This window comes from Natator depressus, chromosome 1 (assembly GCF_965152275.1).
Source record: "Natator depressus isolate rNatDep1 chromosome 1, rNatDep2.hap1, whole genome shotgun sequence".
Taxonomy (NCBI): domain Eukaryota; kingdom Metazoa; phylum Chordata; order Testudines; family Cheloniidae; genus Natator; species Natator depressus.
This window is the reverse complement of record NC_134234.1, coordinates 60034952-60323309: the sequence shown is the minus strand read 5'-3', so window position 1 is coordinate 60323309 and position 288358 is coordinate 60034952. Positions and strand designations below refer to the sequence as shown.

At 42.4% G+C, this 288358-nt stretch overlaps 4 protein-coding genes and 1 long non-coding RNA gene across 6 annotated transcripts; 2 read left to right on the top strand and 3 right to left on the bottom strand.

Moving 5' to 3' along the window:
• Positions 1–36238: 36238 nt before the first annotated feature.
• NUFIP1 (nuclear FMR1 interacting protein 1) lies at positions 36239–67701 on the bottom strand. Its single transcript, XM_074961215.1, has 10 exons — positions 67452–67701; positions 66522–66610; positions 65852–65956; positions 64737–64799; positions 64307–64383; positions 49258–49350; positions 47697–47962; positions 45840–45968; positions 43900–44141; positions 36239–40483 (listed from the first exon to the last, which is right to left on the bottom strand). Exons 1-10 carry the CDS (start codon positions 67609–67611, stop codon positions 40148–40150), a joined length of 1560 nt encoding a protein of 519 aa, XP_074817316.1. The 5' UTR covers positions 67612–67701; the 3' UTR covers positions 36239–40147.
• An 83-nt stretch (positions 67702–67784) lies between these two features.
• On the top strand, positions 67785–108588 carry GPALPP1 (GPALPP motifs containing 1). Its single transcript, XM_074961119.1, has 8 exons — positions 67785–67996; positions 72702–72840; positions 74739–74831; positions 88189–88297; positions 105401–105532; positions 105710–105874; positions 106280–106378; positions 108358–108588. The coding sequence occupies exons 1-8, from the start codon at positions 67876–67878 to the stop codon at positions 108571–108573; spliced, it is 1074 nt and encodes a 357-aa protein (XP_074817220.1). The 5' UTR covers positions 67785–67875; the 3' UTR covers positions 108574–108588.
• LOC141992263 (uncharacterized) lies at positions 91032–106446 on the bottom strand. The gene is made up of 5 exons (XR_012640563.1): positions 106232–106446; positions 104489–104631; positions 95362–95509; positions 95159–95286; positions 91032–92872 (listed from the first exon to the last, which is right to left on the bottom strand). It is a non-coding gene; the product is annotated as an uncharacterized LOC141992263 (long non-coding RNA).
• A 42888-nt stretch (positions 108589–151476) lies between the features above and the next one.
• On the top strand, positions 151477–288068 carry GTF2F2 (general transcription factor IIF subunit 2). Of its 2 annotated transcripts, XM_074961229.1 has the most exons (9): positions 151624–151704; positions 155517–155590; positions 156090–156108; positions 157167–157311; positions 174711–174749; positions 204450–204531; positions 255222–255321; positions 272106–272249; positions 287307–288068. In XM_074961229.1, exons 1-9 carry the CDS (start codon positions 151639–151641, stop codon positions 287424–287426), a joined length of 789 nt encoding a protein of 262 aa, XP_074817330.1. In that variant the 5' UTR covers positions 151624–151638; the 3' UTR covers positions 287427–288068. The 2 variants fall into 2 exon arrangements, with proteins under 2 accessions (XP_074817339.1, XP_074817330.1); XM_074961238.1 differs by lacking the exon at positions 174711–174749 and having other exon boundaries at positions 151477–151704.
• KCTD4 (potassium channel tetramerization domain containing 4) lies at positions 191210–192624 on the bottom strand. Its single transcript, XM_074961252.1, has one exon. The coding sequence runs from the start codon at positions 192443–192445 to the stop codon at positions 191672–191674; it is 774 nt and encodes a 257-aa protein (XP_074817353.1). The 5' UTR covers positions 192446–192624; the 3' UTR covers positions 191210–191671.
• Positions 288069–288358: the final 290 nt, after the last annotated feature.

Below are 288358 nucleotides of genomic sequence, written 5' to 3'. Positions count from 1 at the left end.
GGGGCGGGGGTCGTGGCCTGGGGGGCGCTGCAAGTGCTCGGGGGGGGGAGGGTCGCGTCCCAGGGGGAGCACAGGTGCTGTGGGGGGTTGCGACCTAGAGGGGGTGCAGGTGCTCGGGGGGGTCCGTGGCCCAGGGAGGCACCACAGATGCTCGGGGGGAGTCACAAACCGAGGGCCATTGTGGGTGCTCGGGGGGGGGCACGGGTGCTGGGGGTGGGCGTTGGTGGAGCTGGGGCCGTCACCTTATCTGGTTCCTGGGAAGTGGGGACCCCAGCGCCTAGTTCCACATGATGCCTCTGCTCCGCCCCAAGCCCTGGTTCTGCAGCTCCCATTGACTGGGCGGAGGCAGCACGTGGAGCTCGGAGCTGAGGGAGGGGAGTTCGTGTTGGCATTCAGGGAGCCCCAGAGCAGGTAAGTGCCGCCCTGCACCCCAACCACAGCCCTGAGCCCCCCCCCCCGCCCAAACTCCTGCTGCTGGGGGGTGAGAGAGGACCATGACTGCCCTAGCCACGGCTGATGTGCCTGGCCCAGGGGCTGCCTGACCTGATCGTGCCACCCCAGGGCCAGGTGCACTGGCTGCTGCAGAAGTCATGGAGGTCATGCAAAGTCACAGAATCCGTGACCTCTGTAACAACCATGGAGCCTTGCTAACAACTAATAAGTATTTCAAATGAAGTCACATTATTTCAAAACTTATAGTATTAGGCAATTACAAGTTCCTATATTCTGAAGGTCTATATACCATATATTTCTCAGTGTAAACCCCTGGGGTATATTATTACAGCCCCAATCCGCAGAGGGCACTGCCATCTCTACTAGAGAATAGGAGTGAGTACAAGGGCCCTATGTGTGGATTACTGCCTGCCTTCCTCTGGTGACTTCTGTCCTAGAAGTGGAGTTTGGTGTAGGAGAGCTGCTACCCTGAAGCTGCTGTCCTCCAGACTTGTCCCAGTGAGCAGGCCACTCATCCCAGAGACATCACCTCTCCTCCGTGGACTGGGAAGTTGACACCTTCTATCAGAATAAAATGATAACATTAAAACTCTCTAGCAAAACAAGATGGGTAAGTGTGGTGATGTCTTTTGAAAGTTTATTTAAAAACAAAGAAGCTCTTCATGAACCAGGGATAACGGAACGGCTTAAAGTACTTAAAAGTGTATGACACACTGTACTTGGTGAGGATCTTCTAGGTTCACCTGCAGAACTCTCTGAAGATTCAACAGCCAATTAATTGCATCTGCAATCACTCCAGCTGAATCAGACCAACCACTTTTCTCAGACATTCCTCAACATATGGCCAAGACAAAGTCAATTGTTTTTGACAATCTACATGCATCTGCACTCACAAATCAGGATGTAGTAAAAGTGAAGGACTTTATTTGTAGGTGAGAAGAATTTTGCTGCAAGCCAATACAACCTGCTGCAAACCTTTTAGATTAATGGTAGTAATGTTAGTGATGATAGCATTGTTACAGTATCTGACTAAACTATTAAACAAGCAACACACTTAGGACTAGATGTTGGCAAAGTACCTTCAAATGTTGCAGAATACAGAACCTCTTCAGGTGTTTGGTCCAACAATGCAATCTGTGAATCTGCCAAGCACGTTGCTCCTACAGCATGGCGGCAAGGCCTTTGAACAACACAATCACCGACTCCTCTTGCTTCCCATTTGCTTCAGATTCCTCCATCTTCTGCAGCATGTGAAAGAAACCGGTCAATGTTTGGAAATATACACACAAAAATCAAGAAACAGACTAACATATGAAAGACTTGAGAAACTTGTTTCATTGCATGCAAATCATCAGTTTAATGAAGTACATGAAGACCATAGTGAAAGCTCAGAATCAGAAGTTGTGGATCTTTCACACGCAGATTCTGATTAGAGAAGTCACAAGTTAAAACTTAAGCTAGCATTTCCATGATTATATTAGTAACTAAACTGTTTACGTTATATTACACTTGTTTATAGGATAGCTAATTTTGCCTACAGTTGTGACATTTACAATATAGATGATGATAATGCTCTACAAAAGAGCCTGGTGTTTACTATAAAGTTTGGATGTTTACCCAAATTCATTATTGGTCCTTAATATTGTGCTGTGTTAACTACATTGCCCTTTTCAGAGTCATTGCTTCCCAGCATAGTTTTCCCCTCCTATAAGTATGGCCTGCGTTCTTTGTTCCTCGATGTTTACATTTACATTTAGTTGTATGAAAATGCCTCAGGTTTGCTTTCATTCACTTTACTAAGTGATCCAGATTGCTCTGTCCTTCTTTATTTACCACTCCCCCAATTTCTGGGTCATCTGCAAACTTTGTCAGTGATGATTTTATGGGTTAAGGTCTTTTCTGCCAGGAAACATCTCTCTCAATCTCTTTTTCTATATCTATTGCTCCGTTATATTGCCTATGCTCCATTACATTTTGAATTGTGTTGTAATGGAGTATAAAAAACAAGTAACCTTTCCAAGCTGGAAAGGTTGTTGGCAATGTGTTGGATGCTCCCCTCTACTTGTGCTGACTGAGGGGGAAATAAAGGGGACATAGAAGGGAAGGAATAGACTGCACACTGCATGCTCCAAACATTCCCCTAGCCGGCCAAAGCCCCATGCAGACATACCATGGAGTTGAGTCTGTGCAAGCTGGTATGGGGGAATATTGGGCCTAAAAGGCAGAGAAGCCAGGAGAGTAACCACTCTCCATGGTCTGCTGTCCTAGGATCCAGTGGATTTCTGAGTGAAAATTCCTACAAGGGGCCCAGAAACATCCACATTGACAGTACTGAAGGGCTTCAGCTCCCTGAACATTATAAATGAAGCATGAGATATTTCCATTTTAATCGCTTGAGAGCAACTGGGAAACTTGGCAAATGCTAAATGAAAAGAGGGGAAAAAAATTGTGTAGCAAAATTGTCAACACATTTTCCTTCTTGCTTTCCAGAGACCACGGCTCCACTCCTACGAGTCAGGTTCTGCATCACATAAATTAATCTAGCCTAAATAAGATCCTGTTAATTCCACTGCCAAGTGTTTACTTTTGAAGGCCATATTCTTTCATCATAAATGACTTTGGGTGACACTTGTCACCATGATACCTATCCTTGAAAATATGCATTGTGAAGTGCATTGGCATTCCACAGCATTTGCTGTGCTCATGTACAAAGAAAGCAGTTTAAATGTTTTGATCATGAGAATACTGATAATTCTGCCAAACCAAAACTTGGTTAAAAGCTAATTTAGGCTGCTATTGCCCAATGTCACCCAATTCAAAATCAGTACTGAAATTTGCATGAATTTGTATTGTAGGGATTGCCCATTGGTCCACTTCTCCCACAAAAAAACCTCTATGCTGTACTGCCCTCTGAATGAGAACCACACTCTCCATCAAGATTTCAAAAATCACCACCTAATCCTGTATTACAGCCTTTCTTCAAATCTGCTTTTGCTGTGATGCCTGCAAATCACTTTCCTTTGGCAGCAGTTAGGCAAGCGGTGAGCTTTTCTGCTCAACTGTTTTACCTATCTTCCCAACCGCCAACTTCCGAACCCCATATTCCTGTTCATCTCTTTCCTCTACCTGCTGCATCTGCTGAGAGTGACATTTTCTAAATGGTTGTGTACGTCCAATGAGGCCAAAGTTGGAGACACATTGGTCCACTCTTCTGACCTGTGTGGCAAAGTCAGGAGTAAAATAGGCTGATGTTGAAGCTTGAGACATGATAGCCCCAATGTGGTCTGATAGTTGCAGGTAGCTGACAGTGCATGATGCTCAGATATGATCAATGTTAGGTAGTACATCTATTCAGTGCAGCTCTCCAGTGTGTCTGAAAATGGAAAGCAGACGAGGACAAAGGGGGAGACGTGGCTGCCAAGGTGGCCAAGTCATAGAATCATAGACTTGTAGGACTGGAAGGGACCTTGAGAGGTCATCTAGTCCAGTCCCCTGCACTCATGGCAGGACTAAGTATTATCTAGACCAGTGGTTCTTAACTTGGGGCCCTGGGGGTGCGAGATGCCCTTTCTGAGGGGGTGAGACATACCAGATTTTTTTTGAAGGTAAATCATCAAAAACACAAATTAAGCATAGGCACGTAAGTACGACTATTTTGTTTCATCAAACCTATGTATTTATTAACATAATACATTTTTAACAATTACTGTAATATACAAACAAAAAAATATATCTAGGTTTAAAGAACTGACCTACTTCAACAATTTTTGATAAGGGTGCAAGAACATATTTTGATTTTTGGTAAGGGGTGCAAGAACATATTTTAAGAACCAAAGGGGTGCAGTAAAGGTTAAGAACCACTGATCTAGATCATCCCTGACAGGTGTTTGTCTAACCTGCTCTTAAAAATCTCCAATGACAGAGATTCCACAACCTCCCTAGGCAATTTATTCCAGTGCTTAACCACCCTGACAGTTAGGAAGTTTTTCCTAATGTACAACCTAAACTTCCCTTGCTGCCATTTAAGCCCATTGCTTCTTGTCCTATCCTCAGAGGTAAAGAACAATTTTTCTCCCTTCTCCTTGTAACAACTTTTTATGTACCTGAAAATTATTATCATGTCCCCCCTCAGTCTTCTCTTCTCCAGACTAAACAAACCCAATTTTTTCAATCTTCCTTCATAGTTCATGTTTTCTAGAACTTTAATTATTTTTGTTGCTCTTCTCTGGATTTTCTCCAATTTGTCCACATCTTTCTTGAAATGTGGTGCCCAGAAGTGGACACAATACTCCAGCTGAGGCCTAATTAGTACAGAGTAGAGCAGAAGAATTACTTCTCACATCTTGCTTACAACACTCCTGCTAATACATCCCGGAACGATGTTCGCTTTTTTTGCAATGGTGTTACATTGTTTATTCATATTTAGTTTGTGATCCACTATGACCCCCAGATCCCTTTCTGCAGTACTCCTTCTTAGGCAGTCATTTCCCATTTTGTATGTGTGCAACTGATTGTTCCTTCCTAAGTGGAGTACTTTGCATTTGTCCTTATTGAATTTCATCTTATTTACGTCATACCATTTTTCCAGTTTGTTCAGATCATTTTGAATTATAATCCTATCCTCCAAAGCACTTGCAACCCCTCCCAGCTTGGTATCATGCACAAGCTTTATAAGTGTACTCTCTATACCATTATCTAAATCATTGATGAAGATATTGAACAGAACAGGACCCAGAACAGATGCCTGCTAGACCCCACTCATTATGCCCTTCCAGCAAGACTGTGAACCACTGATAACTACGCTTGGGGATGTTTTCCCAATGACTTATGCACCCTCTTATAGTGGCTCCACCTAGGTTGCATTTCCCTAGTTTGTTTATGAGTAGATCATGCGAGATAGTATCAAAAGCCTTACTAAAGTCAAGATATAACACATCTGTCGTTTCCCCCCATCCACAAGCCTTGTTACATAACATGACACCCAACATTATTGTTAGAAGAAAAACCACGTGTCCCAAAGTGTTGTCAATATTGCTGCCTCCTCCCCAGAGTTTCAATCCATGTACCACGCCTATCTTCTCCAACATCAGACACCAAACTGCTGAGCACATGTGTGCTAGGGAATCAGTTACGGCTATCTTTTGCTAATTTTTATATAGCAACTGTGAAAGCTTCCCAAATAAGATGCAATGCCACAATTAAATTGAATGCATTTAATAGTCAAATGCTTTGCAAATTGCAAAGTGATACCACTTCTTATTTCCCTGGGGCTTGCTAGAAAAATAGCTACTATTAATGAGCCATATTCTGCACTCATTTACATTCAGTCAATTCTAGTGAAAGCAACAAATTGTCTGGGTGTAAATGAGAACTAAATTAGGCCTATAATTTTCCATTTAGCCCTATTTTACAGCCTGCCTTGTTTCACTGAACCAAGAAATGAATCATTATATATCATTTATATTTCACCCTGGCACTTCAAAGCACTTTGCAAGTATTGCCCAAATAAAAGATGTGCAGCCACATCTGGGCTAGAACAAGCTTGCAGCTTCAAGGACAACAGCCAGCTGCTTTCTGACTCTACTGACTTATTTTCTTCCTCACATATTAACTGGAAAATAGATGAAGCTATGGGCCATAGAAGCATAGACCAGTACAACTCATTTTACACAAGTGTTCCAGCCCAAAACCAAATCAGGGTCCCAGAGATTAAACGTAAACGTGTGAATCATTCCACCCTCTTCCCCTAAACTTTAATGGGGAAGCATTACTCAAATATTCAGAAACAGTTTAAATAGGGAACAAATATAGTGATGTAGCTCCAGAGCTCTCTCACTGTTTGCCACCTTACAGCCACCAGCAACAGTTTCATCCACTCCACAAGCCAGGAACCAAAGGAATTGTAACAGGTTCTTTCTGCAGTTGTAGAACGAACTTTCACAAATGTTAGTATTTTGGAAAGATATACAAATAAAAATCATTGGCCACTGTGCAGAACGTCCTGTGAAACATGGCTGCCTGTTGCAGCATGGCCAGCACCCCCACGTTTCACTGACCCATTTGCTACTTGAATTTAGCCATTACAAATGACAGATCACTTCAGACAAATTCCCTCGATTTCTGTTACTTGAAAAACCAAGGAGCCTAACATTCACATTGAGTCTGGTCCAGTGCCCACGGCTGTCCATGGGAGTCCTTCCATTCATTTCAGTGGGCATTTGAGGAGGCCCATGACTAGACTTAAACTTCAGTATAGATTTCTATTGCTAAAAGCCCTGTGAGAGAAACAGCAAGGCGGCTCTTACCTACAACACAGGAGAGACACACTGAATTATGTACTCCAGATCCAGAATTTTGAGTCAGGGAAACCAGGACAAAATCCTTATCCCTCTATCCTGTTGACAGGTGGATTAAAATAAGATGAAAATAGAGGAGAGCGTCTGGCATGGTGAATTGGCAGGGCACAGGGGGGAAAGGGAGTCCCTCTTGCTTAGAACTAGTAGAAAATGTTCCTTTCAAACTTTATAGGGTGGAAAAATCTTTTTTCATTGAACATTTGTTTGGATTTTCCTTTAGAGGTGCCTTCCACACATTCTTTCCCTTTATTCCACGCCCCTCCCCTAAAATGATCTAAGGCTTTGGGCATGGAGCATACTAGAACAGAAGTAGGAGGAAGCAGAGCCAAGAAGTAGTCACAGTCCATAGTGTGCTCTCCTCAACTGCCATGCTTTACCCATGTACAAAGAGCAAAACACAGTGTACATGAAGGATGGGAAGGGGAAGAAGAGACAGTGTAGCTGTAGGCCTGGATTAGGACAAGTGTCACTGCCAGCTATGAGGCAGAGGTACAGATGAGGGAAATATCGGTTACTGTATAAGTAATATCAACAGCTTAATGCTCAGCTGTCAGGTGTCTCTCTTCCCTTCCCTGCACTTTGGAAAGTTCCTCCCAAAAGAAAGACTCAGACCCACGCTTCTCATGGACAGGGATTTCTCTGACAGAACCTAGCCCTCAGTTGCAAGCACACTGATGTACAAGATAAGAGAGCAGGTTCCACAGCAGACCTGCATATAGATGCTGTATAAAAGGGAGCCAAATATTCTGACCAATAACACATAATATAAAAGATATTCCTCCCTCCTCCCCAGAAAAATCAAAAACAAATTTGTGGTGGCAGATCTACATTTATCACACAAATTGTATTCAACCCTAGTGATTCCGAGCATTCTGGTAAGGAAATGTGGGTGGGGGGTGGAAACAGACTCAAGAATTCCCCATTTCCTTGGGGAAGAGCATTACAGTTAGACCTTGGTAAGTCCATATGTCAGAGGATGGAGCCAAGACATGAGGTCTAGCTTGAATCTGTAATCGAAAACATGAGCTAAACCATTGCAGCTGACTATACACATCTGAGAAAGTAAAAATACCCTGTCAAAGGTCCCTGTGGCCACCTTTTAGATAATGCCAGAATAGCCTTAGTGGGTTGAATCTTTGTCAGCCAGAGACATGAGCTGAATGCAAGCTTCGCTTAAGCCTCCACTGCTTTAGCCATTTTAAGTGATGCTAGTGGCAAGACAGAAGATGTACTGTACTAGCACTCAGTCTATAATATATACTATATTGATAGTCATTTTTACTTCCAGGATATTAAATCACAGACAACTAATCATTAGTGAGTTCCCATCATACTAAACAAAGAAACAAAACAAAAGTCACACAAAAAATCTATTTCTCTTTCCCAGTACAATCTGAAAGCACTTTAAAGTGTGACACTGACACCCTATGGGGAAAATATTCCAATTAGAAGCATATCTGCTGACACAAATTCCCCCTCTTTTTTTAAACTCTGTGCCTATATAGTTATCAACTGGAAACATAATCCTCTCCAGTGGTAATCAGTTCTGATGTCACAAATAAAGGATTCTAACTTCAGGTGATCTCAGGATGCGCGGATCAATAAAAATAGTGTTTTCATGCAAAAATAATAAATAAAACCCAGGAGTGAGGGGGAGATTTGTGTAGTATAAGACAGGTTTCAGAGTAACAGCCGTGTTAGTCTGTATTCGCAAAAAGAAAAGGAGTACTTGTGGCACCTTAGAGACTAACCAATTTATTTGAGCATAAGCTTTCGTGAGCTACAGCTCACTTCATCGGATGCATACTGTGGAAAGTGTAGAAGATCTTTTTATACACACAAAGCATGAAAAAATACCTCTCCCCACCCCACTCTCTCTCACCAGAGAACACTTCAATCTCTCTGGTCACGCGATTACAGACATGAAAGTTGCGATATTACAACAAAAAAACTTCAAATCCAGACTCCAGCGAGAGACTGTTGAATTGGAATTCATTTGCAAATTGGATACAATTAACTTAGGCTTGAATAGAGACTGGGAGTGGCTAAGTCATTATGCAAGGTAACCTATTTCCCCTTGTTTTATCCTATCCTCCCCCGCCCCCCAGACGTTCTTGTTAAACCCTGGATTTGTGCGGGAAATGGCCCACCTTGACTATCATACACATTGTAAGGAGAGTGATCACTTTAGATAAGCTATTACCAGCAGGAGAGTGGGGTGGGGGGAGGTATTTTTTCATGCTTTGTGTGTATAAAAAGATCTTCTACACTTTCCACAGTATGCATCCGATGAAGTGAGCTGTAGCTCACGAAAGCTTATGCTCAAATAAATTGGTTAGTCTCTAAGTTGCCACAAATACACAGGAAGGTTTGCAAGTAAACAGAGCCATTTACAGGTCATTGAATCTGAAGCACCCTTAATGGCTTCCACTTAATATGTTTACATCAGTAATACAAGTTTAGATCTTATTCTCCTAACTCCAGACATAGAACTAATACATGCAAACAAATAGGATGAACACACTCAGTAGACTATAAGCTTTGTAATGATACCTTACAAGATACCTTTTGCATAAAGCATATTCCAGTTACATCATATTCACATTTATAAGCATATTTTCATAAAGCATATGGAATGCAAGGAAAATTCCTCTTTTCTGGACAGGTCATCTGCTACCCAGTTCTCTTTGGAGAAGGCTCGCAATTCAGGTATGTGTTTGGGGTTTTGGCAAGGAAAAGGTTCACTGCAACCATGCCTGCCCTCGGCCCCTCCCGCTGGAATCTCTTTGTGTTGGACCCCACCAGCTTGTGATGCTTTCCAAATGAAAAGTTTTTCCTCCCCCTGCTTTGAAGCAATAGTGTTATCTATTACAAGTGTAGGAAGAACATCTTTCAGTGGAGTGCTTTGGATTGGTAATATCCCCGCGGTCACCCCATTCTCTGTTCCCAAAAGGTCAGCTGGGTGCACTCTCCCCTCCAGGAGATCTGACCTCCAGTCTTCCCTTTAAACCTGATCCACAGGTGAGGGGTCTGGCATTTCAGATGCAGATGCTTCACCCTTTGCCTGGGGAAAAGCCTTCCTCCAAAAGGTGGGCAGACCCTCCTGTCCCCCCGCATCTTCCGTCTGGACTTTCCTCTCTGGGCTCCTCTCTGAGGCAGACACTCCTTTGTCTCCCAAAAGGGAATGTGACCCTGACCTGGTTGTGGGCTCACAGCTACCAGCTATGACAGACCCTTCACTAGCCAGCCAAATCCCCCCCCCCCCCCCCCGCCACTCAGGTTGGGCTTGCTTCCAGCTACAGAGTCCTTGGGGTCTGTTCGTATCGCAGCAGTCACCAGGACCCCAACTTCCACCTCCAGGATACTTGTCTCTGTGCATCTCTTCCACTCCATTACAGCCAGCTTCTGGGTCTCAATTTGTGCTTGTCTCTGGGCCTCAATTTCTTTGTCTTTTAAGTCCAGGGTTTGCTGGTGGGCAGCCTTTTCTTTTTCCAGGGCAGCTTTTTGTGCTTCAATATGAGCCTGTTTCTGGGGCTCAAGTTCTTTGTCTTTTAAGTCAGGGCTTGCTGGCTCTCTCCTTCCTTCTTAGCAATTTGCAACCTGTGCAGTTCTAGCTTCTTCTGAGCTTCACTCTCACCTATTTTGTTTACTTTTCTGTCTCTATTCTCTTACCCGAAATAAGCAAACAGAAAATAACAAACCAGTAACCACTTTGTCTGTTCTCCTGCCACCACAATTAAAACTCACTCAAAATCACTACCAGTGTCTCAAAGGAATCAGCTGTGCACATATCCTGTTCAACTTTGCCACTGTGACGGGTTTGTTTACAGAGACCCCCTTGGGACTGTCACCTGACGTGCTGAAATTACCTCTGAGCCCATTTTCCCTGCCAGCTTGGGACTCCAGAACCCTGCCTCGTTGACTAGCCTGCTGCGACACCGACCCAGGTCTGGTCCATGCCCCAAAAGCTGCAGACTTTAACCAAAAACTGCTCAGCAGGTTACCTCTCCGGCACCCAGACACCCAGCTCCCAATGGGATCCAAACCCAAATTTATGAGTTTTCCCTGTATAAGCTTTATACAGAGTAAAATGGATTTATTTGGGATTAGATGAAAATTAAAAAGATCACTCACCAAGGTAAAATGCCTGCAAGCAATATGGAGGCTATTTTAAAAACACCATAATAGAGGCTTAGAGCAGTGGTTTTCAAACTTTTTGTATTGGTGACCTTATAAATTAAAAGGGGGGTGGAATTTAATGGGGGCTCAGGGCTTTCAGCCCCACAGAGCTCAGAGCTCATGACCCCCATGTAACCATTTTGCGACCCCCTAAGGGGTCACAACCCCCAGTTTGAGAACCCTTGGCTTAGAGGAAATGTATGCCCCAAATCAAAAAAAGATGGGGCATCAAAAGCATGCCACTATGGCTAAACAGCAGAGTAATGGAGGCTGTTAGAGGCAAAAAGGCATCCTTTAACTTTGGAACTCAAATCCTAATGAGGAACTAGAAAGGAGCACAAACTTTAGCAAGTAAAATGAAAAAGTATAATAAGGCAGTTGAAGAACGAATTTGAGAAGCAGCTTGCTAAAGATGCAAAAACTAACAGTAATTTTTTTTAAGTATATCAGATGCAGGAAACCGGCCAAACGGGCAGTTGGGCCACTAAACAACAAAGGTGGAGTGCTAAAAGAGGACAAGGCCATTGCAGAGAAGCTAAATGAATTCTTTGAATCAGAGTTCTCTGAAGAGGATGTGGAGGAGATATACACATCACCGCTATTCTTTTTGGGTGACATATCTAAAGTATGGTCCCAAATTAATGTGTTAGTAGAGAGGTTTTAGAACAAATTGATAAACTAAAGAGTAATAAGTCACCAGGACCAGATGGTATTCACCCAGGAGTTCTGAAGGAACTCATACATGAAATTGCAGAACTACTAACTGTAGTATGTAACCTACCACTGCAATCAGACTCTACCAGATGACGGGAAGTAGCTAACAAAAGTCCAATTTTTAAAGAGGGCTCCACTGGCCATGGTTCGCTCTTCCAAGCCAATGGGAGCTGCGGTAAGTGGCGCGGGCTGCAGGTACGTGCTGGACGCTGCTTCCCGCCGCACCCATTGGCCAGGAACAGTGAACCGCAGCCACTGGGAGCTGCGGGCGGCCATGCCTACAGATGGTCAATGTAAACAAACTGTCTCGCAGCCCACCAGCGGATTACCCTGATGGGCTGCAGGTTGCCCACCACTGCCATGGATAGTTCTCTGAAAATTTCCACACAATGTGCAGCAGTGGTCAAAAAGGCAAACAGTATGGTAGAACTAGGGCTGTCAATTAATCGCAGTTAACTCACATGATTAACTCAAAAAAATTAATCGCGATTAATCGCAGATTTAATCTCACTGTTAAACAACAGAATACCAATTGCAGATTATTAAATATTTTGGATGTTTTTCTGCATTTTCAAGTATATATTGATTTCAATTACAATCCAGAATACAAAGTGTACTGTGTTCACTTTATATTTTTTTATTACAAATACTTGCTCTGTAAAAATGATAAACAAAAGAAATAGTATTTTTCAATTCACCTCATACTCAAGCACTGTAGTGCAATCTCTTTAACGTGGAAGTGCAATTTATTAGTGTAGATTCTTTTGTTACATAATTGCACTCAAAAACAAAACAATGTACAACTTTAGAGCCTACAAGTCCACTCAGTCCTACTTCTTGTTCAGCCAATCACTAAGACAAACAAGTTTGTTTACATTTATGAGAGATAATGCTGCCTGCTTATTTACAATGTGACCTGAAAGTGAGAACAGGCATTCACATGGCACTTTTGTAGCTGGCATTGCAAGGTATTTACATGCCAGAGATGCTAAACATTCATATGCCCCTTCATGCTTTGTCCACCATTTTGGAGGACATGCTTCCATGCTGATGACGCTCATTAAAAAAAATGCATTAATTAAATTTTTGACTGAACTCCTTGGGGGAGAAATGTATGTCTCCTGCTCTATGTTTTACTCGCATTCTGCCATATATTTCATGTTATAGCAGTCTCGAATGATGACCCAGCATGTTGTTCATTTTATGAACACTTTCACTGCAGATTTAACAAAATGCAAAGAAGGTACTAATGTGAGATTTCTAAAGATAGCTACAGCACTCGACCCAAGGTTTAAGAATCTGAAGTGCCTTCCAAAATCTGAGAGAGACAAGGTGTGGAGCATGCTTTCAGAGGTCTTAAAAGAACAACACTACAATGCAGAAACGACAGAACCCGAACCACCAGAAAAAAAAAATCAGCCTTCTGCTGGTGGCATCTGATTCAGATGATGAAAATGAACATGCGTTGGTCTGCACTACTATGGATTGTTATTGAGCAGAACCCATCATCAGTATGGACACATGTCTTCTGGAATGGTGGTTGAAGCATGAAGGGACATATGAATCTTTAGTGCATCTGGCATGCAAATATCTTGTGGCGCCGGCTACAACAGTGCCATACAAACACCTGTTTTCACTTTCAGGTGACATTGTAAACAAGAAGCAGGCAGTATTATCTCCTGCAAATGTAAACAAACTTGTTTGTCTGAGCGATTGGCTGAACAAGAAGTAGGACTGAGTGGATTTGTAGGCTCTAAAGTTTGACATTGTTTTGTTTTTGAATGCAGTTATTTTTTTGTGCATAATTCTACATTTGTAAGTTCAACTTTCATGATAAAGAGATTGCACTACAGTACTTGTATTGGGTGAATTCAAAAATACTATTACTTTTGATTTTTTACAGTGCAAATACTCATAATCAAAAATAAATATAAAGTGAACACAGTACACTTTGTATTCTGTGTTGAAATTGAAATTAATATATCTGAAAATGTGGAAAACATTCAAAACTCTTTAAATAAATTGTATTCTATTATTGATTAATTTTTTTAATTGCTTGACAGTCCTAGTAGGAACTATTAAGAAAGGATAGAAAATAAGACAGAAAATATCATAATGCCACTATATAAATCCATGGTATGCCCATACCTTGAATACTGTGTCCAGTTCCGGTTGCCCCATCTCAAAAAGGACATAGTGGAACTGGAAAAATGAGTCAGAGAAGGGCAACAAAAATGACTAGGGGTGTGGAACTGCTTCCATTTGAGGAGAGATTAAATAGTTAGGGCTGTTGAGCTTAGAAAAGAGACAGCTAAGAGGAGATATAGCGAGGTATATAAAACCATGATTCATGTGGAAAAAGTGTTATTTATCCTTTCACACAATACAAAACCACAGGTCACCAAAGGAAATTAATAGGCAGCAGGTTTAATACAAAGAAGAGGAAGTAGTTTTTCCGCACAACACACAACTAACCTGTGGAACTCATTGCCATGGGATGCTGTGATGGCCAAAAGTGTAACTGGGTTCAAAAAAAGACCACCACCACATGCCAGGAATGGAAGATGGGGTGAATCACTCCATAATTGCCCTGATGCCCAATACAGGCCACTGTTAGAGACAGTATACTGGGCAAGATCGACCATGGTCTGACCCAGTATGGCAACTCTTATGTTCTTGAGGACAAAATACTGTTATAACCTCCTTATGTGTGTCATTGCAGGTTCTCTCTCTTGGGCTTCAGCATTGGATGGGTCCCTCAATCCACAGTAGTGCTGATGAGTTAGCAGGACTTGCTGAAGGGTATACTGCTGCCCATCATCCTCTACTTCAAGGTCCATGATCATCTCCTCTTAGATCTTGTTTAGTTTCCATTTAATTAGTCCAGGCCAGTGGAAACTGAGGTAGGAGCTCTCCCTCACTATCAAAAATACTGAGAACAACTGAAACAGAGCTTTACGACTACTACTTGTCATACCAACAGGCCAGCAAGTCCCCTTTAATTTGAACGTGAGTGGCTGCATTTACCTCCCATTGATAAGTAAGAGCAGTGTTTTATACTAGTTCTGTGAACAACTATTTGATAATTCTACATTTGTGAAGGTCTAATGATTGTTCTGCAATAATCCTGACAGGGGGTTGGGACTGCAGTGTTTGCACAAGCAAGAAGCTGAAATGGATTAACCTATTGTTTAAAAAACAAAAGACAGTACCCAAAGCTAAGAGATCAACGGAGGATGATCGGTTCATATTTTGGGGTAGTTTTTTTTTTAATTTATACAGCAAAAAAAAGCCATGTAAATATAGATATTGGAACTTCTTTGGTGCCTTGTTTCAGCTATTATCCTAATTTTTGAAGTCACCAGCTTGCTGTGCAGTAAGAACACATTTAGCTGAATGCCATCATGGCATATGGTGCAATGTAAGCACAAAACTTGGAATGCAATCTACTGATGTTCCGAAACCAGACCCCAAAACTGACTTCCTAGGCCTGCCGCTAGTGTTGTGCTATGAGTCACGAAGGGAAATAAATAGCAGAAATGTGAAATTAAATAGGACAAAGCCCCTTTGCTGCATTTCAAAGCAGGACAATCATTGCACTGCAACATACAAATTAAAACAGATCTGGGTGATTCTTCTCCAAGAGATCTTCATGTTTGTAATAAGAAACATCTCTTTAATTAGTTTCACCTAATGAAATTTGTGCACTGTAAAGTGGGAGTTTTGCTCCTGGGCAGAAACTAAAAACTTCTCTCAGCTCAATTGGGCCATTTTTTTTGTAGCAGTCATTAGCAAATTTTATTGAATCCTTGTGTCAAAACAGTAACAACTATTGTTTGCCTAGAACACAGGTCTATTTATAAGCTGCAATATGACACATCTTGGAAACCCCCCACTGAAAAGCACTTCTACAAAATTCATTCCTGGCAAGAAAAAGTAATTTCAGATTCTCCAAAACACACAACAGAGAAACTTTGACCTGATTTTTCGTTTGCTGTGATCAGATATTCATTTATCTGTGCCATCTTTCCAGGCATGGCTAAAAAAAAAAAAAAAAACCTTTTAAAAAATGAAATAAAAAGGAGGAGGGAACGGAGGCACCTCGTTTTTCATCTCTCCAGCTGAAAGCTTGGGTTTGCTCATTTTCATTACATCAAGGCTCTGTCAAATGAGTAGAATTCCTAAGATGTACATTTGCTCTTATGGAAATATTGACCCATATGTTTCTGTTTAAATCCTCTCTGATGGTCTCCAGAGACAAAGCAATATCCATGGTAACAAACAACTTCACTGCAGAACAGAGAACACATCCAGAAAGGGTATAATAGCTCTGTGTATTGATGACTAAAAGTCTGAAAGCATTAAGTCTGAAGCATAATGGAAGCGGACTGATATTCAGCTGAATTGCAGAGCTTTTATATCAGGATGCTGTTTTACAAACATGTCAGCGAGAACCTAAAGCAAAATCAGAGTTTTGCCCAACAGTTTGATTTCACAACTATTTTAAAGAAGGAGAGATAAAAGGTGGTGCGCCACTCTGAGTTTATGGTTCTCCACTGAGCAGCTAAAAAAAAAAAATGGACCAGAATGAACTACAATGGAGAGGAGGCACAATGCGCAGGAATAACTCACCAATAAAGACAAAGTGTTTAGATCAATAGTTCTTACTGAAATCCTGTTTTCTGCATATATTCACTCCCTTCAGGGGGTTTGTAAACTTCGGCAATAAGGCCATGGTTCAACATTTCAGACTCCGCTGTTCCACCGTAGGCACTTAAATCCACATGTAGGTACCTTAATGAAAGTAGTCCAATTTTCAGAGCTACCGTACTATCATGTGTGTAGGTGCTGCTCTGAGAAGCCACAATACTGTGGGCTGGGAAATGTAAGTTGCAATGGTCAAGCATGGCTAGTTGTATTCTTAAAAGCTCTGAGCAGTGGCTCAGACCATTACTGCTGCTTGGCCCTGATAGCCCAATGAGTGAAATCCTGGCCCCACTGAAGTCAATGACAGTTTTGCAAGTGACTTCAAGAAAACCAGGTTTCAGAGTAGCAGCCGTGTTACTCTGTATCCGCAAAAAGAAAAGGAGGACTTGTGGCACCCTAGAGACTAACACATTTATTTAAGCATAAGCGTTCGTGAGCTACAGCTCACTTCATCGGATGCATTCAGTGGAAAATACAGTGGGGAGATTTATATACACAGAGAACATGAAACAATGGGTGTCACCATACACACTGTAATGAGAGTGATCTGGTAAGGTGAGCTATTACCAGCAGGAGAGTGGGGGGGGGGGAACCTTTTGTAGTGATAATCAAGGTGGGCCATTTCCAGCAGTTGACAAGAACGTCTGAGGAACAGCCGGGGGGGGGGGGGGGCAAGGGGAGGATAAACATGGGGAAATAGTTTTATTTTGTGTAATGACCCATCCACTCCCAGTCTTGGCAGCCCCTCTGCCATGTACATTGACCAAACTGGGCAGTCTCTACGTCAAAGAATAAATGGGCACAAATCAGATGTCAAGAATTATAACATTCATAAACCAGTCGGAGAACACTTCCATCTCTTTGGTCACTCGATTACAGACCTAAAAGTGGCAATTGTTCAACAAAAAAACTTCAAAAACAGACTCCAACGAGAGACTGCTGAATTGGAATTAATTTGCAAACTGGACACAATTAAATTAGGCTTAAATAAAGACTGGGAGTGGATGGGTCATTACACAAAGTAAAACTATTTCCCCATGTTTATCCCTCCACCCCCACTGTTCCTCAGACGTTCTTGTCAACTGCTGGAAATGGCCCACCTTGATCATCCCTACAAAAGGTTTCCCCCCCTCTTCCCCCGCTCTCCTGCTGGTAATAGCTCACCTTACCTGATCACTCTCGTTACAGTGTGTATGGTAACACCCATTGTTTCATGTTCTCTGTGTATATAAATCTCCCCACTGTATTTTCCACTGAATGCATCCGATGAAGTGAGCTGTAGCTCACAAAAGCTTATGCTCAAATAAATTTGTTAGTCTCTAAGGTGCCACAAGTCCTCCTTTTCTTTTTAAGAAAACCAGGGTCTCACCCAATGAGTCTGTCTTCTCGATGGACTGATGTCTAGCAACCAACTGGGAGACACAACAGGCTTTCCTGTAGCCCAAATGGCCCACTCTGTTTCCATGAGGTTAACTGCACAGTGTAGTGTAGCTTTGTCAATAGGCCACCACCCCACTGCCTGTCTCACTGAGCCATGCTTCAAACAGAACCCAGCAGCACTGACTTCTAGACCAGAAAGGATCAAAGCACTGGACCTTAAAAACAAGCCTTAATGTTAAGTCTAGGAAAAAAGTGATTTCAGATCATTTTAAAAACATTTTTGGCTTCTCGGTCCCCAAGAGCCCAGCACGGTTAGACTGCTGGTGACTAAGACAGCAGACACTGCAGGTAGAGGAGACAAAACATAGTCCCAGTCACTTCACTTCAAAACAAAAAAAACCCAAGCTAACCCCTTCCAAAAAAGACCTACCTATCATCTGTGACAAACCCAAAATGCACAGTGGGATAGGGTAAAAACTATCAACGTTCCTTTGGAATGATTTGCCTAGCACGTAATTTGGCTACTTGTGGGTAATGCAACCATCCCAAACTCATGCCAATACAGCACCACACTGACCTGAACTCCCCATCTAGAGTGTTATTTCCAGGAGCGTCTCAGCTGTTATTATGGCAAATCAAATGGCTCTGTCAGAATCAGAAGAGCATCACCCATATGCTAGACAGGAGGAGAGGCCTTTAGTTTTGGAAACAGTTTGAATTCCTAATGCTGATGTGCAGCAAAGGAACATTTACCACCACCCACAAGATGTTTTAGGACTATCATACTTACCACAACAAGTAATGCCCTCTGGCCTGGGCTATGTGCCACCCGGCATGGAAAGATGATGCCACACCAGACACACCCCTCCTTCTCTATACATGCCTTCTCATACTAGGGCTTCCTGTACTTCCAATAAATGTTTTTGTCACATAGATTTTCTATATCTCTGGAGGAAAGAGATGGTCTGTAAACAAGAGCTAGTTATTTGAAAATTAACACTCAACATAGCATCTCTAATGATGTCAGGACAATGGCTTTACATCTTGGCAGTAATGCAGTGTCTCCTGTCACCGTGCAGGGGCATTGGTTCATTATCCACCCAAGTATTAATCAGGTCCCCACTGGCTTAGCTTCTAAGGTCTGAAACGCATGACCTTTTGTCCCCCATTACCCTACTGACTTTATGTCTTCCTAGATTCATCCCTATTTGAAGATGAAGCCAATGCCCTAATTACTGGTGTTGCAGTTCATAGTGCAAGGGAGTCCAAAATTATGTCTCACTTCACTAAAATTGACTTTGAAAGAGACACTGTCCTCTAGCAGCACAGTAAAGTATTAATTGATCAACAGTGTTTTAAAAAACAGCACTTTTCATCCATATTTGCAAGAACAACAAGGAACCCAGCATACGCCCAGGACAATGCCACCACAGTTCCAAAAGACGTGAAAGTGATTGGAGCTCAACTGCATAATATAAAACAGACTGAAAATCTCCTCCTCAATTATTCTCAGCCAAAAGACACATGTGGGAGGTAGGCACTATCTGTCCATTGTGCCATTGAAAATGTCCCCCTTAAATTCCACAAAAACGGGTGTTACTGAATGATTAAAGAACGAGAAACAGGATAACTTCCTCCCCCCAGTAAAACTTGACAGGGACGCGCTCTGCAAAGGGCAACAGAGATTCAGATTCTGTCACAGATTAAGACACAGGCTGGTAGTCCACACCATTTCTGAAACTTACCTCTTTAAAAACAGAACATGTTGCTTTTCCAGGCTTTAAGTGGTTATCTGGAATTTATTAAGGGTGAGCCAGTGAACCAAAATTTGCTTCCCATCAGGCGCACACACAAAAAAGCCACTGGATAGCTTTTGATTAATGCCCAACGAGGTTTTCATAAAGGCCAACATTTTCAAACCTGGATGACTGCAATTAGGTTCCTAAATCCATATTTAGATACCTAACTACAAGGGGCTTGATTTTCAGGTGTGCTCAGTAACCCTCGCTCCCAGAGGAGCAAAGAAGCTAGCCGGAGAAGAGTTGTACTTCTTTTAGCTTGTCAGCGCAGCTGCTAACAAACAAGACATGGTTTGCTGGATCACAACTCCTCCAGTTTCCTTTTTTCTCACACCGCTATGACCCTGCTGCAGAAATTCCATTCCCCAAAAACATAAATGGATAGTTCATATGAATGGCCATTGGACCCTATACTTGAATAGGATCCATGAATAGAGAATATTGTGATTTTTCACTAAATGGTGCAGGATAAAGCAAATAAACACTGAGGGTCAGAGTGCTCAAGATTCTCTAATTTCCGTTCACTGGCAGATGTGGATCGGACTGTATTGGACACTGACGCAATACACTAGCACATTGAACTTTTCCTCATTAGCTAATTACAGAGAAACTTACATGACCTTTTTATATAAAAATAGACACAAAAATAATATGGTAATTCAGAGGACATAAGTTCAGATCTTCATCAAACAGTAGTGATTTTAATGCATGCAACATCCTTCAGACAAAACTGAAGTTCTACTGAAGTAGAGATCAGAGCTCTCTATTATACACACTTTATGCTGGAATTAAGTGTTTCCATATTCCAAGTTAGGGCATACTGTCAAAAAAAAACCCACAAAACCAACCAAACACCTTCAGACCAAGTGCAAGCCTGGTTATTTTTCATGCACCCAGAATGCACGAGTCCACATAGAAATCCAGTTATGCTCTACTACATCTGATCTCCTTGGGCTCATCCCTAGGTTCAAGGCTTGTTCGGCAGACCTGAAAAAAAGCATATGTATTTCTTCCACCAAGACCAAGGCATGCATCAAACATAAGGGAGGGATGGTGTGGGCTGCCTACAAGCTGTGAATGTGTGTGTTCATGCATTACAATAACTCTCACATCGTGACTGAGTGGAACAGACTCCTAGTGATTCAGCAGTTAAATGCACCCAGTACATGCAATCAGCAATAATTATAAATAGAAATGCTGGGTGACTGGATGGCTCAGGCAGCCTGATGAGGCAGATTATAAACAGAGATCCTGCAGTTATGCTCATGACTGGAACAGGACAACTTTGAAGAGACAATTTTAGTATCTGTCATCCCATTTATATCCTGAATTCTATCATTAACGCTTAGGCTATGTCTACACTACAGTCTATCTCGGCAGAACTTATGTCACTCAGGGGTGTGAATAAACCACTCCCCGAGCGACATAAGTTACACCAAGTTACATCAAGTTACACCAAGTATATACAGTGCTATGCTGGCAGGAGAGCTTCTTCCACCAACATAGCTTCTGCCAATCACGGGCGTGGATTTTTATGCGGGTGGGAGAGCTCTCTCCCATCGGCACATAGCATCTTCACCAGACGCGCTGCATGAGTGCCGCTACATCAGTACAGCTGCACCACTGCAGTACCTGTAGACATGGCCTTAGATTGTAATAAAGACACTGGGACAAATTTCTCATCCAGCTCCATGAAATCAATGGAGTTGCACCTGAGTTAGGCTTTTCATATAACTGGGCAGAAGTGATGGCTTAGTAACAATGCTAATAACTAAATATCTATAAATCCGATATACAGCAGAGAGACAGACATGGCAGGGTGGTCTGAGCACAGGACTTGCGGGGTGGGACAAGAACTACTGAGTTGACATCCCAGCTCTAGACAGAGATTCTAGCTGTGAGTGGGAATCCAAGTCACTTAATGGGTGGCTATCCTCAGATTGTACCTGGCCCTTGAGGGTCAGGATTAGCAAATCATCCAGTAAGGGTATAATTTTAAAACTATGATTTTGTGGGGGTGGAGTATTGAGAGTTCCTCCCAGAAGCCCTGAGGTCCTTATCCCTACACCAGGGATAAGCCCCGACTAAATTGTCCAAAAGGAACGACTCCTCTCAGACTCTCACAAGGCAGCAATGGGGACATTCAGGACTAGGCAGCGGAACAAGCAGATCTCCAGGACATACTGCAGTTGGCAAAGGGTGGTGTAGGGAGCCAGGGTGGCTCCCCTCTGAACCAGAGGGTAAAGAGCCACCCTCTCAGCCTGAGTGGGCGGGGCCAGACCAAGCTTACGCCAATCCCCGGAAGGGGAGGGGTGGGACAGGAAGTACAAAGGGCGGGGCCCTTTGCCCAGTGAGGAGAGCACCAGGGAGGGAGACAGACGCAGGCTGCTCCCTCGCGATCCTGCTGCTGACCCAGGGGAGGCCCTGGGCAAGGAGGAACCTGACCGGGAGGAAGGCCTGTGGCGACCAGGACTGCTAGCCGCTGAGTACCCGGAGGACCTGGAGGGGCCCGGCTGTAGCCCGGGCCAGCGTGAGCCTGACACAGAGGGGGGGCTGGAGCTGCCAGCAGCGGAATACCCGGATGAGCTGGAGGGACCGGAGAGACCCGCTTGAGAGACCGGGTAGGAAGTAGCCCAGGGGCAGAACTGCACCGTGGGGTGGGTGTGTTTGGTCAGCGGGCGCGGATGGCCCCCCGCTGACCCAGCGTCGGGACCTTCGCCTCCCGCCACTGACCGGGCCCTGGGCTGGAACGCAGTGGAGTTGGGTGGGCCTGCGTTCCCCTACCCCGGCCAGCCTGCCTTGGGTAGCAGAACTGTGCGCTACAAACCCGGGCCGGGGCCCCCCCTGCCTGAGGGGCGGGCCGCAGACCCGGACCCGGGCCGGCGCTCCCCCTGCCTGAGGGGCGCGCCGCAGACTCGGGCCGGCACACCTTCCCCGCTAATTCCCCAGTGCCTGAAAGGTGTGACTAAGGCCTGCCAGTGGGACCATAGCTCTCCATCGCCCCCTAGGGGCTCGGAGGACCAACTGAAACGTGTCACAAGTGGTGGAGAATGCGGGCAGGTGATCCCTATCCCTGCAGAAAGGGGTTAGTGCAAGGGGGCCTCTGAAGCTCCCCTACTGGAAAGAGGGAGATGGAAAGGCTTATCAAGTTCCTGGCTGAGAGCCAGCAACAGCAGCAGCACCAACTCGTGCAGCAGCTGGGCGCCCACCAACAGCAGTTGCTTCAAACCCTGGGGGCCCAGCACCAGGAACAACAAACCCAATGCTTCCAGCAGCTTGCAACCCTGTGGCTGGGCCATGGTGGTGCTCAACCGGAGCGGGCAGCCACCCCGACCCCTCCCGCCCCACCGATCCGTCTGGCCAAGATGGGGCCTGAGGATGACCCGGAGGCCTATCTAGTGACCTTCGAGCGGGTTGCCTCAGTGGCTGGTTGGGCGCCTGACCAATGGGCGACACTCCTCGCCCCATATCTGACGGGGCTGGCCCAGAAGGCTTACCGTGGGCTTCCAGATGATGAGGCCCGCATTTATGCTCGAGTGAAAACAGGTATCTTGGATGCCTTCGACATTACCCCGGAAACTTTTCGGCGACGGTTTCGGGAAAAAGTCTACCCACCGGGTGCCAGACCCCAGGCCGTGGCCCAGGAACTGAAGGACGCAGGTACCCGATGGCTCCAGCCTGAGCATTGAACCGCAGCTGAGGTGACTGAACAGGTCATCCTCGAACAGTTCGTGCACATCCTCCCACCCCAGGGGAGGGCTTGGGTGTTGCGGCACCGGCCACAAAGTCTGAGCATGGCCGTCGCGCTTATGGAGGACTTTCTCGAGGCAGAGGCCCCGATAGGACCGGCCGCCCGCCCCCCAAACCTTGGAACCAATGCACAGAAACTTGAACGGAGGGGGCCCACCTCCCAAACCAATGCACCCCACCGTACACGATGACAGGATGGCGGCAGGACCGAGTTTTCCCCGACGCCCTGAGTCCACACCACTCTCCGGCCCTGGACGCTTAACCCCACCACCAGGCCCCAGCCCACTCTGCGGTCCCACTGGTGCCCCCACGCGGCCGGCGCGCCCAGAGGTAGGACTTTGTTTCTGATGTGGCGACTATGGTCATCCGCAACGGGGCTGTCCTGCAATGGACTGCAACTTGGCCTGGTGTGCACCGGGGAGCGACGGGCCCGTCTGCCCTCCATGGCTAAACTGACAGCTCCCATGGAAGTCGCCGGGGTCCCCGTGGTGGGTCTAGCTGATTCGGGCTGTGGGCAGACCCTTGTCCGCCAAGCGCTCTTCTCGGACACCAAGCGGACCATTGGGGAAGTATGGATTCAGTGCATCCACAGAGACGTAAAATCGTACCCCACGGTTCGGGTCCCCATCACGGTGCACGGAGCAACTCAGTTAATGAATGTGGCGGTGGCGTCATCCCTCGCCTATCCAGTGATCCTGGGCCGTGATTGGCCAGACTTCATCCTGGTGCTCCAATCCCTACCCACCAAAGAGGCGTTCGAGGGAGCCCCGCCTGAGAAGAAGACAGGACCTGACTCGAGCTCTGACCCTGGAGCTGACCCAGGTCCCACCCCCGGGCAGGATGGCCTGGAAATGGCTGGTCCCCCTCCTGACCTGGTGGACGTTAGCTGGGATCAAAGGCAGGACCCTACGCTCCGGTTCGCCTATGAGCAGCTGGCCCGGGTGGAAGGTGAGGTCGTGGAGGCACGGCGCACCACGCAATGGCCCAGGTTTGAACTCAACCACGAGCGGCTCTACTGCCTTGACCGAGACCCCCAGACCCAAGAGGTCCGGACCCAACTCGTGGTCCCCCGCATTCATCGTCGGGCTGTCCTGAAGCTTGCACATGACATCCCGGCTGCCGGCCATTTAGGGCAGGAAAAAACTGTGGCCAGGGTCCTGGCCAGGTTCTTCTGGCCCGGCGTCCAACATGAAGGATTACTGTGCGTCGTGCCCGGACTGCCAACATGCAGCCCTGGCAGGGGTACGGAAGGCCCCCCTGGTCCCGTTACCAGTCGTAGGTGTACCATTTGAGCAGGTAGCAATGGACCTGGTCGGGCCTTTTCCAAAAAGTAAGGCGGGCCATCAATACATCCTCATCCTGATGGACTACGCCACCTGCTTCCCCGAGGCCGTCCCCTTAAGAAGTATCACCGCCCGCACTATCGCTGCGGAGCTCGTGAAGATCTTCACAAGGGTGGGCCTCCCACGGGAGATACTCACTGATCAAGGGACCAACTTCACATCTAAGCTGTTCCGTCAGGTATGTGCCCTATTGGGGATTAAGAAATTGCAGACCTTGGTCTACCACCCCCAGACTGACGGATTGGTCAAACGGTTTAACCGGACCCTGAAGGGAATGTTGCGGCATTTCCCCACCCAGGACCTCCGCCAGTGGGACCAGCTGCTCCCTCCTTTACTACTGGCAATTCGAGAAGTCCCACAGGCATCCACGAAGTTCTCCCCATTTGAGCTCCTCTATGGGCGGCGACCCTGCAGGGTGTTGGACCTCTTGAGGGAGACTTGGGAACACAACCCGTCCGCAACACAGGGTCTCTTGCAATACGTCTTACAACTGCAGGGGCGGCTGGCACGGGCAGGTGAGCTCACGAGGGAGAACTTAAACACAGCCCAAAGAGCCCAGGAGCAGCACTACAATCGGGGCTCCCAGGCTCGATTATTTGGGCAAGGGGACCGAGTACTCCTCCTGCTCCCCTCGGAGGAATCAAAGCTTTTTGCCCGCTGGCAGGGTCCGTATGAGGTCCTCCGCCAGGTAGGGCCGGTCACCTACGAGATTCGTCAACCTGGTCGCCGTAAGGAAAAACAGATTTATCATGTAAACCTCTTAAAACCCTGGCAGGACCGGGAAGGGCTCCTAGTTGCCCCATATCCCCCTGAACCGGAACTGGGGCCCCAACCACCCGAGGAGTCGCATAATGGTGAGCCCCAGCTAGCAGAGACACTCACAGTCAAGCAGCAAGAACAGGCACTCTGCTTAGTAAGGGCATTCCCCAAGACGTTCACCATGAAACCCGGGCGGACTACGCTCACCTACCACGTGATCCAGATGGAACCCGGGGTGGTGGTCTGAGAGACAACCTGGCCATTGCCTAGGCGAATGCAGGAGGCCGTAGAGGAGGAAGTCCAGGTGATGTTGGATCTGGGTGTTATTGAGCACTCCCAGAGCGAGTGGTGGAGCCCCGTCATCCTCGTACCAAAGCCAGATGGGAGCTGGCGGTTTTGCATGGACTTCCGGAGGGTAAACGCCATCTCAAAATTTGACGCCTATCCGATGCCCCGCGTCGATGAGCTCCTCGACCGGCTTGGGGAGGCCTGTTATATCACCACTTTGGATCTCACCAAAGGGTACTGGCAGATCCCCTTGGATCTCAGGTCCAAGGAGAAGATCGCGTTTGCCACCCCTTCAGGGTTATACCATTTCACCCGGATGCCTTTCGGCCTACATGGGGCCCCAGCAACCTTCCAGCATTTGATGGACCGGGTGTTGCAACCACACATGAAGTACGCTGCGGCCTACCTGGACGATGTGGTCATCTATGGCAATAACTGGGAGGAACATCTTAACCAAGTAGCGGCAGTCCTCCGGGACCTCCGCATAGCCGGGCTTACGGCCAATCCAAAAAAATGCCGAATCGGGCAGGAGGAAACCACTTACCTGGGGTACACCTTGGGCTGGGGATAGGCCCGCCCCCTCATTGGGAAAGTCCAAGCACTCCAGGAATGTCCGGTGCCGACCACGAAGAGGCAAGTGCGTCAATTCTTGAGCTTAGCTGGATATTACCGGCAGTTTGTACCCCACTTCGCAAGCATTACAGCCCCACTAACGGAGCTCTTGACCAAGGACAGTCCCCGCCAGGTGCATTGGTCCAATGAGTGCGAGACGGCCTTTCGAACTATCAAAGAACGGCTGTGTAGCGATCCAATACTCTTCAGCCCTGACTTTCATCGTGACTTTATTGTTCAGACTGATGCCTCAGGCATAGGGCTTGGGGCGGTCCTCTCCCAGGAGGTGGACGGGGAGGAACACCCGATTGTTTACCTCAGTCGGAAGCTGTTCCCCAGAGAACGGAACTACTCCGTCATGGAGAAAGAGGCACTAGCAGTTAAGTGGGCAGTCGATGCTCTCTGCTACTACATCCTCGGGGCCCCCTTTATACTGGTTACGGACCACGCACCCCTGAAGTGGCTTAATAAGATGAAGGACAATAATGCCAGGCTGATGTGGTGGTATCTCGTTCTGCAGCCCTATGCCTTCACGATTCACCATCGGGCAGGACGAGACAATGCCAATACGGATTTCCTATCCCGCCTCGGAGAGGGTGAGGACGCCAGCTCCGAAGATCGGGAGCTGGATTTGAGGGGTGGGGTATGTAGGGAGCCAGGGTGGCTCCCCTCCGAACCAGAGGGTAAAGAGCCACCCTCTCAGCCTGAGTGGGCGGGGCCAGACCAAGCTTACGCCAATCCCCGGAAGGGGAGAGGTGGGACAGGAAGTACAAAGGGCGGGGCCCTTTGCCCAGTGAGGAGAGCACCAGGGAGGGAGACAGACGCAGGCTGCTCCCTCGCGATCCTGCTGCTGACCCAGGGTAGGCCCTGGGCAAGGAGGAACCTGACCGGGAGGAAGGCCTGTGGCGACCAGGACTGCCAGCCGCTGAGTACCCGGAGGACCTGGAGGGGCCCGGCTGTAGCCCGGGCCAGCGTGAGTCCGACCCAGAGGGGGAGCTGGAGCTGGAGCTGCCAGCAGCGGAATATCCGGATGAGCTGGAGGGACCGGAGAGACCCGCTTGAGAGACCGGGTAGGAAGTAGCCCAGGGGCAGAACTGCACCGTGGGGTGGGTGTGTTTGGTCAGCAGGCATGGATGGCCCTGCTGACCCAGCGTCAGGACCTTCGCCTCCCGCCACTGACCGGGCCCTGGGCTGGAACGCAGTGGAGTTGGGTGGGCCTGAGTTCCCCTACCCCGGCCAGCCTGCCTTGGGTAGCAGAACTGTGCGCCGCAGACTCGTGCTGGCGCTCCCCTGCCTGAGGGGCGTGCCGCAGACTCCGGCCGGCACACCTTCCCCGCTAATTCCCCAGCGCCTGAAAGGAGTAACTAAGGCCAGCCAGTGGGACCATAGCTCTCCATCGCCCCCTAGGGGCTCGGAGGACTGACTGAAACATGTCACAGGTGGGAAGGAGCGAAAAGCACCATCAGGAACCTTTATTAAAGTGGGGGCATCAGCAGGGAGGGGATGAAACAGAAACTCCCACATAGGAGAGGTCCAGAGGTTAGGGATGCGTCCTCCTCCAGTGATGCCTGATATGGGGCAGGACGCAAAAGGCGCTAGCATTCTGAAAACCTGTTTGGATAAGCACTGCAACATTCCATTTAATCATGCATCAAAGCCTTTTAGTCATGGAATTTTCCAAGAATACTCATAATATGTATTTCCACTACTTCTGCGTTTCAACTGTGCCAGAAATTTCATTCCAAAATCTTGGTAGCATCTACAGACACCAACAGAATTCAGGACCCATTTTCCCAGGCACCGATGAAGTCACAGTGACAGTCCTTGCCCTGAGGCGTTAACAGTGTAAACAGACAATATGCAAAAAGGGTGGGAGAAAGGAAGCATTTTAGGAGGAATTTCTGTGCCTCAATTTCTTGTGTATAAAATCAGGATAACACTTCCCTACCTCACAGTAGTCTTATGAAAGGTAAATTAGTGTGTGCAAAGTGCTTTGAGCTCTGGATGCCATTTAAGGATATTGCATTATGAAATTATACATACCTTTGACTCTCACTGCATTATTCTAGTAACAAAGAGGAGAACTTGGTGATTGACTTTTGTACATCAGATTGAATGAGTGAATTCTCTTTCTTTCCTAGTTAGTGTGTTACAGTCGATTCAAAAGCATTTCCCTCTTTGTATTCTTTGCTACAAGTATGAAGCTTATTGTTCTATTTATCACCACTGAACTGCATTTGGCTGAGCTATTTACAGAGCTGAAAAAGATGAATCTAAGTGGTGAACTCAAACTGGGTTAAACAAATGTCTCTTTGGCCTCGTGGCTTAGCTTGTGTTAATGGTCTTGGCCTTTAAGTTAGTTTAACGCAGCCAGACTGAAAAACTACAGTCTCCCCTAAATACTTGCAGTAAAAAGCGCTCACTGTTTGTGTTAGAGGGACATGGGTGGGTAGCAACTCTCTACATTTACACTTCCCTAGACAACCTGCTTTTGTTTTTCTCCATTTATCTTTAATGTTTCAGCTAGCCAGATCAGAGCAGTGAGGAAGAGATAACAAGGAGTCCTTGTGGCACCTTAGAGACTAACAAATTTATTTGGGCATAAGCTTTCATGGGCTAAAACCCACTTCCTCAGATGCATGGAGTGAAAAATACAGTAAGCAGAATATATACTCTAGCACATGAAGAGATGTTAGTCAACTATGGAATTTCTTGGAGGGGTATATAAGGTTAGTTGTTATAATTGCAAAGAATACACAAGTGACAAGAGGTGTTAATATGGAAGTGACTTCTTTACTGCCTGCATTAAGCTTCTGAGCCTGTCCAGTGCAAAACTAGAAGTTTCCAGAAGCCTGAGCAGACTCAAGTTTGATGGGAAAGAGCGAGAAACTCACAACTGTGTGGATATACCTCTTGGCCTAACTGCGGAGTCTTTGCTAAACATTTCAGGGCATATCTACATCACAGTTTTAAAGCACCACTGTACATTGTAGGCCCCCTTCTACTGCATTTTGTCTGTTTTTCTTTATGGTCACAATGATAAGGTTGCTAAAAAATTAGACCAACCAAATACCATATACCCAGCTTGACAGCATCTCTAAGGGTATGGCTACAAAATCAGGTCTGTGGGATCTACACTTGTGGACTCTGTTTCTGAGCCCCTGCTTGAGTGTACATACTACATTGTAAACCTGGACCTGGGTCTCACAGCCATGCTAATACATCCATATTGGACGATGCAGACCTTCTGACTCGGAACTGTGGCTTGAGTGCCATCCACACTGGAAAGTGATGGAGTTTGGACCAGAGTTTCAATGGGACTCAGGCTTTGACTTGGGTTCTGAGTGCTTGCTAACCCGAGTCACAAACGTGTATGTATATGGTAGTAGGGGTTGAGCTCCAACATGACTCTCAACCCAGATTGACAATGCAGTACAGATGTCTGCACCTAGGTCTGTACTCAGTTTGCACAAATGAAGAGACTGAAGCAACCCCGCTGTTTGTGGAGCTCTGGCCCAGAGACTACAGATCCAAGGTTGCTCACGTCAAGATGGAGCATAGAATGCTAAGCCCTGTAGTATGCAGAGTTCTCTGTGACTCAAAAGCTTGTCTCTCTCACCAAGAGAAGTTGGTCCAATAAAAGATATTACCTCACCCACCTTGTCCGCTATGTCCTTGCAGTGAGATGTCTCTCCCTGTTAATAATTAAGGCAGCAATAGGCCACATTGCCAAAGTAGAGTCATGCAATATCTAATAAACAGTGAAGATGCACACTGAAGTAGTACAAAAGCCCGCACCACTGATGGCTGACAATTTCACATAAAAAGTAGACCCAGCGGGTCGGGGGAGGAGTGAGTCATTTAAACAGTATGCATCCGATGAAGTGAGCTGTAGCTCACAAAAGCTTATGCTCAAATAAATTGGTTAGTCTCTAAGGTGCCACAAGTACTCCTTTTCTTTTTTCATTTAAACAGATGACACACTAGCTTAAGACTCTAGTTTTTAACACAGAAAGCAACTGCTGCTTAGGATTTCCTTTTTAAAACTAATGCTTAAGTGTATTTCCTTACTGAAGTCCCAACTGAATATACTAATCCCGTGTTGGGAACAGTCTGTAGTTCATCTATATGCTAATTTTGAAAAAGACAATGATTCAAATGTTTAAAATAGAATGAGAGAGACAACTTTATATTACCAATTTTCTAATGATGTGTCACATTGCATCAGGCTTTATTAAAAGGGTTACATTTTGGGTTTCCTTGTGGGGTTTTACACATCAGAATTCCAATGATCTTTGTGTACAGCCAAATTTTAATTGCCCTTCTAAGTCACAGCCACCATCCAACTTACTGACAGAGACTGGATTTGACTTCCTTCAAAGGCTATTAGCATGGCCTTAATTCCTCAGAAAGGGGTTCCATTTATTGAAGTGCCTACATGATCTTCACTTGAAGGCCTTGCAAACAAACACCGCCAAGAGATCAGGAAGAAGTAGTATCTGCATGGTGAACTCAGGAGCAAAGATTAGATAACTTGCCCATAGTCAAATAGGAAACCTGTAGCAAAGTCAGGATTTGAACCCAGATCTTCTAAATCCCAGTCTAGTGCCTTAAGCACAAGACCATTCTTTCTCAATTGCAACAAGGAACCCACAATTGAAAGTGTATATTTAGCCTGTCAGTCCAGAGTCAAACAATGCAACCCAAGGCTTTTACCTGGCAAGGCTGAGAATTAACACTAGGCTATGGGCTCAGTTTCATCTGAAGGCATTTTTACAGGCCCTTTTATGCAAACATTACTCCTAGGGGAATTCTGCACCACTGCGTGTGTGCATAATTAATGAGCCGTGCATATTTTTTAATTTTTTGCACAGAAAAAAGCTTCTGCTGAAAAGTTGCTGCAGTTCCGCTTTTTGCCCACCAGAGGGCGCTGTGGTGATAGGGAAGAAAAAGAGACTACCTTCTTCACAGCACCTATCAGGCCAGGCCAGGGGGTATGGGGAAACAGAAAGTGTGGGGTGTTGTCAGACAGGGGCTCATAACGGCTAATAGGGGAGAACAGACTGGGGTGGGGGCTGAATGGGAGTGGAGGCACAGGGCTACAGGGGGAGGGAGGTGCAGGGCCACATAGTGATGGAGGAGTGGGTGCAGAGGGTGGCTGGGTGGGGGCACAGACACATGGAGACGGGGGAGTGGTCCAGGGCCACATGTGGATGGGGGGAGTGGGTGTCTGAGTGGGGGTGGAGAGGCTAGGGGTTAGCTAGGGTCTGCCTGGGGGAAGCTCCCTAACAGTCCCTCCCCACCCACCCCTTGCCCCCCAAAAAACATGTGCCATACTTTTCCCACCCTTACCCAACAACCCTCCAAGTTCACGCTAAGGCTCCTTCCCAGCAATTACTTCCCTCTCCCTCAGCTCCTCCGTTACCCCTGACTTCCCCCAGCCTGTGCACTGCTTCTGAGGGATGCAGGAAATATGGTTTTATATTGTAGCTTAAATGAATTATTACTCAGAGTTCTCTATTAAGATGCCTAGTAAGGAATCTATTTGTCAAAAAACATTTTCTGAATCTTTTTTGTTGTTTCTATTGTTACCGACATACTTGCTGACAGGTATTTTGAAATAAATGACCAAAAATAATTGAAACTGGTGTGATTATATTGTGTGATTCTGACAAAATATGCAGCATTTTGCAGAAACTGAAAATAGTGTGTGCAGAATTTTTAATTTTTTGTTGCCGATTTTTTAATTTTTTGTGCGGAATTTCCCCAGGAGTAAGGCATGCAAGTGGCATAGTATAGCTCTTGTACATAAATGATCAGAGATTAATATTCTCTCTAACTTCAGAGAAGCAGCCCAGCGACTGCATGAGGGGAAATCACACATCCTCCCACAAAGGAAAGAAACCTTTTCAATCTGAATAGCACATCTAAGAATCTGTTAAATATGGGCCAATTTAATCACTGGTGTAACTATTAGAAGCAATGGAACTACTCCAGGGATGAATTTGGCCCACCACCTTTGCCTCAATCTCTCATTATAACTAGAAATTTAAAATAAAGCCCCTTGCCCTTAAAGCTGATAAAGGTGCTTAGCCTGCTCCCGTCTTCCGTACACCAAATCACACCATAATGAAATGCTAAGTTTCTACTTTAATTGGTCCCATAAATATCAGGTACTTATACCTTTATGGCACCATTATATTTATTCAATTCTATGAAAAAAAACAAAGATTTTTTTGAAACTGGGTTTATACTTTCTTCTTCTTCAAAAAGCCTGAAATGTTGCTGCTCCATCCCCATCCCCCCTAAGTTAAGGTATTTTTTACTTTAGAAAGAAACAGAAGTGTCATTTCTGGTCTTCCATGACTTTGCTAGCCAATGCCAAGGCTGTCTCAGGCATGGATTAGGAGATCTCACACCTTAACTAAATGGGTAAACAGTACTACAAAAATCTTACAGACATGGCGTCTCTCAGAAATGTGAATTTAGAAACTGAAGTTAAATAGGTGCCAGCAAAAACAAGGGGTGAAAAAAAGGATTTTTTTTTAAACCCTAAGATTTACTCTGTCTTCACAATATAAGGCAGGCAAATTTCAGGAGCTGTTTTGAGTAGATCTAGAGAGAAAATACCTACCTAGTGATTAAAAAAAAAAAAGAAAAATTAAAATGTAGAATTAAGTGGCCTTAACTGAAAAGCGAGGCATGCAGTTTGGGAGACCAAAAAGGCTCCTAAATGTGGTCCTGAGCACATGTCATATTTGTAACTCAACATTAGGAAATAACCTTAACTACAGAATTGCCTTGGACAATGTGCTGGCATCCTCCCTTTCACAATCTAAACCTTCCCCATTTCATTTGGTCTTTTGACCACTCATGCTACCAAATCAGAGTTCATTCTGCAAGTCTTTTTAATGGGAGAGCTCATTTCCCCACATAAAATTGGTGTAGGAAACAGAGTTAAATATATACCTAATGCATGCATAGAGCAAAGCGTTGTCCTCCAGTCACAATAAGTAGATTAGTACAGACAAGTAAATGCTGACATTGCTAGCTAAATACATTATGATCCTGTTCAAAACCAGGATCTTAATTTACCTAATTCAGATAGACCAGTGGGGCACACTTGAAAGAGGTTTCAAGAGCCTGATACATGCAAAGTGCATATTCTTTTATGAGTACAGAAAGATAACAGTCCCATTATCAATGTAGAGAGAGCTATTTCTGTGAGTTCTTTTTATGACACAAGTAATATTCCCACTACCTGAGAGGAAACCCTACCTCCCCCCCCCCCCCCCACACACACATCCCCCTTTTAACCTAAACATTAGTCCACATTGGTTAAGGAGCACATGCAACTGCAAACTAGGTTTGCATGCATAGTAACAACTATGCCACAAGGGGCCCGTTAAATTCAGAACTGACAGTTTGCCTATATAAATACTCAACTTGCATGCAGAATCCCAAAATGCACATATAAATAACTATATATGCATTTTCAAAGAGAGTCAGACACTTAATCTTATGGAGTGGGAGCACAGTTCCAAGAGACACTATGGCTAATGGGGCTAATTGTTAGTTGCACATTCGACTTGTTTTATTTTTTTTTTCTTTCCTGTGATCTTACATTGCTTTTCTTTTGAGTCTTTGGTCTCCCTTGTCAGTGAGGAGCCCTAAGTTTAGACCCTTACAAATTAATCAGTCTCAACAGGAACAGTTTTTCCTGATGAAATCTATAGTGTAAAACTTTTTTTTTAAAAACCTAGTACTGTGCTTTGGAACATCTTAGATCTTTCAGCGTGTCACATTCTCCTGGATGTTAGTTTTGTTTTACTGTGCTGGTATGTGTTTTAAATGACAGGAACCTATACAGACAGACCCGGTAAAAGTCTATATAGCATGTACAATAGAGAAGAGATGGAAAAATTGTATTCTGCCAAGAACCACCACATCTTATCAGTTACAGACAGGAGGCTCTGCCTGAAGAATCTATTTAGGGACAGTCACAGGAACAGCAGATGGGAAGGGGCAAATCACCCAAGCAAAGAAAGCAGGGAAGTGAGGGGAATATTTACAAGTTATTAAATGTTTCTAGATTGTATCAATACAGGAATATTGAAGACTGATACCACTCTGCTTCACTAGCCCCAGTGCCCTTCCAAGGAACAATGCTGAATACCTAAGTACTTTTCATCCATCTCTCTCAAAATTACAAGGGTAGTTAAGCATTCCCCTTGGTTTACACAGATAGGGAAACTGCGGCAGCAAGGTTAAATCAATAGCCCAAGGTGATACAAAGTCAAAGAGCTGGTAATGAACCCGGCTCTTTGACTCAGAGTTTGGATCCCACTGCCTTCTCTTTCAAACACATGTAGATATGGAATTTTAAACATTTAGCTTCTTACTATAATCTTTTCTTTAGTGTTCTCCTCTCTTCGGCTCTCCAAGATCAGCTTCCGCACCTGGCCTCAGCTTTGCTTGGGTACTGATGAAGTCCTAGGACATTCTCCATCCTTCCCTCATGCCATTTAAAATGCTCCAAGAGGAACTGGAACTTGCAGAGAACTACAAAACATTCTTCTACCTTAACCAATATCCATCTTTAAAAATAAATGGCAGACATACTTCAGCCGATGGTAGCCAATGTAGCCCACTTAGATACTGGTATCAGTTGTGTGTGTAAAACCCAATGAAGGCTGGACTTCTACATGTGTAACAGGATGAATCACCAACATATTCTACACTAGTTCTAAAAAAATATTAGTGAGGTTACAAGACCTGCATTTTTGTCCATAAAAGACTTTATAACTGTAAGTTCAATGGACTGCTTGTGGATAATGGGGTTTAAATGATGAATAGAGGTGAGCATTGCTGTGGATAGGCAACGTGGGGGTGATGAGAAGGTCTTGATATATATCTTTCTAGGTAGGGTCAGCGGATCCCTGTTTTTAGCTCCAATTCTCTGAATTGTGCCATAGTATTTTGGTTTGTGAGGGGGTCTCCATGGGCCACGCCAGGCCACCCTCATTGGCCAAGTGTGGGTTTAGTACACCCCGTCACTCAGTTGTCAGGATTCCTTGCTAATTCAGGGAGTTGCAGCCAGGTGGGCTCCGGTTCCCTGGAAGGGCCGCGTAAACAAACAGTCTATGGTCCCTGAGCTTCCAGGGCTGGGACCAAGAGCAAACAGCAGCCATGCCTACTGGCCTGTGGTAGGGGAATCCAGCCCCTCCAGCTCCACCAGGTTCCAACCCAGGGTCCTAGGAAGCTGGGGACTCCCTCACTAAGGGTTTAGGCATCGGCTTCTACTACCTCCCCTGGTTCACTTCCTACCACAAATGGCATCCCAGGCATCTCCTCAGCTGGTGGTGGCCTGGCGTCCCTGTCAGTTTCTGCCGTCAGCGAGTCATCTGCACTGTAGTCTGGGTCCACAGGCTCTGCTGCTTCGAGCATCCTCAACATCTCTGGAGGAGTCTACAGTACACGTCCTTCCTCCTCCGCAGCCAGCCCCAACTGAGCTGGGCTGCTTCTTTTTATTTTGTTCTTCCACCTGAAGCGTGCGCAGCAGGGGAAAGGGGGTATGGCCTCCTGGGCTAGGGTGACCAGACAGCAAGTGTGAAAAATTGGGATGGGGGTGGGGGGGTAATTGGAGCCTATATAAGAAAAAGACCCAAAAATCGGGACTATCCCTATAAAATCGGGACATTTAGTCACCCTATCCTGGGCCCACGATTGGTCCATCCCCGTTGGCCGAGTGCAGGGTTCTGTCCTGTTTTTTTATCCTATTTTTTAATTCTGAAGTCTGCAATTTTAGAACTGCTACAACACAAGTACAGACCAGCTGCAAGAACCTTCACGTAAACACAAAATCACAAGGAGATGCTTACAGTTCAGTAATACAAGGCCACAAAGTTCATTTCTTTATTCCCTTCACAGACAGAAGCTATCCCATAAATGAGAAGCATTGTTCAAACAAAACAGAGTTGTCTGTTAAGTCACATCACCATTCACAAACTTGACTAAGGTTTAGACAGCTGTAAAAACAGACTTCAGTTTTTCTGGATTAATAAGTGAAACATGGAATTTTAAAAGGAGGGTAATGAATTTAATTCAGACACATCTTCTGTAGCTAAGTTACCAAAGCTGGAAGGGGGAGGGGGCAGTAAAATGTTGAGTACTTTTATCCAGTGCAAGTCACAAAGGCTGAAAGTACCATTTTTCAAACCATAATGCCATAATCCAACCAAAAATCAATAATGAAACAATTAAAGGCCATGCATAGCATAATAAAGAAATCAACCACTGCACATTCAAAATGCAACTGGTTATTTCTTACACAGCCACAGACAGGCATCTTCATGCAAGTGGGAGGAAAAAATCCATTATCATACTCGGATACAAAAAGAAAAGGCAAAGCTGCAGAAACAAAACTGCAGCTGCTTGACATAAGCAAGACAGGAAATTACAGCATTAACATTCCAATGTGAAGGCTAGATAAAAGGTATTAGGAAAGCTAATTCTGGAATATCAGGTGAAACTCCCTATTGACCTACAAAAGGAACCAAAGTGAAAAAGCGGGGTTTTCTGTATACGGACCACGGCTGCTATTCCTGGTTTAATGCAACCTACCCATCTCCCCTTAGATTAAGCAGAAGCAGTTCATTCCTGGAGCACAAAGGGCAGTTTTAAATATATGCAGTACAAACACCACAAAAGCAAAATGTATTATTGATTTAAGACAGGTAGTCCTTCTATGTTAAATGTTTTTCCCAGAAAGGTACCTAACCACACAACGGCAGGGTGGGAGGAAGAGAAGGACTTCTAATGGGGCTACATCTACTTTTTGTAGAATTTTAATGATCTTCAGTCAGGGAACAGAGGCACAAGCAATTCATAGCAGAGCCTTCCTCACACAGGACCTCCCTCTGCAAAGGGAGATTTGCCACAAGCTTCAACAGGAACAAGAGCAAGACCTTAAGGGGCGGTGGATTAGTTACTAGTTGCAAAAGTGCAATTCTGTAGTAATCCTAACTTGCTCATTTTTTGTTTACTACACTGATGCTGTTGGATCATATTAAAGAAGTTCTGTATTAAAATCACAAATGAGTTTAAATGCCAGGGTATTACTAATTAAGAGGTCTCTTGGTTTTTGGTCTCTTGTTTTTACTGTTTCTCTCCCTCTCTGTGTGAAACGTGCAAGCTGCTAATTGTGTTAATACATCCTAAGACAGAGTCCATTCTCAAAGCAGTACTTTGCAACAACAACTACTCACACAGAGAGAGACTCAAAGCAATACTCTGTAACAGAAACAGCACACAGAGACTTCCTGCCCTTTTGTTGTATTTATCTCGCTTTGTTAACAATTGTGATTAAAACAGAGATAGAAGATGTATGTGGATGGATGCTTGATGTGGATAATAACTGAATGATCAGGAAGGTGCCAGCCTAAGAATCCAGTGTCCATTGGCCGAAGGAGGGGTCAAGTGGAAACAACCAGAGGAACCCCCAGAGGGCAGACTGGAATCCACCCAACAGCCTCAAGGATGGGAGAACCGAAGAACACAGAGCCGTCAGGAATGTGCCATCTGCTGATTGATTCAGCAACAGCATGATGAAGCAATTCCCATAGACTTGCACAGGAAGAAATTCCTATAAAAATGGACTCTAGAAAGTGAGAACTTTGGGGTCTGATTCTGCAAACCAACTTCCAGGAGCGTCAGATGTGCATCTGACAAGGCCCTGCTCCCTCCTCGTGTCCAGGCCACCTGACCAGTGGCTTGGCAAGAGCAACTCTAAGGCTGGTAACTATGATGATAACCTTGCAGAACTTGTGTGTGTGAATAAATATGAGATTGAATGGAATGTTATAGCTATAACTAACTGCTTACTATGATTCTTTCTGTATTCACAATAAGATCCTGCTGGTTTTTATTTTATTGGTATAACAATGCAACTGCTGATTTGACACCCCTCCCCACACACATACCCAGTCTGAATACAAGTGTATCCAGAAACCAAATTCTGTAAAAGTTCCAATCTCCTTAGCTAAATTTTCGCTGTTTTTCACTGCAGTAAACTGTGTAAGAGCCACACTCAAGGTAATAAAATGAAGTGATGGTATGTGGGACCACCATGGGAAGGATGAGTCATCTGGCTTGCAAGTACAAATATAACAAGTTTATGATTGCTGTATTTAATAATCTATTACATATACACATTCCTAGGACTCACCACCCTCTTACATGGGTGCCAATATTTATATAATTCCATAAATGTACACAGTATGTTACAAACATAGTATACAGTGTAGCTATATATAGTAGAGCAGTAAAGATGGAATTTTTCAGCTATTCCCAGCCTCCTGTACTCCATGAACAAGATTTATTTCCACAAAACTGACAAGTGTTTTAAAAACTGAACAAGAGAACTTAATACATACAGCTATTGGATAATACAAAAAAAACCTACAGTCCTTAGCATTCTGCAGGTTAGATGGAGGGGTGCACTTGTACCAGAATGAGTAAAGCAAAGAAAGATCAATGCATTTCCTGAGAAGGCAATTTAATTTAGAAACTGAGCCTACAATATGTAAGAATTGTGGCTAAAATACAGAATGTGGGGAACTATTTTTAAGCAGATGAATGGACTAAGTCACTGTCATATCATATTTCCAGTAGGAGCGAGACAAACTGACAGCTGAAACTTCACAAGAAGGCACCTGACAAATGTACACACAATTTAACCAAAAAGTGGCAAACTTATTTTTAAATCCTCAACTAATGCAACTTTAAAGCTCATAAAAGCTTGTATGAGATTTATAACTTCAGGCACCACAGAGAGGAATGAACATTTTGTATGAGTGACATTAATAACACAATTCCAAGGAAATCCACGGGATGTGTCACTGGCATTTTAAAAATGAATCAGAAAACAACAGGTTATAGAATGCCAGATAATAGTCTTAATTTTATGTTAACTAGGGGAGATAAAGAGAAACTCATCCTAGGAAGCTTCCTTTACTCCAAAATTATAATTTAAATACAGAGTAAAATATAGCACTCATTCCTACAAGCAATAAGGATGACCAGCTACAGCAGTTAAGGCTTGAGGTGAAGCTATGTCTAAAGTTACAGGCAGTTATTAAAGGATGCATAAAAGGTAGCAGTAGCTATTGGTTTGTCACTTAAAGAATGATTTCAAGCAATTTTTTACTCTCTACTTAACTTCCCATCTAAAGCTGCCACCACCTTAACTGTGCTTCCATTCTCTCTGCTCAACCGATTTATTGTACTAGTGGTAGATTTCAGTGTGAAAGTTTTAGAGCCAAACCAACTGTTTTGTAAATTTTATATTTTAAACCAACAACAGCTGAGAGATGTATTAAAAATTTATTTCAAAACATTCAGGGCCTCCGGTGACAACTGGTTGTCTGAGCATGTTCGAGAGCACCATTATCAACAGCATATTTTGCTCGGATTATGGTTTTAAAACACTGGCATATTCTGTAATGAAGAGTCCTCAAGTCAAACCCAGGGGGCAAACAAAGATTGCTACTGAAGAAAGTTGTAACTATGCTCCACTACTGAGCTTTTCAAGTAGAAGGCAAAGAGCCACCTGAAATGGATGCAGTTTCCACAAGGAAAGGGTCACTTCTGGCAGAGTGTTCAGAAAAGTGGTTTTAATGGTTCTTAAAATACAAAAGATAGGATTTTTTTTTTTTCTATTCTACTGTCTTTCAAAAAATATTTCAGTGAAGTACAAAAGTTGAGCCTTTGGTCCACCCTCCATGACACAGGCATACCGTAACAAACGTCAGTTTTCTTCACATCGACTTGCTGGGGTTTCCCATGTCTCCTCATCTATATAGTGAATCATCTGTGATGCCTGACCGATAGCTGCTTTTTCACTTTGAGCTATAAATAATGCATCTTGTTCTCCTTCTGCTAATTGACAGTCAGAGCTATAAGAAACATTAGATCCATCAGGTCTGTCAGTCAAAAACTCCGCTGCAGCTCTAGAAGCCTGTCCACTGTCAAGTTCAGCGACTGGTTCTGTCTTTAAGTGAAGTCCAAACATGTCATTTCGGGTGACGTATCGAACACACTGCAGAATCACATTCCTTTCGTGTCTTATGTCCTGGGCTAATAACTGGAATGAAAAAGAGAAAGTGACGCAGGGTTCTGTCTCCCGAGTCAGTAACAGATGCAAACTAAACAGGTATGGTGGCACAGTTAGTTAATTTAGATGTGTTTGCAAATGTATATAAAAGGTTTGCAAGCAAGACCTGGAAGCAAAGAGGCAGGAGGAACTATCCTGTTACGTTGAATTCAGGACTTGGAGCCAATTTCAGAGTTACCGCTGATTTACTGTGGGGCATTGGCAAAGTCAGAGACTTATCTGTAAAATGGGATTGCTTTCCAGAGATACTGCAAGGCTTGTAACAGTGATACAGTGTTTTGGAAGTTTTAATCAGTATGCAAACCTTATGACCCTGATTCAGTAAGGCACCTTTTTTCCCCACTGACTTCAAATTGGATAACTCACATGCTTTAGCACTTTGCTGAATCACAGGGCTAGAGTTTTATCACTGCATTAGAGCTGGTTGAATTTGACAAAATCCTTTTGAATAAGCTGTCATTCCCAGTTTACCTACCTGGCAGAAAAATGAGTTAATACATCCAAATGCCATGTATTTTTTTTTCCCCCATGAAAAAATTAACAACATTTCTTCACTAGACTGCTGAAGGCATTATTTTCTTTGAAGTCCTACTGATGCTTAGAGAAAGTTAAACAAGTATTTATACAACAGTTGGAAGACTGTAGGACATTTTTGGGGTTGTGAACGCTAGGAGTAAATGGACTGCTGAGTAAGATGTGAGTATAAAGCAGGGGGTTAAATCTGTGACTATCTGATCATTTACAAGAGAACTACTGTAAAAAGTTGCACTCAGCTGAACTTGGCATATAAGATTTGATGGGAAGCAATTTTGTGCTATAAATTTATTTCCAACAAAGATGTCTATTTAGCCGGTTAAAAGGGTGTTTGCTATCCAGGATAGCTTTTTAAAAGACTTGCAGGCAGTTAGTCCATAAAATGAACTAGTTACACTTTTTGATATTTACCTATACATAAAATTTTTGGTATGATTGAAGGCAGTTCAGCTAGTGGAGCTGATTGTAATCATTACACGCACACAGGGTGAGGACAATGTAATAACATTCTTGTTGCTGTAGTTGGGGTAACTGCAGAATTCCCGAGTGGTGGCAGGAAGAAGCAGATGGGACACACAATCATCCTTTAATAAAGTTTGTTAACTAGCCATCTGTCACATTATATTTAAACCATATGAGCAACTAGATGCACAACACCTTTTTATCCTGCTGTATATATTGACAGATATTGGAAGAAATATAACGTATGGCTTTTGTTATTCTCAGTCAGTCTGTATGCTATAGATGTATCTAAACATACATTCTCATATGTGGGACTATGATAAACATCCTCGGAGTACTGAAGCCGATTTATTGAATGCCAGCAGAAAGCTCTGCAGCACCACTACAAGATCTGCTTTTAAAAAACCACATCATTTCACACACAGCACATTCTTTCAATAAGCAAATCCCTTGGGAGGGAGGGGGTGGACAGGTTTTCTAGAGACTTTCTGACTTGGTTTCTCAGAATTTTCACGCCACAGACCACTTCCTACAGTGGCAATCCTCTTCTGGATACCTCCCATCACAAACACCCACTCCAATCTACATTTTTCTTGCTACAACCACAGTGATTAATGTATGAACAAGTAATGTTAGGACAATATGAAAGTGAGAAGACAAAAATAAATATGCTTTACAATTAAACATCTGTTCCATCCAGCTAAGATCCTCAGCCCACATATTATATCTATGCAGTTTATTCCTTCTCTCTGGCTACAGAACTTGACATTAGTAGCCAGTCCTTTTTTAGGCACAGTTCTTGCTGTTCTGATCCCCAAGGCGCTTTATAGATTGGTTCCATCCTCAGCATTGCCACACCTCCAATTTCAGTATTGCTTGAAAGGAACCAGGGTTGTTTTTTTTCCAACCTTTCTCTGCAGCATGGGGCAATGATGCTATCTCACCTAATCAATTCCCTACCATTGCAGAGAGGCCTTGGGTATTAGTGGCACCTCAGTCTCTCCTATTTTTCTCTGCCTCTGGCACACAACGATTTAGTACCTGTAATACCCGTGAGGACAGACTAGATGATTGAATGGTCCCGCCTGGTCTTAAACTCTATGAAATGACACAAAAAGAAAAGGAGTACTTGTGGCACCTTAGAGACTAACCAATTTATTTGAGCATAAGCTTTCGTGAGCTACAGCTCACTTCATCGGATGCATATGACTGCATCCGATGAAGTGAGCTGTAGCTCACGAAAGCTTATGCTCAAATAAATTGGTTAGTCTTTAAGGTGCCACAAGTACTCCTTTTCTTTTTGCAAATACAGACTAACACGGCTGCTACTCTGAAACCTATGAAATGACAGTTTGATCACAGCTGAATCTGCCAGAGAAATGTAAAGAGCAACTGTGCTGGATGAAAGATTTATTTATTTTATTGCTGAAGTTTAGCTGATCAGAATAGCCTCTGCATACCCCTGACTCGTCCTCAGCTAGAAAGAAAAGTCATAACATGAAGACTGACTGCTTTGGTCAAGGAGGCTTCACCTAAATCTTCAGAACACCAGTGATATATCACTGAATCACTGTTTGCGAATCACTGAAAATTATATTTCTACATAGAAGAGGTCTGTGTATGCAGGAGGGAACCATAGAATCATAGGACTGGAAGGGACCTCGAGAGGTCATCTAGTCCAGTTCCCTGCACTCACAGCAGGACTAGGTATTATCTAGACCATCCCTGACAGGTGTTTGTCTAACCTGCTCTTAAAAATCTCCATTGATGGAGATTCCACAACCTTCCTAGGCAATTTATTCCAGTGCTTAACCACCCTAACAGTTAGGAAGGTTTTCCTAATGTCCAAATGGGGAAGAAGGAGAGAAGAGGGTTGGATAGGATGCCTGATGTTCCCTGACAACCATTCTAGCTGATTAGAGATGTGTGTTGATGGGGCACAAGGCCACCATCCAGCCTGTGTCACCCAGAAGCCTGGTGATCACCACGTCACTCAGTGTAGGGCCTCACTTCAAGAGGGGTAGAGGGAGGGGAGAAGAATGGGATCAGAATAACGACTGGACCACATAAAAGCAAACAGGATTCATAATGTGCATCTTGTTTAGAGCAAAAAGAAAATATCTTTTTTGCCCTCAATGTAGCTTCCTAACTATGTGATTAAGTTTTCAATTCTGGCTCACCAAAGCAAGCTACAATCTGAACAGTACCATGCAGTAATCTGTTTACATATTTGTGCAACATTTTTGCTGAACTGCATGTTCATCCAGCCACTACCTTAAAAGAGCTGCTGCTAATATAGACAGATTTATACTGTAATATGACTCATGTATAGTTAAAGTAAGACCCTTGTGTGGCAGGCAGCCATTATTTAAGAGACAGAGGTCCTTTACCATTTCCAGCAGTGTTGGACGACGTTTGGGCAGTACAGGGAGCGACTTCTTCCTCCGTCTGTCAGAACCTCTGCAGTGCCCTGTGTTTGTATTTGAGCTCGCCAGTGTTAAACTTGTAAATTCTGCACGTTCCTTGCGGTTTATACTATTTGGACTTTGAGGGATATTTGAAGCCTGAGGGATATTTCGGAGGATAGTCTGATTTTCCTTAAGAGCTTTTGCTACAATCTTGGCAGGAACTTCTAAAAAAAGAAAGAACAAAACTGTGAGCTCTCAAAGTCCTAAAGGTCTCAATAACGATCACAGATCTCAATACCGACAGCTCACCTATTTACTACTACTGGTACTAGCATGCCCTGTTTTAATGATCATAGAGTTCTACAGAGGAGGGAATCTTATCACCATTCCCATAAGAGAAAACAAGCACACAGAAGTTAAGTGACTTGCCCAATATCAGAGAGCCAGCAGAGAGAGTCTGGATCAAAACTCAGGTCTCTGTCTTGCAATCAGTCCCATGCTCTATACATTAGAGCACACTGCTTCCATTTTATAACCCAGTTTGCAGTGAAATACATGGACAATAAGGATGGCGCCATGGTTAGGTGCTACCCTGTGACTTGCAAGATCCAAATTCAGTTCCCTGCTCTGCCACAGACTCCCTCTATGACCTTGGGCAAGTCACTCAGTCTCTACGTCTCAGTTCCCAGTATGTAAAATGGGTGGTAACAGCACTTACTCCCTCGCCAGGGTGAGATGAGGAAAACTACGTTAAAGATTATGAAGTGCTCAGGTATTACTGTAATGGGGACCATGGAAGGAATGAGCTCTGCCTTAAATCAGAACGTGCACTCAATCTCCAAGCACTACAAGAATCTCTAGTGGTAGCACCCTTATGTGGAAAGTACTAGAAGCTTGGATATTAGCTCAGAGAGTGAGTGACAGCACCTTCCTGGCCCTCTTCACCAAACACAATTTTAGGGTAAGGATTTTAAGGCTGTTTTTTCCCCTCACATACATTTCTCCAAAGTTCTACATCCTATCCAAAAAGAGAATTTATCTCCACCTTTATCTCAGAATAAGGTGGTAGGACAGGACACGTAACATGGGGGGGAGAGGAGGGAAACAAAACAAGAAAAACAAGACTGTGAACCTGCCACCCTTTGAGGAAACTCTGGAATGTAGTATTAAAAAAAAGAATGATCATTAATAGACAGGCTATGAACTAGATAAATCAGAGGTCTGATCTTCTAGGCAATTCTAATGTTCTCACTCGGTGAATCCTTGGTATACAAATGGTACAATGTGGCTGCTACTGCATATAAATAATGAGTGGTCTCTCCCCCAGGGAGTAACAGTTGCTCTTAGAGTAGCCTGCTGGGTTTTCCCATCCTTCCATTCATCCCATGTTACCTTTTTCATCCTCCATTTGTGTCTGTGTTCGTATGAAGTACACTGAAAGCAGACAGCGCTGCAAGCAAAACAGCAGAAAACCTTGCCCCTCAAGATACAAAACATTCGACCTTTAACACACGTATTCCCTCACTGCCTAACATGCTACAGTGGCAGATCCAAGGCTGCTCTCAATTACTCCACCAGCAACCAGAGGTGCCAGGAACCAGGATGTTTTCCTGCTCATGAATACCCTGGAAGTAGAGCCAGTTATTGTTGTGTTTGTGTCTTTGGTTAGATCTAAGAATGTAAGTCTCTGAATATAAAAAACTGCAAATTTACATGTTCATAAATGAGGACAAGACTACGGGAAGAGAGATGGCAGGAGGGGGACAGAAAGGCAGGAGAGGACAAGGTGCCCGCACTGTATGCCACCTTCCTTCTCAGACTGATCTTTATACAGAGACAAAAATGTCTTTTCTGGTAAACTTTGAATGCTTTCGCTGTTCACAAGAGAGAGGGCGAAAAAAGCTTGTTAGGCCCCAACTCACCCTCTGGCTCGCTCTCGGATGTGCTGCCATAGTTGGCCACCAGTGAACTCAGGGCAGAGGTTACCTGCTTCGGAATGACAGTCACTCCCAACTTTGCATCCTCTGCAGTTGCTCCATCCTTGTCTGACTCTGCAAAGAGAGTACCAAGACCTTTCAATGCTCCTGGATGTTGACAGCCAGCTTTGTCACTAGATCTTCTCCTGGAGAATATGCGTCTGATACTGGACAAGGTTATTCAACACCATTGCTTGATAAAATGCATGCTACTTTCTTTCCATTAACATTCAGGGGCAGGAGTTGTCTAAACACCGATTTATAGCCCCGACGAAGACTGTAGCGGAAAAAACAGTTTGATTTCTCTGAACAAAGACTTGGGCTTTTGGCTCCATCTTCATATAGTGAATTTAATTACAGGCTTTGCTTTTAATTGAAAATAGAGAGGGAGAAACTTGTTTAAGATTTCCTGGATGTAGCTGGGTGATAAATATGTGCAGAGATTAATCTTTTACAGGCGGAAGAGTTATTTACATTTAAAATTAGAATTTCCAAGGGGAAGAAATTTTGAGATTGTGAAATCATTCTAAGGGACATTCAAATCAAGCTTATAAGACTATGGCAATGAAATCTCGGAGAATTTGAATACTTAAAAATATGTATTTAGCACCATCTGTATGCATGGTGCTTTAGTGAATAAAGAGTTTATAATCCAAATTGTTCACGATAACACAGAATGCCAAGGACCTAAGATACAGGATAAATGGACCAACAACTTATGAATAGCTGCTAGTGGGCAAAAGGGAAAAATCTACTAAAAGCATCCCCAAGTAAACAATTCAAATCACAGATAAATTTAATAGGATGCAAAGCTACATGTACCATGACACACCATTTCCTTTGGAGGCACCACAGATATACTCAAATGTGGGCATTTAACCAGAAGGCCAATACAAGTCAGTTCTTTTGCATGAAACCTACATGGAAATTTTTGGGGAAAAGAATGCAAAACCCTATTGGTAACATTATTAAAAAGGTCTCTGTTGAAACTTTTTGTGGAAGCCTGGTTCAATTACAGGAATTAAAGAAACACTACCTGAAATCAGGATTTTGTAAAAATTGTATTGCCTATGCATTAACCCCACATTACATTATTAAACATGAAAATTTACAAAAAAAAAAAAGTTTGTCACTATTTTTGTTTTACTTTTTACATTTCACTCACCTTAAGACAATGAAGTCAGTTTCACTTTTAGATTCTCGGAACAGCACAATTTGGTTTCAAACATAAAGGGACTTTCATTTTTTTTAAAAGCAATATTTTTGTGTGGAAACCTTTCTATTCCTTTGTTTTTAAATCAAAGTTTGTTTTTACAACAGTTAATTCTGGACCAAATTTAAGTTAACACTACCCCTTGAATCTATTTATTGTAGAACACGTAATACTGTACACAAACCTCTCCTTGCCAGGGTTTCCAAATCACTGACCAGGAGTACAAAGTTTCAGGATTCTTCTATCGACATTTTATGTTCTTAGCAGGAATTTCCATTCAAAAGGAAGTTCTAATGAAAACCTGGGTACAAGGCTCTTCAGTGAAGCTGGCAGCAACAAATCTATGACCTACTAACCTTTGAATTGCTTTGGCTGTAGTGCAAGAAAGTCCTAATAATGTTTTAAGTGGCAGACAGAAGAGTTGTCAAGTATGACAGAGCACTTATCAATGGCATCTTCCAAACCAAGTGTAAATTCTTTGAAAAGACAAGTTCTTTTCAAGTCGCCAGCTCTCCTAAAAAGCTGTTACCTACGTAACATTAATTCCCCCTAAAGTAAAATATTTCTCCAACCTCCTTCCCTCATCTTACCAGCATCACTATTTGCCAGAATGCCAAGTGGATCCACATCCTTCATACAGGTCTGTGCATCGGAAACAGATTGTTTTTCAGGTTCCTTAACAAATGTATGATTTTCTGGTCCACTAGCTGCATTTTGAGCTTTCAGCAGAGATGCATCATCTCCATCACCTTTCCTAAACTTCTTCCAGAACTGACGCTTCTGCTTCTTCTTCTGTCTTCCTTGCCACCCAGAAGTCTCTTCACCTTGTGGAGCTTTCCACATTCCCTTCATTTTGCTAGAGGAAAGAAAATGTAAAATTCTTACACAAATAACACCACACAAAGTAAATGAAACTAATCAAGGTAACCCCCTCCCCCCCCAACACAAATTTTAAAAACCCTGTGTCCTATAGCAGCCAAGAGATTAGAGGAATATTTATCCTTCAATACAACATTTTTCAGCTCTCCCATCTTACATTGCTCTGCCCTGCTTCAATACTTTAATCCGCCAGTTTCAGCATATTAGTAGCCAAATGCAGTTTACTAGAACACCTATCTACAAGTGCTTTATTTGGGGCTAGTAAGTCTCATTTGGCTATTGGCACAGTGAACTGAGACATGACAGAAGGAAGACGAAGCTATGCCGGACACAAACATGGGGGGAGGGGAGGGAAGACGACAAAGAAAGCGAGACAGAGAAATGGAGAAACACACACACACACACACCCGCCATGGGGGTGGGACAAGGTATGGAGAACTTTTTCTCCCACATTTTGCTTTTATTTAGACTGTAAACTCATTGGGGCAGGAACTGTCTCTTACTGCATGTTTGTACAGTGCCTAGCAGAATAGGGCCATGAACTGAGTTGGAGTGTCTAGGCACTCCTCTAACATAAATAGCAATACTTAACCAATGTTTCACAGGTCAAGGGAGGCTGTGATGCTGGAGGTGCTGTCTTTTGACCAAGACATAAAACCAAAACTGCTACCAAAGCAGTTTACAGTGATAATTAGACAGCTTAGAAACTCAGATAGATCATTCCTTCTTAAGTTTGTTATTATTACTCTGACCCCACCATTTGAAAAAATGAAGGCGAGGGGGGAGGGAAGAGGAGGAGAGAGAAATACAATCTATAATCATAAACCAAGTCACTTTTTTTGTTTTTTTCCCCTCTCTCTCTTGCAAGGGAAGCAGGGGGAGAGTGCATTAGACCAGTCAGATTCAGGTAGGAGGCAAAGTCACACAATGTAACTTTTCTTTCAAAGACTCGGCGTCTATTACTTTAGCCTAATGGCTATTCTGCAACTTGGTTTTCTTAAACAAGCCAGAGAGTGGAACTCTGCAAACACATCAAAAGTTGTAAACATATTGTTTCAACTGGATCAGACTCACTACAGTCCACTGTGGAATACTGTGAACAACGTATTAAATTGGTAACATGTTGGTGGGTTAAATGAAGGATACAAGTGCACTCAGTTTATATACATGTACAGTGAAAGTTACAAGTATTTGCACAAAAGGTAAAAAGAATCAAAGATAGTATTTTTGGACCAACTACTAGAGTGAACAAAATCGTCAGAGAAAGCTTACCCAAACTGTGTAGTTGTCAGCACTTCTCCTCTCTCCTCTTTTTCTTTCAGTAATGCTTTCTTCTTTTCAATGTTGGCCAACGTAGGAAAGTTTCTAGAGCAATTAAATATATGTTTGTTTTAAAAATGTTTTACACACCCCTGGTCTAACCCACATTTGTATTATGAACAGCACAGGAAAGATTTAGTTGCACAAACAAAAAATGAAATATTAAAATCAAATTGTTTCCTCCTGAAGCAGGGATTGGTTAAGAAAAATACATATACCTCTACCCCTATATATGTGGGTGCAGATGGACCTTGAAGTGCAGAGCTTTTTACACACACACACACACACACACACACACACACACACACACTCTCTATGACAGAATAGGATTCTGCCCTACAATTTTTTATTTTAAGTGCTTTGTGCAATCTAAGTTTTAACTGTCTTAAAAGGCACAATATATATTTAGCAAGATTTTCACAGGGAGGATGAGACTGAGTTTCTGCTTATCAGTCTCACTGACACTGGGTTTTGAGATAAAAAACCCACAAAACTGTATCACCAAAACAGTCTCTAGATGCATATTCAGCCATGACACTTTCAGTATCTAGCTGTCATTGCTCTGTAAAGCACTTTGAGACAGCAAAAGGCTATACATAATCATCTAATTCTATTCTGTTCTTTAGGAGAGTAATTCAGGTCATTAACATTTTATAAAGTCTATTAAGATGGAAGAGTGAGAAGCCTAGAACAGCTATACATATATATATTATCAAAAACAAACAAACAGTCTTCAGACCTAAATATTTAGTCTTGTCACACTCAGCTTTCTTTTATTATATATCAGCAAAAGTTAAGTGCTAAAAAGTCACACTGATGCAAGACAAGCTGAAGGACAAGGATGGAAAAAGCAGAAGTGGTTTCTGAAAACCCTGCCTTGAACAGGAACTCTGGTATTAGGAGGTTTTCACCAATCATGCTTAGATTCATGTTTTCATAGAGATTCCAAGGCCAAAAGGGACCACTGTGATCATCTAGTCTAATTTCCTCTATAACACAGGCCAGAGAACTCCCGCAAATAGTCCCGCCTTGAACTAGAAAATTTCTTTATAGAAGCATCGAATCTTGATTTAAAAGTTTCCAGTGATGGAGAATCCACCAAAACCTTTGGTAACTTGTTCCAACGTTAATTACCCTCACTTACGTACACCTTATTGTCAGTCTGAATTTGTCTAGCTTCAACTTCCAGCCATTGGACCTTGTTATACCATTGCTAGATTGATGAGCCATTCAAAACACATTCACTATGCCATTTATTATGAAGAGAGGATTTAAAAAAAAAATCTTTAAAAGTATTGATTGGTAATAGGATATGAAGCCTGTTACCTTCAAAACAGACTAACATGGCTTACCACTCTAAAACCTGTTACCTTCAGGTCACCAGTTCAAGTGCAGCCTAGATTGCTAGTCACCAGAAGTCACAATATGGCGCCTATTCAGTAGCCTATATGCAGAGTAGGCAACATTAATCCAGACCCCAGTGGGAAGGTGCCCACATTTCAAAAACTACAGTCACAATTAGCTTCTTTGTTGGCAGAGAGATCAAGAAATGAAAAAGCATAGATAACTACACACTTATGGAGACAGTCCTTCCAGGTCAGGGGTGGGGCACATTTCTGGGAAAGCTTAAACTTTTGCACATGCTGTACAAATTCTGAGAACTTCAGTGCCCAGGCTTGTCCACAAAGTACCCACACTACAGAAAAATGAATCTTTTTGTTTTTCTGGCAGAGATCTTAAGAACATGAGAATGGCCATACTGAGTCAAACCAATGGTCCATCTAGCCCAACATCATGTCTTCCAAAAGTGGCTGGTGCCAGATGCTTCAGAGGGAGTGAACAGAACAGGACAATTTATTGAGTAATCCATCCCCTATCATCCAGTCACAGCTTCTAGCAGAAGCATGGGGTTGTGTCCCTGACCATCTTGACTAATAGCCACTGACAGACCTATCATCTGTGAATTTACCTAATTCTTTTTTGAACCCAGTTATACTTTTGTCCTTTACAGCATCCCCAGCAACAAATTCCACAGGTTGACTGTGCATTGGGTGAAGAAAAAGTTCCTTTTGTTGGTTTTAAACCTGCTGCCTATTCATTTCACTGGGTAATGTCTGGTTCTTGTGTTATGTGATGGAATAAATAACACTTTCCTATTCACTTTCTCCACACCACTCATGATTTTATAGACCTCTATTATATTCCCCCCCCTCCCCCGGTCTGTTTTAGCAGCTGAACAGTCCCACTCTTTTCAATCTCTCCTCATATGAAAGCTGTTCCATACCCCTCATAATTTTTGTTGCCCTTCTTTGTATTTTTCCCAATTCTACTATATTGTTTTTTGAGATGAGTAGACCAGAACTGCATTCAGTATTCGAAGTGTGAGCATACCATGGATTTATATAGTGGCATTATGATATTTTCGGTCTTATTTTCTATCCCTTTCCTGATGGTTCCTAACATTGTTAGCTTTTTTGACTGCTACTGCACATTGAGGAGATGTTTTCAGAGAACTAACCACAATGTCTCCAAGATCTCTCTTGAGTGGTAACAGCTAATTTAGACCCCATCATTTTGTATGTATAGTTGGGATTATGTTTTCCAATCAACACTGAATTTCATCTGCCATTTTGTTGCTCTGACACACAGTTTTGTGAAATCCCTCTAACTCCTTCCAATCAGCTTTGGACTTAACTATCTTGCATAATTTTGTACCGTCTGCAAACTTAGCCACCTCACTGTTTACCCCTTTTTCCAGATCATTTACAATATGTTGAACAGAACTGGTCCCAGTACAGATCCTTGGGGGACCCCGCTATTTACCCCTCTTCACTGTGAAAACTGACCATTTATTCTTACCCTTTGTTTCCTATCTTTTAACCAGTTAATGATCCACGAGAGGACCTTCCCTCTTATCTCATGACTCCTTACTTTACTTACGAGCCTTTGGTGTGAAACCTTGTCAAAAACTTTCAGAAAAAGTCCAAGTATGCTATATCCATTGGATCACCCCTTGTCCACAAGTTTATTGACACTCTCAAAAAAAATTCTAATGAATTGGTGAGCATGATTTCCCACTATAAAAGCCATGTTGACTCTTCACCAACATATTGTGTTCATCTGTGTGTCTGATAAATGTGTTATTTCCTATAGTTTCACCCAATTTGCCTGATACTGAAGGTAGGCTTACCGGCCTGTAATTGCCAGGATTGCCTATGGAGCATTTTAAGCAAAACAAACAAAAAAAACCCCCAAAAACCTGGCCTTACCTTAGCTATCCATCAGTCAGCTGGTACAGAGGCTAATTTAAGTGATAGGTTACATATCACACTTAGTTGTGCTGCCATTTCATATCTTAGTTCCATCAGAACTCTTGGGTAAATAAACTCAGGTCCCGGTGACTTATTACTGTTTAATTTATCAATTTGTTCAAAAACCTCTTCTGACAACACCGCAATTTGGGTCAGTTCTTCAGATTTTTCATCTAAAAAGAATCTTGTAAAGAAGCTCAAGTTAAGGAAGACTGCTTCCTGTATGTGCGTAAATGCCTAAAAATAAGTCCTATCAGGTCAAGAAAAAGGTGGTTGGGAGGGCGGCGAGAAACACTTCTCTAAACAGAGAGAGTATCTGCACTATGGGGGCATCTCTTCTCTTTTCCCAGGCTGAACTTGTTTTTGATTTATAGACTGCAGAAGAGAAGAATGAGGGGGGATTTGATATCGGCTTTCAACTACCTGAAAGGGGGTTCCAAAGAGGATGGATCTAGACTGTCCTCAGTGGTACCAGATGACAGAACAAGGAGTAATGGTCTCAAGTTGCAGTGGGAGAGGTTTAGGTTGGATATTAGGAAAAACTTTTTCACTAGAAGGGTGGTGAAGCACTGGAATGGGTTACCTAGGGAGGTGGTGGAATCTCCTTCCTTTGAGGTTTTTAAGGTAAGGCTTGACAAAGCCCTGGCTGGGATGATTTAGTTGGGGATTGGTCCTGCTTTGAGCAGGGGGTTGGACTAGATGACCTCCTGAGGTCCCTTCCAACCCTGATATTCTATCATTCTATGACTTAACATTTCTCAGGGCATATGTCCAAAAATTTAGACAAAAAACAGAACAGTTTTTGCCTCTTTTTCAAAGGGTAGTATGACAAGGACATTTTCCTCCCCAACTAATCAACCAGTCAAAGAGAGACTCAAAAAACAAGGAAGGGCTTTTAAAAGGTCAGGTACAGGCTCTGCCCAACCAGTGGACAAAAAGCAAACTCCAGTATCTAAGCGCCTAAAATACCCTGTCTATCACTTGGGAAAGAATTGGTCTTGGTAGATTGATTTAAATCAAAGCAATTGAAATCACCGATTTTAATCATTATATAAATCTGCAGGCAGGAAGCCTTGATTTAAATAATTGATTTTACCTCTTTTCCTAAAGAAGGGCTGAATCTCATTGGTTGGTAAGAATTAAAACATACTGATTTGCAACTATATATAGCCTTTACACTAAATTTGGTGCTTTTTACTAATAAGGAGGAAACACCATACATACATACATTTTTTAAGCAATTATGTAGCTTATAGACATTTGTTCAGATTCTTAATTTTTACCTTTTACATTATGTAGAAAATGGCGAATGATCCATTTCTTACTTCCTAGATTAATTTTTTACTTGTAATTTGTGTCAAGCTGTATGTGAATGTAAATTTAAATCCAATTAGAAAAAACCCCCACAAAAATAGCATTTTAAAATTGTTTTTCCATTAGTTAAATAAAACTACCTTAAATGTGCTGGATTCATAAGAAAAAAGTTAATGAAAAGATGTTTTGCATTTAGAATTAACTGATTTATTAAACAAAATAACTGTAGTTAGTGAATTGAACTATTGTTTCTGGTCACCAGGTCCTTCAAGATTTCAGAACTAGCAGATCTCAGCCTCTCACACATCATTTTCATTCATAGACTGGAAAAAGGAAACAAGCTTCCCTGCTTTTTCAACTCCCAATTACTTTCTTAATTTTGAAAGAACTAATAATTAAATTGAACTAGTTGAATAAACTAAAGAAATATTCTCTCTGCACCTGCAAAAGAGACTTCTGCTGTCAAAATCTGGTTTAGCCCTTTAACGAACTCTGGGTACTGTTTAGCCAGTGATTTCCATATGTTCAGTGCTTTGGCTTTCTTTAAAACTTTAACAGCAAACACATAGTGCTTAATGGTATTTTTTTAATTATTTAAATAAAATTAATAGATTAGTTTAGGCCTTGACCATTTTAAATACTTTGATTTTTTTAAAAATAAATCTGTATTTAATTAAAATAAAATCAATGTCAAAAAAAATATCTTTGTTTTTTAGCCATCTTGAGCAATGATCTCAAGTTGCAGTGGAGGTGGTCTAGGTCGGATATTAGGAAACACTATTTCACTAGGAGGGTGGTGACACACTGGAATGGGTTACCTAGGGAGGTGTTGGAATCTTCTTCCTTAGAGGTTTTTAAGGCCCAGCTTGACAAAGCCCTGGCTGGGATGATTCAGTTGGTCCTGCTTTGAGCAGGGGGTTGGACTAGATGATCTCCTGAGGTCTCTTCCAACCCTAATCTTCTATGATTCTAACATCTGCTAGCAGGTTAGCAAGTTGTGGCATGCCGTACACTCCCTATAATTCAACCTGTTAGCACATTAAAAATACTAACTGCCTCGTCTTTACTAGTCATGTGTTACCAAACACGGGATAAGAAAACACTTTTTCCTGGTGTGGTTGCACCAACAGAGGAAACAAGACCACTCTAGCAGTAGAGTTTACTTCAGCTAAAAGACCACAGACAAAACAAACAATCTTTTGGTCAGCATTCATGGAGCACCCAAGTGTGCACCGCAAAGAAATGTAGAAGACAGTCCCTAACCTGAACAGCTAGAAACATGACAAAACTGGATGGGAGAAAAAGTGGAGCAAGTGAAAACAAACAAGATCAGAAGGAGATGGTCAGCTAATGCACATTCTACTATACCTAGGCCTGAAGACCAACTGAAAGGGAAATGTAAGAATTTCAGATTACTCCAGAGTTGCCTTGCTATAACCTTCATAATCTTTCCCCAGAAGAGACGGATAGGGAAAGAATAGTTTGATTCCTTATGGACCAATGGAATGCACAGGTTTCATTATGAAGGAGTACTTCCCATATTACTCTTGAGGGAAAAATCAAACAAATAAAAATTCTGCGCACAGCATTCTAAAATTCTGCAAATTTTATTTGTCAATAAATAAATGTGAAGGCTCCAGCATGGCAGTGGGGAACCCAAGCCACTAGCTGCCCAGAGGTGGGAGATCATCCTGCAGCCCTCGCCCCCGGGACAGGGATGCAGCAGGGAGGCTGCACCTGACCCCGCACAAGGGCCAGGCCTGACCCAGAAACACCCCGGGGGCCTGCTCCTCTGTGTCAGGCGCACAAGGTGTGGGCAGGCAGGTTCAGCCCAGCAGGATCCAAGTGTAGAGGGGCTTAGTACGGGGAGATCCAGGTGTGGGGTGAAAGGGTTCCGTGTTGGGAAAGCTGGGTGCAGGCGACTCAGTGTGGGGGGATCTGGATGCAGAGGGGCTCATTGGGGGGTTCTTGGTGAACGGGCAATGGGACTCTGCGGGCGGGTGGCTGAAGCTCAGCGGGGGGATCTGGGTGTGGGAGGATGGGGCTCAGTGGTGTGGGGGTCCAGATGTGGTCCAGGGACAAGGGGGTGAGGCTCAAGGGGCGGGGGAGGGGGGATTGATGGGCCTGCTTAAGAGGGGAGCCCCACTTGCTGCAAGGGGACGCCGCATGCCAGGCTCCTGCTTCCCCTCCCCATTCCCTTCCCCGCTGTCCCCTCCCCAGCCCACCCCCTTTCTTCCCCCATTTCCTCTGCCCCGCCCCCCCGCTTCCTCCCCCAAACTAGGTGCATTGGCCTCCTCCCCAAAAACTCCCTTTGTTTCCCCTGTATTTTCTGCAGGGAAGCAAAGAAATCTCCAGGGGGATATGAATTCTGCACATGTGCAGTGGCACAGAATTCCCACAGGAGTACCATATAAAGGAAGCAAGATGAGAACAATGCACTCTGAGATAGTAAGGAAGGCAAACATATTCATGGTAAATAATTCTTCTTACCCTGCCTCTCTCCCTGCATACAATTGCCAAAACAACAAGTCAAGAGACTTTTCCACATGCTGGAAGGAAATACACAAATGCGATTTACTAGCTTTATCAATAAAGTTGACATCAGAGCCCTCTACTGGTTGCCTGCATTGTCTGTGAGCACAGAGGCCCCAAAAAGTACCTCACCACATCTGCCTAACTTTAGGTTTCTGAGGCTGAGGAGGTGCTTACCAGGCCCGGAGACTATCCAAACAGCCTCAGGACTTTCAATGGAACAGCAAGTTCAAAGTCCATAGTCACCACCACAATTAAAGTGACATTTCCTAGATTAAAAACGTTCTGTTTGGGCAGGCTAAGAAGAGAGAAAAGTATCAGTTTTCCCATTACAGGTGGGTTTGCATCCTTGGTGTAGGTGCAGACTCACTAATAGGTTTTAGTAGGACACACATTCTTGGAAGATGGAGCAACGAATATAAAAAAATAAATATTCTGATCCTGCAAAGTAACAATTCATAGTTGAAAAAACCAGCAACAGAAGAGGAATTAAAAAGAGCCCTTAGAGTCTTAGCACAGAAATGAACACACTGTTATCTATTTATGAGCTCACCAAATGATTACCTTAAAAAAAATCCCTCCTGAATAACCACAGTAACTTTCAGAAAGAAGAAAATTGTTTTTCTAATATCACAATCCCAAACTGCTTAACAGCTCAGATTCCCTCTGGTGCTCCCTTTTCATTACAATGCACTGTTTACTGTGACTCAACAGCACAACTTCAGTTCTAAATTGTTACTTTACTGGAGGCCCAATTACTGCTTCACAAAAGCTACAGTTTTTCAGGGTATTATAACAGAGCAGCCTCATTTTATAAAAAGAGTATCAGAAGCCACGCACGTAGTCATTTTGTTGCACCTATTAATTAAAAATAAGATGCCCACATGGCAACGAAAGCACTGAAATAAACCACAGAACTACACCACCTAGTGGACATGGTTTAGAACAAGTTCCTAGTTACACAGCCTTATTATTCCTATTCGTTATAGCTCAGCAACGAGCCCATTTCCAAGTATTTTTCTCTGGCAATTTTATACAAGAGTTTCTGCAGTAACTTATTTGCAATATGACATTAAGAGTATCTGCACACACATACTGAGCAGAAAAATTTGAGTCCTTACACAATTCAGGTTTAAAAGATTTCACAAGTAAAAGTTTACTTAGAATTAACTGTAGACACCTTTATAGTTGACTCAGATTCAACAAGGAAATCATACAGTTTTACTTTATAAAAGTGAATAGTTTTTGCAGGGTACCTAGAAATTTGCCAATGCCCTTAATTCAATCCAGCTCATACTATTTCCCTCATCTGTTAGTGTCTAGTACAGAATGTTTATACGCAGATAAACCTAGAACTTTTCCAGTGACTAGGCAGCCAGCTAAGACATGCAAATTGAGGGCCATGCAACAGGTGTTTGGCTTTACCTGCATACCCCAACAGAGGGCTGTTTAGAAACACAGAAAGTGCCACACAAGATCAAACCTGAGGTCTATTTAGACCAGTATCCCATCTCCAGTGGCCAGCACCAGATGCTTCAAAAGAAAAGTGTAAGCACTAAGCAGGAGGCAGAGGTGTGAATCTGCCCACACCCCCCACTACCACATTAAATCTCATCCTAATCTCTAATAGTAAGAGATTGGCTTAATCTCTAAAACATGAGGCTTAATATCCCTTTCACAGAATTTATTAATTACTACTTCATTAAAAATCTATTTTAACTTGTTTTTTGAAAGGTAAAGCACAAGAGAAAAAAGAACAACATTAATGCTGCAATAGCACCTATAAGGCAACTAGTAAGGGCCCCATTATGCCTAGCATTCTACAAACATAGTGACAGTTCCTGCCTCAAATAGTTTATATTCTGAAAGACTAACTGTTACACTTCCTTCTCCAACGTCAGAAGCTGGAAAGGAGAAGCCTTCATTCTGAGGGAATACAATAAAGTAATATCACTGCTATAACTTTAAAAAAAAAAACAAAAACAAAAAAAACCACCACAGAAGATCTAAGGAGATCACCACCCATTGAGCACACCACTGTAGTCTTCTCCCGAAACAGGACAAACTCAGCAGTCACTACTTCAATGTACAAAGACCTTAAAGTTGGTTCTCAGGATGACCAGTTTCAAAACCAAATCTAAGGTGCAGACGAGTAAAATTCTACTGTATTATTCAGAAACATTAAATATTTACTTGGGCATTCTGTTAGTCATGCTTTGGTCATCAGCAAGATAGAACCTTGTAAGTTAACTTCCTGTTTTTACTGAAAATTAAACAGTCTTTAATTTCTGATGTAGAGGTACTTAGTCTGATGTACAAAATGCATCTCCTGTGCTACAAAGTATTTTGTAATGAAATCCAAAACAAAAACAAAAAAAACCCAAACTGCATTTTTAATGTAGGCCAAACAGTAGCCATGTCTTCATGTATGAGCAGCTTAAATCCCATTACATAAATGAATGTTTCAATGTACTTCTTGCCATGCGTGTTAACACCTTGTGCTTTGCTATCTGACCTTCCCAAGGACAACGTTACAGAAGATGAAGTATAACTACAAACAAAATGGGAGTCTTGCTGTACAAGCAAACACAACTGACATCAGCACAAGTTGGAAATTTGCCCACAAATATTCCCCCAAAAGGAGACTTTTTGAATCAAAGTGATGAAAGGAGTTGCATGTGAAAAACCCACTATTAATTTTCAACTATCCTAAAATACTAGATTTTTATTTGGAGCTATCCTAGTGCCACAAAAATTAGTCAAGGGCTACAAATATCATAGGTTACATTTAAAGATATTTCTATTTAATGAACTCTGCAACACTTATTAATAATGGGGTGGGGGGGAAGGTTCTAGAAGCTTTGCTGAAAAAGAAAGCCAGTTTGCCCTAACACCAAATTCCAGGTAACATGGAAGTGAGCCAAGAAATCCTTTTGAATTGCTTTAGGATAAAGAGGAAGCTTTGGTACCTACAGCACCTAACAGTCATTAAAGTTATTAGACAAAAGTTAAGCTTGTTTTTTCCCCATTAACTGTTATTCCTGGGGGAATTCCGCACATCTGTGGATGCGCAGAATTCATCTGTCTCGCATAATATCATTTTCACTCACAAAACACATTTTGCCAAGCAGTGCTGTTCCGCCTTTTGCCCACCAGAGGCCGCTGTGGCGCCAGAAAAGCCAGCTGCATTCATGCCCGCTGTTCTAGCGCTACAGTGGCCTCTGGGGAGCAAAAGAACTGCAGCAATTAGGAAAAATGTTTTTTATGTGGGGAAAATACACAATTCTATGCCCAGTGCTGCAGAATTCCCCCAGGAGAAGAGTTCATCACAGCATCCTGCCTGCTGAGCCAGGTTAGGACAGGGCGGGGCACACAGAGCTGCTGTGGGGGTCACAGACTGGGATTCAGAACGGTTAGTGGGGGGACAGACTGGAGCATGGGCTCAGGAGCTAGTGGGGTGACAGCGCTGAGCCTGGGGCTGCAGAAACCCATGGGGATGAGGGGACAGGAGGCTTCCCAACACATGAACAATCCTCCCCTGCCTCCCAACGAAAACCTCCCACCCAACACCCTCCAGGTTCACTCCTAGGCTCCTTCCCTCTCCCTCAGCTCCTCTGTTACCCCTGACTCCCCCAAGCCTTTGCACTGCTTCTGACAGGTGCAGGAAATACAGTTCTGTATTATAATTTAAATGAATTACACAAAGTTCTGTATTAATATACCTCGTAAAGAATCTGTCAAAAAAAAAAAAAAAAAATTACCAGAATTTGTTTTTTGGTCTGTATTGCTACAGACATACTTGCTGACAGATATTTTGAAATAAAGTACCAAAATAATTGCAACTGGCATGATTATATTGTGTTATTTTGACAAATAAAATATTTAAAAAAACTGAACTAGTAATAGAAAAATTGACGGTCTAGTGTTGTTGATGCAGCAGAACGTTTCCACAGTTTGTGCTAAAAATTGCTATAATCATTGTGGGAAAATTTCCTTTTTTCCCAGAACTCTATTAGCACTTCACCACAAGAGGGCTCTTAAGACAAAAACATGTATTTCCTGGGGGTGGGGGGGCAACCTGAGCCTGAGAAGGAGCTGGAATTTACCAGTGTACATTGCCAAAGAGCCACAGTAATATGCCAGCAGCCCTCCCATCAGCTCCCCCACCCCACTCCCAGCACCTCACACACACCAGCAGCCCTGCCAGTCAGCACCTCCCCCTCCCTCCCTGCACCTCCTGATCAGCTGTTTTGTGGTGCAGGAGGCTCAGGGAGGGGCGGGAGCGAGGGCACGGCAGGCTCAGGGGAGGGGACAGGAAGGGGCAGATTGGGGGCAGGGCCTGTGGCAGAGCCAGGGGTTGAGCAGTGAGCACCCCCCGACACATTAGAAAGTTGGTGCCTGTCGCTCCAACCCCAGAGTCGGTGCCTATACAAGGAGCCGCATATTAACTTCTGAAGAGCCACACATGGCTCCGAAGCCACAGGTTGGCCACCCCTGATCTATTTCCTGCTATGTACTTTGTTTTCATGTGACAAAGTATTCTGGGTGACAGCTACGAAGCAAGTCTTAAACTCATACTCCTTGCAACAAATGTATATCGGGATTATAATCAAGACTACACTGAAGATAAACCACTTGTACATTTCCATACAAAAGTCATTAATGCACAAAGTCAAGCCTTATAGAGGCACCGTAGTGGCTTCATAGATAAGGTTATGTTGCTTCTTCCACTTAACGTGGGGTTTAAATACTTCACATGAGCAGGAAACCTTGCATTGATTGTTCCCAAGATGAGTTCACTAAGAAGGACAAATGTCAATTTTCTAACTTTATGTAAAAAACAAAGGAAGATAATCTTATTTTGGACCTCCTCACACTCAAAGAGGCAACAAACTCGAAGGGTATATCTACACAGCATTTTGGAGCCCATGGGAGCAAGACTCCTAGCACTGGGCTAGTGGGGCTTGTGCTAGCACTCTACAAATAGCTGTGTAGACAGAGCTTTGAAGTTGCAACTTGGGCTGGAACTGGGTGCTGAAACCTGGGTTTGGGGGGTGGGTTGGGCTTCAGGGTCCGAGCTTCAGAAAGCTGTCTATGCAGCTATTTTTAGACAGCTAGAGCAATGCAGCTAGTCTGTCAACCCGGGATGGAAGGCTCACTCCTGCTTGCTCCAGAATGCTGTGTAGACGTATCTGAATTATCACCCACCAGTGCATTAGGCTGCAGGTCACAACATTAGGTTATTTCGGAAACTTTAATACCAAGCTTCTTCACTGTAACTGTTTTATTTCAAAAAGAACTCTACATCTTTGTAAAGAACTTCTATTCTCCAGTGCTGTCTCTACTACCCATCTTAGCTCCTCTCTGCGGCCAGACTGCTTCCCTAGCACCGAATCCCTGCTATCCTGTGTCTCTCTGGCAAGAGTCCCTACCTCCTCCTTCCCCCCCACACCCCAACATCCTTACCCCTAGCTTTTCAGAAAATTCAAAGCTTGCCAACATGACTTCACATCATCTTACCTGCCAAAGTCTGTCAGGCCATAGATTTTCCTAGAAAAATTGCTCCCTTTGTAGCACAGATATACAGTCCCCTTTGTCAGACAAACTTGTCACTGGGCCTCCCTCTCCCCCTGCCCCCTCCTTGCTACTGTTATGACAGACATGGTGAGAGAGGGAGGCTTGGAGGCAGTATCCTGACAAGTAGAGCTTGTAGATCTACCACAGAGAAGGGAAGATCTCCTCCATCTGGCAAACCTCCTTTGATTCACTAGGGGTGAGTCCTGAACTGATAATAAACCTGCCAAGGTCTATTAAGACAGTGTGCAGGCAATTCTTAGTATGTCTCCAGAAGGAGAAACTAGAGAGCCATGTGGGAGAACAGAAGGCACAGGGTCAGAGCAGTGGGTTTCCCTGCACCCCCTGGCCAGCCTACCCACCGGTTTCCAGCCCAGTAACTCAATCCCAGTGCCCACCTTATCTCCCCAGTTCCACGGTACCTCTTTCGTCCTACACCAAATCCACTGACCCATTCCACACAAAGTCTGTTCATGCTTACTTTGTTTTATTGCAGGATTTTAATGTCAGTACATCTGAATAAAAAAGTCCTCCATGTGACTATTACAGGGTAGGAAGGGGAGAAGCAGTTCTGGACACACAAGATGTTCTGCAGAACATGAAAGAGCTACAGTTATGTGCATAAGAGATGTCTTCCATGGACTCTCTGGGGTATCTCCCATCCAAGCAACGGCCAGGCCTATTCTTATGCAATCTAGTAATATCATAGCCAATTGCAATATGGCTGCAAGCTGGAGCCAGTTTTGCTTCTGAAGTGCAGTAATAAAACCCACCTCTCTAATATAATGCTATAAAGCATTACCACAAATTCTCTCTCATATATATAATGAATAAAATAAAAGTAAGGGAGAGGGAGACATTATACACCTATATAAATATAAAATGTTCATAACACACAACTGCAGTCAGAGAAACAAAATCTAGAACATCTGTGATAACCTGAACTATTAATCAGCTGCAACCTGTTGATCTTTGAAAATTCAGTAGGATCAGGTTCAGACCAGTACAGTGTCTGTTTTCAAATATCCAGCTGTTTTTCTTTCAGCTTATCTGTGAGTGTAGGCATTATCTCCATTTCACAGATGAGGAACTGGTCATTCCCATAAATGCATTAGCCACAGAATAAGCTTAATCAGCTTAATCTCTTATACCTTTTGATTTAAAGTGCTTTACGCTATTACAAACGGGAAAAGGTTTTTGTAGTAGAAAGAGGTACCGAGCAGCACTCATCCTTGAATAAATGCTCTTTATGAACAGGGACATACACGGGGGGGGGGGGGGGGGGGGCAAGAAGGGAACGCCCTCCACACACACACTCCCCAAAAAAATCTCCATGTGTCCCTGTAGCCCGGTGAAGGAAGTAGCAGGGTGGCTGGCTGCCGGCTGAACTCCTTCTCCCTCGCCCACTGCAGCTGCTGCTTCTCCTTCCCTGCTGCCTCCACCCCCGAGTCACCTCAACAGGTGGTCTGCAAAGCAGGCAGCAATGCAGGGACTCCAGCAGTAGGGAAGAAGCAGCAGCAGCTGCACGGCTGGGGAGAGGAGGAGCTCAGCCTGCAGCCAGCCACCCTGCTGCTTCCTCCACCCTACGGCTGCAGGGACACAGAGAGTGCTGCTGCCAGGGGGAGCCGCTGCCTCCTCCCTGCTGGGCATCCCCACCAGAGGCGTCCTGCCAGAGGTGTCCAGAGAAATTGCCAGGGAAGGGAGAGGGTGGACAGCATACGAACGCTTCATCTGTGTGTGTTTAACGTGGCCCTCCAAAAGTGGTCAAATTTAAATGTCTGCGCACACCCCTGTTTATGAATTAGCAGAGCTTGCTGTATGATAATCAAGAGATACAGGTTAGAAAGAATGTTAGGTAGAAATTTAAAGTCTACAGAAATTACTTGTCAATTTCTGGACGTCTGCACCCAATGAAGTATACTATAGCGGTGGTGAGTACACCATATTCAGATGTTCACATCTTCATTATTTCAGACCCAACTATTTCCAACTTCATCCAGCACACATTTCTCATTTCAGGAATCTGAGCTTTAAACATGATATGTAAAAACAGTATGAGTTATCTAAAGACAAAATAATGCATCTTAAAGATTGAGGCATACATTTTTCTTGCTGGCGTAACTTGAGAGTTTGAATCTTTTCCCCCCCAAAGCATTAAAGAAATAATTAAGTTAAGCGTTAGGAACCCCAAGGGAAAAAGTGCACGAGAGTGATGAGAAGTTTTGGAATTGAAAGCCTCTTACAACTTACAGTCTCTGAAGCTTACTCACCTTTTTCTTTCCTCTCTCCATTTAGCAATCTCCTCTGGAGTATCTAATTGTATTCTTCTAGCACCAGGAGCATGCATCTAGGGAGGACAAGTTTTCAGAAGCATTACAAAATGTGACTGAATATTCCCTTTATGCAATTACATGAAACTCTGCAACTTTAAAAAAAAAACACAGACATTGCAGAAGTTGGGTGTAACATATAGAAAATGAGAAGACTAAAAATGAAACATGGTGATTGTTATTTCTATTATGTTATCTTTTACATACTTTTCATATTTAACATGGGACTGAGGGTCAGTTTTTAAGGCTGAGACTGGACTTTGTCATTCTAAAGAAATATAAAAATGTATAAAGACAGCCAGAGGAGAAGCTAATAATCAATTCTACAATTTTCATGGACTCAATTTTTGAAGCAGCTTGGGGTACCTACATTCTTCCAGTGAATTTGAACCAACTTCTCATGTGCACTGAAACTGCAACCATCTTCTGCACACTGAAAGAGAAGAAAAATACTCTGACACTATTTGAATGGAATTACACACAAAAAGAGTCAAGATGTAGCTCACTTATTTTTAACTACACTGCATACCACTGCATAGTAGATCACTTTCTTGAATGGTGAAACAAAACAACAACTGCCAGCATCGTCTCGGTTACTCGCACAGAGCTTTGAAAATGTAAAAGGCTAAGTACCAATACTACAGCATTAAGAATTACATTTTAAAAAGGAGACATTCAGTTACTAAGTGGCGTAAGAGTTATACATTATGTTCACTACGTTTTAAAATATCTATTCTCCCCAGTACTCATTTAGGATAACACCTTAGGATTCAGAATGCACTCAACAGTTTATAGCAGTGAAGACCTTCCACCATTTCATGCAGAAATTGGGGCAGCTGGCATCCGAGAATTAGTCTTAGCCCCAACATAGAGGACTTGCCTAAATTGTACACACTGTAGTCAGCCCTGCTCTAGGGCAGAAGACCTTCAGCATTTCAAATTGGATGCAAACAGCACAAGCACACTGTCAACACCTGTTAGGTTCATGCTGTACTGGATACCTATAGTGGCCAAAACAAGGCAAATCCCTCTAGTAGCGTCATCCCCAAAGACTTCAGTAATACACGCAAAATTGTATGACTAGTTCATATACCATGGATAATTTCAACTACTAACTACCAATTTTACATTTACCATTATGAATCAAAGACCTACATGACCAGCACCCCAACGCCTATAAGTACAGGCAGAACCTCTGTACTCAGTTAGGGCCTCCATTTTACATCTTAAATCAAAAAAGCACACCTGTAGCAACACAGCGACTCCCTGCACTATTTGGAGTCAGTGAAGGAGAGGACTCCAAAGAAAGTGCCACCTACCAACACTGCCTGTAGCACGTGATTTTCTGTTGGTGATCTCCCATTCAAGCACTGACTAGGACCAACACCTGCTTAGATTATGAAACCACAGTCCAAAATGGTATGGCTGTATATTGTAAATATAAGCTGTTTTATAAGACAAACTTTCCCGCCTATTTAAACTAACCTGTGTGTGCTGTGCAACGTGTTCATCATATTTTTCTTGGTTTTTATAGCCACGATCACAAGTATCACAATAATGAGAGAAAACTGGTTCTTTTTTCCTTTTGTTCTGTTAAAAGAGTAACACTGTTATGTTCATTTCTTCAAAAAATAAGTTACACTTTCTTTTAAATAGAAACCAATATGCCGGAATATGCTTTCAGGAAGATATTTAAATTATTTTAGCTGGAATTTCAATAGTCAAAACATTTGATACATAATCTAGACAGAAAAATGACTAAAAAGATCAAATTATTATGTTCCATATCTTGCAGTTTCCAACTCAAATGTGCTCAGTTTACAAGTAACATCTTTTTACTAAGTGTCACCACTGCCAACGTAACCAAAATGCCAAAGTGGCTTCATCACCAGAAATAAAGGCTGTTGCAAGGTTAGTACGTCTCAACAATAGAATCATGTGCACAATGTACGATTTCAATAAGTTGATTAGAGCATACCTCCCTTGAACGAATCCAGGACTTGCAAACTTGTCTCATCATGGAATGCTCTCATTTATAACATAATGGTTAACATACGTTATAACATAACCCTAACCGGTGTGGTGGGATTAAGAGTACTGTATCCCAGAAGTACAACTGAGTTACTAAACTCCACGTAATAGCTATAATAAGTACCTTTTGCTTGAAGTTTCCACCTGGAGAATGTTTAAAAAATGCAGGTGTTTGTTCAGCTTGCCATTCTTGGGTAAAATGGCAATTTCCACCTTCAATAAATAAAATTACAAGAAAAATGAAATTACACATAGCTGTTTAATACTTTCTTCAATATTATATTTGGGGAAAAGAGTGCACTCTAAATAACTGAAATAACCTTACAAAAATCTTTTAAAGAAAAACCGAAATATGGAAGTTTTTGATCCATCTGATATTCCTTACCTCATCTGTGTAATCACACTATTACACTACTTGTTATCTTATATCCCTTGGTGTCCTAAACGTCATTGTTGAGACTTCTCAGGATCTCCCTTATTCTATCAATCCTTTTAAAAAGCTGCCTGAAAATCAGTGCTACCACTTAAAAAAAAAAATCTAAAATACTGATTCATTATTATTTAAAAGTGCAGATAAAACAGGAATGTTTTGGTTTGTTTTTTCAATATCATCATCAACATGGCAAACCCCAAAAGGACACAGCCTCCCTGGAGATATATTACAGCATCACCAAATCTTTGGCAAATAAAAGGCAAAAACCTGGTTTTAAGTTTCAGGATTGGGAAGCTTGGGAAAGAGCGTGGGAACTACCTCGTCCTTCTTTGAGTCATAAGCAAGAAGTAGCCAGCACTACAGGAAAGCAACAACCACCTAAGCAGATCCGCAAGCCAAAGTGCACGTGAGAAGCAGGGCTGCAGCACTCAAGACCACTCCTCCGCACCCCCCACCCCCGAGACGCAGCTGGGGAGAAACCCCCTGCAGAAGGATGGATACGGGGGAAACGAGGCAGGAGCCCCTCGGAGGGGGGTGGTCGTTGTGAGAACAGGGAGAGGGGGAATATCCGGCCCAGGTGCAGAAGCCCCTCCCTCTTGCCCCCGCGGGGGTCTCCCCTACCTGGGTGCGGGGCTGTCGGCTGGTACCATGCGCCAGGCGGCGGATAATCCCCAGGCGGCGGCGCCCAGAAGCTGGGGTCCCAGGCGGGGGGCCCCGGGGGCGGGCAGAACACAGGTGGCCTGAACACGGGAGGCGGTGGGTACCAGGCGAATGGATTCATGTCAGGCCCGAACAGACTCCTCCGGCCTCCCGTACTGCCACTGCCAGTGGCGGCTGCCTCCACATGGGGGACGCAGGCGGCCACTGCATTATACGTCACTTCCGGCACTACTGTAAACACCCCGCCCCAAAGCCAGCGTGCGGAACCCCGCCGGCCGCACGACCGGGGAACGTCATCGCACAGCGCCGGAAGGGCCATGGAGACCGTCAGCCGCCTGTGCGCTGGTGGGTTTGTCTGGGCCGCACGGGTCGCTACGCAATACGCATGCGCCTCCGCCTCCCACGGCGGCGTTGTTGTGCCATGGCCCGAGAGCTGATGGGGCCGGCGCTGCCCCCGGGCTTTGCCCGCTGTGCCGAGGCGGACCCGGATGAGGACTTCAGCCAGGGTGAGCACGCGTTAGGGGGCCGGGCCGCCCCGGCGCCAGGGTTTAAGCGGCACCTGGGCGCGGCCCGGGAGTACAGCCGTGAGGCGGGGGCTCCTCAGAGCGGTTCAGTCCGGTCCCAGCCGGGGGCTGTGGGTAGCCCCGGCGCCGCTCGGTGCTGGCCGAAGCAGCGCGCCCTCCCGCCTGCGCGGGCCGGGCCGAGCCGCCCCGCGGGACCCGTTAGCAAACCCCCGCAGGGGGCTGTTTGCCCGCTGGCCGGCCGGGTGGCGCTTCCTGCGGCGGTTTCCAGCCGGCGGGGTCCGCCCCTCCCTTCGAAACGTTCTCGGGGTCCGCAAATGGAAAAGCGGTTGAACGCCGCGGCTGTGCGGCAAAGTGACCCCTCTCTCTTGGGTGCTCCTGCCCTGCTACAGCTAAGGCCGAGGCAAGCTGCTCGTTGCACAACCGCTGATTTTCTGTGAGCTCTAATGCAAGTGATTTCTTTTTTTCTTTGTGGCATTGAGGGCCACAGTTGCAACTTGCCTGGTGCTGCACCCCATTTTTCAGATGATTTCATGTAGCCTGTCAAAGATAAACACACACAACCACTCTGTTTTCTTGTAGTTGTGTTCTAGGATATTTTACATCGGGGTTTCTCAAACTTCGTTGCACCACGACCCCCTTCTGACAATAAAAATTACTACACGACCCCAGGAGGGGAGGGACTGAGCCCGCCTGAGCCCTGGTGCCCCAGGTGGGGGTGGAGGGAGGACAAAGCCCGACCTCTGGGCCCCAGGCGGGGGTGGGGAGCCGAAACCCAAAGGCTTCAACCCCAGGCAGGCGCCTGTAACTTGAGCCCCACTGCCCAGGACTGTAGCTGTTGGGCTTCAACCTTGGGCAGTGGGGCTCGGGGTTTAGCCCCAGGCCCCAGCAAGTCTAAGCCAGCCCTGGTGACCCCATTAAAATGGGGTCATGACCCACTTTGCGGTCCCGACCCGCAGATTGAGAAGCGCTGTTATACTCACACAGAGCTGCCATATAATTTACTATTTTCTCTCCTCGGGGAGGTATTGTTAATGCTACTGACTTTTTTAGACTTACTACTTCTTTCTGGTTTTACACTTCGTCTATTTAAGGTTTCATAGCATTTACTTGTCCTTTAACTGAATTTTGTCATCTGTGGTAGACCGCAGATACCTCGGGTTTGGTTCACCTAGAGTAGGTTGCTCTGTCATGCTTCACTATTTGCTGCTGCATTTGTCTTAAGAAAGGACTATATTTTAAACTCATTTATTTTGGGGAGGATGCTTAAATTATGTCTTAGCACAAAATTTAACTATGTATCTGAAAACAATTTAACTTAATTCATTCTGTCTATGAGTATTCTTACAACCATATTTGAGCACCCACATTACCCCTCTGAAAATCACATCCAATGTGTTTTGCAATGCATAAAATCACCGGACAAATATAAAATACAGCGCTTTATATATCTTATGCTGCTTATGCTGATCTACATTGTGCTAGTTCTGAAGAAGCCTGAAGAAGTCAAGATGCTGGTATTATTGTTATGTGCTGTTGGAATGCCCTTGAGAAAGATCTAAAGTGGCTTTGCAACAAATTCTGTAAAACATTGTCTGCAGCACAAATAAATGGGTTTAAGCTAAACCTCATTCAGTATTATGAGATAATTCTCTAGAGGAATTTTAAAATGGTTACTTAACATGTGTAAAATGATCTTAAAAGGTTATTATACGGAGGCAGATTATGTTAACCATTTTTAAACAATATTACTTTATTCTTAGTTTAAAGGTCCATCTGTGGTGCATGGGAGGATATTTGATGGGGGGAACTGGTGCAACTTGCTAGGGGATAAGGATGTCAGCATTCCACACCTGCCACTGCTGCCACCACTTCCCAGCTGCTCCTTCCTGGGCCTTGCTCTTGTTTGACTGATACTTGATGTTTCTTTTCGTTTGACCTGATCTGAACAACTCTTCAAATATGTATTTTTTTCACTTGTTTGGTAGTTGAATTTATGTGTGAGCTTGTCCTTCACTTTTCCTCAGGGACATTTTCATTTCTAGACCTCTTTTTTAGCATCTACCTTCTTTAGAAAGAAAAGGAGTACTTGCGGCACCTGAGAGACTAACAAATTTATTAGAGCATAAGCTTTCGTGAGCTACAGCTCACTTCATCGTATGCATCCAGTGAAGTGAGCTGTAGCTCACGAAAGCTTAGCTCTAATAAATTTGTTAGTCTCTTGGGTGCCACAAGTACTCCTTTTCTTTTCACGGATACAAACCAACACGGCTGCTACTCTGTAACCTACCTTCTTTAGAGAAAATGACCTACAAAATTGTGCACTTTCAATCTTGTAATTCCATCAGAAAGGGTTAATTTGATACCTTAAATCAGAAGAGTGAAGACGACCATTTATTAATGTCAACATTCATGAAATGGAATTGCTACTTCACATGCACAGTTTGGTTATGTGTAATTTTCATAAGGCAGTATGTCAGCAAATATTTAATAATCCATTCTTTTGGCTGCATTATGCCTACTTATTGGTTTTGCATATAACATACTACATTAAACAACTACATTAAAAGGGCACTATTAAGGTTTCAACATCAAGCATTCAAAAGTTAGGAGATGCTAGAAGTAAGATTTCTTTTACTTGACACAAAGTTCATATTCACACCAAATTTTAAGTCCCTGCTTCAAAGGATCTGTTAAAAGAAAAGACTGTTTTGCCCATGTTAAAAAATTCTGCCAATGTATTTTTCCATAGCCCTGTTCTTAGAAAATGCGGAACCATTTTGGCTGAAATTTTCCAAATATTTCAGCCCGAGACAGACACCAGGCATGGAAAACTTAAGCCCAAATGGTTAATATTTGGTAAAGTGTTAAGTCTCTGAAAACAGCGTCTTATAATGGGGAGTTTGGGGCAACCTTAATAATAGGTAGCATTAGCAGCCCCATTTATAATTGTCTGTCACACCTGTAGGATACTTTACTCATTTAGGTTCTGATCCTGCAAACATTTATACATAAATTTAACTTTATACATGTGTAATGCCACTGAATTTAAGTTGTGTAAAGTTGAGAATGTGCATAGGTGCTTTCAGGGTCTTAAATCTATTTTTGATCAGTTATTTAAAAATATATATGCCATGCATTCAGTTACACTGATCAAACAACCAAAATGGGTAACATATTGACAGTAGTCGGTATAATATGTTGCTTATTAATCCTTGGCCTCTTTCCTGTGTCTTCCATAATCACGTTTTATAATTTTTTTGGGGGGTGGAGGGGATGCACAACTCTGACCAGAAATATCTGGTATTGAAGTGGACTCATGGATCTGTTGTCTTGGTTCATTTCATTTCCATGCAAACAAGAAGCTGAGATGAGAGGCAGATCAGTGGTTGCTTTGTAAATTGTATGTTGTTCTTGTTTTGTGTTTTAGTTATGTGAAGAAATGATGAGTTGTGTAATGTCCCCTTTAATCTTTCTCATCCTTGTCTAAGACTTATCTAATAAAAGTTGAACCTAAGAGACTAACAGATTTATTTGAGCATAAGCTTTCGTGAGCTACAGCTCACTTCATTGGATGCATGCAGTGGAAAATACAGTGGGGAGATTTTATATACACAGAGAACATGAAACAATGGGTGTTACCATACACACTGTAACCAGAGTGATCAGGTAAGGTGAGCTATTACCAGCAGGAGAGAAGAAAAAAAAACCTTTTGTAGTGACAATCAGGATGAGCCATTTCCAGCAGTTGACAAGAACGTGTGAGGAACAGTGCGGGGGGGGAATAAACATGGCATATTTTTCCCCTCTACTGTTCCTCACACATTCTTGTCAACTGCTGGAAATGGCCCACTATGATTATCACTACAAAAGGTGGTTTCTTTTTTTTCTCCTGCTGGTAATCTTTCACCTTACGTGATCACTCTCATTACAGTGTGTATGGTAACACCCATTGTTTCATGTTCTCTGTGTGTATAAAATCTCCCCGCTGTATTTTCCACTGCATGCATCCAATGAAGTGAGCTGTAGTTCACGAAAGCTTATGCTCAAATAAATTTGTTAGTCTCTAAGATGCCACAAATACACCTTTTCTTTTTGCGGATACAGACTAACACAGCTGCTACTCTGAAACCAATTAAAAGTTGAGCTTCTAGATGGATCTGGTTTATTTTGCATAATTTAAAAGGTCACAGCTCTTTAACTGTAGATGTCATTTTCTCTCAGCCTTCATTTATTTGACTTCATTGTACCTGATCTTTTTTTGTTCTAATTCTTTGGCTGTAGTAAAAGTTCACTGTACCTCTTCCCAGACAAATAAGTTTCCCTTCCTGTCTGCCTTAAAATCAGTGTTTGAAATTTCAAAAGGTCCTGTGGAGATTATGCCTCAGAATGCATTGTGAAATTATAAAAAGTCCAGTAGTGTCAGAGCCATTCAATCCTGTGATATCAATTATTCATTTAGGCCCTAATTCAACAAAGAAATCAATCTTTATTCAGCAAATTATTAAAGCTTGTTCTTAGTGCTCGGCTGTGTCAGGACCTTTGTTAAATCATTGTTAACGCTTATGTAGAGACAGGACTGTTTTGAATAAAGTTAAATCCAGCGAAGTACACATTTTGATGATGCCAAAAGTGGTAATATTCATTTAAAGTGTTTAATAAAATATCCACACTAAATCTTCATGTTTAGTTGCAGGTCCAGTATTGCCTCCTGGCTACAAAAAAAGCTCAGAAATGCATGACCGTGATGAAGGCCCCAAGTCTCCTCCTCTGCTCAGAGAAGCAAATGGAGATTCTGAAGAGGAGCAGGACACTGATCCAGTACCCAAGTCAGTCTGTGTGTCATTCATGTAATTTACACTGGTAAAATACGCAGAAATTGGACCACTTCATACAATGAGTTGACTGAATTAGCCCAGATGCAGAATCGGAAAGGGGCTATATTATGCAACTAAAAAAAGCACACACGAAAATAAAGTCTGCTAACGTTGTCCCCTCATCCTTTCCAGGGTGATAGTGGCTACCTAATCTGTGTGTCTCCTTAGACTGTGACTGGCTTGTTCAGTGCAATCTAAATTTTTCATTTCACTTTAATTTTGTGTCTAGGTTGACGTGTCACTTAACCTTTAGATTGTACTTTTAATTTGTGTGTATACACAACAGATGTGGATGGTGGGCACTTTATTAGAAATCTGAAAACTTAATATTGAGTGAATTCTGTTTCCAAAGTACAGCAAGTTTCCCTGTAGAAAGTTAATAAGCAGCTTGTTAGTATAACTAATATTAAAGTTGCTGTGATGGGCCTGTTCATGGAAGTGTATTTTGGTAAACTATATCTTTGCTAGCAATAAGCAATGGCATCTATAGTAGACTTTGAGTGGACTGTCAATTTTGAAATTAGTGTTTCCTAATATAAATGTATATTAAGAAGCATATTGGAGGTAGAAATGAAATTTTGAGGTTAAAAAAAGAAAAAGGCCAACATTTTCAAACCTTGTATAGCTAAACTTAGACTTCTATATCCATATTTAGGAACTTAAATAGAAGTGGCTCAATTTTCAGAAGTTCTAAGCACCCACAAATCTCATTGAAGTTAATAGCTAGAGGTGCTTATCATCTTTGAAAATTAAGCCTCTTCTAACTTTAGGCATAGTCTTGAAAAATGTGGCCTTTGACTCTACATGAATATAAACATACTAATGGGAGATACTGCACCTGTTTTAGGAACAGGTATATGGTAAGAATACTCAGATTGTCATAACATCAAAGTTATAGATCACATGGATGATCACAGGGAAAATTAGCTTACCAATGACATAGTGAACAATTTTCAACTCCCAGTAGGCCTGATCCAACTCTGATTCTCTGGCAAGTTAATAGGAGTCTTTCTATTGACTTCAGTGGGAACTGGTTTGGGCTCCTAGATACAGTGTTCATGTTAACTCTATTATCTGTTTATCTTAAACATTTTTATCTCCTTTTTAGGCTATTATCTATTTAACTTAGATATTTGTAACATGGCTGTCATCATAATACTGTATATAGGGACCAGTCTGACTCCCATTGACATCAGTGTAAATATTCCTGTGCCTGATCAAGCTCTAAACAAGTGTGGGTATATGATTATTTTGATTTGAAGGGTGGAAATGGTTTTTTTTTTTTTTTTAATAGCAAATCTCAGCAAACTGCACATACTCAAATTTAATGGGACTAGTCAAATGTGCAAAGTTTAAGAACATGAAAGTGTTTGCAGGATTGGAGTCTTAGAGGGCATTATACGATTTCCATGTAATGATCGTTACTGTAAATACTCCCCACTTTCCCCCCAGGGTTTTATGTACTCATTGTTCGGTCTAAAATTCGATTTGGAAAAGTACTAGTCAAAATGTATAGAATGATGGTAAAAATGTAGCAAGAAATATGCTGGTGTTTAAAACTACTTTATGCATGCAAAACAGCATTACTGTGTTTTACTATTTGATTTTCTCTTTCTGCACACCAATAACATTTTTTTTTAAAATGTCACTGCAGTGTAAGAATGAGGTTTATGCTAACAAATATTTAATTGCTCCAAATTTTCAGATTCTTATGCTGTGTTTCCATGGTAACAGCAAGATAGTACATAATGTAAGACTTTTGGAAATCATTTTATTTTTTTTTCCTTTAAAGTATAGATAATTGCCATCTATGTCAGAGTAATTATTAAACTCAATCACTGTATTTGTAGAAAACAGAAAAGAGCTCGGGAAGATGACGATGACGGCTTTTTTGGACCTGCTCTTCCTCCTGGGTTTAAAAAGCAGGATGATTCTCCAGAGAGGTAATTAAAGCGGAATAGTGTTCAGGCTCCTCTTGTTAAAACATAATTATTTTCAATAAAATATTTTGTGGCTCTACCAGTGAACACCTTAGTTATACTTAAGATTTATGTGATTAGAATTCCTTCTTCCACATAGCAGTGTTCCTTTGTAATTTGAGTACAAAATTCCCCATGTACCCTATGGAAAGTCCGAGAGAAGAGGAAAATTGTATATGAACTGTCTAATCATATTTTGAATATCAAATTTCTCCCACCTTCTAAGATAAAGCTCAAAAAGAGTATGCTATACGTGTTAGTCAGGCAAACTGTTGTATGGTGTACGCTTGTGGGTTTTTTCAATATTTTTTTTGAAGATTTTATAGGTATTAGGCCCAAACTCTATGAACTCCTCAGGTGCGGGGGCCCACGTGCATGGAACTCATTGCAGGACTGAGATGTTAATTTGTTCCTATGTCATATAATACGGTTTATATTATTGCAATGGTTGTTTTGTTAATACATTGGGATCATTAGTTTTCTTCATGTAAACAATGCTGAATGGTGTATGTTTGTTAAAATCATATTTTACTAAATCAGCATTGTTTATAGCCTCTTTGTCAGAAACTAAGCCCATTCAACCACACACAATTATAAAATACCTATTGGAGAAAGATAGTTGTTAATTTTCCTTTCAGAATTTAACTGTATCTGACAGCCTCCTAATCTTCACATCAATCTCAGCTCTTTTCAGTGTAATCCAAAATGATATTCTGTACAGAAATCACTACTTTCAAGAGAATGTTAGATAAAATGTTCAGCAGAAACTTCCTTGCAGATTTGCTTTTGACATCCGTGCTGTTTGCTTCCTCAGTGCTATAAAGAGTTAGTAGATAAAATGATCCAATATTTACCTGTCAGAAATAATGTCATTGTTAGGAAGATGAGCCAGTCTGTTGCTGAACAGTTCTGGTTGTAGCATTACTGTCTGCAAGAAATTCCATAGTTGAAAGTGTCTCTCCAATCTGAGAACTTTTATTGAAAGAGAATTTCTATATATTAAGAAATACGACTGTCTGTCCTCCAGGTTTAAATCTGTTGAGATGATTTGGGGAAACTCTGTGTACAATGTATAAATTCTGGTTAATTTTATGATATTGTATCATTGAGTGCTGCAACGTGAAATAGGTCTACCATGGGCTGCCAGGGTCCATGACATCTCTCTCACTCTCATAAACACACCCATCTGGACGAAATTACAGAACAGATAAAATAAATCATTAACTTTAACAACTGAACTCTGGCTGAACAATGAGTATGTTAAGGATGGTGCTTGGCAGAGCCCAAAACCTGAGCTGTGTGACCTAGTGGTTGGAGCTAGCAGCAGAGACAGGGCTGTGATCACACCAGAGGTCAGAAGCCACGCCAAGGGTCAAAATCAGTCTGCAACTGGGTCAGGGCAAGGAAGCAGGCAACAGGAACAAGGCATGGTAGATAGCAGGAACCAGGTGAGGAAGCAGGGACCTGGTGTCAGGGGTCTGCGCATCAACAGGCCTAATGACTAGTTGCTCAGACAAGGAATGGGACAGGAAGTCTTGTACCCGGTGGTGTCCAATCGGCTGTTAGCCGTCTGACCATGGTGAGTCAGTGGGTGTAGCTTCTGTGATGAGGTATATGCAGCAGTTCTGTTGTCCACCCTTCTAGCTCAATGGCACAGAAGATAAGGCTGCTGCTCAACAGCCCTGCAGGCCTGGCTTTGAGACCTGTGGCACCTGACCGTGTCTGAGCTGTGAGAACTAATTCTGCCTAGGTTGTCTGAAGGGAAGAAGGTTTGAAGAGTGGAAAAATCCCTTAACAGGAAACCAAAGAAACCAGGTGGTAATACCTTTAAATACTCAGAGGGAGTCAGACACAAGGAGAAGCTTGGGCAGGAGAGGGGAACAAACAGAACTTGTTTTTGTAGCAAAGGGGACCTTTGACTGTAGAACCAGCCAAGGTCAACGGAGGCTGGCTGGAGGAAAGAGAGGGAGAAGAGATCATAGAGATTCCATGTTCCAAAGGAGAAGCCACGTTCAGGAGAGCAGGGAGAGAGGAAGGATCCCAAACTCCAGAAACAAATACTGAGCCAAATCCCAAAGAATGCTCGAGAGCTGAGGAAACTGAGGCAGGGATGGTGTGCAGATGTTGTATTGTTTTGTCTAGATATGTATATGTCTTGTGCTGTCTGTAGTAAAGAGTGACTAGTTTGAGAACTTTTTCAAAGCCTGTGCATTGTGTGTTTCAACTATCGTATACCTAGAGAGGTGAATGTAAACTAGATTTCCCTCAAAGTTGGCACTCTGGGAAAGGCTATGCTTAAGATACTGGAGAACCTGGGGGAGCTAGCACAAAACTTAGGGTGTAGGCAGTTGAACTTTCAGGAGGTAGTGTAAGCTGGAAGATCTGCACATCCAGAATGTGGCCAGTGATCCAAAGGCAGTGCCTGGACTCTGCTTAGACTCAGGAAGCTTAAAAGCACATGGACTCAAAACAGCAGCTTGGTGAGTGTCCGGCAGGCGAAGTTATACCAGGGCTTCCACATCTTTAATGCAATAAAACTGTCTCCAAATCTGTAGTTAAAAGTAGTATAAATAGCTGGTATAATTATTTCAGGGTAACATATGGTATCTCGGCGCTTGCTTTCATTATAAAGACCATTACCCTCTCATCCTTCAAATCCCTCCTCAAGGAACGATTTCTGGCTGACTTCCTTTATGTGTGACAGCAAACAATGGCTAGGTGGGACAGCAGCTGGGGAAAGCTGATTTTATTATTTATTTGGTTTTTTTTAATCTTTAGATTATTTGGGACCATCTAGTTGTGCACATCAATAATAACTCTATGTGACTGTACCCTTCTTCCGGTTATTATTGTATAAATGCAAGTAAATGTGAACCAGCACCCTGCATGGTGGGGTCCTGGGTACTACCACAGCACAAATAATACTGAAAACATGTTTCATTGGACAAGAGACGTTCTTTCAGCCATATAAAAATAGGATCTCTAATAAAATAGCCAAAGAGTCTGCTCCTGAAAGCTTTACACAGTTAGTCCTCTTGATGTCGACGGGACTACTCATGTGAACATGGCTAGCAGGATTGGGCCCAGAGGGGGAAAGGCAGCCATTTAAAGGTGCACTAAAGAGCAATGAATTGTGCACTTTTCACTTCTACTTTCTGACGGAGAGTAGATTCCGCTTACTAGCAATCCCTTGGTTGCCAGCAAAAAGTTGGTACTGTATTATTGTCAGTTGCTAATAAGTGAAAGGCAGGTTTCTGAGGTAGCACCCAGGGAAAGAAGTGCTTGGACATGCCTTTCCTGGCCGCAGTCCTGTAAGCCTGGCTGCAGGCAGGGCAGCAGCAGGGATGGAAGCTGCAGTCTGGATGCTGGGGCTTTCTCTGGGGATCAGAGATGCTGGTGACCCTTGGGGCTGTACCATACCTCTCCCTGAACTCTCCAAAGGTTGGGGCTCAGTATGTCCCAGCACTTCCTTCCTTCAACAGCGCATACCCCCAGCAGGGCACAGCCTGGAGAGTTCAGGGAGCAGTACCATGCAGCTCCGACATCTGTGCTGCATTTCCCCTCTCCACTGTTCCCCTGACCACATCCTCCCGTGCCAGTCCACAGCCACTTACCTCCTGTGTGGTCCATGTGCACAGGCTGATTTGCCAGGCAGCTGTCCCAGAAGGAAGTACTGGGATGGACTGAGCACCTGCCACAGACAGTTATCCAGGCCTGCAGCCAGGGAAGGACGTGCAAGGCTGTGTGCAGGGTGTACAACACCCTATCTTACAACAAAAAAACTTCAAATCCAGACTCCAGCGAGAAACTGCTGAATTGGAATTCATTTGCAAATTGGATACTATTAATTTAGGCTTAAATAGAGACTGGGAGTGGCTAAGTCATTATGCAAGGTAGCCTATTTCCCCTTGTTTTTTCCCACCCCACCCCACCCCCCCCCCGACGTTCTGGTTAAACTTGGATTTATGCTAGAAATGGCCCACCTTGATTATCATGCACATTGTGGGGAGAGTGGTCAGTTTGGATGAGCTATTGCCAGCAGGAGAGTGAGTTTGTGAGTGAACCTGGATTTGTGCTGGAAATGGCCCACCTTGATTATCATGCACATTGTAGGGAGAGTGGTCATTTTGGATGAGCTATTACCAGCAGGAGAGTGAGTTTGTGTGTGTGTGTGTTTTTTGGGAAAAGGGGGGGGGGGGGATGAGAAAACCTGTATTTGTGCTGGAAATGGCCCACCTTGATTTTCATGCACGTTGTAAGGAGAGTGGTCACTTTGGATGGGCTATTACCAGCAGGAGAGTGAGTTTGTGTATGGGGGGGCGGAGGGTGAGAGAACCTGGATTTGTGCTGGAAATGGCCCAACTTGATGATCACTTTAGATAAGCTATTGCCAGCAGGAGAGTGGGGTGGGAGGAGGTATTGTTTCATGGTCTCTGTGTATATAATGTCTTCTGCAGTTTCCACAGTATGCATCCGATGAAGTGAGCTGTAGCTCACGAAAGCTCATGCTCAAATAAATTGGTTAGTCTCTAAGGTGCCACAAGTCCTCCTTTTCTTTTTGCGAATACAGACTAACACGGCTGTTACTCTGAAACCTGTCATTATGCAAGGCACTGCATTTAGCCATATGGAGTGGAAATCTATCAACTGCATGAAAAAACTTGTACAGATACAGAGAGACATCATCTTCCTTTCCAAATGCAAACAGATGGACATCATACCAAAAGGACTGAAGGTAAAAAATCCATTACAATCTACATACCACACAGACTATGCTGACAGCTTGTGCCACACGCTCTCAAAGAAACTGCGGAATCACCTGATCAACATCCTCTACAGCAAACAGGGAAAGATTAAGAATGAGCTCTCAAAAATGGATACTCTCATAAAAAAACCAACCTTCCACACAAACTTCCTCGTGGCTGGATTTTACTAAAACTGGACAAGCCATTTACAACGCACACTTTGCTTCTCTACAAAAGAAAAAGGACACTAAACTTTCTAAACTACTACATGCTATAAGGGGCCACAGCAATGGTTCCCTCAACCCACCCAGCAATATTGTTAACCTATCCAACTATACTCTCAGCCCAGCAGAAGCAGCTGTCCTATCTCGGGGCCTCTCCTTCTGCCCCTCCACCCCCACGAACATGATACAGTTCTGTGATGACCTAGAATCCTATTTTCGACGTCTCCGACTCAAGGAATATTTCCAAAATACCTCTGAACAACATACTAATCCACAGAGGCCTCCCTACCAACATTACAAAAAGAAGGATTCTAGGTGGACTCCTCCTGAAGGTCGAAACAGCAGACTGGACTTCTACATAGAGTGCTTCCACCGACGTGCACGGGCTGAAATTGTGGAAAAGCAGCATCACTTGCCCCATAACCTCAGCCGTGCGGAACACAATGCCATCCACAGCCTCAGAAACAACTCTGACATCATAATCAAAAAGGTTGACAAAGGAGGTGCTGTTGTCATCATGAATAGGTCGGAATATGAACAAGAGGCTGCTCGGCAGCTCTCCAACACCACTTTCTACAAGCCATTACCCTATGATCCCACTGAGAGTTACCAAAAGCAACTACAGCATTTGCTCAAGAAACTTCCTGAAAAAGCACAAGATCAAATCCGCACAGACACACCCCTGGAACCCTGACCTGGGATATTCTATCTACTACCCAAGATCCATAAACCTGGAAATCCTGGGCGCCCCATCATCTCAGGCATTGGCACCCTGACAGCAGGATTGTCTGGCTATGTAGACTCCCTCCTCAGGCCCTACGCTACCAGCACTCCCAGCTACCTTCAAGACACCACTGACTTCCTGAGGAAACTACAATCCATCGGTGATCTTCCTGATAACACCATCCTGGCCAATATGGATGTAGAAGCCCTCTACACCAACATTCCACACAAAGATGGACTACAAGCCGTCAAGAACACTATCCCCGATAATGTCACGGCTAACCTGGTGGCTGAACTTTGTGACTTTGTCCTTACTCATAACTATTTTTACATTTGGGGACAATGTGTACCTTCAAATCAGCAGCACTGCTATGAGTACCCGCATGGCCCCACAGTATGCCAACATCTTTATGGCTGATTTAAAACAACGCTTCCTCAGCTCTCGTCCCCTAACGCCCCTACTCTACTTGCGCTATATTGATGACATCTTCATCATCTGGACCCATGGAAAAGAAGCCCTTGAGGAATTCCACCATGATTTCAACAATTTCCATCCCACCATCAACCTCAGCCTGGTCCAGTCCACACAAGAGATCCACTTCCTGGACACTACAGTGCTAATAAACAATGGTCACATAAACACCACCCTATACCGGAAACCTACTGACCGCTATTCCTACCTACATGCCTCCAGCTTTCACCCTGACCACACCACACGATCCATTGTCTACAGCCAAGCTCTGCGATACAACCGCATTTGCTCCAACCCCTCAGACAGAGACAAACACCTACAAGATCTCTATCAAGCATTCTTACAACTACAATACCCACCTGCGGAAGTGAAGAAACAGATTGATAGAGCCAGAAGAGTACCCAGAAGTCACCTACTACAGGACAGGCCTAACAAAGAAAATAACAGAACGCCACTAGCCATCACCTTCAGCCCCCAACTAAAACCCCTCCAACGCATTATTAAGGATCTACAACCTATCCTGAAGGATGACCCAACACTCTCTCAAATCTTGGGAGACAGGCCAGTCCTTGCCTACAGACAGCCCCCCAACCTGAAGCGAATACTCACCAACAACCACACACCACACAACAGAACCACTAACCCAGGAACCTATCCTTGCAACAAAGCCCGTTGCCAACTGTGTCCACATATCTATTCAGGGGACGCCATCACAGGGCCTAACAACATCAGCCACACTATCAGAGGCTCGTTCACCTGCACATCCACCAATGTGATATATGCCATCATGTGCCAGCAATGCCCCTCTGCCATGTACATTGGTCAGACTGGACAGTCTCTACGTAAAAGAATAAATGGACACAAATCAGATGTCAAGAATTATAACATTCATAAACCAGTCGGAGAACACTTCAATCTTTCTGGTCACGCAATCACAGACATGAAGGTCGCTGTCTTACAACAAAAAAACTTCAAATCCAGACTCCAGTGAGAAACTGCTGAATTGGAATTCATTTGCAAATTGGATACTATTAATTTAGGCTTAAATAGAGACTGGGAGTGGCTAAGTCATTATGCAAGGTAGCCTATTTCCCCTTGTTTTTTCCTACCCCCCCCCCCGACGTTCTGGTTAAACTTGGATTTATGCTGGAAATGGCCCACCTTGATTGTCATGCACATTGTGGGGAGAGTGGTCAGTTTGGATGAGCTATTGCCAGCAGGAGAGTGAGTTTGTGTGTGTGGGTTTTGGTTTTTTTTGGGGGGGGGGGTGAGAGAACCTGGATTTGTGCTGGAAATGGCCCACCTTGATTTTCATGCACGTTGTAGGGAGAGTGGTCACTTTGGATGAGCTATTACCAGCAGGAGAGTGAGTTTGTGTGTGTGGTTTTTGGAGGGGGGTGAGGGGGTGAGAGAACCTGGATTTGTGCAGGAAATGGCCCACCTTGATTATCATACACATTGTGAAGAGAGTGGTCACTTTGGATGGGCTATTACCAGCAGGAGAGTGAGTTTGTGTATGGGGGGGCGGAGGGTGAGAAAACCTGGATATGTGCTGGAAATGGCCCAACTTGATGATCACTTTAGATAAGCTATTACCAGCAGGAGAGTGGGGTGGGAGGAGGTATTGTTTCATGGTCTCTGTGTATATAATGTCTTCTGCAGTTTCCACAGTATGCATCCGATGAAGTGAGCTGTAGCTCACGAAAGCTCATGCTCAAATAAATTGGTTAGTCTCTAAGGTGCCACAAGTACTCCTTTTCTTTTTAGGGTGTACACAGCACATCCCAGCGGTTCCTTCTCCGACTGCAGGCCCGCAAACCTGTGTGCAGTTGTTTTTTTAAAAAAAAAGAAAAAGAAAGATTCTTAATAAGCAGCATGCTGTTGCCAATATCCAAATTCCATTTACATTGATGTTAATGGAATAGGATCGATTACCAGCAAAATCTTGCCAGTAACCAAAAGTTGCTAGTATCAGGATTGCTATTAAGCAGGATATACTGTATTAAGAGTGTCTTAAAGTCTTTTAGTCCCCTGCCCTCCCGGATTTTTTTTTTGTTTAGTGACTTGCTTCTAAATGGTCAAATTAAACAGAGCACAGTTAGGGCTAATGTGCATTAACTGAACATATGGGGCCAGATTGTGCCCCATTCTGTGTGCTGGCACAAGGGAGCAAAGGGGCATTAAAGGGATCCCCTTGCACCTTGAGAGAAACAGACTTTGCAGAGCTACCATCTCCCCTTTTTGAGCAAATGTGTGAAAAGGGCATGGACCAGGCAGAGCCTTGTCTCTCTTCTACCGCTCCCCAGTGCATTGGCAGTGTAACTATGCTGGGACATTGGGGAGCACATGATGTGACTGGAATAGATCTGATGCCATTTACTCCCTCCCCAGATTAGTGGGGAGAGTGGGAAGGAGATTGTGATGCCTAGTTGCAGTCTCCCTCCTGGGCTGTTCCAGGGGCAGCAAAACAACACAGTGCCCCTTATTCTGGTCAGACTACAATCTGCTCAATCTAGTCCATAATTACTGAAACAAAATGATGCATGTTGATTTCAGTGCATGGATATCCAAATGTATGATTGACTCATAAGTGTGTGTGGATATACTGTTTATGCCTTGTATAATATATCCCCCACTCCTTTCGAACATCTTTATTTCTCAGACACATCTTTCAAATTTGTCAAAGCATATATTCTTAATTGAGCACTGTATATATGACAGTTTTCAGCTTTTAAAACACCTTTTTTGAGTTAGTCAAGTACAAAATATAAATGAACCGTTTTCTTTAGTTTTGAAAAGAATATCCCTCTCTAACAATATTATAATATGAAAATTCAACTTGTGAATATTTTCGGAAAAAAATTAAAATCAGAATTGAAAACAAACATAAGACATTTTAGCCCCAAATGTACAAATTTTGAAGAAATTAAGCCTCAGAAAAATAGGATTGGAGAAGAGTGCATTTTCAACCATAATAATAGCTATGGCTTGAAAAATCCAGTGACTAATGGGGAAACTCTCAGGCAAGTAGGGGGTCCTCGATGCATCGATTTTTTGCATAACTTAAAATTTCATTTTAAAAAATATTGTTTCCTGCCCTTATATTTCTAAAAATAATCTTCTGCATATGTGCCAAAAGTAAACAGCAGCCCTGTTTTCTGCCAGAGTCTGTAGAAAAACAGCAAAGCTGTGCCAAACAGCAGAGCGTATTAACAAGATTTCACTCAGATTCGCACTTGCTGTTCGAGATGATCTGGGCAGCCAGGAAGCTGTCAAAAATCATGTCCGCTCCATGCTGCTGAGGAAAGCCCTGAGCAGCAGCAGCAGAGTTCTTCATACAGAAGACACCACAGAAATGGAGGCTGTGGGACGTGTAGAATATTGAAAACCATTTTCCTACCCACTCCTTGGAACAGCCTACAAGGTGGGAGGGGGTAGAGTAGCGGAGGCCTGCCCCTCTCTCAGGCTTTGTCGACATGGGGAAGTTTTATGGGTTATACAGGTATAACCCCCAGCATAGATACCCTACTCTGGACTATGAGGGAACATCTGCACTGCAGCTGGGGTGTGATTCTCAGCACGGGTAGACAGACTCATGCTAACTCTGCCTCAGCTAGCGTGCTAAAAATTGCAGAGCAGACACTGCAGCATGGGCAGCAGCTAGGGCTAACCACCCAAGCTTGGACTAAGGGCTTCGGCAGGCTTGGACTCAGGCAGCTAGCCCAAGCTGCTGTCAGTGTGGCAACATCCACGTGACTTAGTGTGCTAGCTCTGCCTGGGCTAGCACAGGTCTGTCTGCCCGCACTCACAATCACACTCCAGCTACAGTGTCGTAGCCAGAGTAGCTTTCTCTTGTTTGGCGGACACCCCTCCCCAAGCAACGTAAGCTAAACCGAGAAAGGCACTCTTCCGCCAAAATAAAGGGTACCGCCAGTATAAATGTATTTGTTTTAAATTCACACTTCGGTTATACCAAAAAGCCTTCCTGTGTGGAGACTGCCTTAGTCGTGAGAAAGCAGAAGAGAAGACAAAAAGCTGCTTCTCTCTTCCAGCAGCTAGATGGGGGTGGAGCTTCACATTTAGCAGACACTTGTAAGCCAGAGGCTGCAATGAAAGATGGAGCTCTCTAGCTAAGGGCAGTGCCACAGTAGAATTATCAGCACCCTTCCCCTTCCTAGCACTCCTGCTACAGGAGGCTGGCTTCTCGGGGGAGGATTGCCCCTGAACCTTGCAGGTGCCCCCTGTTTACACATACGCCCCTTGTTCTATCTCCTTTTTGTTAGTAGGTGTAATCCTCTGACTATAGGTCTGGTACGATTTTGTTTGTTTTGCTTGAAGTCTTGGCAATGGCATCACTGCTGCAAGGCTTGATTGATTAGATTATACCAGATTTAATAAAAGCATAATTCAATGGCCCTGGGGCTCATTTCCTCTGTTCCTAAAATCTTATGTTTAGGGTTTCAGCCAGCCATCTGCAGGAATTAGGAAGGTATTATTTTTCCCCCCAGTGTCTTCTGGGTTGTGGGGGTTTTTTTGTTTTTTTTTAAATCTCCTTTGAAGCATCAGGAATGGCCACAACTGGAGATGGGACACTGGGTGTGGGGGGCCAGGACTCTGAAGTGTCACTGAGCATTTTCTCTCAGGTGCTTGGCTGGCTGGCTCTTACTAACATGTTGAGGGTTTAACGCAGAGGTGAGCAAACTATGGCCCATGGGCCACATCCAGCCTGTGGGACCGGCCTGCGGGACTGGCTTGCCCGGCCCCTGAGCTCCCCTCCCCTCCCACACTGTCCCCCCTCCCCTGCAGCCAGCTCCCAGGCTTTCCAATAAGGCTGTCCTGCCGCTGCGGCATGGTAGGGGGTGGGGGGGGGGGGTTGAATAAGGGGCAGGAGGTCCTGCGGGGCGGTCAGGGAGCAGGGGGGTTGGATAGGGGGTGGGGGTCTCAGGAGGGGGCAGTCAGGGGACAAGGAGTGGGGGCGGGTTGGATGGGTTGGGGGGGGCCTGTCAGGGGATGGAGGCGTGGATAGCAGTTGGGGCAGTCAGGGGACAGGGGGGTTGGATGGGGGTTGGGTCCTGGAGCCGGGGGACGGTTAGGGGCGGGGGGTCCCGGGACAAGGAGCAGGGGGGTTCTGAGGGGGATGGGAAGTGGGAGGGGGTGGGGGGTAGGGGCAGGCTGTTTCCAGAGGCACAGCCTTCCCTACCCAATCCTCCATACTGTTTTGCAACTCCGATGTGGCCCTTGGGCCGAAAAGTTTGCCCACCCCTGGTCTAATGCATAGACCTTGACTCCGTAGGTGCTCTGGGACTCAAGCACCCATGGGGAAAAAAAAGTAGTGGGTGCTCAGTTCCCAGGAGTCGGAGCTTGAGTGTGGAATGTGATGAGCTCTGTGCTGCTAACAACTTCTGCTCTTGGGGCAGGCAGTTTGTTTATAAACAGAGACAGGGTGATTACAATAACAAAAGGCTTGTCATTACATTAAGGATCCTCAGATGATCCTGAAAACATTCCCAGGCACTCCAGTTAAAAGATAGGAAACAAAGGGGAGGAATAAATGGTCCATTTTCAGAATGGAGAGAAGTAAATAGTGGTGTCTCCCAAGGGGCTTGTACTGGTGTGGGATCAGTGCTGTTCAGCATATTCATAAATGCTCTGCAAAAAGGGGTAAACAGTGAGGTGGCAAAGTTTGCAGATGATACAAAATTATTCAAGATAAGTCCAAAACAGTCTGCAAAGAGTTACAAGGGATCTCACAAAACTGGGTGATTTGGTAACAAAATGGCAGATGAAATTCAATGTTAAATGCAAAGTAATGCACATGGCAAAATAGAAACCCAACAATACATACAAAATGATGGTGCATAAATCAAGAGACACATCTTGGAGTCATTTGCTGAACTCTGGAAGCACTATCTTTCCAGAGTACTGCCAGTTCATAAGAATCCTTTTCACTGTGCCTGTATCATTCTGAACTGTGGAATGCTCATTTTCCTGCTTCAGAAGACTTAAAAATTATCTCCAGTCATCAATGGGACAGGTACAACTGAATAATGTAGCTGTCCTTAATGTGCATTTCAGTAATAACAGGGAACCTAGATGTAAATAAGATTGCTGACAGTTTCATCCAGAAAGCTCCAATGAGACATAATGTCTTTAAACTGGGACGTTAGTGAAGACAGCTTGAAGGTGACTGCAATGATCTTAATATATTGTAATTCATTATAATGTAATTATGTTGTTCATAATAATTTAATCATTATTCAAATAGTAAAGATACCAATGATAGACCTATTCAATAACTAGAATAAAGAAATGTGTAAATATGCTGAAAATAGCCTTCTCCCAAAACTGGCAGAGTACCCCCACACACTCACTCTCTCTGTTTTTCTTCAAAAGCACCCACAGGCAAAAACAGCACCTATGGTCTAACGGATCACCATATGCAGGGTCAGGAAGGAATTTCCCCCCGGGTCAGACTGTCAGTGATGTTGGGAGTTTGTGCCTTCCATTGCAGAGTGTAGGTGCGAGTCATTTGACAGGATTATCTGGGTATATCTCATTTAATCATTTCCCTGCCATAAAAGGGGCCTCAAGCAGTGGTGCACCTCAGTCCCTCCTGTTCTCTGCCTGTGGCACATAATAGTCTAATGATCCTTTAGTCTAATTTTGGTTGTTGAGTTTAGTGTGTGGGTGCTGGGTAATGTTGTTGGCCTGTGAATATACAGGAGGTCAGACTTGGTGATTTGCTGGTCCCTTCTGGCCTTAAACTTTAATGAGGTATTTTTCATTGCACAAAAACGTGGATAGTGGAGGTCATATTGATGAACAGATGGAAAGTATTTAATAAAGACAGTACCTACTTGTGGTTTGTTTTTTTTAAGTGATAACTTTAAAAATCTGGAACGTGGAGATGGAAGTGTGATTTTTCAAGTTGATCTCCCCCTTGTGTATGTAATACATAGAAAGATGAAAATGTATGACTATCAATGAAAATGTGACTTTACAAGAGAATACACATTCAACTTTACCACTTTACTGAACTGTTCAAATATTGATTCTTGCTGCAAACAATAAAAAGTTGTTACTTAAATGTGCTTTTCATGCTGATTCTTTTTTTTTAATTAGCGAAAGGAAATAAGAATTCTTTTTTTTTCTTTGAGGCCTGTTATAGGTCCTGCTTTGCCACCTGGTTTTAGGAAGCCTACACAGTATACTGAGGATAACAGCTGTTCCATAGGATCTTCTATTTCTTCAGAATTCCATACCCAGGTTTGTAAAAACTGAAATGGCACTGATCTATCTTGTATTTATAGTGCGTTGGCATCTGAAGGATTCGAACAAACTGATGATCTGATCCAAAGCCCACTGAAATAACTTTTTAATGCAGTAGATCTTGCTTTCCACCTACAGAGCAAGACAAATCCCTGTCCTGTAGAGTTTACGGTCTAAAATATCTGGCTCATTTTGGGTGCCATTGCAGTATAAACAATCAATGATAATCAAGTAGCTTCTGAACTGTAACTGCAGAATCCTGTCTGAAAGGGATTGTGCAGAGGAAAAGTAAGTTTCTCTGCCCACCTTTTCATTTATCTTGTGCTTGAGCATGCTAGGCACTTCAGGGAATTTAGAAAAGAAATAATCCCTGCCCTGTAGAGTTTACAGGTCTAAGTTTAGTTATCTAACAAGTAAGTTGGGAGAAAACATCAAGACAGGGAGTTGGTGAGGAGCAAGAGGATAGAAGTAAGGAGCTGGCCAAAGGAGAGGAAATGTTGTGAGGTTTGGGGAAAAGGAGGGATGAGGGTGCAAACAGCAGGTGTTATAAAATGGTGTCAAACTTCTTATTCTTTACCACAAAGTCTGCTCTTTCTTGGTTTTGCTGAAGGATGGGTGTTTGTAGACTGAATTAAATAAAAAAGCCAAGCCTGTGGACTTGTAGTCAAACAAACGTCACCTCAGTTTCTCTTCTGGTATGATAGTCTCTCCCTAGAGGGTATTGTGGCACAGTTCAAACAAGCTTCCCTTCCTAGGACCCAAAATGCAAATAAATCCCAAAGAGATGGTATTCACTTCCCTGTCTCTGGGAGAGAGACAGCCGGATGGTCAGAATGGCTAGCCTGGCTTGATGGGTTCTAAACTACATTCCCAGAAGTCTGGGACAGTGCCCACTGACAGTTGAGTAGTGAGGGATACAGCAAATTCCCAACCACCCCACACCTGGAAATTTCACTCTTGCACTGTGAACAGAGGCAGTAATCTAGGGCTGCTTCCCAAACTACCATCTGTCCATGAACTCCTGCAGTGGCTGGAGAGAAATCCTGAAAGTTGATTAGTGCTGGGCTCAGATGATTCTCATACTAGATATAAAGAGCTGTTAGACTAGTTAGTATGAGATCTCACACTTATTTTGAAGGAGAGGGGTGTTGAATATTTAACAATGACAGTTTCTCCAAAGTGTTCATTTTGTATTGAGCTTAAACGCCACAGTTTTAAACATGTCTAAAATCTTATCTCTGCATCCGATGAAGTGAGCTGTAGCTCACAAAAGCTTATGCTCAAATAAATTGGTAAGTCTCTAAGGTGCCACTTGTACTCCTTTTCTTTTTGCATATCTTCTCAGTTGCTCTTGTCTTTTGTGATATGTCAGTGGTTCTATGTAGATGGGGCCTGAATTGTATGTTTTTAAAAAAGTAAAAAAAAAAAAAATTGATATACCTTTACATGCCTCCTTTATCTATCATAAGGAAGTAAAAATTGGGCACAAGCGCTCCCCCTCCTCCTCTGCATGTCATCTTCAATTACTGGTCAGATCATGGTGTGCTTTAGGATGGGAAATGGTCATTTTTTTTCCCATTTACTCTCCTCCCTATTTGAGATTTTTTTCAAAATTCTGCTCTCCATTACTCCCTCCCGTTGCCCTTTGTGTCTTTCCTTTCTCACTACTACCTCTGAATGCCTAACTCACACTGGTATGTGACTTAGCAGGGAGCCCTGCTCCAAGATAATATATACTGGTAGGGAAGGTGTAAAATATGTGACAGAATTGTTGCCATATGTTCAGTGTCATAACACATGTAATTGTTTCAGGTAAACGTTAGCACGTGTTTGTACCAACTTTTCCTTATTCTGTTGTTCTGAAGCGTTTCAATTTTCAAGGCAAGGCCCCAGCCTACTAGAGTGTAAGTGCTGTTCTGAAACCAAGCTTTTTTTATTAGCACTTTGTGCTGTGACCATTCTGCTACCTCCTACAGCGCGTATTGTCATGATTTATAATGAAGAATGATAGTCTGCTGTTTAAAAATATTCCTAACTGCAAGTAATGATTAAGCAGTTTGTCATATTGACAAATGTCTGGTTGCAGAGATATCAAAATTTGGCTGTTTCTACATTTCAAACAAAAAAGTATAAAAATTCCTCCATTGTTAAATAGGGACCTCCAGATCATGTGTCAAGTGAAGTGTTTGTAACAAAGAAACTTAATTTATTGCAGAGATTTTTTTTCTAGTTTCAACAGGTAAACATTTTTATAATCTTTTAGTGTGTTAGCTGTGATGGATGCGATTTGTTCCTATGACACTTATTGCACAGTTGTAGAGAGCATACATTTTCTACATTAAAATAATTAACTTTTTTTTACTATTCAGTTTGGCAAGAGGAGGTTTTCGTTATCTGTAGAGACAGCTTATTCTGTCGACTCTTCATTGTAATTGTTGTGTATTGAATTCTCACAATACTTGTGTATTTTTTAGATTTGTTTAAGTGCATGTATTTGGGGACAGGAGGTAGGAGTGTGTTGAACTTAACATTAATGAGCAAGGAAACAAGATGGACTTCACTTAAAACCTAGCAGAGTTTCTTTATCTTTCATCTTCAAAGCGCTTATGATAACTTGTGAAATCTTTTAAACTTTTGTTCCGGATTTCTTTTTCCATCCTCTTTGGCCACATTCTGAGAAACAACAAAATACCACCGTGGTAGTTTATTCAATACTTACAGTTTAAAATCAGAGAAAAAGCTTTAGGGTAAAAAGAGAAGAGATAATACCATTACATGCACACACTATTAGGGTTATGAAAGGATAATCATCCTTGTCCTCTTCAGCCTTTCAACTCCATTGGATGCAGGTAGTCACAACATCCTTTTCAACTCTTCCCTCGTTTCATGACTCTATACCTCACTCTCTCTCTCGCTAACTTTTGGAGTGTTGCTTCAGTTTTTCTACCTCTTCCTGCTCCCACTAGTGGTCAGTTTCCAACAGGGTTTTATCCTTGGCCATTCTTTCTCTCTGTGTGCTATAGACCAGGGTGACCCCATCCATGATTATGGTCTCAAATGGCCACCTTCTTCGAGTAGTGGCCCTATGATTGCTCCACTGTAGATGTGCTTGCAGCCCTGTGCTGCTGATGGGAGAACTTCGGTAGCCATGTCCGTTAGGTCAGTACATGTGCTGTCTCTCCATGTGCCCTGCGATGAGACTAGTCAGTGCACACAGGCTAACCCTGCTCAGTTCCTTCTCAACCACCCCTGGCTCAAGAGGTAGCTATTTGCAGTCCACTACAACAATTGCTTTCGTTTTTGCATTTACATAGTTAGTGTAGTCATTTTTCCCCTTATTTTTCTCAAATTTTTTTTAAATGTTTTTCCCTATTCCCGCCCTCCCCCGTTGTGGACCCTTCCCCCAATGGGGTATGCCCAGTTCGCTGGTCTTCAAGAAGTGCCTCTCTTGCAAAGAGGTGATCCCTACCTCAGACAAGTACTCCCAGTTCATTTGCTGCTTTGCGGAAGGCCACATTCAACAAAAGTATGATCTCTGCCAACAATTCAGGTCCCACTCTCATAAGGATAGAGAGCCCAGACAGAAGATTTTCATGGAGGCGGCTCTCTGGCCCTCCGCCACAAGTCACCTGGCAGATGTGAGTGTTCGCTACAGCCCTCAACATCTAAAGGTTGCAGGTCAAAGAAACAAGCTGCTAATCCCTCTCATGAATCGTCGAAGCAGGAAGTCCACCACAGTGAGCCCTGAGAGAGCCACAAGCGCTCTCCGGCATGCTCAGTACTATCAGCAGCAAGACTATCCCAGTCCAGTACCCATGGCTCATGGAAGTTCGCAGTGGCTGGTAGAGTTGACAAGCGTATGGACCCGATGGGCAGAGGCACCGAGTCACAAGGACAGGAATAAGCACTCTGCTACAAAGGCGTTGCCGGTACAAAAGTCTACATCGATACCAACATCAACACCTCATCCAGTACCAGAGCAGCCAGTACAGACAAGATCCCCATCTCCCCCAGTACTGCCCGCGGCAGCCAGTCAGTCGGTCCCACCAGAATTCCAACATTCTAGGGACCTCTATGTATCTGATGTACCAGAGCCTCTTCTTGGTACCAGCACCTTTGCACTGAGTCTTTGCCCAGCACAGGAGTCCTCCCCACTCCCCCGCCCTCTAGTGAGGGCTCAGATAGCAAACCCAAGGAGGTAGCATCACAGTACTCCTCCCAGGCTCCTTACAGTGTCCAATATCAACAGGACCCTCGAGCATACCTTCAGATGGCCCCACCATCTTGGCATGGGCACAACCATGCTCTCTGCCACCACAGTGGCCATACTGGGACCCTTGGGCTGCCTATCGCCAGCATACCTCTCGAGCTTCTGGCCCCACTTGAGAACCCTCGAGATGCCTCCCTTTAGCTGCGGTGTCGAGAGCTTCAGAACCTCCAGAAGAAATTGTGGAAGAACAGGAGGGCAGTGCTGAGAAAGAAGTGACCCCAAGGACCAGATCCTCCTCCCCAGATGAGGTAGTCATGGCTCCCCCACTGTCTCTGGCTGATGACTTTAGTCTCTTCCAGGACCTAGCGAAGAGAGTGGCAGACACGCTCCAAATACTGCTGGAAGAAGTCACGGACACGCACCATCATCTCCTTGACATACTCCGTTCATCCTAGTCTTCAAAGATTGCCCTATTAACAAGGCCATTCTGTACCTGGCAAGAATCATTTGGCAAACCCCAGCATTGGTGGCACCTACCTGCAAGTGACCGGACAAAAAATATGTCCCAGCAAGGGAGACTGTGAATTCCTCTTCTCCCACCCTCCACCTAAGTCCGTTGTGGAGGACGCTATTACAGAGGCTCCCCGGGTTACGCAAGACCCAACTTACGCAAATTTGCACTTACGGAAAAAGTTCCATAAGCTAGAAAGAGGAGTGGGGTGGTTTGTTTGTTTTTTTGCGTAACGTTCGGGTATACGTTTCTGACTTACGCAAAATTGGAGTTACGCAAGGCTTTCCAGAACGGAACGATTGTGTAAATCGGGGAGCATCTGTAGTTCCTGTGTCCATCAACACAGAAGAGGTCCACTCCCTACGATAGTGACTGGAAGCATTTGAATGTCTTTGGGAGGAAGATGAACTCCTCAGCCATTCTTCAGTATCAGATTGCCAATTACGAAGCCCTGACAGAAAAACACGACTACATAAATTATTCAAAACAAATTTTCAAGGTGTAAACCATCTGGCCCACAATCTGTCTCATCCTAGCAGTCTACATCCGAGCACCAATTTTGATGTGTTGGTTGAGGTGTCAATAGACCATTTCCTCCAGCTGCTACAGCCATTGGTTGACATTTGGTCACTGGTTGACAATGTTCTGCAGCACCTGGAAACACACAGTATTGGACCAATGTATTCTAGAGATCATTCGCAGTGGGTACTCTATCCATTTTACATCCCTGCCCTCTCCAACACCCTTCCGTGTCCCTTTTCAGTGAACCTTCTCATGAGAATTTACTATGCCAAGAGTTAAATAGTCTCCTCCAGTTAGAAGCCATAGAACCAGTACCTCAACATCTATGAGGCAAAGGATTCTACGCTTGATATTTCCTAATTCTCAATAGGGAGGGAGGTTGGAGATCCATACTAGACTGCAGAGTTCGCAACAAGATTGTCAAAGCTCAAAAATTCGAGATCACTCTAGCAATGATCATCCCAGTGTTGGAATAGGACGATTGGTTTTCAGCCCTCGACTTTCAGGATGCCTGCTTCTGTATCGCAATCTTACCCTCTCAGACGATTTCTCAGATTCACTCTAGGACAAGACACTACCAGTAAAGGCTACTCCCTTTCGGGCTATCATTGGCCCCGAGAATATTTTCTAAGGTTCTCTCAGTAGTGGCCACACGCTTATGCTCCCAGGGGATCACAATTTACTGTTATCTGGATGATTGTCTTCTCATAGCCCAATCCCTCCAAGAGGCTCACTGAGTCACTAAAGCTGCAATGCACTTGTTCACAGAACTGGGCCTACAGATCACCAGCCAAAAGTGAACCCTTGTTCCAGTGCAAAACCTGGAATTCATAGGTGCCAACCTCGACCCATTACAGGCCAGACCTCTTCTACCTCAACACAGATTTCTCTCCCTGGCCACACTCGAGACCATACAAAGCAGCCCACAAATATCAGCCAGACACTCCCTCCAACTCTTGGGGCAAATGGCTGCGAGCACAGCGGTAATACCACCTGGAGGCATCGCATGGGAAGCCTCGCATATGTGGTTCAGTTCAGTTTACGAACCAAACAGGGACAGACTAGACAAACCCCTGTCACTACCCACCAGGATCAAGAACTCCTAAGAGTGGTGGAAAGACGCAGGCAACGTTGGAAAAGCCACCCCCTTCTCACAACCTTCCCCCCACCTCTCCCGGACGCATCGCTCAGAGAGTGGGGTTCACATTTAAATGACCTCACAACACAAGGCACATGGTTACCCACAAAGATAGCCCTTTACATGAAGCTCCTTGAGCTAAAGGCGGTCAGGAATGCCTGTGCCCACTTCGTCCCACTGATGAAAGGATCGCACACAAGAGTCTTAACAGGCAACATAGCCTGTATGTACTAAATAAATTGACCAGGGGGAGCCAGTTCACCGTCCCTCTGTGCAGAGGCAATGAGACTGTGGAACTGATGCGTCTTTCATGAAGTCACACTGTCAACAGCTTACCTCCTGGGCACACAACTCTCGGTAGCAGACAGTCTCAGTCGGGAATTCCCACAGAGCCACAAGTAGGAGCAAGACCCAGAAATACTTCACACTCTATTAGGGTGGTGGGGGACACTGACCATAGATCTGTTTGTCACTTACCTGAACAAGAAATGCCTACGCTACTGCTCCAGAGCTGGAATAGGATAACATTTTCTGGGCGATGCTCTCCTCCTCCCTTGGGACAGGGACCTTCTCTCTGCCTTTCCTCCTTTTCCCCCACTGTCCTGCTGAAAATAAAAAAAAGAGATGGAGCACATCATACTGATCATCCTACTTGGCCAAGACAGACCTGGTATTCTTACCTGTCATAGCTTCCAATGTGCTCATTGATCCCTCTCCCAGCCACTCTGTACCTCCTCTCAGAGAGCAGAGGATATTCCCCATGCTGAGGTGTAGGGTTTCTTCGCTTTGAGGCATGGCTCCTTCTTGGTTCCAACACCTAGAAAGCTCCTGCTCCAAGGAGGTACAAGGAGATATTATTACACAGTAAAAAGTCCTCAACATGACATACTTACCAGCAAAAATGGTCCAGGTTTCGGATTCTGTGTACTTCCCAACAGATATCCCTGACATCTTCCACATCTCTTAGCCTAGGCACTGGCCCTAAAAAGACCAGGACTATCTCTAAGCTCTCAGATAGTTGCACCTAGCAGCTAGAACAGCCTTCCACCAACCAGTAGAGGGATACTCAGTACTATCACACCCAACCACGAAAAGGTTCCTCAATAGTGTAGTAAACCTCTTCCTGCAGCCGTGACTTCCTCCTCGCACACAGAACCTAAACCCTAGCCTTCTATCTGGATAGGACAAAGGTTTCCGCCTCCTATGCCATCTTCAGCTCACAATACAGTCATCTGTAACTGACCCAACTCCAAAGACCCAACCTGCTAATAAGGATAGTGCATGGGAGTTACCTGCAGTGGAGCATCCATACGAACGCCACTCAAAGAAGTTACTCATCTTGTGCAGTAATGATGGTTCAAGATGTGTTCCCCATGGGTGCTCCACAAACCGCCCTCCTCCCGTGTACGCCAGGGTTCTTGTCTATGACTGTGCGGTAGAGAAGGAACTGAGAGGGGTTAGCCCACATCTGCTGTCTGATCGACACTACTACTGAAGCTCTCCAATCAGCAATGCAGGGAGGCAAGCACACCTGCAGTGGAGAACCCATAGTGACACACATCTCGAAGAACCCGCCTTACTGCACAAGGTGAGTAACTTATTTTACACTGAAATGTGGTGTTTTTTTTCTCTCCACTCTCTTCTGCCACTGCCTCATCCACTGTTTGGAAGCCCACCTGTCAACTTAAACTCAGCATGCCAAAACCATCTCATACCCAAATAAATCCCTCCTTTCCTTTCTCCATCATATTAGATAATTCTACAGTTGTGTCAGTTTTGTGGGCCCACAACCTCATTGTCCTCCTACACTCTTGCCTTCTGTGACGCAGCAGGGAGAGGGGAGTGTTGACCTGGTAATGTGGCAGGGGAGTTTCACTGGGGATGGGAGACCTGAGAGCCTGTAACCTGAGCCAGGAGTGGGAGGGGTAGGTAACACCTCTGCCCGGGAAACTGGACAAAGGCTGCAGGAGAGAGTCTGCTGGGGGGGGGGAGGGGTTGGTTTCAGTTTTGGGCTGGGTGGTGGAACGCAGGGAACCCCAGGGCTGGGTCTAAGCTCCCTGCCCCCCAGAAGGACTTGACTCAGGGGTCCTTGTTGTACCCACAAGCTCTGTTTTAGACTGTGTTCCTATTGTCCAATAAACCTTCTGTTTTACTGGCTGGCTGAGTGTCACAGTGAATTCCAGGAAGAGGGGTGCAGGGCCTGGACTCCCCCACACTCCGTGATAACTGGTGGCAGAGGTGGGATGTACTGCACCCCGTGAATGGCGCTTCCTGCAGTAAGTGACTGGGGAACAATAAAATTAAGGGGGATTGACGGGGACCAAGCGTGCTGAAGATTCAGAGAGAGACGGTTTCAGGGGGCGGTTAACCCCTGGGAGTGTGTGACCAGAGAGGACTTTTGCAGTAACAGGGCCCCCGGGGGATTGCAGCGAGCGGTCCCAGGGGCAAAGAGGAGGTGACCTCAAGGAGGACTGGCACCCTAGAGGTTCTTCCTAAAAACCGTGGAAAGCTGCACTGGCCTGCGAGTGGCCAGCAGGGATATGTATGCTAAATGCCTTAAGAGCGACCTGGTGGAGCTCTGCAGGCAGAGGGGGCTGCACATTGGGAGGTTCACTAAGGCACAGCTGATTGCCCAGTTGGAGGAGAAGGATCGCTTGGATGACCCGATCCCTGTCCCTGAGGGAAGCCGCCCAGTGGACGCAGCGTGGGCCCTGGGGCCTGACCGGGCTGGGAGGGGTCAGACTGCTGCCAAGGACATCCCGAGATCCTTCCTACCTATGCCTAGGGGAGGGGTTGGGGGAAGCCCAGCGAATACTGAGGGCACCCTGACCCTGGCAGCCAGCAGGAGATCCTCCCGGCGGAGCTCCCCATCCCTGGAGTGGAGTTGGCTGGAATGGGAGAGGGAGATGAAAATGAGGGAGCTGGAGGATCATGAAAAGCAGCGTCAGCATGAGGAGAAGCAACGTCAGCATGAGCAGGAGGAGAAGGAGAAACAGAGGCAGCATGAAGAGAAGCAGAGACAGCTGGAGCTGGCCAGGCTGAGGAGCAGTGGGGCCCCGGCTGCGGTGAGTGAGGGGGGACCCAAGACTGTAAGGAGCTTTGATAAGTGCTTCCTGGCCCAGCGTAAGGAGGGGGAAGACATAGATAGCTTCTTGACGGCCTTTGAGAATGCCTGTGAGATGCACAGGGTTGACCCTGCAGACAGGCTCCGGTTTCTCACACCCTTACTGGACCCCAAAGCTGTGGAGGTGTACAGCTGAATGAAAGGGGAGGAAGCAGGGGACTACGAACTGTTCAAAAAGGCCCTGCTCCGTGAGTTTGGGCTGACCCCCGAGATGTACCGGAAAAGGTTCCGGAGTCACGTAAAACGCCTGAGGTTACATACCTACAACTGGTCAACCGAATGCAGGGATATGCCCGCAAGTGGACAGCTGGGGCCCGAGCTAAAGAGGACCTGCTTGACCTAATTGTACTGGAGCAACTGTATGAACAGTGCCCTTCCGACCTGAGGCTATGGTTGGTGGACAAAAATCTAGAGAACCCACAGCATGCAGGGCAGCTGGCCGACGAGTTTGTGAACAGTTGGTCAGGGGGTAGCAGGGAGGAGTCCCAAAAGAACAGGCCCCCCATGATTCAGAGAGTGAGTCACCATGGGACCTCCCAGCGGGGAAATATGGAGAACCCCCTCCCAAAGGGAACGCATGGCGTCAGGACCATCCGACCCGCTCGAGGGGACCAACATGACATGAGCTACTATCGCTGTGGCCAGAGAGGCCACGTACGGACCCAGTGCCCCAGGCTCAGGGACAGACTGAGCAGACCCAACCTACCCAGAGTTAACTGGGTAGGGACCCACCTGGACGAGGGGCAGACGGCCCAGGCAAGGGGGGCTGCCAGCTTACCACCTGCTCAGGAGGGAAGAGTACCCGAGGCCAGCTCCTCCAGAGGGCTCGATGCTCTGGACTCAGGGTTCTCTGTTTACAGGGTGGGCACAGGGCTGTCCCTGCGGAGCGAGTGCCTTGTTCCCCTGGAGGTGGATGGGAGAAAGGTCAATGGATACTGGGATACGGGCGCGGAGGTGACGCTGGACTGGCCCGAGGTGGTAGCCCCAGATCAGGTGGTGCCCAACACCTACCTGACTCTGACGGGGGTGGGTGGAACCCTATTCAAGGTGCCCATGGCAAGGGTACACCTGAAATGGGGGGCCAAGGAGGGCCCCAAGGACATGGGGATGCACCACCATTTGCCCACTGAGGTTTTGATGGGGGAGGGGGACCTAGAGGACTGGCCAAGCAACCCCCAGACCGCCCTGGTTGTGACCCAGAGCCGGCGAGGGGCACTGTGCCCCGACCTTGGGGAGGGTACTACACCGGAGGCGCAGGACCCTACCCTGGTGGGGAGGGAGTGCCGAGGGGCATGGCTCAGAGAGGCTGTGGCCTCAGACCCAGCCAATGAGAGGGAACCGATCCTCATCCCTTCCCTAGCTGCTGAGTTCCAGAAAGATCCCTCCTTGCAGAAGCTCAGGGACCTGACAGACCTCAGTGTGGTACAGACCATGAGGAGAGGTTGCCAGGAGAGGTCCCTATGGGAGAAGGGGTTCCTGTACTGAAAATGGGCTCCCCCAGGGGAAGTGGAGTCCTGTGGGATCAGGAGGCAGCTGGTGGTCCCCCAGAAGTATCACTGCAAGCTACTGTACTTGGCCCATCACATCCACCTCTCGGGGCACCAGGGAATCTGGCGCACCCGGCAGAGGTTGCTACAGAACTTTTACTGGCCTGGGGTCTTTACCACTGTCTGGCAGTATTGCTGATCCTGTGACCCCTGTCAGAGGGTGGGGAAGGCCCGGGACAAGGGGAAAGCAGCTTTGAAACCTTTGCCCATCATAGAGGAGCCTTTCCAGAAGGTGGCCATGGACATAGTGGGACCTTTCCGCAAGATGACCCAGTCGGGGAAGAAATACATTCTGGTGGTGGTAGATTTTGCCCCCCGCTACCCAGAGGCAGTGCCCTTAGCTTCCATTGAAGCAGACACCGTGGCAGATGCGCTCCTGACCATTTTCAGTCGAGTGAGGTTCCCCAAGGAAGTCTTGACAGACCAAGGATCCAATTTCATGTCGGCCCTACTCCGGTGCTTGTGGGAGAAATGTGGGGTCTGGCACAACTGGGCCTCAGCTTATCAAACCCAGTCCAATGGGCTGGTGGAGGGGTTCAGTGGGATGCTAAAGATGATGCTGAAAACCTTTATGAACCAGCATCCACAGGATTGGGACAGGCACTCATCTCACCTGCTGTTCGCGTACAGGGAGGTACCCCAGGAGTCTGCCTTTCGAACTGTTATATGGAAGGAGGGTAAGGGGTCCCTGGACATGATGAGAGACGAATGGGAGGGGAAGGCCACTCCCAATGGAGAGTGGAGTGGAGTATGTCCTGATCTTCCAAGCGAGACTTGCTGAACTCATGGGCCTGGCCAGGGAGAATCTGGCCAGAGCCCAGAAGAAGCAGAAGGTGTGGTATGACCACACAGCGTGGGCCCGTGCCTACGCCACCGGGGATCAGGTGATGGTTCTCATCCCCATGAGAGAGAACAAACTACAGGTCGCCTGGGAGGGCCCTTTCAAGGTTGTCAAGCAGCTAAATGAGGTAAACTATGTGGTGGAGATGTCTAACGGGGTGCACCACCGCCGGGTGTACCATGTGAATATGATGAAGCCATATTATGCCAGGGGGGATGTGGTGTTGGCTATGTGTGGACATTGGGAGGAGCAGGGAGATGACCCTTTAGTAGATCTATTCCCTGGGACCACAGCTGGTTCACCCCTGGAAACAATTCCCCTCTCGGATCAGCTAACCCCTGCCCAGCAAGCTGAGATCAGGGGGGTGCTGCATCCATACCAACAGCTGTTTTCCAACCAGCCTGGACGCACTAATCTGACTGTCCACCAGGTGCAGACAGGATCGCACCCGCCGATAAGATGCTCCCCCTTCCGAGTCACAGGGAAAACTGCTCAGGACCTGGAAAGAGAGGCCAGGGACATGCTGGCTTTGGGGGTGATCCAGCCATCTGCCAGCCCTTGGGCCTCACCGGTGGTGCTGGTCCCCAAAAAGGATGGGTCGACCCGGTTCTGTGTGGACTATCGGAAGCTCAGTGCCATCACTGTATCTGATGCCTACCCCATGCCCAGGCCTGATAAACTCCTAGACAAATTGGGAGGAGCTCGGTACCTTACCACCATATGCATCTTACAAAGGGCTACTGGCAAGTGCCGCTGGATGCAGATGCCTGGCTGAAATCGGCCTTTATCACCCCTCTGGGGCTCTGAGTTCCTGGACGTGCACAAGTCCATGGGGCCGGATGCGTTGCATCCGAGAGTGCTAAAGGAGTTGGCGGATTTGATTGCAGAGCCATTGGCCATTATCTTTGAAAACTCATGGCGATCGGGGGAAGTCCCGGACGACTGAAAAAAGGCTAATGTAGTGCCCATCTTTAAAAAAGGGATGGAGGAGGATCCTGGGAACTACAGGCCAGTCAGCCTCACCTCAGTCCCTGGAAAAATCATGGAGCAGGTCCTCAAGGAATCAATTCTGAAGCACTTAGAGGAGAGGAAAGTGATCAGGAACAGTCAGCATGGATTCACCAAGGGCAAGTCATGCTTGACTAATCTAATTGCCTTCTATGATGAGATAACTGGCTCTGTGGATGAAGGGAAAGCAGTGGACGTGTTGTTCCTTGACTTTAACAAAGCTTTTGACACTGTCTCCCACAGTATTCTTGTCAGCAAGTTAAAGAAGTATGGGCTGGATGAATGGACTATAAGGTGGATAGAAAGCTGGCTAGATTGTCGGGCTCAATGGGTAGTGAGCAATGGCTCCATGTCTAGTTGGCAGCCGGTATCAAGTGGAGTGCCCCAAGGGTCGGTCCTCAAGCCAGTTTTGTTCACTATCTTCATAAATGATCTGGAGGATGGTGTAGATTGCACCCTCAGCAAGTTTGCAGATGACACTAACCTGGGAGGAGTGGTAGATACGCTGGAGGGTAGGGATAGGATACAGAGGGACCTAGACAAATTGGAGGATTGGGCCAAAAGAAATCTGATGAGGTTCAACAAGGACAAGTGCAGAGTCCTGCACTTAGGACAGAAGAATCCAATGCACCGCTACAGACTAGGGACCGAATGGCTCGGCAGCAGTTCTGCAGAGAAGGACCTAGGGGTTACAGTGGACGAGAAGCTGGATATGAGTCGACAGTGTGCCCTTGTTGCCAAGAAGGCCAATGGCATTTTGGGATGTATACGTAGGGGCATAGCCAGCAGATCGAGGGATGTGATTGTTCCCCTCTATTCGACATTGGTGAGGCCTCATCTGGAGTACTGTGTCCAGTTTTGGGCCCCACACTACAAGAAGGATGTGGAAAAATTGGAAAACATCCAGCGGAGGGCAACAAAAACGATTAGGGGACTGGAACACATGACTTATGAGGAGAGGCTGAGGGAACTGAGGATGTTTAGTCTGCGGAAGAGAAGAATGAGGGGGGATTTGATAGCTGCTTTTAACTACCTGAAAGGGGGTTCCAAAAAGGATGGCTCTAGACTGTTCTCAGTGGTGATAGATGACAGAACAAGGAGTAATGGTCTCAAGTTGCAGTGGGGGAGATTTAAGTTGGATATTAGGAAAAACTTTTTCACTAGGAGGGTGGTGAAACACTGGAATGCGTTACCTAGGGAGGTGGTGGAATCTCCTTCCTTAGAAGTTTTTAAGGTCAGGCTTGACAAAGCCCTGGCTGGGATGATTTAATTGGGGATTGGCCCTGCTTTGAGCAGGGGGTTGGACTAGATGACCTCCTGAGGTCCCTTCCAACCCTGATATTCTATGATTCAGCCTCAAGGGAGCGCCGGCCACCTTCTAGCGCCTGGTGGATCAGCTATTGAGGGGGATGGAGAGTTTTGCCATGGCGTATATTGATGACATCTGTGTCTTTAGCCAGACCTGGGAGGACCATGTGTCCCAGGTTAGACAAGTGCTGGACCGACTCCTGAGGCTGGGCTGACCATAAAAGCTGGGAAATGCAAGGTGGGGTAGCTGAAGTATCTTACATGTGCTATCGGGTGGGGAGCAGCCACCTAAAGCCGGAACCAGCTATGGCGGAGGTGATCACTTTAGGCCCCACTTTAGTGCCATAGCTACCCCCATCACCGAGCTATGCAAGAAGGGGAAGCCAGACAAGGTGGTCTGGACCAAGCAGTGCCAGGAGGCTTTCCAGGCGCTGAAGGAGGCTCTGGTCAGTGGCCCAGTTCTGGCAAACCCAGACTTTGACAAGCCCTTTATGGTGTTCACCGACGCCTCAGACACGGGACTGGGGGCGGTGTTAATGCAGGAGGATGAAAAGGGGGAGAGACACCCCATCGTGTTTCTGAGCAAGAAGTTGCTACCCCGGGAGCAACACTACGTGGCCATCAAGAAGGAATGCCTGGCCAGGGTGTGGGCCCTCAAGAAACTAGAGCCATATCTCTTTGGGCGACACTTCACCCTGTATACCGACCACTCTCCCCTGACCTGGCTGCACTAGATGAAAGGAGCCAACGCCAAACTCCTGTCGTGGAGCCTGCTTCTGCACGATTATGACATGGACGTGGTCCTTGCGAAGGGAAGTGCCAACATGATAGCGGATGCGTTGTCCTGGAGAAGGGGCCCTGAACTCCCCAGCTCACTGGTCAGAGTGACCCTGCTCAGTTCAGTCTCGAAGGGGGGGGGGGGGGGGGGAAGAGATGTGACGCAGCATGGAGTGGGGAGTGTTGACCTGGGAATGTGGCAGGGGAGTTTCACTGGGGATGGGAGACCTGAGAGCCTGTAACCTGAGCCAGGAAGGGGAGGGGTAGGTAACACCTCTGCCCGGGAAACTGGACAAAGGCTGCAGGATAGAGCCTGCTGGGGGGGGGGGGGGGAGGGGTTGGTTTCAGTTTTGGGCTGGGTGGTGGAACGCAGGGAACCCCAGGGCTGGGTCTAAGCTCCCTGCCCCCCAGAAGGACTTGACTGAGGGGTCCTGATTTTACCCACAAGCTCTGTTTTAGACTGTGTTCCTATTGTCCAATAAACCTTCTGTTTTATCGGCTGGCTGAGAGTCGCAGTGAATCCCAGGAAGAGGGGTGCAGGGCCTGGACTCCCCCACACTCCGTGACACCTTCCTCTAACATTCACGGGGTGTCTAAAGCCTGCCACATCTTCCTTTACAAAATATCCAGATTGGGTCCGTGGTTTTCCTTATCGACTGGAGGTGGGGACACTTTTGTCTATTGGGATGGTTCTCGGGGTACCTAGGACTGTTGGTCATGTTGTTGCCCCTGTCTCTAGTAGGAGGTAGCCTTGCCCACAGTGGTTGTGTTACTTCCCTACCAACACCAGCTTGTTCTCCACTCAAGCTCGCTTCTCTGGGCTATGCCAACCCTGTTGTTGCCTTGTAGGTTACCAATAGATACCGTCACTCTCCTCTGCCACTTGAATGCATCTATCCCACTTAACAGGCCCCACCTTTACATCAGCATCAAACTCCTTACTCTCATTTTCAAGGCTTTGCACAACTCTGCCACTTCCTACAGCTCATCACTCGTCACTTGCCAGTCTCTTTCACAGAACCTGTGTCCTTCCATTTCCACCTAACTTACCGTATATGTTCGTTCAGAAGCCGAATATTTTTTGGTAAAAAAGTGATGCATCAAAGAGCGGGGGTCGGCTTATAATTGGGTCTACACCATAATTTGATTATTTTAAACTCTATGAAATCATTGAATATCTAATACATTTTCATTTTGTTTACCTGGAGCATCTGCAGGCATGGTAGTTCTTTTCTCTTAAAAGGACTTTTGCGCCATCTCCCATTCAGCACTCTACACCTAGAATGTCTCCCTTTATTCTGTACTCCATCCAGCCTTCTTCAGATCTGACTTTTTTCCAACAATCCTTCAAATAATATAAATTCCATTTTAAACAATGCTGAAAGGGAATTTAAAAAAACCAAACCTTAAGTAGGAACTAGCATAGCATATGCTGTACCAGTGAAGCAATCCCATAACTATATTCTGTGTATTCCTTCCTTCTTTCCACCCCCACCTTTTCCTGTTATCCTCCTCCCAACATCCAGTCTTGCTATAATCAACTTAAATTCCAAGCTCTTTTCTTGCTGTGTAAAATGCTAGGCACACCTATGGCAATACCTTAAGAATGCTGATGGTGGCAATGGAGGATATATTGGTGCCCATGATATCAGAGTTGTACGTGTACATTTCACTTGTATCTGATAATCATTTATCACTAAGAGCTTCAGGAGAGTGAGCAGAGTATCAAAAGATGATATCTTGATGTTGAATATTCTACACATCTTTAAAAAAAGTGCATTATTAATGTCTCTCAGGCAAGAGTTCTGCTGACCACCACTGATAACACTTTCAGAAGTGTAGAGATTAGAAATAATCTGGTTTCTATTAAAGGCAATTGGAGTAAGAGCTGGGACTGCACAGCTTTTAAATGCTTGGATGTATAAGTAATGTTTATTTATAATACACTTCTTCTTTCTGAATATTGAAAGAAATTATTGGTGACAGGCATGTTTGAGAAGAGAGTTGGGTTTATATGAACCATTAGGGAGACAATAGCATACAATTTATGTAGTTAAAAATATTTCTGTAGTGACCTATTATGGTTGATAGAGATCTTGTTTTATTTTTGGAAGGCAACAGATAGTAGCGAGGAAGACGCTGTCATAGGTCCAATGCCTGCAAAAGGACCAGTAGAATCCAATGTAACTAGAGACTTTGAACGCAGAGCTCAGCGAATGAAAGAAAAACTTACTTCTTCAGATGACGTAAGTTAATACTTTTTACTGTGCGTGTTTTCTTGGCCTAAAAAGATTTGTGTGAATTTTAGCAAGCCCAGCTATATGTATTGAAGATGCTAAATGACTAGCGCTTAAGAAAATGTTATGTAGAAAAATCCATAGTGGAAAGTTAAAAATAAATAAATTGTAATTTTTTTCTTAAAGGATGGGTCCAAGCAAGTTTCAAGGGAGTCTTGGATGACTGAGCTTCCACCAGAATTGAAAGGCTTTGGATTGGGCCCAAGAACTTTCAAGAGAAGAACAGATGAGAAATCAGGAGATAAGTCAATTTGGACAGATACTCCAGCTGACAGAGAGAGGAAAGCCCAAGTGAGCATTTATTTATTCATTCATTCATATAAACTTAACAGTCTATATGTTATAGGTCTTCTCAAAGTTCCCCTCTGCCATGCAGGCAAAACCTAATAAAAGTGCTCTCATTATGTTCCCCAAACACAGAAATTTCAGACCTAAAGTAGTTATTTTCCTTACATTAAACAACATTCTATCTCTGTCTGCTACAGCCTGGGAAGTCTATTGTTCTGTATCAATTTAACGAACAGTGTGGCCAGGCTGTTTCTTATCAAGCAGAACAAAAATGCCTGAGGGGCAGAGGCACCAAGGCTCTATCTTGACCTGCTCCTCTAATATTTAAGCAAGATAAATATAGATTTCTTTGTCACTTACTTCAGGTATGCTGCCTGCTCATAATTGCAGTCTGCTTTCTTTCATCAGGAAATGCAAGAGGCAAAGAAGTCAACAAGTAAAGCTGATGAAGAAATTGTATTATCGGCGAGAGACAAGAGACTGGCTGAGCAGCTGTCTTCATACAATGTAAGTATAAGCACAAAATGCTTTTTCTTCTAGGTTTCCTTGACTTCTTTACTCTCTTTTGGTTTCTCATTCCTAGCACTGTTGGTTTCCATGGTGATATCACTACATTCTTCTCTTCTGGGGCCCAAACCTGCAGCCATTTAAGCCATTAGAGAATTTGCCCTTGACTTCAACAAGAGCAAGATTGGGCCCTTCCGCTGCTGAAAAATAGTGTCTGTGTGTAGGGTTTTTATATGCATTTTCTTAGATGAGTTTCAGTTTGTGTTTTACTTAAATGATTCCCATGGTAGAACTTCCATTGCTGGGAACAGACAGTTTCAAGTCAAACAGTAAAAGACTGCACTGAATTATAGGCATCCCTGGAAGAAAACAGCATTACAGGTTTAATTGAAAGGTTAAAATACAGAACCATCCAAAGGAGGCTCGATGTGCCTAAGAGATCAATACCATAATTGTCTGCCTTTCGGGTAATATTTTTACTTGGAAATAGTCCTTGCTTTCTGCAAAAGCAGTTGTGGTTTTCATGGACAAATATTGGTAATTAAAAATCTGCCTCATATCAGCTTCACAATCACTTCCCTCCCCCACCCACTGCTGTCTCACAGCATGGGCTATTGTCTGTCCAACAGCTGCCCCTTCCTTTTCTCCCTTGTTTACAGCCATCAGCTGGAAGACAGTCAAATCTCCTGAGAGAAAACAATTGACTGAGAGAACAGCAACCTTGGTTTATATTAGAAGAACTGAGTTTATGGGGCACTCTTAATAATTGATTTGCAGTTCATTAGGTGATGTATCTTTTCAGATTTATAGGGCTTACAGATCCAGAGCTATTAGTGTAAGGTCTTGAATTTTCTCTGCATTTCCTGCTCCTGGTTCCGTTGTGGACATTACATAAATGCAGTTCTTTTAAATTGTATTGTCATCTCCCCTACCAACGAGAAACCCGTTACTGTGCAAGGTTAGCTGATGCCTCCGAGAATGTTTTGAAAAATGTTCTGCATAGAACTGAGTCTTAGGAAAAGGAAGAAAAGCCATTTGAAAATGACCTCTCTCCATTGATTTCCTACCAAGGCCGCTTCCATGGAAAGTGCTTTATATCTTAGTTTTAGCATCTGCAGTGATAACTTGGCACTATCAGTCCTCTGGTGTAACTCTATTAAAGTCAGTGGAATTACACCAGGAATGAGTCTGGCCTGTGATTTAATGATTTTCAACAGCAACAGTTTGATATCACAGAAGATGGTGACTACAGGTGGGGAATAAACAGAAGAAAAAATAGAATTTAACAAAGAGCTTGTCTTCATGTAGATGTCATTAAAAATATAGACAAAGATACAAGCAGATTTGCTTATAGACCAGTTTGTGTCAGGCCTTTGCACAGGTTTGCAGTGGGATAGGAGTTCCAAGGAACTGGCTAGCCATAGCAGGACGTACACACTTTACTCTCAGAGGATGGTGCAGCATCCCCTACTTGGGACTGATGCTGCTCCTGTTTAAAATCAATGGGAGTTTTACCATTGACTTGTATGAGAGCAGCATCAGGTTCTGAAAAACAACATGAGCCACTGATTCAGCAAAGCACCTAAGCCTGTGCTTTAACTTCAAGCAGGAGAGTAGTCCTATTGACTTCAGTGGCCTAATCAAATGCTTAAATTTAAACACATGCTTAAGTATTTTCTTGAATTAAGACCAAGCTTTAGTACTTTTTTTCCTGTAACTGCATAGTCACTTGTCTCCAGTGACAGTTTGAGGTAAGAACCCCATTTTAAAACTGTGTATAAAAGTGTATTTTTCTAATTTGAGTTGTCCTGCACTTGTCTACATTGAATTTCATTTACTTTCATGTTGCCCAGTAACTTAACTTGTTTTTCTGGAATTCCTCATAACCATCCTGACTAACACCGCTTATGTCATTTTTGTTTTTGCTATGTTTCACCATCATTCTGCAATATTCACCCTCCTTCTTCCCCTATTTCCAGGACTCAAAAAGATCAGAATCTCTCATGGATATGCATCATAAAAAATTAAAGAGCAAAGCAGCTGAAGATAAGAAGCCTCAAGAGAGAAGGCCATTTGACAGAGACCAGGACCTCCAAGTCAATCGATTTGACGAAGTTCAAAAGAAAGCCCTGATAAAGAAATCCAGAGAGTTAAACACCAGGTTTTCACATAGCAAAGGAAATATGTTTTTATAATGCAAATATAAAATTTTCTTTCAGGATAAATCTATTGAACTTGAACAACTTCCAAAAAAAGTACCTTTTTCTGTAAATAATACTTGTGTGCAAAATAAATTTTGTTATGCTTAAAAAGGAATGTTGATATGTGAATTTTTTTCTTACACGTATATATTCTATTTAGGAAATGTATACAACAACAGTTATACAATCTGTAGTGTATAAAGATCAGAAAAGATAGTTCAAAATTGTTGCAAGATAAGTTGGTTAACCACATTTTTAAATAATTTCAAAAAGGATAAATTTAAAAGTGGTTATTGTGATCCTTTGGGATTCTCCCAGGACAATAAAGCATTCAATCACCACCTGCCCTGCAACTCTGGGTGCCTTGAATGTTATTCTGCTGTGGCTCACAGCCCAGACAGCCTACAAGCATGCAGATCTCACCCAGGCTTCCACCACCCAGTTACTCATTGCAGAGGGATCTCCACCACCCTCCCAGCCCCAAGTTCTCTCCAGAGACATCTTTCTGCAGTGCTCAGTCCCCGCTTATTGTAGCGCCCACAAAACTACCAATTTTGCTGCTCTTTTAACAAGGCAGTACACAGCAGCTGGTTAACTTACCTGGGGTTCTCTCACCCTTTCCTTCAACATAGTCCTGAGTTGGTTTATAGTAAAAACTAAAGTTCATTAACATAGACATAAGCTTAAGTGATAGAAATAGTTGCAAAAATATGCTACCAAGACTGAAATGCAATAAATATAGACTTTTTGTTCAAAAAAGTTCTCACCATAGTCATTCTTCCAGCATGGCTGGCTAGTCCTGGCTGAGGATCAATTACATAGCCTGAAGTGCTTGGTTTTCTTTGTCTCCTGTGGTTAAGGATAACTTAAGGGATCTCTTTTTCCCCTCCCCCTTTTTATAGTCCAGTAAACATTTGAAATGTATAATCCTGAAGTGTATCCCCAGATAAAGTTCCTTTCCACTGCTGGCTCCTCCCCCACTTGGGACTTTTACAATGCACATGATCTTCTTGCAGTCTACGATACAAATGGCTGGCCCACTTTCCCTTGCCACACTTGGCTTGAAGTGTCAGCCCCTTTCCTGTGTCTGGAAAAACCTATGTAGCAATTTCTCCTGATATGCCTGGTGTAGACATTTTTAGTTACCTATTTCCAGCACATTTAGTATAATTCTTTGCAGGTTAATTGTACATACATCATAATATTAATGACCAGTGAGTTATTAGTTTTCTGAGGACATTAAATGCCCCCACTGGATTTAGTGTGAAGTGGACTGAGCTGGCGAGGCCAGCTGAGATTCATTGCTCCATACTAGGGAGCTCCATACCATCTGGCACTGGGGTGCTCCTAGGGTCAGAGTTATATTAACTAAATGCTGATTTAAAACTGGCCTTACAACAGCATTGAAAGTTTTGGGTTTTTTTCCTCCTGCTGGGTTCTGAGATACTGGATCTGATCTGAAGTCCAAGGAAAGGCTTCCATTGGATGTCAGTGGGCTTTGAATCAGGCTGTTATAGGGCACACTCATCCTTGGAGTGCCCCCTTGCTTCAGTGCCTAATGTCACCAGTATCCTCAGCTCCAGCACCTCCTGCAGGCTGCCTGCCTCTTGCTGGGTCTTCCATGGTTCAGCCATCCAGCCAAGCCCACAGTTCAAACCACCTATGAGTACTCAGAGTTCCAGTTGGCAAACAAGAGTTCCTTCACCTTTCCTGGGCTCAACTCAGTTCTCTCTCACTCTTGTCGGAGTGTCAGCTCCCCTGGCTTTTCCCTTGCTGGGAGTCCAAATACAACAAACCAGTGCTCTGCCCCTGCTGGCCTTTTTTTCCTGTTCCCTGAAGGCCCTAACTCAGGGCTCCTAGCCTGCTTGCATTGGCCTCTTCTGTTACCCCCTTGGAACACCACCCCACAGCTCTACTCCTACTCTACTCCTGTAGTTCAGCTCTCCAGCCCCAAACTGCTGGGCCTCTCTAAAAGCACCCAAAAGTTGGCCTCCCAGACCTGACAACAAGCATCCCCTACTGTCCCCCTTCCCTAGTGCCTCAACCATCTTCCTTTGGGGATCTTCCTCTAAGCCATAACTCAGGGCTCCTCCCTTACAGGAGCTAGCTCTGGTTCTCCCTAGCTGGTCAGCCCAGGCCCAGGGTAGGAACAGCACTTTCCTTCTTCCTCACACCTGGGATCTCCCTTCCTACCTGAGCAGCTTCCTAATTATGCTGTGCAGGCAGTCTTATAGAACTCAGCTTCTCCCTTGCTAATTGGCTAACAAGCCAGCATCTGGAACAGGTACCAGCTCCTGGGTGTAGTTTAGAGGGGCATCATGGGCCAGTTAGGCCTTGATTCTCCCTGAAGATCTCCCCCCCCCCCCCCCGCCGTCTTCCCAGCTCTGTATCACCTGACTGGAGTTGCCGCTGACAAGTATAAAATCAATAGCAGCTTCCACCTGATGAAAAGATACTGTTTTTCTGAAAATTGTGTGTCTATATATAATTCTTAAAGTAGTGTATGTAATCCTCATTTTTCTTTAAGTACTCATCAAGGTAGGAGCTGAAGAGTGGTTTTGTTCGTCTTCAATGGGCTTGCCCAGATGTAACAAGGCATAATTTGGTCTGCAAATCTTTGTATTAATCGTGACATATGAGGAAAAAAGAACTGCTTTTAACTCCAAGCCTGTTTTGAGTTTGCAGGACCAAGCCATGGGCAGAGGGTGAAGCTTCCCTTGGGGAGGCTAGCCCCCTCCCCGCCTTTTCCGCCCGAAACCTCACCCCCACTTGCTGCTCACCGCCCACCTCCCGCAGTGGCCCTGGCCGGGGCGGGGGTGCTGAGAGCCACAGTTGGTTGGGACCATGGCAGATCTATCTGACCTGGCTGGAGCTCTGAGCCCCTCCCCATTCCGCCCCTTCTGCCTGCGGCCCCACTCATGGCCCCACTCTATTCCATCCCTTCCCCCGTGATCCTGCTCCTGTTCCGCCCCCATTCCACCTCTTCCCTCCCCTGCAGCCTCACCCCCCCACTTGTTCCTTTCCCCCTGTGGCCCGAGACCAGAAAAAGCTCTGTGCCGTGAGAACTTCTCCAGCCCTGGGCCCATGGTTGGGGGGAGGTTTTTCAGAGGGACCCAGATCTGTGCACCCCGCACCCCCCAGCAGCATTACGTGCCACCCATGGACCAATCTAATTTCCTTCTTTGACAGGGTTACTGGCCTAATGGATGTGGGGGAAGCTGAACATAAGAACGGCCATACTGGCTCAGACCAAAGGTCCATGTAGCCCAGTATCCTGTCTTCCGACAATGGCCAATACCAGGTGCCCCAGAGGGAACGAACAGAACAGGCCATCCTCAAGTGATCCATCTCCTGTTGCTCATTCCCAGCTTCTGGCAAACAGAGGCTAGGGACACTATCCCTGCCCATCCTGGCTAACAGCCATTGGTGGACCTATCCTCCATGAACTTCTCTAGTTCTTTTTTGAGTCCTGTTATTGTCTTGGCCTTCACAACATCCTCTGGCAAAGAGTTCCACAGGTTGATTGTGCATTGTGTGAAGAAATACTTCCTTTTGTTTGTTTTAAACCTGCTGCCTATTTTGAGAGGCGGGGGGGAAGGGGGGGGCAGAAATCTGGGACTGGATTTGGGTCACATGCTGGTAATCTTTAAGGCTCTAACAGCCAAGAGGTAGCTGGCTGGCTGAAGCACACACAGACATAGCTGGGAGTGACTTGCATGCTGGAGGCTGTTTGATTGTGAGTAGTCCAGGTTGGTTGCTACAGCAGTAAGGCATTGTAAAGGGCATCCCACGTCACATAGCAGGGGTGACACAGCTACTCACTGGTCTGGATTGTAGTCGGGTATGTCACACCTGGGTCTGGTCCTATTCAATATTTTCATGAGTGACTTGGATAATGGAATGGAGAGTATGCTTCTAAAATTTGTGCATGACACCAAGCTGGGAAGGGTTGCAAACATTTTGGATGACAGGAGATAAGGATTCAAAATGACCTTGATAAATTGAAGAACTGGTTTAAAATCACTAAGATGAAATTCAGTAAAGAGAAGTGCAAAGTATTTCACTTAGGAAGGAAAGATCAAATGCACAGCTACAAATTGTGGAATAACTGGCTAGCCAGTAGTTCTGCTGAAAAAGATAAACTGAATATGAGCCAACAATAGAATCATAGGACTGGAAGAGACCTCAAGGGGTCATCTAATTCAGTTCCCTGCACTCAAGGCAGGAGTACGTAACAACTAAACTATGCCTGACAGGCATTTGTCTAACTTATTCTTAAAAACCCCCAAGGACAGAGATTCCACAGCCTCCCTAGGTAATTTATTCCAGCGCTTAACTACCTTGACAGTTAGGAAATTTTTCCTAATGTCCAACTTAAGCCTTCCTTGCTGCAATTTAAGGACATTGCTTCTTGTCTTGTCCTCAGAGGTTAAAGAACAATTTTTCACCCTCTTCCTTGTAACAACTTTATATGTACTTGAAAACTGTTATATCCTCCCCCTCAGTCCTCCACTCTAAACAAACCCAATCTTTCCAATCTCTCCTCATAGGTCATGCTTTCTAGATCTTTAATCATTGTTGTTTCTCTTCTCTGGACCTTCTCCAATTTGTCCACATCCTTCCTGAAATGTGGCACCCAGAACTGGATACAGTACTCCAACTGAGGCCTTATCAGTTGGGAATAGAAATTAATAGGCAGCAGGTTTAAAACAAACAAAAGGAAGTATTTCTTCACACAACACACAGTCAATCTGGGGAACTTGTTGCCAGGGAATGTTGTAAAGGCCAAAAGTATAAATGGGTTCAAGAAAGAACCGTATAAGTTCATGGAGGATAGGTCCATCAATGGCTAATAGCCAAAATGGTCAGATATACAACCCCATGCTCTGAGTGTCCCCGAGGGACTAGACAGGTGATGGATTTCTCTCTAATTTCCCTGTTCTGTTCATTCCCTTTGAAGCATCTGGCACAGGCCACTGTCTGAAGACAGGATATTGGGATAGATTACTATTGGTCTGACCCAGTATGGGCATTCTTATGTTCTTGTATTATCTTATGTTGCCTCTCTAAATAAAGTCATTGAACTTTTGAAGATATAAGCAAGGAGAGAGGCCATCTTTGGCATCCATTAGTGGACAGACACAAGGGGCCAGAGCTCTGCAAGCTGAAAAAGATGGGCCCTTCAATCAAGAATGGGCTGAAGCCACTGGAAACTGAATATAGGTGAGAAACCTGCTTAGGCCAAGACCTTTCACCTAGGAAGACAAAAGTAGTAATCGGCTTAACCTGCAGCACAGAAGATATATGTTAATTAGGAAATCCTTTCTAACTATAAGGATAGTTGACTACTGGAATAGGTGACCAAGGGAGGCTGTGGAATCTGCATCATAGATGTTTTTTAAAAACATATTACACAACTGTCAGGGATTGTGTAGGTTTACTTGGTCCTGCCTCAGCATGGAGGCTGGACTAGACCTCTCAAGGTCCCTATGATTCTATGACTTCCATAAGAAAAAAAACAGTTTGTATTTGTAAATTGAGCAAATTTGATTTGGAAATCAAAACATCATAAACATGAAGCCTTACAATTTCGTTCAGTAACTTTAGTACACAATCACACTTTAACCTCGGCAAAGGAAGGAAATTTGCAGTTATATCTGAAAATCCAGGCCAGCACACAGACATTCATTTATGTCCTTTTATCACTCTTACCGCTCTTTCTTGCATAACAGCATAAGCAAAAGTCAGTGAAATAACCTGTATTATTGACATTAACTCTATTTTAAAATAGCCTATGAACTTGAAGCAGATGTTGTCTTTATTTTAATTCCCCTGATCCTTTTTAAGGAGGCATTGGGAGAACCAAAACTTGTCCATGTATATAATTTGGTAAAAAAAGACCTTAATGACTTATTTGAAGATGATGTGAACTTTTCAATTATTACATGTTAAATACAGCATGGTTCATGCCATAGTTCAGAAAAGTTACTGTGTCTGGGTTTCTGGGGTTTTTTTACCTCAACAGATCAACAACCCACACACTGCCATGTTTTTAGTCAGTTTATTGAGGTAATACATAGGTCCTGAAAGTGCGGTGAATCTGTGTGCTGACATTTTTTGTCACTTTTAATGCAAAAAGTTAATGTGCACAATAGTTAATTTCTAAAACAATACTTGAAAAAACAATGTAGCCTTATCTGCAGAACATTGTTGTTAAAATCAGTTGGTTTTGAGGTAAGGCCTCTTAGTTTTTCAGGGGAAAAGAAGGTTTGTGGTTAGGGATTAAACCACCAAAGAGATTTTTTTTTTCAATAGGCTTAAATCAGTGGTTCTCAAATTTTTGTCACAACAAATTACACCTCAATAGGCCATTGGCTTCTGGACAATCTCCATTCTCACTAGTGACTGCAAGAGCTACCTCCCCTCCAGTTAGAGATTGCCACAGGAATGTTGTTCAACTACAACATTGCTGACATGGAAGTGTAACATTAGGAAAATATTTAATATATTTTAACTTCTTTGGGCATTATTTTTCAGCTAGAAACAAGGAGGAGGAGCTGCATTCTCTGAACAGCCAATTCTTTATGGCCCACAGAAAATGCTCTTCAAACCACAGTTTGGGAACCACTACCTTAGGCAAATCCTTTCTGTATCAAATGTCATTTTATGGCTGAGGTACTTGACTGAGGGCTCCTTAAATGAGGATTTCTCATATGAGTAAGGTTTGCAGGATCAGGTCCTTCACCATAAAAAGTTCCTTGATGTTTAAGTTTGGTTGCCATTGAAGTCAATGGATAAACTCCTAGTGAGTTCTGTGCGAGCTGCATTTAGTTTATTCCTGAAGTGGAGGGTTATAACGAAAATACTGACAGACCTATAGCTACAGCAGCACAAACAGAGCATTACAGTCATTTTGCCCTGCTTCAGCCAGTGTGCCTTGAAGTGTAGGGTACACAATTCTAATTATCAAAGCCTTGATATAAATTTGGGAAGTCATTTTCACTGATCTGATTTTTTTTCCCGATTCCTCACTTATTCTGGCTCTGATGAAGCACATGTTATAAACATCAGTGGGTGAAATAGCTGAATTTTTATTGAGAGTTTAAGCTTTTCATTTCTTTGTGTAAATTGAGTGAACTTTCGAGTTGTATTAGTACACAAATTAATCTTCCCCTAGTAATGCCAAATCATCTCCAACCCACTCATTAAAATAAACAGTAACTCACTAAATTAAAAGCTCTGAAAGCTTTTATGTGAAGAGATGAGCTGTTCTCTGCAATTTGGGCAAACCGAGTAGCATTTGTGCTAAAACTCTACAGGGTGATATTCCGAATCTCATTTAAAAACCAGCGTTTAGGTCATGAAAAATCCCCAGTATAATTTCTGGGTAACATTTGTGGTAACCAGCTCCTAAAACATATGTAATAGCCTCTGTTGCTATTCTATGCTGCCAGGCTGTATGGTAGCATATCAATCTATGACTGGTCAGGAAATGTCAAAGGCAGGTTTAAATGGACTTATCCTGGGTTTAAAATGCTTATCTCTGTTTTGTGGAGCTGTACAGTATATTTTTTAATGCCTTCATTAAAAACAATTCACAACAGTGGTAGCCAGCCTCCTTTTGTGAACTATACTTTTAAAGACATGCTTGGAAATCCAACCATAGTGAAGCCAATAGAAAGAAGCATGCACTGTGTCTGGTAAGATGTAAATGAAGAGGGTTAAGAAGGAATATTAAGGGTGAATGGCTGGATACACAAATAAAATAAGAACATTGTTTATATCAGAAGCCTATAAGAGCATCAATTGGTGGGTCTCCTATGTTACCAGGAAGCAATAAAGGAGAAAAAGGACATCTCAGAGACTTTAAATAATTTGTTTGCATTGTCTTCACCACAAGGCAGTGAGATACCATGAGGAATAGAATAAAGTAGACTGATATGTCGATCTGCATTTCCAATATAAACATGTCATCTCTTGCATACAGTTACAATGTATGTACTACTCATGTCAGTTTCACCGGATATGTGAACTTTACAAATAGTAAAGAGCTAATGAGGAAATGCAAATTTTAGGCTCTGATGGTGTAATTTTGTCTGTAAATAAAGGTTAATTTAAATTTCTCAGGTTAGCAATGTCATGGTGTTTTGTTTTTTGATTATGCATTTCTGTTCAGGAGAATTTCTTCCTCTCAGAAAAAAAGATTGTTCCAGGAATTGCCTTTTAGGGTTATTTCTACTGTGTAGAACTTCTTTCTTTAAATGTGAATTGTAATATTAACTCCATACAAAATAACTACACAACTATATCAACTGTACACGGAGACTGAACATGATAATTAGCACTTAAAATTCAGAATTTGCCAGAGTTAAAGTTGGGCATATGCATTATGAGGCTTCAGTTATATGATTATACATTATTCTCACATAAAATAGAGTATACATGTTTTTTATAACCGGATGCAATGTATAGTATCTTGTAATATGTTTTTCATTCTTGTATGCTTACATTATTTTAATTTTCATGGTGGCCTGATATTTCATATTCAATTTTTAAGGCTCCGAGCTCAGCCAAAATCTAAACCATTGGTCACGGGAACAATGAAAAGCATGCCTCAATGTCATTGTTCTTTTCCCAGCTATGTGTCAAAAAATATTGCAAGAATTTTGTTGTTTGAATAATATGGAGAATGCTAGTGCTGCTGGCTAGGGCTTGGCATTGTTTCAACAAGCACTTGTAAAGCTTCCCTGTGTGATTCTGCCAGTGCAGATGGTGTCTTTGTGTCTGAGGTCATTCAGGCGTGAATGTACTACCCTAAACCTGCCCTAAAGTTACATTCCTATTAAAAAGAAAAGGAGTACTTGTGGCACCTTAGAGACTAACCAATTTATTTGAGCATAAGCTTTCGTGAGCTATAACTCACTTCATCGGATGCATACTGTGGAAAGGCACTAGAATCTCCTCGGATGCTCTCAGCCCCATTAACCAAACGGAATTGTAGATTTGATGAAAGCACAGAAATTCCAGATTCATATGGCAGATTTCCCCCCCCCCCCCGCCCCGCCCCGCCCCGACATGGAGCTCCAGGCATTTACCTCCATTTACTCATAGTTGAGTTAGTTTTTCCACATTCTCTTGTGAGCTGCAACCAGCTCTCCAAATTAATAGCTAAAGCCTTTTCTCCAAAAAGAGACAATCCTGTCCTTTGTTACACATTAGGGGGCCTGATTCTCCACTCTGATCCACTCTTTTTAAACCCAGAATACATTCAATTACACTCCTTGAAAATGCAGCAGTTTAAAATCAGTGTAACAGTAGTGAAACAAGACTTTTTTTTCCCCCACCACCAGTCTTTTAGAGTTGAATCTTAAGGCTTCTCAGATACATAGCAACAGAGAATGCTGTCAGGCTACCATGAGCAGCTGCAGCTGTAATTTCTTTCAAATGACAACCAAATTTATAAATATTCCAAGTGCAACTCTCATAAGTGGACTTTGAGAAAGCAGTTATGCCCCACACTCTCAGCTGGTGTCAATCAGCATAGCTCTGGAGCTCCCAGCACTCCAGAACACATGGAATTGCATCAGCTCGGAATGTGGCCCTGGATTTCAACATACTCATTTCGGGCCTGATCCTGAGAGGTGATGAGTCAATTTACAGCTACTTCTCAGGATCTGGCCCTCACTAGACTTTCAGAGACAGTTTTTATAATCATCTGCCTGTGGAGCCCTTTCTTTCACTTTGAAATGGCTGCTAAAGAATACTGGTCTACCCTATAAGGTGACAAGATAACCATTGTGTCCCCCTCCGGTATTCAGTCATGTACACAGAATTAGCATAAACTTTTGATGATTTGTTTAAAAGCATCTTAGTTATGTAACCCTTCTGCCCATCAGAGTTGGCAGCAACAAGGGCCGGGTTCAATATCTAGGGGATCCGTTCCAATAACACAATGCAAACCGGCTCGAGCCCCCACCCAGTGACCTGGGACAAATATATACCACCCCCGCTGGGCGCCTCCAAGAGGCGATACTTCCCCTCTCGCAAGCACATAGTCTGAGTGTAGCAAAAAGCCTTTTAATAACAGAGAGAAACAATGTGGCATTATGTTGGGGAAACACCACCAACAGGATTCATAACACAACCCATGAGCAAAAAAAAAAAACCCACCCCAAGCAAATTGGGGCATGCCCCTTTCCCTCGGGTTCTTGAGTCCCAGCACCCAAACGTCTCTTGAGTCCAGCAATCCACAAATCACCCAAAGTCCAAAAAGTCCAGCCCCAGAGTTCAAAAGTTCATCTGCATAGTGTTACTCCCCAGTCTGGCTAAGTCTCCCCAGTCTGTGTGTGGGGGAAAGGGGTAAGGGGCACCTTACGTGTCCTGAAGCTGACTGCCCCACAGGGCTCTGCTCTGCTACGCTGTCTCACGAACGGCTCTGCTCCACCACGACTGGCTCCGCTCTGCACCCCTCGCCGTCTCACGAACAGCTCTGCTCAGCTCACCGTCTCATGAACACACCGCTGTCTCACAGACGGCTCCGCTCCACCACGACCGGCTCTGCTCTGCACAGCTCGCTGTCTCAAGAACAGCTCTGCTCAGCTCGCTGTCTCACGAATGGCTCCGCTCTGCACAGCTCGCCGTCTCACGAACAGCTCTGCTCAGCTCGCCGTCTCACGCACACACCGCTGTCTCACAGACGGCTCCACTCCGCACAGCTCGCCGTCTCACGAACACACCGCTGCACTCTAGATCTTCTGGCTCCCCACTACTTGACACAGCTCTTAGTGATTTCAGCTCATAGTAGTGGGGGCCTTAGTGCTGGTGCACCTTAAGGCCAAAGTGAATGCAGCACAGTACCTGTAGCAAGACTCTTAATAGACCCAAAATTAGCTCTGACATTCTACAGTGGAGAGAGACAGAGGTGCAATTGGTGCTTCAGGCCCTCACAAAGGGGCCTACACCACCAGATACTAATGCCTGTCTCAAGTCTCTCTCAATTCACACAATTTTGGAACCCATGACCCTTGCCTAGCGAGTGCTACTTAGTTGATGGTGAGTCCCTCCATCATAGCAAAAGGCCAAGTACAGTTCTAAGCACAGTTCCCATAATCAGGGTAATAACAATTTATTCTTCCTTCCCCAATAACAGAGACACGGGGGATCCCACAGCAGCCGAAGTGACCATTTGGGCAGCTATGGCCTCAGTCTAGGCGGGGTGGGTGTGCCTATGCAAATGAGATCAGCCCCTGAAGTGTTTTTTTTTTCCACAACTTGCCACACCTCACCACCAGATGTCAGGGTGGAGCTCATCCTGACACTGCTTACAGTTATATAAATTAAGTGGATGTTTCATCTCACTGTTTCTCAGAGCATCAGATCAAAGTGAGATGGTTTCTGCTGTCGTAGCACAAGGGTGACCAAAGTGGAGGCTGTTGGCTACCCATTGTGTTGGTAAAGCTGTCCTGGTAGAGTATTCAGCGCTGCATTTAAATGGTCACATGAGACACATGGTGCTGAGAGCACCCGTACTGCAGAGCCCCCCTTGCTAGGGAGCTGCTTTTTCTGTGGCTTTAGAGTCAAATCGCTCCTTTTAAAAATCTCTGGATCGCAGCAGAGAGCACCTCATAAAGAACTGTGCTGCAGGGAGCAATCCTGCACAAGCAGCGAGGTAAAGTGGGTGGCCAAACCATCTCTAGAGCCTATTATCCAAATCCTTCCCTCCCTATGTCAAACCCATGTTTCGCCATGTGAAGAGAGAAACATGAACCGTGTGAGTGGAGGTCCCTAAATTCCACTGGACATTCCTCGCTAGCATAACATAAATATATATATATAAAAATAAATATAGCGTAACGTAGCGTAGGGCTGGCACACAAGCAGACGCCAAGGATTCACGAGCCTCTAATCCAGATGATTTCTAGACCGCACATGTCAGCTCGCTCTGTCTCTGTATATGCCTCCCACTTCCTCCCTCAGTGCTGGTAGCACAGCTGTCACTTGTGCTCCCTTGGCAAGGTGCGCCCATAACCCTGTCAATGGGAGCATATGTGGGGTGTGAGTTGTCGCCAGTAGTGTGGCTTTGCACTGCTGATTCCGACATCAGCCACAGCAGTTTGCTCATGGAACATCAAACAGCAGTTCCCTGTCACCTTCCCCTCCTGTCTCACTATAGCCTCCCGGTGCTGCAGAATGGATTTGCAGTGTACGTACAGCAAAGGAATTGTTGGTGGCTCCGTATAGCCACTCCAGCCAGACAGGGTTTAGAAGGACCTGATCAGATGTACTGGGAGTTGGATGGTGCTCAGCCCTTTGCCAGATTAGGCCCAGTATGCCTTTCCCCTTTGTACTGCCCTGTAGCAGCAGGCTTAGTTGTTGGCATCATTAACATCAGAGCATAGTGCCAACTATTCTATATCTCGCTGCAAAAGGGAGGGGAATGTATGGCCCTATGGTTTCCAGCTAACTCTGAATTTGACCTAACTGATTTGACTACGTTAAACATAGAGGGCCTGGTTCTTGTTTAGACTAAAGCAACTTTTCACTGTTCTGGTAGTTAAAGGGCCTGATCCTTTCCCCCTCCGTCTGGTTGCTTTGCAATGCTCCTTCTGAGAGCCAGTGGCTTGCAGTGACAGTTTTAGTAAGACACGCAACAACTTGCTTGCCTTAGGGGATCCAAAATGGTGTCTTCCATGCAGCGTGACTCACTCATATGGTGCATGCGAGGTCATGCTGTGTGAAGGATGCCATTTTGTTCTGGAGGCCAGATGGAATTGTCCGGTGGGCCACCAGATGGACAATGCACAGCCAGTCAGGCACGCAATGCATGCCTTGCTCACATAGATGGCATGCCCCCTGGAAGCAGCTGAGGATTCCCTTTGCCTAGGGGAGTGCCTAGGTGGTGTTGGACTAGCGTAGCCAATTCTATACTACCCACTCCTCGTCCCTCCCACCACCCTTCCCTGCACTGGGGGCATGTCTAGGGCAGGAGTGCGCCAGTCATCCTGGGTCAGCAGAATGGTCCCTAGGGGGATGGTAGAGCCACTGCAAGTTAGCACAGCCATTTTGTGTAGTATTTCAGGAAAAAAGGAGTACAGTAGGCAACAGCAGCTTCTTCTTACAACCTGTTTCCTGATTTCTACAAAACGATGTCAGCCTGGAGGAAACTGTTCTGCAACCAACAAGGATTCTTTCCAGTTTCTAAGGTAATTTGTATCTTTTGTGAGCCAGATGAGGCTCAGACTTTCAAAGCACATATGCAGGCTACAAATAATTTGACTGAAATGAAAGGCAAGAGTAAGGTTTAATATGGATGATCTGCTTTAGGGTGTTGTACTGACACAAGTTTAGTATTTGAGTGCCTCTCGGGTAACTAGATTGGAATAACACAGTCTTCATGGAGTTTCTGCTCTTCTGCCTTTCCTTGCTTACAGGAAGCTCTGTTTCCTTAAAATGTTTTTCAGAGGTGAGCAAGTAACCATCGAGTATGATTCCAGATATCCAAATTCCCTTTCTCCAAAAATCCTAGTTATCTGAATCCAGAGTGTGTTCCCCCATGTTGCCCTGTTAACTAGTTAGTTCATCACTTATGTTTATCCAAACGCTTGGGTGTCCAAAAGTTTTGGATGTCTCCCAGGCCATTCAGATACATGGGAGTCTACTGTATTTAAAACACTGCATTGCCTGTTACCTTCGTGTAAGCACAAATCCATTCCCCACATGTGCAAAGAGACAGACATGAAAAAACCTTCAAAGAGGTTGTAAACCTGCACACAACATTGCGCAGCTTGCTCAAAATTTTACTTAAAATGAAAAGGCCTGAACCTACAAACTGCACAGAGGACCCAGTTGTGCTCTGACTGAATTCACTGGGAATTTTGTAGAGTACAGCTATAATTTTCCAAGAAAATTTGTGTGATCAGGTGCCATTCTGGTTAAGCCACCAAAATCCATAACTATGAAACATCATATTGCCTAGACGGTACTAAAATGTAGCTAGAATAACTTGACTCACCTATACCTTTACTAAAATGATACTCGAGTCTGGACTAGCAGAATGTGTCATTCAGATATGAAAGGAGCCGACAGAGTGCTCAGATACTGACTGCCTGAAGAATTCCACTGGGTATCTCAGGCAATGAAAAAGTCAAGACCACCAAAAGTTTGTGTCACGCAATATGATGCAGATGACAGTCTCCCTAGCAACCATCGAAAAATTCTGCTGCTATACAATGACATCTAAATCGCTATTTATTCATAAGATCACATGGGTCAGATGTTGTTTCTCTCTACCATCTATTACAAAAGTCACTGGGCTTTTAATTGCTTCTTCAAAATCAGCAGGAAAGAAGAAAACAAGAGAGACAAAAGTAGGCACACCTGGGCACAAAGTGAATGTAGTATTTTAGTGAATTTTTTTTGAAGTTTGTACTATTGTAAAATGCCTCCGCACTGTGTTCCCAAGGGTAGTGAAATCAAGGCTAATGCAAAAAGCTTTGCAAGCTTCATACAATGCTTGTATTCATTATTATGCTGTGTACATGAGCAGAGCTTATTATGTGAATGTAAGCTTCTGGTAGAGCTTGTGAACGTACATTCAGTTGTTTGGCAATTATACTGTTCCCTAGTCAAGTGTTGACATTTAATTGCTTTTGTATGGCCTGGGGACTTGGCTGTACAAGGGCAGCAGGTATGCAAGCTCCAGTCTGAGTTTTTAAAACAGGAGCCAGGCAATAAGACCAAGGCAACAATACTCCATTTCAGAAATGGCATAAGTTGCAAATGATGGGCTGTGTTCTGGCATTAGTCCATATACAGGACTCCCCAGTTAATTCAATGGAGAGTTCTGCATAAAATAGAGGGGAGGATATAGTCTGATGCATGGGGCTTGTGTCTCTTCATGAATTATAAACAGAACTAGCAGTGATGCCTGTAATTAATGTTGCCTAACACTTTCCATTATCAGGGGGGTAGCCGTGTTAGTCTGGATCTGTAAAAGCGGCAGAGTCCTGTGGCACCTTATAGACTAACAGACGTATTGGAGCATCAGCTTTCGTGGGTGAATACCCACTTCGCGCATGCATCTGACGAAGTGGGTACTCACCCGCGAAAGCTTATGCTCCAATACATCTGTTAGTCTATAAGGTGCCACAGGACTCTTTGCCACTTCCCATTATAAGACTCTGTTTTCAGTTGCTTATAACTTTGCCAAATAACTGCTTGGCCTGACATTTTCCATGCCTCGGCTGATTTTTTTCTCTTTTAAAGATTTTTTCAGAGAAGAAAGTTGGCTTTTTTTTTGCCAATGTTAAAAAAGTTCTTATAACCCTTTCATTGAAAAGTTCTTCCTGCTCCAATGGATGGAGGTGTAACTACAGATTTGGTGAGGAAGGCGTCTTTCCCTGGAATCCAAAAAGTACCTTTTGCTGTCGGTGTGAAAATCTACCCGAATTTGGCCAGGTAAGGAGCCTCTGAAAAAATCTCAGGTTGCACATGCTCAGTAGAGACTGGTTAGAGTTTGGCAGCTAAGTTCTTTTTAGATTCCTTCTGCACTGGGCTACTGCAGCCCAGGGTGACAGGCTGAACAGGGCGGCTCCTCCCACCAGCCAGTGTAGAGCTCGGCAGCAGATTTGTGAATGGGGAGACTGTCTCTCCTGGGCTCTCAGTGATCTTGCTGCTGGTGCCCATGAAAAAGAAGACATCCCCCCTTATGTCTGGCAACAAAATCTTGTGGTCAGCTGTATCAAAGGATATTGATATATCTAATAGATTCAGCATGAACAGTTTGTCTTGTCCATTGCTAGGAGGATATAATCAGCAAGCACAACCAGTGCAGTTTCTATCACATACCAAGGCTTATAACCAGATTGCCCAGAGTCAAGGAACTCTGAGGAATCAAGAAACAGCCAGCGTTGCCTTGTCAGAATATTCTCAGTAACCTTCCCTAAAAATGAGAGATGGGACACAAGTTGATCATCAGGCTTTTAACATCAAGAATTGATTATTATTTTTTTAAGTGTAGGCCTCATGATAGCTTCTTTCGGAGCTGCTGGAATCCTGCCACCCATTGTGATGGGGTGTCCACCAAACCGAGGATTGGAAAGGATTAAGGTGTCCAGGTAGGCCTATTAACTCCACAGGCTGCACCTGGAGGAAGAGAGAGGGAGCCTGGAACTGATTGCAAGCAAGATCAGCTGGGCAGCAACAGGTAGGGCCTATAAAGCCAGGTACCTTGCAACAGATAGAGGCTACTGAAAAAGGCAGCAGTCGCAACCTGGGTGGAGGGTTTGGAGCGGATACTCCCAGCGAAATGGGGGAACCAGGAGTGGTAGGAAGTAATCTAGGGAAGAAGCAGTGAGGACTAGAAGAGTAAAGCCCAGAACTACTAGGTGGAGGGTCCCTGGACTGGAACCTGGAGTAGACATTGGGCCTGGGTTTTCCTACCAGCCAGTGAAGGAGTGGTACCTGAGGTAGTGAATGGGAAGACTGCCTAGAATTGCTGAAGAAAAGATTTTGATTACCCTAGAACAGGGGGATGCTGAGTGACTGGCTGGAGGGCTGAGTCATGAAAAGGATGCTCTGGTTCATGGGATCAGAGAGGAGCTACTGACCTGAGAGAGAGATGATGTGATGGCATGTGACCATGGGAAGGGGTGTTGGCTGCGAGAGCTAATCCCCAGAGTGATCTGAAGGCGATGCCGGTGAGTGGTGCACCCAATCACACCCATAGAGAAAAGCTAACACTCATAACAATTCCACTGTGCCACACTTTGCAGGTGCTATGTTAGGAGAAAAGAAACATAGCCGAGGCATAGAATCTTAAAATCCCAGGATGCTGCAATTGATATAAAGTACTTCAGAAATTCTAAGTAGTTTGAAAAAATCAGGCCCTAAGTGTCTCATGTTGGACACTCAAAATTAGTACGTACTTTTGTCTACTGGGGCCTTAGTTTCTCCATGAGTCCGTTCCCCATCTGTAAAATGGGGATAATATTACCACCTCACTGCAGTGTTGTGAAGACAAATATTTATGAAGAGTTTTTTTTTTATTTAAGCCACAATGGCCAGTTACTCTAAACCTAAGCACTTCATTAGTCCCATCTTGGTCCTGTAGTATGGCATAATCCACAACTGTAGGGCACAATGCAAAAAAATTAACTTTTTTTATTAATACAATTTTTTGCCATTCCTTTACATTTTTCTGTACTAGGCTTTTGAATTCTTATTTATTTAAGGGTATTTCTATGTCAATCCTTCCTTTTCCCCCCCGCCACAGAATTTTTAGCTGCTTTGTCTATCGTTTCATTCCCTGCTATCCCAGTATGCTCTGGGATTCAAGCTAATGCTACATGTATCCCCATATGTGTAATAACAGAGTTAGTACAGAACTTCATTAACTAAATCACATACGGAGACACCCATTTTTATTGCCATATGGCCTGAGATTGAATCTGAAAAAATGACAGCAGCTGCGGGGTGTACATCCCAGAGCCAATTTAATGTTAGCATTATTGCTTCTAGTTTGGCTGTCATGACCACTAAATAGTACAGCTAAAAGAATATCTGACTATTTTGGCATACAATGTGCTGTCCCTATTCTTCCTGGGTTTTCTTCTTCTTTTTTGGACCCATCTGTATATATTTGACAAAACCAACTCCACTTTTCATCTATACACTGATACATTTAATAAAAATACAGTATGTATTAAAAATGAAGTTTATAAAATCTAAATCCACATTTGGACATGTGACTTCCCATCCATAAATAATTTTCCCATGGCTAAAAGTTTTGACTTCATTCAGCTTTTCCTTGTCTTTCAGCCCCTGCATCCACACGTTAACTCGAACAGCGTGTGGAGTTCTAACATCGTGTGCTATAGTTCACCTATCGAATTCCCAACAATCCTCAAATGTGTTTGGTACTTCATCATTGCAGTTCCCATTAACTTTGGCCCAGAAAGTTAGGTCCAGTAGTTTCACTCATAGCGTAACTGGCATTTCCCTAGATGCTATCTGTAGCACACATAGGTGTATCACCATAAATGTATCACATGCAATTCATAGCGCCTTGGCTTGTATTAAATCTGATTTTTTAAGTTCTGATTTTGATGCTGACCCAAAACCTTGTCAGCCATAGTTAATAATTGGTCTGCTTAAGGCTCTGTATACCATCAGTAGTGTTTTCTTATCTGACTCCCAATTAGTCCCAGCAGGACTTTTAAGCAAGTCAATCCTTCCTATACATTTATCTTTAACATAGTTTATATGATCTTTCCAAAGTAATTTAACATCAAATATCCCCAGGGGTGAAAGTAACTTAAAGGACTTACCGGTACGCCAGAGTCCTGAGCAGGGGGCGTGGCCTCAACCAGAAGAGGCGGGGCCTTTAAATATCCAGACCCTTTAAATCAAGATTTAAACTCCCTGAGGCTCTGGCTGCGGTAGCAGCAGCTGGAAGCCCCTGGCCCTTTAAATCACCCGCCAGAGCCCTGCCGCCGCTACCCCAGGGCTCCAGCAGCGGGGCTGGGGTGGCAATTTAAAGGGCCCAGGGCTCCCCGCAGCGGCTGGAGCCCCAGGCCCTTTAAATTGCTCCCTGAGCCCCGCTGCCGGAGTCCCTGGGATAACAGTGGTGGCCCGGGGCTCTGGTGGTGATTTAAAGGGCCAGGGGCTCTTGCCGGTACACCGTACCAGACCATACTGGTTTACTTTCACCTCTGAGTATCCCTAAGAACTTGAACCTTTTAACCATATCTATTTGTTCTCCATACAGATAGTTTTATATTCCTTTGTAACTTTCCTTTTTGTAAAGATCAGTCCTTTGATTTTAGCAATGGAGAACTTGAAACCCCATGCATTTCCCCAGTCAGAGGTCTCTCATAACACTTCTGTTTTCTGACACCTCAGTATTCCTGCTCTTAATCCACAGAGCACAATCATCTGCAAATAGAGTAACACCTACCCTAGCATTTGTTTATTCTGGGACATCATATATCAAATATTAAATAAGGTTGGGCTGATAACACCTCCCTATGGTGTACCATTTTTAATATTATCTATATTTGACATAACTTTCCCAACTCTGATTTGCATGGCCCTGTAGTGGGGCGGTCACCCCGCTCCGGCTCAGAAGGGGTTAAAAGCCAGCCCTTGGAGAGGGCTGGTGCTGAGAAAAAAGGCTAGGCTGATGGGGAAGGCAGCCACAGCTGGGGCTATGCCCCAATCAGGCCACAGCAGGCCCTATAAAAGGGCTGTGAACCAGGAGCTCAAAGAGACTCTCCCTCTAGCTGTAGAGAGAGAAGGACCTGGCTGCCTGGGAGCTGAGCAGGGTACTGGAGTGCAGCAGGGCTGGGGAAAGGCCAGAGGAGCTGGGGATCTCCAGACTGGAGAACCCCCAGGCTGCAGGCCTTGCTGAAGGCCCAAAGCAGGTACTGGGGTTGCAGAGGGGCAGCCCAGGGTTAGACAAAGGCAGCAAGTCCAAACCCTCCTTGCTGATGATGAGTGGCTTACAGACTGCAGTCTGCTTCAGTGAGTGGGGGCTAGATGGTGACTGGCAGTAGCCACTGAGGCAAGGTGGGGATAGAGGGTTGGGAAACCCAGATTGTGGGTTACTGCTGGGGAAACCAATGGCATTACAGATAAGGTGCAGAGTGGTTTTAGGGGAGGAAGATGTTGAAAAGGCACATGATGTGCCATGGAGGAGAGGCTTGCTATACAGAGTAGGTGCAATAGGGATAAGGAGAAGAATGTATGGGTGGATTAGAGAATTTTGGAGTAAAAGGGCCTGTAGCGAGGTGGGACTCACCAGTGCGGTGCCTCCTGCTGGTCATCTCAGGAATTAGCTCTTCCAGCCCAGAGCGCCCTCTGCAGGCCAATGTCTCGCCTGCTGCTGGCCCCCATGTCCCTCCCGGACCTTTTATAACTGCCATTTTGCACTCCTCATTCCACCACGGAAGTGAGGTTTTGGGGTACTTCAGTAACCTAGTCTGGCTACAGAAGCTGCTGCTAGTAATCCTTTTGTTACATTATCACTGAAATTTTGTCATCACTCACAATGATTATTCACAAATTCAGTACATTTACTTGTAAATAGCTCCCAGTTAGCTTTCTTAAACTTACAGGTGAGTAATTTTCCATTACCTTCAACCTTACCTTGCCCTTGAAAAGTAATGAGCATAGGGAAATGATTTCTCCCCATTCCTTCTTCCTTATATATTTTCTATTTGCATATACTTCCAATACTTTCTGTTATAATTCCCAGGTCTAAGCAGGGAAAACGACCATCTGCTGCATTTAAATCTGTTTGGGGTACAGTTGTTTAAAACCAGTGAACTCTAAGCATGCACCATTTATCAGTTGTCTTGCTTCCCCACAATTTATTATGACTATTTAGGTTACGACACGTAGTATATGGTCTTTTAGTATTCTTCACTGTTCCTTGTCGCTCTGAACTTTCTAATTTCCCACATAAATTAAGGATTTATAGTGTCTATAAAGAAATATTAGTCTTCTGCATTGTGACCTCAACAGCATCATAGTCGAGGCTTAATTCTTCATTCTCTACTGCTATGTAGTGTATTCTTTCCCTTATGAAAGTACAAACTCCTCCTCCTTTTCCTAGTTTTCAGTCTTGCCTAAAGGCAATATACTGTGGAATTTTAAAAGTAAGCTTTTCAACCAACCATGTTTCCTGGACATATGCACCGACTCCGTGGGTGCTCCTGGGCTGGAGCACCCATGGGGAAAAATTAGTGGGTGCTCTGCACCCACCGGCAGCCAAGCTCTCCTCCCCGCCTCACCTTTGCTCCGCCTCCGCCCCTGAATGTGCCGCGTCCCTGCTCCTCCGCCTACCTCCCAGTGCTTGCTGCTGCCAAACAGCTGTTTGGCAGCATAGCAGGCTCTGGGAGGAGCAGCAGGAACGTGGCGTGCTCAGGAGATGAGGTGGGGCTGAGGTGGTGATTTGGGGAAGGAGTTGGAATAGGAGCAGGGAGGGGCAGAGTTGGGGCGGGGACTTCGGGGAAGGGGTTGGAATGGGGGCAGTGGAGGGGGCAGCGGCGGGATCGAGCACCCACCAGCACGAGCAGAAGTTGGCGCCTATGTTCCTGGATACATAAAACATCTGATTTAGTTTTCATTTCCAGGATATTTTCTTTTACTTCTTGACCATGTGCTATCAGACTGTGCATTCCAACAAAAGATTGTGATCCCCATAATAGTCATATTCATGCAATTTTGAATGAAGGTAATGGTGAAATATGGTCCCTTGACAAGTTGCTAACATACAAGTATTTTTCCACTGCCCTTGCTATAGTTTTCATTTTTTTATTCCCCCCGCCCCTGCTACCTCATTTGTGATGGACACTTTATCACTTCTATCATAAATGCAATAAACCTTTCTTTTTTTCATTACTGATAGATCATCGCCTATTCCTTCGGCACTGTTTAGCCTCATTCTACAAAGAACATGGTGTCTGCAGGTCCCCTTTTCCTGTGCTGATTGTCTCTTCCTTCTCCTCCTGATGCTTTGAGTATCCTTACAGCTTCTGCAATTTTTGACTTCATCTCTTTAGCTTCCTTTCCATGATATACCCGCTATATGTTGGATTGTAATTACCACTGCAATTACTAGATTTGACCTCTTTCCCTTCTATGTAATTTTCATAAGAGTATTCTCCCCCACACTTACTGCATCTTGTTTTCCCTTTACAAACAGCTACGACTTGCCCATACCGTTGGCTCTTATAACAAGAGGTAGTTTGCTCTGACAGTATAGCATTGTCATCAAATTTAAGTACACTATCACCACTGTGAGTCTGAATCCAACCCAGGGCAGAAATCTGAAATAAGAAAGAAGGAATCTACCTCTGTCAAAGGGTATATTTTATTTTGGAGACGTAATCTGAGTACAGCAGATTAGTTAGGAGGCCCTGAAACTATTATTTGAAAAGGGGTGGTGGTGGGGAACAGTACCAGCAAATGCTTACTGGGAGGGGAGAGTGATTGGTTGGAAGAGTAGGTGGGAATGGGGGGAAAGGGATTGGGTGGTCAGGTGATGGGGAGATGTGGGACAGAAGACATACAGATGAGTCTTCTCATCCATGGAGAATAGTGGCAGCCCCACATTCCCCTTCTATGTGCCACAATCTGGGGGCACCCAGCTCATCTACTGAGATGTGACCCCCCCCTTTCCCTGCTGTAACGGCAGGACTCACCACCACAGCACCTCTTGCTGGCAGTGCTGGGAATTAGCTCTTGGTTGCCAGTGCACCTTCCTCTAGTGGTGTCTCAGCACTGTCACTTCTGCTCCACCTCTAAGACCCATGTGACTCCCCGAACCACAGCATCCTCTTCTGGGCTCAGACCTCCAGCTGTGCCCCACTCTGCTTTCTCCCACATTCCAGGGGAACTGGCTGCCTAGTCCATCCACTTGCTGCTGTGGCTTCCTGCAGCTTTTGGTCTAGCCCCTCATCTCCAGGGCAAATTGCAGTCCAAATACTGGCCACGCCCCTATGTGGCAAGTGGGGAAAAGCGGGGGAGGGACCCAGACCCACCCCGCTACTCCAGGCTCCGACCCAGGGACCCTATAGCCAGCGGTCACATACTGCAGCTCCTCCAACTCCCACCACCTATTTCCCTGGGCTACTTCCCCATAGCCGTAGCACCTTCCTGGCCCTCTGTATCAGGGGCCTCAGTCTGGCAGTCCTCAGGCTGGAGCTTCCTATTGCTCCCCTGACCCTGCCCAACACTGTGCTATCTAAGGGCTCCTCTAAGGCAGCCAGTCCTTCTCCCTTACACTCTCAGGAGAGACTGCCCCTGCTCTGTTGAGCAGCCATTCTTACATGGCCCCCCCAGCCCTGATTGGCTGTTCCAACAATCCTTCTCCTGACTCTCCACAAGCCCTCCTCCCATTGCTTGGGTTTTGCGCAGCCTCCCAAAGGGCTGCTTTAACCCTCCATCTACCTGTGTGGGGCAGCTGCCCCACCACACCTGCCTATCTCAGGGGTCTGAGCCCCTCCCCTGTTTTAGTTGGCATCTGGGGGTCCTGAGCCCACTTCCTGCCCTTGTGTGTTTCCGATATGAGGGGTCCCTGCCCATCTGTGGGGGTCTGACCCTCCTTTCCTACCTCACTATGTGAGCCTGGTTCTGGATGGGACTTGCCTTTCTGGAAGTGTCTGAGCCCCTCTCCTTATCCCACCTCATGTAAGCTGGAATCTGTGGTAGCTAAGGGGGTTTAAGCCCATCTCTCTATCCCACTCCTGATGTTAGCCAGGATCTAGGGAAGCCCTGCTTGGGGGTGGCAGGAGAGAGATAGGAGCTTAGACTACAGATTTGTAGATTACAAGGCCAGAAGGGCCCATTTTGATCACCTAGCTTTACCTCCTGTTTAACACAGACCTTCCCCAAAAATAATTCCTAGTACATATCTTGTAGGAAAACAGCCAATCTTCATTTAAAAATTGACAGTGATGGAGAATCCAACACGACCCTTGGCAAATTGTTCCAATGGTTCATTATCCTCACTGTTTAAAAATCTGCTTTTTGAATATGCCTAGCTTCAACTTCCAGCCATTGGATCATGTTATACCTTTCTCCACTAGACTGAAGAGCCCATTATTAACTATTTGGTCCCCATACAGGTACTTACAGACTGTCATGAAGTCATCCTTTAATATTCTCTTTGTTAAGCTAAATAGATCGAGCTCTTTGAGTCTATCCCTATAAGACATGTTTTCTAATCTTTTAATCATTCTTGTGACTTTTTTCTGAGCCCCTGCAATTTATCAACATCCTTCTTGAATTGCAATTATGGGGCACCTGATCCAGAGGGGCTGCAGGGAACATGATGATTTCTTGGAGGCTAGATTATTGTGGGACATAGAAAGAAACCATTCAAGGTGGTGGTTGTTGTTGTTCGTGGAGCAGCTGCAGATGGTGGAGTGCCAGTTCTGTACCTGAGAAACAAGCACTGACTGGTGGGATCACATTGTAATACAGGTTTGGGATGATGAGCAATGGCTGCAGAACTTTTGGATGCATAAGGCCACATTCACGGATCTGTGTGCTGAGCTCGGCCCAGCCCTCCCGTGCAGTGACACCAAAATGAGATCTGTCTGACAGTGGAGAAGTGAGTGGCGATCGCTCTGCGGAAACTTTCAACGCCCGATTGCTACTGATCAGTTAGGAATCAATTTGGCGTTAGGAAAATGCACTGTGGGGGTGGTTGTGATGTAAGTGTGCGGGGCTATTCATCGCATCCTGCCATGGAGGACTGAGACTCTGGGCAATGTGCAGGACATAGTGGATGGTTTTGCAGCAGTGGGGTTCCCAAACTGTGGTGGGGTGATAGATGGCACGCATATCCCTATTTTGGCCCCAGAACACCTTGCCACAGCGTACATCAACAAAAAGGGCTATTTTTCTATGGTATTGCAGGTGCTGGTGGGTCACTGGGAATAGTTTACCAACATCAATGTGGGCTGATCAGGGCAGGTGCATGACGAGCACATCTTCAAGGACGCAGGCCTGTACAGAAAGCTGCAACCAGGGACTCTCTTTCCAGACTGATGGATTATGACTGGGGATGTTGAAATGCCAGTAGTGATCCTGGGAGACCCAGCCTACCCCTTACTCCCATGGCTCATGAAGCCATACACTGGCCACCTTGACAGCAGCAAGGAGAGCTTCCACTCCAGGCTCAGCAGGTGCAGAATGACAACTGAATGTGTCTTTGGCTGTTGGAAAGGTTGCTGGCACTCTCTAGTCATGAGATTAGACCTCAGTGGAAAAAAATATCCCCATGGTGTGTGCTTCATAATACCTGTGAAGCAAAGGGAGAAAAGTTTCCGTCAGGGTGGATGGCAGAGGTGCAATGGCTGTCTGCTGATTTTGAGCAACCCGATACTCGGGCTATAAGAAGAACTCAACGCAGAGCTATTCGGCTCAGGGAGGCTTTGAAAGATATTTCAATAGTGTGCTGTACCTGGCATTGCTGTTTTTGCATCCCGGTATGAACCTTGTAATGAGTGCTGTGTGTGCAGTATTCTAACATTGCAAATGCACCTACTGCTATTTTCAGTGAATGATGTCAGCTCCAACAGCATATGTTGTGAACTAATGAGGACGAATTAAGTTTCCATAAATAGACTTTTATTCCAAACCCATGCAAACAGACCCGCTCATAACTGAACAAAACTTAATAAATAAAGGGGAAAGAACAGTCCTTTCCATTTCACAAACACGTACACCAACCATGTCTCTCACAAGTCAGTGTATTTGCAGCTGTGATTGCCTGTACTCTCCCCCGAGATGGAGTGGAAGGGGTAGTGCAGTGGCCCTGGACACCATGAGGAGGGTGGAGGGGCATCCGGGAATGCTATTCTCTATGGGGTACAGAGGGAGGATAGCATGGGATTGTTAAACCAGAAGGTTAACAAGAGTCTGCAGCATCTCTGTTTGCTGCTTGAGAAGCATCTCCTGCTGCATGTTCTTCTTTTCCTGTGCCTTTCTCCTCTCCACGCTATCCTTGGCCATGCCCTCTGTAAGGGCAATCCTCCAAGCCCTGTGCTCAGTATCCGAAGCACCAGAGGCTTGCAGGCTCTCTTGGAATATGTCATCCCACTTCCTCTTCCTTCTCTTCATTATCTTCATTATCTCTTCACAGCTGCTCTACGGGCATGGATGGAGAGACCCTCAAGGCCACATTTCCAGCTGCAAAAGGTACAATGCACAGAGGTACTACTGTGAATGTATTCACAAGATAAATGGAAACTTAGTACACTGAACTCGCTCCTCTTGATCCACACTAGTTATAAACATTACATTTTCACCTCTTCTTGGGATTGATAGCGCATGGGGACAGTCCCAGCCATGGTGAGTCGGGCCTGGAGGGGGTGCGGGGGCAGGGGCGAGTTGATGCAATAAGCTGGGGAATCGGTCATCGGCCTGGGGATATGTGGATAGGACAATTGAACTGAATACTAGCACCATTTTCCACAGGCGGTGGTGATTTTAGTGGATATCTCACTCCTGAGAGTAACGGGGGCTGAAAGGGAGCAGCTCCTGCATATGTCTGGCTGCAGATCGGGTCCGCATGCTGCTAGCTTGCGTGCTGCAATGGTGTCTGATGAAGTAATTGCTGAGGGGCACGGGAAAGCGTCCTACCGTGATGGAAGAAATAAAGCAGCCCTCCCCAGAATCCTTTGACAGAGAATTGCCGATTACCTCCAGGAAAGTTTCCTCAAGGGCTCCGTGGAGGATTCACGGGACATCCCAGTGCACATTTCTGCAAGAACCCCCTCTGCCTAACTGTACAGGGGAATGAGAAGCAGATAGCAACTCTACCTTTATTTGGTCATTTCACTACCTCTTCTACCATGATTAATAAAGAGTAAATGAACAGATGTGTCCCTGCAATATCAAAGCAAATTGCTTACTTACTAGAGGTTCCTTCTCTTGCATGAGGCTCGCCCATGCTGGACTGTAGGGACTGACTCAATTGCCCTGAAGCCAAAAACAGGTCCTAGCTCGCTGCGCCATGAATCCCTGGTTGCCTGTCCCCCATACTCCTCTTCCTCTTTGTCCAACACCTCTTCCTGACTGTTCACTCGGGGGAAATGTGACTCTGGCTCCTCCGAAGTATCCACAAGGCTTTTGGAGGTGGGGTCTCTGCCCAGGATGGCATGCAGCTCTTTGAAAAAGCAGCATGTCTGCAGCTCAACACAAGCATGACTGTTAGCATCCCTCGCCTTCTGCTACACCTGCCGTGGCTGCTTGGCTTTCATGCAGCACTGCTGCACATCCCTCTTGTAGCCCTTCTCCCCCATGCTCCGAGCAATCTGCTTGTAGATGTCCATGTGTCTACGGCTGGCTCAGAGCTGTGCCTGCACAGCATCTTCTCCCCACAGACCCAGCGGACCTACCTCCTCCTGTGTACTCCAGGCACAAGTGCATCTGCAGCATGGAACTGGCATGATGAGCTGGGTGAGCTCTCCACGCTGAGCAAACATGAAATGGATTTTCAAAAATTTATAGGGATTTAGGGGGAAGGGGTGTATACCTGTATAGCTGGCTGCCGGGCAGCAGAGTTCAAAATGGTGATCAGAGTGGTCACGGTGGGGCACTGTGGGACACCACCCGGAGGCCACTAAAGTCAACGTAAGTAATTCAGTGTCTACTGACACTGCATCAATCTAACTATTTTGACCTAAGCACTACACCTCTCACGGAGGTGGAGTTATTAAATTGGCATAGTAGGTGAGTTACATCAGCCGGAGCAACATTGTAGTGCAGATGCTTACAGAGTTAGGTCTTCATAAGCTGCCTTATGTCGATCTAACTCTGTACTGTAAATCAGGCCTAAGCGCTCTAAAGTCTGCCTGCTTACACAGCTTGCCTTGAAATTTGTTATGCCTCATGGGAGTGCAAGGTAGGGTTAGTAAGCCAAATGGGAGATCATTTAAGAAAGAGTTTCCTAAGATTCAGCCCCCAGAAAAAAACAACAAGCATTTCATTAAGTTGAAGTTTGAAGACCACCCTGGGCAGAAATCTGAGAATGAACTGTAATCATTTGGGAAAAATCTGCCTCTGTGAAGTCCGTTACATTTCTTAAAAAAAATCTGAGTACAGCAGAATATTTGGAAGGCACCGAAAATATTTTTGAAAGGACAATATATTATACATGCAAACACTTGCTGGGATGGAAGGGGTGATTCAGGATGCAAGAGGAGGTGGGTTTAGGGGAGAGGAGTTTGGGTCTGCAGAAAGGACGGGAGTATTAGGGCAATGAATGGATGGTAGTTGAGGGAAGAAGGGTTAGGGGTTCAGGTAAGGGGTAGGGATTGGGGAAGTGCGAGGGAAGAGGCTGGTGAATAGGAGAAGTAGTAGAGGAAGTTGATGGGTTAAGGGAGGGGGCTGTCTGCTCTGAATTCTCCCCTTCCATGTGTGTTCTGGGATATGAGGGATCCTGCTCCTCTTGGGGTGTCAGAGCACCTCTCCCAATCCCTCCATGTGAGCTGGGATCTGAGGTGAGGGGAATTAAGGTAACACAAATATAAACTTAATTTTCAGGATTTCAGATGTTAAGATACATATTCCTCTGGGTGGTGGTGGGGGGCAGGGGAGAACTGGCCAGTGTGTGTGGGGGAAGGGTCTGCTTTGGAGCAGGCACAGACTGGGAGGCCCTGGGGTATGACTGAGGAAACCTGGCTGAAGCAGGAGTCCCAGCTGGGATTGGGTAGTGGGAACGAGGGGCCCAGCTCAGTGTGCTGTTCAGGCTACATAACCAAGGTACCATGCAGCCCTCCAGTAAGCTGCTGCCTGTGATGTTTGTATGCAGCAGCATAGGGCGGGAGACAGAAAATAGCAACTTATATGTTAATGGCTTCTACAGATGGGAAGGGGAGCAGGAGCTGGAAATGGTGGGGGAGGGGCACTACATGGTGCAGTGAATAGTGGGGTAGGGGGTGGAAAAGGAGAGAGACACACACTAGACTTCTCACATGCTTAAAGTCACTGTAACAAACATTGTTACTGTTTTGGGACCATAGACCATGGATAAGAACATAAGAATGGCCCTACTGGGTCAGACCAGAGGTCCATCTAGCCCAGTATCTTGTCTTCCAGCAGTGGCCAGTGCCAAGTGCCCCAGAGGGAATGAACAGAACAGGTAATCATCAAGTGATCCATCCCCGGTCGCTCATTCCCAGTTTCTGGAAAAACAGAGGCTAGGGACACCATTCTTGCCTATCCTAGCTAATAGCCATTGATGGACCTAGTTAGTTTTTTAACCCTGTTATGGTCTTGGCCTTCACAACATCCTCTGACTGTGCGTTGTGTGAAGAAATACTTCCTTTTATTTGTTTTAAACCTGCTGCCTATCAATTTCATTGGGTGACTCCTAGTTCTTGTGTTAAGAGAAGTAGTAAACAACACTTCCTTATCTACTTTCTCTACACCAGTCATGATTTTATAGACCTCAATCATATCTCCTCTTAGCTCTCTTTTCCAAGCTGAAAAGTCCCAGTCTTACTAATCTCTCCTCATACAGAAGCCGTTCTATACCCCTAATAATTTTTGTTGCCATTTTCTGAACCTTTTCCAACTCCAATATATCTTTTTGGAGATGGGGTAACCACATCTGCACATAATTTTCAAGATGTGGGCATATCATGGACTTATATAGCGGCAACATGATATTTTCTGTCCTATTATCTGTCCCTTTCTTAATTATTCCCAGCATTCTGTTTGCTTTTTTGACTGCCGTTGCACATTTAGTGGATGTTTTCAGAGAACTATCCACAGTGACTCCAAGATCTCTTTCTTGAGTGGTAACAGCTAATTTAGACCCCATCATTTTATATGTATAGTTGGGATTATGCTTTCCAATGTGCATTACTTTGCATTTATCAACATTAAATTTCATCTGCTGTTTTGTTGCCCGTTCACCTGGTTTTGAGAGATTCTTTTGTTGCTCTTCGCAGTCTGCCTGGGTCTTAACTATCTTTAGTAATTTTGTATTATCTACAAATTTTGCCACCTCACTGTTTACCCCTTTTTCCAGATCATTTATGAATATGTTGAATAGGACTGGTCCCAGTACAGACCCCTGGGGGACACCACTATTTACCTCTTTCCAGTCTGAAAACTGACCATTTATACCTACCCTTTGTTTCCTATCTTTTAACCGGTTACCAATCCATGAGAGCACCTTCCCTCTTACCCCGTGGCAGCTTACTTTGCGTAAGAGCCTTTGGTGAGGGACCTAAGATGAGACTTTTCTCACCAACCCTGAATAATTACACATTGTAAACATTTCAATGCATGACCGTTATCCCCATTCCACTATTGCAAAATGTATAGGAGGTGGGAGGAGCACTGAGGAATCACACAGGCCTGGTTGACACTAAAAATTTTGATCAACTATGTCATACCCCTGAGCACTGTAGCTACACACCGACCTAACCCTTTGTGTAGCTGCAGCTAGGCCAGTGGAAGAATGCTTCCATTGAACTAGCTACCAAGGCTCGGGGAGGAGGAATTCCTACAGAGATGGAAAAACCCCTTCCATTGGTGTAGGAAGCATCTGCACTATGTTTCAATAGCAGCATAGTCACAATGCCATAGCTGTGCCACTCTGTTCCTGTTGTGTAAAGATGGCCATAGCAACCATGTGACCTAGAGTAAATACCACTGGACTGCAACTATTACTAGCTCTGCCACTGGCCTTCTGGGTGACCTTGGGCAACTCAGTTCACCCCTCTGCCTCAGTTCCTCTTTGTTAAAAGGGGATAATGATGTAAAGTTCTTTGAGATCTGCAGATGAAAAGCACTACATCAAAGCTAAGTCTTTTGATCATTACCTAGCTCTACAGTAGCATATCAACTGCAAACCCAGGTGAAAACTACAACTGCCTAAATGTCCACTAACTCCTACCAACAAACATTTCCCTTTCTGTTTAAAAAACCTAGGAAATAAAATGGCAAAAAAGTTCATTAGTGCAGAGCTAAGGTTGCCCAGCGGGAGCTCATGCCCTTCCACAATGCTGAGTTCAGCAAAACTCAAACTTCTGAAAACCAGATAATACAGAATTAAGGTAAAATACCCACACAACCTTAACTCTGCCCTCTTTGAGCCATACTCCAATTGCCCATAACACACACACTCCTACTCTGCCTTTTCACGGTAATGGACAGGCACAACCTGCACTTGCCCTACTACACTCAACCATTGAACCTGTCCCCCGAGATCATACCACACTTGTAAAATTTAACAACCATATCATAACCTTTTCCAATCCCTTCATATTTGCACACAAGATACCTATACTATACCTAAACCTATACCTCCCCTACCCATCATTAAATCCACACACTGTTCTCATATCTCAACGCAGTACTCAGAATAGCCGTGGCAAGAAGACCCCAGTGCCTTGCTATTGACACAATCTATCCAATTCAATTCTGTATTGAAATGATGCAGACTGGAACCTCAGGGTACACATGCACCTCAAAGGAAAGATCCTTTGATAACACACAGGCGGGGACTCAGACCCAGATCTTCTCATATCACACCTCTTCCTACCTGCTCCAGCTTATTCCTCCATCATTCAATACACCTATACCGAACACAGTAAATGCAGCTGCACTGAATGTAGATAACTCCCAGTGGCTCTTGCCAGCTGGGACATGGAGGGGAGAGAGTTAAGGTTGTGTGGGCATTTACCTTAACTCTTCATTTCCTGACTCTTGGAAGTTTGAATTTTGTTGAACAAAATATTCTGGAAGGGCACAGGTGATTGCCAGACAACCTTAACAATGCACTAACAATATTTTGCTATTTTTTTTTCTGCTCCAGCTTCCTTCTGCCCCTCTCTCCCTTTCCATCGTTCCAATGCCAGCTTCACTCTCCCTTCTCCCTGAATTACTGATCAGAAGCTTAAACCCTATTTAACATAATCTGTCAACAAAATCAAATAAGATGTCATGTGATTTTTAAGTAGTTAAGATTTTTCATTATTTCACATATATCCAATTTGATTTTGTAGGAAAATACTTTCTTTTTTAGGGTAGGGAGAGTGGAAAGTTTTACTCCTATCATTAATACCAATATTAGCATATGGAACAAGGAGATGTAGTGCTGTAATTAACAATATTTAATAGACTACGAGTACCATTTTAGAAAATTGCCACCAACACACACTCAGCAAGAACAGCACTAAAAGCAAAAGATCATTAGGCTCCAGAAGTAGAAATTCTAAGAAAGAAGCTGCATTTAGTTAGCAAGAATGATGAACCAGACAGGCCTGATGATTCAGATTAATCATCTCATTTAAAACAAAGAAGGGGAAAAAATCTATTGAAAATAGATTTACTTTGCAGCTAAACAGAAAATGCCTCTCATTCTATCATTACTTAGAACTAAAGATTGTTGTTTCATCTGAGACATGTGACTTTACTGCTCATGGTGTATAAAAATAAATTATCACAAAACTACTGACCTATCATGTTCGCAGGCAGTATCTCTAAAGAAAAAATGAAAATCAAAGGAAATGTAAATGAGTCAAGAAGCAAACAGCAGATAGAAGAGAATTTAGCTATATAGCATCCTCCATACTCACAGTACAAAAAAGCACTTTAGAAACTGATAAGCTACATAGAGCGCACATTATCAGCCAAATAATAGCACAAAGAGAACGTTGGACTTTGAAAACCTCTTATTGAGAGAATGCTTGTTTGGCCAGTGAACTTTTCTTGAGAAGTGCTGATACTCTTTAACAGCTAACTGGACATACACCAGAGAGAAGCAGAGGAGAACTTGATTAAAAGGGACACTGTCAACTTGAAATCTAGTCACTTTTAAAAAATTGGATAAAATAAAATTCAGATACAACACCTGCCCTTTTAGTCCCCCTGATATTTTTTGTGATTTTTACAGCCACATCTTCCTACTTTTAAAAATATTTTTTCTCTTCCATGCCGTTGTGTGAAAGATTCATTCAAACAACAAGGGAAGTTATTTATAGTAAAACTGATTGTACACAATGCCCCTGATTCAGGGAAGTATCCCTAGTCAAGAAATCACTTAAGCACATGCTTAAAGCCCCAATGAGGTAGTCCATGGCATCAGAGTTCAGGGCAACTGCAGTGTTATTCCCCTTCTTTGGTCCAGCAAGGATACTCACTCTAGGCTTCTGGCTCCCGAGCTCTTGGTTGTCTTGGGTGGAGACATGTCTCTCTCCCTTCTGTTCGCAGTATTTTCAGGCTGTACAGTCCCCTGATTGTATTGTGATATGCCCAGCAAAAGACAGGTTGCCTAAGCAGGCTTCTTTTGCCTTCTCTTCAGAAATGGTACACAGTGTAATTGTCATGGGTATACATTAAGACACAGATCTTTTTTTTTGGATATTTTCTACATTTTCAAATATATTGATTTCAGTTACAACACAGAATACAAAGTGTACAGTGCTCACTTTATATTTAATTAATGCATTCTTTTTTTAACAATTATCATCAGCATGGAAGCATATCCTCTGGAATGGTGGCCGAAACATGAAGGGGCATACGAATGTTTAACATAACTGGCACGTAAATACTTTGCAATGCCGGCTACAAAAGTGCCATGCAAATGCCTGTTCTCACTTTCAGGTCACATTGTAAATAAGATGTGGACAGCATTATCTTCTATAAATGTAAATAAATTTGTTTGTCTAAGTGATAGTTTTACATTGTTTTGTTTTTGAGTGCAGTTATGTAACAAAAAAAATCTACTTTTGTAAGTTGCACTTTCATGATAAAGAGATTGCACTACAGTACTTTTATGAGGTGAACTGAAAAATACTATTTTGTTTGCCATTTTTTAAAGTGCAATTATTTGTAATAAAAATAATATAAAGTGAGCACTGTCAATTTTGTATACTGTGTTGCAATTGAAATCAATATATTCAAAAATGTAGGAAAACATCCAAAAATACTGAATACATTTCCATTGGTATTCTATTGTTTAACAGTGCGATTAATCGTGATTAATTTTTTTGAGTTACTCACATGAGTTAACTGTGATTAATCGACAGCCCTACTAATATTCTGTACTGCAGGGTCAGCTCCAGATATGAACTCAATATCATTCCCTGGACTGCTATGCAAGTGCTGTTTGGATTAAGTAGTACTACTTTGTGTTTGATGGGAGCAGTATTGTTAATGTACTGGTGACAAGCAATCCTGAAAATTCATGGCTGCAAAAAATATTTCCACTACCTCTAGAGGGGCATCCTGAAAATCCTTGGTTGTAAAAGGATAAGAAACAGACCCAAGGTTAGATGGTCTATATTTTGTGCTAGGAGTTAGTTAATTTGGGACTCCTCTCATCCCAATGTACATGATCATACTCTACATGGACAGACTGTTCTCTCTTGGTAGTTTATCCCCTTCTTATTCCACATAATATAGGGTAAACAAAACAGCTGAAAGAAAAAATGTCCTTATTTTGGCCTAAAGTCATAGAATCATAGAATATCAGGGTTGGAAGGGACCTCAGGAGGTCATCTAGTCCAACCCCCTGCTCAAAGCAGGACCAATCCCCAATTAAATCATCCCAGCCAGAGCTTTGTCAAGCCTGACCTTAAAAACTTCTAAGGAAGGAGATTCTACCACCTCCCTAGGTAACGCATTCCAGTGTTTCACCACCCTCCTAGTGAAAAAGTTTTTCCTAATATCCAACCTAAACCTCCCCCACTGCAACTTGAGACCATAACTCCTTGTCCTGTCATCTTCTACCACTGAGAATAGTCTAGAACCATCCTCTTTGGAACCACCTCTCAGGTAGTTGAAAGCAGCTATCAAATCCCCCCTCATTCTTCTCTTCTGCAGACTAAACAATCCCAGTTCCCTCAGCCTCTCCTCATAAGTCATGTGTTCCAGACCCCTAATCATTTTTGTTGCCCTTCGCTGGACTCTCTCCAATTTATCCACATCCTTCTTGTAGTGTGGGACCCAAAACTGGACAGAGTACGCCAGATGAGGCCTCACCAATGTCGAATAGAGGGGAACAATCACATCCCTCGATCTGCTGGCTATGCCCCTACTTATACATCCCAAATGCCATTGGCCTTCTTGGCAACAAGGGCACACTGTTGACTCATATCCAGCTTCTCGTCCACTGTCACCCCTAGGTCCTTTTCCGCAGAACTGCTGCCTAGCCATTCGGTCCCTAGTCTGTTGCGGTGCATTGGATTCTTCCGTCCTAAGTGCAGGACCCTGCACTTATCCTTGTTGAACCTCATCAGATTTCTTTTGGCCCAATCCTCCAATTTGTCTAGGTCCCTCTGCATCCTATCCCTACCTGCCACCGTATCTACCACTCCTCCTAGTTTAGTATCATCTGCAAATTTACTGAGAGTGCAATCCACACCATCCTCCAGATCATTTATGAAGATATTGAACAAAACCGGCCCCAGGACCGACCCTTGGGGCACTCCACTTGATACCGGCTGCCAACTAGACATGGAGCCATTGCTCACTACCCGTTGAGCCCGACAATCTAGCCAACTTTCTACCCACCTTATAGTGCATTCATCCAGCCCATATTTCTTTAACTTGCTGACAAGAATACTGTGGGAGACCGTGTCGAAAGCTTTGATAAAGTCAAGAACCAATACATCCACTGCTTTCCCTTCATCCACAGAACCAGTAATCGCATCATAGAAGGCGATTAGATTAGTCAGGCATGACCTTCCCTTGGTGAATCCATGCTGACTGTTCCTGATCACTTTCCTCTCGTGTAAGTGCTTCAGGATAGATTCCTTGAGGACCTGCTCCATGATTTTTCCGGGGACTGAGGTGAGCCTGACTGGCCTGTAGTTCCCAGGATCCTCCTTCTTCCCTTTTTTAAGGATTGGCACTACATTAGCCTTTTTCCAGTCATCCGGGACTTCCCCTGTTCGCCACGAGTTTTCAAAGATAATGGCCAATGGCTCTGCAATCACAGCCGCCAATTCCTTTAGCACTCTCGGATGCAACGCATCCGGCCCCATGGACTTGTGCACGTCCAGCTTTTCTAAATAGTCCCTAACCACCTCTTTCTCCACAGAGGGCTGGCCACCTACTCCCCATGCTGTGTTGCCCAGTGCAGCAGTCTGGGAGCTGACCTTGTTCGTGAAGACAGAGGCAAAAAAAGCATTGAGCACATTAGCTTTTTCCACATCCTCTGTCACTAGGTTGCCTCCCTCATTCAGTAAGGGGCCCACACTTTCCTTGGCTTTCTTCTTGTTGCCAACATACCTGAAGAAACCCTTCTTGTTACTCTTAACATCTCTTGCTAGCTGCAGCTCCAGGTGTGATTTGGCCCTCCTGATTTCATTCCTACATGCCCGAGCAATATTTTTATACTCTTCCCTGGTCATCTGTCCAATCTTCCACTTCTTGTAAGCTTCTTTTTTATGTTTAAGATCCACAAGGATTTCATCGTTAAGCCAAGCTGGTCTCCTGCCATATTTACTATTCTTTCTACACATCGGGATGGTTTGTCCCTGTAACCTCAATAGGGATTCCTTGAAATATAGCCAGCTCTCCTGGACTCCTTTCCCCCTCATGTTATTCCCCCAGGGGATCCTACCCATCAGTTCCCTGAGGGAGTTGAAGTCTGCTTTCCTGAAGTCCAGGGTCCGTATTCTGCTACTTACCTTTCTTCCCTGTGTCAGGATCCTGAACTCGACCAACTCATGGTCACTGCCTCCCAGATTCCCATCCACTTTTGCTTCCCCTACTAATTCTTCCCGGTTTGTGAGCAGCAGGTCAAGAAAAGCTCCCCCCCTAGTTGGCTCCTCCAGCACTTGCACCAGGAAATTGTCCCCTACATTTTCCAAAAACTTCCTGGATTGACTATGCACCGCTGTAGTGCTCTCCCAGCAGATATCAGGATGATTAAAGTCACCCATGAGAACCAGGGCGTGCGATCTAGTAGCTTCTGCGAGTTGCCGGAAGAAAGCCTCATCCACCTCATCCCCCTGGTCCGGTGGTCTATAGCAGACTCCCACCACTACATCACTCTTGTTGCTCACACTTCTAAGCTTAATCCAGAGACACTCAAGTTTTTCTGCAGTTTCATACCGGAGCTCTGAGCAGTCATACTGCTCCCTTACATACAGTGCTACTCCCCCATCTTTTCTGCCCAGCCTGTCCTTCCTGAACAGCCAACTAGGGGGGGAGCTTTTCTTGACCTGCTGAACAGTTTATAACCATCCATGACAGAACTCCAGTCATGTGAGTTATCCCACCACGTCTCTGTTATTCCAATCACGTCATAATTCCTTGACATCACTAGGACTTCCCGTTCACCCTGCTTGTTTCCAAGGCTTTGTGCATTTGTATATAGGCACTTGAGATAACCTGCTGATCGCCCCTCATTCTCCGTATGAGGTAGGAGCCCTCCCCTCACAGACGTTCCTGCCTGTGCTTCCTCCCGGTATCCCGCTTGCCCACTAGATACAGAGCATATTGACAGAAAGGGCTCCATTTCTATGATTATGCGAACACTGGTGGATCACTGGGGATGCTTCACTGATATCAGTGTGGGCTGGTCAGGCAAGGTGCATGACACACACAGCTTTAAGAACACAGGACTGTTCAGGAAGCTGCAAGTGTAACCCACACAGCTCCTGGGTGTGGTGTTCTGTCCCATTTGGTGGCACCAAGACCACTTAGAGCAGGGGTGGGCAAACTTTTTGGCCTGAGGGCCACATCGGGGTTCCAAAACTGTTTGGAGGGCCGGGTAGGGAAGGCTGTGCCTCCTCAAACAGCCTGGTCCCCGCCCCCTATCCTCTATTGGTCATTGTGGGACAGCTACTGAAGCAGTGTTAGGGTAGTGTGTAAGATAAGAATAAGGATAATGACCCACTGTCTGCTAAACCAAGATGATGAGGAGGCAAAACCTGGCATCTCTGATTAAGGAGGAGGACATGAAGCTCTTTGGCAGCCTAACTCCATTAGTTTTTTTTCTCTGAAACTGCTCAGCACTTTTTTCACTTTAATTTGTTCATGAGGAGTTTGCTGACAAGAATGAATGAAGTAAGAACATCAGCTGTCCGTGGATCAGTTTTCTTTCTGATAAAATGCCTGTACCACTCCTGCTTTGAATGAAAACCACCAGGAACAGTCAGCATGGATTCACCAAGGGAAGGTCATGCCTGACTAATCTAATCGCCTTTTATGATGAGATTACTGGTTCTGTGGATGAAGGGAAAGCAGTGGATGTATTGTTTCTTGACTTTAGCAAAGCTTTTGACACGGTCTCCCACAGTATTCTTGTCAGCAAGTTAAGGAAGTATGGGCTGGATGAATGCACTATAAGGTGGGTAGAAAGCTGGCTAGATTGTCGGGCTCAATGGGTAGTGATCAATGGCTCCATGTCTAGTTGGCAGCCGGTGTCAAGTGGAGTGCCCCAGGGGTCGGTCCTGGGGCCGGTTTTGTTCAATATCTTCATAAATGATCTGGAGGATGGTGTGGATTGCACTCTCAGCAAATTTGCAGATGATACTAAACTGGGAGGAGTGGTAGATACGCTGGAGGGGAGGGATAGGATACAGAAGGACCTAGATAAATTGGAGGATTGGGCCAAAAGATATCTGATGAGGTTCAATAAGGATAAGTGCAGGGTCCTGCACTTAGGATGGAAGAATCCAATGCACTGCTACAGACTAGGGACCGAATGGCTAGGCAGCAGTTCTGCGGAAAAGGACCTAGGGGTGACAGTGGATGAGAAGCTGGATATGAGTCAACAGTGTGCCCTTGTTGCCAAGAAGGCCAATGGCATTTTGGGATGTATAAGTAGGGGCATAGCGAGCAGATCGAGGGACGTGATCGTTCCCCTCTATTCGACACTGGTGAGGCCTCATCTGGAGTACTGTGTCCAGTTTTGGGCCCCACACTACAAGAAGGATGTGGATAAATTGGAGAAAGTCCAGCGAAGGGCAACAAAAATGATTAGGGGTTTAGAGCACATGACTTATGAGGAGAGGCTGAGGGAGCTGGGATTGTTTAGTCTGCAGAAGAGAAGAATGAGGGGGGATTTGATAGCTGCTTTCAACTACCTGAAAGGGGATTCCAAAGAGGATGGCTCTAGACTGTTCTCAATGGTAGCAGATGACAGAACGAGGAGTAATGGTCTCAAGTTGCAATGGGGGAGGTTTAGATTGGATATTAGGAAAAACTTTTTCACTAAGAGGGTGGTGAAACACTGGAATGCGTTACCTAGGGAGGTGGTAGAATCTCCTTCCTTAGAGGTTTTTAAGGTCAGGCTTGACAAAGCCCTGGCTGGGATGATTTAACTGGGAATTAGTCCTGCTTCGAGCAGGGGGTTGGACTAGATGACCTTCTGGGGTCCCTTCCAACCCTGATATTCTATGATTCTATGATTCTATGATCTCTCCCTTTTCTGCTTGGTTAGATATTTGCCTGAGCTGTGGAGTTCAGCTCCAGACCCAAATCTGAATTTTCCCAAACTCTGGGGTATTCAATTTCAGTGCCCTTTTCACAGGTCCCTTACAGAGATATGCCTAAGGCATGACAGCATCCAGAACCAGAAACCATTCAGATTCCACAGCAAGAGGTAATGTATAAAAACATAGATAGATCATCAAAATTCATGAAGAGGAGCTGGTGGGTGCATCTAGTGTTCTTGTCCTGACCCATCCCTAGGTCTGGTGAAATTTTTTTAACGGCCCTATTAATAATAATATCTTACATTTAGATAGTATCTCTCATCCTGAAGTTGCCAAAGGCCTTTATGAACTACATACATGCACCAATCATTATTGATGCAACCACCTTTGAGATGAGAAGCACCAAACAGACAATTTGCACACAGGAATAAATGAGGGAGGAAATAAAATATTGCCTAATTGGTGAGCAGAGGAAAGTAAACTGCCAGGAGATCCTGAATGTCCATGTTGAGTAGACAGGACCCTCAGGTTTTAAGGGAGGGGTATGAAAAGAATTAGAAGTAAGTGAAGAAAACATAGCTTGTTGAACATTTGAATTTGAATTACCCCCGTACTTTCCTTAAATATATATGGCTATCTTCCAGGAACTGACAAAATACAATTCCTCTGGTCTGGTCAAGCTGTACTTGGCACAGGACCCAAAGGAGGGAATAACAAAAGTGGCTTTTTGTTGCTTCTCAATTGTGGGGCTGGCTGGGGATGCTTTGGACCTCAGCACAACTCTGAGCAGCTTCAGAGCTGCTCTAAATTGCCTGTGGTCTCCAAAGCTGTACTGGCAGCCATAATCACGGAGGCATAGCAATACATTGGCCATGCCCCCTTTTGTTCTTGGAATAACCTTTACAGTTAACACTGCGGGGGGTAGTGTAGAACTGGTGTAGTGGTTCTACAGCACCCTGGAGGTTTTCTCTACATGGAAAAACTCATTTGGCCAATAAAGTTGAATTTACAGTCCCTCTGTGCCAGTAAAGCAGTACAAATGAGCCAGTGGGGCTATGAATCTGTCCTTCTGTCTCTTAGAGCAAGATTCTTCTGTTCTATTATTACACACCCACTTTAGGGAAATATTTTTTCATTAATATTCACTGAGCACCGCCTACTTTGCTTATAAATCCAAACACAAGTCAAGAGACATCTGTTTAATATAAGTCAGCACTTACAGTTTTGTGTGATTATATCTGATCTGTTTGATCTACCACATCAGCACTGTTTGTTAACTGTAATTTTATCTGATGTGGAAAATTCTAGAATGCTTGCAAAAAGAAATCTCTATATATATGCATTCCATTACATTGTAAAATAACAATTACTGTATGCTATGTTTTATTTCCTTTCTACACACAACAGCTCACTTTCCTGGGGAGTCCTCTAAGTAAGGGGAAATACTGGAAAGGTATGTTTGATTAAACATACCAACATTTGTAAAACAAATCCTCATTGGGTTTTTTTTTGGGGGGCGGGGCTAGACATGGGAGTACAAGAACTATATTTAATCATCCGGCAGCTAAAATTTACAGGACTGGGATAAAGAAATCTTGGACACCACAAGGGTTACCTTGTGGGGTTTCCTCTGTATACTGCCCCCCAGGAGCAAGGAATTTTGGAGCCCTTGAGGAGGCAGAGGGCATGGTCTCCAAACTCTGTGGATCAGTACTAGGAAAGGAAGCTGCGACCCATGGTGTGCTATACCTTCCATTGTGATAGCTGAGAACTGCTCCCTCTCTGTTGCCATTGCCTTCTCTGCCTGCATCTATGCCACCCCTTCCCCTCTCCAATGGGGCTGCTGACATAGTGCAGGTTGGACAGTGTTAACTCCTATAAGCATATTTTCCCTGATATCCTCTTGGTTCTGAGGGAAGCATACATAAATTTATTGTGGTCCACAACAAAACTCCTATTCATTTTAACGGTACAGGATCAGGCCATTTATGTCTGTAGATTATTTTTATTTTATAAATCAGCACTGCCAGTCCTTAGACTTCAGGCAGCACCTGAAAGTGACAAAGGGAGGTCCTTCTCAGAGGCTTGCTACAGTGCAATCTATTGATCCCACTTGGTGGGATGAAAAAAATCAGAAGCAAATGTTCTGTAATTTAAAACCTTGTAATTTATTTCCCCAATTTGACATCTGTTGCATATAAACAGGAGCAGAAATGGAAACACAGAGCTCCAACTCTCAGCTATTGCCGACTGGTTTCTGATTCTTCATCCATGGAACAAAACACTGGAATGGCAAACATAAGGTTAGGATTTTAAATGAGGAATTAATGAAAATGCTTCTTACTTTGTTGCCGCCCTTAATGTAGTTTCCATGGAAACAGGACTGGAAAGGCTGCCTAGGAAATCTCTGCCTTGTCAGTTTCAGCTCTGAGCCAGTGATATTGCCAGATTTTTTTCCCTACTGTTTTTAGCACCTTAAATGAGAAAAATGATTTCTCACAGGGCAATTTAGGTAACAATCATGATTTGGCCAGTTATGTTGGTTACTCATGCACTTGGCCTATTTAATTCTTTTTAAATTTTTACATTAGTTTGGTAGTGTCAGTAATGTATATTAGAACTATTGAATCATGACACCAGATTATTGAAAATGTCACTTGAGTTGAAGACATTCATTCCATGTCATTTTTAAGTAGCGGCAGGTGCAGTCTGAGCGTATGGCATGAGCTAGACACAACTCTGCCATTCACTCGCTTTTTGATGAATCACACTGGGCATGGTGTTGAAAGGCACTGAGCTCTTCCTACCTCCTTGTGCTCATCACTTCACACTCAGTCCCTAAGCCTCAATTAACAATCATCTGTAAATCCTGCCGCTTGCAGAACTTCTCTGAGATGCTGAATATCCTCCCCACTGAGTTCAAATAAGAGTGTCCACACAAAGACTTGCACCGAAATAACTAAAAGTGGGAATTACAAATAACCTAGTTATTATGGTTCTAGTTTCCAGGGAGACAAGCCCTGCATTTCACTTTCAGGCTTTTAGAGTTGCAGTGTTGGGGTTTCAAACACAGCAGTGGGTGATTCTTTGTTTAAATATACGTGTACCCAATGAGGTTTTACTTTAATTTGGGGAACTGTCACCAAAGTGTTCTAGTAAAAGCTTGCTTTTAATGTGAATTTTGGGCCAAATCTGAGTTGACAGCTCGAGCCTGATGACTCCACAGTCCTGCCCAGGTTCTGGGGATGCTGTGAAGTAGCTGACTTTTACACTATTGACGTACACTAGTGACCAGATGTCCCGATTTTAGCGCCTTTTTCTTATATAGGCTCCTATTACCCCCTATCTCCTGTCCCCATTTTTCACATTTGCTGTCTGGTCACCCTAACTGATGTTAACCATTATTGATTAAAACGGCATGCATCTGACTTCCTCCTGCTGGAATGGCTACCTCGGCATTTCTATAACCCTTGCTTAGTTTGTGCCAGGGTACAGCCCGGGCACCTCTAGGTGTGGCACTTCATATCCCACCACCTCTGGGTAGCCACATCAGTTATGACAGTAAACCATTGCTTCACCCCCGGCACCCCTTTCATTACAAATTAAGCACCGTCTATAACCCAGCTCTTCCAGGGGCCTCTCACTCAATCCGCCAGGGGCAAGGCCGGTGCCTGCTTTTCACCTCCTCCCTACCCTGGCAGCTTGGGTGGCCCTGCCACGCGTCCAACCCGGCGCTAGGGCTTACTGCAGCACGCCGGGCCTCCCCGCTCCAGGTGCAGCCCCCAGCGAGGGAAACGCCTAGGCGGCCGCCGCCGCCGCCGCCGCGCGGTGTCAGTCACCACAGCGCCCCTGGCTCAGCCCCTGTTACTGCCCCACCCCTACGCCTGCCAGAGGAAGCGCGAGGGACCAGGCCCCGGAGCGCGAGAGCCCACGCGCTTCCCTCTTCGCCCTTTCCCGGGGAAAGCGAGGAACGCTCTCCTCGCTCCGCTTTACCGCGGAAGTTTGGCAGCCTGGGGCCGCCGTAGACGGGTGAGCCGCTGATTGTTGTCCGGGTGGATGCAATCGCCGTGGTGGTTGCGGGCGCCTCGAGCTCGTTCGGCGTGTCCCCGCGTCCCCCGCCCGGGCCCGGGCAGCCATGAGTGAGCGGGGGGAGCTGGACCTGACCGGGGCCAAGCAGAACACGGGCATGTGGCTGGTGAAGGTGAGAGGCCGCCCGGGCCCGGCTAGCGACTCATCCTGTCCCCCCGCGCTCCCGGCTTCTGGCCTCGCGAGGGAGGCCCCGCCACGGGCTGGGGCGGCTCCTTCCCTCCCCGGGGCCGAGACCCGGGCTCGCCTCGAGGCTACGCCGGGGCGGGAATCCCTGCGGCGGGGGCGGGGTTCCCTGTGGGGGCGGCGAGGGGGAGGTATGTGGGGGCGGGGATCCTGGTGGGCCGGGGCGGAGCGGGGGAGAGATTCATCTGGGGGGCCCGAGGAAGCGGGATGAAGGGCGGGGGAAGGGGGCGGCAGCAGTTCCCTGGTTCTCTCGCTTTTGGGGGGGTGGGCGGAGTGACTTTCCCATTCCCCTTGGCGGCCCCTACGGTCTCCGCAGGAAAGCAGAGGCTCGTCTGGTTTCCCCGGAGCTGCGGAGACCTCGCCAGGCGCGAACCAACGCCCGAGTCGGCGGGCAGGTCCCGCGGCTGCTCTCTGCTCTGCCAGCACCGTGCCCAGAGAGCTGCGAGACTCCAGCCCCTTCAGTGGCTGTGTGTTACCATACACACTGTAACGAGAGTGATCAGCTAAGGTGAGCTATTACCAGCAGGAGAGAAAAAAAAACCTTTTGTAGGGATGATCAAGGTGGGCCGTTTCCAGCAGTTGACAAGAACGTGTGAGGAACGGGGAGGGGGGTGTTTACTTTGTGTAATGACACATCCACTCCCAGTCTTTATTCAAGCCTAATTTAATGGTGTCCAGTTTGCAAATTAATTCCAATTCAGCAGTCTCTCACTGGAGTCTGTTTTTGAAGTTTTTTTGTTGTTATATTGTGACTTTTAAGTCTGTACAAATTGTACCAGCACCCCTGGGGGAACTGGCGCTGTCTCAGCAATCAGTTGTCCCTAGCATAAAAGCCACATCAGGGGAGGGAGGAGGTGTGCTGAGGTGAGGAAGGAGCCCCCTAGTTAGTTCTAACTCATGACAGGGCTGGGTTGCCGCAGAGTCCAGAAGCCTTTTTGTTGTAATATTGCTACTTTTAGGTCTGTACGATTACAGACCTAAAAGTTGCAATATTACAACAAAAAAACTTCAAAAATAGATTCCAGTGAGAGACTGCTGGATTGGAATTAATTTGCAAACTGGACACCATTAAATTAGGCTTGAATAAAGACTGGGAGTGGATGTGTCATTACACAAAGTAAACACCCCCCCCCCCCCCCGTTCCTCACACGTTCTTGTCAACTGCTGGAAATGGCCCACCTTGATTATCACTACAAAAGGTTTTTTTTCTCTCCTGCTGGTAATGGCTCACCTTACTTGATCACTCTTGTTACAGTGTGTATGGTAACACCCATTGTTTCATGCTCTCTGTGTATATAAAATCTCCCTACTGTTTTTTCCACTGCATGCATCCGATAAAGTGAGCTGTAGCTCACGAAAGCTTATGTTCAAATAAATTTGTTAGTCTCTAAGGTGCCACAAGTACTCCTTTTCTTTTTTGCGGATACAGACTAACACAGCTGCTACTCTGAAACCTACAATTAGTTGGGCATTTTTACCACTGTGTAATCACAGGCTAGATGATACAATGGTAAAAACATGTAAATTCTGCCCATGTTAAATTTTTTACCATTAACATAAGAATGGCCATACTGGGTCAGACCAAAGGTCCATCCAGCCCAGCATTCTGTCCACCGACAGTGGTTAATGCCGGGTGCCCCAGAGGGAGTGAATCTAACAGGTAATGATCAAGTGATCTCACTCCTGCCATCCATCTCCACCCTCTGACAAAGAGAGGTTAGGAACACCATTGCCGCAACACTTGTGAATTACAGCTATAAAGTTTGCTAGTGTAAAAGGGTTATGCATGGTTTTCCCCTACCGTCCTGGTTTAAAATCCAATTCAGACCCGAAGGAGAGATAGCAGACCGTCTGAACTGGAATTTTAAACCAGGGCAAACTTTTGTAAGTAGGTCCCCCAGCATGTTAAGAATCACAACATAGGTGGGACTTAATCAGTTTTGCTACAATAATATGATCATTTGGTGGATTTAATTAAAAAAAAAATATTTCTCTTTAAACAATAGAATGTTTTGTGTAGCGCTGCTTTACCACAACAGTTCACAACACGATTTCCCTGGCTAATGAAGAGCAGGCATAACAATGTTGAAATTGTTAATTAATTTCTGGGGAAAAGACTTGCTGGAAAAACAGTTCTGGCTAACCTGGTTTCCCTTTAGAATGTGTGGAGCTAATATAGAAAGTATCCCAGAGAGAGACAACTTAATAGGCAATAATAGCCCAGATATTACATTGGTGGGTGCTTTAGGAATATATGCAATAAAAGTAAGTACAACTAAGGCTGTGAGGTTTTAGAGTGCAAAATATAGAAAAGTAGGTTGTGCTAATTAGGGAGTATTTTATTTTGAAATGGTATTGGTTTATGTCATCTCTTTTCCCACATGGTCATGTTACAAATTGTGAGGGAGAAGTATTATCCCTACCTACACAGCCAAGAATAAAGACCATGTCTCTAGAATCTTAAGTATTTTATATATGTTTTGTTCAGATGCTGTTAGTTCATTCGTGGCCTCGGGTCAGACCTTAACTGGGGAATCCCTTTTCCAAAATCCAAGTTAAAATTATTTGAATTCTGTTTTTGTTTATAGAAACAAATTGCAATGTTTCCATACACTATATTCAGGATTGTTAAAGGATTTTTGAAAACTGATCCTCCTAATTGTTCTTGCTAAAATTAAAAGAAATCCGCCATAGTGGGTGTTTTATTGTGTAAAACATTTCCTGTCTTCCTGTAGATTGCATAATCCCATCCACTATACAACTACAGATTTAGCTGGGTGAAGCGAGGCCCTACACTTAATGGCATCTTTTTTTTGTTCTGTGTGTAACGTGACAACTTCTGAACATGTTGTATCAATTCCAAAATTTCAGAGAATGTTCTGAGCAGCAATAGGCAGAACCCTATTGAGGTTGGTGAAAATGTAAATCTGGAAAAGCTTGATTTCTACCGATATAAGTGAGGGAAAATCAGGCCCACCAAGTGCCTGATTGGTGCTGCAGGCAGATAAATCTTACTGGTGCCCCCTGATACTGCCTATACATCACAGGTTGTGGCTTAATATTATTATTTAATATTTGTATTCCATAGCACCTACGAGCCATAGTCATGGATCAGGATCCCATTGTGTTGGGTGCTTCTCTCTCTCATTGGGTGTGCAGCTCTTCCTACATAAGCAACAAAGTATGCAGTCCTTTAGTTGTATATACTTTCTACAGTGGCTATAAATGCAAATATGGAATGACTTTACTGTACTAGTAAAACCCTAGAAAGTGATTGCTACAAAACTAAAAATAAAAGTGGATTTGCTGGAGCATCTGATGCATTGTGAGTGTCAAAAGAAGAGCATAAAAAGAACATTGTACATCAACGCTTTTTTAGTGTATGGCCTTGGGGTTAGTAAAACATGACTTCCTTTTTTGTTCCACAAGTCAGTCAGATGTCCTGTTAAGTGTTAAGGCTGCAATATGTAATCACCTCTTTTAGTTTCATTTAAGTCATACATCTTAGGCTATGCTTGGTAGATTTTGGAAAGTTTAAATATGATCAATTTTTGGTGCTGACTTCTTCTGTTTGCCTTCCCTAGCAAAGAAATATTAATCTGCAGTGTATTTTGATTGTTGTTGTAAAGAAAGCAATACAAAAAAGATGTTATTTTTTTAAATTAAAAAAAAAAAATCTTGGATATAACTATCTGTTGCATAGTTACCTGAATTTCTTTTTCTTTCTTTCTTTTTTTTTAGGTCCCCAAGTACTTGTCACAACAATGGACTAAAGCTTCAGGAAGGGGTGAAGTAGGGAAGCTGAGGATTGCCAAGTAAGTAGTTCACCATACTTTTTTTTGGTAGGATTTCTTAGAATTATTACAGAAATAGAAAAAGTTATGTTTAGTGTACAATAGTGTATTGCAGTGAAGTACTACTTATATTGCATAATATTTATTGAAAGTACAAGTTGGGTTTATTTCTATGAAATTAATAAGCTTGAAATATAGCTGCCTAGTGATTATCATTGTATATTCTAAACAATATGAATACAAAAAATTATACTGGTGTGTGTGGATATATTTTAGAACCCCATTTCTGATTTCATAGACGTCGGCCATAGGCCCATCTAAATAAAGAATCTCCATCAATTTATTTATATGCTATTGTGTTGCTTCTATTTGCTCCTGCTGATTTTCCCATTTGTCCTTGGGTAGCTCAGGAGTGAAGACAGTAACAAAGCTAGAATTTGAGGTTGCTGCTGTTATCAGAGGAGCCAAACCTGTGAAATTAGATTATGGAAACTAAAATATTAAATATTTTCTTTTACAGAAATCAAGGAAGAACAGAAGTAAGTAATTACCAAATCCAAAGGCTATCAATGTGTTATATTTTGAACTTTAGTGTTGCTTAAAGTAGTGTACATTTCTCTTATAGTACTTGTAATAGAGCACTGGACTGGGAGTTGGGAGATCTGGGAGACTGGCTCTGTCACTGGCCTACTGCGTGACCTTGGGCAAGCCACGTATCGCTTCATGCCTCAGTTTCCCCATCTGTAAAATGAGGATAATGATGCTAATATCCTTTGTAAAGCGCTTTGAGATCTACTGATGAGAAGTGCTATATAAGAGCTAGGTATTAATATTAAGCAGAAAAAGTTGGAAACAAAGAAGTAAGAGTTCAAAATATACCATATCATATTTGGTATTAATTCATTAGTTTTGTTAAATATAAAGTATTAGGGAATTTGAGGGTCTTTTCATCTGCAAAGGCAGTTGATTAATTTCTTTTATTAGCAATTGAATGAATAATAGCTTTACCAGGTATTTTACCTTTCATGTTAGATGGGAAGGTAGCAGCATGATTCAGTAAACCCCAGAGCCAACCAACACATTGAATTGGAAGAGACTTAGCAAAAATTCAGCAGTGGGGAAAAGCTGAATATACCATCTTAGAGTCTGATTTAACTCTCATTGGAATACGTGGAGAGACTCCAGTTGTCTTTGGGATTTGTTCAGGCTCATAGCTGGCTGTAATATATGCTGCTGACACTTTCTCAAAAGTGAAGGTAGCTGTGTGAAACGTTTAAAATATCTACATTGAAAGGTATAACTATCTTAGGTTCTCAAACATTTTTAAAAATAATGAAATGCAATTAATTGTTCTCTGACATCAAGAGGAGATAATAAAAATCTGTTGAGTAAATTGTATAAATAATCCTATGTGAAAATGTTGAATAAAATATTTCAGAAGATTAGTATATTAAAAATTAGATCCCCGATGTATATTTGAACAATTCAAAATTGTATTGTACTATTTCATTTTTCTTTCGTTTCCTGTTTCCTAAGCTCTAAAATCTATGTAGTTAAAAGGTCTATGTACTAATATTATGTTCATTGTGGGTGTTAGGTTTCATTTACTTTGAATGAAGATCTTGCAAGTATCAGTGATATTGGAGGGAAACCTGCTTCAGTCAGTGCACCCAGAGAACATCCATTTCTTTTGCAAAGTGTGGGAGGACAGACGTTAACAGTGTTTACAGAAAGCTCAGCAGGTAAGTTAGAATGAAAATTATTTGTTAATATAATTCCTGTCATGCATGTTTGCGTAGATACATAATCTCAGCATGATAGTTGGTTAAAAGGACACCATCAAACTGATAGATCTAAAATAAAGACCTTTCAGCTTTGTTTTATGGTCACATACATGCACATAACACTTCATTCTAGTTGACTATTTTTCTTCTTTTAATTGAGTAAGAGCCTGAAATGTCTCCAGAAAGGACTGTATTGTACATTCCAATACCAGCCTTCTGAACAGCTCAGAGAGGAAGAATGGAGTACAGTACAAAACCTTTGGGTTTCATCACAACTTGTGCTTCTGATAGGATGACCCAGCAGAAAACTGCTGCTTTGCTCAACACTTCTTTTGGAGGAAAGGATAGATTTGTCAGGAATCTAGCTACAGTGTGATGAAAATCAATTTTGAATTATGTTCATTTTTTTCTATCAGTCTTGATATAGTGTCTTGTTGACCAGTGAATATTAACGGTTATTCATCGAACTTTCCAGTTGTTTACTTTGTCAGAAAGTGTAATAGTAATGTGGTATTTGGCACGCAGGAAAAATAACTGTATTTTTGTCTATTGGATTCAAATTCCTTGACCTACATTATGTGTAGGTCACTGATATTACAGTAGCAATTTTCAGGATACCACATTCTATGAGCATGTTAGGCCTAAATTATATGATGGAAACATCAAAATTATGATATGCCCTCCCTTTCACTGCTCTCCTTCCTCTTGTGGAATAGTCAGTATATTTTCCCTTTGCTGGTTGGCTGTTCTGATACTAAATTAATGTTATGTAGTCCCCAAACTTTGTGTGCTGCAGATTTGTATACTGTAAATGTATGGCAGCGTCATAGAAAATAAGGTGGGAGAAAAGAGAGATTGGATGCCTTGAAAGCTTAGTAGAAGATACTTGGGGCTTCAGGCATCTTGGAATGTTTGGGAGTCCCCATCAGGCAAATAAAGTTTATGATGCTTTCCCTCCCCTTTTTGGGCAGGGTCAGAGGTGTACATTTGGATACGCTGGATTTTTGGATGGTTTGAATTCTTCATTTTCCACTCCTGCAAGGCTGGCCAGGAACCAGCTGCCCCTGTTGCATCTTGCCCAAATATCTGTCACTATATCTTAGAGTGGATAAACACATTCCCTGAATATGAATGCTCAACAATGGAATAGTTAACAGTGACATTTGAAGTGTAATAATTAGGCTTCAGATTTGACACCAGAAAATATGCATGGGATTGTTCACAAGTCTCTGAGATACTGTTTTGTTTTTTAAAAAAGGGTAAGGGACAGACCTACTTATTGCTATGAACTGATGGTGATACATGTCCCTGTATGGCACACATTTATGATTGCATTGTGTCTGTCATAAGGCAATGAAATGGAAAAATTTAAATTTCCGCATTAGAGTGGGTAATTATATGAGAGTGATTCCTATTACACTTTCCATCTGCTATCTGACTAGGTGTATCCTAGAGAACGTCAGATAGATTAGACAATAAGGTGGGGTAAGAAAAAAATACCTGGGGATAATACTGATTCTCATTTTTAATGGAGAAGAATGTGTAGAAAGGCTTTTTGAGCCACTTTCTCCCCTGATTTACCTCTTGTGCAATCTTGGAGTGTAAGCCAGACCAGAACTTGGCATTAATGTTTTAGCTAAATCTGAGGAGTCTTTCACGATAAAATAAATGATCATCAACTTTACTTCTTATGAAGCACTGCTTGCCATAAATACACAATTCTGATCTCTCAGAATGGGTTATGCCCTTTTGAAAGAAGGGAAGTCCACTGAATTGCTAAATATTCTAAGTTTTACAGTCTAAGTTAGTATAAAGTGCATAGTTAGCAGCAGACTGGGTGGGTTCCTTTAATATCCATTCGGTGATTAGTATGCTCAGTCAACATAATGGAAAATGTAATTCGATAAACCCAAAATCAATTGCTAGAGGAATTGTGCTTCGGTTAGCAAGGGCACCATGGTACGCAGAAAACTGATTTACATTGTATACAGAAAGGTTGGTAGAATGGTTTAGTTTTCTGTAAATTGGAAACTAAATTCATTTATTCAGTAGGTGAAATCAAATGTATTTTTGTTTCATTCAGTTGTCAACACTGATATTTTTTTCTGATGTGATCGCCCCTAAGTACTTAGATCATAATTGCTCTATCGTGCATTGTTTCTGAGTATGAAAAAGTTATTCCATTTCATACTTGTTCTTTAAGGGAAAAAAGTTCTGCAAACAAGATAAGGAATCTATATCCCTATGCCTTTTTGTTTAGGGGCAGTGGAAAGTCCTCAACGTCAATTTTAAGAGCCAAGTTGATTAATAAACTAAGAGCAGCAGCAACCAGTATAGTTAAAGTTGTGAAATGGTTAATGTTTTGACCCCCTGTTTTTCAGTCTCTTACAACTTGCTGTAATTTTTCAAGTTTGGTCTGTACTTTAAGATGAATATTTGTTTAAACGTCCCAAAATAAGATTCAACTATTTTTGCTTATAAGTGGGGGGGAGGAAATCCTTGTTACTGGAAAAGTGAAAGAGAACCATTGCAACCCTCTCTTGTACAATTGTAGTATCAAAATAGCGTGGGATGTTAAACTGAAATTTGGCATGGAAATAGCTACCATTAAGAGTGCACCTGTGGGTGTTCTGCTGGAAAAGTTAGTTTTGATTTAACCAAATTACAAGCCTTTGAAAATTCTTTGTGTATGATGCAAAGAATATCTTGTGTGACTTTTTTTAAAACACACTCTAGCAATATTCTGAGTAAAGCTGGCTGCATTGTGTATTCATGTATGGCTAACTTAAAATTACATTTTTTTTTTTCTACAACCCAAGCTAGCGTCTTTTGATTGTGTATTCATCTGTGTGTGCTGTATGAACTGAATCCATGAAAATCATTTATGTGAAACTTAGTTACATCCTGATTCTGTAAAGTCTTAGCCTGTGTAACTCTACTCATATGAGTAGTTCACTGAAGGAAGCACTGTGACACATCATTCCACTTTGGTTTATATATGCCACCACCAATAGGATCATCTTTGATGCTCATCAGGTGACTTGGTCAGAATCTATATGGGAATCCCTCTGTCTTCTATACCACATCAAGCTCAAGCTTCTTGCAATAGCCTTCAAAGCCCTAAATAGCCTTGACTCATCTCTCATGACGTGAACCCACCTCCCCACCCCCCTGTGATGTGTTGTTACACAATTTGTCCATTTACCCAACAACAGTCTGTGGTTCTTCCATGGCACTCTCTATGCATGCAATGCAGTTTTCTGGGTTGGTTTGTAAAGTCACTAATGTCTCATTTAAATCCTTCCTGAAGACCTACTTTTCCCACAATGCCCATTTCATTATTTATCTTATGTATGAACTGCTAATTTATTTGAAGAGAGTGGCCTACAGACACTGGAGCTGAATCTAGAAATTACAATGACAAAAGATGTGGATTGAATTGTGGAGGGAAGAAAGGAGGGTAAGGGGTAAGGAGTTTATTGCCTTGTTTAATTTGAAAACAAATGTAAGTGGCAAGAGGTACCTGTCATCAGCCAGATTAGTTTGCTTGGGTATTGTTTCCCCCGTCCACACACTTCCTTTCATTGTCTTCTTAGAGTGGTGGATGGTCTTTGGAGCAGGGAACTCTATTTCCTCTGTGTTTGGAAAGTAGCTAGTGTATTTCAAAGAATCATAGGAATGTAGGACTGAAAGGGACCTCAAGAAGTCGTCATATCCAGTCCCTTGTGCTGAGGCAGGACCTTGACAGGTGTTTGTCCAACCTTTTCTTTAAAATGTCCAGTAATGGAGATTCCACTCCCTTAGCAGTCTAGTTCAGTGGTTAACTATCCTTATAGTTAGAAAGCTTTTCCTAATATCTAACCTAAATCTCCCTTGCTGCAGATTAAGCCCATTAGTTGTCCAATCTTCACTGGACATGGAGAACATTTGATCACTGTCCTCTTTATAACAACCCCGAAAGTATTTGAAGACTGTCATCAGGACCCCTCATCAAGATGTTATTCTTTTCTCAAGACTAAACATGCTCAGTTGGGTTTTTTTTGTTTGTTTGTTTTTTAAATCTTTCCCTATAGGTCAGATTTTCTAAACCTTTTATATTTTTGTTGTTCTCTTTTTAACTCTCCCCAGTTTGTCCACATGTTAAGATTTGGCACCCAAAACTAGACACAGTACTCCAGTTGAGGCCTCACCAGTGCCAGATTGAATGGGACAGTCGCCTCCCATATCTTACATTTGGCACTCCCATTAATCCAGAATCATATTAGCCTTTTTCACAACTGTGACTTTTTGGGCATTGCTGCAGTTGTGGAATATGTCTACACTGGGACCAGGGATCTGATTTGCAATTTGTATAGACTACTCTCACTAGCTTTAATTTAGCTAGCTTATAAAAAATAGCAGTGAAAGCGCAGTGGCATGGGCGGCTCAAGTGAATATGTACCTACGGGGTTAGGTGGGCTTGAGCAGCCCAAGCAGAAGTCCACATTACCTCTTCCTTGCTACTATTTTTAGCAAGCTAGCTAGATTAAAGCCAGCACTGGTATGTCTACGAGAGTTGCAAATCACACCCCGACCTGCAGTGTAGATGTACCCTTCACAGTAGTAATTTTCGTCTGTTTTAAGGTTTGTCTGTGTTCAAAAGGATTTTAATGATACAAGCCCTGATCATGCTTCTGTTGACTTCAGTGGGACCTAACAGCATGTCTGTCTGACTAACACTGCTTAGTGAAGAAATAACGTAAAAAATATGTGATAGGCTTGTATACTGATATGCATTATGTTAGAGCCTGCAGGTGAGAACCCAGTTGTCAGAGGCACTGTGTAGATTTATAGGAAGATATCCTCTGCCCCAGTGAGCTTATACAAACTTAGTTTAAGAGGCAACAGATGGGTGAATTATGTGAGCATTCATAAACAACCCTGAATTGTGCCTCTCACTAATCCCAGACCATTGAATTCTCATGTGTGGATTTTTTGTTACATGCTTATTATAAGTTGTGTGATGATATACACTGAAGCCAAAAATGTGCTTGTTGGAATTACTGTTATTTATGTAGGCTATTACCATTGCACCAATTTAACCATAAATTCCTTTATTAAACCCAAAGGCTGTATGGTATTTACACAGTTGCTCTAAACACGCCTAAATAATAAGCAATTTACTACCGCCAAACAGTAACAAAACACTTATAAGTATTTGATTAAGATACTTACAAATGGGGAAAACGCAGGGGTGCTTAAATCCATATTGGTCAGCTCTGACTTGGGCAGGCAAGTATTAACCCTTTTATGAGTTTACTTTTTTATACCCTTTAACAAACAAGTGGTGTCGTTGCCAATTATTAGACCCTAGCTAAGGCCAGATGAAGGAGTTTCTTATACATTCAATTATTTACTGGACCTGGTACCCAGTTAACCATATTTATTTCTGTTACTTTAGCTGTTTTGAAGGATCATTACAAGTTTAACACAACAGCTCTTCTTTCTCATGACTTCTTTGTTTGCATGCCGTGAGTCTATTGCTCAATTCCCGCTATTAATCCCAGCTCAATTTAAAACCAGGGTTCATCCAAATCTAATGTGGGCCTGCATTCCTACCATGCTTTTTTTTGTTGTACTTTAATTTTATTTTATTAAGTTTAAAAATCAAATAACTTTGGGAAAATACGATGCTTATGAAAACTGGGGACTGATAGCACTAGTTGGTGCCAGGTATACAAACTATGAATGAGCGTTATGCCAGCTTCCAGAAACAGTTGTGCTAGCTGACCTCAATCTAGATTTAAAACAGCCCTTCCATGGTACTCCTGTTCTGGGTCTCTCTTGACAAGAGATCGCCAGTTCTTTCACATTGAGTAATGTAGACATACGTCCTCTGGCATCTTTAGGTAATTTCCATTAATTTTGTAACTGCACCATCTTTATATCCACTTCATCAGAAGTGTCTTGTTTTTATTTTTTAAAGGAAAAATAAGCTAGTACATCAATCCTCTGTGCCCATTTCTTCAATTGGAGAAGAAATGAGGTGCTTAAGATTTGTTCTCTTAATTTGTTTAATCTTCAGGAGTGCATGCTAGAGATTATACACAGTTATAAGGTCATCTTTTGTTCTTATACTGACAAATAATTTGGGGGATGCTAATCTGTTCATATCAAATAATTGAGTAAAGAAATTTTAAAGCTGGCTGGACAGAGTTGGAGTATTCAGACCTTATATATTGAGTGAGCTGAACTAACATTTAAGTATAACTTCGCCACTTTTGAGATCCATTGATATAAATACTTGTTTTATTCATTAATGTGAATTGTAAAATGTAGCCAGTTTGCCATACAAAGATTTGGAAAGACTATTTCTTACAGTTAACTAGAATTCAAGCTTTCTTTGGCTTCTGTTATTCCTTTCCTTGAAAAACTAATTAATGTGTCTCCTCTTAAAATATACTTATTTTCCCATTGTTTTTAGGCTGGCTCACCAAAAATTTGCTTCTGCACTCGGTACCATTATAAAATTTTGCCCTTGGCTTTCCTACAGCCCTAAAAGTACGCAATGAGTAATCGGCAGTAATGGCTCAGACTTTGGGGAATCAAGTATATCTAGATAATTAACTGATTTGGACTTGCACTCATAAACCATTGGAGAAAGCTGTTGTACCAATAAATTAAAAACCAGCAGGATCTTATTAAAGGGAAAAAGGCAAAATACCACATTTATTGTGAATACAGAAAGAATCATAGTAAGCAGTTAGTTACAGCTGTAACATTCCATTCAATCTCATCTTTATTCACTCATTCATTCATACTCACACACACAGGTTCTGCAAGGTTGTTATCATAGTAAGCAGTTAGTTATAGCTATAACATTCCATTCAATCTCATATTTATTCACACATTCACACACACACACACACACAGGTTCTGCAAGGTTGTCATCATAGTTACCAGCCTTAGAGTTGCTCATGCCAAGCCACTGGCCAGGTGGCCTGGACATGAGGAGGGAGCAGGGCCTTGTCAGATGCTCATCTGATGCTCCTGGAAGTTGGTTTGCAGAATCAGACCCCAAAGTTCTCACTTTTTAAGAGTCTATTTTTATAGGAATTTCTTCCTATGCCAGTCTATGGGAATTGCTTCATCATGCTGTTGCTGAATCAATCAGCAGATAGCACATTCCTGACGGATCCAAGAAGTTATCTTGTTCTTTGGTTCTCCCATTCTTGAGGCTGTTGGGTGGATTCCAGTCTGCCCTCCGGGGGTCCTCTGGTTATTTCCACTTGACGCCTTCTTCAGCCGATGGACACTGGATTCTTAGGCTGGCACCTCCCTGATCATTCAGTTATTATCCACACCAAGCATCCATCCACATACATCCTCTATCTCTATTTTAATCACAATTGTTAATACAACAAAAGGGCGGGGAGTCTCTGGGTGCTGTTTCTGTTGTTAGAGTATTGCTTTGAGTCTCTGTGAATTGCTTTGAGAACAGACTCTGTCTTAGAATGTACTAACGCAATTAGCAGCTTGCAAGTTTCACACATAGAGGGAGAGAAACAGTACCAAAACCCAAGAGACCTCTTAATTAGTAATACCCTGGAATTTAAACTATGGGGAATCAAACTCATTTGTGATTTTAATACAGAACTTCTTTAATATGATCCAACAAAGCCTAAGAAAGAATATGCAGTTTGTTTCAGGGCTGGTCTATGCTACCAAGTTAGGTTGACTTAACTTCATAGCTCAGGATTATGAAAAATGTCACACCCTGCGTGATGTAATTAAGCCAACGTAAGCCCCAGTGTAGACGCTGCTGGGGTGACAGAAAAATTCTTCCGCCAACCGAATTAAGGCATCTCGGAGAGGTGGATTTTACTACAGTGATGGAAGAACGCTTTCCGTTGCTGTAGTACATGTCTACACTGTTGTGGCACAGCTGCTGCTGTAGCGTTTCTAGTGTAGACACTAGTCCCTGGGCTTTAGGTTTTTATATGGATAGAGCTACAGTATTTATAAAATTGTGTATAATGCTGGTAGCCTATGGAAATCTATACAGAGAATATGCTGTACTCTGTACCTGTTTGGTGGATTAGATTGTGTATAGTTAAACCTCAGCAAAGCTATCTGAGGATATTAGGGATTCACTGTAGGGCTAAACCAGCATTGATAGTCTGCTTCTATAATTTGTCCATCATAGAAATCTAGAGAGTGCTACTTGGAGTTGTTTTCACACTTTGACACAGTACTACTCTCTCAACTTGGTGGTTTTTTAATAACTGCATAGTGTTTGTTGAAGGCATATGGCTCTACTGAGTAGAATTTGCAGTGTTTATCAGGAACAAACAGTCTAGTGGAACAAGTGTTCAGGGTGATGAGTGAAGAGAAGAATTAAGTCATTGAATGACTTTTATTTCCAGTCTCACTGCTGGGAAGAAAAACAGGCACAAGCATATGGTTTTATCAGCCACTTGGAGACCTGGCAAACTTGTATAAACATTGGGCAGTTAGGACATTGCTTTTAATTGCAGCTTTGGTCACAGGCTTAAAGCAGTGTTGCAAAATACACAGTTTTGGCTGGGTAAGTGAGACTTTTATTAGCCAGAAGGAAAATGGAGAGGGATAGGAAAGAGAAGTAGTAAGGTGGGAAAGGAAAAGTTGGGAAGGGGTAGGGGACACACTGAACTTCTCACATCCCAGGTGGTGGTTGGGATACATCTGGAGTCAGTGGAAGTAGAAACGTCATCTGAGTCCCTCTCTTGGCCTGGTTTGGTCGGGACATCTCTCAGGATTAGGATGACAAATGCCCATTGGTGTCATGATGGATCCCAATGTCCAAGGAGGTGGTAAGGGTGGCAGCCATAATGGTGAAGCTTACCCCCCCCCCTTTTTTTTTTGGAAAATATGCATCCGATGAAGTGAGCTGTAGCTCACGAAAGCTTATGCTCAAATAAATTTGTTAGTCTCTAGGGTGCCATAAGTACTCCTTTTCTTTTTGTTTTTAAAGTGTCTGTCACAAACTGCACTACAGTTAACAAGAATGCTGGTAGAAGTGCCAATCTGAGGAGGTGACCCAAAAACAAAATTAGCATGGAGATCATTCTTCCATTTGAATGCTCCTTCTGAGTCTGGGTTGAGACATTAGTAAAACAATGTGGGTGAAATGCATTTGTTCTGTAGATAAATGGAGTACTTCATTTTCCAGTGCTTTCAAGTCAACACCTTTCCTAAACACAGTACTAGTTTTAAAACAAAATGAAACAAAAAGACTTATAAAAACCCAATTGATTAAATCTACAGTACTTCCTCTTTCTTTTAGAGTATGTTCATAGCCCAAAGATATTTCCTTATTTCTCCCTCCTCTTCCTGTGGACCTCAGGAAAGTGACCATCTGGCTGAGAAAGGAGGGATGGAATATAGCTGCCTCTGAATTCTGCCATTGCTACTTTTAACAGTAGCCAGAGAGAGGTTGCTACACGGATTTAAGGCACTTCAGCCACTACTTCACCTTGTTCTTTCTCTGTGGACCTCTCTGAACAGGGGTAAGGGATCAAGCTTGAGGAATAATAGATGATCCTCCACATAGTATCATGTTGCATAACTCCCGGACTACTGCGAGAGATTTCCAGTTCTTGCTCTTGTCATGATAAAGATGGTTACTTAAAATCTGTTAAAATCTGGAAGGTGAAAAAAAGTGAACCCACTTTGGTTCTTGATTCAGACAATGTGTCCATATGTAAGTCTGCTTACTGATCATACGTATGTATCCATATAAGTTGTATGTAATGGAAGTTAGGTGTCTAAATCCTTGTGAAAATCCCATTAGGTGCCTGTCTGCATCTTGAGGCACTGAAATACCTTTAAAAATCTAGCCCATCCTACCTGTATGCTTCCTAAAAGCATATTAGGCTTTGTGTGTTGATGCATTTCTGTGACCTTCCCTGTCCCAATCAGTTTAGTTTTGCACACATTGTCTATTGTGTTGAACAATATGAAGCATTGTACTGCATTCCAAAACACCAGGTACAAAATACCAACCTAATTTGCTGTATTGTCCAACTACAGAATAACAATTGAAATATCTATTTAGTGTAGGTTGATACCTCTCAAAAATGTTATTTGGCTGGTTTGGCTTATGCAGCCTTTTTTGGTAAGGATACTAGTGTATGTATCCTACTGCTCGGTAAAACACTAATGCCTGGGTAATGTTCCTGAAGATCAGTTTACGAAACCTGTGTAACTGGAAGGTGTGGTTTCTATGATTGTTGCACAGGGAACCCAAAACACAATTGTTTCTCTTGCTGCTTGCTGTCTAGGCTGATTTTTGGTCTTATTTTTGCAATAAATATGAACTACATCCTGTTCCATAAACATCACCATATGTACATCACTAGTTGCTATGCAACAATGCTATTTGTGTTTCCAATCATTTTGTCTTATCTTTGTCATCAGTTATCATAGATGTAATTTTTTTTGGGGGGTGTGGGGGGGAAAGGTGTGGGGGGTGTTTTTGGAGGTGTTTGCATTCCAATATGCTACACTGAGCAAAATTAGTGTGTTTTTGTTTTTTTTAATATATGGGTAAGTTTTCTCTTTTAGACTGGACATGTTTGATTAAGATTGTCATTTCTGAGCTTTCTACTGACAGCCACCATGGGGCTAGAAAGCAGTTTCAATCCTGGATCAAAAATTGGAAGGTGATTGTGTTAAATATTTAGCAGTACACTTTCTTTTCTGAATGTGAGTATAAATCAGTTCCCATCCTATTTTAGTAGCCCCTTACATCATTTTGTGACAGCAGGTAGCTCAGAAATGCTGACTCTAAATTTTAACATTACTTTCAAATATTTGATTTATGGATGATGAAAAATGCTTTTCTTACTATGTTAGATCTTGGGTAGAACTGCTTGGAAAAATGTGCTACTTGTGTGATTCAGAACAGCGGGATCAGGCCCAACATATGGGATATGTGTAGATTTTACACTATGGGCCAATTCAAACCTAGTACAAGGTGGATAATTCCAGTAAATTGGGTGGAGTTGGTCCCATTTACATGGAATTTTGAGGTTTGGCTCCATAGATCCTGGACTTTCTCTTTCTAACGACTTGTTCCTAGATGCAAGTTAAATGCTACTTTTTTTTTTTTTTTTTTACTCTAAACTTACTATATGTCTGAAATATTTGTAGATCAAGCTGCCACATTGAGTTATAAAATGTGGTGTTAATGTTTCTTTTTAAAAGTGGGTGGAAAAATCTAGGAAATAGCTTTAGTTTTAAGAATTTGGTTGTCTAGGTTCTTATATGGCTTAGTGTGGTTTCTGAACACCTATCAGTAATTTCTACCTTCTAATCTTATGTAAGAAATTGTTTCTGTTGAACAGTCATAGTACAGAGAATTCCAACATAAACAGCACAGAAAATAACTATATTATCTATTTATCTCCAAGAGCCATTCAGTGTTCGATGGATTGATTATGTGTACTATCATGATCTCCAGTCCTTAACAAAAATGCAGCTGCTAATATCATCCATGCCAGTTTTTTCTGACTGATACTCCTCTCTTAGAGACTTTCCAGTGCAGCAAATTCAAGCTTTTTGTGATTGCATTCAAAGCTCCAGGTAATTCTGTCCCTCCCTCTTCATCTGGCCGTGTCTCTTAATATGTCGCACTCTATGTCTCTCCACCCTCACAACGACTTAATTTTCTTTTTCCACAACTGACTTTGTCTCTTTTTGCATGCTAATTCCCACGTGGAAAGCCCTTTCTGAGCTGGCATGCAGAGCTGCTACTGCAGTATTAGATTCTTCACATGCAATTTTGTACCAACCAGAATTAATATTCACAGTTTGTACTTTGGGTTTGTTGTGACCAGTTGACATCTTTGAAACCTCAGACGTACCAACCATTTTAAGAATTTTGGAGAAAAGATTTACTTATAGAAAGTGATTACAGTCCTAGAAAAATGTTTCTCCCCTCCTTCATTAAAGCAATGCTGCTAACATCACTGTAATTACTTTTTTTTTGTTTTCTATAAATTCCTCAGTTTTCAAGATTTTTAGCATCTTGTGTTATTATTTCAAACCACAGTTAAGCTAAATGATGGTCTGTGATTTTTCAGTTCAATTGTTGTTGCTAAACAAAATAACTTCTGCCGAATTATTGAAAGCTGCTGTTTTTCTTGATACCTGTCTAACCCCCTCGGAGGGCAGGACGCTCCCCACGTCTTCCACCCAGGATAAAATGAAATATGAAATTTCTGAAAAATAAAACAAAAAGTTGTAAAAAAGAGAAAGATAGAGCCCCATAAAATTATATCCTTCCTGCTCCTGCCACCCTTTCCAGCTGTCTGTACTCTTGTGATTCTAGCACTTAGCCACACATTCTGTTGTCCAAGATACCTCTGAGGTCTCATTTAATACCTTTTTGTTACTTTATGTACTTGAGTTTTTTACCGACTGTCTGTGGAGCTGTAGCAGCAGGAGGAGGAAACCCACTGACAGCCAAATGATTAAAAGAAGTAGAAGCAACAGTAGCCTTTTAGATCTATCTCGTAAATGCAGATTACAAAATATTTGCAAAGATCATAAAGAAGTTGCATTCTATTATCAGAAAACCAAAAATACTACTCCAACTGACTTCTTTACAGACTGCATTTTGGATGACACCAGGCCTTCGCTCACTTTGGGCAAGTCACCAAATCTCTCTGCCTCAGCTTCTCCATCTGTAAAATGGGGATGGTGTATGCTCACCCTTCCCGATGGGTGTGGTGAAGATTAACAGATGTTTATTAGCTGATCGAGTGTGGCTGACTGTCAGGGGTAAGCTATTGTTTCATTGCATTTTAGTTTTTTTAACTAGAATGTCCTGAGCCTTGGATAGGCAACCTTTTCAATTCTTGTATAAGTCCAAATAAGACATTTTGAGGATATAAAGTGCAAAATAAATGTTAGGTGGTGAAGGTTGATTCACTGTGTGGGGAATGGAGTTGGCAACTTCTTTACTGTAGTTACTTTAAAGATTAAATAGCTACTTTGGTGTATGAGAGGTTCCCAGAACGTTGGGCAATAGGATTTGGCATTTTTTACTCCTACATCAATGAGACTGAACAAATCTGCAGTGATTAAAATATACTTAGTAACTAGGCAGAAGAGCTACTTCCTCCAAGGTCTGTCTGAAGTTAGTACTGAAAGAGGTACTTTTTCTAAGACTGGAATTCTAGTTTTATATCTGCTGTTAAGGGCATATTCTGTGGCTAAGTAAAAGCAAACCCACTCATCCCGTTTGTAGAACTTGATTGCTTAATCTAGAATCTAAAACAGGGGTGGGCAAACTTTTTGGCCTGAGGGCCACATCGGGTTTCCGAAATTGTACGGAGGGCTGGTTAAGGGAGGCTGTGCTTCCCCAAACAACCAGGCGTGGCCCGGCCCCCGCCCCCTATCTGACACTCCCTCCCCCCCGGCTTCTCGCCTGCTGACGGCACCCCCCAGGACTCCTGCCCCATCCCGCCCCCCCTCCCCCAGCTCCCTGTCCCCAGACCGCCCCTGGAACCCCTGCCCCTGACTGCCCCCAGTCGCCCCATCCAACCCCTCCTCTCTTTCCTGACTGCCCCCTCCTCCCCCGGACCCCTGCCCCCATTCAACCCCCCTGTTCCCTACCCTCTGACAGCCCGGCCCCCTATCCACACCCCCACCCCCGACCACTGCCCCGAACTCCCCTGCCCTCTATCCAACCCCCCCCACTCCCTGGCCCCTTACCGCACTCCCTGAAGCACCAGTGGCTGGCAGCGCTACAGCGGCGCCGCCCAGAGCACCAGGACAGGCAGCCATGCCGTCTGGCTGGAGTCAGCCACGCCACGGCGCAGCACAGAGCACCGGGTCAGACCACGGTTCTGCAGCTGCGCTGCCGCCCGGAGCATTGCGTCAGCAGCGCAGTGAGCTGAGGCTGCGGGGGAGGGGGAGCAGCAGGGGAGGGGTTGGGGGCTAGCCTCCCGGGCCAGGAACTCAGGGGCCTGGCAGGAGGGTCCCACGGGCCGTAGTTTGCCCACCCCTGATCTAAAACCTCTCAGAACGATGTGAACTACCTAAGTGTGTTGCCTTTTTATGCAGTAGTCTTAGCTGAATAACAAACCTTACAATGCTCAAATGCTGAGAAATGACCTGTGGTAGAGCTTACTTGAAGACTTTAGTAATATAAAGACTCTGGAATTGTGAAATAGCTTTCTCTAATGACAGGTTTCAGAGTAGCAGCCGTGTTAGTCTGTATTCGCAAAAAGAAAAGGAGTACTTGTGGCACCTTAGAGACTAACCAATTTATTTGAGCATAAGCTTTCGTGAGCTACAGCTCACTTCATCGGATGCTTATGCTCAAATAAATTGGTTAGTCTCTAAGGTGCCACAAGTACTCCTTTTCTTTCTCTAATGATCAGTGCTTTAAGAAAATTGCAGGCCATAATTTTGTTGAAGAAAGTGCAACTTTTTATAGTTGTTGTAAATTTGACTGGCATTGTGGCCCATTGCACCAGGTCACAAAGCCACTCACTCAGATTTGGCCTGTTTGCCCTCCATCATGTTTGCATTCCAGCGCCAGGTGGGGGACACAGTGTTCTGTTCTGCTTTACGGCCTTGGAAGGGAGGCTGTATGGCTTGGAAGAAGGTGCTGGAGCGTGTATGTGTTAGTGCGCACCAGAGCTGGTGCTCCTTCTGGGGTTCCCTGGGGGAGAGGGGGAGTGTCTTTATTCCTTGCATCCGATGAAGTGAGCTGTAGCTCACGAAAGCTCATGCTCAAATAAATTGATTAGTCTCTAAGGTGCCACAAGTACTCCATTCCTTGTCAGGAAACAGGTGAATCATAGAATCATAGAATATCAGGGTTGGAAGGGACCCCAGAAGGTCATCTAGTCCAACCCCCTGCTCGAAGCAGGACCAATTCCCAGTTAAATCATCCCAGCCAGGGCTTTGTCAAGCCTGACCTTAAAAACCTCTAAGGAAGGAGATTCTACCACCTCCCTAGGTAACGCATTCCAGTGTTTCACCACCCTCTTAGTGAAAAAGTTTTTCCTAATATCCAATCTAAACCTCCCCCATTGCAACTTGAGACCATTACTCCTCGTTCTGTCATCTGCTACCATTGAGAACAGTCTAGAGCCATCCTCTTTGGAACCCCCTTTCAGGTAGTTGAAAGCAGCTATCAAATCCCCCCTCATTCTTCTCTTCTGGAGACTAAACAATCCCAGCTCCCTCAGCCTCTCCTCATAAGTCATGTGCTCTAGACCCCTAATCATTTTTGTTGCCCTTCGCTGGACTCTCTCCAATTTATCCACATCCTTCTTGTAGTGTGGGGCCCAAAACTGGACACAGTACTCCAGATGAGGCCTCACCAGTGTCGAATAGAGGGGAACGATCACATCCCTCGATCTGCTGGCTATGCCCCTACTTATACATCCCAAAAGAGGGAATGGGTGTGAAGAGGAAGCCTGAGACTTAACCCTCATGGGAGTGTTGTCTTGTGAGTGTCTCCATGCTGATGTTTCACTGCACTAAAACCACAACTTAAAAGTTTTTCTGCAACATGTGAACCAAAAATCATGACTCTTACAACCTTAATAATATCTTTCCCCTTATTTTGTAACCTAGTTAGGGATAGATTATCTCTTAGTTTGTCCACTGAGACTTCAATAAGGCTCATACATTGTTGTGCTTACAGAATTTTTTGGAAATAAATTACCTGTACAACCAAATTGGGATAGTGTTTACTTTAATGTTTGGGTAATACCATATGTTAGGATATAGATATTCAGGCCTGTCTGTAAAGGCCTATACTCTAAGAATTTAGGTGTATTCTTATCACTTAGCTAGTTATAGAGGTATAAAAGAGAGAATCAAAATCACTGTCTGCCAGGGTAATGTCCTTCTCTTACTGTTACAGTCTGAGTCCCTGTTCTTAGGCTAAGGCCTTTGGCTAAGCAACAGAGGCAGCCATAAGCTGGGAAGCGAATGGTCAGATCCTCACATTCCAAACTAGTCACATTGAAATAAGGTGCTATTGGGCTGTTAGGAATACAATCCTGTCCTGATAATGTCTATTGCCTCCAGAGAAATGGAAGTGCCTAGAAGATGTAAAAGGAAGCTTAGTTTGATAGCATCCTGTGTGGCAAAAACTCACTTATCAATAGCTGAGATGTGAAATCCTCATTTCTGTGTTTGTTCTATCACTGTAGTCCCCATTTCCCCATTGTTTGTATAATCTTTGTCTGGTTCTGTGATTGTTTCTGTCTGCTGTATAATTAATTTTGCTGGGTGTAAAGTAATTAAGGTGGTGGGATATAATGGGTTAAATAATCATGTTACAATATGTTCGGATTGGTTAGTTAAATTTCAGTAAAATGATTGGTTAAGGTATCGCTAAGCCCAGCTCAAGTTTTACTATATAGTCTGCAAAAAGAAAAGGAGTACTAGTGGCACCTTAGAGACTAACCAATTTATTTGAGCATAAGCTTTCGTGAGCTACAGCTCACTTCATCGGATGCATTCAGTGGAAAATACAGTGAGGAGATTTAGATGCACACAGAACATGAAAAAATGGGTGTTATCATACACACTGTAAGGAGAGTGATCACTTAAGATGAGCTATTACCAGCAAGTTGGGGGGGAAGGGGGGGAGAGAAAACCTTTTGTAGTGATAATCAAGGTGGGCCATTTCCAGCAGTTAACAGGAACATCTGAGGAGCAGTGGGGGGTGGGAAATAAACATGGGGAAATAGTTTCCCCCCCCCCCCACTGCATCCGATGAAGTGAGCTGTAGCTCACGAAAGCTTATGCTCAGATAAATTGGTTAGTCTCTAAGGTGCCACAAGTACTCCTTTTCTTTTTGAGACTATAGAGACTTAACCTGGTTTAACTGTGTCCAGTCGTCTTCCCATTTCTACTCCTTGCAAACTGCATGAGTGCAGATCTCTCTTCAGATCAGCCTGTATTTCTAAACCTACAAAATAAAATGAGTTTTGACCAGCATGGCTTAGTGAAGTAGAAGCTTTTCTATTCATTATTTAAATCCAGTCTTGTCACTGACTCCACAGAGGCAGCTGCCTGCACTCAGATGGAGCCCTATTAACAGGAGCTTAGGGGTGCTCCTGCATGGAGTTTGTTGTAGGCTTGGACTCCAAATGAGACTTTTGTTGTTCTTTGTGAGGAATTGCCTCTTTCAAAGTACATTAATAAACTCTAAGGAAATGACTCCTGTGTTTGTGCTATTTCTCATCCCTTTTATCCACTTGTATATTCTTGGATTTTTGCAAGTCACTTCTTAGACATACTTTAGAATAATTTTTATAATATTCCAAGATCAAAGAAACATTATTATTCTTTTTCTGCAGAAAGCCAGCCAGAAGAAAAATCTGAGAACAGCAATGCTGGTAAGTGTTGAAACTCGACTGCCTGGTACACTTGAAAAATGCTTTGCATCTAATAAAGAAATCCTCGTTTTCAGTTTTTCTATTTTACTTTTAGTTTTAGTGTGCTAATTTCTTAAAGGTTTGTTCAGGGTGACTAGATAGAGAAACACCATAAAATTGAAAAATTACTTAAATTGATTGCTATAATCAGAGACTTAAATTATTCATAGATTTTATAAGAAATGTAAAGTTACTAGGAAAGTAAGAATAGTAAATCCTTAATATTTCTTAGAATCTTTTTTTAAATGTTTGGATTCAGTATTTCTGTTTTTGGGTTTTTATTTATTTATTTTATTTTGTGGTCTCATGTTTGATTATTTTTAGTTTATGTTCTGACTTTTTGATGGGAAAGTATTTTTATTCTGTCTGATTCCCAAAATGTGGTATTTATGTTTAACCCTACAGAGTAAGAAATCAAAAAAGGTCATTCGAGTCTGCATACTTACCTGTTGTGCACAGAATATAATTGTCAAGAAAGGAAAAAATAATACTTGGATCAGTAGTAAGGCGGTTGTTTCAAAAGTGGCTTATCAAATAGGGTTAAAGATGACGGTGATATTTAAATCAGTTCAAATTGATGGAGCACATATCAATGATCTTTAGTTCAGAGAGCCACTGGGATAGGAAGTTTAGCACAAGAAATATCTATCAGTTAATGTACAACATGAACACTAATAAAATAAAATCTGCACATACACATTTTGAGAAGGTGGGATCCATTGTCTCTTTCAAATTGTGTGTCAAAGCAAGCATTTTAAAGAATTATTTTGTATAATAACCATCTGTGTATATTAAGATTTCTTTTCTAATCGTGGGAAAACTACATTTTCAAATGATGAGCTGTAGTTGCTACAATAAAGAATGTAATAAGTATAGAAATAGTCTTTTGTGCTCTTACTGAAAGGTAGAGTAGTATGGTACAAAGGAAGTCACACATACATTTGGACAACCTCTGATTAGTCACAGAAAATCAGATACGGCTTGCCTAGAAACAAACTGTTCTAATGATTTTACTAAGGTCAGCAACATGTTTATATATTATTACGTTGCTGGGGTTTCGAAATGAGCACACGAGAGCATGATAGGGTTAAGTGTTACTTATGAAGAGGTCCAATTCCTCTTTTTTGAAATGAAGAGCTTTTGTTTGATGGAGAACAAAAATATCATTAAAATGCAGAAGCAAATAAGGGCCAATACTAAGCAAGAACTTGGGGAATGGGGATATTAGACACAGCTAGCATAAAATTTGGAGAGAAATGTAAGTCTTCTCAGAACATGGGTTACCATTTACATGTACAAATAAAGTACAGTAAGGGCTATGATGACACTCAGTAAATGGTAACGAAAGGGATTTTAGATTTAGATGGCTTGCAAAGACTGGCTTCTTCCTTTTCTTCCCTCAAAACAATCCTTAAACACATGTCCAATATTAACTGTTTCAGAATGACTCACCAGAATATTATTTTTCATCCACCTCTATATAAATCTTTTAATGTTCCAATATTTTGACTTTTATTTGAATCACATCTTAGCTTTAAAGGTTGTTGAAAGAGCATACCATTTAGTTCTGGGTTCTGGGAATAATTATTTCTGAGAGGGGATAGATTTCCAGTACTGAGCTGATTGAGATGCTTTCTGATAAAATGGACTAACCATGTCAAAGGGATCATGATGAGTGCTTAGAAATGTTTGAGTTGGGAATGCATTTGTACAATTCCATAGTGTATTTATAGTTGGGAATGTTGCATGATTATTTGTTAAAATCTGTTCATTCCGATTACTGTTTTACTCCTGTATTTTAACTGTGTTGTGACTTAAACAACTAGTCTGTAATGAACTTAGAGGTGAATGTTTTATACTACCTGGAAGCTGAGATTTGCTGCTTTCAGCTGGTGTATGTACAGCAGCTAGTAATTGCTAAAATCTTTCAGAATGGTACCATTTATGTTGTATTCTTTTAACATTATTGGAGATTTTTTTTCTTTTTTTTAAAAATTGGACTGCAGTAGAACTGTCACACTCCATTCCTCTTCCGGGGAATTATTAAATTATTACCTCTCCCACCGTAGGCACTCTACGTGACCTACCCCTATTGACCACATGCTTACATAGATTCATAGATATTAAGGTCAGAAGGGACTATTATGATCATCTAGTCTGACCTCCTGCACAACGCAGGCCACAGAATCTCACCTGCCCACTCCTGCGAAAAATCTCTCACCTATGACTGAGCTATTGAAGTCCTCAAATCGTGGTTTAAAGACTTCAAGGAGCAGAGAATCCTCCAGCAAGTGACCCGTTCCCCATGCTACAGAGGAAGGCGAAAAACCTCCAGGGCCTCTTCCAATCTGTCCTTGAGGAAAATTCCTTCCTGACCCCAAATATGACTGTCAGCTAAACCCTGAGCATATGGGAAAGATTCACCAGCCAGATACCTAGGAAAGAATTCTCTGTAGTAACTCAGATCCCACCCCATGTAATGAAGTAAATAAGTGCAGTAGTTTGGGATTTTGTTGTGCCTCATTATTATCTGTATTGCAGTAGTGCTTACAGACTTCAATCAGGCATTGGAGCCCCATTATACAGGCACTTGTGTACACATAATGAAAAGATGATCCCTAACTGAAGAATTTAGAATCTAAAAAACTAGAGAAAGGGGATGGATACTAACAAATTGATGGATGTTTACAGAAAAAAATCTTGGCAGTCACATTTATCTTATTTGGTTAACGCTTCTACATACAACATACAGTACAACTATACATACAAAACGATGGGGCCTAAATTAGCTGTTAACATTCAAGGAAGAGATCTTGGAGTTGTGGGTAGTTCTCTCAAAACCTCTGCTCAGTGTGCAGAGGCAGTCAAAAAAAACCTAGGTGTTAGGAACTAATAGGAAAGGGATAGGTAATAAGACAGAAAATACCAGAATGCCACAATATAAATCCACAGTGTATCCACACCTTGAATGCGGCTTGCAGTTATGATCACCCCATCTCAAAAAAAGATATGTTAAAATTGGAAAAGGTACAGAGAACGGCAACAAAATTTATTAGGGATATGGAACAGCTTCCTATAAAGAGAGATTAAAAAGATTGGAACCGTTCAGATGGGAAAAGAGATGACGAAGGTCTGTAAAATCATGAATGGTGTCGAGAAAGTGAATAGGGAAGTGTTTTACCCTTCACATAACACAAGAATCGGGGTCAGCTGGTGATATCAGTAGTCAGCAGGTTTAAAACAAACAAAAAAGTACTACTTCACACAGAGCACAGTCATCCTGTGGAACTTGTTGCCAGGAGATGTTGTGAAGGCCAAAAGTATGAATGGGTTCAAAAAAGAATTAGATAAAAATATGTCCATCAATGGTTATTAGCCAAGATGCTCTGGGTGTCCCTAAACCTCTGACTGCCAGAAGCTGGGACTGGATGACGCGGGGTGGATCACTTGATAAATTGCCCTTTTCTGTTCATTCTCTCTGAAGCATCTGGCACCAGTCACTGTTGGAAGACAGGATATTGGCTAGGTCAGGGGTGGTCCCTCACTCTCTCCCCCTCCCCGCTAGAGCCTCCTGCGCACTGTGTAACAGCTCATTGTGGCGGGAGGGAGGCGTGGGGAAGGAACGGGAGGCACTGATAGGTGGGGCTGCTGGCGGGCAGGAGTCACTGCAGGTTGGAGTGGGGGGAGCTGATGCGGGGCTGCTGACGTATTAGTGTGGCTCTTTGGCAATGTACGTTGATAAATTCTGTCTCCTTCTCAGACTGAGGTTGGCCGCCCCTGGGCTAGATGGACCGTTGGTCTGTCTCAATATGGCCATTCTTATGTTCTTATATTCTTCTCTTCCAGAAAAGTCATGAATCTAACATGACATTTGCAAACTACCTTTGAATCATTCTGCTTGTGTATAGCATCTCTCTTCACCCTTCCCTTTGTCTGCCATGTCTGTCAGTTTACGCTAAGCAGTTTTGAGATAAGGATGATTTCTTATATATGCTTGTACAGTGGTTAACACCACCCTTCTTTTATTGATCTAGACTAGCAGTCTAGATACAGGCTTCAACAGAACATGAATAAAATAAGAAAATGTGAAATAATAAACACATTTCTATTTATCCGTTTTACCCATTCATAATAGAATTATTTTTCTTTTTCTTTTTTTTTTTAAATGAGGAAATTACATGGGAAGAAGAGAAAAGCTCTGCAAAAATAAATGTTATTAGGGCTGCAAGGGCAATCACTCAAAAGTTAGGAAATACCAGAAATAAGGTTGCCCACTTAACCCTAATCTAGTCCCTTTTTGTGTACACCTTATGAGCCAGTCTTCAGTTAGATTGATCACGTACTATTTTTTCTATAGGGATCCTGCCTCATTCAGTGTGTAGCGCGGTCAATGCTCAGGGACTGAATCACGGTTGTGTATTGATCGAGGCTGTTGTCTGTAGGATCCCTAACTTATTCACTTGGAAGGTGTAAAGCAGATTAAGCAGATGAGTGTAGGAAAAGAGTACGTGGTGTCATGGTTAAGGCTTCTGAATGACACGCAGGAGAACTGGCTGTTTTATTGACTTCTTATGTGATGCTGAGCAAGTCACTTAACCAGACATTTTCAGAGGTGGCCACTAATTGTGTGTGATTTGCTTTCTGTGTGCTCTGTGTGAGACACCTTTGCCTGACGTTCAGAAGTGCTGAGCACCTACGACTACTGAAGTCAATGGAAGCTGTGGATGCTCAGCAGTAACACACCACTGTCTCCAGGAATGAGCACTGGGTTAGGAACCGGGAGGCCCTACATTCGAATCCTGGTTCTGTCATTGGCTCTTTATGTGGGTTTGGGCATGTCACTATTTCCCTCGCTATAAAATGAGGATTATAATACCTACCCACCTTCCTCACATGGGTAATGAGAATGATTTAGTTAATGTATATACCGTGCTTTGAACATAAAAAGTGCTATTATCAAAAATAAGCAGTTGGAAGGATCCATCCCTAACTGCCTTAAATTGGAACACCCCAAATTAGTGGAAATTCTTGTGAGATTTGGCCTTAAAATCTGTGTCCTCATTTCTCTTGTGTAAAAGCACTCCTTAACTTTCAGGGGTGCTGCAAAGACAGATTCATGAATGTGTTTGAGGCTCAGATACCATGGAGATGGGTGCCAAAGAAAAGCTCATGGAGAAATCAATTCCATATGTAGTGCAAGGTATGGGTGGTGTACAGGAGAGAAGGTATAGGGCCACGTTGGTGAGAATAAAAAGAAATACTCAACAGTAGCCTCAGTCCCTGAGTACCATCCATCCTTTGTGAAACAGGTGCTGTGGAAGAAATGTGTGGTCATATAATTGAAAACCGTGACATAATGCACTTGTGTAGGTTAAAGTTGCATGGGCAACCTTAATGCTGACATTTTCTAAATTTTGAATGCCTAACTCTGCAAACGGAATATTCTTTTCACACAGCTTTTGTATGTAGTGGGTATACACAGATGTTATCTATTGATGAAAATAAAATTACTCTGTTCTTTTAAATTGATATTGTTCCTTGAGAGTATGTGCATGTCTGTGACTTGCGTGTTTATTCACTAGTTGATGTGAATTATAAGTTTTGTATCTTTGAGATACCTGGAGCTGTAGCAAGCCGATCATACACTTAACAAATCTAAATTCAGGTTTCAAAATCTTGACATGAATTCATAGCAAGCCCTGAACAACTGCTACTTAACGCATATATTCCTTTTGGACAACTTGTCACTCGTATTCTTTTCCTGAACTTGCCAGTGGGCAATCTTGATGTCTTCTGTTCTGGTGGGAAGAGATGCATCCTCTTCATAGTTTTCCTTGTGCATTCAAGCAAAAGGAGTTAATTATTTGATATACCTCAGGCAGTACAGCGTGAACCTAGTGTGTAAATTTTGTCTGCCACAGATATTCATGTGCTGGCAAATTGTAGACACAAATACTTAATTCTTAAACTGTCTGTAGATGGATAAACCTAATATAGTAAAGAATGTGAAATAATGTGGAAAGAAAGGAAATGATTTAGAGTATTTTGATGACATTTGCACTGGAAAATATGCAATACAGTGCAAACATTTCTGTAGGGCAGGGAGAACAGTAAAATTTTTACGGAAATTTGTATAAGGTTATGTAATTTTGTGCAACAATTTAAGATAGATTTGCTGTTAGGCTCAAATTAGATTTCCTTTCTTCCACTTAAATCTTTCAACATATATTTTACTAATAACGTTTTGAAGAAAAGCTGTAACTCTGTGAAATATGGTTATCAACAAGAGTTATGGTGCAATACTCAAATTAATTACTCTCCAAAAACACACACAACCTAATTGTTAAAAAACCCATTCAAGTGTGAAATGTACCATTTTCCAGCTTGTGACGTTATATGTGACAAGGATCCCTAATTGCCTTCTATTTAGTGTCTTCAGGACTGAGCAGATACACACAAGATTTATATTATGAACTTTTCACTAGTGCCTGGAAACTCTAGTCAGGATTGAGGCTTCGTTTGCTATACAAACACAGAGTAGGATAACAATCCCTGTCCCAGAGTGTATACAGTCTAGATTAAAACATGGAACAACAATGGATATTACAAACATTAGGAAGAAGTAGGGAGGGAATACTAGTAATAAGGACAAGAGCATGCATTAACATGGGTCAGCAATTATAAATATCAAAAGTCCCTAATGGCCAACTATACATTTCAGTATACTATGAATATTTTATTATATTTGTTTGCTTTAACAGCACTGTCATGTTTTCAGCTTGCAGTGGTTTTCTTTCAGTAGCAATTAATGTTTACCTTAACTGTAATTTATTTCAATAATAAAAAAGAAAGTTTGTGCCTCATGCAGACAATTTGACTTCACTTCAGAGCTTTCAATCTAGATCACTACTCTTGGCATGTGCTGTCTGAACTGAAGGCCACAAGGTTCTGTTCTAAGTGCAAAGTTTGTGTTCCTTTTCAGAGTTCCCTGCCTCTCTAGACAAGTTAGACATGCCTAGGTTGTTGATGTAGTAGAGTAAACCAAAATACTCTCCTCGCTCAGAATCTGCAGGATCTTCCTCCATGTCCTTTGTGATGAATCCCCAGAGTGAGCCTCACGTTACAAAACCAGGCTCCACAGACTAGACAGAGGATTATAATGCCTTGTCAGTGACCACTGCTACTTTAGGTGGGGCTCCCGGAAGATAAGGCGTCTTCAGCCTCTGTAATTTTTTCAGAACAAATGAACATCTATTTTCCTCCTGTTTTTTCAGTTCTGTGATGCAAACACATTGTCTTCTACTGACTTCAGTCCTGATGGTGGAAATATTGTGAGAGCTGAAAGCCTTAGACAAAGCACTCTTAGTATTAATAAGACTAGAACCCTCAATGGCCTTTTCTTGATCTTACTGATTTTTTTCAACCAAGCTTGCAGGATCTCTAATTTATTTCTCAGTGTCACTGGTTTCAACATTGAACAAATATACTGCTTCCTCCCCCGTACTTTCCACAGGGGTTTAACATCTTTGATGTATGTAAGCACTAGGGAGGCAACAAACTATACTAAATTTGGTGTTGCAGTTGCTTATTCTATTTGTTTCTGAATACTTATTCCCCTCATCACTCGTTTGTTTGCTTAATTCTCCTTCCTTCTTCATCGACAGTTTCTTTATGCACTCCTGACCTGTTCTCTTTCCTCAATCTATTAATCATCTCTCAAATTTAAGATCTGTTTCTAAGGTGTGGGGCTGCAGTAGCATGTCTGTATTTAGTACTTTATATTAAAAATACAGTTGTGAATTTCCCATTCCCCAAACATCCACAAAAAAGCACTTTCTGCCTGAAATTTTGCATATGATAAGCCAAAACAGAATTTTTTAGTAGTTTTGAGATTAATCAGACTCATCCATTTGAGATACGTGACTTCAAAGAAACAAATGTTGTTTAATATTTGGAAAGGTCTTCTATTGTGTGTCTTTGTCATTGCATATCTCAAGAGTGTGGTGTCGGAATGCCAATTTCTCACATTTTCTAGGCTTCAAGTAGAACTAGCATTTAAAAGTATTTTTAATTACACTGTTTGGATAATAGAAAAGGTATTTGCTATTGGAGAAAAACAGATTTCTGGTTGCTTCTCTAAATGTCCACAAAGATAATATATTTTGAGATGACCCATGAGCATCTAATAGATATCTAATATAGGGATCTATAGCAGGCTGTGGTCTGCTCCTGGCTTCTTGCATTACAGTAACCTACTCAGAAACCTCCACTGGTTAGGTATCCACACTGTTGTTTATATGTGCTCCCTCCAACAACATCTTTACGGTCCTGTGCAGCAATGCTATTTACAGTGTTCCCTGTGCTTTTGGCCCTTTCTTCAAGGGAGCAGAGGTCTCCCTTCTCTAGGATCTTTGTGAGAGTGGGCTCAGTTAGCCTGTTCACCCAATCCCTTTCTTCCTTGTGCCCTTCTTATCAATCTTGAGCTGATGGGCTAATTGTATCTTTAGCTCACCCAGCCCCTGCCCCCCTTGGGATAATTGAATTTAATTATCTAATCAGCTTTCTCTGGGGAACTAATTGGTGGCAGAGTGATCAGAGTGCAGACTCACCTGTTAACTCCCTGCACTCTTTCACAGGATCATACAAACAAAGACTATGCTATTGTAATTCTCATACTCACCAGAAAATGCAAACACATTTTTCAAGAACCAACTAATAGGGTTCCCTCCACCATAATGAGTGGATAAACCAAGGTAAGGGTGTGTGTGTGTGTGATTTTCAATACCAACATTATCTAAATATTTGCAGACTTTTTGGGTGGATTATTTTTAAACAATCACCTAATTTTTTGACTTTAAAATGTTGGTGTGTTAACTTGAGCTCAGATGTCTTCACAGTCTAGGAGTGATTTAAGTGAAAAGCTATTATGTACAATTGTAATTAACAGTTTGGGAACCTTTTTATTTCTGAAGCAGCAGAGTAATACTCTATTGTAGAGGTTTTTAAATGACATATCTGTAATGGAAATGATGTTAATCTATTGCCACTACAGGTAGAAACTATTTTTTTAAAAGACTGTTTCTTTAGCTGCATGTGGTACTTATACCACACTTCAGTAAAATCATTCTCCAGAGTCTAGCGCTGCTGTTAGCAGGTGACTGTACTTTCCTCTCCTGTTCAGTTTACCTGATTATTAAGACTCTACAGCTCTCACACTGTCATCTACCACTCCTTAACATCGAACCCTAACTTCCTTCTGGAGTTCTCACCTCACTTCTCATCCATGCTTATTTCTGTGTAAATGATGATCTCTGGAGACAAACATTTAAGTTTACATTCCATATATTGATATGTAGTATTTTTATCTTAAAAGTGCTTTGTACACGTTAATTTACTAGTCTCAAATGTCTTCTTCCTTCTCGACGACTTTAGTGAATGCCACACCCTTATCGCCTCTGTGACAGGGTTGGGCCAGATGGCTACAGGAGAGGGATAGAAGGCAGATATATTAGCCCCAGGTTAAGTAGGTCCCTTTTCCCCGGGTAAGGTAACAGGGAAGGTTCCAGAACAATCAGGAACTTTCTGGAAACAATTAAGGCATACAGGCTGATTAGAACACCTGGCAGCCAATCAACAAAGCTGCTAGAATCATTTAAGGCAGGCTAATCAGGGCACCTGGGTTTAAAAAGGAGCTCATTTCAGTTTGTGGTGCGCATGTGAGGAGCTGGGAGCAAGCGGCACTAGGAGCTGAGCGTGAGAAGGCATACTGCTGGAGGACTGAGGAGTACAAGCATTATCAGACACCAGGAGGAAGGACCTATGGTGAGGATAAAGAAGGTGTTGGGAGGAGGCCATGGGGAAGTAGCCCAGGGAGTTGTAGCTGTCGCACAGCTGTTCCAGGTGGCACTCTAGACAGCTGCTTTCCACAGGGCCCTGGGCTGGAACCTGGAGTAGAGTTCGGGCCCGGGTTCCCCCCAAACCTCCCAACTCCTCATCAGACACAGGAGGGGTTGACCTGGACTGTGGGTTCACAAAAATGGCCAAACTGAGGGCTGCCGTGAATCTCCGAGGTGAGCAAATCCGCCAATAAGCTCAAGACCCACCAACGTAGAGGAGGAACTTTGTCACACCTCATAGACTTGTTTTTAATTGACATAGCAGAATTACCTCTCTTCTTCATTGAACTGCCCTGGGCTTCACTATTGGTGGCCATCTCCTTGTCAAGTTTAACATTTCTCCCTTCGGGTTGTCTACATTAGGAAGGATTATCTAACAAAAGGCTAGCCAGCCCCAACCTAATCAAAATCTTTTCACTAGTATAGACATAGGTTAAAACCTTATTACCCCTCAGTTTAGCTGGTCAAGGTATAATGTTAGCTAAACCTGACCCATTTTTCTAAGCTAGACAAACTCTTAAACAAAACAACCTCTACATCTCTTTCTCCAGCTGACTACTCAAAATTTTTATTCTTCCCTAATTTAGATGGGACAAATCCCCCTGTGATGGTTGGTTATCTAAGTTCTGTTCTCTTGCTCTTATATAGCTTACTCCATTTATCATAAATCTGGCCAGTTCCTCTAGCATGACAACCACCACAGGGCCTATAAAACTACTGTCTGGTACCTTGAGGACTCTGGTTTGTGTGTTTGCTCTGACATTTTCAAATCTTGCTTGACTCAGTATAGCACCTTTTTCAGAACGCTTAAAATCCAATATTCTGTGTCTTAAGTGCAGAATTTGCTGGCAATCCTCAATTCCTATTGAAACGTAACCTTCCTGTTTCACCTTAAATCTTCCATCCCTTTCCACTTTGAACGAGAGTAATTTTGCTAATGTTCTATGAAAAGATAACTACCACCACCACCTGAGCTACCTGATTTCCCTCCCCAAACCAATAGCTTCCTCTTTCCATTCACTCAGTTTGTTTTCTATCTGCTTGCTTGTTCTAGTCCAGTCTCTTAGAACCCTTCTGGATGTTTTCCTTTCAATGAATAAGTGTACCTCATAACATAATGCTGTTCCTTTTTGTCTTGTTCTCTCTTGCCTCTGCCTAACCTGTCACACCAATCAACTGAATCACTACTGAATTTTCATAAATTAACTTTTCAGCCATGCGTGTTCACTTGTTTGGGGCACAAGTGAGATGTCATAAAAGCTTACATGGTATTCTTTAAATTCATTTTTTCCTCAGATTAGGAATTAAATAAATCATATCTACCTAAAAGGTATTTTCATCTCAGACTAGTTGACAATTATTCAGTTGTTATAGTTACAAATGCAATGATAATTTAACTAAGACATACGGTTGTTTAATGCAGTGTTAAGGTGATGATATAAAACATGGTCATTGGGGAAGCAAGCATTAAAGCTGATCAGCTCCTGCAGCGTTAATCTCTCTGGAACACTCCCACACTAACATCAACTTCCTGGACACCATAATCAGCTTCAACAATGGAACCCTATAGACAAGAAACCCACTATCACCATACCTACCTTCAAAGATCCAATAACCACTCCAAACACACCAAGAAATCTATTATCTGCAGCCAGGCACTGAGATACCACAGAATATGGTTTGAGGCAAAAGTCTCGGATAAACACTGTAATACACTCAAAAGCACCTTCACCAAAAAAGGACACTCCACCAAAGAAATAAATCTCATAATGGAATACCCCAAGAGAACCTGCTTGGGTACAGAAATAGAACCTCCTCTGACGGCAGACCTCTACTTGTCACTTACCCCATATGGATTCTATACAGGTGGTATAATCAAATAACTACAACCCATACTCAATGGGGACCCCATCCTGAAAGAAATCGTTCCTGAACCCCTACTTCTGGCCTTTAAACAACCCACCAACCTCTCCAAGCTCATCATCAGAAACAAGCTTCCCAGGACACACCAACTCACAGCAGCGCCAGACCCTGCCAGAACAACAGATGCAAAACCTGTAGACGCATTTCCACTTCTGCAATGATCAGCACCCCCCACAAACGCATCTTTCAAGAGGCATGTGTAGGATCCATGGATATCACATGTGGTATACCTCATTAAATGCCCCAGTAACAATTAAGTGGGTGAAACCATTTTCTTATCACAGGAAAATAAGACAAAAATACACTGTCACCTGTGGGTGAACACTTTCCACAAAGCAATCACTCTGTATCTGACCTATCAGTCCTCATCCTCAAAGGAAACCTGCACAACACTGTAAGGCTATGTCTACACTGGCAAATGAATGACCATTCAGAGGTATTAAAAAACAAAACAAAATACTCCTTGCCCCAAAAGACAAAAGTTTTGCTGACAACAGGCGATGGTGTGAACAGCACTTTGTCGGCAGGAGCACCCACAAACAGCGGCTACACTGTGCCTTTTAGTGTCATGGCTATAGCAACACAGCCGTGTCGCTAAAAGTGGCGTAGTGTAGACAGAGCCTAAGCTCGCTAGTGTAGACATGGCCTGAGTTGCAATTCCTTTTGGTGAAAAAACAGGAGGACTTGTGGCACTTTAGAGACTAACAAATTTATTTGAGCATAAGCTTTCATGGGCTACAGGGCTACTCCTGTTCTTTTTGCGGATACAGATTAACACGGCTGCTACTCTAAATTCCTTTTGGTGTTCCTCCTATGGGTGAAGCTATATTCTGCCTAATATTTAGGGCTGAACCTAACAGTTCAGTCTAATTAGTAGTATAGTCGAGGGTGAACTTGGGTAAACTGAGTTTACTCCTTATGTAGGGAATATGGAGTTTAGGGTGGTTTACTTTTTTTTTTTTTTTTTTTTTTTAAACCATTACACCATTAGTCTAACCCTTAACAAGAAAAAGAGGAAAAGAAAATACTTCACCTGTACTTAGTGCCAAAGCTAGCATTGCCAGAACAATCTTAACTTCAGGTATTTTCTGACCTTTGGGCACTTGATTCTGTAACTCCAGTGTTGTATCAATATTAACACTTAGCATGCAATTTTCTACTTCTTCTTCTTCTTCTTTTTTTTTTTTTTTTCCCCAGGATAAAAGTGGGAAAAATCCCTGAAGATAACTGGGTTGCATATCTTACTACCTTCTCTGGCAAAAGTCAACTGTGTTTGAATTCAGACATACACCTAACTAGCTGTGCACACATGCAGTGTATTGATCTATTGGTGCATCTGTAGACTAAAAAGGAAACCTTTTCTATTTGAAAATTGCATACTGTGAATATCCAACAATGTTTCAAACTGAGCAAATGTACAGGTCTGCCAAGTCTGTATCCAGTTGCAAACAAACTGTTCTTACTATAATCTTGTCTAATGCAATGTCTCCAGTTTTTAAATGTGGAGAGGGAGAAAATTCTCTTGTCCCCCTGCATAAATCCTTATTCAGACAGTTGAAGGGATTTTGCATAAACTTTTTGGAAAATACACTTTCAGAGACAGCGCTTGACAAATTTCAGACAGGAGGTAGACATCGATATGGCAGCAGGCGCTCTCAAGTGCTTGCTATGAAACATTGATGCCAATGATATTTTAAATGAGAATTGGGAAGCTTTCTAATAAGAATTGTTTAATAGCCTGAATCCTTGAGACTTAAACCCACAAATTTTGTAGTATAATGGGTAAAATTTGTTTCTTAGTCCTGGGCATAGGATTCTTTTTCTCCCCTGGGCATATCTGATCTCAAATACAACACATGTTTGTGGTGAAGCTTCTTGAATTATTTCAGATAGTAATGTAATGAGCTGCTAGAAGGCAGCGTGCACCCTGGACTTAGGTCTTGTCAAGTAAAAAGCTTTTATTTAACCTTTTTAAAAGCATTGTAGTGTGATTTACTCTTTTTTGTAAACGTATTTGTGATGGGGTTGGGTTTTATGCTATTATGGGTGGGCTGGTGTGGTAATTTAAGTATGGACTACCATTTTTTAATAGTGAAGAACAATTTCCCTTAGTAAAGGCAGAATCACCAGATCTGCGCTCTCCCTTCCCCCAGTCCCTTTTTTTTTGAGTGTGAAATCTTAAGGTAAAGAAAATAGTACTTCTCTGACATTAAACCACTTCAATTTCTTTAAAGGTCAAATGCCAAGAAGTCAGTTGAAAAGGTAAAAGACAGTATATCTTTTGTATTAATGACTGTTACAATCAAAATAAATATTTACTATTTTATTTATTTAAAATTCAATAGTCACTTTAAATCCCAATCAGGCATTCGATAGAACTGAAGATTATATCCAAAAATGTTTAAGAAAATGGATGATTTGACATCTTATGAATGACAGCCTCCTCCAGACTTTGTGCTTATACAGTTTTTGTTTTGACAGTACTGGAAACAAACTTCTTTATGATTTGTAGGGCAGTTATGGTGTTTTCTTAGGTTGTCTGCCTAGTTACTATTTATTACCCATTCTAGTATAGAGATGACAAGTCCACTAAAGGTTTTCTTACCGTTCATTCACAATTATTTTGTGCCATGGTATCTCTTTTTGCTATAGTTCAGAGTCCATTAAAAATCAGAAAAATACGGGAATGGAGTTTGTTCGTAACTCTGAACAAAACGTTATAGGTCTTTCAAAAGTTTACAACTGAATGTTGACTTAATACAGCTGTGAAACTTGATTATGCAGAAGAAAAATACTGCTTTTAACCATCTTAATTTAAATGAAGCAAACATGGAAACAGTTTCCTTACCTTGTCAAATCTTTTTTTTAAACTTTCCCTTTATTTTTTAGTAGTTTAACACAGTACTGTACTGTATTTGCTTTTTTAAAAAAATTTTTTTTTGGTCTCCACTGCTACCAGACGGTGTACTTTCAGTTCCAAATGCGGTGTATGGTTGACCGGTCAGTTTGTAACTCTGAGGTTGTACTGTATCAAACTTGGTGCATGTAAGTTTTCACATTCACTTCAAACAGGAGTTATTGACAGCGCTATGTTTACTAATTTAATGGCTAATGAGGTTTCTTGAAAAGTATACTGATTTGAAAACATTTTGTGAAAATGACAATGTAGTGATCTATTAGAAACTACTTCAGTTTAAAATGGTAACTTTCCCACATACCACTATGCTATAATTATTCCTGAGTGTTGTACCTAGAAGCTAAATAGAAAAATGCATGGTTTGGAGTGGTGATCTTATGCATTTTGGGGAGGAATTCCAGAGAGATTTCAATTAAAAAATTGTTTTTTCCCACATGGAAATACCATTTTGAGTCATTAAGTGTGTCTGTTTTCTTGTCTGGAAATTTCAGTCCTCTCTATATTGCAAATTATGTCTAGTGAGACCCACAGTTATTCCCAGTTATTGTTGAAGTACAGTTCCAAGTTGCAGGATAGACACACAGTGTATTCCCATTTCTTGTTAAAAATTGGATTGGTCCTGTCTAAAATCCAGGACAGAATGGTGCTTTAAGCTTGTCTGGTGACAGTCGTGTTGTTCAACATGACTGAAATTTTAGTGTAGTGAGAATCCTATTTTGAATGAAAACTTTTTTTATTTTTTCCTATGTAGAATTCATTTTTTATACTAATAAAGCGAAGAACTCCAGTCTTATTTAGTAAAAAACTACTGTTTTTAAAAATTTAATGAGCATCAATTTCTTCACAGTTGATTTCAGTTGAACGGTGCATGGTTGATAGAGTCAAAGGGCCAAATTCAGACCTTGCATAAGCTGGTGCAACTCCAACTGACCCAAAGGTGAGGTGAATAGGAATTGCACCTGCTTACATGAAGGTTGTTTTTGGTCCAAGTTTTCTTATTGACAGATATTTAACTAATGTTTACTTCTGGATTTATTAATTCTAGTTGCACTGTGGATGATGTAACTTGTTCCCTTACTAAAAATTGTATATGAAAGAAAGAACTGGATAAATATTAAGGAAGTGAGAAGGGAGAGAAATGCTTTATCTGCCCCTTACATTAATGCATTTTAAATATCAGCAGGTGATCTATTCAGAATTCAAAGTTCCACTTACTGGTTAGTAATACATTATACAAAGCAATAGATCTGTTCATTTGCCACTCTTTATGAACAGCAACAACAAGTGGAAAATGTCAACTTCAGAATTTGAATGTAATATGTAATTGAAAACCTGTTACATTAAATTTTATGCAAAACCTTTGAATAAACCATTCAAAATATATACTTTTGAAATATATCTAGTTCTCTACCTACCTTTATGCATTCACATATTTCCTGTAATAAAAAGTAAAGTAAATTAAACTAGCATTATTTGGCTTTTGTTATTGGAGGCATTTTTTCAGGGATTCTCAGCAAATGAATGATGTACCTGTAAATTTGACGATTCCAATACATGAGCTCTGAAATAATCTGTTTAATTTTAAAATCAAATTGTTGGCTTTTACAGCCTTTTGCAGTCTTCTATTGTTGTAATTTCAGTATAATTCAGCTTTGAATAGATTTGCAGAAACTGTAATGAACACTCAAAATGTTTTATTCCAGTTAAAATCCAGTGTGAATTTTGTCATAAGCAAAACATGTTTCAAGCTTGCATATTATATGAAAATACTTTCACCACTGTTCAACTGAACAATAAGGTGTATGCATGTTAATCACACAAGTACACAAACCATTTCAGCTAGATTCTCTGGGTGAAAGACAACGTGAAGGAAAAATATATGCAAATAGTAGCAGCATTCAATCTGTATTTACAATGTTTAGCAGACATTTTTATTAAATTTAAACATAAGATACTTGTTCAGCCTAAATAACCCAGAGATGAATGTCATTATGGAATTTACATACCATTAGCTCACATTAATTCATTAGCAGCAGAGCTCTGTGGTACAGGGCTAGTTAGATACATTATTTGTGATGTCTGGATGCTGTAGTTTAATGAGGTTTACTGGCTGCGTGCTTGTTGCCTTTGTCTGGTGATAGAAGTAATTACTTGATAAAATGAAGTGCATCGCTGTGAACAATTGACCCTTTGGAACAATCCAGACTGGTCAGCAGTCTAAATCCACATTTTAAAGCCATCATTATAGCCTCAAACTTAAGAGTTTCCAGGGTGCAGACAAAGGTGTTGTCTTCCTTCAGTACAAGTCGTGTACCATTTTCTGACTTTATGAAGTATTTGAATTGAATAATATTTGAAGATATTGAAAACTCCTCTGGAAATCCATCCAGCCTGCTTTTTGACACCAGAACAATGCGAGATTTGATTTTTGCTATGAAATCAGGAGCATTACAAAAGATCCTAAGACCTTGTGAACGGTCATGGCTATCAGTTATTTCCAGGAAAGTAGTCTCTCTGGATGCTGTCTGTTCTTTCTCCCACCTTGATTTCACTGCATCAGCTAATATCTTAAGCTGAAAAAAATCTGCTTCTTGTGCCAAAAGTTGATTTTCTCGAAACCCCTCTGGTAGAAGAAGTTCTCCATTTCGTAGGAAGTTCAGAATGTGCCTGAAAAGGAGTCCATCCCTGTCTATGAAATAATGGCCATCTGCATCAAATGGACAGACGATTTTTCCATTTACCACACCTTCAAGAAAAGAGTCTGGGTACTTGGTTAGTGTTTGTTTTTGTGTAATGTACAGGTATCCACCAACATTGAGAGTAATCAGAGGCATTGTACAGTTCTTGCTTTCTTCAGTACCCTCAGAGTTGATGTGCTTTTCTTCATGTTCCTTTTCTCTTCTGTTTATTTTTCGCTCCATTCTTAAAGCCAAGTTAAAAAGACAGCTATCTTGCCTTGTTCTTGTGTGCTTGAAAAGAGATATTTTAAAAGCACCTTTATTCAGCTCCAGCACGGCGATGGAATGGAAGTGCTGCTAGCATTGCATGGATTGTCAGCTCAGTTTTGCAGTAGGTGGCGTATCAGCTATGTATGCAGTGAGATATCAGGAGTATGGCTGTAAGGAGAATTTGCATTTAACTGTGTAAGGGAAGAGGATGGATGTAAAAGCTGTTTTAATTATTTTCTTTGAAGTCTGGTAGGTTTAAATTATTTAAAAATAGCATTTTGAATTACTCTGTGCAGAATGGACAATACCTTTTTACTGACCAGTTAAATTTTAATATTTACTTTAAAGATGTGTTTATAATGTGGAATTGCTAAAGAATGGTTAGCACTGAGAATGTTGTAGTGGTAGCTTTGTTTCCTTTTTTTCGGTATTTTTGGTTTTATACAATACCTTTACAAAAAGCAAATTGTGTTACTGTTTAAAGTACTTCACCTATTTAATGGAAGATAGCTGAAAACAGATGATTGTGTGTGTATACCTTATGTATGAAACACCCAGTGGCTTAAAATTTGATCAGAAAATGTTTCAGAGTGGTATTATAAAGCATTTCTGATCTAACTGGTTTAGCATATAGTGAAACTATCATTTTTTGTTGACTCAGCTACCCTCAGCGAGGCAAAAAATATAGCCTTTATTAGATTTTGTATCCTTTTGATATTAAAAAGTCTCTCTTTACCATAGATTAAAAACTATTGTAGAGAAAAAGCACATTTATTACTTGTATTGGTAATTTTAAAATAATCAATGTTAGATTTCACAGATTATTTTATATTTAATCAAAACAATTCTGTTGCCGTGCGGAACAAAGGGCCAGTGTGCCTATAGAAATCCTTGAATATCACATAACACTATAGCTTAGCAACACTTCAGTAAGGAAGAAAACATTGACAAAGTATACTTGAATCAAATGGCTGTCTCATTTCTCTGTATGAAGCTGAGATTAAAGGTTCATTTGAAATTACCTTTTTAAAAAAGGTTTTCCCCTTTAAAAATTTGCAGCTGGGGAGAGGAAAAGGAAAGCTGAACAAACCTTTGTGTATTTCTTTAGGGAGTGTGCAGGAGATGGAGGGTAGTGTATGCAGCATGCATTCCAAAGCAAGGTAGAGATTTAACACTTATCTTAGCCTGAACATGGAAATCAGAGATTCAGATTTTTTTTTTTAATAATGTATTTTTCAGTCTACAAGCAGATGTCTATTGCTTTGGCCTGTTAACAACAAAGTCAATTGTCCTTTTGTGAAAAGGATTATCTATGCCTCTGTTTATGTTAAGACTATCTTCTTACTACTCCCAATAGATATATTAGCAATTACTTATAGATATTGTAGAAACATTGCTTTAATGATGTGATTTTTTTTATTGATTAATATGACTGTGTGCCTGTTGATGTAAATAACATGCTGATTCTACTTGTTGCCCCCATACTTCAATATCCCCAGTCCACAGAGCTGCTCTTCTAAATCTTTTGTCTGCTGCTATGTATAACATATTGAGCATTATTTTATTAATTAGACTTTGTGTATCAGGCATTACAAAGTCAGTGTTTAAATTTAAACACTTTGATGCCCTCATTGTGTTTAGTATCACTTCAATTTGAAGAGATTTTAATCATTTAATAACTTGAATATACTAACCTTTTGAAAATCAACTCTTATGGCAGTTAGTAAGAGTTAATAGAGGTATTTGGAGAGAGAGAAAAACAGGTGGTGTATTTTTGACATAAGCTTTATGGATAATATTTTGCCACTGTGGGAGACTTTTGCTCAAATCCAGTTAATAGTCAAGTGTCAGACTCCATTTGATTTGTTCAAGTTTGATGTGGGTTTTAATCTTATAACCAACTGTAAGAATCGTAGTGGTAATTGATAAACCCTTTGATTGACACTGGTGTCATTCTATCTTGCATGGTGATCTTGTCATCTCTTTGAAGCTAAGCTGGATCACTGCTGGATGGGAGATTTCCAAAGAAAGCCCAGATTTGTAAAGGACTTTGAAATCCTTCGTGGCAAACCGAGCTGTATAAATTTAAGACAGGGCAGCTGCAAAACAGTATCCATTCCTTAGCTTCCTATGCTCATCTTCTGAAACCTCTGTGTTTGGGGCTGAAATTTTCCAGGTTTGGCTATAGTTAAATATTTTTGAAAGGTCAGGCTAAATCTCTTCAGCTGTTTAGAGAGTAAAAAATGCCAGCAAGCTGTTAGCTGCCATCCCCAGGAGTGGGGGCGAAGGTGTGGGAGGAGAAAGAGAATGTGTATGTCTAGATACAGGAATTTACAGGTTCAGCTGCTGACTCAAGGTGAATGTCCAGTGTGCCTATCCTTAAACTTACGAAAATTGCGTAAAAGAGTTAGTCTTCCACACCATACCCCCACACAACCTGAACTCTGCCCCCTTGCAGTTGGCAATAGGCAGTTCAACAAAACCATACCTTACTTGTCCACAAAATCTGCAATTTTTTGTGGTGGTTGTGCTCAACACAGCATTATGCCACTCTTCAGACACTCCTTACTGAATTAGATGTAGTTGTATTGATGCAGAAATTAGTTGCAGCAAGTTGCTAGATATCAAACTGCCATCTGAGCAGAGGAGCAGCTGCAGCTAGAGGAATCAGGGATCTTTTTTTTTTTTCCCTGGGCTGTGATATTCAGGAGATCAAACTGGATGAGCACAATGGCCCTTCTTGGCACAAAAATCCAAGTGTTTATGAAAGAGTTTCTGATGTCTGTAGGGTTTTAGGACCACTAGAATGACTGTGACCTCTGGAAGTTGACATTCCACTGGGCATATCAAGAAATAAGGGAATGTAAGAGTGCTTCACCCCAATCTAACTCTTGCATATTCTCAGTGCCCAGCACAAAACCCATATCTACACTGGCATTCATACAATAACCTGTATACTCTGTGCTGTGCTATTTCCCTGAAGCATTCTAGCAGTGTGATGGCATGCTTCACAGTGCACCATGACCCTCAGTTGGGGCTAACCTAAGGTGAAGTCCGAGAAAGAATAACTTGGACAAGGATTGAATAGCTGTTGATATCGAGCAACTCTTTGGTGCTTTATCTGGAGTAGGTGAATTGGTTGAGTGAAGGTCATGCCTAGCTAGCTCAAGTCCACTAATTCTGACCTACACGTGATCTTGATTACAGTGAACATGAGGCCTAAGTGTTTCCCCACACTACTGTTGTGTACTTTCCACACTGCCTGGGAAAGGTACAACCCTATAATCTCTCACAGAGAGTTGAGACATCGCCAAAAGGAGACTGAGTTAAGATTGTGTGGTGTGAGAGACATTACCTAAACAATGTGTTTCCTGGTTTTCAGAGATCCAGGCATAGGTTCATTTGACATTCTAAGGGTACAGATCACTGCTGGTCAGTCTGAACCATGTGTTGTTAAAGTTTTTTGGACAGTGTTTTTTTGAGGAAGTGGTGACAGTGAGGTGGGCATGATTGAGGGCGGAATGAGTGGTTTTCCTGGGAACACCTTCCTGTCTCTCAGCTACCTGTTCGGCCTTTCATGCCCCTTGGGCTGAAGGGTCATGTGGAGGAGGGAAGGTGGTAATCAATAGGTTGTTAAGGTATCATATACAAGCTGGAGGCGAGTTCCAGCCTCCTTAGCTAATTCAGGGGCTAGGGAACAGGTCTCTGCACAATCCTCGGCAGCACAGGAGCATTGCAATGAAGTGGCCCGTACATCTCAGTGGGGTGCTCTCAGGTGAATGAGAACATTTCATGGAGGTGAATGCAGCCTGACATCCAGTTCTGAAAAGTGCGAACTGCACTGTTCATCTCAATTAGTGTTCTCCTTCCCCCTCTCCCAAAGTACACAAAACCCTGTTGTGGCACACCAGTGGTCCAAACAAGTTTGAAAGCTCTTTGGGGTGGGGACTGTCTTTTTGTTTTGTTCTGTTTTTACAATACCTAGCACAATGGGCCCTATTTCATACCTTGGGCTCCTCAGTACTGTGGTAATAAAAATAAATAATAATCTCACTGTGCGCCTGTATTTTAGAGCACTTAGGTTATTAAAATCAGCTTCTTGTTGGGAGAGGTGTATCTAAGGAGTTCTTTGACCAAATGTGCCCTACTAGCTAGACTTGGCCCTAATATGGAACAGAAAATTTCATGGTAGTTTGAGAATCCATGTGGATTGTAGAACACTTAGAAATATCTACTCTTAGACAAGGCAAAACTTCACAAAGGAACCCCTTCCCCAAAACAGAATGAATGGCAAAGTGTAGTAATGTCCATAGACATTTTCAGGAAACTGCTGGGGAGAGGAATTGAGCTTGCTAGGTTCAATGACGACAGCATGTTGCCCTGAGCTGCTCTGGCAGGTGTTCCTGTATACACTCTTGCTCTTCACAAAGAACGAGTCTCTCTCATGGTTCATGTGCTTATCATTGTCTGTAGTACATCACCCAGATTCTAGCCACTTTGTACAGCTAACTTTAACACTTAACTATTAAATATTGCTTTTCATCATGGCAGTGTGTGCTGGACTAGTTGAGTTCAAACCCAATCAGGTGATATCAGCTTGAGGTGAATCAATGCAATAGTTTGAACCCCAGGCGTGTGCAAAAATAAAAGTTAGAAGAACCAGACAATTTTATTCAGTTCCTTTTTTTTAAGGGTGCTGTGTCCTGGGAATCCCTCAACCAAATGACTCTAAGGCCATGTCTACACTAATACTTATGCTGGCAAAACTTATGTCGCTCAGGGGTGTGAAAAAAACACACACACGGGAGTCATAAGTTTCACCGGCATAAGTGATAGTGTGCATAGAGCTATGTCTGTGGAAGAGCTTCACCCGCTGACATAGCTACTGCCGCTCATTGAGAAGGTTTTATGTCGATGGGAGAGCTCTCTTCTATTGGCATAAAACGGCTACACAACCAGCCTTACAGCGGCACAGCTGCATCGGTACAGTTGTGCCGCTGTAAGCTTGTTAGTGTAGACATGGCCTAAATTTGCATCACTAACCCACCATGAACTCTGGTGAGGTACTGCCATTTTCAAGACAATCTGAGCATGTGTGTGTATATTAGAGTACTTAGGGCTTGTCTATACATGGAGCTATTCAGGGACAGCTATTCCTGAATAACTCTGTGTAGACAAGCCCTTTGGAAGATCAGCTGTTAAACAGTAAGTTCATCTCAGTCTTAACTATAATGTGGCAACAGTCCCCCTATAATGCCTTCAGTACAAGGTGAGGTGGATCTTGTAAATGCGGTATACCTGCTGCACACCAGAGTAAGGAGTTTATACCATCTAAAGCACCACAAATCCATTGCTTCCAGAACAAGCTCATTGGTAAGTATGCAGTGCTTGTAAACTGTGAAAGCCAAATAGCTCACAATTTTTCCTCCTTTTTTTTTCCTTTAAAGCAAAGAAAAGGGTATAGGCAAAGAGGTATTAAACTAAAAAGACAAGCTTTAATGCATTATTAAGGTTGCAATATCTAATGCTCAATATTCAGGAAATTATTAATAAAGAAAACTTAAAACCCTCCTCAATATGAGGTTATTATATATATGGTATCTTTGGTGGTTGAAGACAGCTAAAGGGTCAGAAAGGGAGCAGGAACTGTCATCACATTCTTCCATCCCAAGGAATATGGGGAGGGTGGTGCATATTTGCTGTTGCAGGCTTTATCCAGCTCTCTAGCAGACATCTTAATTTAGGAGTGTTACAATCCCCAAGAGAGCACAAGAGAGAGAGGAGTTTCAGACTTTGCCCTCTGGACAGTGGCTTTGGCAGTATTATAGGTGCTATACATCTGCCCCAAGAGGATTTCCCCTTCAGGATATATGTAGTCCATTGTGGAATGCAGTTAGTGAAGATTTTGCTTTGTTAGTGAAAGAATGGGGAGTTAAAACAATATTCCTTAGTATAAGTTGTGGCTGTTTGGGGAATCATACAGCTTATTTATTCCACTTTGAAATTATGAACTCTATATATCGTTGTCAAATTACAAATTCCATTTTGAATGTGGGGCTTGTCTGCCTTCTATGTTTTTTACCTCCATGTTGGACTGAAATTCCAAAGGATAATGACACAGGGCTAACAATGGAGGGTTGTTAAACCTTTGTAGTCCTCTATTCACATAGAAGCACTCTTGGACAGAGTTGGCTATTGCCCCAGAAGGACCAGACTGCCCAGGCGGGCTTGGTAACTAAGCAGTGGGTCCCTTGCTGTTGGACATAAAACACCTGATGAGGCTTGGCTTAGGGCATCACTGGACAAAGGGGACTGGAGGTTATAAAAGAAAAAGGTCTCTGACTGACATTTTAGAGGGGGAAGGAGAAGAGACCAGAGAGATTGTAAGTTCCAGATGAGAAGCCCTGGGCTGGGGGAGAGGAAGGATCCTGGACTCTCTAGAAATACCAACCCAAGTCCAAAGAACTCGCCAGAGTGGTGAGGAAGCTCAGGCAGGGATGTTCTATAGGCCTGGTGGTGGTCTGCCTAGATCTGTATATTTCTTGTGTTGTCTAAAGAGTGATTACTTTTTTGTAACCTTTTCAAAGTATCTGGGTTATGTTCTTCACCTATCATGTGATCCTAAAAGGAAACTGTAAAGCAGAGTGCCCACAGTGTTGGAGTTCTGAGAATGGGTGGGCTTAAGCAACTGGGGTGTCTTGAGGGTCAGCACAGGATTTTGGTGACCAAGAGTAGTGGTTCTCAACCTTTCCAGACTACTGTACCCCTTTCAGGAGTCTGATTTGTCTTACGGCCCCCAAGTTTCACCTCACTTAAACTACTTGCTTTCAAAATCAGATGTAAAAATACAAAAGTGTCATAGCACACTATTACTGAAATATTGTGTACTTTCTCATTTTTACCAGATAAATATAAAATAAATCAATTGGAATATAAATATTGTACTTACATTTCAGTCTATAGTATATAGAGCAGTATAAACAAGTCATATGAAATTCTAGTTTTCACTGACTTTGCTAGTGCTTTTTATGCCACTTGTTCTAAAGCTAGGCAGAAACCTAGATGAGTTGATGTACCTCCTGTAAGACCTCTGTGTACACCCAAGTTGAGAACCACTAACCTAAAGCAGCTGTCCATTTATGTTAAGGTGTAACAAACAGAGAGCCTGTACCCAGGTATTGTGCCAGAGAGGCCAAGGAAAGAGTGCTGAAGCCTAATCCAGACCAAGGGAAGCTTAAAAGCACACAGATCCACTGTGTTGGGACTCGGACATAGCAGTCTGCTGCATGTCCAACCTGGAAAGCTTTACCAGGGCTTTGACGTGTAGGCAGTGAGGTGGGATCATTATGGTAGTGTGTAAGCATTTTAAAAGAGGCTTTTTCAAGGGCCTAAAATTTTCTGTTTTTAAACTGAAAGCCAAGAGCAGATCTATTAGTCTGTTCTGGATAAAGCCAGATAGAAGCTGATCTTTCTTGAGCTGTTCATAATACATGCTTGCTGAGGAGGATGTTAGACAACATCTACTAGGTATAAACATTTTAAAATCCGCAGGTCTGTATAACTTGCACCCAGGAGTTATAAAAGAGTTGGCTGAGGAGATCTTTGGCCCACTAATGTTAATTTATAATAAATCTTAGAAGACTGGAAAAATGATAATATTCAAAAAGGGCAAGCAGGATGACTTATTTAACTGTATGCTGGTTAGCCTGACATCAATCCCGCGTGAAATAATGGAAAAGCAGAAATTGGATTTAATCAATGAAGAATGAAAAGATAGGAATATAATTAATACCATTCGGCATGGTTTTATAGAAAATGGGTCCTGTCAAATCTGAATTCATTTTTCGAGATTAAAAGTGTAGTTGATAAAGGTAATTACGTTGATTTAATATGCTTTTACTTTGTAAGGCGTTTGACTTAGTACTACATGACATTTCAGATAACGAATTAACACTATGCTATATCAATAAAGTATACATTAAATGGATTAAGAACCGGTTAGCTGACAGATCCCAAAGTAGTTATCAATGCGGAGTCATCACTGAATGGGGGTTGCAGAAGGGTCAGTACTAGGCCTGATGCTGTTCAATTTTTAATCAGTTATCTGGAAGTAAATATAAAATCACTGCTGATAAAACGTACAGATGATATGAAGACTGATGGAGTGGTAAGTAATGGCAAGGACACCTGTCATACAGAGCAGTTTGTAATGCTTGGTAAACGGGGCCCATTCAAAGAAAATGCATTTTAATACAGCCAAATGCAAAGTGATGTATTTAGAAACAAGGAATGGAGGCCAGATATACACAGTGAGGGGACTGTATCCTGGAAAGCAATGACTCTGAAAAGCATTTAGAGGCCCGAGTGGACAGGGAAACTCAGTATGAGCTCCCAGTGCAATACTGTGGGAGAAAATAGGCTAAAGCGATCCTACGATGTATAAACGGGAGCAGTGAGTAGGAGCTGGAAGCTGATTTTACCTCTATACATAGCAGTGACAAGACTGATACTGGAATACTACATCCCTTTCTGGTCCACACTTTAAAAAGGATGTTGAAAAATTGGAGAGGATGTAGAGAGGAGCCATGAAAATGCCTTAGGCTGAGAGCTTGCAGAACTCAGTCTGTCTAGCTCAGTGGCTCTCAACCTTTCCAGACTACTGTACCCCTTTCAGGAGTCTGATTTGTCTTGTGTACTCCAAGTTTCACCTGACTTAAAAACTACTTGCTTACAAAATCAGACATAAAAATATAAAAGTGTCACAGCCCACTATTACTGAAAAAGTGGTTACTTTCTCATTTTTACCATATAATTATAAAATAAATCAACTGGAATATAAATATTGTACTTTTCCGTGTCTAGTATATAGAGCAGTATAAACAAGTCACTGTATGAAATTTTAGTTTGTACTGACTTTGCTAGTGCTTTTTATATAGCCTGTTGTAAAACTAGGCAAATATCTAGATGAGTTGATGTACTCCCTAGAAGACGTCAGTGTACTCCTGATTGAGAACCAGTGGTCTAGCTTATTAAAAAGATTGAGAGGTGACTTGATTACAGTGTGCAATCACCTTCAGGGGGAGAAAATTCTGAGTACTGAAGGGCTTTTTAACCTAGTGGATAAGGGCATAACAACCACTAATTGCTGGAAGCTGAAGCCAGTCAAATTCAAATTAAAAATTAGGCTCAGATTTTTAACAATGAGGGTGAATAACCATTGAAACAAACTACCAAAGGAAGTAGAGGATGCTCCTTTTCTTGATGTCTTCAGATCAAGACTGGATGCCTTTCTGTAGTTATGCTTTAGCTAAACACAAGTTGCTGTGTTTGGGGGGGGAGAGGGGGCCGGGCCGGGCCAGACGGGCGATGAGCTTTGAGGGTGGGGGGCGGGGCTTCATAAGGAAGGGGTGGGCTGGGCCGGGAACTAACCTCCCCGAGCCCGTAGTTCACTCACCCGCCATACAGCCTCAGCTCTCCATGCACAGAACTGTCAGAAAAGCCAAATTCTACTTTATTGTTCTTTTGAAGGATTTAATTCATTCCTTAAGCAAAGCAAAAACGTATAAATGCAACCATGTTAAATGCCTGGCGTCTCTGCAGTGTCATTAGGGAGATCAGAGTTAGATTTTTAGGTTTCAGTAAAAAATAATTCAGTCAGCAAGGCACTGAAAAAACAACAGATGTAGTATACTTATAAAGAGAGTAGCCTGTGTTGCTCAAAATCCCTCTAAGCATTTTTTTTTTATCGTCAGTGCCATCTGAATGGGATGGTGGCACTGCAGTGCCCTAAAGCAAAGGCAAGTTAGTGATTCTTCAGGCTATCGAGGCGGGAGGCGGGGGGGCGACCTTACCCTTATTTTCAGATGTTCTTCCAAAGGAATGAGTTTGGCTTGATACATCAAAGTTAGGACACTCAGAGCTGAGAGTAAAATTCTGTCCTTACCATATCCTATTACATCTGGTGTTTGGATGGGCTGTCCAAACAGAGGGTGTATTTGGATGTGTTGTGCTGTCTACATGCAATAGGGAGCATTGGAGTGAAAAGGACATAGGAGGGTGGTATTTTAGGGATGTTCTAGATGTAGTCACCTGTGCTTGCTTTCTGTACAGTACTACTTTTGGGATTTGAGTCATTTTTCATTTCCCACAGTTGGAAAGTGCCATTGCATTGCTCTGTCAGTCATTGCTATTGCTCTGGACAATAGCTTGTTGCCACCAAAGCAACAAGTGGCTGTGTGTTGCAGACAGCTGGGTAGAGAACACAGAGTTTATTACAGCTGACAACTGAGGAAGGTAAACTTACAGTACAATCTGTTTTTTTACAGGTTTAAAATAAACAGTGTTAGTTTTAACTTTGTTCTATTACATTTCTTTTTGGAAAGGGGATTGTTTCATTATTTTAGAAGATTAAAAATAGAGAACTGTGTTCTAGAAATTTGTGAGTTAACACACAAGTATCTGAAACAACTTTGGCCCAGGATTCAAATTGGTAAGAAGACATAGTACCACTTTTCTGGTGATTGCTGCTTCAATTCTACTCCAGCACAGTTAATCCCTTTGATGCTGTACAGCTTTTCCATGCTTGTGTGGGGAAGTGGGAGGTAGTGTAAGTGTGATGGGTTAGTAGTCTAAGCAGCACAGCTCCTGTGTTGGCAGCTCCTCTGGTTCTGTGAGGCTTGGAGGCTCTCAAACCCTTCCCATCCAAGGAATTTTTGCTCAGAAAACTCCCTGATGTTCCTATATCAGAGTTTTCTGGAACCCTTCCTGAAGAGGGGACAGTCTGGCGCCACATGGGTTGTTAAATCTATATACCCGATGTTGCCATATACTTTCTACATTATTTACTCTATCCTTGCCCGATAAAAGATATAAATGAAAACAGTCCCTACCTGAAGGAGCTCACATTCTGAAATACAAAGGAAAAGGGGGGGGGGGGAGAAATAGTGATATAAGTAGAGGTGTGTTGCTTTATATGTATAAAATTGAGGTTTAAAAAATAGAAATGATTGATGAGGTGAAAGCTGAGGTTTTGTTGTGTTCTGCCACCAAGGCCAGCCTGTATATCATGGTGCTTATGGAATTAGACAACTGTCCACTATTTCTTTTTATCCTCACCATTCCATGTGCAGCTGCGTGCCTTATTTACTGCATACCATCCATATGCTGCACTTAATACAGCATTTTAAAATTTGTCATAGTATCATAGTGCCGTATAAATATTTAATGAATATGCCTTCACAACACCCATGTAGGGTAGGGAAGTATTATGCCCTTTCTATAGATGGGGAAGTTAGGCAGAGTAAGGCCAAAAGTTTTGTAGAAGTGTGTCCACTGATTTTGGGTGCCTCAGTGATTGAGCGCTCATCCTAAGACACTTAGAGTATTTCTACACTGCACTTAAAAACCCATGGCTGGCCCATGCTAGCTGACTCGATCTTGCAGGGCTTGGGCTAAGGAGCTGTATAATTGTGGTACAGATATTTGGCCTTGAGCTGGAACCTGGGTGTTAGGACCCTGCGAGATGGGTCCCAGATCTCGGGCTGCAGCCCGAGCCTGAAGGTTTACACTGCAATTAAACAACCCTGTAGCCCGAGTCCCATGAATCCGAGTCAGTTGGTATGGGCTAGCTGCAGGTTTTTATTTGCAGTGTAGACGCATCCTCTGGGTCTAATTTTTGACAGATGCTGTGGGCCTGGAGCTCCTGTTGGCCACTAGTGAAAACTTTTATGTGATACTGGGCAAGTCACTGACACCAGAGATCTGTGGGAGAGCTAGGGATGGAACAGAAGTTCTGTTTCACACAAGGTATGGATATCAAGTGTATCATTCTTCAGCTCTCTAAATAGCTGAATAGTACCAGACAAAAGGATTTATATTATGTTTTCTAAACTCTGAGCATAAATAGTAAGACAATAGTTGAAAAGGTGAATGATGTACAAGTCTGTGTTTTATAATAAAGTGTTTCTTTCTATTCAAGACAAACTTTCATTGGAAGGAATAGTGGTTCAACGTGCTGAATGCAGACCTGCAGCTAGTGAAAATTATATGAAACTGAAAAGGTAGGCATATCTCTTTTTATTATCAATGAGTCTGTAATGTCTTGTTTTGATGTTTTATCTCCTTTCCTGGTAAGAGCCAGATTATTTTCTAAAAAGTAAAACTATTTTATTTGCATGATTTTGTTTAGGGTTTAAAATTGGATTTAGGTATAACAGAGTGTGTAGTGCAGCGGTTTTCAAACTTTTTGAGCTGAGCTTCCCCTTTACAATTTTTGGTTGTTTCCCCCCAACCCAGACAAAAAGAAATGAGTCAAAGGGTGCAGATGGTGCTCCCTCCCTGATCCCCACCCGAACATTCCTCTGCGCCCCCCTGGGGGGGGACGCCTCACAATTTGAAAATTTCTGCTATAGTGTATATATAGTGTATATAAATATATCTAAATTTGTGCATATACATAGATGTTAAACTGTAATATAGAAAATAAAAAGGAATACACAAAGATGTGGTTTCAAGGTTTTCATTGGCATGGGTAGGACGATCATACTAAATGGTGGTGCAGGCTGCCCAAAATGAGTGCCAATAATACCTTATGCTGTACTGTTCCATTATGTGGTGAGCACATTTAAGAACATGAGAATGGCCACAGTGGGTCAGACCAATGGTCCGACTAGCCCAGTATCCTGTCGTCCGACAGCGGCCAATGCCAGATGCTTCAGAGGGAATGAACAGAATGCAGCAGTTTATCCAGTGATCCATCCCTGGGTGTCCAGTCCAAGCTTCTAGCAGTCAGAGATTTAGGGACACCCAGAGCATGGGATTGCATCCCTGATCATCTTGGCTAATAGCCACTGATAGACTTATCCTACATGAACTTACCTAATTTGTTTTTGAACCCAGTTATACATTTGACCTTCAACATCCCCTGGCAGCAAGTTCCACAGGTTGACTGTGGGTTGTGGGATGAAGTACTCTCTTATGTTTGTATTAAACCTGCTGCCTATTAATTTCATTGGGTGACCCTGGTTCTTGTGTTATGTGAAAGAGTAAATAACACTTTCCTATTCACTTTCTCCACACCACTCATGATATTATAGACCTCTATCATATTGCCCCTTAGTTGTCTCTTTTCTAAGATGAACAGTCCAAGTCTTTTTCATCTTTTCTCATAGGGATGTGGAATAATGTCCATAATCATTCTTCTTGTCCTTCTCTGTACTTTTTCCAATTTTAATAACCTTTTTTGGGATGGGGCAACCATAACTGCACAAAGTATTCAAGGTGTAGGTGTACCATGGATTTACATAGTGACATTATGATATTTTCTGTCTCATTATCTATCCCCTTTCCTTAGTGCTTCCTAACATGATTAGTTTTTTTGTCTGCCCCTGCACACTGAGCAGATATTTTCAGAGAACTATCCATGATGACTCCAAGATCTCTTTCTTGAGTGATAACCTCTAATTTAGACCCCATCATTTTTTATGTGTAGTTGGGATTAAGTTTTCTAATGTGTATTATATTTGTATTTATCAACATTGAATTTCATCTGCCTTTTAAGTTGCCAAGTCACCCAGTTTTGAGAGAACCCTTTGTAACTCTGTGCAATCAGCTTTGAACTTAAGTATCTTCAGCCATAGATAAAGTTCAGCCTTCCAGTAAGAGTCTGAAAACTCCATAGGGCTATTTTAATTAAATGGAATGCAACTTTCTGATCATCCTAAGTGGCTTCTGCGGGTGATCAAAGAACACAGGCAATGAAAATTGTGGATGATTTTAATGCTAGCAGGAGTTTCCTTCCAAACCAAAATTGAAAAGATTTTTCAAGTTATAGAAATAGTAAAGGCTTCACAGAGAAACCTTATACTTAAAATGGGAAATATTGCTAGGAAAAGTAGTAGGTAATATTTGTGGAAGTGGTACTTAGGAGCCTACCTAATTGAAAGTCACTCAGAAGGTTTTGAAAATGTGACTTCATCTGTAGAATCCATCCTGTAATTCACATTGGAGAGAGAGAGAGAGATCTGCTGGTTAATTATGCATTTTAAAAAAAAGTAATTTTTTTTATCAGTTCTAAGTTTATCCTTCAGTTTAATTAAATATCCTCTTAGTCTTGTATTATGAGGGAGGTTAAATAGGTCAGTTGGATTTACTTTCCGTATATCATTAATTAATTTTGTGTAACTCTGTTATGTCCTCTTATTTATCTTCTCTCTAAACTAAACAGTCCCAATCTTTTCATTATTATGTGTGGGTGTCCATGTATACAATTTTTATACACTGATTTACTGTAATTTCCGAAGGCTCACTATTGCAGCTACTTCATGGGCACTTCACAGTGCTGTCATGTTTTCTGCCATTGATACAGAATGGAATTTGAGCTACGCTGAATCTTTATTGAAGGGACTTCATTTTAATCTGGCAGATTTAAATATAGTCTTTATCTGTTTCAGAATTGTTTTCATCCCATTTCCTGAGCTGAACAGTTTCTCATTTTTTGCAAACTATCACCTATTAGTTGATCATAGCGGGTTCATATGGGAAGGTCGCAGAAGGAGGCCAAATGAAACTGACAGCTTTAATGAAATACTGTCCTAACTTTGAATTTGTTGGCATTTTACATTCTGATGTCTTGCCTGCAAACACCTACCTGCCCCAGACTATCATTTGTGTCTCTTGTCACAGTGAATGCCAGCAGGAGCAATAGACACAGAAAGAATAAATAAATGAAAGCAGTTTTTCTCCTGAGACATGCACCTTGGCAAGCTGAAAACTGATTGTAGCACTGGTTTTTCTTGTGGAAAGGTTGTGTCAGGCTTTCTCTGCTTAGATTTGAACTTCTCACATTATTAGAAAATTCTTATCTTTGAGCATTGAGTGGAGCCAAAAATTCTCTCCTAATAGAACTCAGTTTGATATTTAGCAGACCTGGTTATCACAACCTCAGAAGAAACTGTTCATCTTTTGTACACTTTTCCTAATGGGACCAGTAGCAACATCTAAACATTTTTCTCTAACTTCCTTTGCTCTCTCCAAGTCCCCACATGCTACAGAACATATTTAATGCTGTTACTTGTTTTGATTTAAGTGTAAAGATTGAGTGTACAGGTTATGAGATTAAATTTCATAAAACTTCTTTCCTTCACATTTTTTATTTACTACTTTGCTTTAGAGGAGATAAGCTTCCCAGAGGTAGAATTTAATATTGATAAAAAGACAAGAAGGGACAAACAAGTATCAGTTAAGCTTTAACTTCTGTAGTAACAAGGTCAATGCAGGAGAGAAGTACAAAACTGTAAAGTAATCAAAAACAGAACATCTTGAGGTATCACTAGTGAAAATGGTTTATTTGTGTATCTTACACAGACTATCAATATCAGAAGAGTTTATCACTGGGGAAAAATGATTGTTTTATGAAAATTCTCTAAAGAGAATGTGATTAAAATCATAAGGAAAAGCTGCTGGAACAAACAAGCAGTATAAACTAAAAGAAAAAGCGGACATAAGCCATTCCAAAATCGCTCGCCTCCTGCTATATTTAAAAAAGCTAAATTTCTACACAGATATTTTGAATGTCTGGCAGTTTGGGCCAACCAAGCGCATGCTGAGTACCAGTGAAATTTAATGACTGCTTACTCGACAAGTTGCTGACCTCTTTAAAAATTCTGAGTGCACTGACTGACTGACATTTCAATTTATAGCTGAAAATGAACACTATATTTTGATGTCAGGTTCTTTGCAAATGCCAGCACAACAGCAGAAGACATGGATAATTTGCTTGGTCTGCTACTTTGTTAAATTTTTCCTCTAGCTCTGCTCAGGCAGTTTGCTTTTCTACTTCCCTACACAATAAATGCATATGATTACTTATTCATGCACTTCCGCCTCGCCCCCCCGCACCAAAATGCAATGTGTGTCACAACTGCTGATCAGTTATTTGAGGTAGGCCATTTTTGTGTTCAACCTCAGGTTTGATCTGCTTGTCATTCAGTGTACCCAGGATTTTTAAGCACATAAATGAACATCTTGTTCTTGAAGTGAAATTCATTATATGTACATATAACAATTTATTGGGTTTTGGGTTGTTTGTTTTTGTTTTTAAAATCATAACTCATTTTTATGCCAAAAATGAGGACAATATTTCCAAGTTGTGTAATAACATTTTAGCTCCTTGTTTTACTTAAGCATATTACCTTACAGGACTTGCACAAAATTGTCTGAAGTTTGGGTTTGGTAGGCAGAAAAACTGTCCTTGGGAGATGTACGCTGTCTTCTACGAAGTGCCTGGGCAAACAACAACAACAAAACTACTACCTCTAGCAGTGAATATTTTAAAGATTTGCAGTGCAATTAATAAGCAGACCGTACTTATGCTTCTGGTCTCTAAGTCATGGTGATAAGAGCTTTTCCTTACTATATTACTATATTCTATATTTCTATTAAAATATAGAAAGAGAGGGAAGCAAGAAATTTGGAGTATTATTTAAAATGTTGTTAAAATAATGTGAATTTAATAATAAGGTTACGTGGATAAGTACTGGACTTGGGGGGTCAGGATACCTGGATTCTGTGTCTGGTTTGTCGCTGACCTACGGTGTGAAATCGAATAAGCCACTTCACCTTTCTTTGCCACTTCCACCACTCACCCTGTGTCTGTCTTGTCTGTTTAAACTGTAAGCTCTTTGGGGCCGGGTCTGTCTCTTACTATATGCTTGTACTATAATACAAATAACAGTTATCTGTCTTTTTAAATGAAATTAAAAAAATATGGAGATGCAAAAACTGGGAAACGTTTACAAAAGAGGGACTTGGTTAGGAAGAAGTATCTCCTTGACTACCTGATGAAGCTGTGTACATCAAAATCCAGAAAATCTGCAAGTTTGTCTTGTCTCAAGTATAAGCACTCCAAAATATTTTGATCTTTCAGAATTCTCTGTTGTTCAGCACAAGACTGATGAGGCCTTATGTTCTTTGAAGGGCTCTCGTGCATCCCTAAGATGTTTGGAGTTTGTTTTCTATTTCTGTTTATTTTGCTATAAGGAGGAAACCAGCTAGTCCTTAGTCATACCTAAGGCAGCCTATTATCATCAGTATAGACCTTCTGAGCCTCCCAGGAAGCAACAAAAGTACTAAAGGAGGAAATTGTCAGCATCGTCTAGGTCCTCTGTGCACCCAGCTGCATCTTCAAGGTGGAAAATTTGTCTCATATGGAGCTCCTAACAGACGACGTCTAGTGGATTGTTTGATATCTCCCCTTCCTTTGGCAACTGCTTTTTTTTCAGTTTCATGGGAGTTGGAGTTCTATAACAGACTTGGGTAATGGAGGTTCTTTGAGTGCTTGCTCATGTTGATTTCATTCTAGGTGTGCATGCCCACGTGCACAGTCATCAGAGATTTTTGCCTTTGCGGTATCCATAGGGTCGACTGTGGTGCCCCCTTGAGTGCTGCGCTCATGTGCTGGTGTATTAGGTGCCCGCCAACACTACAGTCTCTCGGTTCCTTCTTACCACCCATGATGGTTGGTCTGAGTGCCTCATCTTGCATTACAAGAGTGGTAGACAATGGGCTGTAAAGAACCACTATCTTCTTTCTATATAGTTTGTAGGTACTTGGCCAGTAAGTGTTAGGTTAGTTTGGTAGGTCGTATGACCTCTTTAATATTATATCCTCCTCCACCCCAGCCCAGGTCACGCTGCCTGTTCACCCGTGGGTCCTTAACATTGCCAAATCACTGTGGCAGACTCCCTCTTCCATTCTGCCTACTTCTAAGAAGGCAGAAAAGAAGTACTATGTCCCTGCAAAAGGGTTAAAATATTTGTACATGCACCCTCCAGTCGCATCACTGGTTGTGTCCACTGTTAATGAAAGGGACAGGCAAGGCCAAGTCAGTGGCAGACTGAAAAACAAAGACACCAAGAGACTGGACTTGTTTGTCAGAAAAGGTTATTTGACAGCCAGCCTGCAATTTCAGGTGTCTAACCACCAGGCCCTGTTAGGCAGGTACAATCTTAATCTGTAAAACTCCCTTAAGCAAATTCAAGGAGGCCCTCCCACAGGACCAAGCCCAGGAGTTTGCCACTTTAGTGGAAGAAGGCACAGAGGTAGCGAGAGGGGGCCTCCAGATGGCCTGGGACGCTACAGACTCAGCAGCCAGGACTCTGTGGAGGTCATGGGGCGCAGCTCCTGGCTGCAGTTCTCTGGGTTATCCTAGGAAATGCAGGCCACCAGTCAGGACCTCCTGTTTGAGGGGACAGGGCTCTTCTCCGAGCTCCTGGGCACAAGGCACCACATCCTTAAAGACTCTCATGCCACCCTCTGCTCTTTGGGCCTTCATACGCCTCAGCAGGCCAGGAAGTCATTCCGTCCTCTGCCTCCCCCACCTCCCAAGTCTAGATCCTTGGGAACTCCCTGGCTGAGCACCTGCAGGAGAAAGGATAGAGACAAAAGGTCTAAGCAGTGACACCCGTTGTCTTTCCGTTTGTCTGCTCAGCCTGGCCCTTCCAGGGACCAAGGAGGCCAGAAACAGGCATTTTGAGAGTACCCTCAAGGATGGCACCCCAATCACGTCCCAGGATCCATCCTCCCACTCTTTCCTCAACTGCCTGCACCCCTTCCGGTCAGCCTGGTCACGGCTGACCTCAGACCATTGGGTGCTCGACATAATATCTTCAGGTTACACCCTGCAGAGAAGTTTGCCTGGCCTATCAAGCCTTCCTACCTCACATAGAAAGCAGGGTGGTCCAGGTCCTTACGGGCAATACAGCGGCTATGTTCTATATCAACAAGCAAGGTGGAGCCAGATCGTCTGCCCTTTGCCAAGAAGCCCTCAGGTTCTGGGACTTCTGTGTACAAGACAACATCCATCTTGTAGCCGCGCACCTCCCCAGGGCCAGGAACACTTTGGCAGATCACCTCAGCAGAACCTTCTGATCTCACCACGAATGGTCCCTCCATCCAGAAGTGGTCAGTATCATCTTCCAGAGGTAGGGAACTCCCCCAGGTAAACCTGTTCGTATCCAGGCAGAACAGGAAATGCCACGTTTTCTGCTCGATTCAGTGGATCAACAAAGGCCCTCTGTCAGACGCCTTCTGCTCCCGTGGTCGGGGTTTCCATTCTATGCCTTACCCCTAGTGCTGTTAATTCACAGGGTCCTCATGAAGATCAAGCCGGACAGGGTGAAGGTGATCCTCATAGCACCAGCTTGGCCGTGCCAGCACTGGTTTGGCATGCTGCTGGACCTTTAGGTGGCTGCTCCGTTACAGCTACCGCTCAGGCTGGACTTGCTGTCCCAAAACCATGGCAGTCTTCTGCATCCGAACCTGGCAGTACTGCACCTGATGGCTTGGCTGCTGCATAGTTAAATGCGGAGGAGCAGGAGGGCTCAGCCAGTGTCCAACAGGTCATTTTGGGCAGCAGAAAGCCCCTCAAAAGAGCAACCTACCTGGCTAAATGGAAGCGGTTCACTTGTTGGACCTTGGATGAAGGCATCTGGCCTGAGCGGGCCTCGCTGCAGTTAATCCTGGACTACCTTTTGCATCTCAAACTCCAGGGCCTATCCCTTTCATCTGTCAAGGTCCACCTGGCCACTGTCTTGGCCTTCCATCTGCTGCTCCGAGGGTAGGTCGGTTTTCGCCCAGGACATGACTGCCAGGTTCCTCAAGGGCCTCGAGCCCCTCTACGTGCACATCAGGGACCCCATTCCTCCATGGGACTTGAATCATGTGCTGTTGCGGCTCATGGGACTCCCCTTTGAGCCTCTGGCTTCCTGCTCTCTCCTTCTCCTTTCCTGGAAGGTCACGTTCTTGGTTGCGATAACATCTGCCCGCCGGGTCTCTGAGATTAGGGCGCTTACCTCGGAACCGCCCTATACAGTCTTTTACAAAGACAAGGTCCAGCTGTGGCCACACCCAGCCTTCTTGCCCAAGTGGTCTCGCAGTATCATATGGGCCAGGACATTTACTTACCTGTCTTTTTTCCAAAGCCGCATAAGTTGGAGGAGGACTGTAGGTTGCATTCTCTAGACATCAGGAGGGCGCTAGCCTTCTACATTGAAAGGACCAAGCCATTCCGCAAGTCAATACAGTTGTTCGTCATGGTGGGCAATAGGATGAAAGGTCGTCCAGTTTCCGCTTGAAGAATTTCTTCTTGGATCACTGCCTGCATTTGCTGGTGCTATGATCAGATAAAGCTACCCCTTCCGGCAATTGTAACCACCCACTCAACCAGGGCACAAGCCTCTTTTGACAGCTTTCCTAGCCCAAGTGTCGATCCAGGATATCTGTAGGGAGGCCACCTGGTTGTCCATCCACATGTTCACATCCCATTACGCACTTACCGAGCAGGCCTGAGATGATGCTGGCTTCAGTAGAGCAGTGCTGCAAGCTGCTAGACTGTGAATTCCAAACCCACCTCCAAGGATACTGCTTGAGAGTCACCTAGAATGGAATCAACATGAGCAAACACTCGAAGAAGAAAAACGGTTACCTACCTTTTCGTAACACTTGTTCTTTGAGATGTTGCTCATGTCTATTCCATTACTCACTGTCCTACACCTCTGTCGGAGTTGCCAGCAAGAGGGAACTGAGAGGTCATAGGGTCTGTGGCACCTAATATACCAGCGCATGAGCGCAGCACTCCAGGGGGTGCCACGGCCAACCCTACAGATACCACTAAGGCAAAAATCTCGGATGACTGTGCACGTGGGCGCACACGCACCTAGAATGGAATGGACATGAGCAACACATCTCGAAGAACAACAGTTACAAAAAGGTAGGTAACCGGTTTTTATAGAACTGGGTTACTCCGTTCAGTTTCATACCATCCCCGTTCCCTGTCCCATTTCAGGACCCCTCTTTGAGAAATATGAACATAAAAGAGAGATGAAGGGCAGCTCTGCTGAGCTCAGCACACACCTTTTACTCTGCATTACTCCTTTGTAGGAGCATTGTGTTCTTAGGCTTCTTTTGGCATTTGTCTTAGTCATTACTTAGACTCCTAGCACCAACCTCCATTACTGCTTGTGAGTCACTATCAGCAGAATGTACATGGGCAAGCACTTGAAAAATAAACTATTATTTACCTTACAGTAACTGTGGTTCTGCACAATGTGTTATCAAGATACATTCCATGACCCATCCGCCTTCCCTGCTGCTGTGTAGAGTAGGAACTGAGGGGTGGTTGTGGTTGCCCCATCTTTTATACATTCATTCAGGAGCATGAGAACTCTCAGGGTGCAGGCACAGCCCCAGTGGACACTGCTGCCAAAAGAATCTGAACTTGAGTGCACAGGGCACAAGAACACCATCAGTGGAATGTGCATGGACAACACGTATCTTGAAAAATCCCAGTTACTGTAAGCTAAGTAACTATTTATTGTATTACTTAAACTTAACCTTCCTTGCCAGTTGGAATAGGTCCCACTTGATCCAGACAAAGACTAACTTTATATTATTTCCAGCAAAAGGCCAGAGAACCTCCTAAGAAAAAAACTAGAGAGGGAGAGGTTTATCTTACTTTGCTGGTATTGACTCTCACAACATTTGGCCTGAGATGACAAGTTTGACTCCATGGTTTAGAGACCTGAATTGATCTACAAGGGACTACATCCTTTCCTTCCACCTTTTGGCAACTGCCTCTCTTTTTGGTTGCTTAGACTTGAATACCCATGGACCGCTGGAGCCTCAAAATCACCCACAAAAGCTATGGGGTCCAATTTCATTCATCTGTTGCTTCAGGTTCCGCATGGTCACTCTGTCTTGCATAATTTCCTCCCTAGATCAGTTTGCAACTCATGACTTCCAGAATACTTATTTTCATGTGTCCAACCATCCAGCCCACAGAAAATTCTTCTGTTTCATAGTAGCAGACATGCATTACCAGTTCAGGGTACTACCATTCAGTCTTTCCACAGCACCATTATCAAATGCCTTTCAACCATGGCAGCTCTTTTGTGAAGACAAGTGATTCTACATTTATACTCATCTCAATGATTGGTTGATACAAGGCAAATCCCCACAACGGGTCACCAATGCAAATAGTTTTCCACTGCTTCTCCTTGATAGGTCTCAGAATCAATTAGGACAACTCAAACCCTTGGGGTTCAGACACCCAGTTCTCCCTTGGGGGTGTCTGGACCCTGATTGTCCCAGGAAGTAGAAGTAGCAAAAACTTATCTGTAGCTTATCTTTTCCTTGCTGAAGTCCAGTCAGCCATTGCATATGATTGGACTAAGCAGTTTTAATCTTTTCTGTGAGAGAGTGCATTTTTCCAATTGCAAAATCTAGATTTGATACAAACCATATCAGCTCCCATTGCACCAGCATTGCCAGGGTGTGCATACATCCAACAAGGAAAAGAAAAGACCTTATCAGCTTTAACAGAGATGGACAAACCATCCCGATGAGTCGAAAGAATAGTAAATATGGCAGGCGACCAGCTTGGCTTAATGGTGAAATCCTAGCGGATCTTAAACATAAAAAAGAAGCTTACAAGAAGTGGAAGGTTGGACATATGACCAGGGAAGAGTATAAAAATATTGCTCGGGCCAAATCGCACCTGGAGCTGCAGCTAGCAAGAGATGTCAAGAGTAACAAGAAGGGTTTCTTCAGGTATGTTGGCAACAAGAAGAAAGCCAAGGAAAGTGTGGGCCCCTTACTGAATGAGGAAGGCAACCTAGTGACAGACGATGTGGAAAAAGCTAATGTGCTCAATGCTTTTTTTGCCTCTGTCTTCACTAACAAGGACAGCTCCCAGACTGCTGCGCTGGGCATCGCAACATGGGGAGTAGATGGCCAGCCCTCTGTGGAGAAAGAGGTGGTTAGGGACTATTTAGAAAAGCTGGACGTGCACAAGTCCATGGGGCCGGACGAGTTGCATCCGAGAGTGCTAAAGGAATTGGCGGCTGTGATTGCAGAGCCATTGGCCATTATCTTTGAAAACTCGTGGCGAATGGGGGAAGTCCCAGATGACTGGAAAAAGGCTAATGTAGTGCCAATCTTTAAAAAAGGGAAGAAGGAGGATCCTGGGAACTACAGGCCGGTCAGCCTCACCTCAGTCCCTGGAAAAATCATGGAGCAGGTCCTCAAGGAATCAATCCTGAAGCACTTAGAGGAGAGGAAAGTGATCAGGAACAGTCAGCATGGATTCACCAAGGGAAGGTCATGCCTGACTAATCTAATCGCCTTCTATGATGAGATTACTGATTCTGTGGATGAAGGGAAAGCAGTGGATGTATTGTTTCTTGACTTTAGCAAAGCTTTTGACACTGTCTCCCACAGTATTCTTGTCAGCAAGTTAAAGAAGTATGGGCTGGATGAATGTACTATAAGGTGGGTAGAAAGTTGGCTAGATTGTCGGGCTCAACGGGTAGTGATCAATGGCTCCATGTCTAGTTGGCAGCCGGTGTCAAGTGGAGTGCCCCAGGAGTCGGTCCTGGGGCCGGTTTTGTTCAATATCTTCATAAATGATCTGGAGGATGGTGTGGATTGCACTCTTAGCAACTTTGCGGATGATACTAAACTGGGAGGAGTGGTAGATACGTTGGAGGGCAGAGATAGGATACAGAGGGACCTGGACAAATTGGAGGATTGGGCCAAAAGAAACCTGATGAGGTTCAATAAGGATAAATGCAGGGTCCTGCACTTAGGACGGAAGAACCCAATGCACAGCTACAGACTAGGGACCGAATGGCTAGGCAGCAGTTCTGCGGAAAAGGACCTAGGGGTTACAGTGGACGAGAAGCTGGATATGAGTCAGCAGTGTGCCCTTGTTGCCAAGAAGGCCAATGGCATTTTGGGATGTATAAGTAGGGGCATAGCGAGCAGATCGAGGGACGTGATCGTTCCCCTCTATTCGACATTGGTGAGGCCTCATCTGGAGTACTGTGTCCAGTTTTGGGCCCCACACTACAAGAAGGATGTGGATAAATTGGAGAGAGTCCAGCGAAGGGCAACAAAAATGATTAGGGGTCTGGAACACATGACTTATGAGGAGAGGCTGAGGGAACTGGGATTGTTTAGTCTGCAGAAGAGGAGAATGAGGGGGGATTTGATAGCTGCTTTCAACTACCTGAGAGGTGGTTCCAAAGAGGATGGTTCTAGACTATTCTCAGTGGTAGAAGATGACAGGACAAGGAGTAATGGTCTCAAGTTGCAGTGGGGGAGGTTTAGGTTGGATATTAGGAAAAACTTTTTCACTAGGAGGGTGGTGAAACACTGGAATGCGTTACCTAGGGAGGTGGTAGAATCTCCTTCCTTAGAAGTTTTTAAGGTCAGGCTTGAGAAAGCCCTGGCTGGGATGATTTAATTGGGGATTGGTCCTGCTTTGAGCAGGGGGTTGGACTAGATGACCTCCTGAGGTCCCTTCCAACCCTGATATTCTATGATTCTATGGTACTCACAACCCTGTTGCCTGTCAATCTAGTCATTCCTCTTGACTCAGCAGTAGCATCTCAGCCCCTGAATAGTCAATCTAAGGTTTCTTCTGGACTCTAGAGTAGCATTCAAGCTCTAGTCACCCCATTCACACACACTCATATGCTCCAAAAAGAGCTTTCTCATGTTTGAAAGGAACTCTCTCCTATTCTCTCTCCTCCTGATAGGCAGAGTCTGGTGGTGATGGTCACAGAAACTCTAGCATGGAACCCTGTGTCCCCACTTTGCTACTTTGAATACTTTGTCAGCCTCCTGGCAGAGGCCGTCTCTGCAGACACTTTCTTACCAGGGTTACACATCTTTAATTATAGCAGCAACGTAATGCAGTTGCTATACTTAACTTAAACATGGTCCATAACATACCTCCACCCCCACCTGCCCAATAGCTACCGGAATTGAGACTTCTTTTCTGTGGCTTTAGGACTACAGTCACTCATCTGAGGAAACTCAGACTAAAAAACTGGTGCTGGGGCGGAACGCAGACATTTTATTTTTATGTGGGGAGGGGGCACAATTTCTAGGGTAAGCAGTGCCTGCTTCTGCCCCCCCTTAGCTGTGGGACTGCCTGGGACTAAAGGAAACAAAACGGAGAGGGAAGCAGAGATGTTTCCTTCAGGAACATGGCTCAAGGGAACCCTGGCTTTAGCCAGTCTGAACTCTCTTAACCTTTGCTTCTCTATGTTAAACTAAGGACTTTCAGATTCTGTATGCCAGGTGATTAATACATTGTTACCTTGTTTTTGAAAAAACTGCTTGGTTTCACTGCAAATGCTTACTGAGACTATTACGCCCTGCAGGGGTACAGTACAAGCCTCCTGCAGGAGTCTGGCTTGGCTCGATTTGCAGGAAGCCATGGAGAGAGACAAGGATCACTGGTCCCAAAGGCCCAATTTTAGAGCTGTGGAGGCAGCAGGCCTATCCTTATGGAACTGTGTGGACCCTACATTAAAGGATTATTCCCAAGGGACTGGTTACATATTAGGGCATAGATCAGACCTGTGAATCTGTGATGGGGGGCACAAGGGCTCCACGGTGCAATTGCAAGCTCAGCGGACACTGAGGCCAAAAGAATCCAAACTCTCACTCAGTGGGTACATTTGCACGTATATTGGGATCCATGTAGGTAAACCATTTTCGAGAACTGCAGTTACTGTAAGTAACTATTTTTTCTTGTACTGATGGGTGATGTAGATTTATGTCTAGGAGAATTCTTATCACTCGTGTACTTCAGATAGCAGTATCACAGGCACATAGAGGAAGTTGAAGGATTGGAAAATATACCCTTTGCTCTCAGGCCAGGTCTATACTAAAAACTTGCTGGTATCGTCACTGGGGGTGATTTTTTGTGTGTGACATTTCTATATTGTTGAAAGCCTAATATAGATGCTTTTACACCAGTATAAAAGTACTTTTCCTTATTTTGCTCGCTGAACCTGTGTAAGTTATACTGGCAAAAGCATTCTTTCACTGGTACAAGCTGCAGCTACACTAGGAGGGTTTGCCTGCATAGCTATATCGGAAAACCTTTTCTAGAGTAGACAAGGTGTCAGTCTAGCTGTAAAAACAGCAGCCAACCACAGTGGTCAGAGGGTTCCCATCTCTGCCTCCCTCCCTGCTGCCTTGGATCTCTCTGTTACAAACATTTGGCACAGAGCAGATGCCTCTTCACTCTCAGAAGTAGTAGGAGACTGGGTTCAGAGCACCCTCGAATTGTCTGTGCCCCCCCATCTGGCTTGATCTAGTTCATGTTATCTGCCCCTCTCAGCGTAAGAATTATTGCTTCCTGCTTCTCTTTTCAACAAAGGAAATGTCATCTTGTTTCAACCTTAACTATAGAGTATGTGCAATACATGTTTCAGAGTGGTAGCCGTGTTAGTCTGTATCAGCAAAAACAATGAGGAGTAATTTTGTTAGTCTCTAAGGTGCCACAAGGACTCCTCATTGTTTGTGCAATACATGTTATGGAGTGGTGTAAAAGTTTGACTGGTATGAGTGTAAGATGGCCACATTAGCCTGGAGAGGCAAAGTTGTGAGAGAGTTTACACAGGGTTATCCCAAATGTCTGTTTAAAAAAACAAACCAAAAAAACTTCTTATCACACCTACTCATAATGTATTTTGTTTATCCACAGATTAGAGGGAAATTCATACAAATGCTTTAGAAAAGAGGTGTCAAACACCTGGCCTGCTTGATGTATTAATTCAACCCCTATGATACCGTAAGATCCCACAAAATTTATACTTTCACTTGAAAAAAAGTATCTAACCTGTATGGTTACAAATAGAACTATTCAAGCATTAACAAATGTAGTATTTTCCTGTTCCTGGAGACAGACTGGAATAGTTCTGAGAAGCATAAACTGACTCATTCATCTCAATGACATCTGAAACTTACTGCCAAATGATGTGTCCACATTGTGGCTTTTCCTTGTGGCGTGAGTTCATTTTAGCAGAAACATCCAGCTGATGTTACCAGTTTTTGATAGTAGTAGCAGATTTAGTACCTGCAGCAGACTGCACTGCTGCCCTACTGCTCTGTGTTTCACTATCATGGCCTGCCCTCTCATTGAGCGCTTGAGAGAGGAAAAGGAAAGATAACAGTGATCCAGGAAGAGTAACTATCCACCAGTGAACATTCCTGCCCTTTGCTTCTGGGCCATATTGAATTCTCATCTTTTGTACAAAACTCCCATTGATTTAAATGGGAATCCACTTGTGAATAGATGGTAGTGTATGGCCTTGATTTGGTAATCCCAGACCACAGGCTTTATATAAAAAATGTAGTTCAGCCCTTTCTACAGAACTAAACGCAGCTGTTTCAGAGTGTGTTAAACATTTGACTGAATGCAGCAAATCCAAAACCGAGGAATGGGGGGTTGGAATTTAATGTCCTGCCAGAGCTAGAAACAAGTCGGCAGATTTATTGTTGACATTGAACAAATTACTTATAAGTCCCATTTGAAAGCAGGAAGGGAGAGATTTCTTGCTATCCAGTAGTGTAAAGCATGTTTCTGTCCCCAATCTTAGAAGTTAAACCTAACTCAAATATAGAACTCAATTTTGTCCATACTGCACCTTACATCAGTATACTGCTGTCTTGGGGAAGGATGCGTGAAAGGGGAGGCAAAAATATTTGTTGTGTTGTTGTTGTGGGATGGGGTTTTTTTTGTGTGGTTTTTGCTTTTTAAAAAGCAACTTTTTGAAAGCTCCTGAAAGGTTTGGAATGTTAGAAGAAATCCTAGCAAGATGTTTTAGTGGATTTGAGTGCAGGTGACACCATCAAAAATTCAAGATAAATGCACGGGGATATTACCCTATGTATGTTGATGCATACATGTACATATGCATGAGATTGAGTAGTAAGAAAAAAATATATAGGTTAGGCATACATTTATATAGCACCTTTCAATCAGAAAGAACCGCCTGACTTTCTAACTATACGTATGGGAATCATTTCATCCTGTGCTGTAATCCCAACGCTGATACTAATTGCTGTTGTGGCTTTTGGGAAGCCTCTTAACCTCTGTTTCTCAGCTGGAAAAAGGGATTTAATTAATTTCATGCACCTTGCGGGTGGTGGTGAAGGTTGCTAAAGCACTTCTAAGATGTAAAGCAACATGCAAGTGTCAGATGTAACTGTTTTTAATTTATGCTTTTGTGTAAGTGTTTACAATACTAAAATCTGAGTCATAAAAAACTGACCTTTTCAATGACAGAGATTGATAGATTAACACCATTGTGTTCAAATCAGACTACTGTCAGCCTTTCAAAAAGAGCTACTATGGATAGAGTAAATTAGTAGTCCATACTACTTTTCAATATGCAAATTGAGAACATGAGACTTTTAGGTTGGTAAAGCATGCAGCCTCATGACGGTGGAGAAGGTGAATCTCTTTACAATAAAATAAGACAAACTGTCCTTTAAATAGCAATGGTAAATCAGTTGGGAAAATCATCACACCTTTAATTTGGCAGCATTTAATGATCCTCCTACTTGTACCTAACATCTTCAGAAAAATACATTTCAGAAGACTTGAGTATCAGTGGGTCTGTGTTTGTTATCAGCATGGTGCAGTTGCGGCATCTGTCTGTTCAAATGCAATCTTTGATAAAGTATTGCTAATTAAATCCTTGGAGGATTTATCTTCAAATCCTGTGAAATTGAATCATACAAATGTAGTCCATTAAATTGTTCCAGATTAGATATCTGCTTTTTATTTGTCTTTGCATCAGGAGTGAAATGTCATCTTAAAATCTTTGAGTTCTTTCCATATTCTAGTAGAAATAAAAAGAAACCTAAAGCATCCTTTTCCAATGTCCTGAAAAACAATTCTCAGAGTGGTATGAGGAGAAAAAGCACAGCTCAGCTATGTTGCTATGTGTTGGAGTGAGTGGCAGTTTAGTGGGGTATTTTAAATTTATGTCTAAACTGCATTCTTATTCTATGCAGTAGTTTGTTAAAACTGTGTGTTTATTACTCTTTCCTTTTTCTAGTCATTAATTTACACAAAGGTGAAATGATGAAAAGGAGGTAGGGTGCAGATCTGAAGATTTATCAACACAAGCATTTTTTTTTTTCAGTACTAGTGATATTGCTCCATGATTTAACAAGCTGCTTCCCATGGAAGGTGCTAGTTTGGAGAGCTGTATCAAGGGCAGCGCTAACAAAATGACATTCAACATTTAACCATTTACTTCATTGAGGATACCCTTTCATTACAAACGTAAAACTATATTTTATTTTCCCATTACAGTTTGCCTTTCTTTTTACTCCTGCCCATGCCATACTCGCTTTATAACCAATAAATCTCCAAGTCTTGGGCACTTACATTGTATATATATAGATACCTATATATATAGGTACCATTTCTTTTATATATATATAAAGGTAAAGGTAAAAGGTACCTACCTTTTGGATGTCATATTAATGTACTGTAACTATTAGGAAGGCTTTTTAATACATATGATAGTTAAAGTAGCTTTTGCTCTCCATTTTATCAAGTTACTTTTGTAGAAGTGACTATGCAAATCAGATGGTGCAATGTTAGCATCGGAGTGAGTATACTAATCTCTGTGTTTCTGAGCATGCCCAGTGTGGACTAGATTTTTCCAGAAGCCAGAGCATGTTGCGAGTGAAATGAGTATTTATTTGTGTATTTAGTAAAGTGATGTGTCTTCTCTCTTGATGAACCCGAGTAGTTATTAAACATGGCACTTCTGGAATGCTTTCTCTTTTTCATTTGACTTTATGTACTGCAGCTAAACCTTCAGAGTACCCATAAAATCAATCACTGTGTAGTCTGTGCCCACAATGAGGGTGGTGTGATTAGTGAGCAGTTACCATAATTGAAATAAGGAGTCTGTGTTTTGTCAAAATATAGACTGGAGTCTTAGCACTATTTGGCTTTATTATTTTGCTCTTATAATTTAGGAAATGCAGCCATTTTCCATTACATACAGTACTTCACGTTTATAGATGTGCACAGTGTAACTAGTGGAGAAGATTCATATGCTGCAATTATTTAAGTGTACAATTTGTTACAGTATAGAACTTGGCAAAGCCATATATAGGGTTTGATAAAGGGATTGAAAGGTAGGGGAAAATAGCTTCTTGGGTATTTTTTCCTTCTATTTATGCAGTAAAACATAGGATTTATAAGTACAAGGAAATAAGATTTGTGGAGATTGCTTTAGAAGCAGGTGGTTGGTCTAAAGAAGGCTGAACTCCTTGCATCTAAATTGGTAAAGCAGATTAATTGGCACTGTTTCCCTTCTAAAATATCTACATTTTCAAATGTTGGATGCAGGGTATTTGTAGCCATGTTTGTCCCAGGATATTAAAGAGACAAGGTGGGTGAGGTGTAATATCTTTTATTGGACTTACTTCTGTTGGTGAGAGAACTTGGCAAAGCTTGTGTTTCTCACCAACAGAAGTTGATCCAATAAAAGATATTAACTCACCTACCTTGTGGCTCTACATTTTCAAATGTCTGTCAGATGCTGAAAATGTGGATATGAAGTGGATATAGGGAAGTGTAACTATTCTTTTTTGTTTTGCCAAATTTAGACCTCTGCTCATAGTTATTTTACTCCTGGAGGAGTTCTGTGCCAAAAAATTAAAAATTCTGCACACAATATTTTAAAATTCTGCAAAATTCAGCATATTTTATGTGTCAAAATAATGCAATATAATCACACTAGTTTCAGTTAGTTAGGTAACTTATTTAAAGTACAATACAATGGATGGAGAATGGAAGTGGGGAGCTTTGGAGGAAATCCCCAAGTCCCGTTGCCTAATAGTAAGGTAGCTTGGTTTGACCCCTTATTTCTAGTTATTAGTCAACAAATACATGCATCCATATGCTCAGTGTTACATTATAGGCAACTGAAGAGCAAGTGAGGGCTGGGGAATCAAACTTACAATTTATATTAGCTACTGACCATCTCCAGAAAGGTTAGTAGCAAACAATTCATGAAGTAGATTTTGATAAGAAATATTTTCAGTCCAAAAATTTAGACCAGTTCTATTCACTACAGCACTGTAAGCATTTATAAAGCCATACTGTCCTTTACACCACTCTGGCCGTGTAAAGGAGCCATAAAACTTATATGCTTCTGGGGGAATTCACAAAGACAATGGGAACAATTCACTAAGTAGGCAGGCTGCTAGCCTGTGCCAAACCTACCTCCTCAGACACACGCTGAAGCCCTGCCCCTACATGCCGAGCAATCCACAATAGTGAGCGAGAGGGACAGAGAGTGTGTGTGTGTGGGTGTGTCTCTCTCTGTCTCTGTCTCTCTCTCTCTGTCATGCACAACTGTCCACCCCTTCACACACCCCGGCGGTGATTCACATCTCTATTGGCTGCTCTGGGCGCTTGAACCAACCTGCCTGTGCTGCCGAGGAGGGGCACCTGACTGTTCTTGCAGCTCCCCTGACAAGTCATTTTTCTGCAGGGAAGCAAAGAAATCTGCAGGGGACATGAATTTTGTGCACATGCAGTGATGCACAATTCCCCCAGGAGTATTATTGCGTATAAATGTATAGAAGTTAGAAAATAAAGGAAATATTCTATACAATGGATGCAATATGCAATGTGTCCTCTACTTCAGGGTTTCTCAAGCTGTGGGTGGGGACCCAAAATTGGATTGCCAGAATGTTTCAAAGGGTCACATGGCAGCGCCTGTGGCTCCTGTCCCACGGGGCTGGCTTTGCTTGCCTCCCTACTTCAGGCACTGCAACTTCTGGGGTCCCAGTGTAACCCAGGTTTGGCTCAGCTGTCATGATGATGTAGGTAGGCCAAATTTGTCTGAGTGGCACTGCAACCCTATGAGCCAGGTCACAACTCCACTCACACAAATTTGGAGGTTGCAATGCCTGCAGCAGAAAGCCAGCCTCATCCAGCCCCACAGCACAGGAGCTGCAGGGTGAGTGCTGGACAGGACCTGACAAAACCACCCCAGGGCTTCCACCCTTAGACTATTTACTGGGTTGCAACAGGCCATAAACATTTACAAAAGGGTCCTGAGCCCAAAAAAGGTTGAGAACCACTGCTCTACTTAGTACAAGGGCGGGCAAACTTTTTGGCCTGAGGGCCACATTGGGTTTCGGAAATTGTATGGAGGGCTGGTTAGGGGAGGCTGTGCCCCCGCTACCTATCCACCCCCCCGCTTGCTTCTCACCCCCTGATGCCCCCCCCCGGGACTCCTGCCCCATCCAACCCCCCCCTCTGTTCCCTGACGGCCCCCCCCAGGACCTCTAGCCCATCCACACACACCCCCCACTCCCTGTCCCCTGACGGCCCCCCACTGCCCCATCCAACCCCCCCTCCTTCCTGACTACCTCCCCGGGACCCCTGCCCCCATTCACCCCCAATCCCATCCACACCCTGACCACCACCTCGAACTCCCCTGCCCTCTATCTAACCCCCTCTGCCCCCTTACCGTGCAACACAGAGCACCGGTGCCTGGCGGCGCTACAGCCGCACTGCCCAGAGCATTGCGCCGGTGTAGTGTAGTACATTGCTCTCCATAACTGCTACCAGTAGCACATTCCTACGTGGAGCAGTTTAATACACTACACCAGCAGCATGGGGTGCTGAGGCTGCAGGGGAGGGGAAACAGCGGGGGAGGGGCCAGGGGCAAGCCTCCTGGGCCAGGAGCTCAGGGGCCAGGCAGGAGGGTCCCGCGGGCCGTAGTTTGCCCACCTCTGACTTAGTATCATTATACTTGTGTTTTCAAAACAAAAAGGAGAGAGGTTATATCTCCTAAAGTCACAAATAAAACTTCCCTTTAGGCTGACAGGAATCTTGTAGTTGTGTCAATTGGACCTATGCATGTAAATCTTCTGCATGTAAATGGGAAATTTTATCCCTCAGGCTTGAGCCATAGTAAAAGGTGCCTATTTCCCTGATATTTAAGGGATGATAATACAGTGTATTTCTCCAGTGCCTTCTAGCCTAAGATCTCAAAGCAATTTACAATCTTGAATTAATTTAGCCTCACAGCACTCCTCTGAGGAAGGTAAGAGTTATTCTCATGTTACAAATGGGGAAACTGAAGTACCAGAGGAGTTAAATGATGTCACATGACCTTGATGACCTCCCACTCATTGAACATCTGTGTGTGTGGTGAGGGAATTGAAATTAACTAGATCCCTTGTAAATGTACCCAACCTAATTAAACAAGAGTGTAGTAGTGAGGAGTCATATATGTCCCATTCAATGTGGCACTATATAAATATCTGACTGATAAGCCTGCTTAATGAAAATTATGACATGTCTGGCTGTCCATGAAGTAATTTAGAGTTATGTGGATTATGTGTAGATTGATTTTTGAAACTCTTATTAGTAAAGTATGAAACTGTTCATGCTGAGGAGATTAAAAGGATATACAAAAGTCCATGCAATTACTGCATGCACAGTCTGTTTAAAAAAAGAAAGAAAGAAAGAGTTGGCGTTTGGGACTCAGGAGTTCTGATGAAGGAAAAAATGAAAGTAGGACTTGACAAGTATATGTGAAAGGTTGCTAGACCGTGGCGCGAGAGAGAGAGTATTCTCTTTCAGATGAAGAAAAACCCATCTATCTTTGCACGTGAGGGGAAAAAATCTGGTTAGGTAATATGGCTTAGATGAAGATGTTGGCAGTTCTTAATGATTTTGTGTTGTTGTTAAAAAGAGAAGTGGCACCTGTCCAGGAGACTTCTGTGGTAAAAATCAAAAGGCATACTAAACTAACTGCTGATATTCTGACATGACATATGCCAAAAAAGTTCCCATTGGGGCCAGTTAGGACCTGATCCAAAGCCCATTGAAATAAGTGGAAAGACTCCAGTTTACTGCAGTAGGCATCGGATCAGTCCCTTAATGTCTGTATAGATTGGCTTTCACTCAGTTGTGTTCATTATCTTGTATGTGTGATCTCAGATTGTGATTTAAAAAAACAAAACAAAAACAAAACGTATTTTGCACCTTCTGGTGTAATGCAATACTTCCCCGTGTCCTCCTCCTTCCCCTTTCTCCCTGGCCTGTTTCTGCCTTAAAGACAAGTAAGACACTCCTGCTGTTCCTCTCCTGAAACAGAAACGGAAGGGAAGAAAAACCCATTCCGGAGTGCCGCATTCTATTCTATTCTATATAGGTTCTTAACCATTGAAAAAGATTATGGGTTTTGCTGTAGGGCAAAATTCTACTCAGTGAGATGGCCACTCTCACAAGCTTCACAGCTATACTTTTTTCCTTCAAAAACCACCTTGAAAAGCGACGAGTGCCACAGTCTCCGTGGCCTCCATTTAAAAAAAAATAAATGGAACCTGGCTTTGGTTTCAAATTGGAATGGGGATGAAAATGTCTCTGAAAATGAGTTCCTCTTGGTCAGAATCTCTCATCAGAACTGAGCTCTCACAAAGACCAAACAATTATCACTCTCCTTATTCCACTGTGTGAAGAGAGGCCAGCACCTCTGGATGTAAGAAATCACATTCGCTGCTCAGAAAAATTGAACCTAGCTTCGGCTTCAGGTTTGTACAAAGCTTTTGCTAAGTTTAAAAAAGAAATAAAGGAAAAAAATAAAGTTGAGGGAAATAAGAGGAAATGTAAAAGTACTTCCAATGTGTGTCTATATTAAAGAGGGCGGAGTGGCGGCTTCAGTGCCCTTAGGGTTGATGGCTCTGTAAGAGTCAATTGGCAGAAAAGATGGACTTATTCAACTGTTAGTCCGGACTGCCATAGCTTGGAACCTTTTGGTTTATGACTCTTTCAAAGTAAATTAATTCAAAATAGTCTTCTCCACCTGACTCCCAAAGGCCCTCGCTCTGGCAAAATGATCAAGTGGGTGAAGTATTAACTGCTGCTCTTCATGCATCTTTTATCTCAGGGGCTCCTATAGTCTTGTCTTCAGGAGTAATAGAAGTTTTGACTGGGGTATTTATTAAAGTATAAAAATGTCAGTTTATACGTAGTGTGTCTTGAATTGTGTCATTCTTGATTACAGCCTACTGATGAGGGAAGCTATATTGTTTAAATCATGGAATAATAGTTTTGATCACAAAGTTAAGGGTTATAGTCCTTCCCTTTTAAAGGTCAAAGATTATTTGAAGGTCTAGACACTAGTGCCTAACCTAAATGACTAGAGCTTTTAATCACGTGTTGGAAAAATCTGTCTGTCCATTTGGAAATTACTGCTGCAGATTTAGATTTTATTCAGATTTCTTAAGTAACTGTAACTATTTTCTTAATAAAAGCACATAATATCAGTACTCTCGGAAGAACTCTGTGCCCAAGATCTAAATTGTCATGAAACCAGATTGGTTTAAGAGGGCTGCTGGTAAAGGTGCTGCTGCTCAGTTAGTAGACCTTCTGTTGAGGGCCTGGCTGGGCATTATAACCTACTTCTATACAAAGATTGATAGAGTTTTAGACCAGAAAGGACCATTTGAATCATCTAGTTCAATCCCCTGAATATCATAAACCATTAATTTTAACCCAGTAACAAATATTTTACAAAAACATTTCTTCCAGAAGGGCACCCAGGCTTGATCTGAAGACCTCAAAGGATGGAGTATTCAACACTTCCCTTAGTAGTTTGTTTCAATGGTTAATTATCCTCACTGTTCAAATTAGAAATCGGGAACGGATTTTTAATTTGTCTGGTTTTAACTTACAGGCATCGGTTTTAGTTATGCCTTTCTCCACTAGATTAAAGAGCTCTTCAGTAATCAGTATTTTCTCTCTGTGAAGATACTTACACACTGTAATCAAGTCTCTCTCTTCTTTTTAATAAACTGATCAGACCAAGCTCTTTATGTCTCTCTTTGTAAGCCATTTTCTCCAACCCTCAAACCATTTTTGTGACTTTTTCTTTCCCCTCTGCAGTTTCTCAACATCCTTTTAAAAATGCAGACACCAGAATTGTACGTAGTAAATCATCTCACCAATGCAGTGTACAAAAGTAAAACGCCTTCCTACTCCAACTCACTACTCCCCCACGGCCTCAGAAGATCTCGTGAGCACTGGACTAGGACTTGTGGGTTCTATTGCTGGCTCTTCCACTGGCCTGCTTGGTGACCTTGGGCAAGTCACCTCCCCTCTCTGTGCCTCATGCCTCTGGGCTTGCTGACTTTAAAAATAGTTATACCTAGTAGGTGTTTAATATCCTCCTCAATTATTAATGGACTTGATTTCTGTCACAGCTCAGCAACCATGTATTTTAAAAAGATTGTGCATTCAGTGTTTGCATAGATTTTTGTATATCCTTTTAATCTCCTCTGGGTGATGTATGGTGTGAGGTTCTGCGGGGATGGGATGCCTCCACGCGCTACCCAGCAGCCATGGTAGGGTCACATATATTTAAACACCCCAGGAAGTGCCACCTCGAAAGGTCAGACTGTTAGCTTCTCTCATAGTCCCTGATTTAAGACCAGGAAGAGTTCCAGGAAGTGTCCATGCAGCGAGGTTGACTCTCCCGCTAGCCATAGCAACGGACCTGTCTCTTGGCTCACTCTTGGACTCCCAGTTTCCTCCCTTAAACTCTGACTCCAGCTTTGCCCCTTGACCTCGGTACTTGGACTCTGTCCCTGGCTTTTGGCTCCTGGCTTCAGTACTTGAACTCTGACTTTTGCTTTGACCCGGGGCTTTGACACTTGAACTCTGACTCTGGGTGTGGACCCTGGCTTTGGTCCTTGAACTCTAGCCCTCTTCCTGCCCCATGGCATTGGTACTAAGAACATGACCGTGGTCCTGAACTCAAGCTCTTGCTCCTAGACTCTGACCCTGGTTCTGACCCCCAACCTAGGCCCCTGGACTCTGGCACTGGCCCTGACTTCTGACTACTCAAGCCCTGGTCATGACATATGAGACAGTTTTGTACTTTACTAATTAGTTTGGGAAATGAATTTACACATAATCCGCACAATTTATATTACTCCACGAACAACCAGCCACTGTATTATCAGCCTTACTAAATCATCTCTTGCTTTTAAAAAATTAGCAGGGGAGTTGCATTTTAGCCTCACTGAATTCCTAGATATTGATAAGCCAAAAGTTCTTCTGTGGTTAAATGTTCACACTTTACATTTTAAACCTCCTGTAAACAAGTAAGTAGAGCAATAAGAAGATTATACCCTTCGGCCCTTGTCCTTCAAACTTGTCATATGAGGGCTTGAAGCCTTTGACACCTAAGCAACATTGTTTAGTATTATTGTATTTGAAGAGGTTATAATAAGCATAAAAAGTGATTAGGTAAATTTTGTAAAAACTAACTGTGGACACACTGATCAAAGTTCCATCATTATTCTTGAGTTTTCCACTTATAATTTCATCCACTTTTTTGTGTATGAAGAATACAGCATCCCCTCCCCAAAATTACAACATGTACTGTTAGGGCACAGAATGAATTTTCTGACAATTTACATCTACATCTATTAATTAGTTTGAGTTAAAATTAGTTTTAAAATGGATCCTTTAGGAAATTTAACACCCAATGCCAGACCACTTTTTGCCTCAAATTATCTTAATATTGGAACAATGCAGACCCTTCAAGCTTCCCACATATTTAAAACCCACTCATTAGCTGCATTTCAGTATTTGTTTTTAGGATTAATGGTAACTTTTTTTTCTTCATAATTGACATTTTCTTCTTAAGCCCAGGCTGATGAATAATGTTCTTCCACAGAGAACTGACCACTTTCCAAATGTCTGCCATCTCCCACTCTCAATAGAAGTGACACTACAGGTGACACAAAGGAAAGATGCCCTATTTCAGAATGTCCCTGGCCTTCCCTTTCCAGTGGGAGTGAAGATAGGCTCACCTTAGAGAACGTGACGGCCCCTTAACACACAGGGGGCCACCATCTTCCCCAACAGCAGTTTGGCTTCACTCACGCTGAGAACAAGGTGAGGCAGTGATCGTTTGGAAGAGGGCATCTTTGTTCAGAGTAGCCTGAAATGTCCTCTTCAGTGAGTCCTCCTTTTGAAAGAGGATAATTATTTTTATTATTTATTTGTATTATTGCAGGGCCTAGGAGCCCTAGTCATAGACCAGGAATCCATCATGCTAAGCACTGTACAAACGCAAAACAAAAAAGACAGTCTCTGCGCTAAAAAGCTTACAATCTAAGTATAATAAGCAGGAGACAACATATGGAATCAGACAGATGGAGGAATACAAGGAAACAATGAACCAGTATTGGTCGGTGAGTAGGCAGTTGTCTAAGGGAATTCCTTGTGGCAGAATTTTATTTGTCAGCCTCTGCTGAAGAAGAAAATGTCAGTGATAAAGGACAGCAAAAATTATGATTGATTTAAAAAAAAATCTACCCATTGCAGATCTATTAAATAGGGAGAATAGGGAAACTGGAGGGTAGTGATATGCAGGGAAATGAGGAGTTAGAAGAGAGGGAACAGGAGGATGGGGACAAGAGGGTATGCGTAGAGGAATGTATGGCACAGGAGCCAGGAAAAACTAGACAGTATGCTTTAGCTGTTTTGTGCTACTCAACAGTGGACTAAAACTGCCAGAGCATACTGGTGAATCTGGCTCTAAACGTTAAAATTATTAGAAGTTGATATTACATGTCTTCTAATTAGAAATATTACATGGTAACATTCACACTGGATATCTTGTTTTTAAAAAAGATCCATATCTGAGAAATAAATTTTTTTATTTGGATATTTAACCTTCCTCGGTTTGTAATGCTTGTTTTGGGGATCATTGCAACATCCCTGTAATGTTTTTCCCCTTAAATTATTGATATGTACTAAACCGTAACTCAAATTTAACCTAGTTTGTATCTGGGAATAAATTAAGAGTTGAGGGAACACAATCTGAAAAAGGAGCAGGAATAACTGATGGTGGAATGGAGGTCAATTTTAGAGGGCTAATCAATTGGGAAGCAATCCTGAAGGGGCAAGTTTGCATGCTGTATAGTCTCAGGGTATATTGTCTAGATGTACCAGAGATCATGGAATAATTATGGAGTTGCTTGTTGGGAGTAGGAGACATAGGGGCGTGACAGGGTGTGCCGGGTTAGTGAGGTGAAGGGTATGATTTGGAAGAGTTGTAGGCAAGTGTGGGACTGCCCATGTCCCTCTGCCAATACAGGATTGTTCACTATTGTGGATTCTTGAGTTCTTGATTAACTCTAATTTTAAATTACTCAGGTCATGAGGACTTAACACTTCAGTTGGGAGACTATTTCCCCATCTACTAGATATTGCAGGCATATTATTGTGTCTATTTTTATTACATTTGTATTGTTCCATCAATATAGTATCTCAATGTTCAGTTTAACTTTGAATCATTACTTTTAGATATACAGCCCTGAACCATTCTAAACATTTCCTCCCTATTGCTGTTTACACCCTGAAATCCTCAACTGCTTGTTCCTCAGTCATTCTTTAGCCAACCTATGCATATTTTTCTTTTAATCTCCTGATTACAGAGTTACAGAAAACACACACATTCTCTAATATACATTCATAGAAGCAAACTGTGCAATCCGCTCATTGATGGAGTTCAGTTTTTAAAACTGTGATCTGGTCTTGATTGCAGCAAACATCACTCCAATGCCATCTGTCATGAAATGTGAAGCGGGAAAGAGCCCATTACAGAAAGGCTTTTATTTAAGCTACTATACTATGGAATAAATATAAATATTCCATGGCAGAATACCCTGTGTTAAAGCATGTGGCTTAAATCCACAAAAATCTGTTTTTCCTACTGGTGTTTTCTTGCATTATCATGTCCACCAGTTTTTCACTATTCCTCTTCTACTTGAGACCTGGGGATTGTCAATCAAGCTCCGAGTTGCAAGCCAGATTCTTCTGCATCCTCTAACAGAATTTATATCAGAGATGCGACAATAGCAAAATTGTTTCCAAATTTTCTTCAAAAACTTGATTTAAAACATTATATTCTGAAAGATTTTTTCTATAATTTGGCTTTTTTTTTGTTCCCTCTTTTTCTGGAAAACGGTTCCTGTGATCCTGCTGGTTACTCCTCAGGCTCCATAGTAAGAGAGCAGCTCCTTCCTTCAGAATGCAAGACTTTCTCAGAAAAGCAAGAGCCTAAGTCCACAAAAGCTTTTAATGTGCTGTCTTTCCTGAGCCAAATGTAGGAGAGGGTATTGTGTGTGAAATGTCTGTTCTCAAGTTCAGTGAGATTCCCTAGTATCTGAGGCAGCTATACAGGGTGAGGTAATGAATTGCCACAAAAAGGCAGAGTTCCTGAGCATGTGAAGCAGCAAGGCCCCACCGTGATCACTGCTCTCTGCAGTCGGAGATACAGACCCTGCCTGCACGAAAGGGCTGGAGGCACACATATTTGTGTTCAATTCCGTTCTTGACTACAGGATATGAGAAACCTCTGACAGTCTTGCAGAGATGATAAAGTGAGGGGTGGGGATTTCTCCCCCAGAAATGTAAGGCTAGCTAACAGGGTTTCTGAAAATTAATGCTACTGTAGCCCATCTTATTGTGGCAATATTTTTGGTAGTACTTGTAAATCAGTCTTCAGTTCTCTTAATTATATTCTCTTAACTATTTCCTTGTGTCTGTTCAGATGACTTTTAAGAGATTTTGCCTATCCATTCTTCACTCATAGGTGTCCTCATCTTCTCAAGACTTGGGGACAGAACTTGAAAAACATTAACCCAATAGGATGAGCCCAGCTCAACAGTTCCAAACCAGCAGAGTTCTTCCAAAGGTGTAAATATTGTGACTGAGACAAAAGTACTACTTTTCAGTTTTTCTAGAAAAACATTACCTTTCTGTTCAAGCACAGAGTCAACAATAAATAAGAAATAAACTTATTTTGGGTTGATAGAATTGGGAAAAGGAAAGGGACCAAACAGAAGGGCATGATACTTAAGGGAAATAAAAACTTTTCTTTTTGATGTGTAGCGGCAGGTGGATATAATATAAAAAATAAATTATTTAAAGGCAGTGTTATTCACAGACTTTAAAGTAAGAAAGGGCCATTATGATTTAGCCCAGGGGTTCTCAAACTTTATTGCCCCATGACCCCCTTCGGACAACAAAAATTACTACATGACCCCAGGAAGGGGGACCCAAACCTGAGCCTGCCCAAGCCCCACCACTCTGGGCGGGGGAGGAGGCCACAGACAAAGTCCAAGGGCTTCAGGCCCAGGCAGGGGGCCTGTAACCTGAGCCCCACCACCCGGGGCCAAAGCCTTCTGGCTTTGTCCCCGGGCCCCAGCAAGTCTAATGCCAGCGCTGGTGACCCCATTAAAACAGGGTCGCGACCCACTTTGGGTTCCTGACCCACAGTTTGAGAACCACTGATCTAGTCTGATCTGCATAAACACAGGTCATAGAATTTCACCCAGCAGTTCCTGCATCAAGCCAACAACTTCTTGTTGAGCTAGAGTATATCTTTTAGAAAGACATTCAGTCTTCATTTAAAGACTTCGAGTGACAGAGAATCTACTACATCTCTTGGTAAATTGCTCTAGTGGTTAATTACCTTCACTGTTAAAAATTTGCCTCTTATTTCTAATTTGAATTTGTCTAGTTTCAGTTTCTAGCTACTGGATCTCATTATGCCTTTGTCTTCTTGATTAAAGAGCCCTGTGCATCAGAAATCTCCTATACATGTGTAGATCTTTGCAAGATCAAGCCACCTCGTAGACATTCTTTGGATAAACTAAATAGATTAAGCTTCTTAAGTCTCTCACTGTAAGACAGATTTTCCATGCTGCAAATCATTATTGTAGCTTTTCTGAACCACTTTCAGTATTTCAATCTAATTAATGCTGTGCACAGAGGCACGGTAATAACCACCTCACTACTCCTGTTCAATATTCCTCTGCGTATTGACCCACAGCATTGCACTGGAATCTCAAATTCAGCTGGTTATCCAGTAATATTCCTGAGTTCCTTTCAGAGTCTGCTTTCCAGAACATAGGTTCTCTCACCCTGTAAGAGTGCCTACATTATTTTCATCTGAATGTATGGCCTTGTATTTGGCTCTGTTAAAATGCTTGTTACTCAAATGAGCCCAGCATACCAAGTGATCCAGACTGCTCTGTTGACCTGACCTGTCTGCATTATTTACCGCTCCAACAATTTTGTGTTTTCTCCCGGCTGAACTAGTATGCATACTATTCAATATGAAGTATCTACTACTTACTTTAAACAAAAATAAAAAAGTATTTTTAAAAAATTTTATAGCACAAGAGCTCTCCAATCCCAGAAATTTTTATAGCACAAAAGCTCTCCGATCCTACCAAATTTTTAAAAGGCCTAAATCTTTAGAATTTCTAAAATTTATACCATCAAGTACATTTCAGTAGTGTTTTACCCTTGAGGATATCTGTAATGGTGATATGAGCACATGGAACTGAAAATTGTTGTGATTTTAAATATATATTTTCAGCCCGAGTAACCAGTTCCACAGTGTATTATAGTTCTTGTTTGTGGTGTTTTATGTCAGATTTGGTCAGAACATATTTTATGGCAAACTAGTATAACCCCTGAAAAACAACACCAATGTTTTAAAAAAATAAATAAAATACTTGTAACTGTAGCAGTGTGAATGGTGGTGCTGTAATTTGAAAAAAATTATGCATGAAAGGTTTTGAAATATAAAGGTCTTGTAGCATCTTACAAGCTTATTACAGTATAGGGGTTACTCAAGTAAATTATGTTTTCATGGAGACTGCTTTCACACAGATGTTATGGACAAACCCAATTATACAGCTTCCTATTTGGGAAACAAGAAAATGGTTGTGCTTTAGCCATTGGTAAAGCCATTAAGTAGTTTTGGGATTTGTCATGCCAGATGAATTCATAATCAAATCTTTTCTTTTTATTTAATAACAGGATAGATATTGTTTCACAAAGCCTGGGTAAAACATTCAGTGAGTTTCATCTTATCTACTAATGAGGCACTCTCTCTGTCTAAAATTCTCTAAGGGGGAAAACAGTAGCGTTGAAGAATTCAGATGTATATCATATTCTTTAATAAACAAACCCCACAGGGAGCATGCAAAAGTTAGCATGTTGAGCTAGAACCCTATCCTGGCAGTTTTATTACAAACAAAAAGCAGCACATTCCCTTCAGTCTTAAAAAAAGATATTTTTAAAGTCTTAACAATTAAATTTTATATAAATGTACAATTTAATTTAATTACAGATAATACTTAGTTATGGGCTAGTTTGCAGATTGTCTTTTTGACAACACCTTTTTAGGTAATCGGTGAAACTGTATGTTTAACTGAAGAACATATTGTAAAGAGTTTCTAATGGATGTAAGTAGAACTGATAGTTAAAGGTATGGCAGAGCCTCAAAGCTAAGTGTTGAGTCATGGCATACAGCACCTGAGGGTATTGTCAGAATGTTGTACTATAGCTCTTACCCAACATTAAAGATGTGATACTATGGCTATGGCTGTTGCCTTAAGCATTAGCAAGTGTGGCAGCCTTTATTAAGAAAATGAGAACAAAATCTCCTCTCAGTGAGATGGGATGTGATAGCGTAGAATGAAATTAAGGTGGAAACTAAACCCAGCAGCAGAATGTTATGAAAATGGCAAAAGAATATGATAGGCTGAGATGAACAGTGGCTGAACATATAAACAAAACTAGATATTGTCTTGGTTTGGCTTGATGAAGGAATAGTTTGCTCTGCAGAGAGGAGGTAGAAGCCCTCAAGCAGTCTACTTTTTAGCATGTTTGAGCTTCGGTGCAGGCAGACTCCATAAGTAGGAGAGAGGCAAAGGAAAACCTTGAGCACTCAAGCCAATTAGATTTTCAAGGAAATGTTCCAAGTGATTCACAGATTGCTACAAACTAACAAGAGAAATTGCTTGTTGTAAATTTTAGCTGCAAGAGCAACAATAATTGACCTAGACTCTAGTCTCTTGTAGAAGTATCAGGGTGGCATATGAGGTATTTTGGAAGTGGAGTGCTAGGTATGAATGCTGTTCAGTGCCCAGAGTATGTAGTTAAATGTGGATGATGAAGTTGTTGTGTGAATATAAAGAGGAAGGAGAGTGCTGGGAGTTGCAACTCAGTGGTAATGAGGGTTAAAGAAGAGACCTAGATGGAGCAGGGAATGCCAGAGTCCCTCCCAGAGGTGCTTTGTGAGAGACTGGGAGTATTGCTTTCAGAGTCACTTGGTGAGAATGAAACAGGTTTGGGTTGAGAGGTCAAGGAGAATTAGCAGAGATTCTGTAGCTGCCCTAATTTTTATTTTGGGAATCTTTAACACCAATCTGACTCTTCCTTTCCTGCTGATCTGTAACTACTCTCTGAACAACTCCGTCACAAGATTTTGCAAAGCAAAATAATTGAGCTCGTAAATTAACCCTCCTTTACTAAAAAAGAAAAGGAGTACTTGTGGCACCTTAGAGACAAACAAATTTATTTGAGCATAAGCTTTCGTGAGCTACATCCGACGAAGTGAGCTGTAGCTCACGAAAGCTTATGCTCAAATAAATTTGTTAGTCTCTAAGGTGCCACAAGTACTCCTTTTCTGTTTGCGAATACAGACTAACACGGCTGCTACTCTGAAACCCCTCCTTTTCTGTTACCTTAAACCCCAGGCTTTGCAACAGATGCAGCAAAGGGGAGTGAAAGAGCTAAGAGCTTTTCTAAACTGGATTCTTCCTCCTAAAATTTCTCACCATTGCTATCACCAGCAAAATGTTCCACCATTTCTGGTGGATCTGTACCAGGAGCAAGAAATTTTAGACTGTCTTCCCTAGATGTTTTGCCAGATCAGTCCCTGCTTTTAGTACTCTTGGTAAATAATAAAAGTGACGGAGGATTTTATTATTTAAGGACAATGGAGTTTTGTTTTTCATTTTAATGTAGAAATTATTGTTAACAGCTAAAAATTTCAAATGCCTTTTCGACAATCTGAGTTCAAATAAGATCTAACAATAAGGAGATACTTTTATTTATTGTAAAGCAGTCTTAGGACTAGTTTAAAGGTGGAGGATTTTATTTATTTATTTATTTATTTATTTATTGCTTTATGATGTTATGATTTCCTGAAAAAGGCACCTCGGTATGTAGTGGATTTTCCATCACTTCCGGTCTTTAAATTAGAGCTTTACATCTTTCAATGCTGTGGCTCAAACAGAAGTTATGAGCTTGATGCATGAGTTATTTAAAAGATTTATTTTGGTTTGATTTTACATTAGGAAGTCAGGTCTTGTCTACCCTGTCTTTCCTGGAAGTCTTTATGGATCATGTGAGAACTAGTAGGTTTATGACCTCAAAACAATTATTGAGGTAAATTCCTATTGAGATAAAAGGTGATTTAGGGCTTGATCCTGCAAGTTGCTGAGCTCTAAGGGCCCCAATCCAGCAAAGCACTTATATGTGTTTAAGCACATGAATGACTAGTCCCATTGATATCAGTGGGATGTGCTTGAGTGCTTTGCTGGATCAGAGCCCAAGTGCTAAGTGTAACCCACACACCTCCAGGGTGTGGTGTTCTGTCCCATCTAGTGGCACCGAGACCATGTAGAGAGAGATAAAATGAGTCTGCTCTACAGCTTTAGCTAACAGCCAATTGGCTTTTAGCTCATGCAGTAGAGGCTCATGCACTAAACTCCAGAGGTCCCTGGTTCGATCCCACCTGCCGATTATTGGGGTCTGTCAGCGATACACTAAGCACCTTGCAGGATTGAGCCCTTACTACTTTCATATTGAAAATGTTTAGATTTGTTTTGTTTTGGTTTTTATCTACAGGTATTTCACTGAAATACTTGGGAAAAAAACTTTGTATGTTTGATTGATTGACTGAAAGATTCAGCATAAGCTCCCTTTCAAAAAGGACTGAAAGAGCTCCCAGTCCATAATTGTGAGTCAACCAACAGTGAGTAAACAGGGAAGATAAGACTTGATATTTGTGACATTTTGAGTTCAAAAATAAACAAGATAAAAACAAAACCCAAGCAGCATAGCATAGAAACATTTAATATATGTATTTGGGCTTCCTTCATATTCTTTAGCAAGAAGTCACAAAAAAAAGTATTCAGTCATTCTTATTCCTTTGCATATCTTATTTAAACGCAGATTTGCTAGTTCAGTTTTTCTATTCAGTGAAGTATTTTCCCTCACAAGAATTCTCTTACAGATATGCTGCAATTATTATTATTGTTAAGGAATTGAGTTAAGAACTGTTTATGATAACATGCTAAGCAAAAAACCTGTTTTCTAAATAAAAGTCACTTGTTAAAATTTTGTTGTTTGATCCTTTCTGAAGAAGTTTAAAAAATAAACTTAAAAGGACGTAACTGTGGTGTTTAGATGCTGCTTGTAATTATTAGAACTGGGAGCGCTGGCTGTTGGGAGTCTGAAAGGACAGGAAACAGGAAGGGGGTGGGGAGTTGAGGAGGCAGAGCGAGAGCTACCGAGGGTGCAGCAGCAGCTTGGTAAAGAGGTTTCCACTTTAAAAATAAAGTCCTGTTGAAGTTTGTTAGTACCTTGCCTGGTTGCTACAACAGTAACCTGCATTTTAGAATAAAAAGCCTACAAAGTTGTTAGCTATCCTAATTAGGTTGCTAATGATTCATAGTTCAAAAGGCTCCAACTTTATGTAGGCTCTAACCTAGTCTCTAACTTTATATATCACTAATTGTCCTGTGAAAATATTTGGCGCTTCCTCATGCACAAGGAGCACCTCATAAACTATTGCAGTGATTAACTCACTCTATGCCTCTTCTGAATAAGTGCTGTGAAAAATATCTTGCAACTTCCTCCTTTCTCGACTCCCTCTTTCTCACCTCCTCCTTCCCCAGTCTTTCAAAAATACTTCAGTCAGAATCATTTTCCTTTTCCTACCACTCTGACTCCACCACTCTGCACCTCAAATCCCTTTATTGGCTTCCTGTCTTTTGCCACATAAACTGAAGTTCCTTACCTGTAACTTGATGGCTCTTCAGAACTCTGCCCCAACATCCTCTCTACTCTAGCTTTAGCTTCTTCCTACACGCCATCTAATCATTTCTTTTTAGTGTTGCCTTTAACTTCTCCATCTGGCAACTTCATACCTTTCTCATGCAGTACTCTGTTTAGAACAGCCTCGCTCTTTTCATGCACAAATCCCAGCAACTGATTTTTAATTTGAATTTAGTTTTAAGCCTTGTCTGCACTAGAATTATAGCTGCCAGTGTGACTGTCCCAGTGCAAACCCTTAGTTTAGTCATGATTTGTACCAGTGCAGCTTAACCCAGTTAGAAACCAAGGTGAGCTTCATTGGTGCAAATTGTGTATGGAGGTTGCTCCAGTGTAGCTGCACCAGTGGATAAGGTTTTAAAAGATTACTCATCCCTCTGGTGTTTGTCCCTTCACCCATTCTTGAACCTGATCTTTGAGTTAGATTGAAAGCTGTGGAGGGCAGATAAATTTGTGTTTTCTATTAATCACAAAACATTTAATTACAATCGCGACCAATACTCAGGGTTTTGGAGCTTGTTTGAGTGACTGAATATGGTGTTTTCAGTATGAAGAGGATTGCAAAATCCTAATCTGTTAAACAAGTACAGGAGTAATGTTGCAAACATCCCTGCTTTGCCAATATAAATAAACTATGTAATAAAATGATACTCCCTTCTTTGTTCTGGGCCAGATTGTGAGTGGCCCACACACGGGTGCAGTGAGTGGGGTTTGTATAAGGAGCCTCTTACCCTGGACAAAGGCTGTACACAGTTGCGCTGGGCCATCAGTGAGGACCCTTGGGGGCAAGGAGAAAGTGGGGTTATAGCCTCGCCTCCCAACTGCACTGGTCTGCAGAGAAAGTCAAGGAGAAGCTGGCCACATCATTCATAGATTCCTAGGCCAGAAGGGACCATTGTGATAAATAGTCTGACTTCCTGTATAACACAGGCCATAGCGCTTCCCCAAAATAATTTCTTTTGAACCAGAGAATCTCTTTTAGAAAAACATCAAATCTTGATTTAAAAATTGCCAGTGATGGACAGTCCACCATGACCTTTGGTAAAACTGTTCCAGTGGTTAATTACCCTCATAGTTACAACTTCTGTCATCATCATGTGCGGGATGGGTTTCCTTACAGAGTCACAGTTCCTCTCCAGGCTACCCCTGCCATGTTGCAGCTCCACAGCATCGCGAGCGTGGGCCAGTGGCTAAATGTCACAATATGGGCCCTGTGTGTAATACATACAAATGTTTCATAGACAGGTGTCCAATGGACACAGAAAGATTTGTTTAAATACGTGTGATGCCGAGGAAATCTAATAACTTTGTTCAAATTATTGATTAAAGGCACCTGCCCAACTTTAAGCTCTTGGGCACTCTCATCAACTTCAGTAGGGCTATTTACATGTTTAAAGTTAGGCATGTGCTTAAATTCCTTGCTGAACTGGGGGCACTAATAGGTAAAGTGAATGCAGTGGATACGTTTGGGGCAAGGTAATACCATCCTGGGATTTTGTCACTTTATTCTGGGATGCTGAAAGTCATGTATTTATACTGATGGCATTCAATCTTTACCTTGAATGTAAGCATAAGTTATGTAACACTAAAAAACTCAGACATAAAACTAGGGATTTAGCAGCTCTACTGAATTACCCACATTTTATCAAACAGGGAACAAAACAAAGCATTGAAAAGAGAATGTTGTATAGTGTTCAACTGTCACTCATTTCACTTCATGTGGTATGTAAAGCAAAAATATATAGAATTGGAATAGTCAATCATGCCAGGGGATGCTTGTTGTCTCAATAACAGACATGAAAATGCCAAAGACTCCAGTGATTCATCACTCGCTCTTTAATATACACAAGATGCCAGCCTACAGAATATACACAAGATACCACCCACATTAGTAGGTGTAATTAACATAATGTTGTCACAGTATGTTTCTTGAAATGCTGGGGTTTCAGCATTAAAAATTAGTTTGAAATCCCACTCCCTAATCAGAGCATGAAAAATTCAGTCATCCGTTTGGTGTTGGAGAGTCAAATAATAAAGCAATGGCTCTTCTTCCCCCACCTCCTCCCAGCCAGCTCCATCCAATGCCTGCTCCCACTCCTCTATTCTTGCCAATTGGGGTTTCGTTTACTCTGCCTTGTGGTAGCATGGGTATCAGGGTGACACTCCAGTATGTGAAAGAGACTAAAGAATTCACCTGTGGAATTAGACTACAATTAACGAATTTCCATTGTAGGTGAAACAATGGCACTGTTTTCCCACCACCAGGAAAGAGCAGGTTGTCGGGAAAGTTATGCACCCCTTTCGTAAAGCGGGAACATATGTAAGAAACAGCAGGGCTCTTTATGTAGCTCCCAGCAACCAAGAGAGAGGTGGGTGGGACCAGAACTGGACTCAGACCAATTAATTTCACATGCAGCAGTCATTGAACAGCTATCCTGTGAAAATGACTAAGTTGCATTAGAACCAGAGGCCTATGGTGAAAATGTTTGTGTACCAGTTCTCTAAACCCTCCTGATTAGAGTGACCATTTTTCTTGACTTTGACTAAGAGTATGTTATTCTACCAAGCTTATTTTATCTTTCAGAGAGCTGTTGGCCTATGTTTTAGGAGCATGAGTGTTTGAGTAGTGTCTAGTTCCTTACTGAAGACAGATGAATTAAGATGTAATTTATTTCTGCTTCACCAAATCTCAATCTGCTATTGCAACAGCTTTGATTTTTGGAAAATTGTCCTGTTATATACTTTCTTCCATGATACAACTATGTTAAGGGGGGGAAGTTCTATGATACAACTATGTTAAGGGGGAAAACTTCTGCCTCCAAGTTGGGCCATGATGCCAGCCTCCATCACTTGTTAAATTTTCAAACGGGCACCTTTGTGCTTTCTCCCGTGCTGCTCCTCATGTTTGGGTATAGCTCCCTGTAAACATCCACAAACTCATTATCCTTCAAATCCCTCCTTAACTCTCCTCTTCCCACGATACCTACAAAACAACTTGACCACAGTTAGGCTGCGAGGGTGCCAAGACCATTGCCTATTGTGCTAACCAGTGTTGTCTCATTGTTTCCTTGCACTCCTGTATTAGTCTGTCTATGTTCATCGGTTGTCTCATCTTAGATTGTAAACTCTTTTGGGGGGGGGGGGGATTGTCTTTCTGTTCTCTGATTGTACAGCCGCTAGCACAGTGGGGTTTTAGTCCACGACTGAGGCTCCTAGGCACTACAATAATACAAATAATAATAATAATTAATGATTAACTTTTAGGATTTGATGATTTTCTATTGTGGTGACTTCTCAACTTTCACATTACATGAATGCTAGTTTATGAAGTAAAATTTAAAGTTGGAGAGTCCCAATCCTTGATTCAATCTGGTACATCACAATGCCAATGAATATACTTGGATCTGATGGGCTCACTCTCTTGTCTATCACCTGTATGTTTCTAGCCAAGACATACAAAAAGATACAATAACAAGAAAGACTTTCTTTCTTTCTAACTGGAGAGAGAAATTAACACCAAAGAGAAAACCATGGCATGAGTATTGTGATTCTTCAAGACCACTAGTTAAAGAAAGAATAGGACCGATGAGGAGAGTAGAAGGCAGAGGAGAAAAGATGAGTGAATCACAAGGCAGAGAAACAGTTCCAGGCTAAGGCCCTGACTTCAGTAAACCTTCTTCAGGATAGCATACAACTCTGAGCACAGGTTTAAATGCTTTTCTGAAGTGGGGCCTAAACCAGCACACTTGCAATCACTTACTTCTGGGGCCTGGTAATACTTGTTAAGAAAGCCATACGAAAGCAGTAAGAGTCATTTAAGTTTGGAAAAGACTGAGAAAATTCAAACTATTTTGGTAAAGCAATTCTGTGTCTGAGACGCAAACAGTGAGGTGGTATTAAGAAACTAAAGTAATGGTGTGCATGTGCTGGTAACAAAGGGAAAGAAACACTTCAGACAGTTCTGGTCAGTGAAAAGCAGTTAACAGCAAAGAGGAGTCACAGCGGGAATCAGAATTGAAGGTGATTATGTGTCTCAGTACAAAATAAGTAAAACCTTGGTTTGATGAAGTAGTGGAGTGTATAGAAGGGGAAAAAAGAGAATTATTAACTCTATGTTATTACATGGTATATCCTAATTGTTGCAGTTGCTGTTAAATTGTGCAGAGGCGTATGTATCTTAGAGGTCATTTAGTATTGGATGAGAACCATGTTGAGTTATTTTAAATTATGAAAGGTTTATATAAGAAATGTCCAAGATTTTATTCTTTGGAAGCATTTCAGCCCTTGTTCCACACCCCATTAGGCTTTCAAATGATGGGTTTCCAGGTAAACTTTGATCCTTTGTGACAGTTGGACCTTAAAGTAACTTGATTGATAAAGTGGATATTAAACAAGTTAGGGTTCTGTATCACGTTGCCTGTAAAAAACAAACAAACTTGATTTGTATGTTTTGACTGTATATTTAAAATATATATTTAATTTTCATGTTGATAATTTTAATCTCTTTGAATTTAGAGTAATCATAGTGATAAATCTACAACAGGGACAGTCTGACAGTATTATTATTGTTACGTAATAAGCATTGCTTACATTGTGTACCCATTATGGTAATTTATCATACAGTTTGTAATTGGAAATTTTTCTCTAATAGAGTGATTTTATTAAGGTCTGTCCTGCAAGGTGCTGAGCTCTCTCAATTCCCATTGAATTATGGGAGTTGAGAGTGTTCAGCATCTGTCAAGAGGTGTTCATCCCCTTGTATGATCAAACCCTTGGTGTACTGTGTAATTAATAGGCTTGTTTCAAATATTAGTTAGAAAGGACTAAGTTAAAGAAAACATGGTACATGAATCTGAATAGGGTATCTGTAGTCCACTATAAACACAAAAGGAAAAGAAGGTGAAGTTATACTTTACATGCATTTAGATAATGTACTATATTGCTTTAGAAATGATTATCCAAGCAGAGAACAGAATCAAAAGGAAAACCTTCCACTAGTATAATTGGAGTGCAAAGCAAAAGGTCATTTGGTTTCTTTTGGCAGATGTCATCGAAACATTGTATAAGAAAACTGTGTGTGTTAGTGTCCTGCATAAGTAAAACCAAATACAAAATCAAGGGTATATTAAAGCTCTTCATTCCTATCTTTGCAATATTACTCTCAGAAATTTTATTAATTCCAAGCTGTAGCCTCAGCTATAACTCTGATTAATACCTTACTTCAGAACTTGGAAATTCTTTTGCAATCAAAAGTTTATCAGGGCAAATCATCTGTCTAGAACCATTAGTTTATTTTTCCAACAGTGGAAAATACTATTAATGCATAAAGTGATGAACAGTTATTTATTTTCGTGTGCATGCTGCCCTCAATTATTTGCTACTTTTTTATGTATTTTTTATGTTTTTTTTTTTTTATCAGTTGACACATACAGCACATTGACTTGGTAATGATGTGAACAATTTGATGCCACACTGGCATGATGCAGAGGAGATCCATTTGATCTTGGACGGTGGGGGAGAAAACCACAGTGCACACTCTGGTGGAAGATTTACATAATTTAGTGAAAAGAAAAAAGAAAAGGAGTACTTGTGGCACCTTAGAGACTAACCAGTTTATTTGAGCATGAGCTTTCGTGAGCTACAGCTCACTTCATCGGATGCATAGCATATTGTGCTATGCATCCGATGAAGTGAGCTGTAGCTCACGAAAGCTCATGCTCAAATAAACTGGTTAGTCTCTAAGGTGCCACAAGTACTCCTTTTCTTTTTTCTTTTTACGAATACAGACTAACACGGCTGTTACTCTGAAACCTATAATTTAGTGGTGACTTTGGAAAAAGTCTGCATTCTGTTTTCTTGGCCAGACACTAAAATGTGCTATGGTGGCAGTTATTTTAACTAGAAGGAATATGGAAACGCTAAATCCAAAAAGATTGCCTTTGTGTAGCTCCTAGCACAATGGGGTGCTTGTCCATACCATAGCACCTTGGAGCCCTAGTTAGTACTTCTGCTAAAAGGAGTGTTATGGTGAAAAGTCACTGGTCCTTTACTTCATTGTCACCAGTTATTCTGACTGTTGACTTTTTATTCCTGCCATCAGTATTTCAGTTAAGTTTCAAAATAGCATCTCTGAGAAAAATGTCTATAAAACCTATACTTTTGTGTGTCATTGTTCATAGTCTTTTTCAGGCTGGTATTAGTTTCTTAGTTTACTTTCACAAAGATGTATTTTAAAATAATTATCCCTCTAGCATGTTGAAACTTCAATCTAAAAGGCTAATATAGTTCCACATGGAAAACTTCTATTACCTCATTTAAAAGACTAATTACTTGAATGTGGAAATGTTTTTATTTTTTTTCAAAATGAGCAAAAATAATGAAATATAGGAATGTTAGCTTCAAGGATGGGTTATACCGTCCAACTGTATTTCATCAATATAGGAAGATTGTATTTTGCTCTGACAAAATCTGCCTTATTTTGTGGTTGAAAGCATGGTCTGCACTGTTGCTCCTGGGGGAATTCTGCGTCACTGTGTGTGCACAGAATTCATGTCCCCCACAGATTTCTTTGGTTCCCCTCAGAAAAATTACTTCTGACAGGGAAGCAAAGGGAAGCCGCAATAGCTGTCACTTGCCTCTCCCCGGCAGCGCAGGCAGGTCAGTTTAGGCACCTGAACCAGCTGGTAGAGATGTAAATCACTGCTGGGGGAGGTGGGGCTGGGCAGTCATGCCTGTGAGAGATGGAGACACACTCTCCCACTCGCTTGCTATTGCAGCATTCTCGGCAGGGAGGGGCAGGGCTTCGGGGTATTTCTGAGTAGGTAGGCATGGGGCAGGCTTTGTCCCCTCAGGCAGAGCAGAATGTAGCAGTCTGCCTGCTTAGTGAATTGTTCCCATTCTCTCTGTGAATTCCCCCAGGAGTATAAAACAGGTGTAAAGGTTTTAAGACTCCCTTACATGGCCAGAGTGGTATAAAAGACAGTATGGCCTTATAAATGCTTATAGTGATTAGAACTGGTCTAAATTTTTGGACTGAAAAATTTCCTATCAAACTGTGCTCCATGAATTGTTTGCTACTGACCTTTCTGGAGATAGTCAGTAGCCAATATAAATTGTGAGTTTGATTTCCCAGCCCTCACTTGCTCTTCAGTTGCCTATGATGTAACACTGAGCATACAGATGCATATATTTGGTTACTAATAACTAGAAGCAAAGGGTCAAACCTAGCTACATTAGTATTAGGAAAGGGGATTTGGGGATTTTCTCCAGTGCTCCCCACTCCCATTCTCCATCCACTGTATTATAGTTTAAATAAATTACCAAAATAATTAAACCCAATATGATTATATTGCATTATTTAGACAAATAAAATATGCAAAATTTTAAAATATTGTGTGCAGAATTTTTAAAAAATTTTTATGCAGAATTATCTCAGAGTAATGCACTGGAGTTTATAAATATGTTGGGTAGAGTTATTCCATAGAACTGCTTTTACACTATTATGGGCCAAACATGGTTTAGTTCATCCACACTGCAAACTTCTGTCAACTACTGGAACAATATTAGTGTGTTTGTATCTATCATGCTTCTCAGCTGTTTGTAACTGCACGTTCTGGGGCTTCTGAGCAAAGTGACAGAGCAGCTGGCATCAGAGTACCAGAGGAAAATATTGTGAATGTTATCCAACATGGACCCCCGGTGATTCAAAACATCTGGAGATGTGTTTGGATGCCATAATTCTACAAGACAGTGTGAAGACATAAGAAAACAAAAAATGGGAAAGATGGTCCAATGGGGCAAGAGATGGAAGGAGCAGGTTGTCCATCATTTTCATAGTGTGGACACATATTAAAAAGAATATCTCATGGCTCACCATTCCTCCCACTTACAAATGCAGAACATCTTTGTGGCAAGTTCAGTAATTGCTTATGTTAAAGAGTGATTTTAGGAAATTGATATATTTTTAGCTTTCTGTACTGCAGTTCAGCAGCTGGAAACAGGAAGAAAAGTTAGGCCCTATGTTAACAGCTAGCTTTCTGTGGACCACCAGTGGTTCATGGATCACACTCAGGGAACCTTTAGTGAAGAAATCAGAAGAAACATTGAACTACCACATTGATATTTCTTAGACCTTAGTGGGTGACAGATACAGTGATTTCAACTGGAGAATTGCTGCCAATGGAAGTTGGTACATCTTGGAAGTGAGCTTGCCAACATCTGCTCAAACAGGTTGACTTGGCTTGCAAGTTCCATTTGGTAGAATTCTCTCTCATTCTCCATAAAGGCAAGAATTTTCTCAACCTCTCCTTACAAATACTCTGTGTTGGGGGCGGGGGCTTCAGATTACATTCATGACTGCTTTTCTTTTGCTTAGTATTGAAATGTGGCGCTCAAAACGTAACGATTACAGACATATATTTAGTCAAAACAAAGATCCCACAAGGCCTGTCACTCTTTGAAGACGGCAGACGTAGGTATTCTGGAAAATACCACTGCTCTAGTGTTAACATAAAAATACTAGACTGCATGGCAACTGTTTTTAAGAAATGTAAATGTAAGAAATTACTGTCTTGCTTGTATGCAAAGTAGCTTAATTTTTAGAAGCTTCACTGAAATGGATAGTAAGAGTTTGTGCATTTTAATATAATTTTAATTAAAATGATAAAACATGGAAGTGCTCTTCTTTGGCCTTAAATGGTCTCCAATCCATAACAGGTACTGTGCTTGCGGATCTCTTGATTGCATTAACTATGGTCAAAATTTCTGACTAATTGAGCAGCAGCAATTTTGGCATAACAACCATAAGGCTATTCCCCATGTATTATGAGGTGTTCAAACCCATACTTTCAGTTTTATTTTGAAAGTAGTGTTATTTTATCAAGATTATATTCATCTGTGTAGAAGATTTAATATTCCATGGCTGTTTTTCTCTCAGTGCAGCGGCTGGAGGTGTTGAAAAGCCATAGTGAGTATTTCAGTATTGAAGTCACATATCAGTATGCAGGGTTTGATCCTGCAAAATGCTAAGTGCCCTCAGTTCCCACTAACCGTAGAAGAAGATGGAGGTATTCAGATTGATTTTAATATAGCTATAGACAAATATATTTAACTGATAAATGTACTGTAATGGGGAATTGTTGGTAGGAAGGAATGTGCAGAATGGAAAGGCATTGGTTTACATTTGGCCTATTACCACAATAGCAGTGAGATCTAGTGGACTTGAACACAGGGTTAGAAGCAAGGAACCAATGAGTTCTAGTCCTGGCTTTGCCACAGACTCAGTATCCAGTTCTGGGCAAGTTATTTAACTTCTTTGCCTCTGTTTCCATATCTGTAATATGGGGAAACTTCCCCGCATTGTTGTTAGGCATGCACAAGCTGGACATGCGCAAGTCCATGGGTCTGGATCTAATGCATCCGAGGATGCTGAGGGAGTTGGCTGATGTGATTGCAGAGCCGTTGGCCATTATCTCTGAAAACTCGGATGATTGGAAAAAGGCAAATATAGTGCCCATATTTAAAAAAGGGAAGAAGGAGAATCCGGGGAACTATAGCCTCACCTCAGTCCCTGGAAAAATCATGGAGCAGGTCCTCAAGGAATCCATTTTGAAGCATCTGGAGGAGAGGAAGGTGATCAGGAACAGTCGACATGGATTCACCAAGGGCAAGTCATGCCTGACCAACCTAATTGCCTTCTATGATGAGATAAGTGGCTCTGTGGATACGGGAAAAGCAGTGGATGTGCTATATCTTGACTTTAGCAAAGCTTTTGATATGGTCTCTCACAGTATTCTTGCCAGCAAGTTAAAAAAGTATGGATTGGATGAATGGACTGTAACGTGGATAGAAAGCTGGCTAGATCACCAGGCTCAATGGATAATGATCCATGGTTCCATGTCTAGTTGACAGCCGGCATCAAGCGGAGTGCCCCAGGGGTCTGTCCTGGGTCCGGTTTTGTTCAACATCTTCATTAATGATCTGGATGATGGGATGGATTACACCCTCAGCAAGTTTGCGATGACACTAAGCTGGAGGGAGAGGTAGATATGCTGGAGGGTAGGGATAGGATACAGAGGGACCTAGACAAATTGGAGGATTGGGCCAAAAGAAATGTGATGAGGTTCAACAAGGGCACGTGCAGAGTCCTGTACTTAGGACAGAAGAATCCCATGCACCACTACAGGCTGGGGACCGACTGGCGAAGCAGCGGTTCTGCAGAAAAGGACCTGGGGATTACAGTGGACGAGAAGCTGGATATGAGTCAGCAATGTGTCCTTGTTGGCAAGAAGGCTAACGGCATATTGGGCAGCATTAGTAGGAGCATTGCCAGCAGATTGAGGGAAGTGATTATTCCCCTCTATTCGGCCCTGCTGAGGCCACATCTGGAGTATTGTGTCCAGTTTTGGGCCCCCCCACTACAGAAAGGATGTGGACAAATTGGAGAGAGTCCAGCGGAAGGCAACGAAAATGATCAGGGGGCTGGGGCACATTACTTACGAGGAGAGGCTGAGGGAACTGGGCTTGTTTAGTCTGCGAAGGGAAGAGTGAGGGGGGATTTGATAGCAGCCTTCAACTAACTGAAGGGGGGTTCCAAAGAGGATGGAGCTACGCAGTTCTCTGTGATGGCAGATGACAGAACAAGGAGCCCTGGTCTTAAGTTGCTGTGGGGGAGGTTTAGGTTGGATATTAGGAAACACTATTTCACTAGGAAGGTAGTGGAGCACTGGAATGCGTTACCTAGGGAGGCTGTGGAATCTCCATCCTTAAAGGTTATTAAGGCCCGGCTTGACAAAGCCCTGTCTGGGATGACTTATTTGGGGTTGGTCCTGCTTTGAGCAGGGGGTTGGACTAGATGACCTCCTGAGATCTCTTCCAACCCATATCGTCTATGATTATTAGCTAACATCAGTACAGTGCTTTAGAAACGTAAATAATTAGATGAGTATTTACTAAGTGTTATTAAATTGCTCATGTGGGGAATCCTAAAGAGGAGACCATATCTCAGCATTTGCCCATAGTACACATTGTATCTTGGCAGTGCTACTGGGGATGTGTTATGTTCAGCAGCATAGGTACAATCCTCCACTATTGCAAGGGTGCTGTGTGGTGGTGTGAAGGGATGATGGGAACAAGAGGGGAATTTAAAATAACCAGAAAGAGAAAAGTAGAGACACTGAAATGGCCTTGAGGAGGTTGTTCTAGTGGCCTAATGGCAGAGCATCTGAATTCAAGCCTAAGCTGTAGTCACATATTTCCTGAGAAATGCGAATTTAGCACACAATACCTACTTCATCTCTAGAAACCGCTTTGGCAGAGACAAGGAACAGCACTGAGCGATTTTGTCAGGAACTGTCTCTTGTCCTCCTTTTCTAGGAGGAGGATTGCCTAAAAGAGGGGCCTTGTAGCAGACAAGTGAATCAAGGGAAAAAATCGGGCATGGGGAAGGCTCAAAGACCCACATTGCCAAATGAGAGGAAAAGGGGAAGAGAGACTGACATATAATGTCCTGAATTTCACCGTATTTAACCTCACTCATGTAAGGGTTACATGAAACTGAGAACAGGGCAGAATTTGGGTTATGATGTCCATTGGAGCTGGGGAGAAGACATCCAAATTTACTTTCACTGTTTTGTCCTCCTCGTCCCTTCTGCAAAAATCAGTCTGTGCACTTGAGAGTGCTTTGGTAACCAAATCAATAACATGTAACAGTAACTGATTAGACCAGAAGACAAAAGAAACTTTTAAAATAAAAAAATGCTGCTTTCATTTGAAAGAACAGGAGCTGGGGGCAATGGGCAAGAATTAAATTAAACCCGGGGGAAAACTACTCCCAGACAGTTAGAAGAAAAATTGGCTAATACTTGTGTAGTGAAGGTGTTGTAAACTATGTTTTCTTCAGGGTTGGCTTTAATTAGGAATGTTGGCATACTTAACTCAGGTTTAGAGTGCAAGGCAGATGTATTTTTAAGACACCCTGAAACTATTAAACAAATAATTTACAAAAATCCCAAAGGAAGTGGAATATATATCTCTGTAGAAGAAAATCTGACTGCGACCCGGTGCTCAGAGATGCTAGATTTGAAGGATGATTATTGAATCTCCAGCAGCTGTATATAGTAGATCTTAACTTATTTTCCTTCTGAAATTCTCTAAAATAAACACATTGTTTCTGTCATTATAATTTATTTTTCTATTAGAGACAAAAAGAGCAGATTCTCCCATTGTCAATGTAAACTGTAAAAGTCTATGTTGGATTTAATCTTATATATCTGACACAGTGGTTTTCAAATGTAAAATATAGTTTGAAAAGATACAAGTGCATGGATAGGAACAAGCAGAACTAAAGAGATCAGAGAACTTTGACGTTTTTAATCTCATGATTTTTTATATTATCTGGTGGTTTTTCCGGTGTTGTATTTTGTGTTGCCTTAGTGTCAACGTTTTTTCTTCAGTACCAGACAGACGTCATTGTTCACTTACTATTAGGGCTGCCAATTAATCGCAGTTAACTCATGCATTAACTCAAAAAAATTAATCGTGAGTAAAAAAATTAATTGCGATGAACTGCATTTTAATTGCACTGCTAAACAATAAAATACCAATTGAAATGTATTAAATATTTTGGAAGTTTTTCTGCATTTTCATACATATTGTATTCTGTGTTGTAATTACAGGTTTCAGAGTAACAGCCGTGTTAGTCTGTATTCGCAAAAAGAAAAGGGGTACTTGTGGCACCTTAGAGACTAACCAATTTATTTGAGCATAAGCTTTCATGAGCTACAGCTCACTTCATCGGATGCATACTGTGGAAAATACAGAAGATGTTCTTATACATACAAACCATGAAAAAATGGGTGTTTACCAGTACAAAAGGTTTTCTCTCCCCCTGCCCCACTCTCCTGCTGGTAATTACTCTAACTGTTTCTTTTAGGGTAACAGAACTTTAATTATGAAAGTAAATCCAGGAAAAAATGTAAAGAACTATAAAAGTTTTATGAACCACAAAAGCAGTAATTATCTGTTTAGCGACTGCTTAGAAGGCATATAACATTTTTTGGTCTTTTGCTTTCAAGCACAAAATCAAAACAAATAAATACAGTAATTACCAGCAGGAGAGTGGGGTGGGGGGAGAGAAAACCTTTTGTAGTGGTAAACGCCCATTTTTTCATGGTTTGTATGTATGAGAACATCTTCTGTATTTTCCACAGTATGCATCCGATGAAGTGAGCTGTAGCTCACGAAAGCTTATGCTCAAATAAATTGGTTAGTCTCTAAGGTGCCACAAGTACTCCTTTTCTTTTTGTGTTGTAATTGAAATCAAAATGTATATTATTTTTTATTACAAATATTTGCACTGTAAAAATGATAAGAAATAGTATTTTTCAGTTCACCTCATACAAGTACTGTAGTGCAATCTCTTTGTCGTGAAAGTGGAACTTACAGATGTAGATTTTTTTTTGTTACATAACTGCACTCAAAAACAAAACAATGTAAAACTTTAGAGCCTACAAGTCCACTCATTCCTACTTCTTGTTCAGCCAATCGCTAAGACAAACAAGTTTGTTTACATTTACAGGAGATAATGCTGCCCTCTTCTTATTTACAACGCCACCAGAAAGTGAGAACCGGCCTTTGCATGGCAGCATTTTGTAGCCAGCATTGCAAGGTATTTACATGCCAGATATCCTAAACATTCGTATGCCCCTTCATGCTTCAGCCATCATTCCAGAGGACATGCTTCCATGCTGATGACACTTGTTAAAAAAAAATGTTAATAAATTTGTGACTGAACTCCTTGGGAGAAAAATTATGTCCCCTGCTGTGTTTTACCCGCAATCTGCCATATTTCATGTTATAGCAGTCTCAGATGATGACCCAGCACATGTTGTTCCTTTTAAGAACACATTCACCACAGATTTCACAAAACGCAAAGAAGGTACCAATGTGAGATTTCTAATGATAGCAACTGCACTCGACCCAAGGTTTAAGACTCTGACGTGCCTTCTAAAATCTGAGAGGGATGAAGTGTGGAGCATGCTTTCAGAAGTCTTAAAAGAGCAACACTCTAATACGGAAACTACAGAACCCGAACCACCAAAAAAGAAAATCAACCTTCTGTTGGTGGCATCTGGCTCAGATGATGAAAATGAACATGTGTCTGTCCGAACTGCTGTGGATTCTTATCGAGCAGAACCTGTCATCAGCATGGATGCATGTTCCCTGGAATGGGGGTTGAAGCATGAAGGGACATATGAATCTTTAGTGCATCTGGCACGTAAAACCTTGCGATTCCGGCTACAACAGTGCCATGAGAATGCCTGTTCTCACTGTCAAGCGACATTGTAAACAAGAACCGGGCAGTATTATCTCCTGCAAATGTAAACAAACTTGTTTGTCTGAGTGATTGGCTTAACAAGAAGTGGGACTGAGTGGACTTGCAGGCTCTAAAATTTTACATCGTTTTATTTTTGAATACAGGTTTTTTGTACATAATTCTACATTTGTAAGTTCAACTTTCACGATTAAGAGATTGCACTACAGTACTTGTATTAGGTGAATTGAAAAATACTATTACTGTTGGTTTTTTTACAGAGCAAATACTTGTAATCAAAAATAAATATAAAGAGAGCACTGTACACTTTGTATTCTGTGTTGTAATTGAAATCAATATATTTTAAAAATGTAGAAGACATCCAAAAATATTTAAATAAATGGTATTCTATTTTCGGTTAACAGTGTGATTAAGCGTGATACATTTTTTTTTATCACTTGATAGCCCTATTTACTATTATACAATACTTGGATCATGTATGATTAAAAATTGATATTTGTATCTGTAAAGTGTGCCTTTACGGAAAAACTATTTCACTGCTTGAAAGGTTTTGTTTTATTTAAGTGGTGATGTCAAGCAGAAATTAATTTAAATTTTCTCTGGGGGCAAGTTATCCTATAACTTTCTACTGCAGGGTTTCTTGCACCTTCCTTTGAAGCAGTTGTTTGTGCCAGTGATACTGAATAAGATGGAGGGCTGGGTCTGGCCCAGCACAATAATTCCTTTGTCCTTAAATTACTTTTAGTGTGATGGAATTAGCAAAAATTGTGTAAATTTGAACCTTAGACTAGGCATTCAAAAATTGATGTACAGTAACTTTGGAATAAGAGACTGCTTTATGGTCACTTTTGTTATATATCTTAGCATGCTGACTGATCAGATGTTGTTCCAAACTTGGATAAATGTATCCCTGCATTCATGCTTTTTACAAGTGACTTGCACAAAAAAAATTGTGCTCTTTATTGCTTCTTTGTCATGCAAGATGAAGGCCTGAAAAGTCTCTTCTGCATGTTTTTATATTTATCTTTAAAATACTAGGGACATTAAGACTATTCTTTCCTAGTTGTGGTGGAAGGCTCCTTGGAGGACTGCATAGCTGAAGTGAGTGTTTTCCACAGCCTTCCAATGAAGGAACTAGAGGTGTGGATTTGAATCTTTAACAAAGAAAACTTTTTCTCTCAAGAGTTTGTCATGCTTTTGAGTTAAATTATGTGTTAATAAATCTGACCATCCACACTCAATTGTTTTTAATATCTTCTGGATGGCTTAATCCCAAGATTTCCTAGCAGTCCATAGAGTTCTCGAGCAAAAATAGGATAGACCAGACCTGATTTAAAAAATAAAAAGATTTATGATTAATCTGGTGTTATGGTATATTTGATGTATTTGAAAAAAAATAACAATTATAAATATTAAAAAGGGGGAAGAGTGTACAAATACTACTTTTCTTTGTAATTCACCTTTGATTAGAGTTGGTCCATACTTGTTGATTCTTAGAATAAATTCAGTAGTGGTGTATGTATTGTGAAGTTTTTAATAATTATACTCTTTCTCTATTGAAGGCTACAGATAGAAGAATCTTCTAAACCTGTAAGACTATCACAGCAATTGGACAAAGCTGTAACAACCAATTATAAACCTGTGGCTAATCATCAGTATAACGTAAGTTACTTTAATCTTTTTCCCTGCTAATCTTAATCACTACAAGTCTCTCAGGAATATAGTTGATCTGTGCAGTGACTCCTCTGTAGGTCCAGGCTTTGTGTGTCTTTTTTTCGTTCAGAAAGTCTTCGCCTTTTGAAAATCCTTTTTTCTATGGTATAAAGATTCTGCCTGTGTTTTGTTTCCTGGATAACTTCCTTCTCTCTGGAGTCCAGCGCCAATCCAGTGGCTAAGATCTGCTGATTCTAATTCCCCTTTGTTGCATGGCAGAAGCATACCAGAACTCTCCTTCCTGTTTTTCCTTCCCCAATCTCTTTCTGCTGTTTTTATTACCTCTCATCTTTAGTCATGTCTGAAATTCAATTTCATGGCCTTAAGGGCAGAAATACTGTACCCTGAGATTGTACATTCCACTTTTGCATCATGCATAATAACAATAATGTGTTCTGCAGATGTGAAAGGCTAAGGAAGTATCTTTAACTTCTAATCCTTTGCAGCGAGTTTCCTGAATGACAGGAAACAATTGGTAAATCTTTGCATCATTATTCCTTCATAGTATATATTCTCTGTATCAATTACTCTAATAATATTACATCCACATTGCAGGTCAGTGTCATTTGGTATGAATACAAGCTATAATGCCTTCCTTCTTAAAAGATCCTTTTTTGTGTAATTTGTATGTATGCATGTATAATAAGCAACTTAGATGCTGAATGCAAGGAACGTTGTTAAAATTAAGTCACACTAAGAATTAGTCACTGTATGAGTCATTTGCTCTTTTGTACTTCTGGTTAAGATTTTATTTACATAAAACAAATGACAACATGTATGGTACACAACCATTACTGTAGAATACAATCCAATTTAAGACCTGGTCTACACTTAAAATTTAGATTGATGTAGCCACATCTCTCTGGGTAGGAAAAACTCACTCCTCTTTGTGGCATAGCTATGCCAACCTAATCCCTAGTATAGATGCAGCTAGGTCGATGGAAGAATGTTTCTGTCAACCTGGCTACTGCCACTCAGGGAGGTGAATTACCTACGGTGATGGAAAACCCTCTTCTGTCACTATAGGCTGCATCTACACTACGGGGTTAGTGCAGCATAGCTATGCCATTGTAATCCCCATAGTGTAGACAAACCCTTACTTATTCTAACAGGTCACAAAATAATCATTCCTTTCTCAGCACACACTGCTTTTATAGTAGCTATAGTCTAAGGACTGATCTACGCACAGATTTCATTCCAGTATTTCAGTTAGAAGTGTGACTTTTTACCAAAATAGTTATACTGGTAAACTCTTTAGCATAGATGCAGTTATACCAGCATGCATGTGCCTTATCCTGGTATAACTTATTCCTCTTCCAATACTGAAATAAGCTACAGCAGTAAACGTGGATCCATACCACTGTAACCGTTTCTTTGTGGGTCACAAGTAAGAATACCAAATTCAGGACAAACTCCTGAGAAATAGGGCAGACACACCCCAAACTGGTGGTTATTCCTCCATACATATACTAAACCAGCAACAACAGTAAACTTCTCTCTCACCACACTGGCTAACAAGAAGTCAGGTAAGCAGTTTCCTTAGATATTCCAGTCCTTGTATCACCCCCAAAAACACTGGATTTAAAGATGAGTGGTTCTTTACAACCAGTCTCATCAAATAAAAGGTTCTTCTGATCCCAAAGGACCAGCCACATACCCAGGTCAATATACAACTTAGATCTTACCCAAAAATCACGCTGATGTCAATCCTTAAGTATCTAAAATCTAAAGGTTTATTTATAAAAAGAAAGAAAGGTGAGCGTTAAAATTGGTTAAAGGAATCAAATACATACAATAATTGCAAAGTTCTTGGTTCAGCCTTGTAGCAGCGATGGAATAAACTGCTGGCTCGTTAAGTCTCTGGGTGCTTTCAAATCATTGGAAGGACCTCAGTCCCTTGGTTAGAATGCTCCCATTAGTATAGGTCCATAGTTCAGAGGTTTGAGCAGGAAAGAGGCAAAATGGAGGGATTTCCAGGGCCTTTTATAGCTTCTTCCATGTGGAAGGAAACCCATTGTTTCAAACAAAGCCCTCAGCACAGCTAATGGAATATTACAGGTAAAAGATGGGAGTGTGGAGTCAGATGGGCAAGTCACATGTCCATGCTTCATTTTGCTTAGTCATAGCAGGCAGCCATTACCTATACTTCAGATGGAACATCTACAGGAAAGTCCATTCAGTTTGGATGGGTTTCTCCCATGGTCCATTGTGAGTTAAGTGTCCTTTTGATGGGCCACTTAATTTGAATAGTCCCTCTGAGATGTGCTGGGTAAACTACCTTGTGGGCATTACCCCAGGAGCAAACAGGAAATACAGGTATAGAGCCAATACTTATAACTTCAAATACAAAAATGATACATGCATACAAATAACATAATTATATTCAGCGAATCATAACCTTTCCATAGACACCTTACATGCCACATTTCATACAAGATTTGTTGCAAATATATATCAGTGGTTGTAGCAATGGTCTGTACGGTCATATTTTAATAAGATAACATCACACCACATTAGGGGGTTATACTACTTTGACTATATCACTATAACTAAAGCGGTAACTTTTGTGTGTAGACAAGCCCTAAAGTTTTAGTCTAGTTATAGACTACAGTCATGATGCTATTGATACTACAACTTTTAACAGTCTTGTTACACAGTTGTCCCCCCAGGCTGTTACTAGATCTCCTAGGGGATGTCTACACAGCAGAGAAAAACCCAAGTCTGGCCCATGCCAGCTGACGTGGGCTCATGGGGCTTGGACTGCGGTGCTGTTTCATTGCTATGTAGACTTCTGGGCTCAGACTGGAGCATGGGCAGTGTGTGAACCACTGGCTGGGGGAGGCTAGCCCCCAGACTCACGTCTCTTCCACCTGAGGCCCTGCCCCTTCTGTGCCCCTGGAACCCACATCCTCCCCACCGCGACCGCTGGTCCCTGCCTCGGGCTGGCTAGTGCCCGCAGCCCTCTCTCCCCAGCCCCGGAGTGGCAGGAGAGAGAGCACATAGCGGTGGTGCTGCAGCCTCCCCAGCACAGCAGGAGAGAGAGCACGTGGCAGCACCGCAACCCTGGGAGGCGGGGCTCTGGGGGCGGAATGTGGGCAGGGCCACGTCCGCTGTTTGGAGAGGCAGAGCCTCCCCTACCCACCACCCATGGGCTGAAGCTTGAGCTCTGGGACCCTCCCACCTCACAGGGTCCTAGAGCCCAGGCACCAGCCCAAGCCCAGACGTCTACACAGCAATGAAACAGCACCGTAGCCCAAGCCCCATGAGTCTGAGTTGGCTTGCCCATATCTAGTTGCTGTGTAGGCGTACCCGTAATGAGTACATGGTTGTAATATGGGAGTACCCAAATTGTAACATTGTCAGCAGTTTGCACAGCTGGTCGTGTTGATATAAACATCCAGAAGACGTACGTATCCAGTATGGTTAGTTGTAGAACTTTTGATGGAAAAAGCCTATTGAAATAGATCACGTGCATCATATCATCCCTCCTTCATTTCCCACCCCCAAATGCCAGTGCAGGATTGTTTTCTTCAGTAACTTCTCCAGTCTGCTGAATCTAGGTTTAGATGTCCCAAATGGTGAGTCTTCTCCCATTTCTCTTAAAAGATCATTCCACAATCTTTTAAAATCTCACAATTAGATTTTTCCTGACCTTTTCAGGCTGAAATTATTTTCTTAAGCTCATCCCAATAGTCTCAGTTATACCACACTGCTCTAATAAGGGCAGCAATTATCAGAGGAGAGGAAAGAAAAAGGAAAATATGAACTAATGTGGGAAGGGGGAAGAAGGACAATCATCTACCATCTGAGTCCCAAGAAGGGTAAAAATGAAAGGAACAGTAGTACAAATGAAAGGTGTGGAGCTGCTGACGGGAAGGTGCATAATAAGTGGGACATGAGTATAACTCCACCTCTTCGCCCTCCCCTACCCCATGATGGGAGGTACAAAAGGGAAGGGTAGGAAGAAGAACTAGAAGTGGGCGGGGGAAGTGATATCTGCAATCTCTTTTCTTCATTTTTTTGAATGACATCCCTCATCCATCAGTACGAGAATGGAGGGGGAGAGATTCTTTCTCTCCCAAAATGAAATTAAACCCTGCCTTCTCACTAGAATATTGTAAATTATAAAATTTATCATGTAACTGGTAATTGTGACTTAGAGTTTTAGTTCTTTGGGGAAGGGAATTTCTCCTTATATATTTATAAATGCCATGCTTGCCTGTAGTGTTATAACAATGTTCTCACGGCTGTGAGACTTCTGTTGCTTTACTGTCTTTTATCATATGCTAACAAAGCTCTCTAGGCTCCACTAACTGTGTCTACATCACTTTCAGTTTGTCTGTTTTAACAATGCAAATAAACAGAATAATATCTGTTAGGTGATAATACAGTCAATAAGACCACCTCTGAGTTAATTTTTTAAAAAGTTATTACTTTAACATGCAGTGCAAAATAATTAACTTTACCTAATCATCTTCAACCATTTGTACCACAACAAGAGTGATAAACACCTAATATATGGAGGAATGTATTATCAAATCATGGTCAAATAGTATTTATTTTCATTTTCCCAAGTCTCTTGAAGTCTTAAATTGAATCCTGCAGATATTGCTCTGTATGGAGCTCACCATGGCCTCGTTAGCAACAAGACTTGTATAGTTTGTCAGATGCTTTTGCAGCAATATTGGTCAATAAGTCAAGCCTGAAATCTGACTGACTTTAAGATTAATATAATTTTGCGAGGCCTGAGCCCAAAGAGTGAGATTGTAGCATGTAAGTTATTGCCTGCAGTGATGGGGTCCCGAGACATTTGTTTCCCTCATAGAAACGGAATGAAAAGCTCTTGGTTTGGGGTGTCTTAATTTTGTTCAGCCCTTAGAAACTATGATGATGGGCACTAAATTAAAAACATAGGGAGGGCATTTCAGAGGCATTGTCTCTGATGTTGTAGCATGGGCTGTGGCAGTCCTAGATACATCCTTTCAAAAGGTGCTGCATGCTCTTCCCACAATAAGAGCCCAATCCACTCTCATTCCCTCTCCTACTTAGAGCGGCTAGTGTCACTGAGCAAAGTGGTGGGAAAATATCTTCTCCCTTTCCCCCTCCAAATACAGGTCTATTCACCATCTAGCTCTAAACATCTTGATGTTGGTTTAATAACTATCCCCATTTCCTTGTTGAGAAATTTTCTGAAGTACTCACTATTTATGTAAGCTTCAGACAATATTTTAGGGATTTTTGCTCCCTTTAGGTGTCTCTGCAGACTAACAGACCACATTAATTTCAAGCGCTTATAAACACAAGTGGGAAAATAGCACTTTACAGTACAAAATATAGTGATGGGGAATTAAATTGTATGTAGAGAACCTTAGCAGTAAATAGTGTTTTTTCTTTAAAGGGTATTCATCCATATTATTACCAGTCCCAGACACCTGTCCCACATACATAGACATCCCCTGGCCCTCAGGTACTGGAGAACTTCCAGTCAGGCTGAAAGACTTGGGCCCCCAAAGCCCTTCACCATCTTTCTAAGACCATTGCTTCCCCTTGTACTGCCATCACTCCCCATTTCCAACATCCATCACTGTTTACCACTCTCTTCCCTCACCTGTCAGTTCCTTTCCTTTAGTAGCTTCTCTCTCCGCTTTCAAATCAGCTGCAAGCCCTGCCTGTCACTAGCCTCTCTTCCCCTGTGACTGCTCCTATTTGCTGCTGCTGTCTCCCATGGAGACCTCTTTTCTGTCCTTTGTTGGCATGGACCTTGCTTACCCAGTCCAACCCTATAATTTTCCCAGTCTCTCTCTGCACAAAGCCTACCACTTCCATTTTTCTGCTTATGCATGTCCACAGAACTCCTCCAGCTTGACTCAACCTGATTCATTTTGGCTGCATTTACACTGAGAACGTCTGAAACTCTCCCACCTGTGGTATAGTATTGGTACAACTCCACTGTACTAACAGTGAGAGTACTAAATATAGGCTGATCTCATAGATTTTTACCACCCTGCCATGTAACCCTGCTCACAGCCTGGCTAGACTACATGATTGAAACACCAGAAGTCGCAAGTACCATGTCTTACACTGATGCTCCTGCTGTTGCTGAAAAAGTAGAACAATTTTCAGAAAAAGTTTAGAGTGTAGACAGGACCTTACTTCAACAGGCAGCATGGAATCTCTTCAGCAAATGCACATTTGGTTGAACTTCAGAATACCAGGCAGACCAAGAAAGCCATTTTGAGTTGGACTGTGAATTTCATTGTTAAATTAATTGCATTTATTTGTTCGCTAGAGTAGCTTCTTTGCAGGATGAAATGATAATTGTAGGGGTGTTTCACTGACTACAGAATAGTTCTTTATTTTAAAAAAAAGAGTTTTGAAAAGAATATAGAACCTTTTAAAGCTTCTTTCAAATTTTTTTTAGAGAAAACTTTTTACTTTCACCTAACACATCTTTTTCATCATCTTTGTATTAACCATCTGCTGAAGATGTCTGTATTAATGACGCCTTCAAATAGGGCATCTTGGCAACCTTCCAGTAAGTCTAGTGACACACTGTGAAGGTAAACAAAGAAAAATTGATCTTGTATAAAGGATTGCAGGGGATGAAACAGCAACTTCAGTGCTTACCAGCTCATCCCAAAACTACACCCCTATGGTATCCAAATATACTTGGGGCTAATTTAGCTACAACTAATCAGGAGAAAGATCTTGGAGTCTTCGTGGATAGTTCTCTGAAGACATCCACGAAGTGTGCACCAGCAGTCAAAAAAGCAAATGGAATGTTAGGAATAATTAAAAAAGGGATAGAGAATAAGAGGGAGAATATCTTATTGCCCTTATATAAATCCATGGTATGCCCACATCTTGAGTACTGCGTACAGATGTGGTCCCCTCATCTCGAAAACGATACACTGGCATTAGAAAAGGTTCAGAAAAGGGCAACTAAAATGATTAGGGGTTTGGAACAAGTCCCATATGAGGAGAGATTAAAGAGGTTAGGACTTTTCAGCTTGGAAAAGAGGAGACTAAGGGGGGATATGATAGAGGTATATAAAACCATGAGTGGTGTGGAGGAAGTGAATAAGGAAAAGTTATTTACTTGTTCCCATAAAAGAACTAGGGGCACCAAATGAAATTAATGGGCAGCAGGTTTAAAACAAATAAAAGGAAGTTCTTCTTCACTCAGCGCACAGTCAACCTGTGGAACTCCTTGACTGAGGAGGTTGTGAAGGCTAGAACTATAAAAGGGTTTAAAAGAGAACTGGATAAATTCATGGAGGTTAAGTCCATTAATGGCTATTAGCCAGGGTGGGTAAGGAATGGTGTCCCTAGCCTCTGTTTGTCAGAGGGTGAAGATGGATGGCAGGAGAGAGATCACTTGATCATTACCTGTTAGGTTCACTCCCTCTGGGGCACCTGGCATTGGCCACTGTCGGTAGACAGGATGCTGGGCTGGATGAACCTTTGGTCTGACCCAGTATGGCCATTCTTATGTTCTTATTTTAATATTTTAGCTTTTTAAATTTAAGAAAATATTAATGTAGTTTATATAGAAGAGGTGGGCAAACTATGGCCCGCAGCCCACATCCAGCCCGCGGGACCATCCTGCCAGCCCTTGAGCTCCAGGCCGCGGAAGCTAGCCCCCGGCCCTCCCCTGCTCTCCCTGCTCCCCTGCAGCCTCAGCTCGCCATGCCGCCAGCACGGGAAGGGGCTGCACTGCAGGGGCAGGGGTGAGCAGGAAGGGAGGCTCACCTGCAGCCACAGGGGAGCAGACAGGCAGTGTGGGTGGTGAGAACGCGGCGAACACAGGCGGAGGACTCAGGAGGAGCACCGGATGGCCGCACAGCCGGCCGGAGAGAAGCGGCGCTTTGAAGGGGAAACCGCCGCTTCTCTCCGGCTGCACCTGCTCCTCCTGAGTCCTCCGCCCATGTTCACAGGGCCACATTCTGAAAGGGGCTTTAGAGGGGGGCCTGTCAAGGGTGGGGGTGTGGATAGGGGTCGGGGCAATCAGGGAATGGGGGGGTTGCATAGGGGGTGGGGTCCCGGGGGGGGGGGCGGTTAGGGGCAGGGGGTCTTAGGAGAGGATGGTCAGGGGACAAGGAGCAGGGTGGATTGAATGGGTCAGAGGTTCTGAGCGGGGCAGATAGGGTTAGGGTTTGGGGAGGCACAGCCTTCCCTACCCGGCACGCCATACAGTTTTGGAACCCCAGTGTGGCCCTCAAGCCAAAAAGTTTTCCCACCCCTGTTATACAGCATATATGTATATCACGTTACACACACAAACTGTTTTGGATCTGTTGCACGATGTATCTTGTTACAAAAGATGAATCAAGTTAAAGTGAGGCATTGTAACTTTATATGAACTGTCCTGTCAGTCCTCACAACTGTGGAGAGAATGCTGCAGCAATGCCATATTTTTTAAAAATAGCAGTATTCACACCGCTTTCGGTGCTCCGACACTGCAGTGGCAGCTGCTGCTGAAGCTTTGAGCTAATTTTGAGCATCGCTAATTAATATGACTGAGATACCGATTGAAAATAACTGAATGTTTCCAACAAAATAATGAAATTTAGCAATACAAGACCGCACTCCTCGAGTGCTCAACTATGTAATCTTTGCTAAGAAATGAGGAGCGATAATCACTTTTGTGTGTGAATTGTTGTATGGATTAATGACTTATGAATTCTGAAGTACTCAAGCTGCATTTTTATAGAGAGCACTCTTCTCTGGTTTAGATAATCAAGAGAATGCAAAATGAAAGCTCCCAATGGGAAGAAATTAATTAGCCTGTAAATTTGCAAGATAGCAGAGAAACAGAAGTGTTGTCCATTGACATTTAGCAGATAATAAAATAGCCGTAGTTCAGCTCAGTTAAAAAACAAAACGCATACTGTTCCATAACATTTTCTTGGGGGAAAAAATTAGATATTGCAGTATTTGAGACTCTCTGATAAAATAGTCCCATAAAAGGCTAACAGCAGTGGAGATTGCTTTGAGGATCTCCTCATAATAATGTAATGCAAGATCAGTTGCTTTCCTCCTCTGTGTAGAAAGTGTCCATTTTAGAGAGTAAGAATTTTTGCTTGACAGTATTAAAGTTTTAACAGGTTGTTTCTCCAAGTGAAGATGATCAGTTTCTAAACAAGTTTTCTCCAAATCTCACTTGTACAGATGCTGCAGAATTGTTGAGCATCTTCATAGCTTGTCTTGAGAGTGCCATTAGCTTTTCCAATTATGTTCTGCCTTGCGCAAAATGAATGGCATGAGGATTTAGCTTATATTTTGGCCTCAAAAAATCCCTTAGACTGTTTTTTCTCACACTTTAGTTTGACCTTCCACCTCAGGGTGTTTTTTGGTTTGGTTCTTGAGTGATTGATAGGAACAGAAAATTCCTAAAAGGATTAGAGGAAATCAAGTCAGTGGTACTCTTCTGAAAAAATCATGCAACCTGCCATGACAGGCTCTCTCTATCTTTCATGCCCAAATTCTCAGCAATTATATTTTTGAGTTATTGAAGTCACCGGATTCAAGAGCAGGCAAAAGATAATGGACTTTTGCCACTGAAGAGAGATCAGATTATCACAGAATCATAGAACTGGAAGGGACCTTGAGAGGTCATCTAGTCCAGTCCCCTGCACTCAAGGCAGGACTAAGTGTTATCTAGACCATCCCTGACAGGTGTTTGTCCAACCTGCTCTTAAAAATCCCCAATAATGGAGATTCCACAACCTACCAAGGCAATTTATTCCAGTGCTTAACCACTCTGACAGGAAGTTTTTCCTAATGTCCAACCTAAACCACCCTTTCTGCAATTTAAACCCATTGCTTCTTGTCCTATCCTCAGAGGTTAAGAAGAACTATTTTTCTCCCTCCTCCTTGTAACAACCTTTTATGTACTTGAAAACTCTTATCATGTCCCCTCTCAGTCTTCTCTTCTCTAGACTAAGCGAATCCAATTTTTTCAATCTGCCCTCATAGATGATGTTTTCTAGACCTTTAATCATTTTTGTTGCTCTTCTCTGGACTTTCTCCAATTTCTCCACATCTTTCCTGAAATGTGGTTCCCAGAACTGGACACAGTACTCCAGTTGAGGTCTAATCATCACAGAGTAGAGCGGAAGAATTACTACTTGTGTCTTGCTTACAATACTCCTGCTAATATATCCCAGAATGATGTTTGCTTTTTTTGCAATAGTGTTACACTGTTGACTCATATTTAGCTTGTGGATCCACTATGACCCCCAGATCCCTTTCTGCAATACTCCTTCCGAGGCAGTCATTTCCCATTTTGTATGTGTGCAGCTGATTGTTCCTTCCTAATAGAGTACTTTGCATTTGTCCTTATTGAATTTCATCCTGTTTACTTCATACCATTTCTCCAGTTTGTCCAGATCATTTTGAATTTTAATCCTAACCTCCAAAGCACTTGCAACCCCTCCCAGCTTGATATCATCCGCAAACTTTATAAGTGTACTCTCTATGCCATTATTTAAATCATTGATGAAGATATTGAACAGAACCGGACCCAGAACTGATCCCTGTGAGACCCCACTCATCATTCCCTTTCAGCATGACTGTGAACCACTGATAACTACTCTCTGGGAACGATTTTCCAACCAGTTATGCACTAACCTTATAGTAGCTCCATCTAGGTTGTATTTCCCTAGTTTGTTTATGAGAAGGTTGTGCGAGACAGTATCAAAAGCCTTACTATAGTCAAGATATACCACATCTACTGCTTTCCCCCCTATTCACAAGGCTTGTTAGCTTTCTTTGACAGGGTATAAGGTTGGTTTGACATGATTTGTTCTTGACAAATCCATACTGACTGTTACTTATCACCTCATTATCTTCTAGGTGTTTGCAAATTGATTTCTTAATTATTTGCTCCATTATCTTTCCGGGTACAGAAGTTAAGCTGGCTGGTCTGTAATTCCCCAGGTTGTCCTTATTTCCCTTTTTATAGATGGGCACTATATTTGCCATTTTCCAGTCTTCTGGAATGTCTCCCGTCTTCATGACTTTTCAAAGGTAATTGCTAATGGCTCAGATATCTCCTCAGTCAGCTCCTTGAGTATTCTAGGATGCATTTGATCAGGCCCTGGTGATTTGAAGACCTCTAACTTAGGTCTAAGTAATTTTTGACTTGTTCTTTTCCTATTTTAGACTCTGATCCTACCTCATTTTCACTGGCATTCACTATGTTAGATGTCCAATCTCCACCAATCTTCTTGGTGAAAACCAAAACAAAGAAGTCATTAAGCACCTCTGCCATTTCCACATTTTCTGTTATTGCTTTTCCCCCCTCATTGAGTAACGGGCCAACTCTGTTCTTGGTCTTCCTCTTGCTTCTAATGTATTTGTAGACTGTTTGCTTGTTACCCTTTATGTCCCTAGCTAGTTTGATCTCGTTTTGTGCCTTGGCCTTTCTAATTTTGTCCCTACATATTTGTGTTATTTGTTTATATTCATCCTTTGTAATTTGACCAAGTTTCCACTTTTTGTAGGACTCTTTTTTGAGTTTTTAGATCATTGAAGATCTCCTGGTTAAGCCAAGGTGGTCTCTTGCCATACTTCCTATCTTTCCTGTGCAGTGGGATAGTTTGCTCTTGTGCCCTTAATAATGACAGGTTTCAGAGTAACAGCCGTGTTAGTCTGTATTCGCAAAAAGAAAAGGAGGACTTGTGGCACCTTAGAGACTAACCAATTTATTTGAGCATGAGCTTTCGTGAGCTACAGCTCACTTCATCGGATGAATCCGATGAAGTGAGCTGTAGCTCACGAAAGCTCATGCTCAAATAAATTGGTTAGTCTCTAAGGTGCCACAAGTCCTCCTTTTCTTTTTGCCCTTAATAATGTCTCTTTGAAAAACTTCCAACAGTCTTCAATTGTTTTTCCCCTTAGACTTGCTTCCCATGGGATTTTACCTACCAACTCCCTGAGTTTGTTGAAGTCTGCCTTCTTGAAATCCATTGCCTTTATTTTGCTGTTCTCCCTCCTACCATTCCTTAGAGTCATGAACCCTACCATTTCATGATCACTTTCACCCAAGTTGCCTTCCACTTTCAAATTCTCAACCAGTTCCTCCCTATTTGTCAAAATCAAATCTAGAACAGCCTCCCCCCTAGTAGCTTTCTCCACCTTCTGAAATAAAAAATTGTCTCCAATACATTCCAATAACTTGTTGGATAATCTGTGCCCTGCTGTGTTGTTTTCCCAACAGATGTCTGGGTAGTTGAAGTCCCCCATCACCACCAAGTCCTGTGCACTGGATGATTTTGTTAGTTGTTTAAAAAAAGTCTCATGCACCTCTTCTTCCTGGTTTGGTGGTCTGTAGTAAACCCCTACCATGACTAGGGTGACCAGACAGCAAGTGTGAAAAATCAGGATGGGGGGTAGAAGGTAATAGGACTCTACATAAGACAAAGCCCCAAATATTGGGACTGACCCTATAAAATCAGGACATCTGGTCACCCTAACCATGACATCGTGCTTGTTTTTTACCCCATTTTATCCTTACCTGGAGACTTTCAACAAGTCTGTCTCTTATTTCTATTATGTACGACCTCAGGACTTTAAAGGAGCCACAGTTGAAGCTATTATTCTTCCTTTCACCTTCCTACTGGACCTGGCTTTTCGGATATCAGAGGCCTTTGTGGCAGCCATAGCATGACCGGATAATCCCTCCTCTGCTCCTGCCAAGCTTTAGGTTCAGAAAGTGTTTACACTTAAAACCTCTTTGGGTCCACCCGTTAAATTTATGTTGTTCCCAGTCCCTGTGTCTCTTCTTATGATATCTTATATATTATGGGTGTATCATATAAAAACTCACTTCAGATATATTTATAGGCTAATGGCCTGGACCTCTACTACTACTCTACATTTGTCCCTATTGTCAAATGCCACATGGACCTGATTTCCATGAGGACTCCCTTCAAGAGACAGTTCCTTATCAATTGAGGCATTTTGCTCTTGAAGGACTTGCCTATCTTATGATGGAACATCACTGAATTGCATCCCTCAAGAGAGCTAGAGGCGCTTTTCGTACATGTTAAGTTATAATTTAGTGCTGCTATCCCACTGCATCCTGCTGTCAGAAGTTAATTGATCATACCAATTTTCATTTCGGCCTCCTAGTTGATTCCTCCAAGATTAGCAAGGTGCTGTTTGAGAAAGCAAGAAGTGAGCTGCCTTTCTCAAAGTTGATTCTGCTGTGGCTACTTTTGCTGGAAAAACCCCTCTCCTAATAGAGGACAGTGCCAGTCCTTGAGTCCCTCAACACAGAGTTATCACTCTCTTATAAAAGAAGTCCCATTCATTTTCCTGTTCTTGCCAAACAGTTTACTTATCAGCTATATGCTAGGAAATAATTACAAGTTATTGACAGGATTAGGAGGTCCCTCTGGGCACTACAGTAATACCAATATTAATAACTGGCCTGGTAAACTTTCACAGCAGCTTTGAGAGGTGATTAATGGCCTTTTCCACCCCCCTCCCCGCAATGGACAGGGAAGGGTCAGTCAGCTGCGTAAATAGGGTAAAAGGCAAAAGTGACCAATGACGAACACATTTTTCAGCTCCAGTGTCACTGATCACTTGTGTTTATGTAGAGACCATCTACCTAAAGACTGACCTTGTCCTAAGCAAAACTGTTCATTTGACATTTTTGTTTTGTTTTGTTTGTTTTGAATTAATGAAGAAGATTCTTGTTGCCCAGAGGAACCAATTCTCATTCATCCTTGAGCCCACTTCCTGAATTTATAAGTGGATAAGCGTATTAAACTAATATTTTGCAGAAAGTATGGCCAGAAAGACACTATAAATTTCGGTAGAGGAAGTTTTTATTCAAGGCTGTTTTTAAAGAGTTCCACAGTACAATCGATTCCTGTACTTGAGCATGAAACAACCAAAGGGAAGGATTCTGGCAGAAATCAAAGCTGAGAAACAGCAATTTCCACCAGGAGCTTAATATTGTTTGTAGTCCCATAGTAAATTAAACTGATATTTAAAGATATGTTTGATTCCTCCCTCTTCTGTTTCTTTCTCCCCCCTCCATGTTATGTTGTCACTACAGGGTACAACGCGACACTGACTTTGGGCAAGTCAGTGAATCTCTCTATCTTGGTTTCCCCCCATGTAAAATGAGGATGATTCTTCCTTATTTCATATATTTATTATTACTATTAATTATAGGGATGTTATTCATCAATGTTTATAAAGCTATTTGAGATCTTCAGATGGGAAGTGTTATATACACAAAGTATTATTACAGCACTTAGATACCACAATAATAATGGACACTTCAGAAACACCAAAAAGCGATTAGTTGCAGAGGGCCGAAGTCTGCTCTTACTTACAAACTTGCCAATCTGGAATAACTCTGTGGAAGCCAGTCTCATTATTCCAGACCTGCACTGGTGTAACGCAGAACAGAATTGGCTGATAACATATGAAGATTTAAAAAAAGAAAACCAAAAGCTCTCCTTTCCACTTTATGGCTAGAGTTAAGGAAACCATGATAGGTCTTTTTACCTATCAAGTAATAGGACAGTGAGCAATTGCCACTCTACAGCAACAATCTCCAGCAGACCAAATGCATGAATTTATGTCAAAATACAAATAAAATCACTAATAGCACATTGTCACCAGATCAATGTCTTTATCTTTTAAAATAGTGTGGCTTCACGTCATGGCTTACTTACTCTCAGAAGACCATTATTTATGTGACAGCCATCATCTCCTTTGATACTAGCTCAACTTATATGACAAAAGAGCCCTTTCCAGAGAATACTAATCATAGGTGGTCACTACAGAAAAAACAAACAAAAATTTCACTGTTCCTTGGGGTGGAAGCTGTCTTTCTAAGTGTGGGTACAGCACCTAACACAGTGGAACTCCATTCATGACAAGCATCTTCTGGTGCTCCTGTGATATAGATTATATAGGTATACATGACAATAAGATTATCAGGCTCAGATAGGATGTAGCAGATCCATAGAGTTTTAAGACCAGAAGGGACTGTTATGGTTACACAATGAAATACATTTTAAAAGTCTGACCTGCCTAACAACAAGCGTCTCTGCATCAAGTGCATAATGTTCGGTTGAGCTAAAGCACAACAATAGTAATTTGGGAAGTGAGCCTGAGAGAGAGAGCTCAACGGGAAGAAGTTAGGTGCTCAGTATACCCACCTTCTCCTGAGCCCCACCCCCAGGAAATTAAGAAGTCTGACCCTACCCTGGCTAGAAATTAAACACAATTTTAAGACTTTGCAGACTGAGACTCAAGGACAGTTCCCTCCACAGTGACATGCAGAGAACTTCCCAGTCATCAGACATTAGGTACGGCGCATTGTGATACTTCCAGCAAAAACAGCAGGCACTTTTACTGCTTCTCTTCCACTCTCCACCCCAGGTAGTAAAGGACCAATCAACTCAGATTTTCCTACCCTTCATGTTAAGCACCATGACAGATGGCCCAAAAATTGTGTTTTCCCTCCTCAGTATACAGTAGTACTGTCTGCCTGGACTCAGATACCGTACTGTTTCTCTATGGTACAAGTGTAACCTGCAGATCTTATTCAGTTTCATTCTGGTCCCTGCATCACCACAGAAATGTGTGCAGCACAGAGCTGGTTGATTGCGTTGGTGGGGAAGCTGCTTGCAAAATTTGGAGGGAGGGGAAAGCACTAACCCCAAATATTCTGCTCATGATACCCAAGCCACGGGTTAAAGGAGTAAACTTGTTACAATAAAACTTTTGTAACTCTATGTTCTTTATCTATGTAACAAGTTTCCATCAAACTAATGGGTCCCTAATTCTGCTTGCTTTATAGTTAAAGGATCCACACTTGGTTCTGTCATTACCTAATCTGAAGATCCCTGTAATTTTTTGCGGATGAGTTTATAGGTGGACTGTGTCTAATTTTATCATGCTTGCTTTCTTCCAGTACAAAAATCTATTTTTGTGGGACAGTGCTATGGCAGCACTAGACAGAATGAAATTAAATTCACAATGTAGTTTAAGAGGATTATAAGAATGTTGGAAAGCCATAATATCTCTTCAGTATTTGCAGGATGTCCTAGCTCATTGCCTGTTGGATTTTCAGTGGAGTGCTTTGGATACAAATGTCTGTGTACTGTTTAAAACAAAAAAGTAGACTGCCTGGATTTTTGTTCGCATTCTGTAGTTTCTGTGGAGTCCAGCTGTTATGCTGTAGTCTGGGCAATCAAGATGGTATTTTATAACCCACTTTATTGACTGGTGCAGTTTGCAAATGTTGCTGACTTGCTGCTCTTTTGAAGATTTCTCAAATTTAAGAAACATAGACTTTCAGAATAATTATAGTGTAATAAATCACCAAAATGCACCCGAGAATGAAAATAAGTTGACTGCATCAAGAGGTGTACACTGAGAACTTTTGAATTCATATCCCTGTTCTGACACTGGGATGTGAACTCTCTCTAGCTTTGGACAAGTCACTTAATCTCTCTGCATCTGTTCCTTTATTTGTGAAGTGGAGTTATTATTTATCTATGTGTTAGAGGTACTAAGGATTGATTGATCATTCACATGTTGATTTTTTGGAAAGGAAAAGCAGGAAGTAGCTGCAAAATGTTTTATTAAATAGATGGGTTTTTTACAAAATAGATACTGTAGTACTCTGTATAGAGAAATACCCAGAGACTGTGTTGCATGTACATCTTTTTTAAAAAAAATATTTTAATTCATAGATTGAGTATGAAAAAAAGAAAAAAGAAGATGGAAAACGAGCTCGGGCTGATAAACAGCAAGTACTGGACATGCTTTTTTCTGCCTTTGAAAAACACCAGTATTACAACATTAAGGACTTGGTGGACATAACCAAACAACCTGTGGTATGTATGTGTTTATAATAGCCTTCGTAACATATTTTTCAGTAATGACCACTACAAAATATATTGATGATTAGGAATATGTCTTTTATACTTACAGTACATAGTCTTAAAAATATACCTTTTAAATGTATTTATTGTGTGTTTATAGTAAAGAGAGGAAAGTTGGTACACAATTTTAAGATACATTTATTCAGAACTAAATAGATATGAAATACTGTGGAGATTAATTCCTCCCTTGGCAAAGAGATGGCTAAAATAATAGATCTCTTCTATGTTTGGCTTCTGTGTTTTAATGCTAGAAATCAGACTCTTTATCTATATAAATAGGTAGAAAAAAGTCAAGTATCATAATATCAGGCCCCAAATACATATAATATTAAATTCTCATTATTGTCTACATTCAGACTTTTAAAATTCCACTTTTGGGAGTGGGGGCAGTTCAGTCTTTTTTCTACCTCATTTGTGTGTGTGACTGTTTAGGATGAAAAGAAACACAAAAATACATACTCAAAAATGGGCTTTGAGGGAGTAGCCTTGTCCCTTCTTTCCCTTGATGAAATGACATTCTACAACCTCACTCCAGCCCTTAGATTTCTTTTCTGTTTCCCTTTCCCATCCTGGCAGATCCCAACCGCGCCTTCTGGCAAGTGCCAGCAGCCTTCTGCAGGGGAGAGACTGCCTTTTATGCCCTGCTAGTTCTGGCAGCGGAAGTGGAAAAGGAGTTTCACCCGTAGGATTTTGCCTTTTTCTCCAGTTCCCCGGGATTTCTGTCTTTATGGATGCCCTCAACAAAGCATCATGAAATGCAGAGCTGCTGTTCAGCCTGTCTAACTCCCTAGTTCTCTCCCTTGTGCACCCACCCCTGGAACTGTAAATAGCCTGCTGAACACAATAGCAATCCCTGAAGACCAATAGTAGGAACTGCAGCAGCTCTGGCTAATTTCCTGAGCTCCTTCCAGCACTCCATGTTATATACACAACACAAATAGTGGCCCAAATTATAACCTAAAAGTATTAGATCCCTATATTCCTTATTATAATACACTGAATACACATCAGTTTTGCTCACTTAATACGTATCAAATGTGGAGATATGTAAGTAAATAGACTGTCTGTGTGATGCTTTTGCCGGAGACAGAACAGGAATGGAGTCTTAGAACTTAGTAAGTAATCTAGCTAGATATGCGTTAGATTCTGTTTGTTTAAATGGCTGAGAAAATAAGCTGTGCTGAATGGAATGGATATTCCTGTTTTTGTGTCTTTTTGTGACTTAATGTTTTGCCTAGAGGGATTCTCTGTGTTTTGAATCTAATTACCCTGTAAGGTATTTACCATCCTGATTTTACAGAGGTGATTCTTTTTTACTTTTTCTTTCTTCTTTTAAGAAACTGAATGCTTTTTTCATTGTTCTTAAGATCCAAGGGTTTGGGTCTGTGGTCACCGATGCAAATTGGTGAGGATTTTTATCAAACCTTCCCCAGAAAAAAAGGGGGTAAGATTTGGGAGGATTTTATGGGGAAAGACGTTTCCAAATGAACTCTTTCCTAAGAAGGATAATAGTACCGGTGTTAGACATTTGGTGGTGGCAGCGAAAGTCCAAGGGCAAAGGGTAAAATAGTTTGTACCTTGGGGAAGTTTTAACCTAAGCTGGTAAAAGTAAGCTTAGGAGGTTTTCATGCAGGTCCCCACATCTGTACCCTAGCGTTCAGAGTGGGGAAGGAGACAGTTATTTAAAAATTTTAGCCAGTTAAATGATGGAACGACCTCCTTGAGCAGGTCCACAGAGCCATGATTCTCTTATTCAGGCACCTGAAGGCTAAACACATAGCAGAAACAAGCTGATTAATTCATCCATTTCTCTCTTTCATTTATTTATTATATGAGTAAACTCTTCATCTGTTTGGAGTGGGAGGGTGTAGGGACACAAGCTGAGAGTTGGTGTGGGAGGAAGATGAGGGCTGAGTTGTGTGGAGGGAATGGGGAAGGGAATCTTGTGTTCTCAATTTAAAAAAAAAAAAAAAAAAGATAAAAATATACCAGTAATACGTGACCAATCATCATCTTGATTGTTTTGCTTATATGTTGTACCCCTTAGTCACACCTTTTTGTCCTCATCTTTTCAGGCTGTTCTTATTGGGAGCAGGGACTTTGTCATCTTCTGTATTTGAAAAGCACATAGCACAAACTGGGCTCTACACCAATCTAAATAATATCTGTCACTTTCATTTTATTTCCATGAAAGAAATTATATTCTGCTCATAGTGTGGTGGATCTACATTAATTAATTACTCTAATCTCAGTGAGCTCTATTGCTTTTAACCGTAAAACTCTTAATAATGATACAATCTACCTAAATTTATGTTTTGTTCCAACCCAGCACCACGTTTTCCTGTTCACTTGAGCTGAACCTGCCCGTTTATCTGAAGACTACCAAGATTTTACAGCTGTTAAACCCTTTCCCTCTCAGTATGTTCTGCAGTGTCCGTTCAGAAGAACGTGATATATAGTTGCCTCTTCCTGTTTACTTTTTTGATGGATGTTTGCCGATTCCCCTACACCCAAATATTAGTGGGGATAGTACAGCCTGTGCTTGGCTGCCTTCCTCTGTGTTCACATGATATCCAGTGTACTGATAACTTAGAAACATTCTTTCAATATGCCACCGACCCCCCACCCCCCCAGATTAACATGCTAAGTTTCTAACTGTGTTTCCTTTAAGTACTTCTCTAGTAAGCATTTTCTAAATGGAAACAATTCCATTAGCAGCTATCAGCTATTTGTTTCCTGCCCTTCAGCCTATTTTCATTCCAATGTGCCAATTTTCTCGGTGCCCCGTAGACATTAATCTCTAGTGTGAAATATTTTTTCCAAAAATATAGTATCTGTTCCTATTTCCCACTGTGGCTTCATTGTTGTCATAGCAGCTCTGCTTTCCGCCCGCGCGCGCACACATGCACGCCAACAGGTCCAATAGGTATTTTCTCTTCTTACTTATTGTAAAGAGGTTGGCTGTTAATTAAACTCTGCATAAGTGTTCACTGCTTGATTTTCTAAAATAGCTTTTAAGACTTTCTTGGTATGTAATTTTTCCTCTAGGTTTCTAAATGTTGTGGTTATTTTCAGAATTGACTAAAAGGTTTTGCCAATTCTTTTTTCAGCTGTGTTAGAATTAATCTATTGATGCTTACCTCACCGGGTGTTAGTGTTTAAACTTCACTTAGCAAAACAGTCAAAAACTTCGTTAATCAAATAGCAAATAAATGCCAGTATTTTTGGTGTGATTGTAAATAGCATCCTTCTGACACTTTTGAAGAGTACATTGGTATATGTTGGATCTGACATTATATTTATTCTGAAGTCCTGTAAACACAGAGCAGGTCTCTTGTGAATTCTAGTACATTTTATATTTTTACTTCAAAATAATATAAACACATACAAATTACACTATGATAATAGGTTTCAGAGTAACAGCCGTGTTAGTCTGTATTCGCAAAAAGAAAAGGAGTACTTGTGGCACCTTAGAGACTAACCAATTTATTTGAGCATGAGCTTTCGTGAGCTACATCCGATGAAGTGAGCTGTAGCTCACGAAAGCTCATGCTCAAATAAATTGGTTAGTCTCTAAGGTGCCACAAGTACTCCTTTTCTTTTTACTATGATAATAGTCAAATCTACTCTCCTTTACCCTGATCTAAATATAGAGTAACTCCATAGAAGTTGTTGGAATTGCTCCAGACTTAGACTGAATAAATAACAATGAACAGAATTTGTCTGGTGTGTAAACAATAAAATATTCACTAAAGAATAGGACTACTGTGTCTAATTTGAACTGTATTTTTTTATAAATGGCTAATAGTGAGGACTATTTATAACTATTTCTAACACTTAAGCTTAGTCCACTTGTTCTTGAGTATTTTTGCATTCCTCATAAGTTTTGGAAAACATTTTTCAGAGCTTAGATGTTGATGCATTTTGCAGCTTCCCAAGTATGTTCTCACTATAATGCCATGCTAACATTTCACTCTCCATTTAAAAAACTGCATTGAGGCTTCTCAGACCTTAAAAAATGCAGTAGCAATAAGAGCATCTTATGCTGTAACTCGTCTTTGAAATTTTGGAGACAGTTTTCCCGAACAAAAAAATTGAAAGACTTTGTGTGTGAATGGTTTACTAGGTGGGCTCCTTTTTACCTGTTTTATTGCAGAATATTTGAACAATATTGGTGCAATAATGTCTGATCTCATAGCTCTTAGTGCATGTAATAAATGTCATGGGGTAACGTTAAAATAATGGATATTGCTGAGGAACAGAAAACAATGAGCAGTAGTTGGTGATTTGGTTTATTTTGAGTTTTTTCAGACAAACCTCTGGAAAATACTGTGCGAGGACATCAGACTTCCTTACCAATGCAGCCTGAGCAGTGGGAAGTTCAAAAGTTGCTCTGAAATCACATTCTTCTCATTACTGTTTATTTTTCTGTCAATGGGGATTGGTTTTTCAAATACTCTGTATTGCTCTAAACTAGAGGTTTCCAGTTTAACTTTTTAATAAAGTTCTTTTTTGTTTCTGTTGCCCTTTTTTAAATTTTGCTGACAGTGGTAGCATTTACTGGTAGTAGCATTCTCCCTCCCATACTTTTCAATTGCTCTTAATTTTCTCAATTTAATGTGCCACAAGTTTGAGATAATATTATATATAGAGGCTTTAACTTGGTGAGGTTGCACAAATATGCTGTATTTCATTTTGGGAGAGTTTTCAAATATACAGGATGTGCAATGTTGCCAAATTAACACTATGTTTTAAAAAAAACTTAAATTTTGGCATTTCCTGACTTTTTTCTCTGCTTGTTTTCCTTCATATTGCATTAATTAACTCTTGCACATAATATTGAATATGCTTGAGTGTTTTATAATAATCTGTAAGAGATAGGCAACAAGTTTCTTGGAGAAATTGCCCTTTTAATTATGTTCTGACACTTGTATATGTGCATATAACTCCGACTAGCTTCAATGGGTTTAGAGCAGGTTTAATTTCATTATCGCTTTCTTCACTTCAAAAAAGTTGCTTTTATGTTAGGGAGCAAGATCTGAAGCAAAGGGCAAGGGTAGAGAGATAAAGAAGGATGTGAAAAGCAAAGAAGAGGGACAGAGAATGTGGGGCACTGAGGAAAAACTTACTGTGTCACAGCAAAAAATCAATGTGAAACTGATAATCAGTTGGCCTTAAGAACATTTGAGACAAGTGGCAGATGAGGCCATCCAGATATCAGGAGCATTTGCAGGTGCACTTATGCTCAAAGAGAAGTCTCTCTAAAAAATACACCACTCACTTCTGTCCCTGTAGATTTAAAAGTGGACAGAGCCATCAAGCAAAGGCTCAGGGACTAAATCTTGGGCCTGAAGTTGAAAAATGAATTGAAGATACACAATTCATGCATCTAAGAGCATCTGAACACTTTTGCCTTATCTACTTATGTACTTACATAGTCAGAAAATAATCCAGCATCCCCTTCCACAAAAGTACGTGAATCCCTAATAACAACAACAACAACCAGATTCAAAAAATAGTTTTAACATCAATTAGGAGTGTGGAGATGAAGGTTGTCTTTGGTTGAATGATGAGTACTTTTTCAGACTCAGTGGTGAGATTCAGTAATATTATCTACTTATTGTTTGTTGCCAAGTAATTTTGTAACGAGTGCTGTGTATTCAGTGAAACACTACTAGTTAATTTATTGACGTCCTTTATAATGGTTCGGTATCTGCTCCAGGAGACTCTTGCTTTTGTTGTTAATTTCAGCGCCAGCATTTTCAAGGCATTCTCTTCACAAAAGGAGAATATTTATGGAAGTTGTCTTGAATCCCTGATCACTTACAATTTTGCTTCAGACTGCAAAAAAACCCAACATAAAACTTACTTGTGGTGATACGGGAATTCTAGATGCAGACTGGTATATTTATTATGCTCACTTGTGTGTTAATACTTAGACAGTCAGTCTAATCTAACAGTGTAATTGTTCCAGTGGAATACAGCTGTTTTGGGAGGTACTGATCACAGAGGGAGAGGTGATCTTTTAGGGTAGGCTACGCAGCAAAAAAAAAAAAAATTTCCATGGCAGCAAGTCTCTGAGCCCGGGCCAGCTGACTCAGGCCCAAGCGACAGGGCTAGAAATATCAGAGTAAAGGTTCAGGCTCAGGCTGGAGCCTGGACTTCCAGACCCTCCCCTTTCATCAGGTTTCAGAGCCCAGGTTTCCACCCAAGCCCAAATGTCTACACTGCTATTTTAGCTCTGCAGCGTGAGACTCATGAGCTTGAGTCAGGTGACCCAGGCTCTGAGGCTGTGGATCTTTTTTTTTTTTTTCCCCTGTGTAGACATACCCTGAGGCAGCCAGGGCCAAAGCCCGGGAGGGTTTTGAATATCAGAACAGAGACCTTGAATTGGACTGTATAATCAAAGGGGAGCAAGTGCAGATGGTAGAGAATGAAGTGATGGACTCATGATGATAGGTGTTGGTAAGCAGACAGAAAACCGGAGCATTTTCTTCCAGTTGGAGCTTTTTCAGGGCACGTGGTTTCATTCCAAGCGATGAGTTCCACTAATCAGCCTGAAGGTCACTAAAGGCTTGGATCTCTTGGCCACGAGCAAGTGCAATAGCAGTCTTCAGGCCGGTGCAGTCTTCAGGCCACTCACAGATGAAAGTGGGTGGCTTAGTTACCATGCCTATTTGAGCATCCAATAGCACTGAAACCTGTCAATAGCACTGAGTAATCCAAAGGATGCTTAGGCTATAATATGACAGGTACCTTTGATAGTGCAGGATATTAGTGAGTAGATGAATTCTCTTTAATGACTCCATTGTGCCATCTGGATGCTAATTTCCACTAGGCATTGTGAAAGCTGGGAGATGGAGTTAGGTTAGGTGTAAAGGAGAGGAGGGGGATCAGGTTGTAATATGCGTAATCTTGACACTTCAGCCCATGTCATTTCACGCTCTCCCACCATTAATAATAATGTGGAGTCTTGAATTTTGTCTGACTCTGCAGAAGAGGCTGTTAGAGACGGGGGAACAGTTGCTTGTAATGACCCTCTGGACTCGGACCGTGAAGAAGGATCTGAGCCAAAGGGGGATGGCGTTTTATTTGTAATTTTAACTAAACTACTTCTCTGCTCAATATTTCGCAGTTGGAAGAGTTGTTCCAGGAATTTAAATTTTCTAGGTAACAGCAGTAGTTTTTGTATAGTAGATCCATTATGATGGAGGGGTGACAGCACCTTAGTTAAGGTTGTGTTACGGAGTTGGGTTTTAACAGAAGCTTTAAAACCTTTATTTTTGTAAAAATCTCTTTGAAATGGCAAAACCCAAAAGATAGAATATAACCTTTGAGCACTGTCTGACTTGTTCATGGTGATTTGGTGAAAAGTGAATTGATACAGTGAGAATAAGGGTTTTAAAATAGCGTCTTTTGGCAGTATTTCCCCTGCGGGATTACCTTTTCTTTGTACCCCTTTTGCAATAAATCTAAAAAACTCTGAGACCTGTCCTCTGGCAACATTGTTGCTCCTCATGTGCTGATTCCTAAAATTTCAGTTCTACATTGACAGTGTTTGTCAACAGAATATTTTATAACTTCTTAGCCGTAACATAAAATATGTACCAAGCTGAACCCATCACATTTTAATTTGATGACAAATCTGCTGCAGTGTGAATGCCAAAAACTACTGGCTGAGGCTAAAAATAAAGAGGTTTGCACACTCTCCCCCCACTTCACCAAAGACACCCATAGCCATGGGGAAATTACTCTGAAGTGGGAAAGGACACTAGGGATTCAAATCCCATCTCTTTGGTGCTGTTTTAAATGTCCTTGCTGTTTACTACCCTTATATCATTCACTACAACAATAAGAAAAGGAGGACTTGTGGCACCTTAGAGACTAACCAATTTATTTGAGCATAAGCTTTCGTGAGCTACAGCTCACTTCATCGGATGCATACTGTGGAAATTGCAGAAGGGCGGAGGGTGAGAAAACCTGGATTTGTGCTGGAAATGGCCCAACTTGATGATCACTTTAGATAAGCTATTACCAGCAGGAGAGTGGGGTGGGAGGAGGTATTGTTTCATGGTGTCTGTGTATATAATGTCTTCTGCAATTTCCACAGTATGCATCTGATGAAGTGAGCTGTAGCTCACGAAAGCTCATGCTCAAATAAATTGGTTAGTCTCTAAGGTGCCACAAGTCCTCCTTTTCTTTTTGCGAATACAGACTAACACGGCTGTTACTCTGAAACCTGTCACTACAACAATGAATCCCAACCTAGAAGACAGTGAGGGAAGAGCTGCTGACTGTTCAGGTAGTCACTGTTAAACACGGAGGACTGCTCTTGGTGTACTTGCTTTCAGTAATTTTAATGGGCAAATGTTATATTGACCCAAGGAATACACTGAGGCATATCAGTCTCTCTCCCTCTTCCAGGGGGTCAACATACGAACAGCCTGAACATATTTTCTCTCTGAGTCATAGAGAGTAGCACCACTGCTTATCCCTGACTTCTGGAGGGCTTTTCCACTGAGGTACACCAAAGCTGTGAGGAAAAACTAGGAATTTAGCTAATAAACACTGTTTTGTGATAGCTAAGCCTGTGGCAGGACACACCTCAGCAATGTTACAGCAAAATGACTTCCCAAAGGCATGCAATGTGTGACAGTCAGATGTGTTGATCTGATAGTATATAAATGATAGGAAAGCATTTGAGGTCTCTGTTAAGGATTTGTGCTAGAGTGCAAATTTGATGGAGATTGAAGGAAAATTCAAATGCTTTTCTTTTAAATGTAGTGTTGATTTACATTACGGGTAGTTGAGGTCTGTGAGTTTTTGATCAAGGGAGATAATATTGCATCTCTACTCCCCCTTAGTTTCTCTTGATGAGGATAAAAGGTGGTTTTTAGAATATGTTAGTTAGAACATTGCTACCTAAAACATTCTTAAAATACATCTTTCTATTCTAATCAAAAGAAACCTTAGAATCAGCGCTCCTATGAAGTGTTTACCTTTTACCCTCTGTTCCCAAACTTCCTGCCCCCTCTCCCCAATTGTGGAAGAAGGGAGAGGTTCCCCTACCAGTTATTTTTTCTCTTTGGTCTAACTCAGGACTCACTGAAAACAAAGGGAAGTTTCTCAAGCAGGGAAGTGTAACAAAAACAACCTAATGAACTCAGTATCAGTCCTATTTTGCATTGTTCTTGTGAACTTGTTTTTACTGTTCCCACAAGAGAGACTTCCTTTGTTACTTTCTGATATAATTTTGAGTTATACTAAAGAGAGAGACACTAGGATTGGCAAATAATCTCATTTCTACTCATGCCCAAATCTCCCAGCCCCTGCTCTCCAATCTTTGGCGCTGGCAGGGAGAAGGGTATGTGTACAGATATGGAGAATGCTTAGTTGTTTTCAAAGGGTTTGGGGGTGCAGCGATTTCATCTACAACTTATTTACAAGGTAAATAAAACAAACTAACTTAAGACAAAGAAAAGGAGTACTTGTGGCACCTTAGAGACTAACCAATTTATTTGAGCATGAGCTTTCGTGAGCTACAGCTCACTTCATCGGATGCATACTGTGGAAAGTACAGAAGATCTTTTTATACACACAAACCATGAAAAAATGGGTGTTTACCACTACAAAAGGTTTTCTCTCCCCCCACCCCACTCTCCTGCTGGTAATAGCTTATCTAAAGTGATCACTCTCCTTACAATGTGTATGATAATCAAGTTGGGCCATTTCCAGCACAAATCCAGGTTTTCTCCCCACCCCACCCCCCCCACAATACACATTACCAGCAGGAGAGTGGGGTGGGAGGAGAGAAAACCTTTTGTAGTGATAAACACCCATTTTTTCATGGTTTGTGTGTATAAAAAGATCTTCTGTACTTTCCACAGTATGCATCCGATGAAGTGAGCTGTAGCTCACGAAAGCTTATGCTCAAATAAATTGGTTAGTCTCTAAGGTGCCACAAGTAATCCTTTTCTTTTTGCGAATACAGACTAACACGGCTGTTACTCTGAAACCTAACTTAAAACAATTATTGACATATTTTTAAAAACATCTTTTTTTAAAAAAAATTAAGCTCTAACAGTTTCTAAATTCTGTTTAAACTTCATTTTAATTTTAATCCTATTCACAGCGTCTTTAAACCATGTTTAAATTGAGTTTTAAAACCATGCTTCAGGTAACAGTTTAATCCCACAGTAGACAGGGTCTAAATTCCCTTAAATTTCCTCACAAAGATCAAATAAAGTTAATTAAATCTTGTTCTCGGAAAAACCTGTCTGTTCTGTTTGATCTAAAAAAATAAAGTGCCTAGTTCTATGAATTCTGTTCAGAAATGTCCATAAGTATTGTATTCCTCATGCTATGCTTTCTGTTCCACAGAAGCATTTTGCAGTTGTGTGACCTGTCTTCTAAGCCATAAATTCATCAAATCAATCCAATAACTGCCTACATATATTTGCTTAATGTGGTTATGTGGGTATATAGCTTTTGTTGTGCTTCATTCCCATGGACTTCAGTGGTAGCTGTGCACGTCTTCAAGAGCAGAATTTGGCTTTGATTCCATAAATAGATCTTAGTTCCAAACACTCTTAAACCATGCGATGAAGTGCAAAGTTGCCTGTGCATGGGTGCACAAGAGTTGAAAATGAATGCATGCCTAATTCTATGTGTGCATGCTTCAGTGTACTTGCATGCAGTTCCTGTTAATTGTACGTATGGCATGCATGTTTTTGAAAAGATTTTGCACGCTACCAGTATCATTTTAACAAAAAAGTTCACATCATTGATCTGCACGATCTAGAATCAAATATGAATACTCACTCAGGCCGCCGAAAAGTCTGTCTAGTTTGTAATATGAAGGCAGCTGTATATTGTTTGGAAGGAAACTCATCTGTTCTCACAGATTCAGTAATGTGCATCTCCGTTTCCTTTAATCTATTGCTGCCACCTGCTGGGGTTAGTTCTCTACAGCACTTAAAACTCAGACACTGAAGAGTCATCCATGCAGTACAAAATGAACGCTGTGTTCTTTTTTGCCATTTGTACCAATGATCATTTTAATTGCAGACCTGGAAGAGGATAATGAAAAAGCAGCTTGTTTGTATGTGTGGTTATTAATCCAGGTTTATTTATAATCATTACATAATAATCATCAGAATGGATTTTAAGAACGATTTTCCTACATAAATCTAATTAGTCTACCACCACTTCTGTAAAAATATTATTCTATGCTTTGCTTAGGGCTTGGCTACACTTGCGAGTTTACAGCGCAATAAAGGAGCCCCAGGTGCACTAGCTCACTATCCGTCCAAAACTGGCAAGGCACGTAGAGCGCTCTGACTCCGCGGCTACAGCGCTGCTGGTACTCCACCTCGGCGAGTGGATAACATTTGCTGCGCCCCGCTGGAGTGCCGCGGCGCCAGTGTGAACAAGGTGTTGCATTACTGTGCTCTGATCAGCCTCCGGAAACGTCCCATAATCCCTTTAAGTCAAGTGGCCACTCTTGTCATTGTTTTGAACTCGCTGTAGGAATGTGGATATGTCCTTTCAAAGCTCCGTTTCTGACAGCTGGCTGCTTATCTGCTCTGGGACAGAGGAACCGTTACTGAGGAATGCTGCTTGCTCTGAGTGAGAGAGAGAGAGAGGCGGGGGAAGGGGAGGGAGGGAGGGAGGTCTGCTGCTGTCTGAACTTACAAGACAGCATGCTGACATGCTCTCAGCCCCCCAAAAACTCACTCTCTCTTCCCCCACATACACACAACACACTCCCTATCATTCTCCACCCCACCCCCTGCATTTGAAAAGCATGTTGCAGCCACTTGCATGCTGGGATAGCTATCGCAATGCACTGCTCTTTGTGGCTTTGCAAGAGCTGCTAATGTGGCCATGCCAGTGCGCTTCCAGCTGAGAGAGTAAACACTCAGCAGTGTTTTCCCTGCTGCTGTCTCGAAGGCTGGTTTACTCCCAGTGCTCTACAACTGCAGATGTAGCCATGCCCTTAGTAAAATGTTGATGTGGGAGAATACTAATGATCAGAATCTGTAAAAGATAGAGATAGATAAAAGATAGAGAGCCATCTTTTTTAAGTTTCTTAAAGCCAAAAAACAAAGTTGGCCAAATCTTTCTTGCATACATTCACCTCAGTCTCTGCTCCAAGTAAAACTTGGGAAGGAGATAAAATTGCACAAGGATGAGAGGGTAGGCTGTTGTATCAACAAATGTCTGCTTTCCATGGGCTCAGCTGTAAGAGAAGGATCAGGCAGATGTTATCACTTAGTGTCACTAGAGATGTAAAAAGCTGTAACAATTCTAACAAACGCAGATCAATACATTTTGTAGAATGAGTCTGAAAGTGCTCACACTATACCTGTGTCAGGGTATAAATCTTATGTAGTGATTCTCAAACTATAGTTGCTATAGTATTCCAGGGTAGGCAGTACCTGAATATCTAACCCTTTAAAAAAAAAGAAAAAAGAAAACAAGCCAACAGCAAAACTTTCCAATATACATTCTGAAGAAGCAAAAGAGGCCACAACCCCAATTTTTTTCTTTGTACTTGATCTTTAGATGCAATCATTGTTAACTGTTTCACGGTCAAAAAACTGATTAGCTTTAGCCAGCTTGTAAGCTCTTTGGGGCAGGGACCAATATCTACTTCTGTTTGTACAGTGCCAGAATAATGGGGCCATGATCTTGATTGGGGACTCCGGGCACTGCCATAATATAAATGGTAAATATTTTCATAAAGTCAGGGGTAAATTATTATGGACCAATAGCCACAATTTAAAAATGTATATCTGGAACAAATGAAATCCTAACAATCGTATAAGTCTGCTAGTAGGTGGGGTTGGTAAAATGTAAGTAATGATGAAGGGAAGGCATTTTTCAGTACATACTTGTTCTTTATTTGGAAGAAAACAAGATGATATACTCACGTCTTAAAGGGATGACTTTGTTTTATCACAATTATTCTGACAGTAATTAGGTAGGATGTTAAATGACTACTAAAGTTAAACATTTTAAAATCTGCCAGACCACGTAACTTTCACCCAAGAGTTTTAAAATAATTGACTAAGATGCTTTCTGAGGTATTGAATGTTGATATTTAACAAATCCTGTGGAGTACTGGTACTAAGTACAAACTTGAGGTGACAAAAGCAAGGATCACTGTAGCAATCTGAAAGAAAAGGTTGCAACCTCTGGCTAAAAGTAGTGAGGAAAAAAGCAGTTGGTCACTGGTATCATCTGCACATCCAGAAGCAGCTGAGGATCCAGTAAATGAGCAGTACTGCCAATAGGCTTGAGTCATAGTCATAGAGTTTAAGGCCAGAAAGGGACCACCAGATCTGATTGCTTGTATATCACAGGCCACCAACACTAAATCCAACAACCAAAATTAGACCAAACGATAACAGCCTACAAGAGACTAGACTATTATGCGCCACAGGCAGGGAATAGGAGGGACCAAGGTGCGCCTGTGCCTGAGGCCCTGCCATGGCAGGGAAATGAGATATACCCAGATAATCCTGGCAAGTGAGCCACACTGACAGTACAGAGGAAGGTGGAAAATCCCCAAGATCACTGCCAGTCTGACCTGGGGGAAAATTCCTTCCCAATCCCACATATGGCGATCACTTAGACCATGACCATGTGAGCAAGAACCAGCCAGCCAAGCACCTGAGAGAGGATGCTTGATGCCACCTCAAAGCCCTGGCCCGCCCCATCCAGTGGCCCATCTCCAGCTGCAGCCATCCCTGCTGCTCCAGAGGAAGGAGATTTAAAAAAAAAAAAAAAAAATTCCAGAATACATGGGGGGTGGAGCGGGAAATAGTTTCTTGACCCCCACAGGTGGCTGGCTGAAACACAAGCTTTTAGGAGCATAAGATATAAACCACAAATTAGTTCCAGGGCTGCTAAGCCTGCACCTCGCCATCAGAAGCAACACGGTCATACAGTTGGACTCATAAATTTGTCCTGCTCTCTCAAAACTAATTAAGGTGTTTTCCTCCACAACTTCTATTGGGAGGCTGTTCCAGAGCCTCACCCCTCCGATGCTTAGGAACCTTCTAATTTCCAGCCTGAATCTGTTCGCAGCCAGTTTTATACCCGTTTGTTCTTGTGCCAACAGTGTCCTTTAGCTGAAATATCTCTTCACCCTCTCAGGTATTTACTCCCCTAATGTATCTATCTAGGTGATTGGGACAGCTTGCAGTAACCTCCTGAAACTCCTACACTCAGAAGCTCACCATCAGCACATGTGACCTCCTGCCATATTTCCGGGCCTCTGAAGTTGAGGGCGCTTCGTCACTTGGACTCCTTTGTAGCATTGTAGTACTGTCCAATAGAAAGATAAAATTGTCCACTCTGAATTTTGGTGTAGCTACATTTGTAAAGCATATGGTAATCTTCGGCATCTTGCAGCCTTTTGATTTTTCTAATCTCCCAACAAATCAGTGTGCCGTGGGATCCTTCTTGCCTCCCGACCTCTGGGTATTAATGCTTTGCATTTACATGTGCTCTACAGATATAATATAATCCTCCTTCCTGGGATGTTAAGAATACTGCTTCTGTGACACTCCAAGCACCTGCTGCCCCAACGTCTGACCCTTAGTTCAGCTCGCTGGAGGTGCTGCACTTCTAAACTAAACAATGAGGCCAGCTGAAGAATTGTCATAGTTGGGACTCAGTTGTTCCTTCTCCAGTTCCAAGGATGCATTCTTGACTATTAAATCTACTTCTGCTTTAATATGTATTGTAGTCAAGGGATTTAAAACCTGTCAGACATGCATTCAGAATGCAATTATTGCACAACTAATCGCACAGAGTGTCAGAAGTTAGTTCCATTAAACTATTAAATCTTATAAAGAAATTGTTATTGGTAGTTGTCAGATTATTTCATTATCATTTTTATTAACAGTGTAAATGTGGGTTGGCAGATCGTGTGTTGTTTTCAATTAGAACTACAGTAATTGCGTGTCTTTCTAATTTAAATGTTTTGTTTCTTTTCAGATATACTTGAAAGAAATTTTAAGAGAAATAGGCATCTACAATGTTAAGGGGACCCACAAAAACACATGGGAGCTGAAGCCAGAATATAGACATTATCAAGGAGAAGAGAAGAGTGATTAATGCCACTGTTAATGAAGCAAACACAGAGGCTATAGAATAATGGGACTGCGCTGAGGGAACGCTGCAGTTAAACAGACTGGACTGAGCACAATTCAGTACCAAGAGATCTTAAAAAGAGTAATACTTTGTAATTTGCCTGGCTTCATTTTTAAAAGCAAGTTTCTTGGATGTTTCTATACGTTTGTCTTGTTTCTGACAAAAAAAAAATTACAGAATAAACTTGTATTAGATTTATCTTTATTAGAAACCTTTTGAGTTTTGGCTTTGTTTTTTAAGTAGTTTTGAGTTTTGTTAAATATTGATAGCTTTAAAGTAAAACGTACTTTAGAGGGACCTGTAACTTTGTGTTTTGCATCCCAGCAGTACTGCGTTTTTACTTCCTATTCTACTGTGTTCCTTAGGGGCTTGATCCCGTGAGGTGGTGATCATCCATAGTTAATACTGATTGGGAATTTATGGGCACTCTGTGCTTTTTAGGATCAGTCTTTAGTCATGACACTCATGGTGATCCTAAGTCTTCCTGAGAACAAATAATGCTCAGTTCAAAAAAAGCTCTTTACTAAACTGGTTAATGGGGAGAGGGGAACCACTACAGTTGATCACTGAGGAAAAACTACTCTGGCCCCATAAGTACTCTGGCCCCATAAGACCTTCAATATGTTTGTTTTTTAAAATGTGCTCATGTTTTATGTTTAAGCATATCAATAAAGAGAGCATTTAATTTGTACCAAATAAAATTATGTATATTATTGGGTGAATATTAGAGCTCTGATCAATTGAATTATATAGATATGAAAGGCTATTTTTAGACATCGTTTCTATTCCTGAGTTTGCCACTGGATCTCCCTGCAACATTGAGAAAGTCACTTAACCATTCTGTGCCTTGCTTTCCCCATTTTTAAAATGGAGCTAAATGCCCGCTTTTGTAAAGC

What these genes read in the sequence shown, in the direction of transcription:
- NUFIP1 (XM_074961215.1), bottom strand. Translation starts at nt 67,611, where the DNA reads ATGAATCCATTCGCCTGGTACCCACCGCCTCCCGTGTTCAGGCCACCT. An exon ending in TGGAGAGAGGAAAGAAAAAG is followed by an intron (nt 49,351 to 64,306) that starts GTGAGTAAGCTT and finishes TAATTGCTCTAG; the next exon opens with AAACTTTCCTACGTTGGCCA. An exon ending in GTCCAACACTGCTGGAAATG is followed by an intron (nt 40,484 to 43,899) that starts GTAAAGGACCTC and finishes TTTTCATTCCAG; the next exon opens with TTATTAGCCCAGGACATAAG.
- GPALPP1 (XM_074961119.1), top strand. Translation starts at nt 67,876, where the DNA reads ATGCGCCTCCGCCTCCCACGGCGGCGTTGTTGTGCCATGGCCCGAGAG. An exon ending in GACACTGATCCAGTACCCAA is followed by an intron (nt 72,841 to 74,738) that starts GTCAGTCTGTGT and finishes CTGTATTTGTAG; the next exon opens with AAAACAGAAAAGAGCTCGGG. An exon ending in ACAGAGAGAGGAAAGCCCAA is followed by an intron (nt 105,875 to 106,279) that starts GTGAGCATTTAT and finishes TTCTTTCATCAG; the next exon opens with GAAATGCAAGAGGCAAAGAA.
- GTF2F2 (XM_074961229.1), top strand. Translation starts at nt 151,639, where the DNA reads ATGAGTGAGCGGGGGGAGCTGGACCTGACCGGGGCCAAGCAGAACACG. An exon ending in AATTATATGAAACTGAAAAG is followed by an intron (nt 204,532 to 255,221) that starts GTAGGCATATCT and finishes TCTCTATTGAAG; the next exon opens with GCTACAGATAGAAGAATCTT. An exon ending in TGGCTAATCATCAGTATAAC is followed by an intron (nt 255,322 to 272,105) that starts GTAAGTTACTTT and finishes TTTAATTCATAG; the next exon opens with ATTGAGTATGAAAAAAAGAA.
- KCTD4 (XM_074961252.1), bottom strand. Translation starts at nt 192,445, where the DNA reads ATGGAGCGAAAAATAAACAGAAGAGAAAAGGAACATGAAGAAAAGCAC.